Raw genomic sequence first — 280,332 nt, 5'->3', positions numbered from 1 at the left:
CACACAGGCCTGGGGCCAAGCTTAGGGGATAATCTGCAGGTCAGAGTCAAAACCAGATACACTCTACAGACTGCCAGCCAGGTCCATACTTACAGGACAGCTGTGCCACCAAGCCTGGAGGCCATACACGGGCCAGAGTCCACATCAACAGGGTGCACCCACCAGGAGCTGGAGAGCAGCAGCCCAACAGCACTGTTAAGAAGCATGGGGATGTAAAGGGCTGAGCTTAAATCCTGAGTCCCAGGAGGGGGTGGGATGCCCCAGGTGAGGCTGGTCAGGGGCATTAATACCTATCAGTGCCTGGAGGCACCTGACACCTAATTTATTGTTCAATTAATTTCTGTGCACATTTACAGCAAAGTGGGGGGTTAGACTGCATTATACCATGTGTTAAAAAAAAAAAAATACAAAACCCCACCAAAGCAAACCCCAGGTACCCTAATGAAAACCTTGAGAGAGACCTCTATTAAAAATACCAGCTGTGATATGGAGCCTCAGAGGGGATATGAGGTTTTATTCAATATTTCCTAGTTGAACTCAACATTCTGCTCAGGGAGCTACAATAGTGCACAATCAAAACCTTCTCTTATTTACCACAACAGTCTACTGTATTGTGTCACATTGCTGCTGGTACAGAAGTTATTTAATATCATTTTTTTAGTTGTAAATTACAGCTCCAAATTTTTCCATATGTTTTATTCAATGCCCATTGAACTGTTATGTTAATTGTTCCAAAATGGGTGGAATTTGTCATCAAAGAACAGATCAAGATCCCACTAACTTAAAACAGCCTTTTTCTTCTGCCTGAAAAGAGTAGGACTACCTGGGGATATTTTTTCTTTTGCCAAAGGAGAGAACCAGACCGATGAGAATTTGGCTCATCAGGAAGATGTATAATGTATTTTATCTTCAGTTTTTGAGAAAACCCTGTGTCAGAAACGTGTATTGTAGGTGGAATAAATTCACTGCTGTGTAAAATTAGAAATCATTCTGAGATCACATGTAAAACAAACATGGTCAACAATAACGTTGTTTTAAAAGCTATTTGATTTGTGGTAATATTCCTTTTCTAATACACTATCATTAGTATTTTATTGATCTCAAAGTTCTTGGTATTTCAAAGGCTCTGATTAAAATTTTCTCCAAATGTAAGAAAAAATCTATTCTACCAATTATATGAGCAATCTGAAGTCTGTAGTATGTGTCGCTTTACAGGACAAAACAGTAGCAAAAGGAAATAAAAGCCAGTGTCAATCTTCAATGAAATTAACACAATTTAATGCTGCTCCAGGCAAAAGAATGAAATCTGTAATTTATCAGCACTGGATAACATCACCAGGAGAATTATTTAATGATTAACTACAGTGGGCTGGAGCCTGAGGTGAGGCGTATTGGCTTACGGCTGCTCTTGGAGTATGCTCTGCCTCAGAGCTGAAACACTGGCCATTGCCACTGCAGAATAAACCCCACAGGGCTGGCCTGCTGCCTACGACACGACCGGAGCAAGGGGAATATGGAGCTGACCTCTTCACCAGCTTTGCAAGTGTAGGAGTGCTCTGGACTGGCAATGAAAGCACTGATGCACTGGAACAGCTTTAAATGCAAAACCAAAAAAACCACTTACCATAGGAAGGGCAGAAGCTGCTCTGTCACTGATGCAGATTTTACCACTGACCCTTGTAGAAACAAGATTTCACACCAAGTATTTTTTGCTATAAAGAACTGAAAAGGGGAAGGAACTTCATGTTAGTATTTAATATTGTAGCTTAAGTACTGGCAAATTACATTTCTGTGCTTCATGGAAGCAATCTGCTTCTGTGACTAAACAGATTTTTGTGTCAGCTTAATGATGGGGCTCAGAGTGACCAGGGGAAGCCATGGGGAGAGGTGCCACATTTATCAGCCTCCCATGAGGTGCAGAAACAGACAGCATTCCAGAATGGGAGACCAACAACCTGTCTGTACCTTAGGAAAAGGGGACTAACTATCAAGCTACTGGAATCACAGAGAGGCCAAATTCATGTAACCAAGAGCAGACAGCCTTGGGAACAACCTAACATGGTTTGTGGGCACACATGCATCTCTCATCCTTGCAGGTAGCTGGGTTGCTCAGCTTTGGTGACCACTGCTGGGTGTTCCCCTCCCAGCCTCTCCCTGCACATTTCCATAGCACCAGCATGGGCAGGCTGATCCAGCCCAGCAGTGCAGGGTGCCTGTGGCCAGCACCCTGCAGGGCCACCCGTGTCCTGCCCACCCCCAGCATGGCCTTGCTGCTGCCTTGGTGCACAGTGGCCTGGGGTTCACACGGAGGGCACAGCTCAGCTGGGCAAGGCACAGAGGTCCATCCCAGCAGTGCCACCCAGCCTCTGCTCTTGGGGGCAGCCACAGGATCCCTACAGACCTGAAAGGGATGAATTCCAAGCAGTATTTGGGAAAGTCAAAGAGCTGTTGGCTTTTCCATGTGGCTGAACAGCTCCCAGCTGAAGTCTGAGCTCCAGACTTGGCCCTGGCCCTGCCACTGATGCTTGGCTCTTACCCAGGGCTGCTGGCTTGGTCCTGGCACCTCCCAGCTTTAGGATGGGGATTCAGATTGTAGGTGCGTGAGAGACTCCACCAGGATGGAGCCAGAAAGCTTTGGAGCAAGTGCATTTCCTCTCCAAGAGCAGCGCTCTGTCTGTGAAGCTACGCCTCTGCACGGCTTTCTATAGCTGATGAGCAAGGAAGACACCTAATTCCTTTTATTATATTTTGTAGCCTGAAGACAGTGAAAGTGTTGAGACAGAAATATCTTAGATCAACTTCTCCATCATGGTAATCAAATAGTGCATGGGCTGTTGATTTAATAATGCATTTTTGCTATAGAGATGCTAAGAGTGTGTAAAGTATCTTAATTTTTAAGTATTATAGTCATTGCAATCCATTGGGACATTACCTATGTGTTACCTTGGTCATTTTGTGTCTGGGCTCTTTCAAATTTGTCATTTTTATGCACCCTCCAAAATGTCTTCAGACTGGCAGATCCTTTTTCATTGTAACTTCTGGGATGAACATCAACAAAGTTCTCATTGCTGCAATGAACAAAAGTAAGGTTGCGTCTCCAAAAGACGATTGCCAGTAGTATCTATACACAGATTGTACTATTCTCCCTCTAAGCCTTGCTGCTGATTAACAGGGTGGGTTTTTTCCTGAAGAATACATTGTTTTTCTAGTTTGCTATTAGCCTCCACAAATGACTGTGTGATGCAGTTTTGTGTCTCCAAGCCTACAATAAATGAGAAACATTTTGTAGAATTTTCTTTTGCTCTTGAATTTTTCAACATGCACATGGGATAAGAATGTAACAAGACTCCAATAGAATTTTATAATTGGATCAAAACACAGTTCACCCACATATGAGCTGGATTGGTTGTGATAGATGTCAGAAGAAATTCTAAGGCAATACTAAAATTCTTTTATTCCATAACTGCCAAATAAAATAGTACTAAAAGCCTGTGAGCAAAAGCCTCCTGGTTTGGCTGGGATTAAATAGGAAAAGAGTAATCAAATAGTGGATGAGGCATGAGTAAAATCAAATTATGTGAAGCCAAATGATACGATTGCCGTACCACCCTCCCTAGCTCCATTTGTGTTTCAGTTCTGAACGCATTAATCACGGCTAGATCATCACACCTTGAACCCAGAGCAGGTACGCTAGCCCATCTTTGGCAATAACCAAAGGCTCGGTGTGTGGAGCATGCCCCTGCAGCTCTTCTGGCTGCTGCTAAGACCTCATCAGACCAGGTCAGCCGCCCAGATGGGAGTGGCCGGCCAGAGCGTGCCTGTCTTTCTGCGTTATTTACACTAAAGCTGAAATACTGACTTGCCTGCTTTCAAGAAGAGGCAGTGATGTTTCCTCAAGGGCCTAAAGGCCTGGCCCCACCCGTCCGGGCGGAAGGATCCCACCGGCGCCACACCGCAAAGCTGAGGGTTGCAGGGGCCCCGTCCGTCAGTCCTGCCCCACGGCCGGCGTGTCGCACAGCCCAGCGCTGCTGCCTGCCCAGGAGCCTGCCTGCCCGAGCTCAGCCTCTTTTCTGTGCGCCCTGTGTCCCCAGCCCTTGCAGTGCTGAGCTGTCCCACACGTGCCGGTGCTCTGAGCCGGGGAGCTCAGGTGGGCGAGCTCCCGATGAAGCAGCCCTTCCTACAGCGGCAGCCGGGAGCTGCGCACCGAGCTGGCTTCCCGGGCGCCGCAGCACCCAGCTCCGAGACACCGAGCTCGGCTCCAAAGGCATGAGTGGAGCGAGACAGCGCCTGCCAAAATGCTCTTTCTTCACGGAATAGGAGGAGAAGCTGTGCTGGAGTGCTCACGGTCTGCGCACAAGCCCTCCGAGAGCAGCCTCGGGGCAGGCCAGGCAGCGGGGCCGGGATGAGCTCAGCCTGCCCCGGCGGCTGCGTTCGCCTTCCCGCGGCGGAGATGGCGTCACTCTGACCCGCGCTCCCCGAGCGGAGAGAACAAAAGCGGCGAGGGCGAAGCAGCCGCCAGCCCTCCCGAAGCCCCGGTGCAGCCTTCCATTGTTGTGTGCAGTGCCCAGATTGTATGTCAGCGATGCAACATAATTAATTAGATTTAGATTAGATGAGAATACATTAGACACAGTGAGACGCTACCTTCCTGCCTGTCCATCCCTGGAAGAAATGGGCACAGTTTCTTTCCTTATGCATATTCCCTTAATAATATATTTGTCACAAGGATTCTTCCTACACCCATCTGGCATATAGATATTTTTCCAAATTTGTCATTTTTTATGTTCCAAAACCTATTTTACTTCACATGCTTTCATAATGAAGCAGCAAAAGCCTGCCATAGCTTGATATATGGAGCAGAAATCACATCTGTGCCAGGCTGTTTTCTAATCAGATAAAGCACTGAATACCTGCAGTGCTTTTTCTTCTGGCCTTTGAATAGATGTACCTGAGTGACTTCTAGTGCTCATCTAGCTTTGCATTTACAATTACTACAAAATACCATTCCTACTTCTAGCTTTCATCTAATTTCAGTGCTTTTAAAGCAAAAGAAAAAGAACCATTAGAATTACCTAGTGGTCCCACACACAATGCAAACCATGGAAAGTCATTCTGCAACTTGAGCATCAGCCCAAACACTCGTGCTTGAACTAGAGTGTACTTTTCAGAAGGACATTTGCTGTCATTTTTCCTTTTAATGCTGGCAATCACACCATAGAATTTAGATATCTGTTACTAGTGAGGAGTGAAATGGGCAACAGAGTGGGGACTTCAGTAAGTTTGCTCTTACCAAATTTGGGCTCCAGACAGAAGGAGAAAAAGAGGCGTGATGTCCCATTTTCACTAGCAGCATAAGTCTGTGGTGCAAAGAACTTCACTTAACAGAGTCATAGGAAAATGCTTCTACTTTTTTCCGTGCCTTCACCTGCCCTGCTGTGGCCTGGCTCCTCACCACTGCCTGGCTCCTTTGCATGCACTCAGACAACAGGCAAGATGGATTCTGCAGGAGATAATTTCATCTGAAGCCACATTAACTCCCCAGACACACTGCTTCTCATGGTACATCCCAGGAGAGGCTTCGTTGGCACAGCAGAGACAGGAAGGCTGATGGTTTGTGGCACTCCCTATGCCAAATCCCAGGAGACACTTCCTCCTACTTTGAATTTCTTCTGTTCATATAAAGCAAAAGGACAATCTGAGGCATTGCTCTCAGTATAGTTCAAAACACAGTTTGAAGTGTGAATTTTTCAATATTTGAAGCATTGGCTTTTATGATTTATTTATTGATATTCCAGGACAAGCATCACAGAGTGAGTCGGGCGCCTAGTCCAAATATAACAACAATCATTGAATGAATAGCAATATTTTCATAGACATTTTGTCCATTACTATGCAGATAAATTTAGTCTCTGTCTAATAACACAGATATCAAGATGATAAGATTAAGCATATTGGAGAAACACTGCAAAAACACTACTCTGAACCAGAACAGTTCATATTGTTTAATTTCTGACAACAGCATGAGCTTTATGAACAGAGCCTGGCTTTATAGTGGGTGTGACTCAGGCATAGGAGGTGTGCAGGGTTTGCTGTCTTTTATCCCTTGAGTCCACCTTGCAATATTGCTGGTATCCGTGTGTAACAGATAGTGTTGTGCACTGGGCTGGAAGATAATAAATAGATGTGAGCTGATGATTTACAGGAGGGTGCTTGGAACTCCTTGAACCACTGGGGAAGGGAAACTGTGCCGGTACAAGGTTGTGCTGTCAACCTCGCAATAGTTTTTCCTCTCTCCTGAGGGCAATTTCACCAAGATGTAACTTGCTTCCTGCCTCATCATCTGGAAATTCACAAATCAGAGGAATTGTGGTTAATTACTAAAATGGCTGATCCATAGATCCTTAGCTGTCAGAGTCTGGGGGGAGGGGTTTAATTGTTGTTTTCCTCTGAAAAGATTTCTTCTAAAGTGATGAAATAACTCACATTAATGAAGACTGCAAATAGAAGACTTCTGTGATTATTTCCAATTGTTGCAAGAATTGCTTATTTAAAATGCATTGATTTCTTAAGTGAAGAAACAGATATTTCTCCAAACATCCAGAATAAATTTAGCCCTAAAACGTTCATAACGAAGGATGAATGCATTTCCAGGCTACCACTGCATGTGATCTCTGATCATACAGTAGTTAAGTTTTACAATCACAGTGATTTATGGTGCTAAACGGTGGAGCCTCATATCTGCAGGGGTGTGGGTAAAGGGGTGGAACTCTCATCAATCAAAAGATTATACTTGTTCAGCATTTGGATAATTAAGGCAGACAGTTAAAAAGCATGAAATAATATTTTTTAAAATGAAATCAGAATATCTATTTGCATAGTGTTATTAAGCAATACAGTGCTGATACACCTTTTCAAAAAGCTTGCCTAGAAATTCACTAGTTATCTTGTAGCACTTGATGTATGTGTTCTTCAAATTCACACTGAGGGTATTTGTAGAGTTGTTACATAATACACATACTGTCCTCAACTTAAAAAAACAGGATTACAAATAAAGGCTGTCTTTTCAGTTTATTCCAAGACCTCAACAAAAGAAAAGGAAAAAAAATTAAAAGTACAAGCAATTTAAAAGTACCAAATTCTGCAATCTCACTCATCCTATTGATAGTGCTTTTCTTTCAATTCACCAATCCCAGGTAGTCAGGCATAATGAGGGGCTAGCACACGGGAACTGTATTAATCAAACAATGTTCAAAATAAAAAGTTTAATTAACTGCATATTTTGTAAAAGCCACATTTCATTACTGTTTGTTAGGAAGATGGAAGCATGCACTGGAAACACTAATTCTAATTATTACTTGAAGTGGGAGTTTTTGGCAGAAGGTCAAGGAATAATAGAAGAATGTGTGAATCTGTGCTACAGCATAGCAGTAAGACTAATCATTTGAATACAGCCAGTTGCTTTTTCTTGGACTGTCTGTGTGCTGTTCAATGTTCTGGATGAATCTAATACAATCAGCCTGTTCTCTGGTGTATATCCACTTCCTGCTGACTCAGGGCAGCTTGCCTCTTCTGCCATTTATTAAAATGAAACATTCCTATTAAAACACAATTTTTCAGAGAGATGACCAAAGAGATATTAGTAATGACATTATTAAAACTATTTTGTTTAAAATGAACTGTCACACTTGTGTGTTGCAAAGCAACACAAACAAATCTATTTCATTTAGTGAGAGATTGCTTTGAAAAGCTGGATTTCTTTCTTTCTATTAGAAGGTATTGCAGAGGGGATGCGATGTGTGCTCCAGGAAACCTCCAGCTTTTACAGCTATTAGAAAGAAGGAATATTGTTTCTAGTACTCTCCATAGCAAATAATGTATAATTCATGGATTTGATTAGCATGCAAATATGATCCATGGTCTCCAATGTTTATATCTCCTAATAATCTATTAATGGTTTTAAAAGTAAAGGGTAATAGAAACATTTTGCATGAGCAACATTTACTCGTGGCTGTCTGTGTTTTTCTCTAATTGTATAGTATAAGCATGTATGGAATTAAAATGGAAACAATGGAAATTAATTAACCTATGATTCCCAAATAAATATTTATTGACTATAAGGTCACATGGCCAATAATTTGAGATTCGCTAGTGAAAGACCCTATTATCATCAGATGACAACCTGCCTTAGAAAAATTATGCTAGGGAATGGAAAGGTACCTTTCTGTAACTATTGCTTGAAATGACTTCTAGATTTGGAAATAGGATTTGTATTGAGATTTCAGCTCCTCCATCAAACATGGAGGGGACAAGAAACAAAGAAATTTAACATACATCTCAAAGACTTGGACTTTTTCAGTTCTCTTTGTAACATAAGTGGATAGATGAGAGTTCATGGGGGTACAACCTTGTTTCATGTTTTAGGATCAGCTACTCTCCACTTCCACGCTCTAGCTGAAACATTAGAGTTGTCAGTCTGAAAAAATGTCAGAACCCACTTCTTGCTTTGTCAGAGAAAACTTACGGCAACGGCAGGCAGATAATTCCAGATTTTGGGGTTTTCTTCTACTCTGAGCACTTGCTGCTTGAAGGTTTGCATGTTTTCCCTCTAACTTTCTGCAGTACTGTTGCAGAACCCCCCCCACCAGCTGCTACTTCAGCCCATTGCTGAGTCCCTCACCTTTCCCTCTCCCTCCCCACAGGAGGATCTGCCAAGGTAGTGATTCACTTCTGTATCAGAAACCACAGAAACAGTGCAAGACATGGCCACATCTGCTCTTTGTTAAAAAATACATTTAAAGTAACAACGCTGTGGGCAACAATAAACCATTTTAATCAACTAATGGAAAAAACCATCATGTCAAGGACAGTTTTGATGATTTTCATTTTATAACCCGTAAGCACTGGACAGTATTTTAGACCAGGGTTGAGGACGTTTTCTCTGAGTCTGAAGAGTTTATCTGAGGATAAGGAGAAAAAAATAATATATCAATCTCCACAGCATCTCTCTATATTTCTAATAAAAAGTATTCCTCATATCACATAAATATGAGAGGAAAGATGGACCTCTGAACATTTATTAGCAAATAAATATAGGGCCTTTTAAAAAACAAATGCATATATATAATGTCAAAGCCCTTTATTGTAGCAGCTATTCCCTTCCTAGAATGCTGATTTCTCAAAGAAATGAGAACAAATTATATAAGACTGGGAAACACAGACAGGACTTTGAATGAACACCTTAGCTCATCCCTTTGTGGGTGACTCTGTGACCAGATCCTGACCATAAGCTTGTGCCAGTGCTTTAATCCTCAAGTGTGATGATCTTTTTCAGGCTAACTGTGACTAAAAAGTCAGTCACTTATCCCCACTCCTGTATGTTATACCTTTATTATATCTTCCTCCCCTTTGAGGCATGGAAGAACACTCATGACCCTTGCAGAAATAAGACTTGCCTGGAAGCTACCATTGTGTGAATTTGGGAAGCTGGGTGGTGGGTCCACTATAAGAGAGGTAGTTCAGAAAACAGTTTATGTGCTATTCATATTGACCCATAAGTGTAGAAAAAACCCCGATTTCTTTGTGGAGGCTACCTGTCAGTATAAACAATCACAATTACATTCACAATGAAAATATGCCAATTTTGCACAACAAAAAAAAGCTTGTTGGTACTTAGACTTCACAGTTGGCTACAGATTTCCTTAATTAAATGAATGCAACAAGTTGATTAGACTTGAGAAGCTCTGAGAAAAGTCAGATCCATTTATACTGAAAAGTAGGACTCAGAAATAAATTATTCACAGTTGATTAGACTTAGACAAGCATTTCTCAAACATTTCTCAATACTTCAGAAAAAGCGACATATTGAACTCTATTTTACTGTGAGGCTCAAAATGGCAATTAACAGTCCTAAGCTGCATATAAAACCCAGTATGAACCACGTTTACAAGAACATTGTGTGTGAATCAAATTACTTTATCTTTGGTTTGAAGAACTTGGAAATAATTGCCAATAAGTATTCCTGTATAGGACCAGTTTTTTGAAGCAAGTTATTTTAATTACTACTAGTGTCAGGAGTACGTGTAGGCAATTTTATTAGATTTAATGTGTTTAGTGAAGCTCCCTGAACTGTAGCTGGTTTATTTCTGTAGAGGATGAAATATTTAATATAACTTTATTATTCTTACTTTCTAATATTGTATTTATTTCTAAATGAAATCCCAGCATTTGATGTTTTTGTTGCATTCACAGAGAATACCAGGATGAAACACAGCAATGTATTTATCCTCCTGAACATCTGGACATCATGTAGACATGGCTTTCTATCGACTGCACTTGTAAAATACATTCCTTTCAAGCTGTGTGTATTTCGAGACCTTTCTATTTGTACCCACACCTGGACACCAAAACAATGATGAGTGGAAGCTCTTCCATGAAAGAATGGGAATCTGAAAAAATAGAAAGGAAAGGTCCCTAAGATGTGAACATTGTGGTCCTGAAAAATGATAGAAATCCTTGATCATTTTCATTTAGCAGTTCTTTCACTTCTAGCAACATTTTTCTCAAACATGGAGTTCCTTGAACTTTCCACATCCAAATTACTAAGAAAATTAACAAACAAATTATATCAGCAACTCTGTCTGTAAATAATGCTAAGAAGGCAATTCCAAGATATCTATACAGGTGAATGATCAAATCTTAGCATATGTCTAACACCCTTTCTAGTGATATGATTTGTGGATTTGCTTGCTTTTCTGTTTTCCTTACCCACTGAGGCCATACACCCAGGCCATTTCCAACACTGCAGTGACAGTCCAGCTGCCCAGGGCAGCTTGCACAGCTCAGGACACTCCACTGCATCTGCCAAAGCTGAGGGATGGGCAAGGGCATGGCCTGCCTGGCACAGAAACATGAACTGAGGGGTCACAGGCACAGGAACAGGCAGTGAGGGGTCAGGGGCACAGGAACAGGCAGTGAGGGGTCACGGGCACAATGCCACTGTCTCCTCCCTCCTCCAGTAGCAGACTCAGCCAGCTCTACACCACCAGGAAGGTTGAAGGAATAAGACAATAAAAGTAAGACAACGTGGCACTTCACCATCACCCATATTTTTCATCACCCAATTCCAAAGGTAATATCCAAAGGTATTATCTTGAACATGTCAGTCCCATGCGAAGGTTTACAGACGTCTGCAAACATTCATACTTCAAGGAACACAACAGTTATGCACTTTGCTGGTGATATAAATTAGCAGTTTCCCACTCTTCATTGCCACAATAAATCGACACAGAAAGAACTGTTGGTATATACAACAACATCAAAGAGCCTGGAATAGAAATAGTGAATTGCAGTTATAAAAATAAATTCCTATAAAGAAGAGAGAAGTGAAGAGGAGACGAATGTTCTAATCTTACCTTCATCATAATCTTATTAGCATTTCTCAGTGAGTAGTTCAAGTATCAGTCTATACTCTTATGAATCTGTCTCATAAATATGTCAAGTGCAAAGTATAGTTATTTTAATAGTCTGTGTTGGTGGGCTATCATGGATTTAATTAAGAGACAACTAGTGTATGAAATATGACACAAAAGCACCAAACTAAATGGAGAAATGTTTTACTGCAGATTTAAATCAGGGACATAGAAGTAATGATGATCTGGCCTTACAAACCTACCTACATTTAATTAATGCAGACCAGCACAGACCTGTTCATATAGGGAAAAAAAATAAAAGGCATTAAAAATAATGATTTAAGCTATAATATGTTACTTATAAAGACATTTGCATTATCTCCACCAGCACTCTGTTATTCATAAATGTGTGTTCGTTTGTGGCTCTTAAATTAATTTTCAAAAGCTGGAAATGCACCTCCAATAAGAATTAGTAAAATATTACTTTCAGCTATCATTTTTTTCCAAAAGGAAGCCTTTACTAAGCCTCCTGCCTTCCTTTGAAGGGTCTCAGAACACTCAAATCATTCTATTACAGAATTGCCAATATTCTTCTAAGGTTGCAATGAAAACTGTTATTTTCCACACAAATCTCCTCTTTCTCCATCTTTCTCCATCTTTCCCCACTATTCAAAAAATGAGGGCATGCTCAGCACTGTGAGTATGCCAGATCAGATGTTTGAGCACTGCACAATCCTTTCTGCTATCATTTTGGTGCACTGCTTTGACTTGATAGGAGATTTGGCAAGATACACTAGTTTTAAGAAGCAGTGCAAGTGCATATATTTTCACGTTTAAATTCCTTAAATTCCTACTTATGAGTTTAACAGTATTTTAGAAAGAAAGAATCCAATAATTCCCTGAAACCATTCCAGTATCTTGAACTGATCTTGCAAAACCACTGACTGCCAACAACATCAGCTGCACTGAAGATGAAAGCAAGGCTTGCTATGGATTTGTAAAGGCACAGAAGCAGACTCTGACAATAAACAGTTAAAAATACACCTGGCTGTAAGAATTGATATCTGTGTCAACTACAGCAACCATATCTATACATGATTTTCATGTCTAAGACTTTGCTTTTTATTAACCTGATCCAAGAGATACTAGCTATTTCATGTTAACTTTTATCAATTCAAATAGTGTCCAGTCATTTAGAATAGAATAACCTTTTATTGGTTGGTTGGTCTAACGGGCAGTTAAAATATTCAGAGATTTTATTAACCTTTTATTACTAAAGAAGAAGAAAAAATACAGTAGCCAGAAAACATCATTAAGTGAACTTAGTCCTTATTTTCAGAAAACTTAGAGCTGTGGACTCTAGGTGCTCTCCAAACACCATCATTTGGAATGCCAGGAATGTAAAAAAACTGTAAAATGACACAAAAATGAAAGTACTTGAAAGAAATAAATTTATAACTACTTTTATTTTTTGGTGAAGAAAACATCAAAGGTTTGCAACTTAGCCTGGAAGGCAAAAATGGATAAAAAGATAAAGCCTATAGTTTCAAAATATTTTCTCTTTAATGAACAGTTGAAAATATCCATAAATCTTTTCTAGTATCACTATTTAAAAAAGCAGTCAAATCTTTTGTGCTTGACATGTTTACAGTAAATCTATTATCATCTGTCATGCTTGCATAAATTGTCCAAAAGTTCATCATGTCTTGGCTGTCTTTCAGTATTCATTAGTATTGAAGTAATTTTTTGAGTAAATGAAGGGAAAAATGCCCAGAAAATGATATAATGCATAGAAAGAACTTCATATAAATAACAGGAACAAACAGAGCTTTATTCAGCTAAATTCATAGAAATTTGTTTATTTTATTGAGCTAACAAGTACATAAGTGTGTAATAAATAACCACAATCAGGATGAAATTCTAAATAATATATGATAAGGTAGTAATATAGTCCCAAATAGGTATTTATATGGACACCTAACTAATCAAATGGCTCTTGTCACGGGTCTGCTGTGAGCCGTCACCTGAATTTAGCATACCTTTGCACCTTCCTCTGATAGTAAGAATTACAGTGCAGAAACACAATGTGAGTCCCAATCTTCCGCCTTCTTCCTCAATTAAGAAGAAAAATATAACAAAAATGGACAAAATAACACTGACAAAGAACTGCCATGGGGGTACATCCTGAAACAGGGGGCTCCTGTCTGAGGGGAGGCACTGCACAGCTGAGGGTCCCTGCCTTCTCATGGGACAGAGGATTTGGGTGCCTCCAGAGCGTGTCCTGGCTTTGCCATCCAGTCCATCTGGGCTGTTCCTCAGCATGTCCTGGCTTTGCCATCCTCTCCATCCAGGATGTTCCTCAGCATGTCCTGGCTTAGCCATCCTCTCCATCCAGGATGTCCCCAGTGTGTCCTGGCTTAGCCATCCTCTCCATCCAGGATGTCCCCAGTGTGTCCTGGCTTAGCCATCCTCTCCATCCAGGATGTCCCCAGCGTGTCCTGGCTTAGCCATCCTCTCCATCCAGGATGTCCCCAGCGTGTCCTGGCTTAGCCATCCTCTCCATCCGAGGTGGTCCCTGCACCCTCAGCCCACCTGTTTCCTCTGCCAGCCTCAGCACTGGAGGTGTCCCCATGCCCTGCCTTGCAGTGCTTGGCTGTGCTGTGGGTGTTTGCAGGAGGCAGCACGAGCACGGGCCCCTTCCCATCAGGGAAGAAGGAACAATAACAGAGCTTTCAGCTTCTCAACAAACACTACCAAATTCAAGAGCTTCCTCTCAGGAATAATTAGAGGCACTTTGGGTGGCATTGTTACTGGAGCATCTAAACACCTTTTAGGTTCCTTGCAGCACAAGGTAGTGACTTGATAAAAAGGGCTGAAAATCAAGGACATAATCTTGCTGAGTTACTCAAGAAAGAGGTGAATAGGTAAGAAATAACTGTATTGTTTCACTGCAACCAAAGGAAACCCAGAGCTTTCTAGTCTAGACTTCCATGGAATCAAACCTGAAGATATGCAGGAAGAAATTCACCCTGGTCTACACTCCACACAATGTGTTCATTAGATTTTAAAATAATAGGGCACTATATCTCTTCGCCTCAGGGCACAGTTGCTTGTGATATCCATTAAAAGTCTTGTTGACAGCAGGGTTTGTTCAGTGAAGTGTGAACATAACAATGGTTTTAAGGAGTTTTACAAACTTACATTCACAGAAAGCTCCCCACACCTCTGTATCAAAAACAATTTGCAGAATTAAATATTTAACAAACAAGTTTGAGATCTGCAGTGATTAAATTAGTGAGATAATTAGCAAGATATTTAAGGTTAATGTTTACAAGTAGGTTAATTATATCCTTTCCCAAATCTCTGTTTTCATTTCATTTGACACATGTTGCAATAACAGTGAAAGTGAGGCCACACTTGCAGAGGTGGCAGGCAAGGCAACATGCGTCACCAAAGGTGACTAAATGCACACTTCTGAGGGAACCTTTCTCCAATATATAGTCTTAGAGCCTTATGTTCTTCGTGTCTCAGCAATTCTCCATCTTTTAGGGTGAATTTCTTTGAATAGCACTTCAGTTCTGTATTAAAGAAACATTTTCTATAGGACTTAAGGGATTTTATAGCTTCAAGGCTTCATATAGCTCTCTAATGTTAATTACAAAAGTGACAGTATTTAATGCTCTGTACTGAATTTAGTCTACATGAACAGCTCCTGTGTACAAGACTGCAAACCCAAGGCAATGCAGAGAGCTGAAATTCCGTCTGACTGGATGTCAATGAGGTTACATCACATTTATTGTAGTGAAATTAAGAACAGAATCTGCTACAATGATCAGCAGGATGGTTGTAGAGAATCAAGAAGGGAATCATGTGCTTCAAGAAAGTTTAAAAAAATATTTACCAGGTATTTGTACAGAGGCAACACAACATGCCATCTGCATTAACTTACATAAAGCTATTCTGAAAACATGTCAAGTCACTGTAGCCATGGGCTCTGAGAATCCAGAGAGCACAGCCATGCACGCAGTGAGCTCAGCTACAAACTGATGCTGTTGAAGGGAAAGGTGCTGAAGCTTTCCAGTAGCAGAAGAAACATTTTTCAGGCATCTGACCACTGTTCCCTCTTCTTCCTGACAGAGACTTACATTTGTTGTCTTCTCAGCACACCAGACCCCAGGACCAAACTTCCCAAACTCTGAAGGGACTGACATCCCTCATATGGGGATGAGCCTCAAAACTGCCACCTCTAAAACAAGGTGAATGGAGAACCAGATATTGTCAAACATTACAACATTTGATATTGAGATCTTAATTAGACAGCCCGTGTGATTTGTAACCACTACATCTGCCCCAGCATATTTTACAAGGTTTCCTCCTTGGGAAACATACAACATGTAGTCTGCTGAAGGCCTCTCAGTCCAGCTGCCCTCCTCCAGCCACTGGCAGCCTCAGAAAAAGTTCATTTTTCATTCATTGCCAATTTTTGATTCTTCCATCTGGAAAGACAGTTGCCTCTCCCATAGGGTCAGGGTTGCTGGGGGACCTGTTCTCATGGGATCCTGTCCTGCCCAGTCCCTCGGAGTGAGCGCTGTAGGCTGTCCCTGCACAGCAAGGGGGGCTCCTGGAGAGGCTGTGCTACTTCTCATTCTAACACAACTCCAGTGCTCCCATCCCCTGGAATTGGGCCCATTCCTCCCCAGGAAGAGGGTGCTTTCTGGCTGTTAATGACACCTGCTTTCCCTCATGTGGACTCATGGCCCAGCCTTCCCCTGGCAGAAGCACAGGCCAGGCTGCCAGGCCCAGCCTGCCCGGCTCCTCCATCCCTCCCCTCCACTGGGGGGTCATAAAGCTGTTACCAGGAAAGCAAAGCACAAGCGCCATGGCCCGGGGGAGGAGGGAGGCCAGGACTGTGGGGGACAACTGGATAAAATGGTTGGTGTAAAACTTTCTCCAGCTACCATTTTACTGAGCAAAAGGATGGATCTGGAAGTCTTATCCCTGTCTAGGGAGGAAGTGTTTTTCTATACTCTGTAGCTATAGGAATCAACCTTCTGAGCAAAAGGAGTCACCTTTTAAACTAGAGTGAGCATCAGCAGTTGATTCTTGGATTCTTCATTCTAAGAAACTTACTGCATTATGTTAAAACTTTAATTGTTTTCTGGATTTTTTAAGCTGCAAAATTTTATTCAGCGTGGTTTTGTTTGGTTTTAATTTTTTTGTTATATTCTGGTATGGTGCTGTTATTTGATATATTATTTGATCATTTTGCCATACCATTATAAAACATTAACATGCCCATGCCTGCTGGACACTGCTGATAAGGACGTTCACAAGACAGGAGCTGGTGCAAATCAGTCTCTGTCCTTTTGAAAAATTAGTTAAAGTAATTTTACATTTTTACTTTCCCAAAGAGGCACTGCAGCTATTTCTCTCCCTTTCTTATTTATGGTTCAATGTAAACATATGGTGCAATGTAAACATATAGATCTCTATCCCACATCCCTACTGCCAGAGACAAGCCCTCCCCTGTAGTATTTCAGGGGCAAGCACAGCGGTGGGGATGCTCTGGGCTGCACTGCATTTTCACAAGTGACTACTGTGAGTATACACACAAGTAGAGCAACTGATTTTTGAAAGGCAGTTAGATACCCAACCAGTAATTGTGTGCACAATTACTATGATTACACATGTAATCATGGTCATTGTGCTTTTAAATGATGCATGTGCTATTCTAAGAATTCACTGCTGTATTACTAAAATTAATGGGAGCTTTGCCATCAATTTAAACTGATGGAGGATCAAACACTATGCATTGTGGCATTATCTGAGATATATTGAAGAGCAAATGCAATTTTTGCAACACAAATGCTAAATACTCAGTGTATTGACACAGTAAAAGAAGGATGGAGACATCGTTTTTTAGCATATGTAGGTATATATTCATTATGCATTCATTAATAAATTATCATTTTTGAATAAAGTTTTGGATTTGATTCAAACTACACTGACATTAAGAGAAAACCACAGGTCTGGATCAAGGCTTCTTCCTCTAATGTTTCCAATTAGCTCAGGTTATAGAGCTGTGCATGTATTTGTTCATGACAAAATCTTTGGCTTTTGACTGCCTTGTCCTTCAAGAGTTAAACAGGATTTTGCAGTGAAGATGCTGTGCAATACAGTAGGTATAGTGATATGTAGTGTTTCACATCTAGTCTTTGTCCATGTTCTAACAATGTGCATTAAATGTGCTACTATTGTCTCTTTTTCTGATTAGTTTACAGCCCTGTAGTTCCAGCTGTTTTATTCTGAAACTCTAAAACCCTGTCACTAGGGAGTTCTGTGTAATTGCCCATAATATGCACCACATTATCCATTTCAGGAACTGTGCTGAAAGACAGCAGCAATAAGGGGTTTTCTAAAGGCAGTCTGGTTTACACTAATGGATCTAACAGGAAGGAAATGCAATTTGAAAGAAGCTGATGCATATGTTCTATTGTTGAATATAATGTTTGATTTAATTATTAACTGTCTGTGATGGAAAGTCAGATCCTGCTCAGTTCTGCTTACAGTTTGGTACTCTGCTACCAGTAAAAACAGACGAGGTTCAGTCTTAGGATTTAAGAGTTCTTTGTAAAGTACTGACATTTAGTTGTGCCTTTATAAAATATCAGCTGAGGAACTTCAATTGCACACTTCTTCCATGCAGACTGGCTTCCTTTTATCAAGCTAAATATACAATATAGAGGCCAACTCTGTTTCATTTTCCCTTGCATAAATCAGGATATTCTCAAAGTTAACAATCTGCTATAATTATTTAAATAAATATGATCCAAATTGAGTTCATATTCACTGCTGTTCATGACCTATTCATTTTTATTTTATTTTACTTTCATGTCATACACATAGCACTGCAGTCAATCTACTGTATCACTGAGAACGTTCACAATGGACCCAAGTGAATTTTTAGGAAGGAGTTAAAATGTGCTGGCATGACTATACCTATCCTTCTTTTATCAGGAACAGAGGATTTGGCAGCTCATTTCAGTCCAATTCTATAATTGGTGTTTTGTGATGTCTAGTAAATTGTTGCATTGTGTTACAAAGGTCCCTAATTCCATGGGTGGGTGTTAACATGCTGTAAGGAATGAATTCATTATGGAGAACTCTTACCTGAAATTCCATTATCCTTTCCTCACCATGGTGACTCCTATCAAACTCATTCATATAACGTAATCTGGAAAGAAATAGGTACTGATGCTAAACAGCTATATTTTCAGAGGAGCTTAAAGGTAAAAAAACCACAGCTCTTCTGCATGATTCAGACAAAAACAGTGCCTTAACACCACTAGTAAACAAAATAATTGAGCAAGGTAATTTCAGTTTTGTATTTTGTATCTTTCTGGTGATATTATTATCTTTGAAACTATCTTAAACAGATGCTGAACTGCAGCTGAAATTAAACAGTAGTAATGATATTTGGAGTGCATCCAGAATGCAGCTTTTGTTAAACATACCTTTCTACAAGTAGTGCACACAGCATTAGCTCTGTGGGATGCACCTTACTTTTCAAGCTCCGGAGAGATTGGTTAGTTTTGTGAGGAGGGTAATAGAAAGAATTGAGTTCCTAGGAAATACACCACCATGCCTCAGATTCCTAATTGATTTTGACAGCTTAAGAAAAAGTAGAGACCCTGTCCCTGGCATATTTGCGTTCTTGGTGTCAGTCAGTAAACTTCAGGCAAAGAGTATGAAAGAGCAATTAGAGCAAAATCCATCTCACATTTATCTGGAGAGTTTTTTAATCTGTTTTCTGTTGTAAGGATCTGAGGAGATTTTCTGAAAATCTCAAACATTTTGAATATTTTGTTTTAGAGAAATACCTAAGAGCTTAGATCAAAACATATCCAGACACCTTTAGCCCATGGCTCCCATCAAAGCAGATTTCTGCTGGATCTTTCCTGGGTCAAGAACATCATAAAACCATTCATAGGCTGTTGCAGGACTCCTGAACAGGGTTTCTTCTGAAAAGCCTTGCCAGAAACCAACAAATGCCAAGGTGTGCAGCCTCTTTTAAAAAGTTAACAACAAACCCGCAAAACAGGTATGAGCTGAGGTCAGCTCTTGTTTTGCCTGAAGTTTTCCTTTAGTTTCACTGTTACTCCTACTCCCAATTAAAAGTTTATTGAAGCACTTTGCATACTCTAGTGTATTGAAGAAGCAATTGTTGGAGTGAAAAGGAAAACTGTCAGTTCTGAAAATAGCTTGGACTACTCATGTGTCATTCTCAGTTTATGCTGAAATATCCAGAAAAACGTGGCTCACACTGCGGATTGCATCAGATGCCGACACATGTATAAGCAACTCTCTCCCCACTTTCTCCTCCTGAGGCTCATTTTTACAAAACACGTGGTTAGAACTAAGCTATACTTTCTGCCATTGGAGTAAACTACAATGGAGCAGAGCACAAAGGAAATTTATTTCCCATGCGTGTGTAGGATCTGCCTGTAGAGCGCAGTGTGAGAATTAACGGCAGACACGTGTAACCAGCACACTGCAGGGAAGGGGGGAGACAGCCTGCTTCATTCTCTTCAATCTTATGACCAGACCTCAGGTGAAACTCTATATGTGCTCAGTGTCAGATCATTTGCAGATGACAAACACAAGGCTCTTGCGCAGGTCCTGGGAGCTCATCCCACCATCTCAGCCACACCAGAACCCATCTGGCCTGAGCATCCCCAATGCACCCCCAATGCACCTGTGTGACCAATGCACCCACTCATTCCCTTCTTCCCTTCTCAACATGCAGCACCCTGCACTGCTCATGCTTTGTCTCCATCCCAAAGTACCTCTCTGTGTTTGCTGGTTTAGGCATGTCCAAGAGGGGGATTGGAAAGGGTCTCAGTGGCTACTCAGAACAGCAATGGAATAAGGGTGGAAATCATATCCACAGGGAGACAGAACTGAACTCATGCAGGTGTTTCTCCATGTCCACTGTGATTCCTCTAGGCAGCAAAACAGGTGAGTTTGCTGCATGCTAATCAGGAAAAAACCATCTGAAATATGCATCTACACATGAGCATCTGTGCAGAGTTTCTCCAAACCAGTTCTCAAGTGCATTTTTTCCCTATATGGGCCTCTTTTGCACTTTGTTGTGCTAAGAGGCTTATTTTGTATAGGTGGAGAGACCCTACCCACCAGTCATCAGGGAGTGCTATTAATATGCAACATCTTGAATGCATGAGCTGAATGACAAGCTGGCAGTGTTTGAGAATATGTGGTCCAAGTTTATGTCTCTCCCTGAAGAGGCGAAAAGCCCCTTCCCGAACTCTCTGCCAAACTGTGCAAGAGATGAAAGAAAGGAGAATGGGCAACCTATTTTTTTTTTTTTTTTTGCTTCTCTCTTCCTAATATCTTGACACTACTGTTTCCTTTCCCTGGCCAGTTACTGTGAATGGCCAATTTCAAATAGTTTCCTGCTATTTTCAATGTTGAAACAGAACAGGACAGCATAATTGTTAAATGCTTGTGGAAGAAATTGCAAACATTTATTAGCCTTTTTATACAAAAATTGTCTTTTGGATTCATATGTCATTATCCTGTCTGAAATGTCCCAACAAAAGTGAGTTAAATTGAGGTCCTGAATTTTAGGCATTTTTGCACTTTGCTTTTGGTCACACAGCGTCACTATGCAAGGCTCAACTCAGTGAGTTTTTAACCCTAGAAAAACTTGCTGAGTGTTTTATGTGCCTGAGTAGCAAGAAAGGATACCAGCATGTCTCATTATGGATTAGCTACAGTTTGATCTAGGAAGAATAAATGGGTGTTTCTTGTACTTCTCACCAAGAAGATGGGAAGGGATGCAGAGAGAAGAGGAGGAATCGGACAGTCACCCTCCCTGGCCTCTTAACTGGCCTGTGGCTGCTCCCAGCCATTCCATGGGGCTCAGGAGCTGGACTCTGCTTGTGCAATTTAGCTGCATCTACTGAGATGTTCACCTAGATCCTCCTGCACAAGAAATGTGCTGGATGCTGTTATGACATGACATAACCAAACCATGCTGTGGTTTGTTTGCAGCAATGGTGCCTTAAACACATATCTTTGGCCTTCACCATCTGTTCAGCTTTGGGGTGATCAGAAAGAATTAGAGAAACAAAGGCCCACAGATTAAAAATTTGCTTCTGAGTCTTGTGGTAGAAGAGCCAGAAGTACCCAGACATGCCCACGTGTATCCATGTAGTCTGAGAGCAATGTCTACCGTGCAAGGGGAACTGAAACAAGCCCACCTCAGAGACCTTTCTTTGGTACAGTCAATCCCACTGAGTCTATGTGGTCAAGCAAGAAGCTGGTTTTACAATTCTCCATGGCACTGTGGAGTTAGGATCTGGTTTTGCTGTACTCAGTCCCAGCTGGCTGGGGCCTCCCAAGCCACGAGTTCCAGACCAGCATCTCCCCAGCAGTATCCTGGCTAGAGCCTGGCCTGATTAGCAAAGGGCTCCACCCCAGCCTCCACACAGAGCAGTAAGGGGAACAGCAAACTGGGCTTTCCAGACACCAGCTGTTTCCCTGGCATCGCTGCCTCCCTCTCTGCATGTGCCTCTGTCATTCCCTGAATCTCTGCCCGCTGCACAATTCTTGGAATCAGTTAAAATTACTTTTGGGATGTTTTCCTCTTGCCTTAAAGGACTCATGTGCTTTGTTTTTCCCTCAGTCACAGCAGAACATAGAAAATGGTCTATGCAGAAAATGTGAAAGATGGTTTCTATGTAAATGGAAGGTAATGTCAGCCAAATTAATTTGTCCTTCAACATCTATAAATAATTTTGTATTCTGCATTTACAAATTTATATTATTTCTTATAGGGAATCTATTTTCTGCATATTCAATTAATTTTTTTAACTGCTCCAACCATTTTTCACCATTCCATAAAGCAGGTTCATTTACAAATTATGCTTATCAATCACAAGGGAAATTACCTCTTTTATTTCTTATTATGAGATTGAAGTTCTATTCCTTTTTTGGGAAGACTATGTAGTATTTTACCAAAAATTAGAAAGTAGGGAAGGTCAGACAAATGCTGCCAAAGGAGTAAAATTACTAGCTACAATTATCAGCTTGAGAAAAAAACAGCTACAGTACAGTGATGTGAAACAAGTACAAATACATACTTTTATAATGTTAAGACTTTCCTTTAAATTCATTCATGCAAATTGGTTAAAATTTAGTAGAGTTATTAAGAACCCCATAAAATAGACAATCTATTAATGCAGAAGGAGCTACCAACATTGATACTTTAAATCTAGGAAATACGGATTTTTATCAGCTTGCCCTCAGAATGAGTGAAGAGATTTTCCAGGATAAGAGACACCTGAGTGATTTAAACTTTCAGGCTGACACAGCTGTGTTGTTGAGTGCATGTAACCTCCCCAAGATCACAGACAGGGGCTAGGCACAGGTCTTCCACAGAAGAGAAAATCAAAGCTTTGAATCATACATTTAAGGGCTTCTCACTGAGAGAGAAATGATATAATTTTAAACAAAATTCTAGGTGTTGAATAAACACCACAGCAGCACAGATTGCAGCAGCAGAAGCTGGAGGGTACCTGGGCTGTTCCCCAGCTCTGACCCTGCCTTTGCATAGTGCTGTGTCTGGGATGGGGGCAATTCCAGCTGTGCCAGAGCAGGTGTGGGAGTGTCCCCACAAGTAGATGGATGAGCCACCTCCTGTGTGGGCAGCACCAACCTCTGCCCACTAGAAAGACCATGCCTGCAACATCAAGCATCCTTTCTCCAGGCACACTGTGGTGTTTTCCAGTTACAACCCCTCTGTGTACGGCCGATATCCTTACAAACATCCTGTTCCTTCTGTGAGCCACAGTGGCTTTACACCAGCAGGCAACAGTGGAAAGAAATAATCCCAGAGTTCAAATGCACCACCTCAGCCTCCTGCTCTACTGCCCCCCAGAAAATATCACACACATTCAGGCTAGGGGCTATTTTAATGACACCAGATAGACTCCACTTACTCTGCTGGGGGTGTTCTCTGTTGCCACTACAGTGAGGAATAACTTCTCCCTACACTGTCAGCAGGACAGATGTGGATTTCTTCAAAATAATAGAGATCTGAAAATAAAAGGATATTGATTTAGGCAATGTTGTCAATCACAGGAAAGAACAGTCCAACAGGTATAGCATAAAGGGAGTTTGTAACAAAATGTGCTTTTGTTTCTGAAGACCAGCAGGTATACATGGTTTTAATGTTGGTTGAATGGACTATAAACTTCCAAGCATTTCCTCTGAGACAAAGTATTTTGCTGGAGACAAGCAAGACCAAGAGAATTTCCACTGGACCAAAAAAATTATTCAACTAACAACTTCATTAGCACCTTAGAAGGGCAGCAGCAGGAAAATCTGAGCTATGTGCTATGCAGCTGAACTTGGTAAGCATCTGGTAACTCTCACCTTGTGCAGATCCCTCAGCCACTGCTGGCATTCATGTATTGCCCAGGTTCCTGATACCTGGTTGTCTTGAGATGCTACTGACACAAAAGCCTCCACCACCTGGATCTTGCTGTGTTCCCCCTCATTCCCAGCAGGAAGGTTGCTGCCAGCCTCGGGCATGCTGCTCCACGCTGCAAGTAACCCCAGATCCTACGGCCAGAAGACATTTGCTATGAAAATGCACAGGGAGGCAGCCCAGGGTCTCACAGCACAGGCCTGCACAGACAGCCCCATGGCACGGGACACTACACAGCCTTTATATTAAACAGAGCTTCAAAGCTGCAAAAATAACAGACACCAAAAAATAGAAACATAAAGGTCCTTTAATAGCCCTATGCTGCTCTTGCCATGAGCTCAAGCGCTTAGTGAGGAAGTGACCTTTACAAAATTATTGTTTATGATCTCTCCGTGTGTGCCAGTATAGGCACAAAGAGTATTCCAATTTATTTAAAAGGTTACATATCAAAACTGAATATGCAATACAACTGTGTTATCAGACTGTATAGGTTTTACACAGGGAATCCAATCCTTGAGTATAACTTCTAGGCACTGGGGCCAGATTCTCTCTCACTATTCAAACTAGAGATGAAGATGCAATATAACAAAATAATTTATTCATCCCACAATTTCTTGGTTTTAGATTATCTAAAAATCACTCAGGAATTTCCCCAAATAATTCCTGGCTTTAAATTACTTACAAATTTCTTCCAATAAACAGTGGAAAATATTTAGCTTGCAAAATATTTGAACATGGAACTCAAGGCACTCAATATCCTGGCAAGCCAAGGCTGGTCAAGCTGAAAAATTTGGTTGCCTCAGTTTCAGAACCTGATACAGTTTCTTTTGAGTTGTGTGGTATCTCTTATGGTACCTTATGCATCATAAACCATCTCCCCCTCCCCTGCTGCTTGTTAGAGGCACTGGCTGTGCCTGATGAGGGAGACTGACTCAGCACTGCCTGTTACCTGCCCTCCAGCTGGCTCCAGTAACTAGGTGGGAAACCACTCCCCTGCTCCAAGGGAATATTGTGTGTGTATATTTCCTTGCTCCACCAGTAAGAAAGTGCCTTGAATCAGCCATAGGGAATATGCTGTTCAGCTGCCAAGGTGAAAGATGAAATCAGGACACATTTAGTCCAGCAAAATAAGTGGTTACACTCCTGTGCACAACAATGGATGAACTCACAAAATAAAACTAAACTGAAATTTAAAAGTGCATTCCTAGACTGCTGTTATCGATGAGGACCTCTCCTCCCCTGCAAGATTAGTAGCACAGGGGGCTGCTAAGGCCAGGTGCAAATCTCACTCAGGCTGTTCGCCCTGAGCAGCTCCTTCCCCTTGTTCAAGGTGAGTGAGCTCACCTTCCTGGGCTGGCCCGTGGGGTCCCGTGGTCACCTCCACAGGCTGCCAGCAGCTTTTCCTCTGAGCCTCCCCACACACCACAGTTCCGGCCAGAACTGATCCTACTGCATCCATGGGGGGTCAAGCATCCTTCCTGGTTCTCCTTGTTTCTAGGAACACAAAAATACCTGTGCCAAGCAGGCCCACACCCCATCCTCTCATCTCACTTGCTGGTGTTGGTTTCTCCTCCTGACATGGAAGACTTGCCAAACTGCCATTTCTCTTGTGTCCCTTAGTAAGAATATTGTTTTTAGCTTCAGTTCTTCCTGCAAGTCAGCAGGCTCTAGATAATGTTTAAACTGGATACACCATGAGAACAGTTCTATATAAACATCTTATTAGATCTAGGACTTCTTTTGTGAAGTCTGCTTCTAATTGAAACCACACATCCCATGTTGGAGCTCCAATGACAGTTATTGCATGTATACCACTTTTTCTAAGCTACCCAAACTATCAGCCATTGCAATCTATCATGATTCTTGTCTTCAATGGTTACAAATCCAAACAACCACTTCCTTAAAATTATTCTGCTTGGACATAGTCACTGAAATTGGCCATCCATGATCATGGCCTGACAACACAAATGAGGATAAATTGGCCTCTAAGATTCACTTCATGCTGAAGTGCAATGTTCAATATATTTTTTTTAAAAATCCTCAAATGGAAATTGGAAATTTGCAGAGTTTCTTATTTTCTTGTATATTCTCATTTGTTTCTGCTTATTAATGAATCCTGTAATTCACAAGGTAAAGGTTTTCCAAAGTGTTCCATCTAGCTAAAAACTTCCTGGAGGCCTTCAAATATGCACAAATAGCAGGTAGCATGATGTAAAACCCAAATCCCACAATTAAATATATCACTGAAAAATTATTTTCTGCAAGTATATGAAATATCTAATTGAAAATTTGCTTTTGCAAATATTCATGAAAGGTAATTTCAAGTGCATGTATGCTTGGAGAAAGCAAATTCACAAAGTCATAGGCATGATCAATTTGGAGTTAATTTTTGAATTTAAATGAATATTCATAGACATTTTCAACTATTCGTTTAACTTCAATACAGACTCATCAGCACTCATTTGCACCTAGTTTTTATTAGTGCAAATCAGGATGAAAAACACTGAAATCAAAAGTTGAGCATGTCTGAAAAATTCTTAAAAACCACAGTTAAAACAGCCTTTCTTATCTTCAGAATGGAATAAATCTAGCTTTCTTTTTCTAGCTTCTTTTTCTGTCAAAATTTGAGAATGATTTGTTAAATTTTGAAGTTATTGTTCTGCTGTCAGCTAAAGCTATTTATATGCTTTGATACTAAACATTTCTTTACATAATGGTGTCTCTTCCTCCCAATTCCTTAAAAATTACTCATCTGCAATACTTTTTTTCTACATTTCCTAGGATTCAGTTTAAATGAAGTTTATAAAACTCTCATAAAATTTTCTATTTCAGACTGATTTCAAATGCTACCAAGTTGAATATTAAAAATACTTCCACTTACAAAACAATTTGACAATGTCAAGAAAAAGGAGGATTATATTTAGGCAGTAAACTTAAGCAATGGGAGGTCAATGAATTATTGAACCATTTTCCTAAAGAGCAGCAATAGTCATGCTTAGGTTACTTACATGCTTTGTGTTCTCATGTGATTGAAGAGCTAGTGGGATATGATAATACAGTAAAATTGCATTGTTTGAAAAGCTTTAGTCATGAAACTTTTTTTTTTCACATCTTATGATTTATTCTTTCTCAGTTTGATGAAAACTCAGCAGTTCCTTATTTTATATGTCTTCAACTTTATCTGGAAACAGTGGGATGACCCTGAAGCTGTTTAGAAAGATGGGACTACATAAAAGGTCATATTCTATGTGAGTTAGAAGTGTAAAGGACTATTCTCCTATTGGATTCAAAATGTCCTAGTCACTTCTGGAAAGGGCATAAATCTGTGACTATTTGGCTCTTTTGACTTTCTCCCTAACATTACTTGATCAGAGAATGCACAATGACACACACTGAGATGCATCACAAAAGCTAACAAATTACATTAGAGCTAATCAGGTTTGTGCTCTATGATATCAAACATAAGCCTTTTCAGAAACTCCAGCAATGAACCGGATGCTCATCATTCTTGAAGACTAAACAATCCTTTCTTCCTTCTGTCCCCTGGAAAGATGAAGAAGAGATGTAGAACATCATCTCTTAAGAATGTCATGGCACTTTCTGGATGTCAAAAATGCAATATTTGTAGTTAATGCCTGCTAGATGGAGCTAATTACTTCACTACAAAATAATTTTCTGGGAAATATTTGCAATAAAAAAAAAAAAGAAAAAAGGGTTCCCTTCTCCTTTTATTTTCTTAGATTATCCTAACATCTAAAATCAATATTTTTCCCTCTACTTATTTTCTTCAGAATCCAGCTTCTGGGCATGTTTTATACAAGGCAAAGTGAAAGGCTTAGCTTTGAAGCCACAGAAAATTCACTGGCCAAATGTATCAACAATTCATGGAAATACATGTGAAGGCATAGAGCAGAGAGCTGGTACAGATCAGAGAAACTACTCAAACTTCTGTATCAGTTCAGCTTCATTTATTAAAAGGAACTGACAAGATACTCTGTATTGGAGTCTTGGATATATTACTTACAGAACAGCAGGTCAAACTTTATGAGAAATTTCTGTTGCTGCCTTTTGAGGATGCAAAGGTCTTACTGCAGGAGGATCATTTAACTCCCCTGAGATAAGACATTCTCATTCCATCCTCTTCACCTTTATTTCTTAGAGGATATTCACTCTTGTGCAATAATCAGTAATTAGCTACAGTTCTGAAAATACAAACGAAACATGACATTTCCTTAAATCCTTTCCTATTAGAATACTGAGACAGTCAATGCTAATTGATTGGCTAAGACATGTCTTAGTGAAGGAAACTGGTTTAATACAGGCTTTAATTTCAATTGCAGAATTCTGCAGTGTTCTTCCCCATTCATCAGAAAGAATTTTCATCCTTGTCCTCTTTGCTTTCTTATTTACCCCACAGTCATTTGTTCAACTCTGTGGTTGTGAAGATTGCAGTAGCTGTTAGTCTACATGAAGAAACTGTTATAGGCACACCTATATGATATGCCAATATACCATTGTGATTCATATGTTTCTTTAGGCTAATTTATATTTTAATGAATTTGGTCATTGGGAATTGAAGTAGTTTAGCTTCAGAAATAGAGCTTGTTGAAAACCTTTCACTGAAATACATAAATTTCAAGCATGTTTTCAGCCAGCTCAAATCATTGTTGAGATCCTTTATTTAGTGAACCAACACTTCAATAAATAAGACAGAGATACAACTTTTGTATAATAATCCATAATTTGATATGAGAGATAGGAATAGCAGAGAAAGCCATGCCCATTGGGACAAGCGATTTCTGAGGTGCAACACAGTTATAAACCACAATCTGAAAATTACTCTAAAATCACTTTGCCACTGTTTTGTTACAGGAGTAGCTTCTTTCAGGGGATAATTCAAAGTCATTTGAAAGATGCCATCAAGATTGAATAGACAAGTTCTAGTCATAATTGGGAAACACAGGAGTAGCTCACGTGTCAGACAGAGGCAGGAATAGCCTGATGGGAGCACTCATAAGGTGGAAGTGGTCAGTGTTGCAGCCTGGTGTCACTAAAGCTGATCTGAGGAAGATTGCCCATACCAAAACTCCCACAGATCTGAAAGAACTATAAAACCAGCAAAGTTCTTATGTTAGCAGGCAACATAGGATTTTGGTGGGAAAATCTAGAACTCAGGTTGGTGAAGAGAATTCAGGCACAAATGAAACTGCTTTGGGAAGGGGTGTAAGCTTTACCCACACCAGGTGTCACAATGACTAGCCAGTGCCTTCTGAATTCATACTGAAGATTTAAGGCATTCATTTTCCCTACAAAAATACACTGAATTTGAATTTTACCTAGGCTGGATACAGTCCAACATCTGAAAAATCTAGATTTCCACTGGCAACACTCAGCTACAGGAAATCTGAGCTTTTAAAGACGCCCCTTGCACAACAGACATTTTGGAGCTCTGTCTCATTAGCTGTGGATGACTGAGCTCACTGCTGCTGGAAAGCCCGTGCTGTCATGGTCAAGCCAGAGTCATCCGTGGTGGCCCCTGTTGACTCTTTAAATAGATTACTTGAGTTTGGATAGAAAGAACATGCAGATCTAAGATCACAATCAGGAGGACAGGGAAAGACAGAATGAGATTAAGAGAGATATCACTAAAAAACCTCACACGCTGAAAACAATGGCAGTAAAATCACAATGACAGAACAATCATTTATGTCATACCAGTTTGAAAGAACATCGATTTAAAAGGTGTAATCAGATCCATTTATTGCAAGGACTAAAAAAATATGGAAACTGTGAAAGTGAATACAAATACATCCTTTGCTGTATTTTAAACCAGTAGCATAGCTTTACCCAATTAGAATGAAATCCATCTTATAAGAAATATCTAATTAGATATGGTAAACTTATTTTATTTTAAAAGAAAGACATTGATGACTCCTAATTATACACATACATGTTCTCTAAGTAAATTACTCATTGTCTAAGGCATTACGCCCATCATGTCCTTATACAACAGTGGCATCTAGTGGCCAGCGGCCGGGCTCTGCTCCAGCTGGAAGAGGGAGACGGTGAAACGCAGGAGTAACGATAAACACCACCGGGTTTTTTGTTTGTTTAATAGATCGCATTATTTCAGATAACGAAATACTTCATGGATTATTATGCTCATGTTAATTACAGGCCTTTCAGGAAGGCACGAACCTTATTATACCGATTGATACTTGGACACTGGGCGAGGAAAGGGAAAGCCCATGCACTGCCAGTCCAATGGAAACTAAGTTGCCCTGCTAGCAACATCGACACATGTAGTCTCTTTCTGTACCTCGAGATTTGTTCCCTGTAGTCCATTTGGTCCAGGTTTATCATTCAAGCTGGGAGAATTTTTGCCGTCCACTGGGCGTTGGGCAGGGAGCCGAAGCGGCGGCCCCACAGCCGCGCCGTGCCGCAGCACCGGCAAGAGGAGCCCCGGCCGCCCCGGCAGCGGCGGGGCAGCCCAGAGCCGCCCGAGCCCGCCTCGCATCGAGCTGCTCTGCTCCAGGCCCCACACCTCGACTGCACTCAGGAAAGTCTTTTGCAGCCCCTTTGCTTCCTGTTAGCCACCCAACGGCACACTGGTGAGAATACAGCAGCATGTGCTGCCTCTGATTGCAGCACTAGAGATAAAACACCCAGTGGAATAAATAATTACATTTTACAGACCTGCATCCTGGAAGTATTTGTAATTAATGAGAAACAGAAAAAAATGATGTGATGACAACATGCCCTAAAAGCAATGCATTACCATGACCCTGAATTACTTGCCATCAGCTGAGCGCTGCATTTACCAGTAAATCTCATTTTGTGAAAAATAAGAACTTTATATTCTAGAACTAGCTGGATGTTCTGGATAACAACACTGTGAGTATACACTCTTGCTATGGATGACAACCACAGGCTTCAGTGAAATCCATGTTTTAAAAAGCATATGCCTCTGAGATCCAATACTGATCTTATTGGTCAGACATGCAAACCCAAATAGTATTTCTCAGCTCCTCATTGTAACAGGCTACTCCTATTCCCAGAAAAGCCTTGGGGCTTCATACCAAAAGTCCTGAAAAATCAGACACCATCGAACTGTCAGACTGGCAAGCTGTGATCTTGCTTATCTGTGATAACCAAACAAAATTCAGATTCCACCTCAACTCACAGGAATGCAGTACTATATCTGAGAGTCTATAAACTCAAACATATTCCCGGCACATTTGAGCCCTTATTTCTTGACAAATAAATATCATAATTGAGGTCATGAATTAAATTTGGAAGGTCTTTTTTTGTGTGTGTTCTCAAAAAAAAATCACAACACATTAAACACAGATTTTTAGCATCACCCACTTATTACAACTAGTATTGTCTTATATTTATTTTCTCCTGATCAATGACATTATGGAAAGACAGAATATCTTGTAGAAATCATCTGCTTTGTCCAGTTTTTTTGGAGGTAAAAGACAAGTCAAGGATTTCATGCACCAAACCTGATCTCTAACTAGTGTGGGATTTTCCCAATTCCCTGCTGCTGGGTCCCACTTACTCGGCTTTTTCTCTCGATCCAGCCATCCTGCAAAGGGCTGCACTAAGTCAGCATTCTTCGACTGGATTGTTCCAGTGATCAATAGAGAAAGGACAATGATTTATTTATAAAGCAGCAATGCAGCACTGCAAGAATTAGTTCTCTTCTGGAAACGTTTCCCATTTTACACATTTCCTACATAAAAGAATGCACAATAAACTTCAGCATGAATTGCAGTGCAAAGCACATTTTAACTGTACTCCTTCATTTGCTTCTTTTTAGGAAGTATTTTGTGGTTTTGTTGTTTGGCTGTTGGGGCTTTTTGGGGGGTGTAGGAGTGTATTTATTTATTTATTTATTTATTTATAGCTTGTTGTGTATTGATTTAGCAAGGAACAGGTTATAGCCATATCAATTTTCTCACAGTGAGATGCACTGGTAGAAAAACAATTTTATAACTAAACAGAAATGACTGATCTATTGGCTAGTATAAGCTATTCTATTATACATAGATTATAGAGCTGATATATATAAATAACTTAATGAGATCTGTGTTTTAGATATGCTTCAACTAACATAGGCAGTATTGTTAAAAGCAAAAGGACCACATCAGCAGTATAACATACACTAGAAGCCAATATTTTGCATAGGAAATGGGATATATGTCTCTGAGTTCCTTATTATGTTGATTATTACATTTGGGAGAAATACCATTGAGTATTATTATGGCAGCTTGAGAAATAACAATATATCTGAATCTGCAAAAAAATACAGCTTGCAACAATCTGAGCACAGACACAGTGGTTCAGAAAAAGTATATGTGATAGAAAGTATGTTTTACATCTTCAATAAGGTATTGAAGGTGTATCCACCCCCTCCCATCTCCCCCCCCCACACACACGTTTTGGGTTGTATATTTCTTCATAATCATCATTTTGCAATCTAATGTCAGAATGAAGCACAAAAGAGAATTTTTTTCCAACAATTGGGATTGCCATGGCAACACCCCAGATCTCAGATAAAGTTTGGTCCTGTACTGATAGTCACATTAGCATTTGTTTTTTTGCTAAGTGCAATACTGCATATGAAAAGCACCTCAGTCTCTCTAGTTATGTATAGGATGTAATTTGATTATTTCAGAAATGTGAAATATAAAATTTTGACAGCTCCACAGAAAGCTTCACTTTTAAAATCGCGTTTTTGAAATTACACAAATCATCAGAAGAAAATTAGGTACAGCTATCAATATTAAATGCAGTTGTTTGCATCTCTAGTCTCACTTATGCTGAATCTGAGTAACTGTCCACTGTCCCCTTTCCAGCAGCTCTTAACTTTTCCAAACACATTGATCTTCAGTCTTTGAATTCACATACATATATAAAGAAACTGATGAATTTAAGCAACACCTACTAAAGAATCAAAGGAGACTATTTTTACCAGACATATTTATAATTGCCTTACACTACTGCAAAAAATAATTTGAAGATAAAGAGATATTTCTTTTCTGAGACACAAAAATCCTATCCAAACTATAAGGCAACTAAAAACCTTGAAATTATAAATATTCTATGCTGGGAAATCTACATTTATATACAACATATGTATGTCAAAACATTTAGGATGTATTCAGGATGCTTTTATTCTGTATCATTAGTCTGGTAGGTTTGTAGAACAACCTACCAGAAACAAAATACAGAGGGACAACCATGACCATTTAAGCTGAAACCTGATTCCTCCCCAAGCAGAAAACAAAACCAGGATATAGTTTCTATCATGGTAGCATACAGTTCAGATTTCAATCACTGATTTTTTCAAATACTGTAGATCCAAATGCTGTGCTTCAAAAAAACATGATGGAAATAGCTAGGATATAAGCATAATTGTTTCCAAATAAACTGCCTAACAGACAGAGTGCCAAATCACTTATTATGAATTTTAACAGTTTTGATGACAAAACAAATAGTAGAGAATGTAAGATGAGACTGAAATTCTGTTGCAAAAATAAGATTTGAGTGTAAATCATTGGGCAAATGTCATGAACAATAAAAAAAAAGCAATTCAAGTATGTGGTCTTGGTATACTCAAGTAGGTACCACATTCTCTGTAATAAATACAGCAAAGAATGTACTACACAATGTTTCCAGCTGGAGAGAGTAACTCAAATGCAAGAAATACATGCTGGTGTTTGAAGTGCTACTATTCTCCTGTTCATATTACAGATACAACTTCATGGATCTAGGATGACAGGCTTAACTCCTCAAATTAAAAACCTGACAAGCTGCAAACTGGGCAGAATAAGCTAAGGACCAAAGCACGAAGCTATGATAATAAAAAAGCCTAGGACCACATACTGCTGGCTGTTGTGGGGCTCAGTTTCTAAGCACCCAGAAGAACTTTTAAGTCCCTGTTTACTTGCCCCAAGAAGTGTACATTATTCTTTACTGGGTATCTCAACACCTTCACACAACAGCATCCTACCCTGACACACAAGCCCTTAGATCTAGGCGAAGAGTCCTGCACCACTTTTGAGATCAACAACCTCCACAGCTGCAAAATCCGTGGCAGATAAATTCTGCTCATCCTGGATGAGGTCCTGAGAAGCCAGGAACACATGTTGCACCGAAGTCAACTTAAATGTGATTCCTTTTTAATTTTTACTGTGGGATACTAGGGAAGATAAAGGAATGTTGTGCTACAATTTCTCAACATTTATCCTATTAATTTCTATCCTGCAGAACAGGCTGTAAACTTTACAATCATCATTTGGGTTTACCCCTGCTTTAATGCACAAATTCTAAATTAAGAGACCTTTGTTATGGAAAAGGCAAAGTATTCTGTTAATGCACATCATATTGCACTCTCCCAGGCAAAATGTTTACTTTGTGCAGGAAAAACTAGGACCTTTTTGAAGACAGAGGCATACTTTGAATCAGCTTTTCCATATTTGACATTGTTAAGCATTCTCTGTGATGTGAGGCAAAAAGTAAGTTGAGCTATGAGAACTCAGTATTTTGGAGATCATAAGCTGAAACAGAAAATTAGGAGGGACATAGGAAGACAGACAGCAGTAAGACTACATCACTAAGCATTTGGTTTTTTCACTTATTTCCTTGCTGCCCTACAATTTTCTAGTAGCTCCTCTTTGAGAGGAATAACAGGTAACTGTGTCAATAGCAGCTCTATCTGCAAGCATGCACTTGTGATTTGCTTATGCAGTGCTGTGTTTTAGTAGCTATTTGAAAGCATGACTGAAATATCCCATTGCACATTACGATGACTCCTGCACCAGTAACTAAAGATGTAGTCCCCAGGAAGTGCCATTTATGTCAGTGGAGCACAGCTGCTCTGGAGGAAAAAGCCTGGGGCACCTGCAGCAGCCACAGGGAAGCAAAGGGAATCAGCAGCTTTGCTCTGATTTCAAACAGGATTCACCTCCTTTAAATTATCTATTTGCAAACATCTTGCCCAACATTTTTAGAGGAGTCTCCATTTTTTTCTATTTTTAATTATTTATTTCTTCAGGTGTTTAGATTATTTTGCTAATCTTTCTCCATGCAAATATATCTACTCCTTTCTAAAAAGTCTATCAGTTCTTTTATTAGCATCCAGTATGTGCATACATGAAGTTACACACTGAAAAACATATGCCCCTTTTCAATTTGTTTTTGAGCTCCAACAAAGGAAAATCAGAAACCTTTGAAATGTCTTTCTTTCTATGAAAAAAAGTTAGTTTTCTTTTTTTTTTTTCCATTTTAGAAAGCCATTGCAGAATGACAACTGGAAGCAGTAGTTTCTGAAACCGTTTCAAAGAGGTTTACAACAGCCACTGTATAATTACTTTGGTAGAGAGGCACAAAAAGGACAAAAATAAAATTCAAGACAATTCCAAACTCCTCACCTCTTCCTAAAAATCAGGACTACGTTTCTGACGACTCCTTATTTAGTAGGTTGGGCTAGGAATCCGCTTCTCATGCTGTCAAAGTTGTGTGTTGTGATATGGAACAGGTCATTCAATCTATATCTGCTGCTCTCCTTCTCCCTTCCTTAGCTGTCTAATTTATACAGTGAAATATCAGGACAGACTACAACACTGCTGCCAACACAGCACATAGAAAAATGAGGCATGATCTTTTAAATATAGTATTCATTATAACACTGGCACTGGAAACACTTTACTCTTTTACAATGCAAATAAGCACATCTTAGTTATGGAGGTTACATATACAGATGTCACAAAAGCACATTTAAAGCCAGGCAAATATATGAAAAAACCCAGAAGAATCTGAACGAAGAGTAAATTTCATAGGGTAGAACTCTGATCATGAAGGACACTTTCTGCACAGTGCATAATGGAGGGTACAGTGCATTCATTTATATTCCTCAAATGTGTACATTTTCAGTGTGTACAGTTTCAGTAATTAGAAAAGAAATTTGGATGTTAGAGTTTACATAAATAACAAAAAAAATCAAGATGCCTTTTTCTTGTGATATTTTTTTCTTTTTATCTGCTTTATAATTTTTTAATTTCCTTTATATTATCCCAAGATATTAAAGTCCAAATCACCTAGCTATATCACTGGCAAAATAAGTCATATGTCATGCTCAATTTTAGAGTCATTAGCTATCTGTAGACACTGTCTTATGCAGTGGAGTTAAAAAACCTAAAGAGAGAAAGACAGAATATATCTGAGGGTAAAAAGCCTTTGTGGGTGTTGATGGGGGTATATGGAAGAAACCAGCAAGAACAGTGGAAAATGGAAGATTGCTAGTGCAGGTAGTGGGCTTATCTATATGACAAATTGATGAAGAATGAGGAGGAAAACTATGTTGATTTAATGCTGGCAATTTGAAGCATAGGCTGCACAGCTGTTTCAGACAGAAATACTAAGATAAATTCAGAAGCAACCCCTGCTCTGACAGATTAATAAAAGACCAGGAATTATTTGAGCTTCTTAGAGGAAGGGATCACTAAAGAGCCCTTCAAATACCCAAGATATTGCACATGAAAATAGAACAGCTCATCCAGCCCTTGCCTGTCTGTTATCAAGAACATGCTTTAAACTGAGAGTCAAGCTTTTCTAGCAGACATGAAGAAATACATACTACAAGTGAAAAAGTAAAGAACAAAGTGAACACTTGCTACTGATACAATTTTAGGAAAAAAAGTCATTGGTAGAACCTTCAAACAGGCTACTTTAAAAAAGGCTTACCTAACATAAATTTTTTAAAAAGCTGTACTGGGTCTTCTGTTTCAACTTGTTTTTTAAAATCATTACTAGCAACAGGAACATTTATCCAGGTGAAGATACAGGCTTTTTACACTTCAAAAGTCAGACAAACCAACTCCATGTAAACATTTTTACCAGTGCTTTAAACACACCTGTGGGCACTGAGCCCTCCATTCTCTGGTCAAATACAAAAGGGCTCCTTCCCCTGGGTCTGCCAGGAGTGTACTATGTGTCCTGCATGCTCACTGCTGCAATGTAAGTCTACACAGCCACTTCAAACATGTTTTAGCACATTTTACTAAACAGCCAGTCATGCTGAATTTCTGGGTTTTTTCTGGCATTATTGTCCAGTTCCAGACAACCCAGCATTATCAGAAAGGTTATACTGCATCAGCAGCTTTCCACTGCTCTGATCCAGAACCTTTTGGAAAAACTATATGGATAAATTCACAGACCAAAGGATCAGAACTGAGTTCTATGTTAGAAGAGAAGGTTCCTATGGAAGAATACTTCAGAAGTGTTAAGACTGCAAGGTAGCATTTAAAAAAGTAAAATAAAAAAAAAAAAAGACCCAAAAGCAAAAGTAAGTAGCTTTGGTATCCCTCCCCTGCTCCCTCAAAAGAAGGGAATACTTCAGTGTGATGGCTCACTAATGAATTATTCACAGAAAGGTAGGGCTTTCTTTCCCAGAAATACAGCAATGTCAAGTGAAAACATGTCAGTCTGCCAAGAAACACCAATGATGTGGAATATTTCCATGGAAAACGACACAATCACCCCACTAATGATGGGAGCTCTTTTGGTGAGTGTAGGAATTACATTCCTACAAAGGATGCCAGGCATTACTAATAATTTGATATCTAATTTTGGGAAAATTTAAATATTAACAAGCTTCTCTGAGCAAATTCTAAAGCCAGGTTTTATTTTTAATTTATCAGCATTGCCTACGCTTATTATCACATGTCGTCTTACAGCACCCTTTATAGAGAATAAGCACTCTAAGCAATAATTTTAATACTAAAACTACCTATGTTGTAAAAATGCCCACCACCACATCATCTCAGTTCTGAAAAGAACTTCTCAAACTTCAGTTCAACAGACAGTCCTAAACTGTGGGGAAGACCACGAGTCACAAAATGTGACTTTCTCTCTGATATTTGGGTTAAGCCTATTTTTCTTACAGTCCCTTTAGATATGGTAGAGAAAATGTGGTATTTAGGATGCTTTTTTGTTCTGATGGTCAAGAAGAAAATTCCTTTGTCAGGAAACCTATTGGTAAAAGATCTGTGTGTTTTTTCACCTCTTAAGTACAATTTAGAAATAAATTTAATTTTTCTGAACAGATTGCAATTCACAATTTATGCCTAGTACTAGTAAGAGGTCTCAAGCACTTACCTTATGGGACAAAATTTGAAATTCATCCAGTGGACTTGATTCTTATGGGAAAACCTTTGTAGGCTCAAGTGTGTTCTTCACAATCTCTCTCATCCTCAAGAAGAATGTTAAGATAATTTCACAGAGTTCGCTGCACTCGAAAGTCAGCGGGAGGGGAATCTCACAAAATCACTGTGGGGAGGGGAATCTCCACAATCACTGTTCTGCACCTATATTAAGTTTTGGTGCATTCTATGAGACAATTTTAGCCTATAATTGAAATTCATGTTTGTACAAATCTTGATCTGCCCAGTATGCATGAAAATTAAGTTACAGGTAATGAATTAAGAATAATTTCTAGACTAAGCCATGCTCAGACACTTGAAAAAAAAAAGTCCAATACTACTTAAAGATTCAAATGGTACAGAAGTGGCCCCTGAGAACACGTGGTGTCTGAGGAGGTGTGTGTGTGCACGGCCTGCAGCGCTGCCAATGCCGGCTGTCCTGCGACAGCCCACGTTCATAACCAAAGCTGGAATCAGTCAGGCATTTATTTGCAAGTACAGGAAGGATTTCCTTTAAAAGTTGTTATCAGGCCTCAAGGTGGGACTAATGCACCTATAACCAGTTGGGTCATTATTCCCTCTCAGTAATCACTGTGTATTTGCTGTCATATGGTCAGATATGAGACTTCATAAGCCAGTATCTTTCTGGCCAAGGAACTGTTGGTCGCCACCCTTCACTCCACCAAACTGCTTGGATCTCAGTTGCAATGTTTTTTATTAAGCTTGTGGACTTATTCCTACTATGCAACCTCCATTTCTCACCAAAATCAGCACCAATGCCTCTAATGAAGACAGAATAAAACATTTCATTTTTTAGGGCAATACATTTAATCCCTGAACAGTGACTACATGTTTTTCTTAGTAGTTTGTTTCTGAAACTGCTCACTTAAGGCTGAGTAATTTTATCATGTTTAATATCCAGTGCAAGGTCTAGCTCTGCTTGACTTTATTTCACCTTACTCCTATCCTTCTCTAACTCTTTTGCATACATTTCTATGCCTGTCAGTCCTTTCTGCAATCTTTTTACATTCTGCTAATTTACTTTTAATTATGTGGCTATTGATCCAGTTATATTATTTCTACAATGCTTCATTCTTTGTTCCAGGTATTAATACCAGAGAGTGTTAAAGCTGTTGAATAAGGAAGTTCCATACCTTTTCCGTATTTAAGTTTCAGAGCTTCTTTGGTAGATTGATTCACATCTGTAGAGTATCGAGCTTTGAAATCCTCAGTTACATACAGATTTCTTTTCCTCTTGTCATTTAATTTTATGTGAATCACACATCATACATCCCTCAATCAGCTCATCTAGAATATCTTCATTACTTAAATGAAACCTTATTGATGAAGTGAAAAAACTGCCAGCTATTATCAACAGAAATAACCAGTACTATCAGCATTTGTTCTCCAAGTTATTCTGAAGAAGTTAAATACTTCCATATGCAGGGCTGCCCACCCATCTGGTCACAACTTCTAGTAGTACTTAAAAGCTTTAACCACGCACAGAATGTTAAAACATAAAATGCTTTAAAAAGATCCCTTTTAGTATGCAAATTCAACCCTACAATATCCTACAGACTCACAAAACTAATAGAATTTTTCTATCATTCTCTGATTTTGAGGTGTTTTTTAATTCAAAAAACATAGCTACACTAAAGCTATTGATTTCTTTAATCTGCTTCATAAATTAATGTGCAATTGTACCTTTTGTGATTACCACATCAGATTTCTCGCCTGTTTTTCCACTACTCACTTGTAATCCATCTAACACAGAATCATAAGGTTGGAAAAAACCTCCAAGATCATCAAGTCCAACGTTTGACCTAATGGACCACACCCACTAAAGCCTCAGTGCCACATCCCCTCACTTCTTGAATTGTGTTTCTGCTCATTGTCAGCTCCATCATCATTGGAAAATGCTTGAACTGACTTTTTCTTTTAACAGAAGGTAGGCTGGGCAGTCCAAAAATCTGTCTTACCCCATTTCTTGGCTTCAGATTCATTTGTCCATCATGCCAACCTCAGCCCCCAGAGGCAGATTACTGAAGCAATTTCGTATTTTCAGCTTCTTCAGTATGCAGCAGTACATACCATTATCTACCTTTTGATCAACTACTACATAATTTGTATCCATTCCACACTGCATTGTGGTTACCTAAAAAGTGACTAATTCATTTTTAAAATAGACATAATTTTGCTTAAAAATCATTTGCATTTTAGGCCATACTTTTACTGCAGACTCATTCCTCCAGCTTCCATGCTGATCTGCATGTTACTACATTACCTGGCTTTTTGTACTAAAAATAATAAGCAAAAAATGATTAATTAATTAGATTATACTTTTAAATAAATTGCATAAACAGGGGGATGTTGAAACCTTTTTTCATCTGGGTTTAAGTTCATAACTTCCATGTTTGCTTTTATTGTTTCCTTTCACCTCCTTTCCTTACGCCTATCAGGCATGTTTCTGTGTTCCAGTGTGCATGTAAAATTAAAGTTAAAGCATCCTAAAACCAGTAGCATATTTTCATGGAAACTTTCAGCTAATTGGTTGTCTTGTGAATAATCTGAATTGGTTCAACTAAAGCACAGGAATTAGGAATCTTCTTGGGGGATGCTCCTAAAGCCCTCAAAAGGCACACAGATATCAAAGGAGATTTGCTCCAATCTACTCTACTCTTTTAGAGGGAATAGCTGGAGGCAAGAATGGCTGCAGCACTACATCCAAAACACTTCTGTATTGCCTTATCAGCATAGGGCTTCAAACAGAATCTATACAGCTTATAGGAAATTATACAAGATATTTTTGGCAGAGTGGGAGCCAAATATAAGTCTTCCAAGTCTTGTATCATTCTTCTGGTGGCTTGAAGGGCTTTCTGAAGCACAGAGATACAAATTCACATGAAGGCATTCCTAAAGTATTACAGCCTGCTAAAGAACTGGAGTAAATCCCAGCTGGTTCAAAACCAGATGAGTTTACCACTGAGGCCCTTCCCCCTATACTCAGCTATTGAGTCTGTCCTCAGCAGAGCTTGCCCATCTAAGATACAGTCTCAAAGGTGCTAGAATGGTTAAACTGGAATGTCTCTTGAGCAAAACCAAAGGTGCTTTCAGAGATCTTGCACATGGAAAATGCACCCTTTCCAATAGTTGTGCTCTGTTCATTGCTTTTTTCCCCTCATGTGTAGTACATGAGAACAAAAAAAATCTAAAATTCTAGTCCATTTCAATAGTTTCATACACTGTTTATAAATGTGAACAATTTCATAGCATAAATCATTAAGTCAGTTTGAAGAGAAATTTTTACAAAACACCACAACTATTATAGTATATGTGGCCACAGGCCGAGAAATGCAATCTAGCAGATGGTCATTTGCTGTCTTAAGTGATACGGCACATAGAAAATAAAATATTATTCTGTTAATGCTCCAGAAGCTCAACAAAGCCAAAAATAGCATACAACTTTGCTTCATGGATAAGGAAAGCACAATTGCATACTTAAAGTAGAAGAAACTGACCTCTCTGATTTCTAAACTTTTTCAGAGTATGGAGCAGGTTAAGTGTAAATATTGTGCTACATGCCTCTTAAGTTCTCATGTATTTCTTCCCATAGTCTTCCTTTTTGAAGTCTACAGCATCCTTCAAGCAACTGTTTATCAGAAAGATGAATAAAGAAGAGAAATTTAATGTATTTAAGCTTTCATGTAAGATGATAAAGATTAATTCCTAGGAGATGGGGAGGTACACCTACTCTCCCCTGCAGTTTCATCTTGCCTAACAGCTTTTCTTTTTCTCTCAGTGGTAAACAAGTACCAATGAGCTCACTGCAACGCACCAGAACACAATATTTCAATGCCACAGTCTATCCACCAACCTCATTTTAAACAGAAGTTTTCTTGCAAATCCACAGGGTCAACATCATCAGTGCATTGCTATCACATCACCCCTAAGTGAAAAATCTGCTTCCAATGGATTTAACAATGACCTAATTAAGCCCATTGTTTTCCCTCTAAGACACAGACCAATCTGGTCTTTTTCATTTTCTCGCAAAAGAGAAAACTGCAGGAAGCAAATGACTGCTTGTGTTGCCACTGTAAATCACATCTGCTGGAATACTTCCTTCCCATCTGATCTAGAGCTCTTGCAGCTGCAGTCTGACCATACTGTCCAAAGTCACTCTATTCTTGGACTACATCATGGTATAAAGTCTTGAAATTTGTTTCCCCTGCTATTCTTTTCTACAATTTGGCAATAGTTCTTCTCAGTATCTGAAGACAAATACTTCTCAGTTTTCAAGACACAAAGCCTCCAAAACTGCACACAAGGCAAACACACTAAGATATGCTAAGAGGAAATAAAAAAAAACCCTCCAATCTACAAAATTACTGAAGTCTGCTCCCCTGTGCACTTGTGCTTATGCACACATTTGCTATATAGCATTCCCACCAGATACACCACAAACCTTAGCTAATCCCAAGCATGTCATGCAGTGGTGAGGGAACAGACAGTAGCTGGTTTGTTGCTTTTTTATGTGTTCTGAACAATGGGAAATACTCTGCCACTTTACTGTCCACCAGAAGCAACAGATATTTTTAAATCATGAAGACATTTGGAGGGGTTAAATATAAAATTAGGGCACACGAGTAGAACAGTTGTCTACTATACTACCAATTTTATATGTATGTATCCTGGCAGGAAAGCTTTGATGTTTCCTGAGACATTTTACCTAAGGGGTAAGAAATTTACCTAAGGCACAGTGTAAAAAACATCAATTCTTCTATAAATCTATCTCAGCTCTTTTTGAGATTTAGGCATCCTTTTTAGCAGTGTTGAAATTATTTTGAGCTATTTAGCAACTTCATAACAAATAAAGTTAGGAGAGGAAGAGGATGTCAAGGGGAAAAAGAATCTTAGACCAACTGCCAAGTTTTCACACAGGGGCTTTTCCACATATTAATCTTTGATAAGAAAACTATCCTAAAATATTGTAAACACAGCTGTTCCCATTTTAAGCTTGACATCTTCTCTGTTGGGTAAGCTCAGTGCTCACAAAGGACCCCTATATTACTCCTTTGTATTTTTAAATTATTCATACAAGTCGATGCCATAGCCTAAAACTGGGGGTTGTGGTGGCCCAAAAAGCCAGTTGGAAAAAGTAAGACACCGTTGGGCCAGTCACGCTGAAAAGGCCAATCCCAAAATGCTCATATGAGTTTAGTGCCAAAGGCTGGAGCCCTTTAAGCACTCGCCTATGCTTTAAATTTGTTAATAAATCTGCAATATGGACCCACATAAGCCGTTTATTACAATTAAATACTCATTTTATCGTTGTACTGTGTTAACACCCTTTCAGAACTGAACAATACCTCCCACCAAAGGCAAACAGCAAGTCAAATGGACTGTTTATAGTGTATTTGATTTATCCTCACTGCAATTGTACTTTTTTTATGCTGTAAAACTGTGTAATTACTGCTTCATTTTTAAATTGTTAATTATCATAATTCTCTTCATCTTTTTTCTAACAAAAAGGCGTGAAAACGTGGCGTTGTATTTTAGTTAAATGGTATGCTCTGTCTCACCCCTCGAAAATGTCTGGTTTATTGCAAGCCTGTGATCCTCCCCTGCAGTATCCTGTGTCTGTAACCCCACTGGCCCAATCTGTTCCGTGCCCACTTTGAATGTCCCTGTTCAGTGTGCCTGGGGGATGGTTCTCTCTCTTCTCGCCAGCTGTCCTGGCTGGTGTTCTCTCAGCCCCTCTCTCCCTTCCCCTTTCCCCCTCTCCCTCAGAAACCATGCTGCCTCCCGGGGTTGGACCCCAATAAACCCTCCTCTAATGAGCATCCCCAGAAGCCGTGTGGAGTCTCCTTGCCTGCTGCTGCTACCAGCCAACTCACAGCCTTGGGGGGTGTCCTCCACCCCCGGAACATGCCACTACAATTCATAAACCTGCTTCCCTGACCAATCTGATAAATTACATTGCTCTTATGGCACTTCCAGTCTCACCAGTTTGCAGATTTTTAAAACAACCTCCCCTATTAACTAAAATGCCTCATTTGTTTGCCAGGACCTAAAAACAGCTCTTCATACACTGAGAACAGTTTTTGCCTTATGGATTACAAAAAACAAACAAACAAACAAAACCCCCCACAAAACAAACAAACACAAAACAAAACCAAAAAATAACAAACAATTACAGTCTGTGCAAATTACAAGCAAGCTATCCACAAAGTGAATTCAGAATTTATTCCTGAAGACACTTCAGGTACTCTGTCAGGCTGTGTGGATTTTCTTCCAGTTCTGGCAGAGTGTAATTGTTTACTTAACCTGGATATTGATTGTAGTTAGACTGCTGGCTCACTTCCTTCAGCTGCAATTCTCATTTTGGCAGTTTCACATACATCACTTAAAATTCCTCTCTGCAGCCATGCTGTTCACATTCTTTCTTCTGGGTCATAATCCACTAAACATGACCATACTTTTATTTCTGCATTATGATGATAGGCCTTTTTAAAAATTTTCTGATCTTTGTAGAACAAAAAGTGGAAGCTTTTAGCAAGAATGACCTTGAATCACTGTCCTTTACAATTAGGATTATACTATAGAGCTTTATGGAAGAGCTCAGATAAAAGGGAGAGATTCTCCAGCAGTGTAGCTGCAGTATTAATTTTCTATGTGTTTTATGAATACCTATATACATGTCACTATCAATTAGTACTAAATTGTTAATCAGGTTGCATGTTGTTCAAAATTTTATGTCAATAGTTCAGATGTGAATTTGAGTACTACAAAAATTCTTGCATGTAAAACTTTCTTAGTAGTCATCCTGGTAGTAATAAACTAAGGCAAAAGGCACACAGATTTGCTATTTAAAAAAATAAGTCTATTAAAACATCATGAATATGGAGTGTTAATTCAACCATGATGTGTCTTGGTTTAAGTACTCTTACCTACTACAAATGGTGATTGGTTTAAGTACTCTTACCTACTACAAATGTACTTAGGCTCACCTACTAAAAAGTTTTGAGAGTCACTGAAAGTATGTGTAAACATTAAAGATTGCTAAATCCATACAAAGCAATTCTGTAAAGGCTAATTAACCTTGAAATGGTGACAAAACCTGTGCCTAAAGGTCCAAAAATGCTCACCAGTTTGCAAAGTGTTTTCAGAGCCCTTACACTGTACCAGCTGAAATACACTTCAATTTAAATGGATTATAAACAGACACTTGTAAAGAAATAACATTCATATCAACCATTGTCACTGCTTTTGGATTTATTTAACAAGCAGGACTACACCTGGTCATTGATAAACAGAATAGTTGAGGTCCAGTATTAATCCGTTTCTCTTTACCTAGAGTTCCAAACTAGGCATAAGAAAAATTAAAACCAGAGAGAACTCCAACTCCTGTATCAAATTAATTCAATGGGCCTTTATATGTATTTAATGTATGAATATTTTTGCATACTTTCTGACTAGGAGATACTCTAGTATTTCATGTCATACAGTACAGATTGCTAAATACACAGTTCCTCAAAAAACTAGGACAGCAGCATTTATTTGAAAACAGGAAACAATTTTTTTAGTAGAAAAGACAATGCCATATTAGAACAGATAGACTCTATTTCACAACAATGCAAAGTATTACACCCCCTCACCTCCCCCCAAAAAATGATGCTTTCATATCTAATGAAGCTTGACAACTGGTTTTAGATGTAAAATATGAGACCAAATAGTGCTTCACCTGGAATCTTTTAATGTCTAAAATTTGGCAGTAACATAACTTAAAAGGATAGCACATCTCCAGATATCGATCAGGGGTTTGAACAGCTGCAATGCCATAAAAATCATCTGCAGCTATAAAAGAGATAACATGATTATGAGTACACTACATTGTAATTTCTTTTGGGCAGTCAGAAAGAAAAAACAGTCTAATAGTCTCTGAAAAAAATAAGCTTGCAGGATATCCACCATCTGACAGATGAATAATTTTACAATATTCCAATTAAAGAATGTTCCAAATTTACATTAACAACAACAAAAATAACACAAGAACTCAACAATTACCTTTCAACCCTAAAACAAGAGGCAGCTGAAAAGCTAAGCAGCTCACAATATAGAGAGTTTTGATGTTCCAACTTCCTTGTGAGTTCAGGCATGGAACATAAATAGTTAACCTTATTCTAAGCCATTAAATGGAGCTTACTAAAAAGTTTGCTCTAATAAATGGTATGATATGAAGGTCAGCCCTTAATTCACCATCAAAATATCTTCTGGGTGTAAACATAATGACTTCTGCTTATGCACTACACAACCCTGACAAGAATGCTACTTGACAATCCATTTCAGGCCTAGAAAATGTTCTCATTTGCGTCAAGGTGCTGAATGTCAGCAGATTCACTAACACGCTTATTTGTGCTGCAGTGGTGGAACAGAGTAAAACACCATGAGCCCTCCATGCCCCGCTGCTGCCTGGCTAGGGAGATGGTGAAATAAAACAAGATTTAATCCTGTCCATATCACTGTGCAGTTGGTGAAACTTGACAAGTCAACATTAAGTATTCAACGTAGTATTGTGGCCTAAAGGGATCGCATGCAGCCTGCACATAAGAGCAAAGGAATAGCTTGGTTCTGCTTCGGTGTTTGTAAATTTAATTTGTTCAAGGAAAAGCAAGTCTGGAAGGGATTACTAGCTAAGATCAACACTCTTACCAAAGAAAAAGAGAAAATGCAAGTAGGAATAATATTGACGTTTTTGTAATACAAAAGAGCTTTTTGGGCTTAGGTGAATAAATAAAATTTGGAGGCGACTGCAGTTCAACCCCAGCATATTAGAATATTCCACTTAGTGTTCCTGAGTAGGAGGGCCTAGGAAGCTTGAGTATTTCATGAGAATTGCATAGGATTTTAGAAAAAAACATATTTTACAAAATGTTAAAATGTATTTAGCAAAAAGTATTGTTTCAATACTTTGTCAAGTATTGTTTCAGTGCAATACCTATTTCTTTAAATAAGTGGGGCAACAATATTCATGCTACAACATCTAATACCTTGACGTAATTATTGCCAAGATCTCATTCCACATATTCAGGGAAGGTTATCTGCAGTAAAATGTGTAAAGTCCCTAGTGCCCAGGAAACATGGAGCTGGTGAATATACACACATGGAAATGAAGAAAAACCAGACTCTACAGAAATGCATTTCTGAAATAAAAGTACAAGAGCCACCAGCAAATCCCCTTTGCTAAGTGTAGCTCTATATTTACACTACCTGCAATATCTTTGAATAGAACAGTGATTCAACTATTTTAAGTCATCTCTGGTCCTACAGCAGGAAATGAGCACAAAATTCCTGAGTCAGAAAAATTCTCTTTTTGCAAAACAATGCAGGGGAGAGATGCTGGCAACCCCCTGGAGCCAGCATGGGTGGGAAGGTGCCCTGAAGATGTATTTGCTTACTCGGCCCTTTTAATAGAAATTAGCAACAACTGGGGTAGAGGGTGGGGAGGGCAGCTGAAAGTGATCACAGAACAGTCTCCTGTTTTGTTTTAGCAGAGGTCCTTTTGATGATTAAACTTCCAAATGACTGTTAAAGGCGATGCATATTTTTCCAGAGTGAAGGACAATGAATACCTTTTCCTTACAGACTGATACTTCAAATATAAAGCACAGAAAGATAAGCACTGCCAGCAAGGACTCTAAAAATATGTCTTCTTAAGCTTGATTAATGAGCTAATAAAAAGCTATAATAAGGAAAAAATCCAATTAAAGCATCCTGTAATATTTCTCTCAAACAGAAATAAAAAAAAAAAAACAACAGTACAGTAAAACTTTGGAAAATTAATATGATTCAGACAACAGCCTTAATAGTCAAGACTACAGTACATAAATTTTATACTTTCTTTGACTGGCTGTCCTTTATTTATCATCTCTGATGTGCATTGTCTGAAATTGTGGTCCTTGATGAGTTTTATTTTGTTATTGCCTCACAAGTATATCATCTGAATTTAAATAGACATATTAAAATCTTGGGCATGATACAGGTTTAAGTACTTACTCTATATGGAAAACCTGCAGGCCTCTAGCATGTGGAAATAAGGGCAAAGCCACTGGAAACTATGTACTATCAGCTATAGATAAAGTCAGAAAACAAACTAGCTACACTTCTGGCTGATGGACAAAAGACAGTAGAAAATTTATAAGGTAATAGTCACTTTTCATCAGTCTTTCGTACCTGAAGGTAATCAGAGGGGACAGGAGCAGCGAGCACACTGGGAAGGAGCCGGAAAAGACACAGAGGAAGGAAGAGCTGGAGAGCTGACAGCAGATGAGGAGCACGGGCACCACAAGGAGCCCCAGCACGCCCCTTGCAGCACCTGGAGGTGAGCAGCACTCAGCGCAGGGCCCGCGGCTGACTGCGAGGACGGCAGCGCACCAAAGCACCGCCGGGCTCCTCACAGGCGCAGAGCTGAGGCACAGCTAAGAGCAGTAGGACAGGGACAGTCTACACAGGGGCGGAAAGAAGAGAAGCCTGGGCATCTCGTGCCAGGGTCAGTTGTTATTTTAATACTACAGAAACTGTTTATTTGCACTTACTGAAAGGTCCTCAGGCATCAGCGAGTGTCCGAGGCTCCAGGACAGGCGCATCCCACCTCCCTCTGCCGGCGGCTCCGTGCGAGACCCCCTGCAGCAAACGCTGCGGGCACCTGAGGCGTGGAGCGGGCCACTGCCCCCGGCTCCTCGGGAATTTTAGAGTATTTTTTAAACAAAAATTAAAATGTCTCAGTAAACACTCTCTAATTAGGCAGACGTAGTCTTTGTCTCTTTGCACAGTTCAGTGAACATTTGGTCTTTTTATTTTAATCCCTTTATTTCAAGTTGTGGTTCAAGACCTCGCCGAAAACCGTGAAATACCAAATGTATTTCCTCATCAGCTGCCTGCAGGGTTTCACGAAGGAATACTTTTCAAAATACTTTCGTTTGATTACGGGGTCTGCCTTTTCGAATTTGACAGCAGGGGAATCAAGATACACAAAGACAATGTTGTATCTGCCTGTTTAAGAACCCGCCCACGACTCCTGAAATTTACATTAACAAAGTTGACTTCAGCTATTTCAGGCGGCGCCTGGAGAGACGTGCCCGGTTCCACACCGAGCAAACGCGGGTCCCGGTGAGGAGCCCGGCCCCGCAGCGGCGCTCCCGAGTCCGGCACAGAGTCGGTGTCAGGGAAGCGCTGAAGCCCAGGGCAGAGCAGAGCTGCCTTCCCCTCCCGCCGCCTCCCTGCTCGGCCCTGGCTCCTGCAACGAACAGCGCCGGCCATTACTTCCAGTTCGGTACTGGCAACATCCAAGTCCCACAATTCCGATGGTTTTACTTTAAAAATAGGACAGCTCTGCTGCTTTTAAATGTCTGCTGTCTCTCTCCCCGCTGCTTTTCTGATGTAATGTGCCATCACTTTGTTCTCACAAGCATATTTCTGACACCAAAGAGTCCCTGGCCTCAGCATCAGGACACACGCTTGACCTCACGGCGAAGGGGACCAGCTACGAGCGACAGAGCGGCTGCTCAAGAGAAGCTGTACGAGAGGCAAGAGACAAAGCAGCAACGCGTGGGTTTTGCCTGCTGCCCCGGCGGCGGCACCTGAGTGCCTGCCAGGAGGGAAGAAAGACCAACCCTGAGAGCGCAGGAAAGCAAGCCTGGGTACGCCCCTGCCGGGCCCGGAGGCTGCCGAGGGCAGAGCGGGCGGCTGCCTGGGAGCGCACGGAGTTCTCCAGACCGAGCTACTGCACACACTTGCCAGCGGCTGCGGCCAGAGGCAGCCCAGTGGGCGGCTCGCCCAGTCCCCCGGCAGCCCCGGGGGCGGCCCGGGCGGCGTCCCCCGCACCGCCACGAACACGCCTGTGGGCGTTGAGCCGCCCCGTCCCGCCTCCGCAGAGGCCGCAGCCGCAGTCCCCGCTGTCCGGGCCTGCCGGCAGGCTCGACACCTCCCGGCCCCCTCGCTCCCAGCCCTGCCTGGCAGCGCGGCCCTCCTGCCGCCGCTTCCACTCCTGCGCACTGGGCGCGCCCCCCGGGCCGGCCGCGGCCAGGGGCGGGCGGGGGAGCCGCCAGTTGCGGTTCCGCGGGGAGCGGCTGTGGCGGGACCGCCGCCCGCGCTCGCAGGGCAGGATGGAGACGGAGAGCCGGGTACCGGGGCTGGCGCTCCCCGCCGGCGGGGAAGGGCCCGGGGCCGACTCGCATCTCGCTGCGGCTGCCCTCGGCACGGCCCAGGGGCCGCTACTCGCCGCCGCCGCCGAGGTGCTGGCCCTGGACGATGAGGAAGACGACCTGGAGGTGTTCAGCAAGGTACGGCAGCGCCCTCCGCGCCGGGGGCGGCCGGGCGGGATCTCCGGTACTTTGCCCCAGCGGGCGCCGGGGGAGCCGGGCTGGCGCGACGGGACGGGACGGGACGGGACGGCTCCGCCCCGGGCGGCGATCGCGGCCTCTGCCCGCCCGCCCTCGCACGCACGGCGCTCCCCGGTGCCACCGGGGCTCCGTGGCGGGCCGGGCTGCCCGAGGGCGCGGGGCTGACACGGGCAGCGCTCGGCGGCGCCCGCAGTCCCGGGCGACTTCTCGGGCACGAAACGCGGAGTCGCTGCTTCGGACTGCTCTTACCTGAAATGTGCCATCTAATCTGGACTCGCTGTACCTTTATCATCACTTAGATTCGTCAGGTGCCATATATGTATCTGTAAATTAAATAAAAAGTCGTGTTTAGTAATTGCAGTTGTGTTTGAGTGTAAATGAATGTTTCCAAGTTCCAGTTTGAGTTTTCTTTTAAAAGATGAAATCTCACACCTAAGCATCGGAGATTTGAGAAGATAATATCTGAATTTTGATGATGAGAATAAAATGAATGTAACTGACAATGTATCAGTGTCCACCTTCAGAGAGCACACAGCCAGGTACATGCATGCCCATCTGGCTGCTAGTGCTGGTTTTAATTAAACCATCGAAGGAGGCTGTGGCTTCCACGTATATTGTTCCTCATTTAGTACTGATTTAGTACAGGTTAAGACAAGACTTAGCTCTTGTCTCCTCAGTAGTTAAAGAAGAGGGCATGTCATGGATCTATTTGCCTTATCAAGGCAGCATCTAGAATATAAGTGCATACATAGAGCTAGGGTGGAAAAATGTGTATGGGGCTAGGGTGTCATTCACCATCTGAGACTTGTGAACTGCTGTGGCAGGATGTGTGCCATGGGAGAGAAATAGCAGTTACATTTCCCATTTGAAAAAGTGGCAATGTATTTCTATTCAGTGGGACAGATTGTCATAGGGAGTAAATGTGTGGTTTTTATATTTCTGTAGGTGAGAAACTGTTGTGGCATGAATGAGTACTACTATTGGAATAAGGACTTCCTTTTTTGGAGTTATGTATTTAAACTCTGTAATAGATTTTATGTATGTATTGCTATGTATTTAAATGGTAATAGAATTCTTGTAAACTCATGGCTTTTAAGGCCAGAAGGGACTCAGGTGATTTAATAGTCTGTAACTTGCAAGAGATTAGGCTAAATTTCACCAAGTTACCTGTATTTTTCTGAAGCATAACTAGGGTCGAGCTGAATTATATTTTCTTGGAAAGCACCAGTCCTGATTTGACTTAAAAAGATGAATGATTCACTGAACTTGCATGCAAAAGCAGTACTAATATATAATTTTAGTTGTTTATGCTCACTTTGCATCCATTTCCGTTTAGGAGTGAAGTTCAGGTAATTCTTCTTGAAGGTATCTGCTTATCAACACAGTGTATTGATGCTTATGCTGCTTCCATATCAAGAGCAATTCTCCTTGGGAATAAAAAATAAAAACAAGTGGAGTTGATACAAGTTACTGCTGCTTTATGGAAAATATTGAGATCTTTAAATTTCTACCTGGATTCATGCCAAATATTTTTTACATATATGAAATCTTAACTACTGTTAATGCATGCTACATGATAAGTTATTTCTGCAAACAAAAATATTTGTCATGTGAAAATACAGCTTTCCTTCCAAAGCTTGGACACCTGCATGTAGTGAGTGTATATATCAACCAGAAATTCATAGTTTGTTTTCAAGTGCAATTTGAGATCTGATCTTTTGAGCTGATGAAAATCTGTGATGTTGGTTGGGCTTTACACCCTATTTATTCATGTTCCATATATTCAAAGGAATCTGACAGGTTAAATGTAGCTTACAACTAAGTTTTGTAAAACCAATTTTTCCTTAACATAGTGTTCCAGGACTGCCTTGTTTTAAATTGCATCTTAATGGGGTTCCTCATGCAGTGGTGTTGCCTTTGCAGGCCAAGCAGGATGGAAGCAGCCATGCAGAGCTTGCTGCCTGCCGCTCTCGTCAGCTTCATCTTTCTCAGTCTAGGCAGTGGAATGTGCCAGCTAACAAAATGGTGAAAAATGAGATTCTTAAAAATTGTCAACCTCAATACCCTGAGTTATTACTCAGAATGTAAACACTGGGCTTGTATTTTATGAAAATCCATAGACATTTAACCTGATAGTGTTATAAACCATTGACCTAGTATCCTCTGAGATATTTCAAATATTACAGACCAGCATCTTCAGCAGCTCTGATAAAGCATTTCATGATGTGATATGCGTTTCACTTTATCCTAGTTTCCAGTGCCACTGAAAAAGTTTGTAATTCTTTTCAGCAGAGACAAATTCTGGGAGCTGAGGTATGAGTCAGACAAATGGAATGTTTTCATCCTGCTTTCTTCCCTTAGCTTCAAAGTATAGAGTACTGCCTGTATCACAAATACCCATTCAGTTATCCTTTGCATTCCTTGATAACTGATATGTAGCACTGACAAAGCTGTCAGCAGTTTGGTTAATACTTAAAATCTTTAGGACCTCTGCTTTCGAACTCTGTTTCACAGTGGTTGTCTGCATTTCATAATTACCGAAAACTTAATGATATTTCTGAAAAACATGTATATGCCACTTCAGAATTGCATAGAAGCTAATTTTTCTTCAAGATTTTTCTTCAAGTTCATCAAGGATTTGAGACAGAATAGTTCCTTGGCCAAAAAATGCGCTTATAAATCAGTCCTCCTGAATCTTTTTGCTCTTTGAAGAATGCTCCAACAACCAAGCTATTCACTTATAAGACAAACTCTGCCCCATGTCCTTTATATCAAGACCTGTTTTTGGATCCTGACTTCAGATTACTGCAAGCTCTGGATCATTGCTGGAAGGGAGGCATGGATGGATGGATGGATGGATGGATGGATGGATGGATGGATGGATGGATGGATGGATGGATGGAGCACAGAGGTAACCTTGGGTCAAGGACCTATTCTCAGAGAGGGAGCACTGTTTAGACAAATCCCCAGGCTTAGTGTCTTCTCCAAAGAGTTGCAGTCTCAGCTCTGTGTGTAGCCTGTTTTGAGGCTGCTCCTGCTGCAGGAGTGTTTTCTTCCCTTATATATTTTGGAGTGTTACTGACCAGTTGCAGTCAAATGTGAGACTGAGATATGTAACTGCAAGTATTAGAGAAAGGAGACACAGGAAAAGGCCCTCATGCTGCAAGGAGCTCATTGATTTTCTGTTGCTTTGGTCTCTTGGCCAGTAAATCAAAAGGCATGAACCTGTTTGTGGACTGGCACATGCAGCTCTGCCAGCTGCTCTGTCAGGAGGGAAGGGGCTTGGAAAGAGAAGGGGTACTGCAGGTAGGTGGGGGTGGGGGAGGTGTGGGAAAGGACATCATTTTCTGGGACAGGGCCTTGATGTTCTTTGCATGGATAAGGAGGAAGAAGGTTACACAACCCGAGAGCTGTCTGTTTTTCCTGTGCTACAAAACTCCTGCCCTCATCTGTATGCACACAAAAACATAGTTCCAATCACAAAATTACAGCTGTATAGAAAATTATCATGCGTTTTTTAAACTGTGCTTCTGTGATGACATCAGGCTTAGGTCACATGAACTTCAAGAATTACTGGAAGTAAACCTGAACTATCATGAGGATAAAGAGATAGATGCTTCTTTAAAAATCACATGTATTCATTTGTGTGCATGCAAATACTAGAGCTGTATTAAACAAAATCAAAGACTTGCTTATTCTGTGGATTTTTATTGCCCATATTTTGTTTCTCAAAGCACATATTCATAAACCCTTTCACACAAACATATACTTTGAGACACCTGCATGAATAGAGCAATTTTTAGTAGCAACCTAGAAGAAGGAAGGAAACATTACGACATTAATGCTCCATGTAAAATGAGAAAATATGAAACACATTTACCTTGATCCAATTTAGGCTTTGCAGAGTCATTACTCCTCAAATTATAGGCCATTCAAGTCCCTTACATGCTCACATGCATTTTTCTTTCCATAGAAATTTCCCATTGCCTCAGCACTTTGAATTGCATGGGCTGCTCTGAGCCAGCAGTCCTCGTTCTTCATCTAGACCATGGGCAGCCAGCGCTAGCAGGCTCTGGGAACAGCTCTGTTTATTCTGCACGACTCAGGATAGTGCTGGCTGTATAGAAGTTGTGTAGAAACACACTGAGAAAAAGTAAAATTTCTGACAGGCGTACAAGGAAGCCACTGTGTAATATTTAAAGTGTTGTCTTCAGTCTTCTGTGTTGCTTTTGTCTCCCTATTCAAAGAACTGCATGTAAGTGATGGGAGGAGAGCTAGTACATAAGCACTTTCTGGGCATAAATCCTAGTATAAATGTCTCTTCCATATTTGTGGGAGTACATTGATAAACCCAAAGAAAAAGAACAAGATAAGGTGTTTCTTTCCAGAGAAAGTTTTGATCTGGTTGAATTCAAAGGACAAAAAGCAACTCTGACACAGTTCAGCAGCACTAAAGTGGGGTTCCCTTCATTCCTGTGAGATCAGCCTTAGGATGATGCCGTGACTCCGGTTAGTGTGGACTCGCACTATTCCAGTCCTGGCATTTGAGCAGTTTTCTCTTTAACTACATCCCTGTTCTCCTTTCTCCATAGTTAACAAGGCACTGGAGAGGGCAACTCTTGCCACTCATAGTCAGTGTAGTCTAACAATGCTTTTAGAAAACTTCTAGAAAATAGATTAATTGTAAAGTTTGTTATGAAAATAATTATTTGTCTTGCATATATTAAAAAAGATGTATGCAGTATTTGATATTTAAAATATAATGATTTATTTCAATTTCTCTGTTATCTCTAATGATTTATTAATTTCTTATGCTCTTTTATGAAGTTAGTGAATTCAATTTATTTTCATGGTAACTGTATTCTTCAAGATTCTAGATTAGTAGATCTCATCCAGACTTGTATCTAAGGAAGAAAATGAGATTTCTGGTCCATTTCCAATTCCCACCTCATTTCTCAGCAGTTGAGTGAGCACCACTGAATGTACTAGCAAAAGCAGCTGCTCTGGGGACATATTGAGTTCTGTGGAAGTGGTCAGTGGTATCAAAGAGAGGTTTTTCACTTCAGCAAAACAGTGGTTTGACTTTTTTTTTTTTTTTTTAAGAAATTAAACAGCAAATTTGTGCTGCATCCTTACTTGCTGTTTTTCTTCAGAAAAGAAAAGATTAATTTATGTACCTTTAATTGTTTTCAATTTCAAATTTAATTTTAAAATAAATGCAAACTGAACTATCCAGTTCCAGTAAAAATTCTGATTTGAATTTGCCTTGGTTTTTTGAATCATCATTTTTTATCCATCCTGTTCAGGTAATTAGAGATAACACAAACATCATAAGTCTTCAGTAACTTACTTCTAACAATTTTAATAAAACTGGTGAGTACCCTACACAATTAATGGGTGTTTGGTTCATAGCTAATTTTACTATTTATAGGCAAGTTCTCTTTCTAGCTATGTATAACATTCTTCTCAAATAGTAGTATTTTGTTCTTTCATCCATTTTAGAATAAATCTCACCAAAGCAAATACTGAAAAGGATAATAGATTTGTTATGTACTACATAATTCTTTCATCTGCTCCGAGTTTTATCTGTTCTATCAGATTATTTTAAATCTTGCCATTTTAGCATCAGAGACGTGTTTGTATACAAAGGTTATTGATATGGATGTCCTCATCTCTTATCTGTAGGATATATCTCTGACTGAGGTAAACTCATTCAGTCCTTCAGTGCCAATATCCCCCTCATCAATGATAAACCAGTATAAATTTGAAGATGGGCCAGAAATAAGAGATCTCTTCATTACAGTCGATGATCCTGAAAGCCACATTACAGCCATTGAAACATTTATCACATACAGAGTAGTCACAAAGGTAAGTATCTATTCATGCTTTAATGGTTTACTTTTTTAACAATTGTTATTTTCACTCTTCTTGCACACCATTCTCTGGCATATTGCTAAATTTAAACTTGAATCTTGCCATGAGATATAAACAACTAAAACTGCATGAAACTGTGCTATATAATGGAAAAAAATTCAGTGTGAGTCTGCATACACACGTGCTTAGATTCTTTATGTTGAAAAAGTAGTTAGTAATTTAGTTAGTAATTCTTCAATGGCAAAATGAATGCTGTGAGGCAATAACATTTTCTGTTGTGATCTTCAGTAGTAACAGGAAACAGCCAAAGGACTGATCCACTTTGAAGACACTGTATAAGCACAAGTATTGATGACTTTTGGATAACTTACAGGCTGCCAGTCTTATGTCTTACATAAACATTACCTCAGTTCCATTATTTTCTAATTGCAGCATCCATTAACACATGGATGTTTGCTTCCCATTGCTTCCCATGTATAGTTGCATGTGATTTCTGGGGAAACTGCCACAATTCTCTAATCTGCCACAATTCTCTAATGAAAAAGTAGTATTAGGAATCAATTAAGTGTATTTTTAGTTGTCCTGAATGCAAGTTATTTACAGGAAATAAGGAAGAAAGTCAGTCTTGTGAGACCAGCCAGGTCTTCTGAGATTACCAGTAAATATTCTTCAGGCTCCATTTTGAGAATTGCACTGTTAATTTATTTGACTTTGAGTTCTTTTTAAAAGATTCATTTAAAAGCATATTTTCAAATGGGAATTATTCATCTTTAAATAAGAAGAGATACCAATTCCTCATAAAATATTTAATGAGTAGGAAGAGAGCTATCTTTGTTATGTTGCTAGCAGTAATTTTCACTTTATGCCTGTTTCTGTAGACGAAAGAACATTTTTTTCTTCAGGCAAGTATGAAAGGGCTGTAAGTTGGATTGGTCTTGCTATTTTATCTCTTCTATCCTTTCTTATCATATTTAATTTGGAGTGCTGGTTGTTGATGATAAAGTAATAGCATTCCTCCCACATACCTTGAAAAATTTTTATTCAACCCTCAGAAATGTTTGGATTACAAAGGCATGTTTTGAGGTTTTTAGAATTTACTTGCATCGCGTTATAAATCTCTGTGAACAAAGAATGCTAAATAGCACACGTTAATGGAAACATGGGCTCTTTGTGGCTTGCCTCCAGAAGACAGAGCAGTGGTAAAACAAATCTCAGGGTCTGACAATTTTGTAATCTGTAATAAGTATTTTTTGTAGGCATTAAAGGTTGGCAAGTTCTAACAGGGGGCTGCAAAACTGGAATCAGTGATAGGCTGCAGAATGCATTAAGCAGTGCAGGAAGTGTTATTGCTGTGATATGCTGACATTTTCATGTTTTGAATGTGAGGATTATTGAGTAATGTCACCAGGTCCCAAGGACATGTGTCAGCTCTTTGGGCTTTGTTCAGAGTGCTAAAAAATGGACTTTCCTCACTACTAATCACTTTAAGAGAAGTGTCCTCAAAGTAACGAACATAACTGTGATTGGTGAAAGAAAAATGCCACACCAAAGTAATTATTGCAATAATTTTAAACATTGTGGTAAGATAATCATTATATGTCACTGCACAAAGTGCAGCTTAGTGCTCACTTTTTTTTTCCCCCCAGTAGAACTTTGATATCTTGCTGAAAGAGGATGTGTTAACTCTTCAAGGAGTTGATCATTGTTCTTTAAAATAACAGCAAACCGGTAACAGAGACCAAATAGAATGTATGCATTCCCTCAAGTACTCAGTTTTCTCCAAAATCTAAAACGTTTTTTTTCTGGTATGCTAACCTAAGCCTGTTTTTTCTGCTTTTGGTTTTCAGACAACCCGTGGTGAATTTGACTCCAGTGAATATGAAGTTCGAAGACGATATCAGGATTTCCTTTGGTTGAAGAGCAAACTTGAAGAAGCGCATCCGACACTGATTATTCCTGTTTGTTTGCTAAAACTTAAGTTATTTTTCTTTGTTCATAAGATGGCTCCAATTTTATACAGAGATGTTTGAGGTCTTTCTTCAGCTTCTGAAGTTTCATAAATATTAAGCCAACCTATTTTTCTTTGCTTTATATGTATGTGACAAAAATCACATAAAGGTATTTCTTAGGTTTTTAATTGTGGCATTTGCAGTAATATGCAGTAGTTTATGTCCTTTCTAAGTTGTACTTGTGTTCTTCTGCACTGTATATTACAAGAAAAATGGTATACCTTAGTTGAATACAATAACTTTATATAGCTTTTGGGTTATTGCATGGTGGATTTTACAAGGTATACCTATGTTTTTTAGTAAGCAGAAGAACTATTATAATACTCTGAATATTATGCAAATTATACAATATATTTCTTCTTTTTTTTCCTTAGCCGTTGCCTGAAAAATTCATAATGAAGGGAATGGTGGAAAGATTTAGTGATGAATTCATTGAGACTAGAAGAAAAGCTTTACATAAATTTTTGAACCGTATTGCTGATCATCCAACTTTAACTTTTAATGAGGACTTCAAAATTTTTCTTACTGCACAAGCCTGGGTAAAATGACTTTGTTTTTATTTACAGTTACATGAAACCACATGTTGTGTTAGTAGGGTGTATCAGGAGCCTCCCTGGTTCAGTATTCAGTAGTGTCATCCCATGGCTTGTTAAAGAAGTGGCAGAAGCAGGCAGGGATTTGTGGAATATTCATAACCTGAGATAACCTTTCCTTCTGTGGTTTTGGTAATCATGCACATGACCATAAATATTGCTGTGCCTTACAAAGTTGTTTTTGTTACTGCATTTTGGATTTTTGTGGCAAATTCGTAGTATTTCAACTCTGCATGTTTTTTGGTACACATATAAGTTTCCAAGATCATGAGTAAAACAGTCATATTAATTAATTATTGTTTTGGCATGGCAATGTCTTTTCCTTTTTTTTTTTTAATTTTACTAATCTCATAAAAGAAAAATCCAGGATTTTCTTGTTGCATTGTTGCAAAATGTGTCCAGTTGCAAATTGGAGTTTTGTACTCAGAAAAGCCTGCCTCTGAATTTCAGCAAAGGTTATTCTAGCAACATGTAAAAAGAGTTTTAAAAAAGTAGGTGGATTACTTTCTCCAGTAGGAGCATTGTCTGCTTTTCTCAAAGACTTATTTCTGCAATCATCACCTCTGCTTTCCTGTTCAAAAAGCTGAATTGCAAACCAGCTAACTTGCCCTGAGGAGCAAAGGGGTGAAAGTTCTCTGCCATCTTCAACCATCCTTGCGACACTGTCGTACATGGCATGCTTGTGTTTGCTCAGAAAAGCTTAGCTAATACATGCACAGGACAGGGATGGTTCTGACACTGGTCTAATAGTGATCAGATTTATACACTAAAAAGACGAGATTTATGTATGTAGTTTTGTTAAAAAAAAAAAAAAAGCCCGCTTTTATTTATCGTTTTCAGAGAATTAACAGTAGTACCTGGAAGTAAAGAGAGCTTGTTCTGTCTTTAGGAACTCTCCTCCCACAAGAAGCAGGGTCCTGGTTTGCTGAGCAGGATGGGACAGACCGTCAGAGCTGTAGCATCCTCAGTAAGAGGAGCAGTTAAAAATCGTCCTGAAATTTTTACAGAAATGAACAATTACATGGAAACATTTAGTCAGAAAATAAACTTACTAGATAAAATAGCTCATAGAATTTACAAGGAAGAAAGGGGTAAGTAGGAAACTTTTATCAGTTTTATTGATTTAAGAAATTAAAAAGTAAATTAGTTTTCATTGTGGCAGGCAAAATACTCTTACGAGGAAAAAGGGAGATGTTTATATTGTGTTATTCTTTCTGGTTATGTTTCTGACAGACCTTCAAGTTTGAATAATTTTTTCTTAGGAAGAGTTTTAGCATGTCATTCAGCTACTTATAAGGAACTTAGAAGAATGTTTTAACATGTGCTTTTTGGAAAGCTGCATGACCTTTGGTTTTTAACTTTCAAGGGAATGTACAGTTTCCTGTGCAATCTCATAGTGACATGAGGCTGTCTTGATTCTAGGTCTCTAAACTTGGTTTAGTTTTGTTCTGCACCTTTTTTTCATTGACAAAGTAGATTTTAATTTTTAATAGCTTTACTGTTGGCCATAATTTTTGTCATGGTAAGCTGTGCCTACTAGAGTTTTCTCAAGAAGTATGGGTTAATCAGAATTTTTTCCTTAAATAAGAGCAGTTCACACACCTAGTTGGAATGCTAAGTTACTGAATTTCCTGAGATTCTGAGATGATCCTGATCTCAGACTATGCCTGTTCACTAGAATTTCCACTGGGCAGCACTTGAAGTATTTACTTTGTCTATATTATATAATATAATTTGAAGAGCTTCACTGTGTTAATAACTGAGTCCTTGACCTTACTTGTGCAGTACCAGATCTCAATGTGTCCTCACTGAATTGAAAGGGTGTTATAAAAGAAAAATACATGTTTTTTGATGAAAAGAGTTTCTATTGATATTGTTCCCTCCAGTGAAAGTAGCTGTCTGAGGTCTGTAGGTTCAAGGTGTTAGTGCCAAAATATTTATTGGAAAAACTTAAGAATTGTGACATGCTCCCAAATGTTATAGGTTATATCCTCTTTCTAGATATTCCAAACAACACTTGTCAGAACACTTGTGTGCAGGGCCACACTGCTGTGAATTGGAATTGTTGATAGCTGTGACACAGAGAGCATTCCTGCTTGCAGTACCTTAACATGGGGTTCTTGATTACATCTTCCATAGAGGGCTTTTTTTGGTGCAAATAATCTCAAAGCAAAATTACACTCTTTATGCCACACGACTGCTTTCATCTTTCTTAGGACATTTCTTCATTATAAAATTAGTAGTGACAAAATTGCATTTTCAATGCATGACCAATGTGTTCACAGTCTCCTCCTGAGAACTGCAGCTTGCCCATGTTTAGCCCTAGCAAATGGCACAGTGATTTGTGGGCCTTCTCTGATTATGGATTATCACTTGGTCCAGAAACATAAGAGAAGTAATTAATAAGATATCTCTGTATTTAAATTAATAAAAACTACTGAAGGAGATACCTGCCAAGCAGGAGTGAACTTGAGTGTTTTTTCTGAAGCTTTTGGGACATAACAAAGCTTCTAGTTTTAATAACTGAGACTGTATTTGGAACATTACTATTTGGTAAAAAAGCAGAGGAAGAGGAATACAGAAGCAGAGGAATTCAGGGCAGTAGAAGTCAGCAAGTCGGACCAACTGCTGTGGCTCCTCTTGCTCTGTGTGAAGACAGTGTGAGGTAATGCAGGTCATTGGTGTCTGAATACAGCTCTTCAGGTCTGCCTGAGTATGTGTGGCATTGTGAAATGTCTGGGGCACTTTTGCTGATAGATTTCTTAAAGCTACTTAATTACAATACATTAATTGATTAGTTCAATGATAAACAGTGAACTGGAGTTTATTTATCTTGGTTGTTTGAGCAAATTTAAAATAACTGTTGGTCTCTTGCTTGGTTCACAGTAAATACAAAGTTGCAATTAGTATCACTTAGAGTTCTGTTAATGAAGAGTAATACGTGTGTATGTTCCTTTTAAGACTATTTCAGTGAAATGAAGGAGTACGGCCCCATCCACACGCTGTGGTCGGCATCGGAAGAAGACATAGCCGACTCTCTGAAGGGCCTGGCCAGCTGCATCGAGCGCTGCTGCAGGGCCACGGAGAGGCGAATGGCAGGGCTCTCCGAGCACCTGCTGCCCGTTTTACATGAATACGTTCTCTACAGTGAAATTCTCATGGTAAGGTTGCCTGAAGGACTCTTTATGGCTCAGTATAAAATTTGGCTTAGTCCAGTGACCATGTTCAGGAGAGAATTTGTTGCTGTTGAAAATTACTTCACAGTCCCTGTATTTACTCAGTACAAAGCATGCACAGCATATGATACCTGTCCATTATTGAGGAATGAGATTGCTCCTGTTTCTCTTGCTAATCAGGCAAGAGGCGCCCCTTCCAAATAAGAAGAGCTCGGTAGTTTTGCCTAGCAGGCAGCCGTGGGTAGCTGTGCTAGGATGTCTAGTTTTGCTATCTTCAGTGAGCTCTGCATTGTAGCAATGAGGGTTTGGGAACAGCAGTTGAGAAAGACCTTCCCTGACACTGCCAAAATATGAACTCACTGAGTAACAGATTGTGTGTGGGAAAAGGAGTGGAGAGGTTTTTCCCTTTCTAGGAGCTCTTCCTAAGTATGTTTTCTTTTTCCAGAACAGCTGGGAACTTCCAGTCCCTGCACCATTATATAACCATGTGTTAGTCTTTGCCATAAGCTACTGCTCTCAGTTCCCTTTATGTATGTATTTTGCTTACATTTGGAGAGGAAGTAAAAAATCAGACTCCAGAGTTGATACAGTCAGTGCCGGTGGATAATCAACATAATAAAGTAACTGAATTCAGTATGTCATAATTCCCACTTTGCTGCCTACAGAAAGCAGAACATGTGTACAAACCCCTCTTTGTCTAGGTTTTGAGCAATGCCAGCTGCAGAATCTGTTCTTGTGTTACTGCTGGGAACCCAGCTCCTGCTGCAGTGGTTTCTGGGTAGGGGCTGCAAGAGTCTTACAGTCCACTGGTAGAGTGAGACCCAAGTGAGCTGAGCCTTTAGTGACACTCTGCAGGGTATTGCCACTTTATCAGTAGGGCTTAGCTACTGAGAGTTAGGAATTCCTGCTGCAATGACTGCTGTCTTTAAAACAAGCTTCACAGAAAAAGGGGCCATACAAAATGTCCTGTATCTCACAGTCCTCATTATTTTCTGGTAGATGGAGGTAGGTACTGCTTTGCTTAAAGATCTGAAGAGATTACTGTCCTAACAATTGCAGGTCATCTTCTCCCCCACTTCCAACCCTATGTTTCAGAATTTCTATGTTACCCATAAGCAATTGCAGTCTTCATGCTACTGAGGAGATGCTGCCCACCTATTGCCTTCTATTTTGCAGCCTGACTCACCCTCACCTTTTCTCAGGCATTCTGTTTTGTGCAGAGCACAGAAAGATTTCTGAGGACAAACCCCAGGATGATTACCTGGCTCTTCCTGCACATCTTACTGTTGCCCACTGCATTTTTTTTTTCCTGTTTGTAGCTTTCTTGAGTCAGCACTTGCAACACAGTATTAGGCTGCCATGCAGTTCTGTCCAGGGGAGTCTTCCTTCAGTAGCTCATTCCTGTTCCACAACTGTTCTTTCCCTTCATTCACCATGGATTTTTGTTTTACTTATTTCTTATTTCCCTCCTTGCACTTTGAAGAGGGAAATACTAGTCACTAAAATAAAATACCTAAAAATACCGTGTGGAAGTCAACCACTAGTAAGCCTTTCAGAGGTGTGTTTAACCCCTCACAGGGACCTTGGTGCAGTGCTGCCAAGATCACATGCAAGTGTGCAGAACAAATGTGATCAATACAATACAATCCTTGTATTTTCCAGTGTTGAAAGTTCAGCCTGTAACTAGGAAAAGAGTTAGATTCATAACTAAAATATTTACATCTGTACCAACCCCTTCCTAACTGACCCACAGAACAAATCTGCTTTCCCTCAGGGTACAAATTACAGCATTAATTAGTTTTGGGTCCACATAAAATTTTCTGTGGGTTTTGTGGCAAGGTACCATTAATTATTATACAAAATACCTGTAGAAGTATAATAATATGTTTTAAAAGTATAGTGCCTTTGTTTGCAATTAGAAGTCAGTACTTGCTGATGTAGCACCTTAATATTAGTTTTGTCTTGTAATTTAAAGTGTATGTGTGATAAATGTTGCCAAACTGTCATTAAAAGTTTTAAAAGAAGCAAAAGAAATAGGAAAAAAGAGAAAACATTTGTATTATGAAGAAAATCTGTTCCAGAGATTTTTTTTTTGCTTCTGTGCTTCCAGATAAACATTTTCTGTATTTATCTAACCAAAAGATTCCAAGGTATTGATGAGCATTCATCTGTATTGCTGATCTATTGCTCAGAAAAGCCCAAGGTCAAATTTACCAGGTTTTTATAGTGATTACCTGTTCAAAAAGAAACATTGAAAAATTACTTGAAAATTAAGCTCTTGAATTATTCTATCATGTTTGATAAAGTGTCAAGATTTCAGAGAGAACTCAGTCAAATAAGAGAGCTAGAGAAGGTAGAGCTGCTTGTGCCCTGTGCTGTTTCAACATGCCCTGTGCTAGAGGTGAATACTGAACATCTCTGCAGAAGAAGCAGTAAAACCAGTTATGGCAAGGTAATGTAAAAGAAGGTTTTGAGATTTGTAATTGTATATGTCCTGGTTCTGATTTTTTTCAAAAAGACTAAAGCTTTGCAACACTTCTGCAAGATAAGCGTACCTGAGTGTGCTTTTACAGATGAGGAAGCTAAGACAAAGAGATGTTTGTAAGGCTTCATCAAGGTCTCTGAGCAAATGAGCATTGGAAATGGAAATTTAATCTGTAATACTGTTCCTGTTTTGTAGCTTAACAAGTGATATTGCTTCCCCTTTCTAATTTTTTTTGACATTATGCTAAAAACCCAATACCTAATAAGATAGTTTCAAGGGAGCTAAAAATTACATATGCTGAAAATAAACACATATATTAATGGTAGAAAAGCTTTCATTCCTATGGTAACTTTATCTGATTTTTCTGATATTTTTTCTGATTTACCAGAACTATATTTGGCACTTATAAAATAATATTAAAGGTTAAAGTCACAATTTCAGTAATGCCTTGTATACTATTTCCAGTCATTCTACTTTATATTGTAAATTTTACTCAAAGAAGATATTTCTGTTCAGGAGATTTGGCAAACTCAGGTTTCTGTTTTTAAATGAATATATTATAAGTTAAGCTGATACCAAGTAAACTTGTGTAGCAGTTCTGCTCATACAACTGGCAGTGATACTGTGTATGGCAGAGTCTTGCAGCACTGATTTTGGATTTAGTAAGATTATTGAAAAACCTGTAAGATAAAATACAGGTATGGAAAAATAAGTTGTCATGATTTTCATTTTTTTTAATAAAACATATATAAAATTATTAAAAGGTATCATTCTGTGGTCTTATTTATCAAAAAGCAAATTTCTTTGATGGTTTTCTGAAAGATCTAAAAATTGGTGCAGTTTACTTCTTTTTTTTTTTTTCTTCTTTCCATACTAAGGGTGTTTTGAAAAGGAGAGACCAAATTCAAGGCGAGCTGGATTCCAAAGTTGATGCTTTAGCCAATAAAAAGACAGAGAAGGATCTGGTAAGTATTTTCAGAAAGCTGGACTCTTCCAGGCCATATTGTACCAGCAGGGGAGGCACGGAAGAAGGACGTGTGTCCTCTGAGGCCACGGGCTGGGAGTGGGTGCTCTCTCCACACCTCTGGTAGCTCTTTGTGCCAGGCAAAGGCCACCACCAGAAAGAAGCAACACTTCAGTAGCTGGGCTGCTGGTCATGGTGGGCAATCCCTGGCCTTTGTCAACACAGACTGTACCACAGCTTATTTTTAGCTTTTCTGTTTGCTTCCACACTTGGAGCTAAAAGAAAGTAACAGTTGCTGCAGTGCTTTTGTAGCTGCTGCTTCATTGATGTAGGAGAGGTAGAGGAGGTGATTGGAATCAGCAAAGCTGTTCATGAAACTTATTTAAAGTAAAATGTTCTGCATTCTGTTCTTACAGGTTTCTGTTTTTTCTAGTTGGTCCCAGGGATCGTTTTTTTGCTTCCAGTATGAAACCTTCATTCATTCTAGTGAAGTCAGACTGTAACTGGTACCCCATGGGGACAGGCATCCCCCAAAACCACCAGCAAGGCTCAGCAGCCAATTAAAAACAACCTCTGGGATGAGAATTGGCATTTTAAAAATTTTTGACTGTTAAACTCTCCAGCCTAAATAATGTCCTTTTAGCACAGTATTAACACCAAGTGTTATACGGTGTAAATAATATGTAAAAATGACTAGTAACTTTTTAGTACATCAAAGGAGAAAATCTTAAACATTTCAGATGCTTTTTATTGGGCTTGTTCTAATTAGTTTCCATGTAAAGATGAGCTGTTTAGATAGTTTTTGGCACTTGAAATGCATGTTTTAATTTGATTTTTTTGGCACTGAGATGAATAAATAAGAATATATTGCTGATCTCTGATATCTACAATGGCTATGGTGTATTATATAACAATTTGCCTCTGTCTACTGGCAGTGGGACATTAAGTAAATATCTCGGGTATCAGGGTTTTTTTCCTGAAGCAGAAATTTTATGTTCTGTAACTTGTTTTTGTTTCTCTATTTGCTGTTTCTCCTGTCCATTTTCCTTAGTTCAAAGCCTGAAGCTCTTATAAAATGCACAGAGGATGGTGAGTTGAAGAAGCCCCCTAGGCTGGGAGTTGGGTAGCCATGGCAGGTGCATTCAGCAATGAATTCAGCTCCATACAGCTTGTTTAGCAGCCAGAGTTGTTGTTTACTGCAGAAAAGACACCATAGCCTGGCAGGATGCATTTCCTGTTATAATCTGATGGAGCTCTCAGACAACATGCATGCACTCCCTTTTCCTGAACTGCTACAAATAAAAAAGAGATATTTTTATTTTAGCATAGTACTGATCATACCATGTTGATTTGATACTAACAGTGGTTTACTCCATCATGAGGTGTTTGTACTTGCTTCCAGTAGGATTTTGAAATCAGTTTGCCCAAACTTTTTTTTTTCACTGTGTATATGTTTCCATATCTGCATTTACAGTTTGTTAAAAGCTTTGGACACTCTGATTACCCAGGTGTTCAGATCTTTGCTTTATCTTTCCAACCCCTCTTTTTCTTACTAATTTCCGAGAATCCTGTTTTTGAGAGTGTGGTTCTCCTTGCAGTCTCAGAAGAGCAGTAAAACAGATGTCTGGTAGTCTAATCTGATAATAAAATCCTGTGTTCTCTAATTGAGTGACAGCTGTATCCTGAAGACTTTTTCTTAATTAGTAGCTGAAGAGTTTTTCTAGTAAGGATAGTTTGGCAACAGAGAGTGGTGTACTGCTATTTTTAACCATTCAAGTGACTTAACTATTTTCTTGGTCATTTATTTACTATGTTTTCATTTTTATTGTATGCTGAAATATTTTCCTAACACTTCTAACCAGACTTAATTCTTAATAAAGGTGGTCATAACACAGGTATGTTGTCGGAACGGGTCTCAGACACCAAGTTTGGGTGTATTTGCACATATCTATTCCTAAGCAGAACTCCCATAGCTTCTAATGATCTCATAGATGTCAGATTGAACTTGTCAGTGCAATCTAGTAGCCAGAAATTTTGCTGACAATGAGTGGCATGAACCCTAATCTCATTTGAAGTACATTTCCACTACAGATAAGGAGTCTCAGACTGTCATTATAGCTGATAAAAGGCTGTGAGATATTTAGCATTGGTCGTGGCAAACATTAAATGATTTAACAAACACAAGGTTGTACAGCAGAAGAATGTAAAACATCCCTAAGGTCAGTGCAGATGAAATAGGCTGAAATTGCAAATTAAACCTTATGGGACATTAGGCTCATCAGCTGGGAAAAAATAAAATGTTTTCTTGAGCTGTGTTAGAAAGCTGCTTGTGGTGCTGCTACAAAAGCCAAAACCCCGGTTTCTACTCCAAAATTTGGTCCACAAAGGAGGCAGTTATTCAGGGTATGGATGGTTTGAAGATTGTGATTTTGGCTGCAGGCTCTGACAGAGAGATTGGGCCCAACATTGCTACGCTCCTGCTTATCTAGACATTTCTTACCTCCAGACCTGTGGCTGTAAAGATAGTGGGATATGCTGCTCCATGATTCCCACACTCCATCCTGAAGGTTACACAGCAATGCTAGTGTATCCCTCTATAGTTTGGGCATTTTTAACAGTTTTAGTCTTGTCACTAGGGCTGATAATAATTCTGAAAAAAGGTTGGTATTAATGTGGCATTAAGTGCCAACTTAAGGATTCTAGTTTTCAGGCTTGAAACTGAGTAGTAAAGAGATGAAATGCTGAATCCATTACATTCTGAATATATTTTATGTTTTAACTGCAGGCTAAAAAGGGGTTAGTATCACCAAGCTGTAGGATTAATTCATATAGCAGATAGAAATTCATGCTATTTTGCATAGTGAGATGGTGCAAAATGTTTTGTCACTGTGTAATTTGGCTTTTGGGCCATGTCTCTGGGCTACAGTCACATGGTCCATGTCTATCAGCACTCTGCCCTAGCAATGCCTGGCTCCCACCTTCCTGTGCTCTGGCTCCATGTCTTATTAGTGCTGTGCTGGCTTCTGGCCATCACCGGTGGGAGATTTCATTTCTCACACTGGCTGCTGCAGTGAGATCAATGTAAGAAAATGGATTCAGAATCCTGGTTAATTTGCAGGATCAATTGTAACAATTTACACCTTGTAAATGAGGAACACACTAGGTGTGTTCTGGACTTAACAAAAACTAGGTATTTTTCTTAAGTCCAAGCCATTCTTCTTTAATTTCTGCTGTCATGGCAGCTAAAGAGAGTAGCACTGATGGGTTTTTTCAGTTTTGAAAAAGTTTGATAACATGTGGCATAATGCTGCCTTTAGACCTAAGTCCAACCCGTGCCTTAAGACAACACATGGTTTCTTTGGGGCTTTAGAGTGGGGTGTTTAAACTGCATATCCAGGCAGAGTTGTATAACAGAGTCTACCTGACAGTATCATGTTCTGACTACAGTATGGAAGAGATAGACCAAAAAACCCTGTAAAATAATTTAAAGTTACAAAGCTGTAAAGACCGAGGGAAGGGGAAGCTGTTGCAGCCAGGACTTCTAAGTCAGAGAAGTTCTTTATGTGTGTGTTCCTACATAGGAACTTTTTTTTGCAAAAGCAGAGAATGGATTCAACTGCCTTTCCTATTCTAAATCATCTTTAAAATGTCACCATTTTCAGTATTCTGTGCATATTCATTTTTTGGTATTTGAAGGAAAGGCCGTTAGCATGGAACATGGTCAAAATACCAAATCCAGTTGTCTAATTCCTTTCAAGGTAATTCCCCCACATTTAAACTTTGGATTAGCCTTTTCATTTTGAATGCAATGTTAATAGTTGAAATTACCCTTGTCTGTAGCTTGATTAGTGGTTTGGCCAGAAAACTGAACTTGGGCTTTTCATAAAGTAGAAATAATTTTTTTTTCATTTTGTTCCTCATTAATAACCAGTATGTCATAAACCTAGAAGTGTGGCAAAGAAAATCAGTGTGGAAATCAAATCTAACTAAAAGTGTTTGTTACTGACTGTGGATTACATCGATTCAGATGAAATTTTCAGTTTTACTAGCTGAGGAGGCCTTGGCTTCTTTAAGAGCTGAATAGGATCCAGATTCCATTTGATGGCAGCATCACTGCTGTTGCACTCGATCACTGTTCTCCCCGGCATGGTCCATGCTGGAGTCTGTGCACCCTGACTTTCCAGGTCTTGCTCTGAGTTCTGACATTTCTGTGTTCTACCAGGAGCATAAGCTTTCCTTAAAAATCCTGGAAGTTAGTCCTGGAATCCTGAACTTCCTATCAATGAAAACACCAGCTCTGCAGAAAACAAAAGTACCTATCCAACTTTACACAGGTGTGGTATAAGGAAGAAACTATTTGCTTCATGGCAGAATATAAGGACGAAGAAGAAATGTATGGAGCCTGAGTTGCAATGGAAGCAATTAGAGGAATTAAGTTTTCCTGCTTGATGTTCCTTATTTTGGTGGTGTTTGTGCCTGCCTTCCCTCCTGCTGCAGACATTGGCTTTGCAGTCCCAGCACATGATTTTGCACTGTAGCCACAGGAGATCTGCCTCGTTTTGTGACCTGGTGCCAGCCAGAACAGACACAGCTAATGAGTAAATGACAATAGGTAACCGAATTACTGAGAAGACCAGAAAAAACTCATTAAAGATAGGGCTGCTGTCCACTTACTCCCTTTAGCTGGCAAGTCAGCTTGTGCATCTACAGTAATTAGAAGCAAGGAATGTCTGTAGAGTAGCCCTCAAAGTTTTGGGTCCTGGATTGCTGTGGAAGAGTTTCTTTTCTGTAGAAGTCCTTTCATACAATTTCTTTCTCTGCTTCTGTATTTCTGTTTCCCTCATATGGTCACACACAGTTCCACAAGAAAAAATGGTAATGTGACAGGCAAGAAATCAGAAAGTTTGTGATTTTGATTTCTGCTGTCTTCTCCCCATTGTGTTTCCTCCTGTTATCAAAGATTCTGACAGGATTTTCTCAGTTTTCCTTGCCAAATCTAATTTCTACAATTGATTCTGCTTCAGTAAAGCCCTCTATATATTTCCTTTTTGATGCATTAATGTCAAGTGCTAGTGAAGAGGTGCCAGAGTCTGTAACTTCTCTAAGTGAAAAAATATATCTCCAGGAACACTTTCATTCTGGCCTATATTTTCTGTTAATTAATATTTCAGAAATTATAGTGAGTTATTAATTAAAAATTTTAAATTTATCCTTGGAGAAATAATTTTTTTGCCAAGTTAAATACCAACCTTGGTTCTGCAGTTGTCTTTGTCTCCACTACAGTCAATTAATAATTTTGGAAATGGTGATTTTCCTAATATTTTTTAATGTTTAAAATTAATATTTAGTTCTCAGAAGAGATTGGGAAACTTGAAGACAAAGTTGAACGTGCCAATAATGCTCTGAAAGCGGATTGGGACAGGTGGAAGCAGAACATGCAGTGGGATATGAGATCAACATTCATGAATGTGGCTGAGAATAATCTTCGCTATTATGAAGAGGTAAAACTCTTTCTCACAAAAATGTTATTTTTTCATTATTTCAGCGAAGAAGTCCATGGGTTCTCTGTAAAGAGGAATTTTTCCATTTTAGTTCAAACATTTGGTAACTTTGGAATCAGTTTCTGTGGGAATAGTGGGGCAGTTATCCTTAATTTGACAGATTTCAAGACGAATATATTTTATTGTGCCCAAGTCGTTGATCCTGAGTTCATCATCGACAGAGGGCACTCTTGTTTTACTAACCACAACAACTTGGAACATGATTTTCTCTTCAATGTCAGCTGCTATATTTCAGTTTGGAAACATTTTGCTGTGAGAGTATGAAGAAGCCCTCTGGAAGGCTCAGACCTTCATGAGGAAAACCTTTAAATGTGATTCCATCAGATTTTTATTCTCAGCTCAAATGCCACTGGTAATATTCTTGGTAAGAATTTCCAAGCATATATGCTAGGAAGGAGAATTTGAAAAGATAAAACAAAATACATTAACCATTCTGTGAAGTTTCCGCATGGGGAACTCAATGTTGATTGAAATGCTCATTTTGAAAATATCCCAGATGTCTTGAAGTTTTAAAAATAATTTCTCCTTACTTCTGGGAAAAAAATGGAATGCACTGAGCCATCTATTAATCATAAATTAGTCATTTTCACAGATATATTTTGGTATCTGTAACTTCAGTAATGTAGTCTGAGCCTTTTATGGATTGCACATTAGCCAATGGTAGTGCTCTGATTTTACAAATCATTTTGTTAAAACATAATTGAAAAGACAGAGCTCAGGATCATCAAGTCTAATTAATTAACATGCAGTCTGTGAGATGCATGGACATTGACAATCTGTTGTTACATATTAAGATCAAAATATTTTCAGAAATCAGGCAGCAAGCTTTTGGCATCCTCTAACATCTTCATTTATTGATGGTCTCTGACTTCTATAGCAGCAATATGTATGTTACAACAATGCTGAATATATTAGAATATTTTCTTTGTGAATGATTAGCTGCAACATAAAAATAATTATTTGTTTCTTTTTCCTGTCTAGAAATGCTTTTTGCTGAATTAGAAGTTTAATCCAGAGCACCAAAGCACATATTGTATGTGAAATTACTGTTCTTAAGCCACAAACTGTAGAAAATTATTCAGCTGTCTCTGTAACTGCCAGAGGTTCTTCTTAAATAGCCGCTGAAATACCAGACAAGTTGGTTTATACTGAGGCACGATCTTTTGTTGGTGCATTTCTTGAATATTGAAATCTGCATTAAAGGTTTTGCTGTTATATCTTTGTAGATCTACATTTTTTAAAAAGCACCTTATCTTACTACAGCAGTTGCAGTAATAAGCAGCATTGTGCTAAGTCAATGACTCCTTGTTTGCAAAATGAGCACTTACTAATTTCTTTCTGTTTTATCAGAAAATCGTTATCTAATCCTGATATTCAAAAGAACTTGATAAAGTTAATATTTTGATTGGGAGTTTTCACCTAAAATTCATTTATTTAAGACCCATGGTTAATGGTGATGGTTAATTATTAGAGAAGTGATTACTGGTTACTGCCAGAGGCCTGTGTATCTCAAACTACAAGTGTGTGCTCCAGAAAGCAGCAGGAAAAGAAGCTCTGGCATCTGCTCCTCCTGTTTTGGAGTGAAACTTCAGGAAAGGAATCTCAGAAACCTGAGTAGCAGAATATTATTTTTATGCTTTCAGCAGGAAAGAGAATCCAGCCTTAAGTGTAATAGTTTGAGTCTGACTCATTAAACTCATGCACAAACACAGTGTCTGTTACAGTGTTTTTCACTTGTTCAATTATTACTTGCTTCATTAGCATTCTTTCATATGTCTGAAGTTACTCATTCAGACTTTTGATGCACCATTTGATGCTTACTAAGCCTTTTCTTGCTGTAACATCCCTCATGTTATTTCCTGCCTTTTTTCTTCCCCAAAGCATGTTCTGTGCATTTTCCCAGGCACAATGGATGCTATGAATGTGATTCAGTTGTCCAGTTCTTCTGTCCAGCTCCTATGGGGAATCATCTCCTGCTTTCTAACTTAGTGACTACCTGCATCTCATCCTTTCCACAACTTCCCCCACACCTCAGTTATTAAACTATTTGTGCCTCTCCACGAGCAGTGTCCCATTCTCTTCTCTACAGCAGCAGTTCACTGTGCTTCTCATTACTCCCCTTGCTGACTGCATTTCCCAGTCACACAGCCAAAGAAGGAATCATTTCTGTTCACAGTCATCCTCTGCAGCCCTTAAATTTTGGGAACGACAAAATACTGAGAGACAGGCATCTTGTATTTTTTGATGGCTGCTGCAGTAGTAGAGAATGCAGCCCTTCAAAACCCAAGCCAGTGTGGTCAAAAACAACACAGCAGCATGTCAAAGTACACTAGAATTTCCACATTTCATCTTTGTCACAATGGGCAAAGATTATGACCTTATGTTTGTTTGGGTTTTACCTTAATTGTAGTTGCCTAAGGATTCTGCTGTCAACTTGTCAAGCTTCACTTAGCTAGCATAAAAAAGTATCTCTTCCTTAAGCTGAATTAATGTTCACATGAATTGAATGTTACTCCAAAGTGTTACCAGTAATTAGGTTTCTCCGGATTTACAATTTTAAGAGTTATTCCTGTAGTCTTCCAGTTCACTGGCTATCTGCATTTATTAAACTTGAATAAGAAGTGTTCCTTTGTTTCTACAGCTGTTTTGTGTCTCTCAATGCTGTGGTAACAAAGACATGAATAAAAGCCCAGTGTTGCAGATTTACAGGGTGCTCCTGTGCAGGCCTGTGAAAATGAAAGCTTTCAAGTGATAGTGTGCAAGCTTTGTTATAATATATTTAAAGTCATCTAGAAGCCAATAATTACAATGACTGACCAATCATTTGGTATTCCTGTAGCTGGTCTCAGTGGTTCATACAGTTCTGTACTTCCTTTCCTCTAGAAGAGAGTTGAATAGATACTTAATTCTCTCTGTATTCCACAAAGTCTTAAATCCAAAATAATATTGTACTAACAATGACAGTAAATGCATTGCTAAAAGGTGAAACAATATGAACAATATTAAAAGGTTTTAATTTTTAAAAATTCATAAATTTCTTCCTATTTCTGAAGTAAATAGTATTGATTCAGCACATGTTAACACTGTACCATTTATTTTACTCCTTTTCATCAAGCCTTAGGCATGACACCATTGTCTGACAGCTTAGTCCAGAAGAGGTATCTGCCAAACAGCTGGAATCACAAACTGTCCACAGGGTGGAGCTTTCATCTGAGAAACTGAGTGTCACCATGAATATTTTCATTAATTTTGAAATAGATGTTCTAAAGATGCAGCATCACTAAATCCAAAGCAGGATACAGAGTTAGTGGTGATGCTGGCAGTGTTTCTTAGCTGGCAGGTTTGAAGTGTTGCTGCTTGCAGACTAGCAGAACCAAACCAGGCACTGTTGAATTCTGGCTTCAAAGAATAGAAGCAATTAAACATATGCTATTTTTTTCTCTTTTTCTCATGTGCTTAGTATAGCTAGTACATATGCAGCCAATGAATTTTGTTGACTTATTCTTTTCAGGAAAACCACCAGAATAAGTGGCTAGATTTTACAGCCCTACCCAAAGACTAGTTATACATTGTAAATCCAGCAAATATACCAGAGTTTGGGTTTCCACTGCTTGTTGGGTACTCCAGGAAATGCAGACAGATTGGTGTTTTTTTCCTAAATTGGGATGATAGTTAGTTTTGGCATTGAAAGAATGTGTTTTTTCTTGAGCATGGATGAACCTTTCTTTTAAAGCATAGCATTTGATTTTATTTATCGCATGTGAAATTAATCCTGTTAAATCCTTGTATCTTAATCAGATAATCATTTACCTTTGATATAGTCAGATTCTTGTTGGTATTGGCACACCTTATTATTTTTCAAAAATATAAATAATTTCCTGATTTTCTTAAGTGTTTCAAGCACAATCTAGTATATTTCTGTGACCTGCATTGTTGTACAGGCATAAATTGATCCCAAACATTCATTAGGGCAAAGCAATACTTGTTCCCCATTACAGCAACTTCCCTATAACTCCAAAGCCCTTATTTACCCCTCAGTCTTGTAAAAACTGTAGAAAAATAGATGAGATTTGTTATTTGCCCTAGAGGCCTCTGTAGTGATGCATTTAAGCAGTCATTTGGTCATGTAGCAGAAAGTTGGCTGCTCTTGCGTGTTGACCACATCCTACCTTAGCCATGCCTGGGAGTTCAGCTACCAAACTTCACAAGATTTTCAAAAGCTCCCCTGTCTGAGCCCGTTTGTCCCTGTGCAGGTTGCTTCAAAGGCAGATGCATCTTTGAACCCTCATTCACTTCAGCCTTTAAATTTTTTTTTTAAATAATTTTGGGAATACTTTTTTTGGAATGGGAATTACTATTTCTGTGTGGTCTAGTTTTTTGTTCCCCTGAACACAGAAATCATGAAAATACTTTGTATTTCTCTCATACACAAACAAGACTTCATTTTCAGATTCTACTCCAAAAAAAAAAAGCCATCATAAGTGCTATTTTTAAAGTATCAGCCATGGATAACTGGGAACTGGAACAGAAACACACATGGCATGTGACACACTGCTTCTGCTAGCATCCTTACTACATGTTCTATTTTTATATCTCCTTTTTCATTGTATATGCAATTGTACTATAGGAAAAACTTTTTGCTGCTTTTTCTAAGAATGATGTTGCAGAATAGATATGTGTCCTCCAGTAGTAATCAGAATGTTTTCAGTAAAGTAGCCTTATTTAAGTTCTTGTCTATTTCATTTTGTGTATTTAGGCTTTTTTATGTTCTCCATTGGGCTTTTACCAGTAACTGGATTATGAATTTCAGTCCTGTGCAAACACATTTAATTTCTTCAGTTTGGATTTTCTGGAGTTTTTTTCCTTTCTATCTCCTTTGTGAAAACTGGCTGATCCTCTATTTTGATCTCAAATTTCAATCTCCCTGGAGAATGGAGTAAAATAATTCGGTAATAATGTTGAAGTATATATCACTAATAAAATGTTGTTTATACAGTTCATGCTTCAGAATGTGAAAAGCTTGAGCCTAAGGCACAAGGACCTAGTTTTGTTTTGGTGCGGTTAATTATAAAATTTGTCAGCTGTAGCAGCACTGTGATGTCTGACAGTGAAATGAGCCACCATTGCTCTTACATTTTGAAAAATGTGTTTTGGTTATATCAACAGGGATAAATTAAAAGCTTGTATGAAAAAAATGCTTTGCATCTTTGTCTGGACAGACTTCAGTAGGTCATATCTATAAGGTTAAGCAGTGTATTATAACTGTGTTTTAACATGTTCAGCTTGGCTCAGTGTTGCTAAGATAACACAAAGCCATTTTTACATTGCAGCCAATGTTGATTCATGTGTTTTAATACACATTACTGAAATTACAGAATAACAAAACATGGACTTATGTGGTAATTCAGTTAAACTGTGGTTCAGAAAAAACTCTGTCATTGCCAATGAAAGACTCTTAAAGAAAAAGCAATGTTTTCTTGTACCACACCTAGAAAAAGCTTAGAAAAACAGCTGTGCCTTGTAGCTTTCTAGGATGGTGATCCAGGCTGGGCTCTAACAAACAGAAATGGATGAGTTGGAGTGCCACAGTGAAGACACGTTGCTAGCAGCTACCTCACTGACATTTCAAAACCAAGAGGCCACATTCCAGTTCAAGCCTCTCAGATAGACTCAGCTGCCACAGTGTCACATCAAGTAGGGGAGAATCTAATGATCAAACTTAAAGGCTTTATACAAAAGGTCAAAAAGACTTTTTAAATCAAAAATCAGTTTTCAGATTTGCAGTTCACTGTTCAGGCTGGCAGTATCTTCATTGTTTCTCCCTGGTGTACCATTTCAAAATAATATTTCTCCAAAAAGTCCATGAAGAAAGCAGATTTCCACATGAATCTTGCCCTGTTAGTTCCCTCTTTCCACAGTAATTCACATCTTAGATATACTCTGAACAGTAGCATAATGTTGTGTGCAATAGGAGCAGAAGTTACTTGGGACTTTTGTCAGCAAGATCTGAAGAGAAAGACTGGGGCAGTAAATGCATGGTATCCATAGTCTAGGGGACAAAATGTGAATAACAGGAATGTCTCTATCATGCCTGATAATAGCCAAAAATCTGGGCAAAAATAAGCCCATACTTTTTCTTTGTGATCTTTTAGTTCAGTTAGCTGTTTTAACTGCTCTCATTTTCTTGCAGACCCACATGTTTTACTTGCTTATGTCTTCAGAGACAAAGCTACTGCTGATTTATTTTTTTCTTTTTTCTTGTTACTTTTGTCACCCTTTATTTTATGGGTATCCCTGGTTCTGTATCCTTGAATCTTCATGGATTCCCCCAGCTCCAGTCATCCTGTGTGTATTCTTTGTTTTTCTCTTTGAGCTTATATTTAACATTATCAGATCCTCCCACTCATCTGCTTACACACAGACATGCAGTTATACCAGGACCTAGCTCTTCAGTGTAGTGTGATTAAATCTCCATATTTAATGGCAGAGTTTGGAAGTCATTCACAAGAATTGTCTAATGGAGTTAGGTGGCTGCAAGTTTAAGCAGGGTCGTTTTCATGTCTCCTAAGCAATAACAGATGGTTTCAAGGTGTTTCAATGAGCTGGGCTTAGCAAGTTGCTGTGGCTTAAATAGTTTATGGTAAAAGATTTCAGTTAGGAAATAACACTGTTTTCAGGGCACTGATTTAATTCAAAGTTCAGATAAATGGAGTGTGCTGTCCAGGTTTTAAGATCTATTTCCTGGGAAATTTCAGAAGACTTATTTATGGTGCATAATAAAGATTCTTCATGAAAAAAAAAAACTGTGTAGAGGAAGTAGTAAATCAGCTGCATTGTCAAGAACAATAGGTATGAATGTATAAGTCAAAATTTTGTAAGAACATTTCCATTACTAGGGCTTTTTTTTCAATAGCATCAGAACAAGGAAATTACTGCAGCAATTTGCCTGTCCTTTTCTGCTGACAGACTTGAAATAGTAGGAACCTGGTGCTTTGGGTAACAAGCATCAACTCACTACAGGTTACCTTGTGACAGCCTTGCCACGGCTCTCAACACTAATTTATGATTTAGAATGGCTTGCCAAGCTGCCAACACTCACTTAAGCCAAATTGAACCAAAGTAATTTGGGGGTTTTGTTGGTTTTCTTTTTTTTTCATTTTACTGCCTGCAGAATTGAAGCTTCAAATAAAAAAATGGTTTTTACAATTGCAAATACATTTTTCCATAAACAGAGAAATACCACTTGTGAGGATAACAATTTCCCTAGTCCCAGCCTCTTGCCTTTCTGGTTCTATTTCTTTTCCATTACTCTGGGGAAAAATGAATTCTCTCCTTATTTAGAAAAAAAAAGGTTTAATTTAACTTGGAAGGAAAATTGGGTATACATTAGGAATCCACAGAGATTACAAGGGAGCAGTGCCTGACAATGTGCTTTCTATTTGGAAGAGATCTTTGCCTGTAACTAAAGGAAGAGATTAAAGAAGAGCATAATTAATGTTAGCATCTTCCATGCTACAACATACAATTACAGTGCTCACAGTGTGTGCCTGTCATTATGTAAAATTGACCTTTACAGCTCACTCAGCATGTTAGCTAACATTTTGCATATCACTGAGCTGCCTAGGAAACTGTATTTTGCTCTTACCATGGTCCTACAAAAGCGGCTTGTGACAACGTGTATGTATTTTGCTGGGTTTTTTTATTCTTTTTCTCCTTGGCTAATAGAGTTTACAGAGTTTACAGAAATCTCTCTGCTGTACTCATATGTATGCGTTTGGTTTTTTTAAGTGCCTTGCTACATGGGAGTCCTTCCTAGCATCTCAAACAGTGGATCTTCGTGTGGATGAAGATTCTGAAGACAGGCCTTGAATAACATCTCTGCTTGATCTCTGCCTTTTCCATGCAGTTTCTCCCAACCAAAGTGCTTTATATGAGATCAGATATATTATTAAATTTAACTGTTAAAATCAGTGAAATGCAGGAAACCAGCTTATTGTATACTCAGGTATTCTAGTCCTGAAATACATTTTGAAACATGCTATATATTGCTTAGCTCTGATTTTACATATTTTTATGCATTTGCATACAATTGTTTTCATAAATATTGTGTAATTTTGATATAAAGTATTTTAAATATGTAAAAATAGCTCCATTTTAATAAAAAGTTGAATAAGGAAAATTTGTCATCTGTCTGTATCCTAGTCTTTTTTAGAAGTATTTTGGTATTTTAGCATTCCTCTTATATTCTCTTACTTGAGTAATTTCTTGTACTTGTAGAATTATACGTACGTAGTCCTCAAGGACTAGTACTTTAGTATTATTTTAATAGATCTTTCTAGTTGCCCAATGGCAACATAGGACATAAAGATGCCAAACGTGTTCTGTGAGATTAATGCTGCTTTAAAGTGTTGATAATTTAGTTTTCAGTTTGCATTATTTACATGTTTATTAGAGATCTTCAGTTTGACATTCTTTAAAGGATAAAGTGACAGTTCACGAAACAGACTGTTTGTAGAGTGACACCATTAGTCACAGCACTGATCCTGCCAACACAAGAACTCCCATTTGGAGTTTGCAGGGTGAAACTTGCTCCCATGGCTGACACTTCTGTAATCCTCAACTTCTTTCCTCTTTAGATAGCCATTGTGGAAGAGGAGGGGTTAAGAGGTTTGCATTAAAATAATCAGCTGATTCACTCATGCAATATGCATTAAAGTCTTGAAGTCACTGAAGTATTCCACCCAGAAGGTCCTCCAGTCTGCAGCTGTAGTTTCTGCAGTTCTCCCTGGTGGTTAAAGTCTGAGCAAGCCATGGGCTTTACATGGAAAGAATGATGTGCAGGAATCAGAGACAGCCTAACCAGGGCTCTGGCCTTGCAGAAGAGCAAGGCTTCAGCCATCAACTGCACCTTTTCTGGTGGCATTTTGTGAACTTGCTCTGGTTAGTCACCTAATGGCTGCAGGGGACAATTCCAGAGCACATGGCTGCTGCTCCTGGGTGGCTGTGGACCTGTCTAAGCTGGACAAGGATTTTGTGGCTTTGATCTTAAAAAATGCATATTGCAAGTAAGACCTGGAATACCAGCATGATCTTTTCAGCAATGCTAGGAAAGGTGCTCTCATGCCACCCCCATGAAATAGTAGTGAAATCTCAGCTCTTTGTTCTTTTTTTTCATCTATGAAGATGCTCCTGAAATCCTGCAGGGAGCATGAATCTCTCCCAAAGTGGACAGCTCCCCATGGAGAGGTGAGTCAGTGCTCAGAGGGCGGTGCAGTGCTGAAGGGCTGTGCCTCACAGGGTCTTCTCCAGCTGTGCTGGCAGTGGATCCTTGCAGGAGGCAGGGAAGAACAAGGTGGCTGGACTGTGCTCTTTTCCTACTGTACCATCCTGATGATTTTTTTTAACATCAGATCTTCTATCAATGTGCTTAATAGCCTTGATGGCTTTCCCTTTTTTTTTTTTTTTTCTCATCTAAACCCATAGGATTTACCATGCTGAATATCAATGAATTCCACAAGTTAATATGTAGGAAAAATAAATTAGTTTTCTGATATTCTAAACCAGCTGCCCAACAACTTCAGGTAACACCTTCTGCCTGTTAAATTGTGAGAAGAGATGAACAACTCTTTCTTATTTGTCTTCTTTGTGGCATTTAAGAATTTACAGACCTCTAGTGTGTTTTCCAAGTACAGCCTGTTTTCCCAGAGGAAAAGCCATAGCTTAATACTATATTGTACAAAAGGCACTTCACATCTGTGCTCATTGTTACTGCTTTTCTCTGTATTTTCCAGTTCCGCTGCAACCAGTGTTCAAAATGCAGACACACCAGAAATGTACATGCTGTCATAATTATGCTTTGATTTTTGTCATCATATTCCTAATTTATTTTTTGAAGTACCACTGAATGTTGAGCTGCCATTCCACAGAACTGTCCACAGAGCTATTCTGAAGGTTACTGAATGATTTAATATCCATCATGTGTATATATAGGAGAATTGGCTTTTCCCCAGTGAGCATTTATTTGCATTTATTAATACTCAATTTGGCCTGCTGTTTTTAGTTCCTAATCTCTCTGTAATGTACAGTTCTATAAACAGGATTGCAACAAGACAGACAACAGGAACACTCTGAATATCAGACAAGCAGAGGTTCAAGGAATTGATCTTGAACAGGCTTACTGGAAGGCTAGAAATACTTGAGTGTAACCAAAAATTACTACCATGCTGCTAATTTAGGCACCTCTAAATACATATAATGTCTGGTTAGCTGAGATGGGGAGTGCCAATGTGTGTTGCATTGATTTTACCTATATATTCTGCTGGACTAGAACATCATTACCTGAGGTATTTGGAAATCAGAAGCACCAATGGACATTTTGCATTCTAGGAAAAACGTTCATTATGTTCATGATTTCTTTTTCATTTCTTTATCTCTTAGCTAGGCCATAACTTACGTGGGAAAGACTTCAGCAGTCAGTTTTATAGAGGCCTTCTTGTAACCATGTATTCCTGATTTTTTAGTAGTTCTCTCATCATGTAAAAATAAGGTCTGTTGTTAAGATCAAACATTGTCCTTTTTGTGTCATGCAAATACTTCTGAAACTCAGAATTTTCAAAAGTCTATTGCCTATTTAGACTTATTTCCAAAGATTTTTCTTTTGTAGAGTCTTGCCTTCCTTAGGCTTATGATTGGAAAGTGCTTAAACTATTTGACTGCTCAAAATCAGTCTGGCTCTTAACTGGATTTTCATACTGCCTCTGTGTATGTCAGTGGTTCATATCTAGGGCCTGTAAACAATGCATCTCTCTCTCGTTAGACTGAAAACACATACAAAGAGAAGAAAAAAACCCTTCTCTGGTACCTAACAGGGGAGCTGTCACCAGAGCAAATTGTTGGCAGTAAGGGTGAAAGAGGAATGTGTGTAAGAAATCAGTGGCCCTAAGCACTGAATGATTTTAAGGGGTTGCCTGATACAGACTCTATCACTTCACAACTGATCTATGGCAACATGCATGTCTGGAGAAAAAAGAAATAAATACAGGTTATTCTGGCCCCTGCTGCTGTCAGCCTATGCCTAAAACAGTGACCATTCAAAAAGATTTGTGTACTATGTATTGAATTCTTTTCATTTACCTCATAGCTGTGGCCAGGATTTCACTTCTAGTATCACTAAAATAAGGATAATGCTGGCATAAATTAATCATAAAATCAACCTTTGAGCAGGAGCTTTGCAGGCCACGAGGAGTATCAAGTGGTTTTCTTTCATATGTCTAAATCATATTTTAATATCAGACATCAGCACTGCCCACTATTTTAGACAAACAGTCCCTTACAACTTCATGAAGAACGGATGAGGCCAGAGGTGTGTGTAATCAGCTACTCTGATATGTTTCATATTTACTCAAAGAAAATGGCTAAATAATCCCTTTTCTAACAAATGGAGGAGCTCCTACCTGCCAGCTGGTGCAACTGACTTGAGTGAGTAGAGGATGAGATTGTAAAACCTTTGCAGAAAGCACGTGGACAGCAAAACATTCATGAAGCACTTGATAGCTTTGCAGCTTTTACCGTGTGGACCTGCTGTTAACTGCTGTATGTCACACAGGCCTCATCTTTACTCTGGTCCTGCCATCACCATGAAGAGAGAGAAGCCTTATCTGTGCAATCCCACAGAGGCTCCTTATTGAATACAGAGTGATTGAAAGAAGTGCTGGCCAACAGGATGAACCTTCCCAAAAGCCACTGTGCTGCATTTTCAAGCTGCACCAATGTCTGGATGCAGCCCCCAGTGTTGGTGCCACTGCCTCATTGGGAGGAACAGAGAGGCAACGACTCATCTGAACCTGAAAGGGACGGACACAAACTTTCAGCAGATTTGGGAGGTTCTGGAGACCTGAAAAATGAGGGTACATCCTGGTTTAGGTAAGATACACAATTGAAGAAATGAAGAACAGTAAGAGGATGTCCTTGTCTAAAACATAATTGGAAAAAATATATCAAAAAATATTGTATTCATTTTTACAGGCAGAAAGTCATATTTGAAATTTAAAATTTTTGCTTAGATGGTGACATGATGGTGAGTTTTCAGCATGAATAATTAATTTGATAGTTGTATGCTTAGAAGTTTACTTAAGGAATAAGCATTCTTATGTCTCCATTAATATTTAACCAAGACTTACCAGAAAACCATTAACTCTTAAAACCAAACTAAGAAATTTCCTTGGAATCAAAGCAATGGTGAATATGTGGTGTTGGGAAGATTGACTGTTCTTTAAATAATTGTTTTAACACCATGGCAGCTTAAAGAGCAACTGAACTGCTTTTTTGAATTAACTCATTTAATTTTTTTTTTTTTTTTTTTTGCAAAACTGAAGCATCTCACCAGGCTCTTTTTGCAAATGAAAACAAATAAAATGTTTAATTTTTTTATTTTTACCCTGAAGTTTGTTCATTTAAATAATAAATAAAGCTTTCACAAGGAGGTGAAGAAATAGTATGTAAAAGGAGAGCTGAGCAAGGTGCTTTGTACATGTACAGCTGTCACAAAGCTTCTCACCTCTAAATGGAGAAATGTTTTTTCACTCAGGCACTGCATTATTTGTCAGGTTAGAAGACAAAGCCAGAGCTGCCATGAACATCAGGACCTCCTGCCCACATTACTTGGGCCCTACAAAGCTGGTACTGAGCCCTTAAGGCTGGCAGGGTCTGTAAAGGAGCAGCAGCTCACTGAAGTTTCAGAATCAATACTTTTTCATCTCTTTTCACTGCTTGATTCTTCAAAAACACAGAACAAGAGTCTAAAGTTTCTATCTAATGAAAGGTTAAAGAGGGAAATTTATGAGAGTCCTTTTGAACATAGAAAATACTATATGAGGCTATGAAATAGAGAGGAAATTGACAGCAATTATATTATTAAGAGAAAAATTATTACAAGAATTCAGTACATCCTCTCCTGCTTTGTTCACCAGTAATACCTTTTGCAATAAACAAAACAACCTGGCAGATACTCAGCTGATATAAAAGTAAATCTAAAGCAAGGTTAGAAAAGATTTGTAATTTGGTTTGAGAGAAAATACCTAATTGAAAATAGCTCTTCAGATACTAAATGTTCATTCACTGACAGGACAAATTTTATAAATGAATTAATTGTGACAGCTTGACAGTGTAAAGTAAGTTGTTCAATATTTATTGGTGCATTGCAGATATTCCTTTATTCCTATGATTGCCCCTGTTTTGTTACCATCTCATTGTAGGAAAGAAAATTAACGGAGAAGTATAAAAGGGGAGGCGCTAAAGCAGAAAAATCAACTAATTTCTAATCTGTGATGATGATTGTGCACTGTGACACACAATTGTTAAAATAATTTTAAAATTTTATACAAATACAGTTGTGCCTCATTTTGTCACATACAATTACAGCAAATGAAGAAATACACTTCTACTACAAACTGAATCTAGAACCTTTTATTTCTATTAGCCTTTTCTTCATGTGTGACTTTCTGCTGAAGCAGAGAGACTCTCAGTACAGATGACCATCATCCCTATCAAGAATACCTAATACAGAATGGCAGTACTGGGTGAACCTGGCAAGTCTCAGCCAGGTTCTTATAATCAAACTGAAAAAAACCTATCCGGTTAAAATTCAGAGATGCCAATAGAAGACATGCCCCCTTTTTTTCCCCTTTCTATAATGGCTGTAAAGCCACTTCTGCCCCTGGTTCCTGCTCACGCATTGAGCGCCTGGCCCAGGTTTAATAAGGCCTTTTACAGCCATGCTAGCACAGAGTGCACAGTGCCTGGACTGAGGAGATGGTACAGGCCAGGGCATGCAGGGCTGGGAGCCAGGAACATGCTGGGCAAGGACAATCCCTTTCTCCTGGCTACCCCACTGCCAAGACATGCTGAGGAGCAAAAGGAGGAACTGCCCTTTGTCTCTTACTCAGATTCTGGGAGTGGTACAAAGGTAACTGGCATCTGTCACTTGGATTGCAATCTAGACATAGATTTCAGAATACAGAAAATCAGAAAATAGGATGGAAGGAAAAAAATATCTTGGATACAATTAGAAGGATATCTGCTTTCATGGTTTAAATTATATTTAGCTTAGTTTTTAACACTTAACTTGAAACGTTCCTACATTATATGGGTTGCTACCTACACTGAATGTGTATGTGAAGTTTGTGAGGGTTGCCATGGGAATTCTGGCTTCCATGCCTGGAAAATCATCTGCAATTTGACAAAGCTCATCAATGCTATTGCTATACATGTTCATTTGCCCTTAGAAGCGTTGGTCTTCTGGAGACCTTTATGGAAAAAAGTACTTTTACATCTCTGCTGTGTAATAGGTTATCTCATTTATCAAAAGTATTTATTCAGAACAAATACACTGCAGGTTCTTGAAGATTTTCCTTTGGGGTCACTCTCCAATAACAAGGATCCAGATGTTAGGTTATTCTAATTCATTATTTGTGGTACAGCTATTTTACTAATTTATTTGTATTAATTTTAGTTTTTTAAAAATGTAAGATCAGAGCAGAAATTAATCTCTGAGTAATTCCAAGCATTCAAATGTGGTGCTTCTTGGGTTTTCGGGTTTGTTAATTCATTCTGAGATACCTGAACATTCCCAATATGATTGCTGACCAAACCATCACTATGCTGTGACCCAGGATCCATGGAAATTAATGAAGAGACCAAAGACTGTCTCCCAACTGATCAACATTCAAATTATTATTAGTATTTGGGGAGAATTTGCTCATTGAAAAGAAACAGGAGCAGAAAACTATAATCAGTATCTTGACTTACTTCTATATTTGGCAGTGACCACAGTCTTTCTGCCACCTTTTTCTAAAAGGTTGGAAGGTGATTTGTTGGCCGGGGGAGGCAACATTTCCCATTGTTTCATTTAAATTATCTCAGCTGTTCTTCAGCAGCGGCAACATGTTTAGAAGGGAAGCAATAAAATCTTAATTATAGGGCAGTGTAACAGCTACAAATGCATATTCTACTGCTACATGTTCTTCAGAAGAATGTAATCAATTCACACTGGTTTTGAATGATGTTTTATATTGTTATCTTGTAAACAGATCTTAAAATAGCAAGTTTATAAAGAAAGCTAAATCTCTGTAATTATGAAAGCTTTTCTTTTTTCCCAGTTAATCCTACAAGAAAAGGTGGAGGCTGGAGGTGCAGCAGCATTGATTTTGAACCCCCTACTGAAGTAAAAGAATGCTAATAATTTGAAAGTGGGTTTGGGGTTTTTTTAAAGAAAAATGTAGAGCTGTTAAACAACATACACAGCTAAATGTGGTATGTCAGAGATGAATTTAAAATGGTGTTTCTGTAATGCCATATCACCATGACTTTGTTCATGTAGTGTTTTGGATTTCAGTATGAAACATGAAAACAGAGTTGACAGAATTCAGCCTTTACAGAATTTGTTTTGTTCTGTATTATTTAACTAGTGGCCAGTGGCTTCTGATCCACACTTTGAGGTCCTGTTGAAAGCTTAGATCTCTTGAGAATTGAAATGCAATCTTGGGTTTTAAATACACCACCAACTGAGGCTGATAACGTACTATCAGTGAAAAACTTAACATTTCATTACAACAGATTTTGAGAAATTCTGCAAATCCCATGCCATGGAGATGGAACTATGCAGAGTATATTTCATTCTTTGAGGTGAACTTTGAAGAAGCTGGGACCAATGGAAAAATCACAATTGTAACAGCTTTGTTTCAGTATCTATAGCAAGATAATTACTATTGTCTAGTCAAAAAAAAAGGAACCTGAATGAAGTCCAAGGGAGTTACACCAGCCCTCTGCACATCCCTTTTGCAAAGACACGTCCAGTGGCTACAGGGGCTGAGCATTGGTGAACATGGAATAGTTCTATCCACAAGCCAGTGGCACAAAGGTGCCATTGAACCAAATTTGGTTGCTGAGGCAGAGGTCCATTTTGGATTTTAAGTCCCTCTCTCCTCTGTCACTTGCCAGGAAACTTGAGCAGAGCTGACAAAAAACTGATCAACAAGCTGAGTTTCCATACTCACTACATATGAGTGTCATTTGCTGTAGCAAGAGCTTCTCATCTTGGACTCCCATGTCAAAACTTCTGATGAAGCTCCCTGTATATCTTATCTAACATTTCCTTGCAAGGACATGTTCATAATATTTTAATGATCAGGGACAGGTGTGCCTGTTTGGGGAATACTATGTATTTTTAAACCATAAATTATTGTTCCAAAGTGATCATGACTAGAACAAACTTTACATTGCTTTGCCTTACCTCTGGAAGTTGCTTAGGACACGGTGATATCTCCACCCTGTGGCAGAGGGCAAGAAAAGCTTCTCAGTTTCTAAGTCTTCAACAAAATACACATAGTAGGAAGGAGAAAGACTGTCAAGTCTCTCGGCCTTTTCTGTTTCCTAAGTTTTATCATGTACTTCTGCAGCATATGGGTATAACTAATTACATTTTCTTAGCAGATGTGCAAGAGATGGATTGATATGCCAAGGCTGGTAAATGTCCAATGAGGAGGCGACTGGTGTGCCCATGACAGATTTTGTAAATGAGATATTTACAGAAATGACAAATGTAAAACATTTCATTTTAATATGTTACTCCTGAGGTTAAAAGAAGCCCAAGTCCATTGTCAATAGGGAAAAAGTGTGTAACGTGTCCCCATTTCTACTTTAGAAAAAAAACTTGCTTCAAAATCTGTTTGAAATATGATGGGGTTTTTCAGCTTTTCTTCTCTTCTATTTTGTACTTACTGTTGTAAAAAGAGAGGTCAATAGGAATGGATTTGGAAGAAAAAGAAGGTTAAATTCCTCTTTCACACAAAAATAGGAATTAATAAATGGGGTTTTTTTGAGTATTAAAATGAAGAGTCAACTGATAAGACTAATGAGAATCTGTACACACTACATCTGAGCAGAAGAGCAAACCTGGAATTAATGCTGTTGCTCCTTGATGCAGCATGTCAATGCAGATTTGACTGACCATTCAGACGTGATCATTGGCACAGCAGCTAAAGCTGCTGAATGTGTACCCAAAGCACAATAACAGCCTTATGGATTCTGTCCTTCAGAAATACACAATCCTTTTCTCCTTCTTCAGTGTTAAGCTGTTGAGAAGTCACTTTGCAAAATAAAAAAGATATTGTTTGATATAAAAATGGCATATTTCTGTAAAAAAAAATTATTTTATTACAGCCCTTTGGTAAATCAGTACCTCTGATCATGTAACTCCCTTAGTCAGATCTAGATATGTTCTCACCTGGCTGACTCTAGGGGGTCTTCTTCTGTTTCCCTCATTTTGTTTTTAGACAGCGAGATTTGGGAAGTTTGTGTATTCTCTGTAGAGAAAGAATTAAGGAAGAAGAGTATTTTGCTTCTTGAAGTGAGTCAGAGTTGTCACCCTTTTTATTTCCCCTTCTTAAGTATCTTCATTATTATTCACATATCTCAACTCTTTGTATTCACCTTCTCCAATTTTCAGGTGCTTTTCCTTCGTAGTTAATTTCTTTCTTCATTTCAAAATTCTTCATTTCCCTCTGACACCATGTAATATTTATTACATCAGTGCTAAAGTTGCATGAATAATTCATCAACTATTTTGCTTCTTTTCCTATTCAAGTATGGCCAATAATAATTCACTTGAAATATTCATTATTTGAAGTGTGTCACTGAATAATTTTTGCAAATAATTCTTTGTTTGTGTATTGTTCAGAGGTGCAACCAAAAACACAAGTGACAAAACCTCAACTTTCATCCAACCATCCTCTTCTTCCTACGCAGTGTTTGGTGCACTTGCTGAAAATGTCCCCACTTGCAACTGGCTTCTTGGAAATGCTCAACATTCACTTCACAAGTTCTGATACAGAATAAAATACCCACCAAATAAGGGAATATTTTTTAGACTGCTTGGAAAGGAAGGACAGGAGAGTCAATGGGCTGTCAGGCTCTCTTTACTCACTCACTGCCTTTGCTCCTCAGCACCATCAAACAGCATAGGTTGCACCAAGTGACAAGTTTCTTAAAAGTACATATGACTTACATTCTTCTCTGTGAGGCTCTGGAACAGGTTGCCCAAAGAAGTTGTGGATGCCCCATTCCTGGAAGTCTTCCAGACCAGGTTGGATAGGAACCATGGTCTAGTGGAAGGTGTTCCTGCCTGTGCAGGGGAGCTGGAACTAGATGATCTTTCAGGTTTCTTCCAATCCAAACCATTCTATCGTTCTATGATTCTAAAATAGCCAGAGATAGCACTGATACCAAGAGCAACAACAGTGGTGGGGTTTCCCTTGCAGCACTGATCCTGGACTGAAGACATGCAAATCAGAGGCTTCACTTACATTCACCCGTATGTTTTTCAGCCACCAGTGGAAGCCCAGGTGTTCTGAACTCTCTGTTTACACAGATGAGGGATACCACCATTTAAGGAGTGAGGGGCTGAGCTTTCAGGAGTTTGAAACCTGGTGGGATCAGGAGGTCACATTTCTACAACTCATAAGCAGGTGACAGTACTTTCTTGGCTACTTTGGCTTCTTGATGGAAAAATTGGTGCCAGAAATAAAAAAGTAACAAGTTTTAGTAGCTTATGGTCATTTGCAGGCATTTGTGTAAGCTTCTGTGTAAACACTGCAATCCTTAGATTGTCAGCTTTCAAGACCCGAGTATATTTCAGTTTTGTTGAGAAAGCATGAATACAGCAGTTTCTGCCCTGAAGTTGGAACTCCTACTAGCTGCCACAGTGGAATTAATATTTACCTCTGCACAGGTATTTTTGCTATGTCCTAGAGTGCAGGCTATTTGCATTTGTAGCAGAAGCAAGTACTCACTGCAAACTCAGGGCTTGGTCTGTGCTCATGTCAGTTTTCCACCTCCTCCTTTCATTAGCAATGCTAAGCTGAAAGTGCTGACCCTCAGGGTTTGCTCCTCTTGAGCAATAAAATAGGAAGCAAAATGAGTGTGGCAAACTGCTGCAGTCTGAGAACTGCCAGCTGTACCTGTGCTCTGCAGAGGCTCTGGGAGTGTGTCCAGGGCAGCAGGGAGAGAAGCACCGAGAGGGAGAGACAATGTGGATCTAAGGGAGCTGTGCTTTGAAGAGGACCAGGGGAAGGTACTGTGTTACACACCAAACAAGTGCGACTAATTTAGAAGACAGAGGAAAACAAATATATTTTTTCTTCTGAATTCCTAGTAAAATCTTGATATTTAGAAATATACATACAAGGTCGACCAAAAAGAAGACAAATGGCACTGTAAATCATTGCCTAAAAAGCTGTGACTTTTTGGAATCATGTCTTTTTTTCTGTTAAGCTGAGCTGTCACACACCATAACCAGATTCTGTGGATGAATTTGTATCCTGTAATTAATTATTATTTACTGTTTTTCTGTCTGACCCCTGGAGTTGTTTTTTGCAAACTGCAAATTGTCAGAATCTGACTCACGCTTAGTGCTACTGCAAGTGGGAAAGATTAGAAAAATTCACTTAACAAATGTAGATGATAAAATAAAATGTCACATTTTATTACATAGTTTCATTCCATCTGCCTGAGCAATTTTAAATGCCAGATTTAAAGAAGTGCCAGCAGGCCATGTCTTTCAGGGATGCTTGCACATGGCTGCACTCACTTTTAGCATTTCCTTTCTATTAAGAGGATAATTTGGTGCCATGCTAAACTCCTAGAAGGGTGCAAGAACACGTGTATTTGCAGAGGGGATGCTCACTCATGCCCTGCCCCTGAGCCAGCTCCTGGGGAGTGCACTGGGAATCACCACATCTTGATTTCCTTCTCCCTAGCTCACATGATTGGTTTTCATGGCTCTGCCTTACCAGGGAAGCTGCATCATGGTTTCCATGTAGCTTTTGAAGGTCACCATTGCTCACCTTCATACTCCTTGCTAGTAAGACACTACAAGAACATGTCTCTTACTGGGCTTCCTATCACTCACAGATTTCTGTTGTTCACCTACCAAGTATCCAGGCTTGGGAAAATTTCAGATTATGTTTTCAGTATTTCTGTTTCCATCAGTGAGGCAGAGGAATGGTGGCAATGGTTAGTTATGAGGTTGGGGTGCCTTTCTTAGCTCCAATGAGCAGCTCCCACCAGGCTGCTCCTACTCCTAGTTTTTGCTGGGGACAGCACCTGCCCTGCTTGCCAAGGCTGTCTGACCAGCTAGACGCTCTGGGCCCACCCCATCCTCCTCACCAAAGAAAGAAGTGAATCCACATCAGCCCAGAAGTCCCTTAAAGACTGAGTGTTTTAAAGTTCTCTTCAAACTCAAAGCATCTCTGATGTATTTTTACTTCAAAAATGTGAAAAAAAAATGAACAGGAAAAAAAAATTCCCAGAGGAAATAACAGTAAGAAAAAAAGATTGGGAAATGGAGCACAAGGAGGTAAAATAAAAAAACTTAAAGAGTCTCAAGTTACAGAGTAGAGAGGAGAAGAGAAAAAAAGAGATAATAAATAAAGTAAATGGTACATACTACTTGTCCAACTCCTGCTGTCTGTGCCTGCTCAGTGGCACTCCAGCTCTAATGCACAGAACTGGCACTGCACAAGGAGGAGAGGTTTTTTCTCCTTAGTAAAATCTGACTGACTTTCAAGGGGGCCAATGGTACTACACAGGACAAACTGTTACTGCCCCACTATTAGTGAAAGGAATGTATGAACCACTGAGCTGCCAGCGGTACCTCTGTTGCCACATCCACCCCATGAAGCAAAATTCTCATTCCATTCTTCACCCTTCAAGATTTTCATGGTTTAACCCCAGACGGCAACTAAGCACTTGGGCTGCTTCATGTAAGGGTTGTCAAAGGCCTCCTTTGGTTCAGGTGGCTACAGTAATTCCATAAAATGAATTTCAACATGGTATTTCCATTACAATGTCCACTCACAGTTCCTTTGGACTAGACCATCATGTTTAATGTTGCAATGAACTCCTCCCCTTACGCCTGCTCTGGCTTGGATTTGCCCAGAGACTGCGGTCTCTCAGGGCTGTTCCTGCCCCAAGTGCAGCCATTTCTGTGTGCTGCAGGCTCTTCAGGGGGACGTGGCTGCTGCATGGATTTATCCACAGCCACAGGGGCTCTGAGGGACAGCTTTTCCAGCACGGCCCTGTCCATGGACCTCAGTGTCCCCTGAAACAGATCTGCTCCAGCACGGCCTCACCCACAGCCACTGTCCCCTCAGAAAGCAAACCTGCCCAACCTGGCCTCGCTCCTGGCTGCAGTCCCTGCAGGGTGTTCCTGCTCTGCTGCGGCTTTATCCACGGCCACACCTTCGAGGTGCTCCAGCCCAGTCTCCTGAACAGCTGCTGGTGCCTCAAGCTGTACCTGCTGCAGCACGGAGCTGGCCTCGGGCCCGACAGAGCTGGCCCTGGGGCATCAGGGGCGCCCCTGCTGTGGCCCTGACACCGCCACGGCCACAGGCACCTCAGATGTACCTGCTCTGGTGGGGACTCTTCCATGGCCACAGGCACCTCAGATGTACCTGCTCTGGTGGGGACTCTTCCATGGCCACAGGCACCTCAGATGTACCTGCTCTGGTGGGGACTCTTCCATGGCCACAGGCACCTCAGATGTACCTGCTCTGGTGGGGACTCTTCCATGGCCACAGGCACTTCCAGATGTACCTGTCCCACCTGGACTCACGCACAGGTCACAGTCCCTGTGGCTCGAGTCCACTCTGGAGTTCCAGCGTGTCCAGTCCAGCAGCACAGGAGCAGCAGCGCTGCCCCGGCCGGGTGCCGGCCCAGGCCATCGCCAGTGGCGGGATCAGAACATCCCAGAGCGAGGGGATCAGCAGCACAGGCTGCAGCTGCAGCCAAAGCACAAAGCAGCCGCTAATGAGCCCGAGACTGTCATGCACAGTGAGGCCAGTGAGCCCCATGGCAAGCACAGGAACCTGTCAATCACTACCCAAGCAGCAAAACCAGCTGTAAATTCCATCTAGCACATTCCAATCAAACCTGTCATTATTTCAAACCCTGTGAGCCCCACAATGTGCACCAAAATGGGCTGTTGTAGTTTTACCCTAGATGACAACTAAGCACCCCACAGAGGCTCACTCACTACTCCCTGGTGGATGGGGTAGAAGATCAGAAGAGTAAAAGTGAGAAAACTCATGGGTTGAGATAAAAACAATTTTATAAATAAAGCAAAAGCCACACATGCAGGCAAGCAAAGCAAAACCAGGAATTCATTCAGTACTTCCCATAGGCAGACAGGTACTCAGCCATCTCCAGGTAAGCAGTGCTCCATCACACATAATGGTGAATTGGGAAGACAAAACATCACTACTCTGAATGTCCCCTCCTCCCTTCTCTTTTCCCAAGCTTCATTTGCTGAGCATGATTCCATATGATCTGGGATATCCCCTGGGTCAGCTGTCCTGGCTGTTTCCTCTCCAACTCCAATCTTCTGGTGGGGTAAGATGAGGAACAGAAATGGCCTTGGTGCTGAGTAATTGCTGCTCAGCAATAGCTAAAACATCCCTGTGTTATCAACACTGTTTTCAGTACAAATCCAAAACACAGCCCTAGAGCAGTTACTGTGAAGTAAATTAACTATATCCACCCAAAACTAGCACATCTGTCCTGTATGTAATCCCCTTTGAGAAGTTCCCAACTTGTCAAAGCATGTAAAAAACCCAGCCATGTTTCAGACTGGAGAACAGACAGTTCCCTCTACACACACACACATGCATTTCAGATGGAAAGCCCTTGAAAGGTGCAAAATTTCAGCCCACAGATCCTTACCACTGACTGAAAAAAAGATTCTCATCTCCTATCACAAATAAGCAGCTACTTGGAAATATAGACAATAAGTTTTTATGCAGTCTTCCATGGAAATTTAAATTGTATTTTGAAGTTGAAATTTGCACTTATTTACAAGTGTTCACAATATCTTGCTTTAAAAAAAAGCGTGACCTCAGCTCTTTTTAGTGTGGAGATAGGCATAATTTTGAAGGCATAACCAAAGCTATTTATTCCTCTTGGGACCTAATTTTCTATATTGAATTAATTAGACTTGGACCTTCCCAATTGCTAGAAGTTAAACTTTCATATCTGTGAACTGGAAAGTGAGATAGTAAATTGCCTTAGCTGCCTTTGAGGAACATAATGTGTTTTTCAACCTTTCATTTAAAAGCTGGCAGTACAATGGTAATGGTCAGAGGAGAAGATGACAAGCATTTGTCAAGTTAAGGATCATTTAAAAAATAAACCAGAAAATACATACACTGAAGCCAAATATGTCACATATTTTAGCAACCATTAAGCACAGTTTTGCTGAAAGAAAAAACTGAATTTATTAAATACTCCACCTTTCCATACTAAATCTTTGTAAAGACCTTGGTTTCTTTTTATTGTTAAATTTTTATCTTAATGCCTGATCCCTGCACATAATATCAGAATAATGTAGATTATTAGAGGAGGTAACTCGAGTTTTGGGATTTAAACGTGAAACCTCTGCTTACTCCAGGCTACTATTAGTTTTGCACTCTGCCAGTGAGCAAAGTATGGATTAGACTTGCAGAAATACCCCCAACTGTGCTCATGCCTTGGGGAGGATTTAGATCAGACTGATTGTTCCAATAAGTCCCCAGTCTGGTGAGAAGTCACACTAGTAATTTGCATCTTCATAAAAGAATTAGCAGAGCTGTTGCTTTGAAGTTCAATTATCCATGAGCATGTTTAAAGCAGAGTATTGGATATTCATTGTGCTGTTTGCACAGCTGCAGAGAGCTGAATACACAATGTTTGCAGGTTTGCTACTGAACTTTGCATACACCCAGGGAAATCTGCAAAAGGCCTAAACCCATGGGCAGGCACTGAAGAGAAATGAAGCTCTAAAGAAAGTTTATAACTGCATTTGTGGACATTGAGGATAAATTGAACTGACTGCTTAAGTGTTATGAGGTGCCAGCTGCAGCTCTATAGTATAGGCTGAATTGAGCTTCGAATTTGAAGCAAGGGTTCATGTTCATTATTTCTCTGGATGATGTGGTTTCCTTTTTTACCCTGTCTCAAGATGTACAGTACTTGTTCTTTGAGAACATGATGGATTTCCTATTAAATAGACAGTAAATCAAGCAGTTAAAGATTAAAATCAAACTGTAAAATAGGCCTCTTGTGAATTTAGAGTTTGTTCAGAATACTACTGATTTTTTCACATTGTTATCACTGTTAAAATTCAGTTATATAACACAAACAGCTGAAAAAAGGATGAAAATAATTAATGTTTATACAATTACTGTGATCAACAGCTCATTTATACTTATAGGGGTTATTACAACGTCAAAGCTTATGCAACCTATTATCCCTCCTTGCCAGGAGGGCCATTCATTGCCACTGTCCTCCAGCTTCCAGCTTTCCATGCCCCAGTACCTCCACTCAGAGGAGGGCAAGAGGCACCTTGGCACAGCCATTCCACCCCGGGCCATCTGTGAGCTCCTGCCCTGTGCTGCTCAGGTGTGGGTGACACTGCACGGCTCTGTCACACTCTCTGCACTGGCACAGCCCTGCACTTCCCCAAGGGCTGGGGCTGGATGCTGGTTGGAAGTTCGGCACTTTAAAGCCTTGTCCTTATGGACCTGCCTCAGCTTTCCATGTGGGGCCAAACAGTCCTAGGGGAAGCCTGGCACCACCCGTGGGAGCAAAGAGATCACTTGAAAAAGCACCTGGAAAATGCACTGATACCGGCCTGGTCACCTCAGTGAGAGAGATGGCACAGCTGAACGGGGCTTTAGAGAAAGACACAGCCTAGATTATCCACTAGGAAACAGGACACACTGTGAGAAAAATGGATATTAAAAAGATTGACCTAGGTAAACTGCAGCTATTGCAGTCTATGCAAGGCACTTGATATATGTATTATATGTCTTTCATCCTTACATAATAGTTCATGGGCCACTCTACTGCTTGCTGCCACTCTACCCCATGTTTACTGCTGGTCATTTTTGCAAAGAAATGGAGGGATTGCTTCAAAAGAGACAGGCATGACACATAATATTATCTATGAGAGAGGAAGATGTTTTGGTATGACTTTCATATTTATTGCTAATGACTAATCAAAGTTCCAGCTTGATATGAGAGGACCAGATTTCTAATTCACTGGCTGCCCACCTCTAAAGCACCATCTAACATTAAGGATTCTGCAGTCTGTGGCATTTATTATGGGAAAGTACTTCCTTGAAAAACTAAGAGAAACAGGCAGATCTGCTCACAAGAAAAAATATTACAGTTGTCATCACAATTAAATGACTGCCTCTGAACACACTACTATTCCTATGGCAAAGGCAATTACAAAAGGAAACACATGTGAGCACACGTTTTTTGAAATGCAGTAAAGAAGGAAAGATATTTCATGTATGAAAATCCAGGATGTTCTCTACAATTTCATGCATTGCTCTATCTTTGCCAAAAGGAATGGAATACCTTAAGCTTACAACTGTACACGTAATTAACCACATCAAAATGATAACCCACAGGAATTCAATAGTTTGCCCCAGAACATCATCTCCTTGCATGTTGGAGCAAACTATATGATATACAATAATCTTAAAATGTTACAGTCAGATCTGCTCAGTTCACACAGTGTGTTCAGACAGCTGTGTCTTCTCAAATGAAAAACCCCAGTGGAAGAGATAAAAATATATTTAACTTATTAAAATACTACTGATTCTCAAAGAACTAAGTTTGAGGGTAATCAGATTTATTGCAGTTTATTACTTTTAATGTAGGAAATATTGGAAAAGCATCTCCCTGGTGCAGTCAAAACCCCTGAGTAAACTGCTAATCAATATAAAAGTTATCCAGGCTCTTTCCACAAGTGCAAATGAAGCAAGTGTAAGTGTTACACAACTTTAACTAAAACACCCCAAAACTTTTAACATTATACCTGATTTCTGGCTACAGCTGAACAGCTCTAGCCCTGATACCACATTTCCACTAAGTGCACCCCAGTGTCTAGATGCTGCTTTTCAGTGATTCATGTTCTTGTAATCTGCACAATCATTAATTTATCTCTATTTAGCACTGTAATAAATAATGCCTTTTCTCTGTATTATCATTTCTTTATTTTTCCATGCTGTTCATGCTACTCTTGAAAAAAACAAAAAAGAAAGTTTTCCATAGTTTTTAATATTAGAAGGAATTCTGTTTGGCAAAGAAAACAACATATAAGAAATTGCAGTGCATTACATGATGCCCTACCATGATTTGTTATTCTCCTTAGCTGTTTATGATCCACACACTATTTTCTGTATGTACAAATCATCTTGGTCAAACTTGCAATATTACTGCCCCCTAATGAAGTGACTTCACTTTGTATTTTATTACTGACAAAACCCACTTTAACAAAACAACTTACACCACAGGTCTGCTTTAATAAAGTGTCTGCATATTAGGCAGGCAGAAAGCAGAAACAATGCCACATTCCTGATTTTCTCACTTCCAGTCAGGACAGTTTAAACTGTAAATGCTGCTAAACATCAAGGTACGTCCCTAGTTTAAAGGCCTCAGAGAGAAAAGACTTCTGCCCAAGATGTGCACAGTGGGGATTGGCAGCTACAAAGATCCAAGTTTCAAGTTCAGAAACTTCAACTTGCAATCAGAAACTTTTCTGAACCACTCTTAAAACAGCAGCTGATTTCTGCAATAGAGTACTTTAGATCTTCCCAATAAAATATCTAATGAAGACTGTGGGGGCCACAATTCCTGCTGAAACAATAACTTCTTGAGAAGTGCCAGTGCCAGGAGTGCCCCAAGCCCTGAGGAGCAGTCAGGTGTCCATTGAACAGCAGGCACTCCTTGTACTGTTGTGGCAGGACAAGGGGACAGCGGATGGGTGACAGCTTGAGTCATGGCACATGTCTGCTTCCAAACCCAGCAGGAGCAAAGAGGAGGCAGAGCAAATCACTAGGGTAGAAAAATTAGCTCTCAGAAGCCCACAATGACATTTGTAGAATTAAAAATAAGTGCATGGTAACACCCACACTCACAGAAGGTGTACTGTGGACAGAAGTGCAAGTGGTTATGAACAGTACACAGTTCTCACAAGTGTCAGCAATAACCATTAAAATAAATACTCACTAATATGTTGGAAATAGCTGTAAGAATTGTGCAAGCTGCATGACTGAGTAAGGGTAATTTTCCTATATCATTGCTAGCATATGGAGCTATTTCTACTCCCAGTCCCCTTAAAAAATAAATTGTTTTCTAACTCCTGAAGGAGAAAAGAAATAAAAAACCAACTTAGTTGGCAGCAATCCAGTACCAGACAGAATTTATTGAAACTGAATCAACAAAACTAAAACCTTCTGCATGCTCTGTTTGGTTCCCCATCCACCTGAATGTTTCAGGGAGGCGATGTGCAGAGGAAAGTGATATAGTTTAATTGGCTATTATTACCTATAACCTACCAGGTAGGTCCTGAGTGTTTTGAAGTAACTGTAAAAGCATCTGCAGTAAAGTGCATGAAGAACATAATTCTTTGCTTATTTACTATTTGGAAATATTTTAAATCTTGTTTTTATTTCCAAGTGATCTCAGCCTGCAAATGTACAATGCACCATTATAACAGCTGCAGATGATATTAGAAATGAATTGCAAGTACACTGTGCAGCACTGCAGTGAATCATAGATGAGTCCTGGAGAGCTGTTCTTCCATTATTTTAAATATGTACACATTACAAAATAAAATGAAAATATCATGTATTATTAACATTGTATTACATACAACACAGTGGGTAGGTTGCATAAAACCCAGAAAATTATAACCAGAAAAACTCTATAAAGTTAAAATATTTTAATAAATTTTATCAAGTTTAACTCATTAACTGAAAAAAAATTAAAAATGAGATAGAGATATAGGATGTACCCTTAATCTCAGAACAAATTTCATTATATTAATTTCATTACAGAAGAAACTCAGCTTTTGCATGATTTGGTTTTTTCATATTTTAATCATCACAGGCTTCTCTAAATTAAATTGCATGTTCAATTGTTTGGACAAGCATAAATTATCACAAATATATTAGAACTTTTTTTAATAAAATCCTGCTAGGCTCTATAAATTCATGGTGGTAAGGACTGTAAAATTTCATTTTAAAATGAACTCTTGAACATCAGAGAAACATTCTCATGCTTAAATGCAAGGACACAGATTTTTCTCTAACTTGGGAATATTATTATGCAATAAAATGCTGGAAATGCCATAATATGTCATAAACACAATTTAATACTTTTTTTCCCATTAGAGGACTGATAGCAGGCACCAAGATAAACTTATTACAGCAGAACCATTGGTGCTTTCAAAGTTAATACTTCATTGCATTTTCATTTCAAATTTGTTTATTCTGTAGTTTGTACTTTGATTCATTTGCCCTAGACCAAAACACGTTTCTCAAGAACCACTGGTACAGACCTCATTTAGCAAACTACATTTAAGTATGTATTTTTTATATAGTGGGAAAACATTTTCAGTGACTGGATCCTAATAGCTTGTGACAGCCATTGAGGATGCAAGGGAAACTGATAGGAGCGGTCAACACCCATAGAGCAGGTTAAATATTTCCTTTTCAGCAGCTTCCCAGGTGTTACCAATCTGGCCCTGAAAATCACCATCCCTGCCTACAGGAGCCATTGCTTTGCTTTAAGAGAAACAACTGACACAGGCAAAATATGAATGATCATCCATGCTGTGATGTGTGAGCAAGCAAAGCAGGAAGGGTTCTCCATCCTCTGAAGGGTCAGCCATCTTCCAGTAGCTCCTCTTAGACGCCTGCTCAGTAGCTGTGGGATAAGTCACAGGCTTTGTTTCCCAGTGACTTGCCCAGAGGTTAAAAACCCCAAACTTTCCAACCTCAGCCTACATGCAAAAAAAAAAAAAAAAAAACTCATCTCCCCAAACTTTTTCTTCTCCTCTTCTCCTTCCAAAAGATATTCATCTAAACTGGAAGTTTGAAGTCAACATCAGAGATATTGAAAAATTAGGCCTTGTGTTGTTTTCTCTCTGGTTTATTCAAAGACAAGTTATTCAACATCAGAGATATTGAAAAATTAGGCCTTGTGTTGTTTTCTCTCTGGTTTATTCAAAGACAAGTAGGGGCAGAAATACTACTAAATTGCTTGTGCTGAGTGCAGCAGAACTAGGTTTCCCAAACAGAACATTGCAAAGCTCTTTCCTGTAAGCACGGGAAATCTCCTAGTGCACACTAGAGTCAAAACAAAGATTTCTTGCCTTCAAGCAATATTCCAATATGGAACATAAGAACTTTTAAAAATCCACAGACTGATCCCAAGAAAGGACTCTTCAGAACCCGTGAATCTGCCACTTAAAATTCTCAAATGAATAGCGCAGACTGTGCTTTTAATAGGCACACAAAATCTTCTGAACTCCAATCAGAAACTCAAGATTTGAAATTTGATTTCTACAGACTCTTTAGCAAATCCCTCAGCTATGGTATATAAGCACCTTTTCCTAGCCTAAAGAAACAGCCTCCTGCAAAGACTATTTTATGGCATAGCAGGAGCTGGCTAAGCAGTCTCAACACCTCAGAAGGAAGAAGCAATGCCACTCCATGCAGGAGAGCACTTCTTGCCATGTCTGTCCATAGAGTACATGCTAGAAGGGGGCATTCAAGGCCTGCCTTCACCACCCTGCTGGAAGGAGGTATAATCTCTGCTTTTATACTTTCCATTCCTGGGAATTTTTCCAGGCTAATCTGTTCTGCATGGACTGTTTGGGTCACCTCTGCCCCCACTAACTAAGTGATGAGGCACTCACTGCTTTCAGTTCCTGCTGGCTGTGTCCACTGAGCTCATCAAGAGCTTGAGAGAAATCCAAAACCTCAAGCCGAGCTCCTCAGCATGTCTGGAAGCCCTTCACTGTGTCTGTCCCATAGTAATGTATTTCCACAGCTCAGCATCCTATGCAATCATACTTCACTGCATAAAGCCCAAAAAACGAAGCTTTTCAAGCTGACCCTTGTAGGATCATTCCAGCATCAGCTCATAACTGCCAGCACATTAAGCCCAAATCCAAGTTTTTGCCTAATATTAGACCGCCTCATCCAGACATAAGCACATTCAAGTAGATACAGGCAGTTAATACCTTTGAAAAAAGACTAACTTTTGAAAGTTAAAATGCATTTGAAAACTTTGGTCCAAAGACAAAAAATTAAAATTGTTACCAACAGTCAACTGTAACTCACCTAAGCTAGCTCTACTACCATCTGTTCAGGCCTAAATTCAAGCCTACAGTAATCAAAAAGAGATCTATCAGTACAAAAATAGCTATATAGATAAAGCACTACTGGAAGCAACATGACTTCTTATAAGCACTTAGAGCACCTTCTGGAGTTTAAAAAATAATAAAAAACAACTCCATACAACACACAAATCAGAATGCGATTTCTTTGTGAAGAATGACTTTCAAAACACATCATTCAAAGGCATCTTATCCTTATATGCACTGCTTTCCAGACTGAATGTCCTGCTTTAAACACATTTTCCATATTTCCAACACTGAATTCCCCATCTATCCCCTTGTTCTTTCACACTTTATAATAATGTTTTATGTATTCACCTCATTGTTCTTCAGTTAATTCATTTTCTACAGTAAGACAGATAGCAAGGTGTGAGAAAACTTAGCCACCAATCTTTGCCACAGACTTCAGCCAAACCCTGAGAGGCATCACTGAGTGGGCTACAGAATATGCAAATATGAAACCTAGTAAACTATTGATGCCTTTCAAAATTAACTTTCATATTTTCCTGCCCATAGATGGAGCTGTCATTGTAATAGCTCTCTTATAGTTCTTCTTCTTGCTTTATGAAACTCTTTCCATACAAGGTAAACATGAGGCAAATTTCATGCTCAAAAACCAGCCTGGACACATTTTATGCACCTGTCATCCTTGTGAAAGCTTTCTAGGGACCTTGGCAACAATATCCCCAAAGCTAATGTGGCCAGACCACCAGTGAGCACTGTGCTGCTGGGTGTTGTGTGGCTGGCCAAGAGCCTGCCTTTCAACCTACTACCATTTTCCCAGTGACCACCTAGAATTGGTGGGTTTAGTGGTGGACAACAACACTATACCAAATTGAAGTACAGGAAGCCAAAATTCTATCAGTCTGTTGGAGGCACTGAGTAAATTAAACCAGGCAGAATATACCTGGAGCTTAGCCAGAATACAAAATGTACTACAGATTTTTTTTCATCCAAATGACTAAGATCCTGGATGACAAATCAGGCTAAACTCCATTCAGCAAAGGAAATAAGACAGCTACAAACATATCTGCAATCAAGGTGACCTTTCAACCACAATTTTTGAAAAACAGGGGAAGAGAGAGATGCGCTCACATCGTTTTGCTGTTGTCTGCAACATCCTGCTTCTTTGTTACGAGCTGGGGGGACATGGAGACCAGGAGAAGAGAGAAACAGAAACAAGAGCAGTGCTCATTTCTAACAGCTGCTTCTTTACTGTTGAAAAGAGCAAGTTTACAGAGGAGTATATTCCCCAAGGCAATAAGCAGTTTTTAATTAGAGTCAGGGGAGACCAGGCAAAGGAACAAGCCCTTTGCTATCAGAACTCATGCATAAAGATCAAACTGGCTGGTTTTGCTGAAAAACAAGTCAAACTGTAAAGTGTTCTGCTTACCTGATTGACCCCACTGGTTGATACCCGGCCAACCAAAATTCCCTGCTCATTTTAAACATCTGTTTAAGCATTATAAGCAAGCATATATTTCAGGGTTTTTTTCAATTGTTTTAGGATTGTGTTAGGTGAAAGAAATCAGAACACAGGAAAATAAAACAACTCTTAAATGGTATTTTTTTTTTTTTTGAGGAAATACAGTTTTATGCGTTCTATCCTTAGTCTTTGCCATAAGAGTATCCAGTAAATCAACAGAAAGGAGAAATGCTTAATTTTTAAATTTTCAGGAAAATTCAATGTATATCCTGTAATTTTACTGTCTGGCTCCAATTCTTAATGGTTTACTTATCTGCCAACTCAAGGCAAGATTTTTCGTTGGCAGGATCTTTCATTTCCACTTCTCCGTCTTGGGTTCATTAGGCTAACTCTGAGGGCAGGTAATAAAGATGCAGAAGACAACTACTACAGAGAGATAAAAATTCCTCAGTTCCTTCAAACAGAACTTTCACTTCTCTGGAGTCTCCAACGTGCTTCAGAAATATCTGTGGGCTGGGCAGGTGTGGCAAGGAGCAGATGACTATACTAGGATGAAAATAAGACCTCTTACCATGATGTTGCTTTTAGATTCTACAGTCACCAAATGCTTCAAGAGATGATGAGTGTGAATCCTCCTGTGACACCTTCTAAGAGCTACAGAGTCCTATAAAGCTGAGTACCTTATCCAATAAATGGAGCCCTACGTTAATACTCAAAATGCACCCACATGGCTGTAGAACTTTTTCCTGATGTTCCCTCACTCTCTGCCTGACAGCTCTTTTGTCTAGACCTCTCCAGAAATAAATGAGCAGCAAGGAACATGAGAACCCTTATAGCTAAAGTCAAACTGTCAGTTGGACCGTCTAGAAGCCTCTAATCACTGCTGTAATTAGAAACTGTAATGCTGTTATCAACAATCAAAATTCCTATTGGTCAGGTCATAAATTGAGTGATTTGGTTATAACTTTTTGTAGGAGCATGGGTATGTGATAAGGGAATCAGAGAATGATCGATTCAGTAGTCTTCACCCCCAGCTGCTAAGCTGGTTTTTATCTAGCTGATACCAGGAGGTCCTGCCTGCAAAACCGTATTCAGCAAAACTCCACTTGATTGCTCATAGTGATCATGATGAGCTCCATTCAGGGAACAGCGGGTCAGAAAACAAACCCTTGTTACATAACTATAATCTATAAATAAAGTCAAATTATACTTTTGTACACTGATAATCGACTGCCATTTCCTGCATAGGATGGTGCAGCAAAAGGCTAGTCTCACCAAAAAGGCAGAAACCTATTTGCATTTTTCTGAGTTTACATTCTTTCTCCAATAAAATAGCTGGAAAGCTCCCTTTTCGGCAGAGATTTTTTCTGATGTGCTTACCATGGTTTAACCCAGCCATCAACTGAGTACCACTGGCCCACTCACCCAGTCTGTCTTCCCCAGTGAGGCAGGGAGGAGAATCAGAAAAAGGTAAAAACTGTGGGCTAAGATAAGAAAAACTTCATAATTAAGTTTAAAAGCCCCCCAAAAAACCCCCACCAAAACCCAAACATACATAATAAGAACAAAAAGAAGAATGGAGATAAAAAAAAAAAGAGAGGACTAAACCAAAAGAAACACAAGTGATTCACAATAGAACTGTTCACCACTGTGTGATCGATGCCCTGCCCATTCCCAGGCAGAGATCAGCAGCTCTTGGCCAACTCTCCCCAGTTTAGTTACTGAGCATGACATTCTGTGGTGTGAATGTCCCTCTGGCCAGCTCGGGTCAGCTGTACCAGCTGTGCTCCTAACACAACTACCTAAACATCAGTGTGTCACCAGCAGTATTCTCATACTAAATCCAGAACCCAATTACTAGGAAGAAAATTAACACTCTCCCAGCTGGAACCATGATTCAGTAAGCAACTTTCCCCCTTTAGAATCTTAATATCCAAATATCTCTTTAAATATTTAGAGAAATTTCTTGCTCCTTTTGAATTTAATTAATTAATTTCATTTTCATACCTTCCCCCTTTCACAGAAATCTCCATTTTAAGCCTTCAGCAGAACAAAAGATGTGCACATATCCTGGCTGCTTCTTCAAGTTTATACACCCACTGGAGCATCCCTGTGCTATAGCCACTGTTCCAGGTTTGCAAATACTGTGCTCAGCAATGAGACCCGAGAGCCATGAGGATACTGCTGCCCAGGCCAGAAGATCTCTCCCTGCTGCTGGAAAGTGTCACATTTGTCCTTGCCTGTACCTCTGCAATGAAACCAGCATTTACAACCAACAATACAGCATCTGACAGAATTTCAGTTCCACCACTGCCTCAGGGAGCTGGGAGCTCAGGCATTGAAAAGTGTAAAAAGAAGTTATGTATTTGTCTATGATATATTCTAAGAAGTTATAAACTGCAAACCAACATCAAACAATGACGAAGATGAAATGCTTAAACACTGCTGAAGTGTAAAGCTCAGCAGAGAGAAATGGCATTGAAAGGAAATGGAAATTTTTTTATGTCAGGTTAATGTATGCTGCCATCTGGAAATAAGAGCAATAAAAAAACAACATGGAAGAGTGAATAAGTTCAAAAACTAATCAAGAACAAGAAACTGGCATATGAAAACCAAGATGTCAGCTGTTACAGAGAATGAATAGAAATCACATCTATCTCATACTCCAGGAATAAGGAAAATTGAAAGCCTATTCTGATAACATACTGTCCTGGAAAAGGGCTATGCCAAGACATCCAGAAGTTTCTGGGAGCCACAGCTGATAAATTCTCATCATAATTCTGGTAAAGAGCCTTCCCATACTCCAGGGCTAACCACTGACTATGTGACCTTGCAGCCTCTTGCAACAACCAAGTGTGTAAGGAAGAACAATACCAGAGTAACAATACAAATGTGCACACACGCAGCTGCTGCTGTCACCACGGCACAGCTTCCCACAGCACACTGTCCTGCTGAGGACATCTGCTATCCCTTTACCCCAGCAGGAGGAAGCATGGCTGTGTATCTCAGCTCTGGCTACAGATCAGCAGTGAGAGGGAAGGTGCAGCTCTCCCATGTGCTCCTCAAAGCTAATGCAAAAGCTCTGTTTGCTGATGGTCTGTGAGCACAGGCTGGAGTCGTGGCAAGAGCAGAGGAGAGATGCAGGAGAGGAGGTACAAGTGGATGTGCAGCAGGTGGCCTGCATCTGAGGTCCAATTCAAACCAGATCGGGGTGGGGTATGGCTTGCCTTTCCAAGCAGGAGGATACAATGTGGCTGTCCAATTTGCAAATGACAAAAAAATACAAAACCAGCATCCCCCCTCCCCAGCTCCCACTTGGAGTTAAACAAAACAGAAGCAACAACAGCACTATCTGGGCCTTTCTTCACCAATTTTCATTCCAGTTATATTGCACAGGGTATTATACACACAGTCCTGAACATCTTGGCTTTCCTATTAGTTTTTGACTCATCACAAATTCAGGCTGCATTTGTGCTTTTAAACATGACTGTCAGACCACTCCCAGTAGGATCTGTAGTGCCAGGAATTAATCTAGTATGATCTATTTGCTTTAGCAGCTGCATAGGGAATTCTTATTCACCATCTATTTATTCACTGCAAGTTGTATACTTTGAAATCTCACTTGTATTCAGAGTTCGCTTTAGCTGAAATTATCTCACATTTATTATCAAATTTTCATCATGACCCTTCATTTTTCTTCTGAAACAATCTCATTTTCTGCTGTTGCTCTACTTCCAATAAAATAATTAGTACCACACCTTATTTTTCTACTTTTATATTCATACCTGCATTTGAAAAAGCAATTTTATGTTGGCAAAGGCCTAAGTCCTTTGCTGGTTATTACACAATGTGACACAGGAGTATGTGACATCTACCAAGAAATAGAAGTGCCAGAAGCAGGTTCAGGAAGTGAACACTGGGCACAGAGCCATGTAGCAAAAGGCAGTAATGCAGGTATGTTAAAAGCTAATGAGGATGAAGGAGAAAGCCATAGTACTGTTCTCTTTTGTGTTAACATGTACACTTCTCAATGACCTTCTTTCCAATTGAAACCACAACCACAGTGCAGTGAGTGGGACATCTGAAAACCAAAACACATGTAATCAAGAAAGCCATAAAGAGACTCCTAGGTGACCAAACTCCTGTGATATCTTCCACCACACTGCTTAAGATTTGTAGCTCTTCCATTGAACCTGTAGAGGTGACTCTTCCCCTCAACTATAAAAAGCTTTTACTGTCAGGTTTATAGCAGTACACAGGTAGAAGTGAGTTTACAATCCCAAATTTCAAAAGAAATTACATCCATAAGAGAGATTTTCTTAAGCTCTATATGCAGGTAACCAGATTCCTGAAGAAAAAGTCCATGTTACTAATTTTATTAAAATGCAGTATACAGCCTTTTACCTTCAATATGGAGGGGAGCCAGGTCAGCAGGCAGAAAATAAAAGACAGCAGCATAGTGTCCAATGCCATGGGAATATCAACTTCTCTTAACCTGACACAGAGCTAAGGTTCAAACATCTCGCAATTATCTGTTCCCCTAACCAAAATGTTAATTGAATGAAACATACACACTATAAGCAGGCAGCATTCCCATAGGAGACCCAGGATGACAGAATTCTGTCATCAGCGGATATCAAGTCTCCCTACTCATTTGGTTTCTTTCCTGAAAAGACACAGTGTGGGAAATCTCTCATCCTCCAACTGACAAGAAATAGTTTGTTTAGTCTTTCTATTCCTCCTCTACTGGGCTGGTGCTCACTGGCTTTGAAAGAGAATCCACAAAATACACATAATACAAAACCAATAGCATTCTATGTTTTTCTTTGCAAGATTACATGATCCAAACCAACACCCTTACAATGTTTTCTCTAAATTCTCAGGGGACAAAAAAAAAAAAAGGTATTAATCTCAAAGAAGATCTATCACCTTTCACCTTGTCTTGATAACATTGTAAGCTGTTGCCAAAAGACAAGTCTTTATCGTCTTCCTGTGTTTTCTACTAGGATTAGCTTCCAGTCCCATCTTCAAAGAGAACGAAAGGGCATTTTCTTTTGTTTTGCTAAATAAGCACTTTATTCTCATCACATCAGACTTATTTTTAGAATATTTGACTAGAATATCTTTGTCAGTTGCTACTTTATAAATATAGAGGTTGCTAAGGAAAGAACAGTAGCTGCTTTTCCTTAAGCAACAGTAGAAAAGAATATGAATCAGCAGATGATTTATTAGCAGAAACAGCAGACTAAAAGTAGCATTTTTCTTCTACTGTGAAGAAAGTACATTTCAAAAACATAGAAATGCCATCCTTCTAGTTTTCTTTTACAGTTGTAGACATGTTCATTCCCTTTTTCAGGATTATTTGCCTACTTCAGAGCAATCCTAGAAATTCACAGCTTAAGGATCTTGCATTCAGAACCACATTAAAGACTGCCAACAAGACTACAAGTTCCCTGTACCTGCAGAATGTATGTATTTAGGTTTAACTTTGGTATGTAGGAAGAAATTTGGCAGAAAAAGGATTTGGTTTCCTATTTTTGTTTATTTATTTTGTTGTGAACATTGTCAGATGAAAACACTGGTGCCAAGAATTTGGTTTTGGGGACTCAAGCTCTTTACTGGGGCTTCTACACCCCATTTTAGAGGACTTCAGTAATTCTTCAGGAAGCTGACTGCTGCACACTGTTCTGACTGTAGTCATTAAGGGAAGATATTAAAAAAGCAGACCTCCTCTGGGGGAAAAAAAACCCAAAGACTTGGGACTTGTCCACACAAGACAATTCAGGACAGTTTATCTGTATTAGCTGGAGATTTACTGTAGATTAGCTAGAATCAAATAAAACTTCTGGGTGTAAACTTCTGTTCAGAATTAAACTCTCCTACTTAAATTATATTAACATTCCAAATGTTTTACACAGCTAGTGACAACAGACCAGAGTAGAAGGCATGAAAGGAGATCTAAAATGGTCTGCTGATGAACACAGCCATGCTCCCCTTCTGCCTCATGAATATCACATCTCACAGCAGAATACAGTATCAAGAGCTGACAACTGGAACAGAAGAAACTGAGTTCAAGGACACCATAGGCAGAGAACTGGCTGTCAGTTCTCAGAAAACATGCATCTGGAGCCCAGGCACAGGCCAGTTACAGTGCTTCCAGCTCCAGCCATCATCAAACACCTGGATCACAGGATGGTTACATGTCACAGCTTATGCCACAGCATATGTCGCAGCTGAGACAGCCAGGATACACAGAGCATCATCAAACAATTTCAGAAAGCTTCACCCCACACAGAGTAACACCTTACCTCATCAGAAGGCTTCAGGCATCTGTCCATACAAAGTAACATCTTATCACATCAGAAGGCTGCAAGTGTCTGTCCCTTCTTGTTCTTTAGCCCAACCTTTTATAGTGTCATGTTCATGCATTGCACCTGTGTGCCCTCTGGTCCCTTTGGTGGTTGCTCAGTGCACCTGGGCACTCCATGGCTCATTGCTGTCAACGCTGCTCACCTGCTTCTCACAGCTGTACCCACTGGGGATGAGGCTTGGCCACAGCCCCACTCCCAAATACCACAAACTGTGCACCTACAGTTACAGGCAAGTGGAAGCTAAGCACCTTGGAAGGCTTAATGACACCCCACTTACCTCCTGCTTAACTAGGAGAGCATCAGCAGAAACAGGGGACAGGCTTCATGCAGGATATGCTGCAGTTCCTAGGATTCTCTACAGAGAAAGAACAAGCTCCAGTATTGACCACAGAACCAAGTACCTAATCCTCTGTGTTGGAAGGGGACTGAGGTTTTATGATGAGGCAAATACAGGCAGCTTACTCTGGGCAACAAACCTGTTAGAGTCATACCTTGGTCTGGCAACTCGGCAAGTGCTTATCACAGGCCAGGCTTATCACAGTCACATAAGGACTTCAATTCCCATCCTGGCAGGGGTCTTTCTGGGGTGTTCACAGTGTCTTCTTCCCCACACATCAGATCAAACCTAGGAGCTCTAAGAAGATTTATCAGCCATTTTCATACAGGAGAGGATGACAAAAAGGCAACACTTATACTGGGAAGTCCCTAGTGGCCAATAGCAAGTGTAAAGCTTTCACAAACCTAGGCATGCAGCAAAAGTTCAAGTGGCAGAGACACTGTAAATATTTGCTTTTCTCTGCTTCATCAAAATCCCTGAAAACCAAAAGGCCCAGAGAAAGTGGAAGAGAAGGCCAAAAGCTGAAGCCATACTAGGTCATCCTTTAGCTTTCCACTTGTCCAAGCGAGAGCCAGGCAGCTGCTGGCTCCAGCTGCAGTCATGCTTGTCGTGCACTTCATGATCTGTCCACTCTCTCAGAGGTGCTTGAGAGGAGAAAAAAACTGTTCATGCTGGTATACAGCAGGAAAATCCCGTATGCTGGGGTTGAGGCAGCTGTCAGAGGCAGAGCTGGGTAAAAATGCTCTTGATGTGCCTGGAGGGAGGTGGTGCTGCATGGCTCAGAGGTCTGGAGGTCTGCTCGCCCTTCCGCCTGCAAATGCTCCTGCGTGTCCCCAAGGCTGAGGCTATGCAGATGGACAGGGATGTGTTTGATCGAAACAGAATCAGTTTATCTGCTCCTAAAATGTCATGCACTCTGCTTTCTGATGGCAACCCTCAGAAATACCAAAATTAGACTTCAGAAGAATATAAAAAGCTCCCCGCTAACATAATGTGCAAATGGACTGTTGCACTTACTGTGATCTTGGGCAGCAACAAAATTAGAAGGCAACAGCAAACAGCAAAGAAAATTGCAGTTAAAACTACCAACATTATCCTTTTTAAATACATATTGTTAAAATGAACATTTTTAAAAGCTGAAGAAACGTGACCCCGGATGCCATCACCGTTTGTCTTATGCAGTTCCTGATTATAAACGAACAGCAGAATCCATATAAGAGAATCTAAAATGGTATGGATAGGAGCCCAGCTGGTGTCCCCATATGCCTTAGAAATTCCATTTTTAGGAACACAGCAGCATATAACATTAGGGATGCTTCTCAAACATCTCATTTATAAATAGAGCAGAGCTGTTTCACTGAAGTACACATGGAAAAGGTCCACAAGAATAATAAAATCAGTTGCATTCAAAATCACTGAAATGGTTCAACCATACTGTTTTCAGTAGGAACCACTCTGTGCCAGAATATTCCCTGAATGAGGAATGATGCTAATTCATCACCGGGATTTTTTTAAAAGCAATCACCAAAAAGCCATTTTAGTACAAAAGTCCCAATTTAACAGTTTTGACAAAACTGTTCCTACTCAAAGCTTTTTTGGGTCCAGAATGGAAGAGCTAACGCTTGAACTTCAGGGCAGTGGAGAGGGAGGGCAAATTCTTGCCACTTCAGAAAATCAGTCAAAGCAGTGTCTGGAGCTTGGTTGGTCCACATTGTGGGGAGAGTCCTTCCCCAACAGGCTGTGGATTCTGCAACACAGCTCCTCCTCTCATGCTTTTCAAGTTCACCATAACCACTTCTAAGGAAAGGTCCACAAATGTGGGGATTTCTGGTTAATTGTGAAAATATGTCACCAAATGCAATTCACATAAAATCCTAATTTCATTACATGCACACCATCAACCAAATATATGTAAAGCAGACACCTAAAAATACACTACATATGAATGAAAAATTATTTTATTTAAAAATACATTATACAGCAGAGTGTCTCTCTTTTTGTTTTCTCACTGCTGGTTCACAGAGATAGTATGATAATTTTAACCCAAATATTTGACTGGGAAAGATCCTGAGAAAGAGACCAGTTACAAGCTGATGATATACAGTACACTGAAAAGGAGTCATCTCTTTTAACATAAAAGAATCTCTTGGTAATCTTATAAATCAGATATAAAAAATGCAGATTTGCTACCATGCAAAAATGAGTGAACATTTCATTTAAATCTGCACACAGAGAAATCATTAGTACCTTGGAACCTAACTAGCTAGACAAAGAGCAGGGTGAGTTTAACACGGTGATACAAACTTTGGATCTACTACAATTTTGTAAACACAGTTGATAGTCTAATAAAGGTGGATTTTCAATCACCTAAGTAACATAGCTGTAGCTAAGGACTCTATTCTAGGTCTTTTCTCCCCACAGACATATTTCTTCAATCTCTTAATTCTCAGCTTAGCACAATGACTTCGTGGCATATGCTCTATTGCACTCAGAGACGACTTGGCCTTGCCCTGTTTGCCAAGCACTCTTTAGGTAGTTGTATTTTAGTGAAAGCGGAGGTTAAAACATAAAGTAAAAGCAGGCATTACCTGATGACTATGTGAGAATGCATTAAAATTCATCATAGAAAAAATATACCTGATTCTACATCCTTGTGTTTCAAACATACTCTAACAATGATTAATGCACAGGAAATACACTGAACTCTGGAAAATTTAAGGCCTAAAATGCTCAAGAGCCTGCACTGACCAGTAGTACTCTCAATGTTTCTATAGTGCTAGCATTCTAGCATTTTATCAGCTCTTGCCAGAGGGACACTGTCTGGCACATGTTAAGAATGTCTTCAGTATTTACAATGTTCAGATCCGTTTGGTGCTCAATTTTTATACAACAACTTCACTATGAATAGTCAGCAAGACTCTTACAAAGGTGGGGGGGGGCTTAATCTGAATATTCACAGCAATAACAGAGATATGGTAACATTGGCTGATGTTGAAGAAAAATCAATTTGTCAACACCATGCAGACTGGCAGAGGATTTTTTTTTAATATTTTTAAGAATATGAGTCTCAAACACAAACCGAGATAAAAAGATTTGTAGAGAGAAAGTCTGCCTTGTCCTGGTCACTTAGGGTGAAAAAAAAATTAATTGAGCCATTTTGCTTTTTCCATGAATTTTCCATGAAAATGGAGAGTAGAAATTCAGATGAAATTTTCTCACTAAGCTGGTGACCCTCTTCTTATCTAAGCACCCATTCTCCCACCACAGTATCAGGGAGTTAAACAATCATGAGAAGATGCAGGCTGCCTTGAGTAATTTGTTTAAATGATTTATGAATAGCACGGCTTCCCATCAGATATGCTAAGCTAAGAACAGAGCCCTTAACCTTTCATGGGATCTCATTAGTAATAAAGAATATATCAAAGATCAAACTCTCTAAATTATTCTCACTTCTTTTAACCTAGATACATATATGTCATCCAAGACATTCAAGAACTACAAAACAACAATTCAACTACAATTATGTCAGGAAAATATCCAAATAAATAAACTTTTAATTATGATACAATACTTATTACAGTAAAAATTGGCATTTTTTTTCTCTTCAAAAGCAAAAGCACCAGTCTTACATATAACATACTGTTTGAATGATATCTTACATGGAATACAGCGTAATACAATGTGCAAACAGCATTTTCATACAGAACATAATATTTGTCTAGTTTTTATACACTGAAATTGCCTCAAATGGAAACAAGTTCATGCTGAATTAAAAATGTAGATTTTAAAAATCAAACTTAAATCAAAATACAAAGTACTGCTGGAATAGGTACATGAACCACTGAAAACAATGAGAAGCCAAAATAGAGGGTAATGTCAGATAATTAGTGTTCAGTTTGCCCCATTCCATCATAAAAGTAAACAGTTAATATTTTTGCTAGAAAGTAAAGTGACGTTCTAATATTTAAGAATTCTTCAAAATGTTGGTATCATTTCAGTGATGTAAAAATCAAGTCAGAAATAGGACTTCTAAAAATTTCTTATTTTTGATACACTGCAAATATCATTTGTGGGCTGTGAAAAGAGATGAAGTCCAGTGGAGTGAATATACCTCAGCGTCAACATCATGTGACTTCTGCAAAGGCCGTGATGTGGTTCTACGAGTTAAAGGAAAAACAAACAGATAAAAACCACAAAACCACACAGACAGACAGCAGTCACCATTGTGAAAACTTTTGCCTCCTGTGTTTGAAGGGCAGCCTTGTACTTGGAGACTACTGAAGGAAGATGTAAATGAAACTGATTTTCACTGCAGTGCTCTCACTTACTCCCATAGCAATTCTTAACTGCTGAAAGACTGGATAGGGAAGTATGCTGAACAAAGTAATTATGTGTGATGGTTCTATTATATTTTAATTTCAGATGGCTTTTGCTTGTTTTAAATTAAGTTTAATTTTAAATTACATGTGAATAATTGAGTTAGCTGTACTTTTATTGCTATGTTATTCATAATTGAAAACAAAATTCCTAGAAATTAAAATGACAGTTTCTGACAGATTATAATACTCTATTTCAGTGTAAATACAATTTTAATATTAATTTTTAAAGATTATCTTCTCCCCATGAGCTCAATGGCACTGAATCAAGTCGCAAAATGCTTGAAATCAAGTGGCATTTGGCACTTAAGAACTCATATTCAAATTTTTTTTTTTCAGAATCACCAGTGTCCAGTTGCAATCTAAGAATGTTTTCCTCTTTCCTTCAGTGGGACAATTCTTAGGAACACTGAGATGTGTATTGGAACACAAACATTCTATGTGCAACTCTAAAACCCTGCAGCATCCCAAAGAGTTTGGCTACTTTTTCATACTCAAACCTAAGCAAGTGACTCTGATAACATCTGAAGGGGAAGGCAACCACAAAGTGATGTGCAGGATCCAGAGGAAGTGCATTTCCCTTTGGGCACACTGTACCCTTGACTGCCACCATTTTTTAGAAAACATGCAATGGTGAAATTAGTAAAGGGAACCTTGATGTTAAGCCATGCCTTTGTTCCCAAGCACAAAAATGCACAGAGGGTAAAACACCAAGCAAAGCACTGCAAAGTTTTTTCATCACTTCGCCTCCTGGGGCAGATTAAACTCAGAAAAGAGGAGATGTGAGCTGAAGAGGAGGGGAATGTGGATAACCAGGGGAGAGTGGGACCTCCCATTTTTTGCTTAAGGGAAGTCTTTCAGAAAATCTCTTATCACACAGCATAAAAAGTGCTAGAGAGAAACAATGTCCACTATATAAGTTTGTACTTCTCAGTTCTTCTTTAAACTGCCTGAATATTTGTTTATCAGTCTTAGCAGGGGGAGATAGGCAGGTATCTTTGCTTTTTCACATTAGAGAGAGGAAATTAGAAATGCTTTGATTGGAGAGCTGCCCCTTATGCCCCCATCTCCAAGCCAGGCTGGCAGCTTTGCTCCCTCTCTCACTGTGCCATAACTGTACTGTGTCCAGGGGGAGAAGCTTTCTTCCACCTCCCCTAATATATGCATTTTAGCTCTACCAATGTTCTTGCTGTATTTTATGACAGCTTTCATAAAAGAATACTCTTCAACATTTAACAGCAAGCATCACGTATATCATGTATATTCTTCCCCAAAACAGAATTTATGTATTTTAAATAAACAACAATTATTAAACCATGACCAGATTTAAAAAAAAAAAGCATTAGAAAAAAAACAGTGCAACTTTCTACGAAAAAGTTTTCAGTAAAAAATAGTAACAAATGTTATTGCTTGCAGATTTTTATTCTGCAGAAGAAATGAAAAATTAGATTTCCTGATATAGGAAAAAAACCAAAAACAACTCCAAGCATTTTATTTGGCTGGCCAAATTCTTTTTTGAGTATACAAAAGATGATATAGTGTGCAAATTCAATGTCTCTGGAGTTGCTGTGAGGCTATGATGACATTTTCTTCATAGTATTTATTTTCTTTATTTAGACCTCAAAAGTCATCCTGTCAACTTAAACTATTCTCAGTCTAAAATTATTCACTTTTTTCAAAATGAGGAATTGGAGGGAAAAAAAAGAATTTCTCTTTATTTCAATCAATTCTTTCAAGTCCTGCTATGTGCCATCCCTGTCTCTAAGTGACACACATTTGTCTGTGATGCAGAGAACCAAATGCTCTTTCATGTGGCATTAATTTAAGAGTGGATAACGATTATTTAGGGAAAGGAAAATGTGGTTCACACTCCTGCCAGCTATACTTCCAAAATCAGCAGGTCACCATCCTCGGAAGACATGCCGAGCATGGGATATAATAACACAGAAGAAAATCCTCCTTCTTCAATAAGCCCTCAAAGAGAACTGCTAAGCTGCTGATCATGGACCTATTGATTTGGACCCTACTGAAGGCCTGTCAATTCATTTCCAATGGACTCAGCAGGGTGATGCACAACTAGGTCAAAATGAATCACTTGCTGACGGCAAGAATCACTGATACAGATTCATGCAGCTGTCTGGTTACTCGTGCTTTTTCATGCTACCATCTCAGGCAAAACTACAAATAAGCCTTGCTGATACTCTGCAGAAAAAAAGCCCAAACAGCATCCCTCTGGAATAACTACATTTCAACTCTTTTAATTCTGCTTAGATTTGCTGTGACAAGGGTCAGAGTGAGATACTAACTAATGTCAGCAAACAGAGTCACACAGATGCAGGAAGACAAGCAAAAAACCATGCATAAGACCTCAGCTTCTCCAATTCCATGGGAAATTTTTTCCATGAAGTTCTCCAAAGAATCAGAAATGCTGAGGGTCTGCTCAACGGCAGCAGTCTCACAGACAAGCAGACGAGCATTTGAACCATCCATTCTAAGAGGACAGTACCAGGCTGGTGAGCAAAGCATGCATCATAATTGTGCTCTCACACCACAAACAAAAAAGGTAAAGCCAAGGGCTTAGCCTTGAGTGCAGGTTTCTGGGGAAAATGATCCACAACTGTATATCTCTTGTTAAGTTTTAATTAATTTCTGTTGATAAGCAATGCTGTAATGTCAATGCATGAAAAAAATACATTAAACTCTTTGTGATTTGCAGTTTTGATTATATATATTAAATATTTTTAGCTTTTTTTTTTACTTTGCTCTTATCTATACAGATAGAAACATTCAAAAATAGTCATCATCCTAAAAAGAAGACTCTCCCTTTTTGAAAACAGGACTTTGTAAAATTGTTTGTAATTTTTTGCACAGTAGAGTTTGTTAAATAGAAAAATACTACTGTAGTACCTTAGGCAAATGATAATTGATCAAACAATAGTAATAATGTTATCATACAACTCTCTGAGTCAGCAGAGTGTATTTTGTGCTTTTACTGGAGAAATGAGAGTTTCAGAGCAGCAGGATGCACGGAGGTGGAAGTGCCCTGCAGCCCTGCACAGAAGGCGGGCAGCGCCTCTGCCCAGCCGCATGCGCTCACTCGGTGCGCTCCTGCGCACATACGCGATTGCCTTAGAGCAAGGGGCTCGCGGCGCTCCGTCCCTGGCAGCCACGACAAGAGCCTAAGGATGCGTGCTTTGAGGGAGGCTCCTTGCAAAGCTTCTTCTTGACTGTGACTAATACCTCGATTCTGTAACACCTACAACACGCACATTTGAGGAGGTCACACGGAATATATTGTTCCACTTCCCACGTTTAAGTATTCATTTAGCTGAGCATTAGATGTAGTGATCACCGTTTACATTCAATCAGAGGTAATTCTTGTACAATCCCCCAGAAGCAGATTTAAGCAGAAGAATAGGACATGACTACAAATTCAAATGTTTGACATTGAAACAAAACTGCTTATGATTTTTTATGAGCTGACTGTCCTGGGTATGTGTTTGTGGTATGTGTGGTATGGTTTGTGAAGCAATGTTGTATTGTATCTCCCTTAAGAGACTGTATTATCAAGAGAAAATGGTTATGCCAAAAACTGCCTATAAGCTGATGTAAGCACATGGGCTCTCATCAAACCATCCTGGAGAAGCAAGTATGGACACCTACGAATGCTTTTGGACATCAAGCACTACAGTATTTGGAGACATCTCAACTAAAATATTTTGAAGCAACAGAAATGGACACAACCCTCTCCCACATCTGCCCACAGTATGATGAGCCAAAGCATCTTTGTAGTTTGCTTTTAGCTGCGAGCTCAGTGAGAGGTGATCTCCCTGGAGAGCTGCAGGGCACAGGTCTGGCTCCCTAAGCCATGGTGCTGTGTGCACACCAAGGCACATAACAATTGAAGACTTGGTACCAACATGCTTAAGACGAAGAACAAAGCAGTAACATTTAGAACTAAAATTTTCTGACATTGTGAAGAAGCTGTTCTGTGTCTCATGAGTAAACAAGATGGAGTAAATAGAAAAAACAATACTCCTTAAATTCTGAGGAGGAAAGCTTTCCCAGTCTTAAAAACACTAGCAGAACTCATTGCAATATCTACACTTACTATTGCTAGAATGTTTTATCACCATCATTACCTTTTGCACATACACAATAGAACAATAATTACTGTGTCAAACTTCAGAGGATTTCTGAGACAGTTAACACTGACAGTCACTAAAAAATTAATGATGGGCAACAAGAATGTCACATATTGTAAGAGGAACTCCAAATGCTTATGACCATTAAAACTTGGAAATGGCAGAAGGGAGGAGCATGTAATCTGTCTTTTGAGTTCAGTCATGCTGGATAGTCAGTCCTACGGGGCAGTATAAGAAACGTCATTGTAACAAGGAACAGTGACTGTGTTTGGGAAGGTTTGGGCACTGCTGACAGAAGTAGCAGCATGAAGGAATGCCAAGCAGAACCTTGGGGAATAAATGCAGTTTAGCTGTCCAACAGAGCACTGCCAAAAACCCACTGTGCAAATAAGTCGTACTGAATAGCGACAGAAAGCACTGATAATCACACACAGTAGTTATTTCATCTCATGGTGCATCTCCTAACCCAACACTTTCTTCTGAAACCTTCTATCTCAGCATTCTATCTACTGCCTCCATTAGTCCTGAAATGCTCCATGTTGTATTTGTATTTGATTTTTTCAAAGCTAGAATACTTATAAAAAATAAATAAGACTAGCAGAATCATAAGCTACTACATGATGGGTAGGAGAACTCTCTAAGCCCTGGCCAATTTCAGGTGACTTTTGCATGAAAAAATGTCAGTTTCCCCTGAAACAGGAAATACAGTTTGTGACTGCACTTGGATAAAGCTGAACCTCCAAACTCTTCCAGGTACTATCCAGAATATCCCCATTTCTCAGTAATTCCTGAAAAAGAACAGAACTCCCTAATCTTGGATGAGAGGATGAGAGCTTCCTCTCAGTAGGAGGCTGCCAGCTAACTGAAACACCAACTGTCTTGTAAGAGATGAAGAAGGTCAGAGACAGAAGAGAAAAAGAAGCAGATGGGTGAGTGATGAGGTTTCTTGGCTTTCCTTCTTTTCATTAACTCTGAGGATGATTATAGTTAAGGTAAAAGCGCTAAGTCTGCACTGCTGAGCAGGCTCTGGCAAGGATCGCTCAAGGAGACACTACAACTACAGCTTATTTGACTGCAGAACTGCTAATTCATCTGCATGCACCACAATGAAACAGAAGTGTCCTGTAAACAGTGAGCTAACTTGTCATTAAGCAGCAGCAGCACAAGAACTTATGCCCATTTAAGTGCACTTCAAACGTAGCTAGACCTCCACCAGAATTCAGACAGTGGCAGCACGGTGAGCATGCCAGGAGCATTTGTTCTGCACGGAGAAAGCACCGGAATAGCAAGTAGCAGACCTGGAAACAGCAAAGTAATGTGCTTCCAGGTCTGTATGATGCATCATGTGCTTACTCATTTACAGGTGAATTTATTACAAAATAGCAATGAGTGGGGTCCTATCTGGCAGGCATTTCTAATGAAGTCATTCTTTAAGGCGGGAGTTTTTAATTGCTTGATCCCAGATACCTATATAATTACTATTTTTTTGTACCAATCACACGCTTGCATTGCTTCCTGCTTGCACTGCCTTAGCCTTTGATAACTTCAGACAGTTAGGATTTGTGCTACTCCCAGTAGCTCATTTCTGACAGTATCCTATCTTTAACATTGGTACAGGAACTTGTAGACTGCAAATAAGGAAAAAAAGTTTTAAAATGAGCAAAATGTAAATCTATGTGCATTCAGAATATTGAACTGGAATAGTACTAACTGAAATGTAGTGAAAAGTAACTCACGTCTCTAAATGAGGAAGAGGCAAATAGCACACAAATTATTTAGCATCACTCTCTCTCCAGGGGAGAACAAATGATGTAAAATAAGAAGGGAGTTAAAAAGCAAAGACTAATTCAAGAATTCTTGTAGCAATGGTAGTTAATTGAGAATACCTAACTTAATTTAAACCTTAGTTCCCTCAAGTACTGTTCTTAATGCCTTTTATTTAACAGGGCCTGTCTTCTCTCTAAAACTTAAGATTAAGCAAAAAAAATTACATTTAAAAAGGTAAAAATATCCATAGAAACTGAAAACCTAAAGCACTCACATGTAAGTAACTTCTTCATCAATTATTTGCTAATGCAATTTTAAACTTTCTGGAAGTAAAAACAAAAGAAAGTATTTCCAAGCAATTAGCAAAGTCTTCACCTTATTGTCCTTGCATCCCATCCTCTCTGTCTGAAAAGGAAAATGGCTTTGCAACACAGACAAAGATGAGATCTCAGCAAGTGGTATCACTTTGTGATCAGTCCCCAGTTTAATTAAAACTAATCTCTAGAGAGAAGCTGCATGACAGCAAACAGCTACTGTCTACTGCCGTAAGAATATGGGTTCAGAAGGAAAGAAGCTCATTCATGTAATAGAGTCCTGGGCAGTTCACAAATGGCACTGGTTATCCTCAAGCAGAGCAAACATTACTCCTGCCACCATCCTCTCACACTCTCCCATAGCTTTCCCCACAGCATCTCAAACTAGGCCAAGTCTCAGGAAAAGAACGTTGTTGATCATGAGTGAGAGGTTCTCAAACCAGGTAGAAACATAAAATTAAAATGAAGTCTTTATTGCCAGAAAAAACAATTAAAATTTCAATATCTAGAGAATGTATACGTATTACCTATAATGGCTTTTGAGCCACAGATATGGCTTCTATTGCATGAGAGCCTAGCCTTAAATAAAACACGTTCTTATTAATTTGGTATGTTCTAGGCCCGATGACAGCTTGTTTTGTTTTGACATTTTACAGAAAGTTTACTGAATGGATTATTTTGAAGATACACATTCATCATCTAAATGCTTGTTCAAGCAAATGAGACTCTGACCTCCTTATGACAAGATATCAGCAGAAGTAGCTTAGACATACTTGGTTCAAAAAGGCATGTTAGACCATTCTGAAAAGAAATCTTCATACCCTTCAAGGAAAGGAATAAAAAACCCAGGACTAGCAGCAATTCTTACTAAAAGACAACTTCCACCACATTCAAGTGAATAAGACAGATTGGGAAACCTTTCTTATGTTGAACATGAAAAAAATTATCAGAATTAATAATCTGGAATTAAAATAATACCACAGAAAAATACTTTTGGTGCCCTACCCAGTGTAGAATGTTTGCTACCTTCAAATATGGGCATAACCCAATAGATTTTAATGAATTATGACAGATACAGTCATTAGAAAAAGTAAACCTTCCTTTAAACTAGTTCAAAGCTTCCCCTTGGTAAAAATGTCTAAAATATCTTCTGTATTTGGTTATACTATCTATTTCAATAGCTTTTTGCTTATAAAATTAGTCAATCTTACCTAACATATAGTACAACACCATCTTCAAAAAATATAAATGGTTATCACAGTAAACTAAAATAAATATTATTGCGATACTTACACAAAAAGTCTTGGCATAGCCAGGAGGCTCTCACTAGCATGTTCTAGTCTAAAATCCATGTGCTCTGACAAGAGATCATGGGGTTAGTGCAGTTACTGTATGGCCCATTGCTACTCTCACTTCCAAGTGGGCACCCTGTCCTGGGGCTAGCATGTGTCTGATGACAGAAGCCCCACAGCTGATCCAGAAGGGACTGCATCCCACCCTCTACACCAGGCTGAGGACACACCACAAACAAATAGGATAAATGCCACTTGTACCTGAATTGCAAAGCCCCTTGGGCCAAGCGTTAGACTTTCTTTGTAAGCATTTGAAGAACCTTCTATGTTCTGTGGACTATCAGGCAGAGTATTAATCACATTTACTTGAGGAACACAAGGGCAGACAAGTCTCAGATCTACTCAGACTGACTCCATGGGCTTAGCAGCAGCTACAGCAGTAAAATGATGACATGAAGAGTCTCCCAAGGGGTATCACTGAATTTAATTCCTTTCTTCTTTCTCTTTCACTGACATGTTTATTTCAAATCTGATTACCTTAGCACTCTTGTCAGGACAGTTTGTGATCATCCTTCCAGGAAAGCTACGTTTTATTGAATTGTTTTTTAAAAAGTCAGACATTACCTTTTCTAAAGGGCTTTCTACTCTGGGTATGCTGATCATGGGCATCTGGGTCAGATTATCCAGATGAGAATGCTCATGTTCTGGCTGACGTCCTCTGAAGTTATTTACCACACAAACAACCTAGAAGGGATTTGAAGATAAACAGAATACCTAAGGAACAACTCATTTTTAAAGCTTTGATCCTGACAATTATCATTAGGCAGAAATGACACCAACTTTAGTCACAGCATTATAGTAAAAACACTGAAATGTGAAGTTCATGCTTTACAGATAATCCTTAATTAATATTTCAAGACAAACGACTTTCAAGCGATTTATTGGTAAATGCATCATTTGAGAACCAAAAAAACCTCCTATCTAAAAGAAAATTCATTACTGAAGCTGCACAATAGAACACCAATTATTATCAACCTCATGAAGAGATGTCTTGCAGCATCACATGGCATTAACCTTTAAACTCCTGGGAAGGCCAGTGCCATTTCAGTTTTGGTCAGAAAAGACTTTCTCAAATGAAGAATAAAAAGGGGAATAAGAAGGCAAGGACCATGCCCAAGTCTGAATGTAACTTCAAATCTGCTCAGGGCAACAGATTCTCACACAGGGATTTCGTGATGTGATGTGTAAGAGTTTGTGCTTCTACTAATTACAACACTCAGCTGAGCAGTAATGTTGGCCAACTGCATTTTCTTCAAAACACAACTAAATTTGATGTCATGCTACTGGACACCTTTTGTGGAAGGGAACATTTGGAAATGCAAGCAGATATATTTGGACTTGCAGCTACCCTTGTATGTCTACAGGAGTGCAAATACCCACTCCAGCAATCCCTGGGAAGGTTCTGAGCCAAGCCGTGCTTTCAGATCCAAGATCTTGAGACCAAGACTCTGTGATCCAGTAGTCAAGCTCAAAAGTGTTTTCATGGGGGAAGACTTCAAAGGTGTATTTAGTACTATTACAAGCTGCCAGGCAGACAAACCTGCAGGCAATAAACAGCAGTGACTGTTCTATTCTACAGTCTTGCACTGCAGATATTAGTGAAGGCGATTAATAGATTGGAAATAGTTTTGTGATGCAGACAGTAGTCATTGGCAACTTTGATTAACCATCTGGTTTTGGAACACAGCTCCAGAAAAGGAAAAGGCTAAACAAAGATTTTTTGATACAGAATAATATGAAATTTCAACATAAACCTGAACCACCATGAAATAAATTCATTAGAGTTATTGTAAAGCCAGAAAAACAAATGCTACCCTATTCTCTGATCAATGTGGGTACCACTATATTGAATTTAATACTTTATCCATGAAATGATAACTATGTGTTATTTTGAGGAATATATACTTCCTGCAAGTGGGCCTTGCTGCATAAATTACTTTTTGAAATGCTACAATCTGGTTTATATGGAAGTCAAAAGAGATAACGGGATCAGTCCTTTTTTGACTTCACATTTCTGAGTGTATGTAAATACGACTAAGGAAACTGATGACTAATTAAAAAAACTAAGAAACATGTCTTTTGTTATTTAGTTATCTGAAGGCTTTTTTAGAGATACAAACTTATACATTGATTTTTTTCAAAAAGAAGTGACACAGACACACACTTACCAAAAACACTGCTATAGATATTCCAATTACAAATCCTGCTATTACATCTGACCAGTGATTTCGATACTCTGCTACTCTGTTGATTCCAGTAAGGAAGGCCAAGCACATTAAACCCAAACACAGAACAGGTTTTGCAAGCCTTGTTCCTCTGGCTTTCACTGTGTTGGTGATATACATCTGAAAATTAGAACGGAAGAAAGTGTAAGACTGATGGATGTCTCCCACAAACTGGTGAATAAAAGCTCTATATTTTATTTGAATAGAGTATGTGTATTTGGTGCTTTTTTTCTGGAGTGGGGGAGGGTGTAAAGAAACTACGAGGTAGAGTAGTAGATAAAGTCATCACATCCTTTTCCTAGGGATATAGAAAAAGAATCAGCCCATACAGCAAAATTGCATTTACATGAACCTGAAAAGCCTACAGAAAGTCAGACAAATTGGACAGGCCTATTCGATTACTCTCAGTCTGTGTATTTATTTATGAATGCATAGAAATAAAGAGACTGATTTTTCACTGGGCACTATTGACAGTAACAGAAAAATATTTACCCTGAAGTACTATTAGTACGATTACAAGCTGCCAGGCAGAATAAGAAAGGGAATACATAAAGACCTTGTTTTTATTTGCAAAAGCCTTTCTTCCTTATACACCACTTCTTAACATGACTAATTAGTGATTTGTCAAAAATCAGTGAAAAGGTAAAAAAGTGTCAAAGAGCAGTGAAAACTGAACTAAATTCCAGCATCTACTTTTATAAATATAGTTTCAACCAGTGAATATTTATCTGTAACAACTGGTCATTGCCCAAGAAAATTATCTCAATTTTCAATAAGACAAAACACACTATAGTACAAATACTTGATTCTACAGTACTTCAATCAAATTTTAACATTTTTAATACAAAGCTGAAACCAAAAAATGTTCTGCATAAAATTCTCTGAATGTTTTTACAACCAAGCATGTCCTTCAAATCCCTACGCAAAGCACTGAGGAAAAGCAACCACAGATTCATGCTATGCCTCACATGAGTAGAGACCTCCATTTGCCAAGTCCCCTCCTTATATGAGCAGTCATGTTTGTCATGCCCAGCTCATTATTCAAAATACCCTAAGGGTCCTGCCAGCATAGGTATCGTATCTATCTTTTCTTTGAAGAACAGGTAGTACTCATGTAAGGAATAGCATTATATTACAACACAGTAGAATCAATAAAACAGGCCAAACTCTCCTGAAACAAGAGACTAAAGGTCTGTACTTGCAAAACTCTATATAGCAAATATAGCCTCCTCCAAGGAAGGATTCTTAGATACCCACTTTTAAACTTGGCCTCTTGCAGCTCTAGTATAACTTATTAACAGTCAACTACCTGATTTACACTAAGAATAAAATATAATTAAGCAGCCATTTTCTTCTTGATTCTGGTGGACAAGCTATAAACCAGCACATTCAGTAACTGACAAAGAATAAACAACCTGAAAAAATGACAGGATGTTTCACTCACTTTTAATAAATATTAAATGCAGTATCAACAAAGGAAAATAGTTCAGTGATTTAAAAAATTAGTAGGAATGAATGACAGTATAACTTTTTACAGGGTAAAGATGCTTACTGAACAATTTCATCTCCATTTCTTTTAAGAATAAAAATTGGGAGAGGAGTTTTCTAATGAAAGAAAACTTTTACATTAGTCAACAGCAAGACCAGCAGCAGAGATTTTGTATGTAAGGTCAAGGATTGATACAGTAGTTAGAATTAATACAGCAGGCTGCACACTCCACTGCAACATAAGAACCATAGCGAATCTTCTCTCCAAGAACTTCTGCTATCACTGTGCCTTTTTCCAGAAATAAGATATTAGTATTAAAAGATATAGAGCTGTCACCAGTAAGCAGACACAGGCAGAGAGACATGTAAGGAGGTGGATTGTTACCTGATTGCACAATATAACAATATTTATTATGTTTTCAGAAAATCAAACATTTGACCTTCAGTCTTCAAGATACTGGAAGTGAAGCTGTAAGAGACCCTCATAAATTTAAAGAAAACCTTTAATTGAAGTGGGTTTGAAAATATGAATTTAAAAGAAATTATCACCATCACCACCAAAGAAAGCAAGCTACCTATGAAGTTTCTGATGTGACTGGCTCAAGCCACAGTGTAAGGAACAATCATAGCCTTGGCATTTAGCTTGTACTGGGAAAGTACTTCAAAAGTGTCAGGTTGCAAATCTCATGTGAAGTTTGTCCTAAATCTAGTACAAATAAAATAATTCCAAAACATGTTAAGAAAAGAACAGGAACTCTATGTAAAGTGCAGGACAAAGTGGATTCCTGGGCTATGCTGCAAGCTCTTTCTAGGCATCTTTCGGCTATCTTTAGGCCCACCCACACCAACATCTAAGCAAACAAACACAGGTGTAACAGTTCTCAGAATCCCATTTTAGCTACACTGGAGCTACACATCAGGCTGGGTGCTCCAGCCAGGAGGGAAGATAATTTCCCTTGCTGATTTCATCAGCCCGGGGCCCAGGGATGCAGGTAAGAATATACTTTCTGTGTCTGCTATTTCATTTCTCTCTGATTTAGATGGCCTGGGAGACTGACAAAGACCAATCCATCAGTGGCAGTGAATAATGACTCATAAGGCAACAAGAAGAATGAGGAAGAAATCACTGTACAGGCACCCATCCCAGATAACACTTCAAACATAATTTATCTTATGTTTTCTTTTGCTTTTACAATGGGCTAGCATTAAAGAAATTATCTTGAACTATTTAAGTAATATAAGTAATATTATAAATGTTCCACCCAAGGAAATTTTCAATATTCATCAGACCTACAAGAAGAGAGACACTCATTACAAAAAGCTGAAAAAACAGTGGGCTGTTGTAGTCTATATACAGGTTCAGTGTTTAGTTAGAATTCAGTTTGACAATCCAAAATCTTTTAAGCTTCCTTTGGTAATAATTAATGGGTCAAACTATTACTAGAGCAAGCCAAAGTCATATTCTCGAATAATCCGGGTCCTTCTGCACTGTTCACTGAAGGTTTCTTTTAGTGTTTCTTAACCCTCCTCCAGCTTTCTCTATACGTTTCGATCTAATTATTTATGATGTTAGACTAAAATTAGCTTTCAAAGTCAGGGGCTGGCTTGGCAAAAGGAAAAGAAAGCTCCAGAATTCTGGACCTTACTAATAATTTTCCCACTATAAGCTCCCCACAGCTGTAACTGTAAAACAACTGGAGAAGGTAAGAGGTATCTTTCTCTGTACCGAGACCACAAGACACCTATTACAAAGGCTGTTTTCTTGAGGATCTGAATTGTAATGAAGAGCTGACTGACATGACATTTATACAGGTCTTTAGACAAATTCCTGGATCAAATGGTAATATTATTTTATTATTTGGTCTGAAAGAAACCAATGCACTCAATTTGTGAAGCTCATGACATATGTTTTATTATCAGTATTGAGAGATACTTGCTGCACCAGATACTGAAAAGAAATTCCACATTCCTAGCACTGTTCCTGAAAGGCAGCCAGAAGAATCCTTTCATTTCCTAACAAAAAATGGACAACAAAGTCAATTCAATGAGGTGGCTCTGCTAGTCCTTTTCCTCCTGAACACTCCCTTAAGTCTGTCTGAGAAGCCTATCATGCCTTCACCAGCTGCCCATTTAGCTGGAATCTAACAGGCACATTAAGACAAAGGACAGGCGAGACTATACCTACACCTATAACTGGATCAAGGAGTGACTCTGAGGAGAATGTCACCAAGCTGCCAGAACTGGTACCCAGACTGTCTTGTTGTCTTTTCCCAGTGACTTATAAACACACTGAACAGCAAAATCAATGCAGCAAAATGCCAGGAGCAAGAGCCTTGCAGAAAACGTGCTCATGGGCCAAAGAAAAGTTCTGCAGAGAAGAAAAAATATTTGTAAGCTTTACAATCTGCTAGTCCTGTCTGAAGTCATGGTTGAGGCCAAGAGTTCAGAGTACAAAGCAACAAAAGCTGCTTACAGACTAAAGGGCTGTGTCAACTATCAAGCCATGAAGCCTGCTCCTCTATCATTACAAACCCAAAGCAAGCCTGAAATGTGTGCAGTAACACAAAGTTCAAACACTACCCTACCCAACTGCTTTTGTGCAATGTAATAACAACAAAAAAAAAAATCAAAACTTCATAGAATTAAAATTTCCCTTAAACTACAGCTAGCCATGACCAATCCCCTAGGTCTGCACTACCAAAAGATAACTGTTAGTCACAAGTCTTAAATTTAACTATATGGGATTAGGCTGACTAAATCTTCATATATCGCTTTGAAATCCTAACAAAAAAAAGACTCATGACTTCTACTTCCTGTGTCTCAATTGTGGAAAACACACTAAGTATGTGCATACTTGGCTGCTTCAAACCTTACCTCTAATTGTCCAGGCTATGTCAGCTTATGTATATCCAAATGTGTCTTATACAATTATATATTGTTTAATAAAGCTGCAGTGTTTGCCTTAGTATCTATGTAGCAAATATTGTTCCAGCTGGGTGAATTGCAATGCTGGTAAGAAATGAAAGTAGATGCAGTCAACTTATTAACCCAATTCAACCAAAAACAAACAAACAAACAAAAGATCTCCACTAAGATCAGAGCAGACACCTAAGGAAAAATCCAGGCACCAGCCAGATTAATTAGAGATTTCAGAACAGATTTACAGTAGTTCATTTTGAAAACACTGGTACACTGGAAGGAATAAATCTGAAAGTCTGAAGAAGGAAAGCAATGCATCTGTGTTTGGAGCAGGGTAGAGAGCACTGCCATTCCATATTTCCATTGCTAAATCTCTCTTGATAGGTATTGGAAGTAATGGAAGCAAACACTACAAAGCTCTAAATACTAGCAAAACAGCTGTTTGAAAACGACTGTACTTTCAAGCAGGAGGGGAATTCTGAGTTACCATAGCAGCCACCCACTCTCAAAAGGGAGAAAAGGGGAAATATGGAAGACTCAAGAACTCAGATGAAAAAAGAAGCTATTGTTAAAAAGACAATATGCACAGATGCTAGGTGATAAGGATGTGGCTGCACTTAAATGGAATGAGATAGGGGAATTATTAGATAAAGCATAGGTTTTGTTTCTAAATTAGTTGATTCGTGAAAAATCACACAAGTCTAAAAGCATTTACTTCATCACCTTGGAGAGCAAGGACCCTTGGGTCAGCTCTTTGTGCGTTTGGTTTTTTTTTTTTTTTCTCTCCTTTAAGCTGGTTTTATTTTGTGCCCAGCTAGCTGAAATAACCAGGGAGGATTCCATAACAATCTCTCCCTCTCTCCAAAATTTGTTAACCAAAAAGAAAGAATATATTGTACCAAAGATTATATGCTAATGAAACAGTGAGTAATATATGGAGGTCTTTATGTCCATGCTCCCAATAACTGGTGCAGCATGGCTCATAGAAAGACTAGGCTACTGTTTTAAATCTTCTACTCCAGTGAACAGTGATGAGAAAATTGTCATTTAGGGCCAACTATCCTGATAAACATCATGGCAGTGTAAGGACATGACCCCAAATATTGGAACACTGAATTTTTTTTCCCTTGGAATGTAATAAACAGTATTTTTAGCTTCAGTTATGCTTAGAATTTAAGGAAAAAAACCCACCAAAACAACAAACCTGACAATATTGTAACAAGGAGCTACTACAGGAACTCAGAAGTCCTGAGAGTAGTTAATAGTGCTATAATTAAATGACAGCAGTATCAAGTACCATGCAGGAGTAATGACATAGGATATATTCCCTTCTGTGGTTACTGAAAGAGCAAACAGTAATGAAATAGATTTCCGCAGCTTTAATTTTGTATATTGCTAACTGTATATTGACCACAGACAAGGTTTACATAAAGTATACTTGCTCATGTCAAAAGCCACTTATATTAGGTATTAAGCCTTACTGATGTCTGCTTTTTGTTTTTTAAAATGTATTAATACTATTTTACTTCCTGCTTTGCAGTAGCTGAATAGCTGGTTTCCTAGTTACTCTGACTCTTGGTAACAGCAGAAATCCAACTTTACAGATGGATGAGAAATATAGGAGCAATTAAAAAAAATTCTGAGTATTTTCTAAAATAGCTTGCATCAAATTTAGAATGTTTTATCCTTAGATATCTCCCCAAATAAAGACAGTACTAGAAGAAGATTTATACTTGCCTCAAGTTAGAATAAAATATTATTTTTCATCTCTTATTTGCAAATACTTGCCTGCGCTAACTGATGATCAACATCTCTTAAACAGACATTGCTCACAAGGAACCTGGTAAATGTTACCATCAGTGCTGCAGATTTTAAGCAACTGGTTCTAAAACCCTGTGTAGAAGCACTGAGTTGACACACAGAGGCTGGGATCTTTGCCATGTTGTCAAGTATCAGCTTCTAGATCAGTCAGGAATTAAAAGCTGGCTCAACTGGTATTGCTCAAAAGCAATACACACTCACACACATGTATATCTACATGTGCATATATACACATACACACACCTATGGGCAGGCCACTATTCAAACACTGAGGGAACGCAAGGGCTGACTCCTGCAATGGCCATGAAGCTCCACACACCTGCCTAGTTTCCCAGTGACACTGTGAAGGCAGCCCTGGGCTCATCCAAAGGGCTGCAGAGGGCTGTGAATACCAGCACAGGTCAGGTAAGACACTCCCACACTCATCTGCTGGGGAGAACTTGTCCCCAGCAAAGGAACAAGATGTGTTTGCTCCTGCTTAAGACTAGAATGATATGCACTCCAAACTACGCCAGAGTTACTTGAGTGAGACTAAATGGTGACTCTTCCTCTCCCCTGCCCCTCCACAACCTATACAACAGCTCTGATCCAGGCAGTCAACACCAGGTTTTATCCCAGTGCTGTTCATCACTCCTGTAAAAGAGAGGAGAAAGGGAAAAAGGGGTGCATTGTCTTGTAGCCCACTTTATTGCATAGTAAGAGCCAAACTGATTTTGCATGAGGTACCTATAAATACCAATTCTGATACCAAAAGATACACAGGGATAGTGAGAAACATGCAGAGATCAGACATAGATATAGCTCACCCTTCTGTTTCACCTCATCAAAGAATATGGCCATGTGTGATTCTACTGATCTGCACTGGGTTAAAACACAGAGAGGTACCACTACCAGACAGAGGAAATCCCTACCCTTACTCCTTAGCACCCAGCAAAGGATTGTCCCACACACCCTGGAAATGGGGGAAAAGAAAACCAAGGAACTGGGTATCCTAAATCCATAAATTATAACCTTTATGGATAACTTGTCCTCTTTAGCATTGTCTTGGCTTTCAAGGCTCAGAAACCACTACACTTTGTCAGAATTAAGCCCAATGAATCATTCCCACAGTAACCCACAGAAGGTTTGCATGCAGAAAATCAACCAATTTTGGGCTTTATCTTCTGCCCATTCCTCCTTCCTCCCCTCTCCCCCTCACAGTGCCAGCCATTTGTTCTCAAAAATATAGTGATATTAAATAATATAATATACTTACAGCCAGATACATAGCTGCATATATGCTTAGTGCTGCTTCTTTGGATGGGAAAGTCTTTCTGGCTTTCATGATAAGGTCCGGATTTCCAGTACAGGCATGTACGCTACTGATGAATTGGGTATACTGTTTACATCCAAGTGCTGTATAGTTGGGTTTACAAAGTGCAAGAAAATGGGGTGCAAGATTCCCTGTTACTACTTGTCCAGCATTTACAAAGATGTCCGTAGCAAACAGTCCAAATGCATAAATTCCTAAAGAGGGAAACAGAGAGTTAAATTTCCTGACAATTTACAGTATTTATCACAGCAATAGACCAGTTTTTTTCCATTCAATAACATGAAAAATCATCCCAGGTACTGTACCCTAAAGACTATGGCTTATACTGGAGATGGTATTTTCCTACAAAGCTGCAGCAGCAACACTGCATGTACCCACACACCTGATGTCTCTCCCGTCTTTCATAGAACACTCACCCCTTGTGCAAGAAGCCTGCTTTCCTAGGCCCTGTAGCCATGCATATCCCCTGTTTGGATCAGCTGGCTTTACTGGTACCTAACTTTTGCCCATGTTCACTAAACAGAAGTGACAGAGGGAAATTCTTCACCTGATAAATCTGCTTGAAAACCAAGGTCAGATCCTGATGGAGAAGTAACTTGTGAAGTCATAACACACACTGGAAAAACTTTCTCCCCTCCCCCTACCTTGCAGCTGTAAAGAATCTAAAGTACTGAATAATTCAATATTGCCACGCACCAGTTGTCTTCATCTGCCTGCTACTGGGTAAATCTCTATGCCTGGCATATTAATCACAGCATCAACAAAGTGAGCTAAAGATTTATATATTTGAGGAACTACTTATGCTAAAGAGTTTTTTTAATCAGACATATCAGCAAAGCATTAAGTACATATACTCATTCATTAGAATGTAAATTATTATATCTGATTACTTAAAACAGATTTCTGCCATTCTGAGGTCTCTCTCTATCCTTTTGTAAATAGAAATTGAGCTCTGGAAGAACACGCAAACACAGCAGCCTCACTGGCAGGCAAAGCCAGTGGATGCTTGTTCCAATTCCACCTGAGCTACAAATTTCCCTCTGTATTTTCATGGGCACATCACCTTACCTTTCCCATACTCCAATTCACTGTGAATATAGGGTGAGTTCTGGAAAATCCCAGTTTCATGGGGCATTATGAGAACTTAAAAGGATCAACAACACAGTAGACATAAATACAGAGTTTATTCCACAGAAACATACAGTTATAAAGGTCAGGATTTTTCTTAGCAAAGCTAGAGGACCAAGGCTGATTTCTGGGATCCTGGCTGGTCAGCAATGTCACACTAATGTTAATTCTTCCCAAGATGCTAGACTCTGGTGAGCAGCACATTGTGCCTGGCCATGTCACTTCACAGAAAGACCTCTCAGCCAGTCCCAAGGGTGGGCACTGCACAACACAGGTGGACACATCACTCTGGGGAAACATAATGGGTAGCAATGCCTTATCTGCTGGGACAGCAGAGAAGCCTTTGTCCACTACTGCCACCTCTACCTATTTTTTTTTGCTTCTGTGAGGAAAGAAGGGATGGGGAAGAAAACTAAGGCACTGATTACACAGAGAGGAACTGGAGTGGGAGGAGTTCCTCATCATCACTCTGCACCTCCTCCAAACCTATTCAAGGCAGTCTCCTTATAGGGAACAATCACACTCTGGGAAGGCAGGCACAGTTGCTACACAAACACTGCAAATACAGACACAGCTGCACATGCCCTCCCTCCCCCTGAGACTGGGGCACACAGCAGGATTAGCTGCCCCAAGGCTTCATTCCTCCAGCTGTTTCCTTCAGATGCAGCCATGAGAGAAAAGCAAACAGCAGAACTGAGCCCTGCTATGGTATCCCTACATGTATTAAAAAGCAGCATCTGGAAATGTCCAATACATATTCTGAGTGGTGGGACTTCTACCTCCAAACACATTCAGAATGAACTAAATAGAAAAGATGACATCTCATAGCTACTAAAGTCAATGGGGGAGTTTGAGCTAAAACCAATGTAGCATGGATTTTGCACAGTTTTCTGCTAGAGACTGTGATACAATATCCAGGTTAAGAAAGCAGCTAAATTGGCTTGGCTTCAAATACACATTTATATCCCAATGTCCGCAGTTTTGGGGTGTGTGTGTGTGTGTTTACTATCAGCTATAAATATGGCACAAGGATACCACCTTTTTCCACTTCACCCCACTTCAGGCCTGCTGGTTGCTTTTCCCCCCTAGTGATCCCAGTTTTTTCTACTTTAACTGCTGTTTCTGCAACTGTTTTTTAATCCAAACTTCCAAAAAGCTTCATTTGCTACCTGGTCCCGAGTTAAGACTACACACACAATGTTATACGGTTATCTGAATATTTTCCCCAGGTCAAAATTAAGACATAATTGATCACTCTCACCATTCAGAAAATGAAAGCAGCAATTTTGCTCATACCAAGGAATCGGATGGTCCTGCGCACCAGTGGATTTATATAACAACAGTCTCCTGTTAATATTGTTTTCTCTTGGTTTTCAAAATCCTTTGTAGCTAACTGTAGACAAAAGACTGCAGTTTCTCCAACGATAATCTTAGAGGAAGAGAAAAAAGGGGAGAGAAATGGTGCATCAGATTACAGCAAGTAAAATACACTAATATTACAGAGACAGACATCTCATCTTAAAGAAACAAGACCAAACCAGCACAAAAGGCAGCGTAACTGAATCAAGTTCGGTACATTAATCTTCTTATGAGGGATATATGCCTTATGGCTTGCTTTACTTTATTTGCCTTAAAAGAGAATAAATTATTACAACCAGGATTTATAGTCAATATAACATAACCTAGTTTTCAGGATGAGGGGAAAGAGAAAGATCTATTAGTTCAAGAACAACAGATCACATAATGCCCAAGATCAGGACCAAAGTAAAGGCCTAATCCTGCAAAATGCTGAACTTTTCAGTTCCCACATGGCATTCACTGGCACTAAGTACTTCGCAGGGTAGAGCTTTAAAATTTGAACTATGATAGAGAGAAAGGGGAAAAAAAGTCATAACAGAGCTCCTGTTCACATCAGAGGTTTGGTTTGCCAGGATGTACTTAAGAGGGTTTGATTCACGTTTTGCTAGCTAAATTTATCAAGTCTGGCTTTAGCTCTGTTCCTCATGCTTGAACAAAGTGTCACCACTGATATTTTAACACTAAGAATGGCCTGTTTCATATTCACTCCACCAAAATAAATGAAGTTTTCAATGTCCATATATCATTCACATTATGGTTGGCAAGAAACCATAAAAATCACCAAATGAGAAAAAATGTATTTTGAATATAAAATATCTTCTCTAGGTTATGTATTTACCTGTACAACAAAGCATGACCTTTAATTATTCACTACAATTACGGATTGAGACTTGAGAGCCAAAGCCAAGACTTTAAGCAGATATATGATACAAAGCTTTATGGCAGGGATAATTTAAAAGCAGAGCAGAAGGGTCAAAAACTGACCACTGGATTCTAACCTTGATTCACTGTGGGACTCACAGGCAAGGCCCTTCCACTCCTCTACATGAAAAACTTAAAGCTTATTGACAGGTACCTCACACTTTGATCAACAAGAATGAAGACTACCAAAGTGAAATCTTAATACTCCACAAATACAAGCAATAATGCCATCAAATCTGATTAACTGCTGAGGTTTTTCTAAACCTTTGCCCTAATAGGAAATATAAATCTTTTCATATATCACAATAGGTCTGAACAGTTCTACAAAATAAATAAAATAATCTGTGGTGACTGGCCCAGGTGCACATTTTGTTGTCAACAGGAAGATTGCAATTAATGACATTCCTTAACTGTTTGTAGATTATGCAGATACCCTTGGGCTAAATTGTGGAGGAAAGTGCTACTTATAAATAATGTCGCACAAGTAACAAAAATAACTCTGGAGGCAAGCATGTAAAAAGCAAAATTTAATTTGTCACCAAAACAGTTATTATCTATTACTTTAGACTGGCTTCAGATCCTAGTGGAATTTTTAGACAAAACAGCAATTTAAATACCTGAACTAACAAATATCCTCTCTCTGTTGTGATGCAAGCAAATTTCCAGTCCAGTGAAGTAGAATTTCTTAATCTATAATTAGCAAATTATCAGTATACATGAAAAATAATTCAACCTTGAATTCAAGATCATCCAATTTATGAGAAGGAGAATTCAACCCAGTGATCCCTATAGCTCTCATGAAAAAAACATACCAAAAATATCAGTTTTAGTGTGATTCATAAAGGTGAGAACAGAAACACTAATACTTTTACTGTGAGTCACAGTAATGCTTTTCTTTCCTCTCAAGAACTTGGTAACCTGAGTGGAGTCAGATTCTGCCTTTAATTCTTTCTGCCAAACTCAATAGATTTCAGTATAATTTTCACAGATTTTGAAACTCCAGGAAAGAGCAGAATTCAGCACAAAGGAAGCATCTGTGAGATACAGTGCTCAACCTTTTGCAAGAACACCCAGAGTGCCAGCAAGATCAACTCTCCAGCTCTGAGCAGAGACTGAATCTGCTGATCTAAGAATAAAGGTTGTCTTCCTGCCTGGTAGGGAAGCTGGCGTTTACTAAAGAGAGAACTGCTTGTTCAGTTATAGGAAAGGAGATTCTCACTTCCAGCAATGTCTTCATCGGCTGCATCTAGATCTTTGCTGCTGCCAAGAGTTTTTCCTTGTTACATTTCCTGTCTTTGATGATGACCTGTATGAAGAAAACCCTCTGTTTCAAGAATAGCAGCATTCAAGTTCTTAGCTGAACAAGAATACTTTAGGGGGGGCACGTAGGTGCAAAGGTCAGAAGGATGTGGAATTCGGCTGAAGACAAAACTTCTGCTACAGAAGGCCTAGTGCTCTACTGTCAGAAGTAATAGGAGTCATTGAGCACACAAGGCATTCATCTCTATGCTTCCGTGGATTCGCTTCGATAGAATCCTTCTAGAATTTGGCAATAAATACAGCTTCTTTATTTTTCTGTACTGGCAGCTCAGCTAAAGCTGTTCTCCTTCCTCCATCCTTCAGCACAAGCACTGCTCATCTTAATAATCAGCCTATTGATGTTTCAGAAATGGAAGAAAAATCCTTTTCAATCTCAATAAATCCCAGGAGAAATTCTTCTTCCCAGTGCAATTCCTTCCCCTTCTTCTCTCCAGCATCACTGGCAATAATCAGCTCTACAGGGCAGAGGAAAAGGAGAGCAGTATCTCCCCTGCACTTTACAGCAATTTGCATGCCTGGTATATTCCTGGAAAGAGCAATTTCTGTATTCTTGCTGGCACAGGAACCACCATTACCCATTCTACTGCATATGTGAGTTGTAACCAGCCAACAAATGACATTTAATTTAACAGAATTATTTGTGTACTTCTTCTCTAGCTCTTGGGGCAAAAAGTTTTTGGAATATTCCAAAACTGGCAGTGAAAGATTGCAATGGAGAATCTGAATGTTCTGACAACATAAACGTCTGGACAAAACTACACAAGTTCAGGTACAGAAAAATGATTGCAATAAAAAAGAGAGGATATTAGAAGCATCTTTTACCTTATTCTACCAGGGTCATGCTACTTCAGATCACTGTACAAATTTCCCAAAGGTATGTATTAAAATTCTTAGTTCACAGATATTTTAACAGTTGTTAAAAGCAGGGGAGGCCAACCTCCCCTAAGGCCATCCTTCCATTTTGACATACAGCTACAGCATATAAAGTATAAGGAGAAGAACAATTTTCATCTGAAGTCTGACAGTACAAAGTGCAGGCTCTCCAGTATTCTGAAGAACATATGTATAAACAACTTGCAGAGTCCTTAGATAAAAACAGTGTACGTAAGTGTTGCAACAAGGAGCAAGACAAGGATGATCCCTTACTCTTATAGAAGCATATAAAAAATATTAACCCAGCAAAAATGAAATTACAGAAGTACTTGGAACCATCTCCATGGCAATCATATCCTGTCTGTGATGTGACAATCCATTTGACAGCCAGGAACAGAATTTGAGAGGGATGAGATCTAAAATTAGTGTTTCTTCTTGTTTCACCTCTTAACTCCATATTAATATATTAGCTGATTTATTTTCATGGTGTGTTTATATTAGTAATACATTTTTTGCATTTATTGTCAACTACCTAGCACCTGTCCCTTTCCTTGTTTTCTTCTTAGGATTCTTATAGCATTTTGCACACATCCTCCCCCCACCACTGATTCCCTCCTCCCAAGTCCAGGTTTCTTCTGTATTAGTCATTTTTCTGAATACAGGCAAGCTGTGCCTAATTATAGCACTGCATGTCAATTTAAAAATCAAATTTGTCCTTCTATCCAGTATATTCTTAACTTGGTTCTAAATTCTGTGTTCTTTTCAACTCAAAATGTCAAGCCTGACTCACTCCAAATATTAGAGCTAGAGCAGCTCTGACATTGTTGATTTTTCAGTAAACTGACTCCATAAACAAACCTCCCCTAGTGTCTCCTATGTTTTACAACAGCCAGCACCTATATAAATTAATGACCTTAAATCTGCACTTCTTAAAATAATAATGAGGTTTACTTTATGACCTACATTCTCATATATTTCACATAACTCCCTATAATGCCCCAGAAGTCAAGTGAGACTTAAATATTCACTTGCATGACAAGATATCTAAGGGTACATGAATATGTTTAAACAGAATAAATCCTGAAATGTAAGGTTGATAATCTCTATTTGGGATTAGAAAATAATTTTCCGTGTATAGAGTCATAGACCTTTCCTGCTAAAACCTACTTTAGGCTACACAAATGTTCAAGAAATATTTCACACAGGCTAGAGAATGTCAAAGAATACACAATTCCCTCTCTGCCAATTCTCAGGGTAATGCTGTAACTACAGCAACCACTTAGATAGATGAGTAACACTGAAAAGTGGTTACTGCATTAAAAAGACCACTAAATATTCATCCATGTGCTCAACTTGTCAAGTTAAGAACATTTTACAACACTGTGCATTGTAGTTTCTCTTCTGACTTCATTTCATTCATTGTGTTTCTCCCATTTAGGCATGACTTGAACGGTAACCAAGGCTTCTATGAGACCATCTTCAAGAAATAACCGTGGGGGAATGAGCATCTCAGGCAGTCCATAGCTCTGCTTTTTTCTCTAGAATGAATTCCCTCGGTCTTCCTTATCAGGCAAGAAATGAAGGTAGGAAATGGAGCTAAAAATCTTGGCAATTATTTACATATCACTAGAAAATTGTTATCAATTAAATTGCATGGCCTCCCTATTAATTTAACTTATGAGTTCCCACTTAGTGTGGTGCAGATCTCTTCTAAAAATATGTCTTCTATATGCTTTGTTATTCTTGCTCTTTACCTTGTCTTTTTAACTTTTGAGACCATGGGTTATTCCTGGCCTATTTCCTCTTTAAAAATGCCATCCATGTACCAATGAGCACAGCGGCCTCAGTTTGGGAAATCCAGCAGCATAAACCTTGGCTTTTAGTGATGCTAAGAGTAAAGCCCCACTCTCCACTTGAACCTAAAATTTTTGAGTGGTGCGACAGCCCTGGCAGGAAAAGCAGCAACAGTATTTCCAGCAGTAGCAATTTCAAGCTCATTATGCAGCGCTTTCCCTTGAGGCCATTTTCTTTGTGTTTTTCTTGTTCTCATTGCTTCTTGCTGGCTTAAACTGACAGCAAATGCCCTGGTCAATTTTCAGAAAAGTACATTTTTCTGTAGTAAGAAATGACCAGTAGCTCTGCAGAAAATGAAAAAATAAATCCTAGATAAATCTGTGTGGTATTGATTAAATAGAAAATAGCCTCTCTTGCATTCAATATGAGGATATAGCAGCTTCTAAAGGTTTACAGAAAAGATGTAAAAAAAAAAAAACTGCTTTTCTAAAGAAAGATATTGAAAAAAATACTCAACCTTTTTGAGCCTCTAAATTTTGTTTTAAAAATATGTATTCCCCACATTTTCTGAAAAAAATACTAAAATTCAATATATTTGGTCATGTCCACTTAAAAAAGAAAAATAAGATTATAAGATTACATATCTAATAGTGAAATATTATCTGCATTACTTAGTTCTCTGTAGTGTGGAGTAAGGCTATATGGTACTAAACAGTAATGTTGCTTTTGATATGAACAAATATTCTTTATTTCCCTTTTTAATACATTGTAGACATACTCAGTATGTAACAATAGTAAAGGCTGCTTTCTTCACACAGACTTTAGTGGTTATTTGAATGCAAGAGGCACTCAGTAGCCAAGCATTTATAAGCAGGAAGCCAGAAATGAACCACATGAGAACATAATCACAGAGACATTAAAAACTTCATCATTCACTGAATTATCTTCATTCATTACCACAGGAGAGGAAAAAATTAAATATTTTGAAGTACAGAGTCTCTTAAGAGCTTCCTTTTTTCCTTAACTGAGCAATTGATCATGCGTGCCAATGGCATCTCCTCTGGAGCCCATCTGTGGCGTCCGATGGGCAAAGCCCCGGCAGAGCAGCACCAGGGCTGAAATCGCACAATGCCAGAGCAAAGGTTGCTCATGTAAAAAGTCATTCAGAGAAACAGTTACCATGCCCTGCTGTTCTGAGAGCACCTAAGAGAAGCCTTGTGCCATCACCAGGGGGCCACAACCGGCGGCGCATGAGAGCAGGGCCTAGCACGGCACTCGATGCTCCAGCACTGAGCATTGGGCACACAGCCCAGGGGCTGTGCGCCCTGCCCTCCACAGCCAGCTGCATTCAGCCCTCTGCACCACTGCAGCTCCTGCCTGCCCTGCCCTCCACAGCCACCTGCATTCAGCCCTCTGCACCACTGCAGCTCCTGCCCGCCCTGCCCTCCCCAGCCAGCTGCATTCAGCCCTCTGCACCACTGCAGCTCCTGCCCGCCCTGCCCTGCCCTCCACAGCCAGCTGCATTCAGCCCTCTGCACCGCTGCAGCTCCTGCCCGCCCTGCCCTCCCCAGCCACCTGCATTCAGCCCTCTGCACCACTGCAGCTCCTGCCCGCCCTGCCCTCCACAGCCAGCTGCATTCAGCCCTCTGCACCGCTGCAGCTCCTGCCCGCCCTGCCCTCCACAGCCAGCTGCATTCAGCCCTCTGCACCACTGCAGCTCCTGCCCGCCCTGCCCTCCCCAGCCAGCTGCATTCAGCCCTCTGCTCCGCTGTGCTTGCCATTGCAGCTCCCGCTCATGTCTGCTGAACCTTTCGTACCACTGGGAGATGCAGAACGTGCAGCTGCTCTGCACTGCAGCTCTCCAGGCGATTAGAAATGGCCAGAATGTGAAGAACATGCTCAGGAACGCTAACGTGGCAGTCTGGGGGCCAAGTAAGTGTCTGGCACCTGGTTCTAAAACTATCCAAATGCTGGCACTTTTACAATACTGACACGAGTATTCTTGCTGAACACATTGCAAGAGGTAGTAGATAAGAGACATTCATGAGAATTCTTGCCCATGCATCAAGCTTTTCTAATTTTAAAAAGTAACATAAAAAAGCTAGAGAAAAAATGTTAATCTAGAGAAAATCTGTACATCTAAAAAAACCCTAGTAAATGGTGAGGGGAAGAGAGAAAAATGAATTCAAAACTGCCTTCTAAAGGCATAAATTCACATCTCAGATTGTGAAGTTACTTTAGGCTAAAATACTCCAGATAAGGTTATCATAGGAAATTCTTACAGTTTTAAAATTGTTCTCATTTTCTTTTTACAAAAAACAAGGACACCATTATGTAAAGTTTGTGAACTCCACACTTCATGACACACCTCCCTATGAAAATGAGTTGTAATATGATTTTAGTCTCCTGATGTCTGGTGGATACATGACAAAGGCTGTTGTTAAATATAATTATTTCATTAAGGAGTTTGAAAAAGAATTCTACATCAAAATTTTTCATTTTTCTCAAGCACTTAACTTCAACCTTCAAAATACTGTGGTATTTGTGCAGGAAAAACAAAATGTTCAAAGCTCTTTGATTTATCTTCTCTATTAGAAGATTAATTTCATATATGTTCATCTCTGCACTCAGCTGAATCAAGGAAGTCTTCCACTGGACTTCGAATGACACATGTGGAGAAGACTGGTTCTTTATGACCTGGCCTTGGTGAACCCCTTTGCTTCTTCACTGGCCGAGAAAACTGTACATTGCTCTGTCTGCTGAGGCAGACTGGTGTCCCAACCCTTCTGTGCATATTGAAAACATGACTCCTTGATAAACACAATACCAAAGCATCTGACACCCATATCAGTGATCATTTCCAACAGCAATGTTACTCTGTATTTTAAGCCTTAGGTGATCTATGCAACTGCGCTTTTCTACCCAGAATGAACATTCACTTGCAAAATTCAGCATAAACGGCCTTTCATCCCTGTTTGAATAAAATCTGATTACATAAAAGGCATCTCTTAAAGATTCCAGTCACAAAGTAGTGGTTTTACAGTCAGTATATGACTGTAGCCAACTGTTCTCAGAGGCTCAGAAGAAGGAGAATATCTGTATTTCTCACTTTTTCCACTGTATTACTTCTAGCTCACTTCTACTCAAGGCCAGATATGTTTTGCAGATATATTATTCCAGAGATCAGTTCAAGGAAAGCCACTTTCACTGAACTGCCATTGCCATCAAACAAAGGCAAATGGAGGACCAAACACTGGAACAGTGTAAGTACCCTGTGTTTTAACAGCGCTATGAGAAAAACATGCTGTACCTAAGATCAATACATGTAAAATTCCACAAAAATTGTTTTCTGGATTTTTGTGGCAAAATATATATGTCTACAAAACATACACACAACTAGTTTATTACTTATGTTTATTATTATCAACTAGTATTTAATTCATAATGATAAATTTAAGGAGACATCTCAATAAAATATTTCTAAGCTTTTTATTAAAATGACCTTCAAAATAAAATAACTCTCTTTGTAATCACATAAGTAGCTCCACTCTACTAATAATGGCCTCTTCCTTTACCATTACCTTAGGCTACAGTATAACAGCCAACAAATTAAATACATCAAGGTCAATAATCTAGTCTAGTTGAAACCCATGGTAGTAACCTCATTAACTTCAACAGGACCTGGATTAGTTGTGAAAACTATGGCACTCTAGGTTAAGAGTCATACATAATGACATGTAAATACATGACATAAGAGTCAACCTCATCCAAAGTCAGGAAATAGGTCTTAGATATGAATACTGTCCCAAGAAAATAATAAAACAAAACTAGGAAAACAATCCAATTTTACAGAGAAGGAGTGTCAAATATTTGAGAAAGAGGTTTAACAGGTCAGATAAATCAGAACGATAAGTCAAAAAATGCAATGCCTACTCCTGAACATACTAACATATAAGGCATTCTTCTAATATACTTCATGTCTTTACATTTTAAGTGTTGCTGCAAAGAATCCTGATGTCATTAAAAGTGAGTTTAAAACACTTTAAAAGCCCATACATAGAAGCATTTGGTCTAAAACTAGGACTTATTCTGCACTGTCTCATATTAGGGTTACTTGTGAATAATATGTGCATTCAGCATAAAACCAGCAGTAAAATTACTCAGTAACAAATCCTGACAGTATTAATCCACACTTCCAGTGCCTCTGTGAGCCAGGAAACAAGTGACCAAATAGAAGCTTTCAAGTAGAGAAAAGTAGAGACGGCACCTTGTACTGACACTTGAGTAACACAGTCAAAGAGAATGACTCTACAGAAGTTAACTTTTCAAGCTTCACTGACCAGGCAAACTCATTATGTTATTCCCAGAACAGTCACTAGAGAGACTGGTCAGGGAGAAAGGATCCAAAACAAAAGAGGTCAGAAGCTCTTCTTGCCTCACCTCAAACAACTAGCAACCTCAGATACAAAACAATGGGTGACCAGTCCCTCTGCATCTCCTCCCTCAGAACTGAAAGCTGTCATTTCACAGTGGGCAATTATTTCTCCTTAAGAATGTTATTATAATAAATTAAGATACTGAAGTGATGTTTATTAGAAACAAGATCTTAATGATGTCATACAAGTGGGGGTAGAGACCTGTTATGAGTAGCAGAAGCTTTAATAATTACTTATCCCTGCTCTTAACAATGCGATGGGAATGAATTAGCCAGCAAGCTTTTTCACAAAACATTGCACAGCAGTAGCATATCCCATTTATTTGATAAATACACAAGTAGAAAGACTTTCAATAATGATACTGTATATTCTGTAGATCAAATATGGTGGATTTTCTTTATGGTGGGTTTCTCTATGGTGGGTTTTCTGCAAATATGATTTGCACCACTTTTGGCACTCTTTCAACTCTGCTACACAATGTCTATTTTACTGCTCCTGCCACAAATCCAGATGGCTGCAGATGTGCAGCTGGCAACACTATGTTGTCTGACCCTGTTTAGAAGTTTGCACAATGCAGTGCTTGAATTAAGAGGAAGTCCCAAGTGCCCTCATTGGCACAGCAGCCAACAAGCTGAAACAGGAGTAGCAAGAGTGGGAAATTTCAGCAAAAATTTCCTAGTACAGGAAATGCCTACAAGACAGAGGGGAGATTGTATACTTTGCTGTGAAGACAGCAGAGCATAAAAACAGCTCTTTAAGGCATGCAATGGTATTCTCAAAACTAACTGCAAAGTCTATTGGCTGAAGTAAACCCAGCTACTCTTCTTCAATATGTGACTGTATCTCTTTCCACTCATGAAATTGTGCATAATGGTTTACCCTAACAAGGATCATCTCCTTTACACAGATCTGTAAAATAATAGTAAATATGCTGCTGGCTTTATCAAATATCTTGAAAAAAACTCAAGCGGTGAGAGAAGTGTTTTAAGGATCAATGAGTCTATTTAAAATTTTTAGATCTTGTGAAGCTCTGACACTGTCTTCAAAGCAGACTTTTAATAGCTGGTTTTTGGTCTTCTCTGTGAAGACAATAAAGGATATTACATAAAACACATACTGCTATATAAATGTACAAACACTTTTTTAGCCAGGTTTGGATGCAATCTTATTATTGGAGCAATTTAAATTATTTCAAAGAGAAGTTCAAAGTGTGCTGCAATGAAAGGTGCTTGCACACATTCAGTAATAACAATTTAAGTATTCTGGTGTAAATAAATAAATTCTTTGAGGCATTACATTTTTACCATTATTATTCAAGATTAAAAGTACATGTGAACTGAACTATGAAAAGTCAAGCATGTAAACATTACTTTTTTCCGGCAACACATTGTGCATACACACTTGCATATGTAAACATACTTAGTTTTTTTAAAGAAGTAGTCTCTGCTCTATGATTTCCATCTACTCCTAATCACACAACAATCACTATCAATTCAGAAACAAAAGAAATACCGAGTAAAGCTACAGTACCGACAACTAAAATGAATGTAGTTCCAGAAAAATATTCTATCAGCACCAAACTCATTCACACACAGCACTCCACCTCAGGAAAGCCTTGTGATTCAAATAGCACTGAAGCATGTGATTAAACTCCATCAATTCATTAAGAATACCAAGACAATACCAAACTCCAAGACAATTCATTAAGAATACCAAGATAACAAATTAACAGTCTAGCTCTGGTATAACTGATTGTACACAAATCTAGTGCTTTACACAGAAGCCTAATTTCACAACTACCATTTGACAGCTAGGCATTAACAGCTATGTGTCCACCCTGCCTGAGTGGTCAGATCCCTTCACCAAGGGAAAGCCTGACAGAGCTCACAGCCCAGCTCTGTACATTCATTCTGCCAGCTGCAGATGTCCCCAGACCACTGACATGGCCCAAGGTCAATCTGCCTACAAATCTCATCTGCCTTTGCTAAATGCCTGGAAAGAGTCCCTGTGAGTGACTGAAGCCCTGACTTCAGTCAAGCGTGAGCACTTGGCAAAGGGGCCCATCCTAACAGCTGGAATGTCCCCACACCATCCACATGGAACATGCTTATGGCCTACAGCCTAATGCAGCCCAAGCTCCCCAGTCCTCCCCTGAGCCTGTCGGATGCTCACACTCACATCTGTGCACTTTGAATGCACAGTGACAGTAGCCTCAGACCTGGCCTCATGGCAGAGCCTTGAGGGCCAAGAACAGTCCTCACAGGAACAGGAAAAGCAGGAACTGAGCAGTGGAGAGGCTCTGGACATCTGGCTCAATCTGTGCAAGTATGATCAAAGTATTATTAATACGTGCCAAAGCTTGGGCATGTCCAGACATCATTCTGCACAGAGCTGAACTCCTGCACAGACCTGCACTAGGCAGGTCAGGCTCAGCCACGAGCCATCACACCCTGTGAGGTTCCCTCCTCTCAGCAGAGCCCTGTCATGGACAGCCTGTGCACACACTCCCTAAAACCAAAAAACTAACACATCCTGAGCTAAGTCTTGATTAAAGCAGGTCAAGCTCAAATGCTTCACCTCATGCTCCCAACAGGCTACAAGTTCATGTCGTTGGTTACTGCAGCTTAGCTGGCCCGTGATTATGAAATCTTTAAGCAGAATTAATTCAGTCATGTCAGAGCCCTAAATTGCTACAGACAGGTCACAGAAATCTCTATTACTACCCAAAATAACTCTACTGGGAAGCCGAGTTCCACATACTGATTCTAAAATTTAGTACTTGATTTATATGATCGAAGAAATCCCCAAAATATTACTCAAAATTTGAACGATAAAAAGTAAAATGTATGAATGATCCTTTTTACAGACAGCATGAAACATACCAACCTAAAACAACAGGTGTTTCAATATGCTGTATAGAGAAAGAAAAAAAATAAAATCTGAATAGCAGAATACTGTTAGGCTGACTTCTGTTCTTCGTAACTGCTTTTTTCTTAATTATTATTTAGAAAACTAAGAACTCCAAATGCCTTCATACATACTCTTTAATCTGACATGGATGAGAGGCAAGAAGAAATAACAGCAGAGAAAGAAAATATTTTTAAAACATAGCTATACTACATTTATAATTTATAATATGTACATTAGCAAGTGCATATGATAATGAAATTTTCATATAAATATACAATATGTAATAATTAGACAATGGGTATTTATAACACATTTACAAAATACACACAGAATTATAGATAATACATTGTCCAGACTGGCAACCAGAAGTGGAATCCACAACCCCAGTTTTCATACTGTAAAACCAGGAAGGTTTTTATGGTGCGTCATACACCAGGAAGTGGCATCCAGAATTAAAAGTCAGTTTTGAATCAGTACTGAACAGTTTTTTACACAAATAGATTCTAAAAAGCCTTAATATATACAGTCATTTTTTTACTGCAGGTAGCATTTTACATTGAAAATAAATATATTCTGATCCACAGGCAAATAGAAACACTCTTAGCCCATCAGAGATAGCAAGTGCTAGAACTGCTTTCCTAGCCACTGTCCAACACCATGGTCACTGTACTATGTGCAAATACAAAGGAGTTTGTTTTCAGTAGATATTCTTCCTTAAAGAAGTATGTCTCATGTACAACTTTTTGAGTGTCCGAGATATGGCATACCCACTTCAGCTGGACTTTTTACTTGCAATCTGTGAAGTAACCACATCTCTGCTAAATAAAAACACATGTATGATGAAAGCTGGGCCATAATGCACTTCAGTGTATCTGAGAGATGCTGCAAGAGCATAAAAAGCTTTTTAAGCACCACTCTGCTTTTAAGGCTGAAAAACACAGCTAAAGCTACTTACAATTCTACTTTGGCTGTCATTTATTATATATCATATGAACACCCATCTCTTCAATCCTGCATGATGTACAATGAGCAAGAATTGTTCAGCTGAAAAACTGATTATTACTTCAAGCCTACTATTTTAGATTATAAACAACGATACAAACTCCTTAATCACTCAGGATTAGTTGGATTAACAATTTCTCACTTAAACATAAGTGCATCGTTTGTAGGACAAGCAGGCATTCAGCTGCTGCAAACAGAACCCTGCCTGCCTTGTTCACATCTGCTTGCCACTTACTTCCAGAGAGCCCATCAAAGGATGAAGCATATGGCCTCGATATTGTTAGTGTTTGTAAATCACATGCATACTAAGCACAGCAGAAATACATTCAAGTGGAATTACAAACATAACTTCTGCAGGCACCGTTCATGTAAGGCATCACAGCACAACAGGAAGACAGACAGATAAAGAAGAATTCCCAAGAAAACGCACAGTGGTTCTGAATTTTTAATTGTTTCTCCAGGTTATAGCTCTGTTGGATTAGTGGTTTAATGCTGAGATAAAACCAGCATCAGACTATCAAATCATGTATTTGTCTTGCTATGTGTCCCAACAGGCCAATACTGACATCTGGTACACAAAGTTACTGTAGACCTAACAGCGTGATTTATTTTTTTATTCTTAAGTAGAGTTGCAAAGCAATCATCCATTCACAAAGGAAAACATGAAATAAACTGTCCCTTAGCTTTAAACTTCTCCTGCATTCCAGACAAGGTCATTACTCCTCCCAAAAAAGTGGCTTCCTGAAGTCCCCAACACTTGCATATTTCAAAAAACAAAACAAAACAAAACACTAAAAAAAAAAAAAGCAACAGGTTTTATATCTTTCCTACAAACACGTGGGAATGGAAGAAGAAACCTATCAAGGAAAGAAGTTACAGCTGTGCACACAGGCTGAAACAGAGCTATGATGACAGGGACCAAATAAGCCTGCAAGAACAATGTGATCCCAGAGTAAACAAAGTATCCTGGCAATTCCTTATTCAGGTTAACAGCTGAAAAATGTACCAGCAAGAGAAAGGCACACAAAGCTAAAAAGCTTTAGCTTTTTTATATATAACCTATGTCAATAATCCTGGAATTATTTTCTTTGATTAGCTAACTAGTTTCTTAAAACCATTTCTATTTGATTTCAGAGGCTGCCTAGTCTACCCAATTCATATGAGTCAGGATGTAAAACTTTAATCTTCTGTTGCTTTATCACTGTCTTATCAAAAACAGGATAATGAGATGTTCAAATATCATAATAAAAGTTCACTGTTCCCAGAAAAAGAGCACTAGGATAGAATGCATACCTTGCTGGGCAATTCCTTAACTTTCTCAGTAAGTAGTACATAAAACTGAAAATTTGAATACCTTGCTACATACCCTTAGGATTTTTTTGCCCTGTAACACAGCTGCTGGCGACTGTTCATCCTTGCATTATTTATCAAGCTTCCTTGATTCTTCTCTAGAAGAAATTACAAAACACTTTAATTTCCTTCAGGATGCACAGAGGTCACTTCTTCAAGTAGCAGATTAGAAAAGTCTGTTCAATTCTTAGAATCATAGGATGGCCTCAGTTGGAAGGGACACTTAAAGATCATCTGGTTCTCAGTCGTTCAACCAGGTTTCTCAAAGCCCCATCCAATCTGGCCTTGAGCAATTTTAGGGATGGGGAATCCACAGTTTTCCTGGGCAACTTGTTCCAGTGTCACACCACCCTCATAGTGAAGAATTCCCTCCTAACATCTATTCTAAATCCACACCCTTTCAGTTTAAACCCTTGTCCTATCACTATGACCCCTTGTAAAAAGGTGTTCCTGTTTCCTACAGCTTTCCTGTAGGAAACAGGAACACCTTTATGTAGTGGAAGGTGTTCTAAGGTCCTTCCAACGCCTTCTCTTCTCCAAGCTGAACAACCTCGGCTCTCTCACTGTGTCCATAGGAGACATGCTCCAGCCCCTCGATTTCCTTTGTGATTCTTCTTTGGACTCACTGCAGCAGGTCCACGTTTTTTTGTCTCTGCATCCCCAGAGCTGGATGCAGTACTCCAGTGGGGTCTCACAGAAGTCTCTGTGCTTTTCCAATAGTCTCAGTTCAAAAAGTCTCAGTTTTTTTCCAATACTATCAAGGTGTCCATGACTTGGTAATAGCCATGAGGTTGAAAAATTATCAGCCTAAAGTATATTGAAGGAATACTTGTGAAGGTAGTGCCTTTTTCTGATTAAAGTGAGGAATGAAGAAACAGCTCAGGCATGAGGCAGAACAAACTCACAGAAAATATTTTCAGAACTTTTAATTCTAGATTATGCTTTTCCTCACATTATAACAGGCAACTGAGTATTTTAATGTCCCAGATATCACAATCTAGAACCCCGTTTCATGTATGGCGCTAAGTTACACACTAGTAGAATAGTTTCAGTGAACTATAGGTTAACTAAAAGCTTCTCTGCCAGGAGCATTTTGAGAACTCAGCCTGATAAAATTTGATCAGTCCCTGATGCCACAGCACATAAAACCACAGATATCAGAAGGAAAATAGGTACTAGCAGGTTCAGAAAGGAAGAGATGGGAGGTGTCCAGTCACATCACCTAGATCTATGTGCTGGAATCAAGCGGTGCATCTCCTTCAGGTCTCTGCATATTCTTCAACTGCTCTTGAGCTATTCAGACCTGGAGCTATTAAGACAGCAAAGACAGTAGGAAAAGTGTGCAGATATTTCAAAAGGTAGCTTCTCTTTCTCAATTTTCACAGAATGATCTTGTTTTTTCTTAAGTATGAGGGTACAGTAAATTTGATACAAGAACAATTATATTTCAACTTTCACGTTACAGTCTTTCTTTTGCCAAGATTCAAAATTTCCTCCTCAAAGGAAAAAGATACTGACTAAAGCTAAGCTCAAGGTAGAATGTCTGGTTTTTGACATCCATCCCTTGTTTGGGATGCGCCAAATCTAGAGATACTTCCAGTCCACTAAAAAAAGAAAAAAGGAGAGCATGCAATACTTCATGTCTAAATGACAAATATTTTTTTCAGTTATGACATTAAAAGTATTATCCTAAAACAAATGAGTCTTTAATTGGTTTTCAGAGAAAATACAAATATGCTAGGAACTCACCCAAGCAAATAGAAGTGTATATTTTATAGATAAGTACTGTAATCATATATTTGTTACTTGGAAATAAAACCAAACACCATTTGAATAATCAAACTGTTTACATATGTTAATGAAAATGTGTCAGTATCTCCTCCTGGCTTTTTTATGGCAGTCAGCATACATCTTAGGTCCAATACATCACATTTTATACCACTTATTGTTTAAACAGTTTTGACATTTTAAATAATCCATATTAGCATGTGGAATCACTAAAAGAATCCTTGAGTGCACTTCACAGTATTTTAAAGAGGTCAAAATTAGTAACATATACCAAAAAGAAACAATGCAGAATCGATCATTCTATAGATTCCAAAAACATGAGACACTAGCCTCACTGTTCTAGAAAACATTTCTACTGGAAGCTAAAGGATTAGACTGACGTGTATTTCCCAAGCTACATCTGTCATAACAAGTTTAAAAAAGCAACCAGCCCACTGAGCAAGAACTGGCACTCTGGGAAATGGCTTAAATAGCACTGAGCCCTCAAATGGCAGTTCTATGCTTATTACATATTTGAGTAGACTCAAATCAAGAACCTATTTCCTGTCACCTTCACATTTGACTTTATGATTAAAAAACCAAAAAAGAAAAAAATAAACCATGTATTGAGAATTCCTCAGTATACCAGAGATGTCAGGGTATTAGTGCTATGGACAATAAAAAGATGGGAGCACAGAGTCAGCAGTATTCTTCCAAATCTGAGTCAAAAAGGGGAAAAAGGGAGCCCAGAGAGGCACTGCCTCTGCCCAAGTCTCAGTCTTCCCATGCAGAATACCACACTTAGGACTTTTCCACTCTTCTGATTGCAATTTCCACCTCATCTACATTTTTAAAAGATTTTACTGCTTGTGTGCCTAATGCTCTTTATGCAAACTCATCTACTCATTCAAGTCATTACCTGTGCCTAAAAGTATGACCTAGGAGACCTTCAACAAATAAAAGTCTAACACTGCAAGGGACAATATATTTTATTATATGTTAAGCTGCAGTTGTTTTCAGCACTTTTTTTAAAAACAGACTAAACAAAAGCAAGTGTTTTTGAGCCCTCAAAATTCTCCAGTGGAAGAACTCAAAGTACAGATTTGGCAGATTTAAGAAACAGTGCTTACACCCTTTAGAGCTAATCCAGAGAAAACCAACATTATAATGTAACTTTATTTCATGGAACCTACATAAAAGCTAGGAAACCAGCTGGAAAAAAAAAACCAGCACAACAGCTCTTCTCATCCTACAGCAAGGTTGCTGGATTCCTGTACAAGTTTCCTACAGTTGCTGCAATACCTGTGAATCATAGAATGGTTTGGGTCAGAGGGGATCATAAAGCTCATCTAGTTCCAGCCCACCCACCATGGGCAGGGACACCTTCCATAGGCCAGGCTACTCAAAGCCCATCCAGCCTGGCCTTGAACCTGCCAGGGCCCAGGCTGCCACAGCTTCTCCAGGCAACTCTGCAGGGGCTTTAAGCAGAGACATCTTAGCAGACAATAAATTTGTTACAACCAAAGTGAACAGCACAATTTGACTCCTTACTAGATCCTACACAACCTATGAGATACTTAGAATAGAGTAGTTCAGCTGGGAGAGACCTACAATAATCATCCAGTCCAGCTGCCCACCAAGTCACAGCTGACCAAATATTTGGTAAATACATGGTAATTACTTGACCAAAGATTGTAGACATACAAACCCAGTAAGTCCCAAGTACAGAGCACAAAGCTTCTTTCCTTCAGTCCGTTTCCCTTTCCCATATCAGAGCACTTGACTCAAAGATAAAAATTAAAAAAAAATACCATCACAAAACCAAAAAAAAACCCAAAGAAAATCCTCAATAACAACAAAAAAACCAAAACTGAAATAAACAAAAACAAAACCAAAATAAAACCAAACAAACAAAAATCAACAAACAAAAAACCACACACACACACACCAAAAAACACAAACAAAAAAGCCAAAACCCCATTAAAAAGTCAAGCATTCCAGTAGATCAAGCAGTCTCTGTTTCTGCCCTGGGACTGCACTTCTCAGATCACACTCCTGTGCACCTGTGCCTTGCCAGCCAGCTGCATCTGTCCCTGGATGGCACGGGGGCAGATGGGCTGAGGAAGCAGATTGACTCAGGAATGAAAGCCTGGCAGCAATGCTGCACCAGGGCTGTAGGAATGTACTAGCAGGAAGCAGCTTTTTAAAGCCTAACCAGAAAATTTCCAGGATGCACACAGTGCTCACAGTACATCCCTGTCAGCTGACACAGGTTGTTATTTAGGTCTCAGCACATACCTGTGGCTGCCCTGTGAGCAAACACTCAGCCCAACCCTATGGCTTGATGTGGCACAGGGGTTTTGGATCAGCAGCCACGGGACAGCCTCACAGCAGCCTGCTGCTGATGAGATGCTCATCAAGACAGGTCCTGCTACCAGTACTTTACTTTTTTAGTTTTCTACTAGGAGGCATGTAGAAAGGAAAATCATCTGAAAAACTTTTTTTTTATTATTTTTGAGCAACTTCATTCAAGCTCAATGCAATGGAGCCATTAACTGAGTCACATTAAGATAACCTGGCTTATCTTGAAGTACTCTGTGGCTCCAATTTAACAAGTCCAATCACTCAAAAAAACCTCAGGTGCTGTGAACACCAAAGTAAAGATTCTGTTGCTCTACCTCAAAACTCCAGAAAGAGCATTAATCCCATTCACCAAACAAGCAGGAAAAAAAAAGGATTTAAAAAAAAACCCTCATAAATTATAGTATTTAATATCCTTTGTTCAAGGACAATACTCATTGTGGGGAAAAAATGTGAAATTGCATTCACAGAAATGTATTTCCTTCACTAGTCTACATTTGCATGTAGACTTTACAGACCAAAACAGGGCTATGTTACATGATTAATTCTCCTATTTCATCTACAGAAACAAAATTACACAGAACATGTATGTCCAAAATGTTACAGACAAGAAATAAATGAAATAGAAGAGACCCTAATCTCTGAAACCTACTACAACTGAACATACAAGTTGTTTTGGTGAAGAAATCTTACTTTCACCACTCCATTCAATGAAAAGAACAAGTAAAGGCAATGTACATGTTCTGCACAACTGAGTAAGTGCCATCCCAAATAAACACTAAGTCCAAGAGGATTGTTCAAGGCAAATCAGAAAAAAACTCTGTGCAAAATCTGAAAAATCCATCAATTTAATAAAGTTAAATTATTAGACTTAATGCTTTTGAATTCATGAGACTCTCAGGAGCTGAATGTTTTGTTTAATAAAATGAAATAAAAACACTTTTTAAAAAAGTGAAACACAGGTATCGACAATGTGGTTTTCCATGCCTTGACATCCCAAAGCATGCCATCTGCCCAAAAGACTGGTGACTGGGAGATGAAACACAGTTAAGTATCATTAAATTCTATTATTAGCTTTTTAGCAAGGCTAATTACAAGACTGCCAACCCAAAGTGTCACGGAGATTGCTCTGACGTAATCATCTAGCACCCAGGAAATGAATGGAAACTACCAATCCATCTTGTTGACACATATTAGGAAAAAGAGATGCTCAACATGAATATCTGACATAGCCTTTATAACTTCCTGAGGCAAACAAAAGAAATAGAATTAAAAGCAAAACAAACATCACATGCCAACATCAGAGAAACATCACCAAAAGAAAACCCCAACAAAAATTCCTTTTTAGAATTTCAACAGTATTTAGGGGTTCAATATATTTGATACCATCTGAGATCTCATGATGCTACAAAAGCAGAAATTGTGTCTGGGATTACCATAGCCGTACCCTGATGAGGCTTTTTCTACTCCTATTTTGTTACATTTTCCTGAAAAAGAATTATTGTGATAGAAAAATAATTGCTATCTTAAAAGGCCTCTTCTCTTTGCATTTTTTTATTATTCTAATGCTTACAGTTGATTAAAATCAACTATTTACAAGGGCTTTCTGTATGTGTAACTGTGCATGCACCTGGTAAATCTATATATAATCCATCCCCAATATTCAAACCTCAGTATGGTGAGGGATCATTGAATGATGCTAATGCCCTCGTTATCTGACAACACAGAGTATCTTCAACGGCTTGAAAGGAATCTCACTGCTTTTCCAAAAAGCTTTCTCTTAGGTGTTTTCTAAAAAAAAGATCCCCATAAAAAATCGATAAATTGAATCACATTTTAGACACACCTGTTTAAAACTGATTGACGGAAGATCATGTTCAATTAGAGACACAGATTTCGTTTGCACACACATCAGTAACTGTGACATATGGAGACAACTAAATCAAGTAAAACTGCTCCCTGCTCCTTGCACGTACCAGTTGACTTTTAGAAAACAAAACTGACAGAGGGATTTTCTAATTAGTACCGGATGACACATCAGTAAGTGGGTGCTAAAAACGGGGCTTTCCTCAGGTTGTCCATCTTTGTGCAAGCGACGCGCGTTTCAAAAACGGTAATTTTTTACCAAAGGGAGCCGCACGGGGCTGGAAATACAGGCACTGGCAGTTACATAAACCGGAGCTAAAAATAAACTTGAGAGGCGCGGTGGGCACGGCAGGGCAGGGGCTGGGGCCGGCAGCGCTGCCCGCCGGGGCCCCGGGGCCGGGCCGCAGTCCCGGGAGCGCGGAGGGTCCCCGCCCGCCGGGCCCGGCCCGCAGCCGCCCGCCGGCGGCACCGCTCCGGCCGGGACCCGCGGCCCGCCCCGGCCCGGTCCAGCCCAGCAAGTCACCGGAGTGCGGGTACGGGCGGCCCCTGCTTACCACCAGCACGGGCACGCCTGCGGTCAGCGAGTAGAGGAGCACCGGCGGCACGGCGCTGCGGTCCTCCGGGCCCGGGTAGGGCTTTCGGTACGCGCCCTCGTAGCAGAAGAAGCCTTGCACGTTGACGGTGAAGGTGTCCGTGTACTCGAAGTAATAAGCCAGCATCACGGTCCCTGCCATGATCACCATCTGGAAGTAAAGCATGCTGGTGAGCGGAGAGGGCACTCGCATGTACGTGGGCTCCGGCGGCCGCGGCAGCCCCTCTCCCCGGCGGCGCGCTCCGCCCGCTCCCCGGCGGCATCCACCGCGGACGGGGGCGGCTCAGCGGCGCCCGGGAGCGCGGTCAGCCCGGCGGGGAGCGCGGCCAGGGCAGGACAGCGGGGGCCCGGCCCGCCGCTCCGGCAGCGGCTCCAGCGCGGGCACCGGCTCGTGCGGCGGGCGGGCGGAGCGTGGCGGCAGCGGCGGCACCGCCCCGCCCCGCCCCGCCCCGGGAGCAGCGGCCGCGCCGGACCCGGCGGTGAAGGGAATTGCTCGACCCCCGGACGGCTCCCACGGCACAGCCCCGCGGCCGTGATTAGTAAAGGAACCTTCCGCGCTTTCTCCTCCGCCTCCTGCGGGGCGGGAGCCACCGCGGGTCCCTGTCTGCACCGACGCACACACCTGTACGACGGGCGTGCACGGGGCCGGGGAGCTCCCGCAGGCGCGCCCTGTCCCGTCCCCTCACCGAGCCGGCGGAAAGCGGCCCCGACACTGCCAACAGCTCGGACGGGCCCGAGCAGGCATACTGATCGCCACTATTGGCCGAGTGGGAAAGATCTCGACATGGAATCCCAGAAGCGCAGCATCAGTTAGGCTGGAAAGGACTCCTGAAATCATTGAATCCAACCTGTGGTCTAACACCACCACGGCAGCTAGACCATGGCGCTAAATTCCACATCCAGTCTTTCCTTAAACACCTCCATGTATTCTTGTGTGATTCTGTGATTTTACAAGAAAATCATTCCTTTTTGCTCTCTGGTTTGCCAGACACTTTTATGGCAGCAGTTTTGGAGATATATTGTAGTTACATGTTAACAAAAGGGTCTATCAAAAAGTTTAAAATTAGATTCCTCAACATACCCCAACCCCATAAGTTTAGTGTATTTATTTATATTTAAAAAAACTTGTCAATACATAGTATTTATCCTGAGCATATCTGCATGTTTGAGTGATCAGATATGTGAAATACATTTGACTTATACAATCAACTTGTGCTTTGGCTTATTTCTGGCCACAGTAGAAGATCCCTACAGTCCCACAAATACCCACCCTGACTCCCTAGTCCTTCCAAAGCCTGGAACTGAAATACATAGTCTTTTGTATATGGATAGCTATGAAAACAATCAACACTTAAAGCTTTTATTTAACAGCTATAAAGAAAATTGGTAGCTGGCCTTGAATCTATCCTCACTCAAGTAACATCCTAAAGTAAGAGGAGAGTCTGCACCAGTGCTGAGAAAAGTCATACACATAGGAACACAAAAGAGTTCTATTTAAAAATACATATACAGCAATACACATAAGAATAGACAACTGTGCCCAAGGCTTGCACAGATTCACACATGTGTCTGGATCCCCAGAGCCAATAGATAAAATAGCTACTTTAAGGTACACACCCCACCCCAATGTTACAAGGATGGAAAACACTCTTAATGCACACTTCAGCCATAGAGTCCACTTATCTTACATAGTAAAGGTGGTAAGAAATAAGAAATGAAATTAGATCACCCAGTTTTATAATCATTCTTCTAATGCCGTACTTTGGCTTTAACTGTTCATTTTCCTGCCTTTCTTGAGAATTTTTTCAGTATTCAGTGATGTTAGTCTCCATGCATTTATTTTTAATCAGCCCTTGAAGAACACACTCGTCATGTCTGGTTTCCACATCCAGTCTATTTTTATGTGCTTTTAACACACTCTCCATCTGAATCTGAATCATGTAATTTGCACTGCACTCACCAAACTTAGCTGGATAGCTCCCTACCTTTGTGAAAAATCTGTAGTGAGACATGAGACATCTTGTGGTGAATTCTGACTAGTACAAATTCTATTTTCCCCATTTTTTCAGCACAGTCTAATACACATTACCATACACAGAAAAATCATAATCCCAGAAATTGCATACAGACACCCTCATTGTTAGGATGTATGGTCTGATCCAAAGACAAAAGTCAACAGCCAGACTGCAATGAGCACAAAACTCAGTCTTCAGTTCTGTTTGAGTGCATGCCCCATAGAAACGCTGGTGGCATATATCTTTCAAAATTTGCATTGAGGAAAATCAATCTTTTTCCAGAAACCAGCTAATAAAATAGTCCTGCATTTTGCTATCACAAACCAACTTCTGTTTATAGATGTACCAATGTACCACAGTTAGCTGATCAAGTAAATGCAGAGAGAGCTTTTATTATAATGAACATGATTTTTATTGCCTGCACAGTTGAATATGCAAACATATATTAAATCAAACATATAGAAGCATAAGAACACAATCTCCAGTGACTAATGCAACCAGCTAAATATATCCTGCAACCACTGTGATATGTACGACAGAAGAATGGCAGAGAAAAGCCCAGAACCCACAATTTTTGTTTCAGAAGGCTACTCATACATTAAATTGTCAGCTGAAACTCAGATAACTGACAGACTTGTTTTGAAATTAACTTCCTTGGGAATAGTGCCACTGATCTCAGAGCAAGAGTTTCCCTGATGTTCCTCATAGGTTTATCTTGTTCCTTTCATTTGCTACCTAAATTTAAGTGAATTTTCAGCTCAGGAGACACAATGTAGAGCAGGGCAGACAAAGAGAAACCTTAGACACACTAGTTTGCAATATTGTGAAATCATGACCTTTATTACAAAGAGGCATTTCCAATTCCAAACCAAATTCACTAACCTTTCATATGCTTACATCACCACTGCTTATTGTATTTTCTAGTTATAAAACATTGTTCTGGCAAATGGCAGTAAAGAAACAGAGCCAACCCAACAAAGCCTTCTCAATAGGAAGGAAAATAAGAATTGATAGCAAATCATCCCACTATTTTTGTCTTTCCTGTTTACCTCTTTCATGCTTTATCAGAGTGTCAGCCACTTGAAGCCCCATGACTGTTTCACTGTTAGGTCTCCACACTGCTACACAAATACACGAACACAGCCCTTTCTGAGAAGAATATTGCATCTGTGTTGATGGCACAGCAGTGGGGAAAAGACAGAATGAACTATAATCTCTACAGATATTTTTAAGAGACAACTAAAAGGACTTTTTAATTGATGAAGTAAATTGTTTAATGATATGCTGTGATATAAGTCCTAAAACTCAGGACATTTACTGCTAAAATTTGTGCTTGTAGGACCATGATAATACAAGACAAAAATAGTTTCCTAGCAGCTGGAGCAGCATCAGACCAGAATCAGAAATGGGGTCTCACCCAGAACACTTGCAGTATGATTAAAACAAGTTAGGCACCAAATTTTTTTCCTATGGTCTTAGTATGCAGTTTACAGAGACAACTCAGTCTGATTACATGACTAAGCTCTACTACATTAGGGCAGGATGAATCATCTTCTGAAAATATCATTCATTACATCCTAAGAAACACCAGCCCCTTATGATACCACTTGTAAGAGTAATGACAGGAGCTTTGATGACTAGCGTAGACTAGCACCCTTCTTTTAAAGAGCTGTAGTGAGATGTCATCAATTCTACTCTCAACTTTCCCTGACACATAGATAAACTAGCTCCAAAATAGGAATGATACTTTCCAAGACTCAAACAGGGAGAAAAATGGTCAAATTAGTAGCAGCATAAGCATTACTGTTGTATTTTTATTACAGTATTATGTAGAGCTGGACCATATTTTTCATAGAAAACAACATTTTGCCCCAGTAAGCTTGGGTACCTCATATGATGCAGTGCAAGTAATATAAGAGAGTGAGCAGATGGAGATGAAACAAATGAGGAGGAGGATAAGGCAGCAATGAAATGATTGAGTTTGATATAATGAGCAGCAGTCACGGCACATTAGTTGCCTAGTCAGTATTTACATCAGTAATATAATTAATCTTTAAAAAACTGCTTTCTGTATGCAAATTAAGAAGTATAGTTCTTCATAGGTTATAACAGAAACTTGGGATACCAGAGGGACACCATGTACCTAAGGCCTGTACATTCTCAGAATTAAAGCCTGTGTTAGCATATCTACCACTATTTATAATAAAAAAAAAACCAGATACAGTTTTGTCAGTGTGAAATGAAATAAATCACTGGTACTTGAAAGCTCAAATAATAATTATTTCATCTTTCCTAAGATAAATTTAGGAAAAAGCCTACCACTCTGAAAATTACTACCACAGCTACAAATTTACTTTCATTGATAGACACATTTTTGGTAACTGCTATGCTATACAAACTGACTGTAAATTTGGAAATCTTTGGCATAATTGGCTCAATAAAAATCATATGACTAGCCTCAGAATATGTAAATAACCTACCTCATCTCATTCACCCAGAATTCTTATAATTTCTTGTAATGAAAGAAAGCCACTTTTCAAGGTAATTAATGATACCTTGAAAGATTGACACAGCAGATTACTGCACAGTGTTTGACATAGCAATAGCCTATTTCATGGTGCAGTATTCAAGTGAGCAAAAAAGAAAAACCACACAGACCTACCCTGTGTAGGACGCTGTATGTATTCATACAGCTGATTTTGTACATAATCTAAAATTAGTTAAGACATTTGAACAATGCCTGAAGGTTTTACAGACCAGTTCAAAAACTCTCTTTCCATATTCCTGAATTAATTTCACTCATTTGAATATGCCAGTTTTCTGCACTGTAGTTTGCCTTCTCCTTTGTACATTTTTATTATAAATAGTCAGACTAATTAAGATAATTTATTGGTTAAAGATTCTGTACTGCCATTAAGGGGATACACTGAAACAAAAAGTTTGCCCACTCCTCAAGGTTCTATGTTGTCAGTATAAAACTCTCATCAAGCAGAAAATCCAAAAGTGTGAAGGAAGGAAATGGCAAGCTCATCAAGACCTTTTGGGGTACCTTATGCTCTCACCCCCAGTTTAACTGCCTATAGAAAATGGACCCTAGAAGTCCCCAGTGTTTTTAGAGATCCTATAGAGACATTGCTCAAGGATCTATGAACAACAGCTAAAGTTACCAGAAAGATGGAGATAAACTTCTGCTTTAACTGAAGGAGACCTTGTTCATTTGCAGGAAAACTCGTGCAATGAATCAGTCCTTGTCTACTCACAGACTGGCTGTTTTAGTGGCCAGGGTTGATGGTCTCTACCTGGATGAATTCACCCTCTCATTTTTAAGTTCCACACTTTAACAGAATTACGACTAATTTTTACCTCTGCATACTTGCTATCATTATGTTTTGCTAATTCCATGACTGGAGAATAAAATATTTTCTGATACTAAGGAGGGGAACCATAAAACCATCCAAAAGTGTGTAAAGAAATTAGACTGTAGCTTTGACATGGGACTCTGCATGGAACTGTGAGGTCTTCCTTTCATGCCTGATGATTCCCCAGTGGCTGTTACAGAGTAAAACTTGCAGAGTTCCCTCTTTCCTTACCCCAGATTGGCCCCTAGCAGCTGTATCTTGGACAGGGAACGATATAAAACTTCACTTTAAAGCATAAATCTGGACGTAAGATTAAATTAACCCACTTATTGGCTTTCTTTTAGAAGGGAAAGACAAATGGACTAATATAATAAATTATGCACCAAATGCTTCCAGCTCTGGTTATAGTGTAATGTATGCAGCTCATGCTGGCAGGAGTCCCACAGTTCCTCTGTAACTGTTTCTGCTGGGGAAGCTCACACACAGTTGTGCCACAGAACTACTTATGTTCTTACAAATTATACCAGACATTTCTCATTAGCATTACGCCTGAAATCCCATTCCTGAGTTGGACATTATCTGTTACTTCATAAAATTACAATGAAAAGCATAGAAAGAGCAAATTCAGGATACATAGGCAGCAGTTCAATCAAGAAAAGGAAAAAAAAACCCCAAGCCCACAGAATTTCTCAAACAGAATTACAAACAGTATTCATTGCTACCAGGTAATTGCTGAAGAAAATTAGCAATAGAGCTGATTATTTTCTTAGATTACTTTGAAAAAATTAAGTATTAAAAATACTTAAGTCCAATTCATCATACTCATCAGACCTGCTCTTTGGCACTCTCGTGTATCCCTCCACATTCATGATCCATGGAGATATAAGAAATGTGTATCATACATTTCATTTAACACCAAGCCATTCACAAGACATTCGTGTTACATTCATGTTTTCACACGTACCTCTGAAAAATGCCCTTTCTTTTGTAGCTTGTTCATGAGGAGGCAGCAAAGACAGAAAACTCAAGAAAGCATAAAACACAAGTGACAAAAGTCAGCTACAAAGACACAAAGCATTTGTAAGCCCTGGGATTCTTCCATGAATGACACCATCATCAGGCCACTGAGAATACACCTCACAGGAATTTCCTGCACCTGTTCGTTTCCTAAAGCCACACTTTTTATGCCCCCCATAATTTTTATGGCAATAAAGTTTTTTCATATAGCAATGCCAATACCTAACATGCTGAATGCTGCTTCTACAGGGACTGGACAGCATCCAAATTGGATTTAAGCAAAGTATTTAGCTTATTAGGCATCCTAATGTCCAGTATTTCATTCCATTAGAGCAATGAAACTTCCAGATAGCAAAAAAAAAAAAAAAAAAAAAAAAAAAAAAAAAAAAAAAAAAAACAAAACAAAACAAAACAAAAAAGGTAAACCCATAGAAATGAGAAAAATATCAGATTTTTCCCAACTGACCTTGGCATTAATTACACAGCCAAAGTCAACAATTTAGGGAAAGCCAGGTATGTTGTATTATATACAACTTTAAACAATGCATATAATCCAGACAGGTTTTAATCATGCACTCTTCAATTTATATCTCAATTTACAATAACATTGCAACTAGCAGCTCCAGAAACAAGAATAATGTAAATGGGGAAGCAGATCAGATTTTATCATATAATCTTCCCCATACCAAGTCAGCTGGCAACCTGAGAAGAACAATCAGTATTTTTCTTTATAATTGACATACACTAAAAGATAAGAAAAATGTTGCTAAATTTTTTTGTGTGATCCAAATGTTTTGGACATAGAAATGGCTTAAAATAAACAGGAACAAAACCTCTGCCAATATAAATAAGCACAACTATTCTAAACTGAGTTACCCTGTAAAACCTGGCTATGGAGAGTTACATTCTCCTTCATAGCAATATTTTATTGGACTCCCCAAGATATGCAACTTTCAAATGTAAAGTGCTTTAAGAACAAAAATAATTGCAGACTTAGAGAATATTATTAAGATTTAATCACCAAAATTATGGGTCAGAGGTACTTCACTTCCCTGTATTCTGGCTCTTCAGAACATCACAATTACTTAAAATTTAATTGCAGGCAAAGGGACTCCATTCCCTCTCATGAAAGAATATTATAGGGACAGGAATTTTGTTCCCAGCTGCCACAAGTGATTGCTAGCAGAAAGCAGCCCATAAACAGTTGCTGAGAGTATTTTACTCAAAAGTACACCCAAGAACTTAGCAATGTATCTACTATATTTTCCTACCTCAACTAATACGGAGCATGGCAACATCACGTGGCTTCTCTGAGGCTGGCACCTGCTGTTCAAAACCATGTTCACCTGTGAAGGAAACATAGGATATTGTTTCCATCTGTCAGAAGCTGGCCTTGTTTATAATAATGTGCTGACAGCAAACTAGAAAAGGCTTGTGTAAAACACATGTTTGTACCGAAATAAGGAGTGGTGAGCATTACATCAGGGAAGAAGACCGGTCATGTACACTTCTTTATTCCAGTCTGAAAGATCTTCAAGTTAGTTTAGATTTTACTAGTTCTTTACATAGATTACAGCCATTTTTTCTCCAAATAATAGCATTTATACTAAGATTTGTACTTAAAATTTCACTAATTATATGCCTGCATACATCAACAAAACAAATCCTTTATCTCTTTTTGGCAGAGCTTTTCTAATTCTATTGACTTCAAAGAAACTTAAGCATGTTCTTAAAGTATAAACAAGAGGACTTTGGTGAAGAGGCATTAATTGAAGCTTAAAGGTTTTCAAAATTGAAATTTTAATCTATCAGACTTCTACAGAAGTATAGGAACACAGGACTAAAAGAAGTTCCAAGCTGTGAAGTTGTGTTGTGCAACCTCAGTACAGTGGGTCTTTGGTTCTTAAGGATTCACAGAATCTTTATTCTCAGCACTGCACCTACAAAACCCTTCCCATTCCCTTGCAAGAAAATTAGGATCTGTTCTTAAACTTAAAACAAAAAAGAAAAACCTTCACTACTAATATCTGCTATAGGAAAATGTGCTGTGGATGTAATGATACTAGGAAACAGCCCATGACTGATATAGTAAATTGACTAAAATCTCTGGAGAAGTTAGAATCTTCAAGAATTAGAAAACTTCTAAATGCTGGGTAGTCCCTCTAGATAGCTCTCTTCTTCCTTAAAAACACCCCATATAACCAATATAACCACTATTTCTCTGATTATTTAATTTTTAAAACTCTACTTTAAAAGCTTCCCTCTAGGCTCTTCCCAAAAGATACTGAAATAGTCCATTAGCTCTCTTCTGCTTTTCCCAGCTGTTCCCTCACTGTTCTTCATTTATGTCTCACCATTTACCCATTTTTTATGCTCTCTCCCTCTGGTGTCCCTGTGTTCTTCCTTCAGTTTCTCCTTAATCTTTCCACATACTCCCTTTCCCTCATTCCATTTCTTGTATGTAGCATATTTTTCAGCATCTTGCATCTCCTTCTCTCTCTCTCTCTCTTCCATGGCCTCCCAAATTCATCTTTGATTTCTTTTCTTCCTCTGATGCTTTAGTAAACTGCAGCTGACTCTTTCTCCCTCTCATGCCCTGCCTGTGCATGTGCATATTTCACACAGGGCTTGGGGCTCAGCAGTCCAGGAGTGAGCAGGCTAAATAGAAGAGAAAGCAGATGCTTCCAAGCAATATCAAAAAACTGAAATGCTCTGTGTGTACAGCCTGCTCCCAGCAATGCACTGACCATCTCTGGTGCTCTTCTCCCCTCAAGAAGGTGGCTGGAGGAGCCTGACATTGTGCATCCCTCCTCCTTTGAGGTAGTCAGTAGCAATGTGAAGCAGAGTGATTGCTCAGTTCTGTGAGACTTAGGCATGTACCAGACAGGCCTCACTGGGAGCTGGGAGAATTTTAGCTGTGACCCTGTCACTCTGGACATTTTTAGCCCTGTCTTTGGTGCTATAAAACACAGCTGCAATTATCTGCATTCAGCTTGTGTTTATCCAAAGCAAGGGAAAAAAAAAGTGCTTCATAAGCAAGCAAATATGGCATATGTTCTTGAAATTTCTCTCCAATTGTTAGAGGCTAAACTTATTTATCAAGTAAATAGAAAATGTTGCTCCACTGTTGATCAATTCATTTTTATGAATCCAGGGCCAAACTCTGCTGTTCACATTCCTTTCAAATCCTCTCTCAGGCAAGAGTCCCAGAGACTCCTTGACAATCCATTACACAGTTACATAATACAACCATTAATACTGCACATGGAGATGTGCATGCACAGCTACTGCACATTGGGACTATAGGCTCAGTTCATTAAAGAAACACCAACATAGCACTTATTTATTATTTATTGAGTGCTAACAATACATTGAAATAAAGGGAACAAGCTCTGAGAATTAAGGACCAATATGTGTCAGCTCTTCAGCCATTAGCTCAAGAATAAAAAGGGTCTAAGATCCATCTTCTCCAGAATAGCACCAAAGGAGCAATGTGTTTTTGTTAATGTTGTGTAAGTACTGCAGATGTGTGTTGGTCAGTGTCAAAAGCTCTCAGTGCACTCAAATGGGGATGAACCCTACAGCCTGAGATGTATCCCAGATTTTTTTTCCATATCATTGAGGTAGGCATTGGTCAGAGCCTGGAACACTCTTTACACAGGATAAACATACATAATACATGAAATTACCTTTACAGAGGTTGCTGCTATGAGTTTGGAGAGAGATGAATGAGCCTGAATGAGACATCAGGAAGCCATCTGTGAGAGCATGGCTGAAATGTTACAAGCATCCCTAAAATATCTCTCGATAAGGAACTAGTTCTGTTTTAGTGATAAGAAGTCTTTTTATGTAAGTAGTTACTAGGCAGCCTATAAAACATTTTCTCTGGCAGTACCCCACTGTATGCATTAGGCAGCCTGTCTCCCTTGAGCTGCTGTTCTGGGGGCATGCCTAACAACAACCTACAGGATCCCTCTCCAGACAAGCCTACCCCTGGCACATATCATCACCAATCTGCCTTGCTGCCAGCCTAGAGCGTCATATTCACAGCTGTGCTGGTTTGGGAAGAGACAAGCACACACCTCCAGGAGGAGCTCTGGACAAGAGCATTTGGCTGAGCAGCAGCAGCTCTGAACGACGGCAGCATGTGAGCCAAGGGTGAGCTTCACACTTGGCAGCTGTAGGCTGAATGTCCTCACTTAGTACAGCTGATGCAAACCTGCTCTCAGTGTGTCTGATGCCATTTGGATCAAAACTCACTCAATTTATACCTCTCCTCAACATAAGGCAATTGCACTCATGTTTCTAGGGCAGGGTTTTCACAGAATCATAGAATCATTTGGAAGAGACCTTTAAGACATTGAGTCCAACCATTGACCAGGCACTATGACTGTAACACCTAAACAGCCAACTCTTAGCTCCTGTAAAGGGGGTGGGAATTGGGCAGCAAGGCCAGGGCCACAACAGCAGAATTTTTTTACAAAAAAAGTAGTCGCTGCTCTGCATAGGGCCTAGAAATCAATTCTATGGGCAATTTCTAGGCATATCTACTGACTCAGGTACTTCAGATGCACAAGGAGACATCCTCTTGCAATGTAACATCAGCAATGAGCTCTGGGAAACTTTCAACAACTTTCAATGCAAAAAGATGCTTAGATTTTAATCACTTCCAATTTACTAGGAAACTGAGGAGGAAGTACCTGTGCTCATAGCTTGAATATGACCTCAAGGGATTTATTTAATACTGCATTTCACAGCCAGAAAAATTAACTCAAATATCCTTAGTTCTAAAATGGAGTTCCCTAATCTCACTATTTTGCTACTTCTATTATCCATGGTTGCCATTTGTATGTCTGTCTTCTGGCATTTTTGGTGAAAGACAGTGTGTTATACAAGTTCCAAGCAGATCTAAGGCACTACCATATGATTACTAGCTGTCTATTTCATCACAGATTTCCCTTAGGATTTATCTAGAAATACAAATGCCATATTCTATTTCATTAGTCTTTTTCCACTTGTGGGTAAGGTTCACCTATACCAATGAAAAAGTGCTTACCAATAAATCAGGAGATGTAATATATGCTCTAAACTTAAAAAAAGAAATCTAGTAAAATTCAAATAAAGCTCACTAGAACTATCAGTAGCAATTATGCTCCCCAGTATGGTAAAAATGTAGTGGCTTGTGAGAAGGTAAACAGAGAATGTGTCTGTGGAACATTGAATTAGTCAAGGAAAAAGGAAATAAGGTCACTGTGCTGTGAAGAAAATCTCCATGGTAATAAATAATTTTTATGTGCTAAATCAATGTAGTCTTCATAGAGATAATGGAGAACAATGAAGATGATGATATTTTAATGAAGAGAAAGAAAAATAAAAAATGCTGATACTTTCCTCTGAATTACTGACATTTCTATCTCCCATTTGTATCATATCTATTTATCATAAATATCTATTTGTCAGGAGGGCAAATGTTCTGCACTAATATAATGCAGGTGAGCTTAGAGTACGTGGGCTAATGAGTACTTGTATATATTTTGATCAATTTTCTAAGGTGAACCAACTGAGGAATTCCTGGAAGGTTCAGAATTCCTGCCCAGCTTATAATCAACACATTGAAACACATAAATGTTCTGGGCATGGCAAGAGCTGCCTGTGGAAGCCTTCAGGACAGTCCAAAATTCCCTCCAAGATAGTCCCTGTACTAATTAGTCAAACACTTAGCTGTGAAGGTGGCTAAGAATTCATTCAACCACTTTATCTCATGTTAGCTCATTGTTTAAATTGTCTACGATTTTGTCTCTGCAGTTGGCTTGACTGAGAGTTGCTGCAGCCCCCAGTGGTGGCAGATTGGTGAGCACAAAGGCACAGCCCTGATACCTAGCTACAGAAGAATTAGATTGATGGGCAAACCTGAGGAGTTTCAGACTTACTACTCAGATTTCATGGCTCTTGCTCCTGCTGAATGTCATTGGGGTGAGAAAAAAAATTAAAGTTAATTTTTACAGTAATTGATACTCTACTCATGAAAACTGCTGTTAGTGAAGATCTTTCCTTTGATTTTCATCTGTGTGCTATCTACCTCTCAGTTCCATGCACATGCACAGGGATAGGTGCTTTTTCAAACACTACTCAGGCTTTCACAGATAACGAAGTATTCATTCTTATATCAGAAAGAATTCTTACATGATCTAAAGTTGGCAAAAATCAGCCTTAACTGATTTTTTAGCTTTGCTAAGGCTGAAAAAATGATCAGAGAAAAATACTGTAATAACCTGAACTGTATTCATGGTGGAAATACTGAAATATATATTCAGAACAATCTTTGGAGGAACAGAGTTCATCAAGTTATTCCACATATTAACACTTTGATTTCTCTTTCTCCGAGAGGATTTCTCTTAGATTTTAAGCTTGGTGCTGCAGTAACTAAAAGTCTCTTTTTTCTGAAATGAATATTAGTTGTGATCCCAGGGTGTAAGGACAGAGGACAGACAGAGCAGTGGGAAGCTATCCCTGTGAACAGCAAAGGCATTCTCTGAATAACTGACAGAACAGAGATGAGTCTGGTATGTAATGCAACCTGAATATCAAACCAAACTACAGAATATCAAAGAACTCATCTGCAGATAGGACTGATAAAACAGAGAATTTTGTACACTAATTTCTATACCTTTTCATGTAAAATGCTAGGGAGTTTGTTCTCAGCTAAATGTATGACATTTCCAAATTGCTTTTCTCTTACACAAAATACCACAAAATGAAAATTTAAAAATTATGGTCCCTTCAGGCTTTAGATCTGCCAGAGAAACACATGAGAGGCATTTCTCTCCAACAGGAGAGAGAGCTTCTCTCTATATACATAACAGGAAAAAGGAACAAGAAACACAGCACATACTGATGGTAAAGATGCTGGGGGAGAGTTAGTATTTAAGTAACTTGGATGAAGATCATACAGATAGAGTCAGCATTTAATGTATTTTCAAAAGTAAAGTGTGAAACCAATGACATACAAAATGTGCAAGAATAGGTTGCTATCAGCTGAGAGACACATGAAAGAGAGCAGTTGCAAATCACCCTGATTAGAGCAGGGAATGACACACTTGGCTGCTTTTGCTACCTGAAAATTCATGAGTGCCACTAACTGGTGAACCTTGGTAATGAACTCAGATGCTCTTTCCCTCTGAAGCCCAGGGCATTTACTCTCTTTGCCACTTCCTTGAAATAGTCTTCCACCTCACTAGTGTATTAATCCACAGGCAACAAGGTCCCTGTAACATCTGCCAGGCTGTCAGTGATTGCCAACACACAGCAACATCTATGTCAAGGGTAAATAAAATATGGGGGAAAATGTCACCAGCAGACTGGAAGCAGTGCAACATATACCAACAGAGTATTTTCCCCAGTGACTTCCACATATGTTGCACAAATGTTTTATTTCTTCATTCTTTGCTGACCTTCTGATGGGTGTATCATTTGTGATGACATTAAGAGCTCAACTATGCTCTCCTGTCTTGAAATTAAATAAAATTAGTTTTTAAAAAAAACTGTAAAACAGTTGGAACAGCATAGAATGACAGTCTTGTTATCATGAAAGGTGAAAGCTAGGAACTAGAGAAACTATATCCCTCTCTTAGATTACTCATTATCTGAAGATTAACATGCGAAGGACCTGGAAGCCTATCAAACACCAAATCAAAAGCTCCCACAGGAGTTCAGACAGTAAAAAGTGTTATCAAAGAAGAGGATTCACGGGATTATGTTTGTAGCGACAGGATTAAGTTTTGCCCCACAAGCAGCAGTATCAGAAATAACCAGGTCATTTTTCTGTTAAGATGAGGGAAGAATGCACTTGTTTTGCAAGAAGGCAAATTAATGTGGGATTAACCAATAAGAGTTCCATAAAATTACTCCAGTTGTGAAATCATGGCAAATCTTAATTCTATATCTTTGTACATAAAAAAGAGCCCACTGGAGTGAAAGAGCAAAATTCTGGTGCTGACATAAAATCCCATCCACCACAGATGTGACAGCAACTCTCCATCATAATAACAGGAAGCCCTTGCCACTCAGAAGGCATCTACACAGACACCTTCCCACACAGGCAGCTGACTGTGGGAATCTCTGCAGAAATTCACTAGAATAGCTAGTGCAGTGTAACTGTCTGGAATAATATAGATCTTGGAATGGCTTTTTGTCTTCATTTTGCTCTCTGATTTAGAATCAAAATATTCAAATATATGAAATGCTATGTCTTAGTCTGCAGCTTGCTCTCCAGTCAGGAGAGGATTTACAAGGTAAGGCCAAATCAGCTGCAGTTCTCTGTGCATTAGCAAAGGCCAGGGAGTTACGAATTACACCGGCCATGCAATGAGGTATTTATGTTGGGTTTTAAACCCAGTGGAACCAAGTCTTCAGTCCTAAAAGTTCTGAACAAATAGTTCACAAATGAAACATGCAAATTTCAAGGGATTTGCTTTAATTACACACTGATGAGTCTAGAATTACTGCTGCCAAGAGTTCCTCACAGGCACGGCTGGAGTGCTGTGGAGGCGGTGGGTGAGTCAGGCTCGATGGATGTATCCATGGTTGTACCTACATTTGATAAGAATCTTCTGTCCCACAGTTCATTGCCTCACTCAGTGCCCAGCTGAGTGTTTAAAGTCACTGCAGTACCTTCTGGCCAGGCACACTTTCTCTGTTCTTTCCAGTTTGGGCATTCCTTATCTCAGCTCCAGCAGTAATCAGTCACAGCCACTATCCAACAGTGGATGTTGAGCTGGCCCACTGTGAGTAATGGACATTAACCTGCCTGTCATCATTTGTAATCAGATGTCAGACAGCTGCTGATAAAACTTATCCAGTTGATTAATGCACTTTTTCTGTGTATCATCAACAGTATTATTAGAACAAAACTAGCAGTGAGGCCATACTGTGGTTTCCCTAAATTTATTCACTATTGACATTTCTGTCTGATTTTTTTAATCCTCTTAATTGGCAAATATTCAAATTTTGAGTAATGTTGATTAGTTATGAGTAGACATAAATATCACACAATATTGGTTTTGTTGCAAGGATCAATTCCACCTTGTGTTAATTAAAAGTTAGCTCATATGTCAGCCTGTGAAACTTACTATTTCCAAATATTTTTAGTCAATTCCACTAGTGGTCACCAAAAGTGCAAAGAAAAAGCATAGAGTTACCACAATCACGTGTATAGCAGAAGTAATTTGTACTTGAGAATAGCTGCATCTCCAGTTGTCTTGAACTGCTGATCTGCAGAATTTCTGATGGTGGTTTTTGGGGAGCTGGGATGAATACACTGTAATGGTTTTCTTCCCAGCCTTTAGCTGCTGTTTTTCTTTCAACTGTATCCTAAAATACACTAAGTACTTTCCTCATGTGACGATCTAAGCAAATTCTGTATCGCTAACAAGATGTGATACTACTGCAGATGGGAGCAGCTTTCATTCTTCCTTTTCAAGATCAAAGTGGTGCACAATGTCAGCAGTATGAGAGTCTCTATGACACTGCTGCATAATAATTTATCAATTATTTCCCATTTAGAAGAACTTGATGGAGGATGGCATGTATAAATCTCTATATGCTATTTCTTCAGATTCCACTTTTTCATTCTACTTCCTTCAGGCCAAATAGACTCAGCTAATCTAAGACTAAAACCTAGCATTATTTCTGCTGTAATAAAATTCACTGACAGCTCTCAGCTTCTGCATAAAACCTAATTTGTGCATAATAATGTGTGCAAAAAGTCACAATTAAGCTTCAAAGAACTTAACCATGATAATCATCTTTATACTTTATTAAAACAGCAATAATTTAAAATTTTAGTGCATAACTGTAAACTTCCCAATTAACTTATGTATTTTTTTTTATTTTCTCCTACTCTGTTCATTAAAAAATAAACCAAAAAACCCCCCAAAAATCACAGAAAATAAGTTACAGAAAAAAAAAAGAAAGAATGCAATTTTGTTTTCACCAAGGAGGTTTAAGTATAGACCTTTAAGTGAAGGTATATGAGTTGATGAGCTGTATTCTGGGCCTGCCTGAATACCAAAACACTGCCTACAAGGGCCATCACATATACTGAATCATTCAGACTCCTCAAACAAATTTACAGATGTCAAAATAAAAGTGAAATAGGGCCTCTATGTTGTCTTTACATTTTTTGGTGATAAATTATGTACTTTTTATTCAAGCAACTGTGATACATCACTAAGGGTGGGTGTGAACTGCTGGATTTTCTATCTAGTATCTAACAGCATGTTCACAGGATTATAAAGCCATACTATAACTTTAGGCCAAGTAAAAACAAAATATAACCTCAATATGTGTTTGTGCTTTGTATCTAACCACGAAAGATTCATTGTCCAAGTATGTCATTGCAGCCAGTGATTTAGAAGTAGAACACTTCCATCTGGCAACAGATGGTCAAGATGGATCTTATTTACAGAAGAGTCTTCTGCTAAAAGACCTAGTCTTCAAAATCTGTATAATCAGATAAGCAGGTTCTTTCTAGTACTAGTGCCATGAGAAACCACACAGGAACGTTATCTCACAAGTTCAATCAGCTCTATATATACCTGCACCCCTGCTTAATTAAGCATCCTTCTATGTATCACAGCCACTTCTGCATTTCACTGCTAATTTTCTCATCGATACCACGCACATGATATAGGTAACAGCTCTCCTGTTATATATCTAACATGTTAGTTGTGCTCTCTGTCGTTCAGTGTGCTGCGATGAGCTTATCAGCAGCTGTCCTTATTGACTGAGGGATGCTTGCAGCTTCCTACTAGCATTTGCCAAGGATTTGCAAAGCCATCCCCTCAGACTAACCTACTGCATCGTTTCACATGTGTTCAGTCGGTCATTCACAAGAGACAGTGTCTGTGGGAGTGACAGATGGCTGCTAACCAAGTTGGTCTATCCTATTTCCTCCCTCACCATACCAGGTATGTGGTGCCCATCACTGACTTTCTTCTAAAGGTTTGTGGAAGAATATTCCAAAGCTCAAAACACCCTAAACAACCATTCAATATTTACTCTTTGTAAAAATCCAATAGATTCTATTTCATGATAACTAGAAAAAAAAGAAAAAAGGTTACTTTCACTGAATTACTTGTTCTTTGGGAGTTGTTCACCCAGCTCTGAAGAAAAAGGCTTAAACATCAGTTCTACTGGAGAGTTATGAATCATCAGATAAGAAAAATCAGCTCTCCCATTTTTATGTGATGTGGTAAACAAGAAAAGCACGGCAGAATTAATTCAGTTCTTGCTTTGGTCACAGAATCTGAAGTGGTTGTTGCCATGGGTACATAGAATCAAGTATTCAAAGGGGATTTAAGGACATGAAGGAGGAGAAATGACAACACATCATGGAAGATTCAAGAACTGTAGATGCCTGAAGAAAATGATGATCTGAAACACGGAGACATGGAAAAGAAAAGTAGCCATTCACGCGATGAACACAAGATACGAGGAAAGACAGCTCACTGTGCTATCAATGTGGAGAAACAAAAAGCAGAAACTGGCAGGCACACCAAGAGGCAAAGAGCAGCTAGCTCCATAAGAGGAAGGGGCAATTAAAATAAGCAGATCTTGAGGATATTGAATTGCATTATACAGCAAATCATAACAGAGACAAGAAAAGGACAAAAATAAGGGATAAAGAAATAGCAGATAGAGGATAAGGGGAGAAGCAAATTTGCAACACAAATACCAGGTATGTATGAATGATCAAGTATTTTCATTGAAGAGTCTATGAGCAAGTCATCAAAGCTGATGAAAGCAAAGGTGGTGTGGCAGGAGCAAGAATACTTGTCCTGAGCTACAAAAAGTTATCATGGGAGTAAAGAAGCATTCATTAATCCTACTTCATTCTGATAAATGTCACTGTAAAGTTTCACCAAGAACAGGATCAAGGAGATGCCAGCAAGGAAAGAGTGCCTTCTCCTGTCTTTAATGGAAATCTTCCAGAATCAGGAGAAGGAACATATATGAAATATAGTCTTAAATAAACTGCAAGGTGACTCAATGTCTAATCTTAGAAGGCAGGGTTTAGGTTGCTTGGTCACTCAATAGAGGACTTTTTTCTGATGAGAGACATTTTAAGGAAAGGATTGTAAGCAGGCACAGAAAATAATATTAAGCCGTATCATCAAGTAAGTCAGTGACATAGCTGCTAAAAGCTGACTTTTTAAGATAAAGTAGTTAAAAAAACCACAACAGTAGGCAACACCTGAAAACTATTGCATAAAGGAAAAGAGCCTCTGGAGGGAAAGCTTGTTGAAATAGCAGCTGTGATGAGGATACCAGCATCAAAAAGAACTTGATTGCCTGAAAAGGGATATAAATGTAAATAAAGTAAAATGACATTTCACAGTTAGAGATGTGACAGATGCTAAAGAAAGGCTACTGTGGATGAAGCAGAATTTAGGGGGGCAAATCAGTGTGTAAAAGCAGTTTTAGAGTTATGTCAAAATCATGTGATCACCACAACTGCCTGCTGGGTCTTTGTTGTGAGATCAGAAAATGTCAATGTAACTGTTCCTACCTCAAGTCACTTACTAGAAAATACAAGGCTTGTAGGCAGCTAACAAAGACTACTGGGACAATGGCAGTGCTTGAAAATGTGCAATGACATCTATTCATTTGAATGAACCACTGAAAGCTTTAACATACTCGGGGAGAACAACTGTGTGGGCAAAGAGGGATGCAGCCTAAAATGCCTTCTACACAATTAAGCATACAGCTCATAATTTCACACACACTGTGATGAAAACTATGGATATAGCCATGATCCATCTTCAGTTTAGCTACAGCTATGAGATATATTTCTACTTGGCTTCTAGCTTACTCCCCTAAACAAAATGAATAAATGCTAAACGCCACATAGTAAAAAAGCGTGTAAATGCACCCCACTGTCACAGACACTCACAGTTTTGTTTTGAATAGAATTAGTATAGTGTCTGTTCCTGAGGTCCAGATGCTATTGCAATAAAAACAGTAGAAGAGATAGATGGAAAGACAAATTAACATCTTGCTGCACATCTTTAAAAAGAGTGTATTATGAATAGACTTTTATCAAGGTAGGCAGCAGTAGTAATAATAGAACAGGCAGTGACTACCTCACACTGAAATCTGACACTGACATTTGAAGGACAACTTGAATTGTGGTATTTGACAGGTCCTGGAAGAGAAGTTAATGGTTCTTGATAAGGGCAGTTTTTAATTTCTTTTTGTCATTCTTAGAAAGAAAGGACTAATGACCTTGCTTTTGCTGTTGAAACAAGTTGGACTTTTGGCCTTAATGTGCAGAAAGACATTTCTCAAGATATTGCTATTTTCTGGACAAGTTTGTGGCTTTACTTGGGGAGTATCACTTTGCAGACTTTCATACCTAATTTCAAGTACTTGGTGATACGATTTCTTGAGATGTAATTCATACATTTTAAAAATAGTCTTTGGAATTGTTTACATTGGTGTTCATCCAGACTTACTAGTCAGTGAAGTGCTAGCTTCAGGTCTTGAAAACCTGTGTGTTACTTATCATGAATTTTAAAACAGATTTCCAAGTTGTTCAAAATGAGATTTTAAGTGACAATGGATTGATCTCCTGGCACTCCAAATAGATACATCAGAAAAACTTTGCAGAGTATACAGCAATTAGGAATGGGCATGATGGATTAAAAAAGATAGGGAATAAATGCTGCTGACACCACAGGTGCACCAGGTGAGCCTGTCTCTGAGTGGCCTTACACTGGCTGGTTTCTCACTACTTCCTCACCAGTCAATCTCTACCAAGATGTCTCTCTATTTCAGCTGGAATAATTACTTTCTTCAAATTATCCAAAGATACACAAACATGTAATTGCTGCTTTCCAAGAATAATGAGTTTTTCTAAGTATTTCTAATGTACATAAAAGAAACCTCAGGGTAGATAGGTAGTAGAAAGCTAGTAGAAAGCTGAAGGTTATAATTCCTATAAGAAGACCAATTTGTGTTTGGATTTTATGGATGGAACATGACCAGTGACATGCATTAGGAAATATCTCTAGTAGAAAAAAAACCCTGCATTGTCATTACTGGATAATAAAATATGTTGTCAAGGTTGTTTCCTTTCCAGCATGTTAGACTGTGGTATTGTAGAAGTAGCCTGGGGGAGGGGCTGGGCAAAAGTAAATTGAAAACAAATTCTGTAAAATTTTACAGCCATACTTTCCCAATAGGCTTTACTACAAGAAATGACACTTGTTTTAGAACTCCATATTCCATTTAGAATCCCATATGTATTTCACACATACTTAGCACCCCTCAGCTTCATTATTGAAAGTCTTTTTCCAGGAAACTAAGGTTAAGGGATGTGGCTTGAGAAAGATTTCACACAGAAGATTAAGATCTTTTAGCTACAACTACATAAATGTAAATTTGGAAAAGAAGCTAGAACTTGCGTCCTTTGTACTTCTATCCATGGCTGTTGTTATCTATACCTGTATCACTTCATGTTCCCAATACCTTATGTTTCCTTCTGTACCTGGACCGTGACAAAGGTACAATTGTTTCTCAGAGGTCTCAGCTCTGGCCATACAAACTGTTTTGTTCTTCCACCACAGGCCAAAGATCACATGCTAATTACCATTAAGGACTCAGTCATTGTTGGGATGATGAGCTACAGCCAATAGGCTACCTAGAGACCCATGTCAAAAGCAAGATGTTCCCCTAATTTGGGAATTTCCCAATAATTTGGTCACATCCTATAGGAAGAACACCCTAAGCATGCTTATAGTGGATGAATTTGATACAAAAGCCTATTTGGTCAGGAGAATGGGCAAGTAGTGGGCTGCTCTGTGGGACAGGAGTGGTACTGTGTGCCTCTGCAAATTAGAGAAAAAGTGGCATGTGATACAGCTAATGTAGAGGAGGTCATCCGTAAAACCTCGGTCTGGTTTCTAATGAAATTTTTAATAATAATTAGGGAAGTAGTTGTTTTAACATTCATCTGAGACACAAATAAAATTCTCACTTCACCTGCTGCAATCTGGGAAGCATTATATTCTAGAGCTATGGAAATGATGCATCTGGTTTGGTTATCCTACTAATGAGACAAAAATAAAATCCAGACCAGAAGAAGTATGACCATTTGGCCAGTTTTTGGTCACTTTTTTGACTGTTTAAGCTCTTCCTTTTTAAACTGTCTCATTGGATCCCATTCTGGGTGTCTAGCTTGGAGTGAGGGACTGTGTTAGGCAGAAGGGCATTATAGCCATCTAGCACTATATCAAAATAAATCAGGGACTTCAGCAGAAATGTTTTGGCCACTAAGGCATTTACTGGATTTGCTGTTTCCTTTTCTATTGTCAGAGAAAAAGGCTTTATGAAAGGGAATTTTTGGTGGCTGGAAAATGAAATATGCTTAACCATTTTTTACTGATAAATATTACTGAACACTTATTTAGTATTCTACATTTTTATAAAATTAACATACTGAACCAAATCCTAATACTTCAGAGATTTACCCAACTGCCTTCAGTGGAACATTTTGTGTAAAGGATGAAACTATTTTGTGGATCAACATTTGCAATGTTTCTTTCAATTTTAGCTGTCAATAGCAATTTAGAACTATGTATGAAAAGACTAAAGACCTATCTAGCTTTATAACTTTTTTGAACAACCACTGTTGCTCCAGAAAACATTTAACACCAATAATGTATTGCTTTGGAGAAGGATGAACTTCTTCCTATTCTGAGTAGCTGATCTATTTATGCCCCAAGGCTTAGACATTCTTGGTGCTACAGTGCATACAAATATATGTATAGTTCAGTATGAAAAAGCATCATATATAGAATTGAACAGCTCTACTGCAGAAAGCATCATCTGTCAAAATCCAAAAATCATTTGTGAGTTTGGAACTGTATATTAGTAGAAAACCCTGCTTGAAAAAAATATACAAATTTAGATTTATTTTAAAAACCACCCCATACATTCCCTTCCAGTACACTTTATTTCCCAGTCTCGAAGACCTTGAAATCAGCAAAAACATTCCTGTTTACATCCTGCAAGCTTTGCACAGTTTCATCCTGTTAGATGAACACCCTTAGAAATCAGACTCTATTTTTCCAGGGAAGTTGTATCCAGTTTTGCTACAGCTGTGTGATGCTTTGGCTCCTTATTTACATACCAATCCCTCACTCATTGCATACAAAAAGTATTTTGTAAGCTGTACAAATACACATGTACCAGATTTTAAAAAAGGTAGTCTGTTGTATGTCCTGCACTCTAAGACTTCTGAAGACACAGCAAGGCTGCATATCAACTTCTGCTCTGCAGAGCAATCTTTAGCTATAATTAGTCTTCCTAAATACTAATCAGCATTTCATCTGTATGAGTTCATATAATATATTCAATTCCCCAATGCATTAAAAAAATGTTTTACTGCATATTTCAATCTCTGGTTCATCTCTTCCAGAGGATAAAAAATTTAAGGTAATAAAAAATATTACAAATTATTGCCATCCTTAGCAACATCAGTTACTTGTTATAGCTGTTAAATCAACATTAATAGGACCTGGTACAAAGTAACAAGAGTCTTCAGGAAGTATCCATAATGCATTAGATATTTATGTCAACAAACTGCCTTAAACGCTTTTAATGAAATGCTTGTGTTGTAGGAAAATAAGGTGCCCAAAGTATTTTAAAAAGGCAGTGAAAGGAAAAGGCAGAGCATGGCAGAGCACTGGACTGGGGAGAGTCGGGACGATGAGCAGCATGGCGAGAGGCTGCTCTCGGTGGTGGCCTGCACACACACAGCTGCTGCCAGGAGTAAGAGGAATAATGGGATAAGCATGAAAAGCTCTAATAGCATGTGACTGCTTCCACATTACATGAACTTATTGAGAAAAAGGAAAAAAAAAAGCCAAATATTTGAGTCTTTTTTGACTGAGTAAGTTTGATGCACAGTCACTTCTGAATGCACTGTGTCGATGCAGTGGAAAATCCCAACAGGAATTGTCGGTGCCAACTGAAACAGGATGATGCACACATGACTGACAGTCCCTCACAGCTAAGTAAGGAGCAATGCAAATCACTGTTGATTGATTTTTATTAATAAATTATGCTGAAAAGACAGCAGACTTCTACCTCCCATAGCAGAGTTCCTGTTTGATTGCCAGGACCCCAGGGCTCGAGGTGGATGTGGGCCTTGGTGTCACTCCTGCTGTGTCCCAGGCAGTGCCACCACCACCCACGCTCGCCCCCCTCAGACCCAGCCCGGGCCCACCGCGCTTAGGGCAGCCCTGTCCGGGCTCCGTTTGCTCAGCCTCACCCTCAGCCCGCACCGCGCACGGATCCCCCTGACCAACAGCCGGGAAGCTGGATAAAAATACCGCTGACACGTTCTAGCAGCGTGGGAAGGCATGAGGAGGAGAGAGCAGAGCCCCAGAGGACGGACAGGGAGCGCGGCGCTCGGCAGAGGGCTCCAGCCCCCGCGGCAGCGGCGCGGCCAGCGCACGGCCCGGGGACGCCGCTCGGGCTGCCCAGGCGCGGCAAACAAACCTGTCTGCACGCCACGCTTAAGCTATTTGTTGACTTGAAAGGACAAATAAGCTGCATGCTTTCTCTTCATACAATTGTATGCAGATCATATTTTTCCTAGCAGAAAAAAAAAAAAAAAAAGATCTGTGCTGCTCCTGCACTGAGGAGCTGCAGAGACTGAAATAAAATGGCTCATGTCCTTTTTGTTTCTGTGTGAAATCCACCACACAGATCAGAGCAGACAGTAGAGCAGGAAGCATGCTTGGGTTTATGTGCCCGTGCACTCAGCATTAGCAACATATCATACACAACTCGTTCTGCTTGAGTGAACAGAGTGAAATACTTGTTCTCTCTCTTATTAAAGATGCTCTTAAAAAACATGCCTGGATGTCAGTCTCTGCTTCCATCTCCTCCTTCACTGAGTGGTTTCTAGGCTATAGAAAAACAATGAAGGAGCCAAATGCAGATAAAAATGAGCCTTAGTGCTGAAGAGCAGTACTATCTTTGCGGTTGTTGATAATACCACCTCAAAAACATTTGAAACAGCTACTTAATTGAGCCTAACATGAAATACAGAAGCAATCTGACTGGCCTGATTTTGAGTGTGTGCTGGGATTACTCCCTTCATTGCAGTACAGTTGCTTCTGAAGTGTGCCACTGCAAGTAGATCAGCTGAATTCTAAATTAAACCCTCTTCACGAGCATATTCAGCCTATACTCCACACTTTATATCGTTCCTAGCAAGATATGTTCCCTAGAGGGTAATACAAACCATTATTATTCATTTTTTATTAGTCATTGTTAGATGTTAAAAGAAGAGCAAGGTTTCTCTGTGCTCGGTGCTGTCTGTTTATCCAGTTAGTGGTATGCCCATTGATTGGTTTTGGGTCCTTAATTGTACAGTAGAGGCTGACTGTACAATAGAGGACAAATGTACATCCTTTCCCTCACTTCCCCTTATATAACAACATTTTCATTCTCAGGGCTCCAACAAGCAGGCTAATTGCAAGTGCATCAATATAAACATGGATTGATACACAGGAAACCGGGCAAAGTTACAAAGGAGTGTGAAGTACATATGTGGGCAACCTTCACATGCTGTATGCACAGCTGAGATGCAGCACTTACAGAGGCTGACATCACTTTATCTGAACTGAAAGCTGTCTGTAGCTGTAACTGTAAAGAAGACCCCTAGGACTCTGATGGTATATTAATCCCCCATGAGAAAATGTCATTGAATTTAGTGTATACTAACACATTTTTTACAGTTTTGTAGTATTTACTCTAGAACAGAAATGATATTCCTTCTGAATTTCACATATTTTTGCTTTGCTTTAAGATCTTTATGCTGTTTCTCTATGAGATTGTCCGCTTAAAAAATAAACATTTTCAGCTTTATCCAAATTTAGAGAATTTTGCATATGGGATAGCTTATATTCTTAATATTTTTCTTCTTCAGTATTTATTACATAAACAAGCCTCCAACCTTCAATGCACATTCTAGCAAGGCTGAAATCACACAAAGAAACTCTCAATTTATGACTCGTACCCTGAAGATGAAGGTTTTCTCTAGCAGAGATATTGTCCAAAATAGGGAGATTTTACTCCTCACAATGTTGGCTAATCATTTGTTCAGAAGGTAAAAAATCCAAAGGGAAAGAGAATTGCTCTAATGTCCCCTGTAATGTGACAGACCACCTCACAATTCTGAGCAGGCTACAAACAGCAGGCTTTCCCAAGGCAGCATCCATGGACCTGCAATGCCTGAGATGGTTACCATCCCTTCTCTTTGGACTACACTCAGGAGAGATTTGTACATTTATTTTCCTGCTGAATTTGAATGATTAGAGCAAAGTAAATGCAGCATTGAAGCAAAAGTGAATTTAAGGGAATTTTGGAATTTTTGCATATTTCTATAAACAAGGGTTCTTCAATCTTTGGCCTGAAAGTTCAATTTATTTCAAGAAATCTATTTAAACTAAAGCAGTAAGGTTTGAAACACATCATTTTTAAAACATGTCACCCTATGCTTCTCTGACTGGTTTTTGTTAATAGAGATATCTGAAGTAGGCCATGAAAACAGTATATACATATATTTTTTTTTATTTCTATGTATTTATATTTATATTTATATTTATATTTACATGCACAAATGAGACTTTGAGTGAATATAGCCATAACAGCTTTTCACAAGATAGTACACTAGTACATTCAGGACTTAAGACTAAAATATATTAAAATATCATAGCACTGTAAAAAGAAGGAGTATGTAATCCTAATAAAAATGTCTATTTTAATTACACCACCAGCAATTTGAAATGGAAAATTAGCATTTTAGAGTTCATTTTAGAGCTAAGGATGAGAGGTGCTAAAAACACACAGTGCCATATCATGCGGATTTTCCTCTTTGGTTAGCTTTGTTTCTGTGGTAATGGGAGTCAAATTTTTCTTCCCCTTTTTAAATAGAAAACTAGCAAGTCCAAGTCAGTAATTTTTAAGGGGTCCATTATCCTATTACAGAGAAAGAAATGTAACAGTTTATTAGATATTTCAGAGCAAATGGAGCTCTGCACTGAAACTGCATCATACAATGCAGTCCATACCTGAGAGTTTATTGTTAGAGTGCAGTTAAAATGACCAGCTCTTTCCCAGAAAGGACAAGAATTTTAACCCCCACAGATTTATCACGTCTTTTACCCCTGTGAAATCTGTGGGCAACAAAAGGGTCCATTTTGGAACAAGGAAGAAGAAGGTCTCTGCACTGAGCTGAATGCAGCAGTTATCATGGTGGTGCAGAGCCATGAAATCAGTGCTGCCTGGTGTGTTTCACAATTGCAGTGCAGATAAACCTTTACACAACACAAACTGCTGTAACAAGGAGTGTGGATATTCTCAGTTCAGTCAGAGAGAAAAAGAGGTTTTCTAACCAGGTGAGAGCCTGGGAGACAGTTGGGAAAGAATGTAAATAATTCTCTAATCTATCTTGTTGTTCACATTGTTTATAGATAGGTTCTGCCACCGTGCGTCATTCACTGCACACCAATGGTGTGAATGTTTTTACTCTAAGACCAATGAAATTAGTCCGCACGATGTTCTTTATAAATAGAGCGGTGCATTTGAAATAAATCGGAGTGCATTCTCTTTGCCTTTGACTTGGAGTCATTTTTGTTACCGTCCTGCTCTACAGTGACACAAGGAGGACTCTACTCAGTGAAATATGAGCTTGCAATTTCATATTTCCTATGAAATATCATATGTGCGTGTTCCCACCACAAACATAATTTGACATGACATTAATTGAAGATACATTCTAAAGACTGCAACTCTCAGTGGATCTTAGTTCAGTGCTATATATGTGGGATGCATTTTTTTTTTAAATTAATCCTGACTCTCTAAGAGACAGATTTTCCCTGGCATAACCTGGGGGATAAAATACATACCAAGGCCTGCATTTGTCCAAATTTAGTTATTTAATTGAAATATCTCAGCTGAGGGCTTCCAGCTATACCCTGATGACTAGAAAAGTCCAAAGTCAACAGAACTGTGAACTACAGTCAGGGAGTACATTAGGTTCTCCTAAAACCTGAACTGATCTCTGGAGACGCTTCTGTCTCACAGAACACACCCACTCCTTCCCCTGACTATGTTGAAAACTTGGGCACTGAGTACCTAAACTTGGGCAGAATTAATCTGTGCCCAAATACCTGGCCCAGATATCTGTGGTTTCCCTGTGGCATGGAAGAATACAGCACTAAGGGAGAGAGTAGTGTTGGACAAAGAATGGGAGAACAGAACAGTGCTCATGAGACATTCAAGAACTTTGCAATACCCATCTCACTGGGGAGGTAGCAAAATAACCCCTCTTCTGTGAAAAATGTTTAATACAGCTTTAGCAGGAGTCCTTTTTTCCTCACACAGCTACTTTCATTAAACATAGATCACTGCAGTGCTGGGCTGATAGCATTAAAAAAATATCAATTGACCATCAAACACTCCATAATGACCAGTTTTCTTCCCAGTGTTATTAGGCTTTATATAAATGATAAAATGCCATTATTCTCCAGGCAACCTTATGTATAGTCATCACAGCACATATCCCTTGGAATTTTGCATTATAGTTGCCAAAATAGTCCTGCCTTTTCAAGTAGGAGAGGGAAAACCCTGACAGAGGAAGATGAAGACAACTTTATACATTTCAAAGTAAATATTCCCTTTGATGCTCCATCTTCAGAGCAACGGTCCCAGTTTTCCCAGATTTCATGTCTGGGGAAAGCACACAGGACATTCAAAGAAATATGACCTTTTAGGGTCCTTTGTCTATTTCAGATTTTTGAATTAATATGACCTAAAATATACAGTAAATACTAAAACACACATTGTAAGGGAATGAATATTTTGTTCATATAAAATGTTCCAAATGTTCTTATTGTACTATAACCATACTAAGTCAGCTCCTTTACTCAGTGGAGTAAATTTGCTGAACTGGTAACCTTTTCTTTCTATTATGAATAGTCTGAAGAGACATAAAAACAAAGCACCAGACTGTGTTCCTAAATCCTACTGGAAATGAAAGGAGCTGTTCTGAAACACCAGGAAGCAATATTTGGTTCTAGTGGTTTTTGTTCACAAGGTGGCTATGTTTTGAGTAGTTCCTGCCAGGAAGGTATTTTGAAAGATTCATTAGATGCATTGACTTCAGTCATGTGCTATTTTCACTGGCTTAAAATAAAAATGAAGGCAGAATCAGGCTATTTTCTGGTTCAGAATGCAGCTGTTCTCCCCTTGATGGCATAACTAATTCATTCAATAATAATCAAAGGATTCTAAACCAAGATAGTCTAGCAATTTCCAGTTGTCCATTATTTTTTTACTTTCCCCTCATAATCAGACTTGATTGAGAGAACATAGGAGGAAAAAACACATACACTATGAATGTGATAACATTTCCCTTCATTCAAGAAGATGGACGGAATAATTTTCCCCTGGCTATGCCTTCTTGAGTTCTTTCTTTCTGCTTAAAAAGATATGTTTTATAGTAATGATCCAACTTTATATGGTACTGAAGTGATGTAAGCAGTACCAGTGGGGCAGGAAATATCAACATCATTATAGCAAAGTTTAATGCTTTGAAAGCTGAATCTAAATTTCAGAAAGGAACAGTCAAAAGGCATCTTAAAAAATCTCAGGCAATTCTAGACAAATCTGTCCTATATGTATATCAAATAAATGTGAGATTTATGGATTTATGATTTAACTTTTTTCTCCCATTTACTCTTTCTTTCAGCCTAGAAAGGGACCATGGATTCATTTCAGTAAGCTATTTCTTTAGAAAGACAAAGGAGAGCAGTTCCTCATGAAATGCTTTAAAATACAGTTTGACTGAAGTCATTACCTTCAATTGGGCCTAGATTTTTTTCCTTTTACGTGTAATCTAGTACTAATCTAAAAAAGGATCATAAAACAGTCAGGTTTTACATGGTGGATTACCTGTATTGAAATATTTAGCACTTTCCATTAACCATAGTCACAAAAATATTTCCTTTACTTCTTTGCATCGCCTAAGAAAACATGAAGGAACCAAACACACATTTTTCTTTATTTGTTCTTGTCCATCCCTTACTAAGCACCACATTTTGAAGGGATTGTGGCTGTTTTACTAAATACCATTCGTGTCCCAGGCACTAAATACAGCATAATTGTCTGAAAAGTAAGAAGGCAGAATTACTAACTGAAGATGTAAAGGTTTCCCTTAGTCATTCCAGTGAAACTTATATCATCTGAACTGAGCAATAAGCAACATTTCCACACACACCCTGGCTGCACTCGAACAGAACAAGCTGCTTAGGCCCAATTCTCATCAACAACTCACAAACCAGCAGAAAGCAAAGAGCGCAGCACACATATAGACAGGGCAGGTCCATATCCTTTGAAGGCATTGATGTTATCAAGTGTAAGTGAGCAACTAATGCCATCTGCAACATTTCATTGCAGGTGAGGATTCATTGGAGCAAAGAACTCTGCAGGATTCCTCCATCTGAGGTTAAGCACTCGAGACTGGAAGTGAGGAGAAATGATTGTCGTTGGTTTTCAACAATTTTTACAGAGAAACTCTTGAGGGAAATGATCTTGTCCTGACATACTGATTACTGAAAAATCCATTCCAGATAAAAATAGCTCTTAAAGTAGCATTTCATTCCCAGGACTTGGAGTAGGTTGAGGAGGTGGAAAAGGGCAAACATGAGGAACAGCTATGAATATTTCCTGTTAATTTTTGCATTTAATGCAATATTAATGCATGTCCCATTATATCAGTTGTAATCTGCACCTCTCTGCTCTGTATCTTTCTTGGAGTGGATTAACTAGTAGCAAATAGCTCAGAAAAATGCTCTCTCTTCTCCTTTTTATTATGAAGTAACCTATTCTCCATAGATCTTGTGGTAGCAGGGGTGAGCTTTAAATCAATGCAACTTTCATCTACAGAGCCATGTGGGATTGTCCTTTCTCCTATCCCTAGAGTCCACACAACTCCTGAAATAAAAGCCCACAGAGGAATACTACACTTAACCTGGCAAACTTCTCTTCTTACATTCCAGAGGTATGTTTTTAGGAATAGTTTTTATAAATCGTGACTATAATTATTTTTTATACCACCACTTAAGTGTCAGCTTCCATTTCTCCCATATTCAACAGTTTTCCAAAATAAAAAAGCTGATCTTACTCAGAACTGATATCCAAGACATTTGATTGCTACACTGCTAACACTACTGGTTCATTCTATTTTCATAACAGGAAAAAAATTGGAAAAATAGCTGCTCCATATAAAAAAAAATCTCAGCATTGCTTTGTCAACCCTTATTTTTTGCCTTTCCTATTTTACATTTTAAAATACTTGGAGTTTCAGACTATACTGAGGAAAAAAGTACTTGAGAATTTAAGTATAGTAAAAGATGATAAATTATTACATAAATATAATCTTATGTGTTACATTTAAAGGCAAAATCTGTGAGTTAATTCATAGAACAGTTCTAATAATAACAACCCCTATTTCTTGTTTTGTGAAATTTCTACATGAAAAATCATCCATTGTGTCATTAAATTGTGTCATTTCATCAAAAAAAAAAAAAAAAAAACACTAGCCATGGAAAATACCCATTGGAAGTCACAACCTCAGGTTCATTGTTTCCTAGAAGAACATTGGAAAATACCCATTGGAAGTCACAACCTCAGGTTCATTGTTTCCTAGAAGAACATATGTTATTTGGAAAATCTTCTGGAGACACAGAAGGAGCTAAGAATTGCTGTGTTGTCATTTAGTGACAGTGTGACCAGAAGAGATAAGACAGGAGGAGCTGAACCTCTTGTTACAACACCTGATCCTAAAAATTCTAGGGACAGTAAAGGAGTCCCTTAGTGCCTCTGGGAAGAGGACTTGGTCAATGCTGTTACAAATTGTACCCAGTTGAGTATCTTTAGAGTTACAATAACTCACAATAACAACAGACTTTCTTCAAATGGCCTCACAGTACAGAATTAATTATAATTTACATAACACTCATAGCATCTCCTAACACTGCAAAGGACATGATCCCCATTTTACAAAGGCATAAACCTCAGCACTGAGAGCTTATGAGAGACTAAAAAAAATTGTAGAAAATAATTAATGACAGAAACAACAATTCTTTTATATTCTCTGCCAATGCCACCATTATTCTTTGTAGAAGGTGAGTTTATAATCCTATTTTTCTAGGTTTTGGGAATATCACTCCTGGAAAGACTCACGTAAACTGAGTGGGAAACTGAACCTTTTGAGGAACAAACTAAATACACATAAATAATTCTCAAATGTACAAATTAAGCAAACTGAAAACAGACAAAGTTTCCCTAATCCTCTGTGTAGACAAGTTACGTGGTCAAACAGATGAAAATATTCCAGGCAAGATCCCTTAATTGAGAATGCCCATGAAAACAAAGAATTCTTTTGAACAAGGAGAGGTGAAGGCTGATCCCCTGAACCTATCAATATCTCTCACCACATCTTTGATACACCAGATATCCATTACATATATTTTAAATGAAAGGTTGGGTCAACAGACTGGAAAAGTTCACAATATTGAGAGCAATGCACAGAAGCACTTTTCAAATGTATTTTCCCAGCACTTAAAAACAACCAGACTGGATAGCATGAATTTGATGTAGAACAACAGATCTGCATATCTGAGAAAACTAACTAGGCAAGGGAGATTAGGGAAGCAGGACACTGGTGATCATCTGTTTGGAATTCCATCTCCATGCATAAACTGCATGTTTCTTCTGCCAAACTTTGCAATAGGAGATACAGCTTTCCACTGTGTTCCTTCTGCTACCCAGCTAAAGCGGTGTTTCAGCTGCCTGCAACATCCTACTGACACCAGCACCTTGAGATTGCTATCCTGGATTCTATTAGCTGGCTACAGATAAGAGATACTGCCCTATAGACAGCAGTGGAGTTATTAGGATGAGGGAAAGAGAAGCTTCCTGGCTACATGTTTAGTCACTTTCTTGAAAAGCTCCGTGCTAAAATGCTGAAGGACAAAGAGATAGAAGGACAGGACAAAACAGGATGGGACAAGACAGATGGGACTGCCAGCCCTACCTTGGACAGCTCCTCAGCATCACTTCTGCCCATGAACAGAGGACAGTGCCACTGGACAGCAGTGACCTGGGTACAGGTAATATTTCAAGGGGTATGGTAAGCACAAGGCATGGGCCCAAGTAAAGAGAAGGGTGTCATATTGCTCTTCACTTCCAGGCTCAGGTTCCTGCTTTCTGTCTCAAATAACTTCTGCCCCAAGCAGAGCGGGTTGGCTGCCAGTACACAGGAGACAGCACAATAGGGAAAAACAAAGAATTAGAGCACTATGGAGAAAGGTGCAGGGAGTTTGGAAACAGGTATGCCAAAGGTAAACAGAAGAGGGTGAAAACATTAAAATTGAAGACTGGAAGAGCTGGATGACAGAAAACGGTAATGAAGGGAGGATGGGGAGGAGGCAACAAAAGTAAGAAACTGTAGAGGAGGGAGCAAACAAGACATTGAAGTAGAAGAAAAGAAAAAGTTTATAGAAAATTGAGTGATAGAACTGGGATGGTGAAATGGCAAGGAAAATGGGGAAAATAGGTGAAAGAGATATGAACAAGAGATGCACAAGCATCTAGAGAGCATAAAATAAAATGCAAACATACAAAATTGTGTGGCAAGAACTGAATTCCTGAAATACGTAATTCATATTATGGGCAGTAACACCCACTTCTGCAAAATCACATCAAATCTCCAAACCTCACATCTATATCTCAGGACAAATCAATACTTACTATTCCAGCCACCAATCCATTAACAGATGAATGGATACGCTTTAAGTCCTGGGAAAATGTTAATACTTTCCAACCTCTTAACAATGATCACAGTCTTGACATCAGAGCATTTTAAAATGTAGCATTTAAACCTGTTTAATTTAGATGGTAGGGGCATTCATTGCTTTTAATTTTACTTTTGTGCTATAAATAAACTAGCTGATGATATCCAGGAGTCATAAACAATTTTCTTCTGGTACCAAAGATGGTGTCAGGGTTCATCTGCATATTCATCAAGTTGCATGCACATAAACAAGAAAGTTTTGTGGATTACTTGCCCTACTTCTTCTAGTGTAGTGAAATTTACAACATTAGGATCTTTTAACAGCAGATCAGACTCCCTGAACTAAATTCCAATGTGAATGAAAGGAACTAGTCCCACACTCTTATTTAATTATTAGCAATTAAATGTAGAATTTTACAACAAAATGGAAAACTTTTCTGTTACCAAAGCAGTAAAAATGCAGAAAAAATAGCTGAAATAAATTATTTCCATTAGAGAGACAGATGAGCCCATTCAAAGAATGGTAAAATAAAGTATTAAGCAGTTACAAAAATAATACCTCCTTCATTTATTTTCCTTGGGTTTAGACATGTAATTTGTCACTGGTCACAATTCCCAATTTATCACTAGAATTTGTATCTGGAGCATTCTACCAGAGCAGGAAGGCAAATAATAGTAATGAAAAACACATGAAAATTACATTCTACCAAATAAGTACTTACATTGATATTCTGCTATCAAAGACATTTAAACTCCAAACAAATAAATCCTTTAATCAACATGAATGGACTCCTGGGAAAGATGAATAAAACTACACTATTGTGTGTTTGTATTAATTTGGAATTAATAACATTTTTGTAAGGTTTTGGTTCTTTGAAAATTCAACAGTTTGCTTTTTAATTTGAGTTAGATTAAAGCTATCAATAATTATATTTCAGTGCAATTCAGGGGTACTGCTGAAAAATTGTCAGAGTGACATCCCTTTGTCCACAACAGGAAAACAGGTTTTAATGAATTTCTGGTCTCTAATTAAGCTGCAATTTGCTTTTAAGCTACAAAAATCCTAGTATGTAAAATGCTGTGGGCCTTTTAAAGTAATATCTCCACGAAGGAATGCCTTATTTTTCATGGATTTGCAAGTGTTTGGATGAAGTTACTGTTTTAGCTCAATACAGTTTTTACCAAAGCAAATCACTTAGGGCTCCCTTAACCTACAATGATCTATTGCCTCAGGCCATGCACTTCTCCTTGCTCCTCAGTTAACTGATAGCTGCTTCTCTGTCCATAAAATCCATTTGCTCCCACAGTATTGAAAAGGAGCTTCTCTCCTTTTGTAGATCTCACCATCTTCTTCATAAAGCATCCCCACAGGGTGGAACTCCCTTGAAATGGCAGCTGAATTTTGCTGAATTTGGCTACACAGCTTCTCCCCTCTATACGTCTACAAAATCAATGGTAAAAACTAATTCCTCTAAGTTACATGAGCAAAGCCTTAGTCCCTCATTTGGGGGGTTCTTACACTGATAATTCAGAAGCCATAAAGATGTCAGATCTCATTTTGGAAGCATTTCACTAGGCTGAGGGACACACTGCAGAAATATAAGGCCAGCAGGAGAATTCCCCACCAGCCAGTCCACAATGCAGAGGACTGCAGGAGTTATGGTTACTATAATATTTGGTGTTCCTGAATGCTTCCACAGGCTGTTGTTCAGGCAAAAAAGTCAAAGTACACTTAAGCTACTTTGGATTACATTAGGTAACACTTTGAGCCCTAATTTCCCAAGATTTTATACCATTTTCTTTCTAGAATGTCAAATGTGTCAAATTCAGGAGCAACCACCCAGGGAAAGCCAGGTGCTGAATGGAAGAACTTGAAGCTAAAAGCATTCATTAAGCCATCAGATATGTCTTGTTCCCTGTTTTTCCCCATTCCTTTTATATTCTACTGTTTGTGTTTACTGGAGAAGCAACACAAAACAAGAACTTACTGTCACACTATGCCATGACCTGCACACAGCTCAAGCATCCACTTCTGCTTGCACTGTTGCAAAATCATCTTATATCTTCCATATATCTTAATTTTTTTTCTGTAAGTTACACCTAATAGTTACAATCCTTAAAACTCAGCAAGAACTCATAATGGCTTGAAAGTGTTTAAGATATTCCAGTCAGGAGAGATGAAGAACTGCACCAGGAAAATTACCCCCTTACATGATGTCTTATTATTATTACAGTTGCCATTACAACTCTGTTCAGGCTTTGCACTCTGAACTTTAGCAAGATACTTCTATGGTGAGCGTTTGTTGACTGTTCACATCTACATTTCCATTCTTAACAGACTTTTCCATATTTAATTCAGCAATGGTTGATTTTAACAGCCTTCTAAGCATGATCACAAAGGGGCTGAAAGCCACCTGACAGCTCTTCACTCACACTAGAGAACCAAAGTACAAAATCATTGTATAACCTCTTTTATTTTTGCCCAAGTGCTAATTTTATACAGAACACTGTTGCTGGGAATATTCAACTATTTTTTATAATCCAGGTATTTCTACTCAACTTATTCATAGATCAGGTTTTTATTCACTTTTATTCTACCAATAGAATGATTCCTGCACCATGATGTTTCTGCATTTATTCAACATTGACTGACAATGAGTTTTTCTGCTGCCTGATGATATTGATTTTTCTCAAGGAAAATGTTATACAAATAATGAAATAAGTATTCCATGGTTTTCTCCTTTCTGTTAGTTCAGTCAGAGTTTTCTGGTGCTCTAGAGTACAAATATTAATGCTGATATATATTGAGTGTTATTGTGGAATTGCAGTCCTGTAAGCTGATGTGATTTCACTCAATTGCCACATTGCTTTAAGACTTCATAAATACAAAAAAAAAATATTTATGTGCATATGTACACATAGGGTAGGCTTTTATGCCTCGGTTTTACTAACTAACAGTGAAAATTGATATTTAATAGTGTGGGACAGGAGTTTTCTTCAGTTGAGAGGCTACCTCATTTGTGTCCTTGACGACGAATAGCACTAGGATTACAGACTTTCAAAATAATTGATATACTCATATGGAAGTTAATACTGGACTTCAATATTGTAAAAATAAAAGATTTTGTCTCTTTTCAATTTGGAGCATCTAAGAACACTCTGAAAAATACAAGTTTTAGTACTTCAGATATTTTTCCGCTACCTCCTACGAATAAGACTATCTTGTGTTCCTACAATTCACTTGCTAATTTTCCTTCTCAACATCGTGCATGCAGTTTGCCTTCCTCAAGGAATTTGAAATATGCATTTTTCATAAAAATTCTCTATTTTGAGGAGGTGTTCATTTAAGCTGAAAAAACATGACATCAGAGTCTTGGATGTGGTAAAACTATGTTGAGAAGCAGATATGTGCAGTAGTTAGAAGATGGACTAACAAATATCAACAGGCTATTGTAGTCCTGAAAATATCAGACAAGTGTACCAGTCCTTTTCAGACATGGTATTCAATAGAGACTGTAGGGCAAAGAGAATTTATTCTGGGACTCCAGCATTTCCATTTACACAAATGGGTTCTACTGTTAATTGCATGACTATAGTTTCTTACTCAACCTCTCTCTGCCTGAGCTCATGCACCAAATGGCTGAAATCTAATTAGCTGGTGATAACTTGCCTAGATTCAAGCAAGATTGCTTGCCTAGATTCAAGCACAAGATTTGTGACAGGTCACTGCACAATAACCCAGATATGGTTTTTATTGATATCTACACAAAGTTGCTTTAAAGAGGCATTGATATCCCAGAAATGGGCTGGGATTTTCACATTCTGACATTTTCAAGCCTTCATGCCTGTAACTAAGATCTTAAATACAGATGTGTGCAGGTAACCAAGAATCAACCATTATCAGCACAGAAATAAACACACACTGGGCACAGTCCACAGTGAGCACAGACTCGACGTCAGCCAGCCACAAGGCAGCTTCACTAAAAAGCCACATAACCACTCAGCCTGTTGCTAAATCTGACTTAAGGGGAAGCAGTTAATACAAACCACAGTCCAGCATTACACTTCTACAGCCACATGGCTTGCAAGCCATAACTTGCCTAAGACCAGAAAGCACAGGCATGTAAGTCTGCAAAATACTATGTAGATGTGTTCATAAATAGTATTTATAGCCACAGAGTCAGAAAAATCATCCTAGCTTGACTCATGCAAAACATGGAAAATTCATTTTTCAAACCAAACACTACAGTGTAAAAGGCAGCAGGAAAGCCAGGAATCATTCAGAGTCATCTGCTACTTTAAAGCTGTGACCTATATCTAGCAGCCAAGGAAAAGACATTAGAAGACAGAGCTTTACAACAACAGGAGATTATTAGGCATAGCAGAGAAACGATTGCTTGTTGCAATGACAACTTCAAGGCAGAATTTAACTCTCTCATCTGCACTGTGCATCTCTTTTGTATGTTTTGAACTTGTTCCACTATGACTCTCCCAGTGCTGTCACATGCCATCTATCCAAGAGTGCTATGTGCTGCCAACATGAGATCTACAGATGGGTCAAAGAGGAAAATTTTGCCCTAACATGAAAAAGAAAGGAAAAAAATCCTGCACTTGAAGAAAGCTAATGCTTTAATGATAATTAAGGGGATGCCCTTGATACCATTCAGCTATCCAATTTCGCTATAGCCTATAATTTTTCCCTTTCATAGCACTTATCAGGTTCATATGTAAGGTATTTTGTTTAGATGCTGGAAAAGATGCTGCCATGTTGTCTGACATGAGCTTTGTCCTGAGAGCCAGCAGTATTTTTCCTCCAAATAACAGACTATACTGAGGTAGTTGCACCAAAGATTAGAAAGCCTGTTCATCAAATATTCATAAAAATGTATCTGTCTTATGACCAGAACAATCTTTTAAATGAATGACTAAAACAAGCAACATCCCCTCTCTTGCTCAGGGCAGATTTACCTATGGAATAACATGTGAATTCAATACACACAAGAATTTCCCCAAATAGATTTTCCTGAGGGAGTGGGAGTGTGGTGGGGGAAATAAGAATATATGTACAAACACACACTGCTGCGTTTTTGAATTCTGATATGGCAAGCAAAGCAGAACAAAAAACATCTGTCAGTTCCACAGAGCAAAGCCCAGCTCCCATATGCCACCCTTTCTCAAGAGAGGATTACTGTTTTAATATGCTGAGTTCACATCATCTATTCTGCATTCAGCAGGCAAGCTAAAGAAAAAAAGATCTATCTATATAATATGATTTAACCCTGATCCATGCACACAGCCCCAGAAGTGGCTTTTCTGTGGGGAAATTGTGTGGTGACCAGAAGAAAGCAGGTTTCCTTAGGCTACTAAGCAATGGTAACTGCAACGGCAGCTGCTGCTGTAGCCTCTGGCCAAACTTCTGCTTCCTACAAACCTCCAGAGCCACTCTCTAACCAGGTAATCTGCACGGCCATAGACTCACCAGATCCTCTAAATCTTTGTCATATTATTTCATACTGCTTTTGCAAGTGGGTTTATTCAGTGATATAATACTGGTCTCTGCTTCTGCAGTATGCTTTCTGTTGCCATGGAAGCAGTGAAACCACAGCCATTGCCTGTGTCCAGCACTTATCAAAGCCTGAGAGCAAAGGCAGACTTGGCTGCAGAGGGAAGAGAGCACCTGGACAAAGAGACAATGACCTGCAGTCACATTTAATGCAGTGCAACTTTGCCAACACACTAGATTGTACTGGAAAATAATTTCAAATCAGGTTTCGAATACCTATGGCAGCTACTGTCTGCCTGAGAAGCACAAAGATGTGCTTTCTTCACCTGAGGTGCTTTCATCACCTAAAGAAGTTTCACCAACAATGCTTCTTTAGGGGGACAAGGTCTTGGGTCAAACTGAGCACTAAAAATCATCTTGCAGTCACCAGAGGCACCTACTGATTGCCAAGTTTTCTTTTTCTTGACGGAAAAATAAATCACTCTTAAAAACTCATTCTAGATGAGTCAGAAGAGGCCTATAGTCCACATCTATGAATTTCATCTTTTAGTTCCCCTACTCCTTTAAATGTTTTTATGAACTTGATTGGTTTTGCTGAAGCAAAGCATAAACAAACAATTTTATGCTTTATGCTAAGTGTTCCATGACACTTCTCTGAGTTTGCTTGAAGGTGGGTAGAAAAGCTGTCAGGAAAAGTGCAGATCCTGTAAATATGACTATCCAGCACATAGAAGCATTCATAAGCCACACATCACCACACTTTCTTGTAAGACCATAATGATTTAAATGGACAGAAGGTGTTTCTGAATTAGTTACCACCAACACATTTTTCTTTAGGAGATCATATGGATGAGACACTCATTGTGGTGGACTACCCTTAGACAAACACCAGGTGTCTACAAAAGCCACTCTATCACTCCCCTCCTCAGCCTAAGAGGGGACAGAAAATATAACAAAAGGCTCATGAGTCAAGACAAAAACAGGGAGAGATCACCTACTAGTTACTGTATTGGGCAAAACAGACTAGACTTAAGGAAATTAGTTTAATTTAGTATCAATTTATTAGCTAATTTATTGCCAACCTTACTGGCAGCTAGGAATCCACTGCTGGCAGCACACCAAGGCTGAAATGGTGAAGTGGCACCTTAGCTGTACCTTGGTTACTTATTCCTGAGAAAGCAGTTGTTCTACCTGAGTCTCAAGTGAGGATCTAAATGAAAGCACAGAGAGAAGGGTGGGAAATGCACCCTAGACATGTCCATGCTTGCCCATCAATGTCACCTTTAGGCTAGTGCAAGGCAGACCTGTCCCATGCAGGGATGCAGGCACTGATGAGCCTTCTCCTCCTCTGTTTGACTAGAATCCCATGTAGCTGTGAGAGTCATCGAGCCAGCTATGCCAGAGCATGCTGACAGCAGATATAGCTGTTCAGGTCACAGGTTTCCAGGAGTGCCTCATGCCTCTTTGTGAGGCTGGGGATGACAAACAGTTCTTTTGCTCACAGCACCAAGCCTGACAGAGTTCAAGAAGCATTTGGACAATGATCTTGGGCACATGGTGTGACTCTTGGAGATGGTCCTTGCAGGGCCAGGAGTTGGTCTTGATGATCCTTGTGGGTACCATCCAACTCAACATGTTCTGTGATTCTGTGGCAAGGTCTGTCATTGACAAAAAGTAAACACTTTAGCTAACTCATATATAAACCCACTCCTAGCTCTATCAGAATAAACCACAGAGAATTAGCACAACTCTTCCTGCCCTTACAGCAGTCACACAGCTTGCATGGTATCCTTCTCATCAGACACATATTTATAGTGAGTATGTAGAATAGAGGCTGGCTACTACCTTTTGTTTCACTGTACCTATCATAAATGCACTCTTAACAGGCCTTTAGGCAGTCCAATGATAAAATATAACTTATAGGAGGAGTTTTTCCAGTTTCTAAAGTTACATCATAATGTGACCTTGTGGGTTCATTTTACCAGAGAAGTACCTCATCCCCCTGATTCTCCCAGAATGAAGCAATTTTGTGTGCAACAGGCAGAAAAAATTCTCTTGAATATTTTTTATTAGAGTGTGCTGATTATTTTCAAGCCAGATTCATGATTTCACAGCAATCAAGGCTGAGACAGTAAATGCAATTAAGTGGTATCACTCATTACCCACTCTCCTCAATAATATTTACATATTTGGCAAGAACAAAATCTTACAACAGCTCCTCAACTCTTGCTGTTTTACTTGGGATAACCCACCAGCAAAGTTAACAAAAGTGACTACTTTTATTTAAAGGCTATACTTGTACTGATGGGTATGAACCACTACTGGACATCCCCACAGCACTCTGAGTAATTTCCTGGAATTTAGCACTGATAGACAGAAACAAACCTCCTCTGCTCACAGCTCCTCTGTTCCCAGTAACCCCCTGGCTACCTCCACTACCTGGAGGCCCCTGATCTGCCTTTTACAAGGCTACCAACAATTGCCCTGACCCCTGAGTCAGCAGAAACCCTGTAAATCTTTCCTAACAGGGTTAAGACAAGAATATGTGTTGGTATGGCAACGTGTGTTGCAGCTCTGAAAAGTCTTTTTCAATGATTTGGAGTCAGACTACAGATTTACCTTCTACACCTGCCTGCAGGCATGAAGTACATTTTTGATTTTACCCTCTCATGAAGCTTGTCTACTCAGTGTAGAGCATGGATTGGCATATCCACTCTAAATAAATGAAAAGAGAACAGCTAGAAAAGAAAAAGGGCTGATAAGAATCTTCACCTCCATTGCCATAGCAGCCAAAATACTAGCAACCATCCGAACAAAAACAGCAGGTAATGTCCCATTTTCCCCCAAAAGGAGAAAGACAGCAAATAAACAATGGCTGCCTGAGTCACACTTCTCTCCTTGTACATTAAAGCTGAACATCACAATGCAAGAATAAGCTTATAGGCACAAGACAACTTTTGCAGACATTATTAATGTGCCACAAAGAATGAAAATGCTTTCTTTCACTGAGAATTCCTGCAGGCCTTATCCAGGGTACCTCTCATTGACATCAACAGGAGCTTGCCTGAGAAAAGGCTGCAAACTTCGATCCACAAATAGGATCTTAGCACATTGCACCATGGAAACAATTGCTCAGGTTAATTCTGCTCTCTTCAAGACTGAAGCAGGAACTGCACCAGATACTTGACAGATCAGAGAAATCACGTGCCTCAGTATTGCACATGGGGTTGAAGAGCTCAGTTTGGCTCAGTCCCAGTCACACTACTCCCCCTGACTGGCAGTAAGACTGAGGTGAGGTGTCATTAACATTTTGATTTCAAAAAGAGTACACCTGCAAGAAAACAACATTGGTTGTATAGGAATGCTATTCCCTGGAACGTTCTACTACTCTGTTTCAGAGCAAATATTTCCCAGAAACAAGATAAACGCCGCAGACTCCTCAAGGAGCATCCCGAACACGCTGATGCCCCAGGGATCCTGTTCAGGTCTCCCAAACCCGTACGTGTGCGTACAAGTCTCCCGCCGCAGCCGGAGCATCCCCGCGTGCGGGCGCACGGCCCGGGGCTCCCCTGGCCGCCGTCCCCGCCTGGCCCGGCGCGAAGGAGTTAAGCTGGCCGGGACCCCCGCCCGCCGCCGAGCAGGCTCCTGACGTCAGCCCCGCGCACGGCGCAGCGCTCGGCGCGGCGGCGGCGGGCGGAGGAGAGCCGCGGCGGCCGGGCGGCTGCGAGCGGCCGGGGCAGCGCTTGGCCGCGGGGCCGCCGCCCGCAGCCCCGCCAGCATGTCCGCGAAGGAGCGGCAGAAGGGCAAAGTGACCAAGGACAGCGTCACCCTCCTGCCCTGCTTCTACTTCGTGGAGGTGAGTGGCCGCTACGCCGAGCGGGCTGGCCGGGGGCCGGCGGCGGGCGCGGGGAGCGGCGCGGAGCCGATCCGCGGGGAACGCGGTGCGCCCGCGGGGAGCGAGCTCGCCCCGGTGCTGTTTCCGCACCGTCTGATGCAAAACCCTTACGTGATGCTTTGTCTCGCCGAAATCAGCATCGAAGCTCCCTTATAAGGAGTAGGCATACACTAATCTCATCTTTCGAGCTTTTTGAAGCAGGAATTATTTCTAAGAATTACTCAGAACGTGAAAGGGTGCCTCAAATAAATCGGACTATGTGCACAGGAACATCTCGGGAGGAAGACATGTTTCAAGAAGGGCTGGCTTCCAGGCAAACGCCACTCGCATTGCTTTGATAGAATAAAAATCACGTTCATAAGGGAATGCTTAGAAAAATAGACATGTTCTCAAATAGGTAATCACTGATATATTTTTGCTGACCCCTGAAGTATGTGTTTCCTCTATCAGAGACAAAAATGTCTGTTTGGAAAACAGAATGAGGTTCTCGGCACATCTTCTAGAGCAAAACCTGGTATGGCTGCTCAGCTGGTAGCAGGTGGAGTTGCAGAGACAGTGGCTGCTTGGTGTGTCACTTGGAGGCACTTAGCCTCCCTGGAAAGTACAGTCACTTAGGTACTTCTGGAAGATCATGAGTAGACACAGTTTAAGCTTAAAGAAACAGTTGTGATGTGGATTTGTTTAATGGCACAGCAGAAAGAGGAAGGTACAAATGTTTTATGGCTTGACTGAAGTGTTTCATGTGACCCTATTCACAGGCAAGAGAGCCTGTGGCACTTTGAGGTACCTGACTTAGTTAAGAAACAGATTGTGAAAATAACATGAAGAACTTGATGGCAAAATACAGTGTAAGTTAACTATACCTGGCACTCAAAAGCATAAAATAGATATAATACTTAATATATAAAAATATGAAAATATAAACATAAGGTGAAATATAAAAAAATATATATTTTCTCTCAGATGCACTTGAAGGGCTTTGGAGGTTCTCTAGAAGGTAGAAGGGGGTTGGGTTCAGAAGGAATTTTAGTTAACAGTGGGGTGTTTCTGTTCTGTAAGCACCTGGATATGGTCAGCAGCTAACACTAAGCTGCACCAACTGGAAAGCTTAACAGAGACTGGTTATATGGAAGCATCAAGCTCATCCTATCAATGTTATTAGGCCTGCTCAAAAAAAGCCCTTTGATGGAAGGCACTTGCTGTGGCATGTATCTTATATTAGCTTTGCACAGGAGGCAGAGGTCAAGCTTGGAGAAGCCCCTAAGAAAAAGGTAAGGGACTTCTTCACTCTGTGCTCTCTTTGCTGCTTTGGGAATCCAGATAGAAGGGAGGTTGCTGAGCAGGTATCTAATGCTGGAAGTGATGTAGGGGTCCTGCAAGATACAACAGAACTTGTGCTGTGCTTTGGCCTGCAGCAAGATGGGATGAAATGCAGAGCAACAGCACAAACTGCATGCCTGCTGCTCTTAAGAGTTGCCTTATGTAATACTGATTGCATATATACACTTTTCCTAGAAGCTCCCTGCAGCTGTTACAAGGAATAAGGTAAAGGATTATGTGAGCAGTGAGGAACCTACACTGATCTCTGCTTACAGTTCCCACATGAGGCAGGCAAGTTCTCCACTCAGGTCTAGACTGTTAGGTCCCTCAGCAAGTCATTCCAAGCTTTATTTAAAAACAAGTAGAGATTTTCAACACTCAGTTGCTCTGAGGGAGTCAAAGCCTTCAATTAACAGCAAAGTCTGCTAATGAACTTTTAAGAGTTCTATGTTATTCAGTCACAGGAGCAGTCAAGAGCTTGTGTGAGCCTTTCCCCACCAGGAGTAATTTCTAATTACTGGACTGCAGACTTACAGCCCTTCTTGAACTGAAAAGTAAAAGCAACATCAAGAGAAAAAACTGACTGCAATACACTTGAACCTAAATGTTGATTAGGAAACTTTTTGGTGAGTTATCAGCCCTATCCCATTACATAGCATAAGGATTTGAAACTATTTCCCACTTTTCAGTTGGGGACTCAAATCACTTGGGTGAAAGGGTAACAACAATTCATGTGATACTTGAAGGGAGCATGTAGCTTGTGTTCCCTGTGAACGCCCACTCCGCATTTGCACGCATGCGCACCAATTCTCATCAGACTAACGAGAATGCCTTTCTAAAGCTTTGGAGCACAGCAAATTGCCAGCACTTCAGCAGCATCAGGGAAAGCACATGACTTAAAATCTTCTGTTGTGATTGGCTCAAACAGAACCAGATTAAGTTGTACTCCATGAAGAGGGATTTATTCAGAGATCATTTAATTGCAATGAGAAGTTTGCAAGTGTAAGGGATAGTGGAGTCAACCACTGTGGTTGACGGGCATTACCGTGTAATAAGGATTTCCTTTGTAAGCAGGAAGGTCCTAATGCAATCTAACAACGGCCAACTACTTAGGCCCAAAACTTACCTACTCTAAATAAGGCTTTCTGAATTTTAAAACTTTTACTTTAATAAATGGATGGTAAGAAACAGGGTTTCAACCTCTTGCCTTTGAACGCTGTCAATTCTCTTATGTTTTTTTTCCTTTTAGCACTCATCCACTTCTATTTTCCCTCTCCTGATCAAAGAAGACAATGCTTTCCCACTCTGAATTGCAACAAAAAAAACCCCATAGCCCATTAAGTTTCCACCTTCAAACAAGAAAAGTAGGGCTTGCTGACATCCACTTTCCAGCAAGACCTGTTTAGGAGGTCTAGGCCTAGGGAAAACCCTGTTTAGAAAATACATTTCTAAAAATGTATTTTTTCCTCTTGAATGCTAGACAAAAGCATAGACTTGGAAAAAAAGATGTTCAGTTGAAAGTTAAAATTTTTTTCAACATGGTAGGAAAGGGATGTATTCATGTTATACAAATGAAATATATTTTAAAGAGTGGAATGAATGAAATAATACGTGTAACAGCCAATATAATGCAGGCATGTAGAAACAGCAACACACAAATACAGTTCTGACACTAAGGGGTTTCAACTGTTAAGATCCATAAGAATGTGTTATGAATGAGATTAACTCCAGTAAACAAATGTGTTTAGTGGCAGTGACTATCAGGCTTAGATAAAAATATGATTACATAGAATGTGGGCAGGCCAGCTGCCCTGGAGAAAAGGAGACTAAGATGAGACCGCACAGCTGTCTACAGCTTCCTCACAAGGGAAAAGATGAAGGGCAGGTACCAATCTTTCCTCTTTGGTGACAAGCAACAGGACCCAAGGGAATGACAGGAAGTTGTGTCAAGGGAGGTTTAGGTTGGATATTACACAAAGATTCTTCATCCAGAGAGTGGATGAGCACTGGAACAGGCTCCCCAGCACAGCGGTCACAGCACCAAGCCCGATGGAGTTCAAGAAGTGTTTGGACAACGGTGTCAAGCACATGGTGTGACTCTTTGGGATGGTCCTGTGCAGGGCCCGGAATTGGACTTCATTGGTCCTTGTGGATCCCATCCAACTCAGGACATATTCTAAGAACTGATGGATAATTCAAAATGGCAGGTGTTTCCAACAAAAGAGTTAAAACATAAAACTAACATGCTCATCTTAACATCATTAGAGCTACTCTTCATTTACATGGGAAAAGCAAAACAAGAGTCAGGCTAGAGCTTTGAAAGACAGGGAAATGGAAAGAAAATTAAGAGACAGCTTCTGAAAAATGTAGATAGGTCATTCTCTAAAAGTATTAGAGGCAAATAAACATTATGAAGTAAATCTCAACACATTTTCAATTACATATTTTCAAGTTTCATGACTCATAAAATAAAGTAGTTTGATAACTTATCCTATGTCTCCTAGGAATGATTTAGAGGTTATTTTAAAGGACTGGTAATAGTTCTCCTTAGCAGAACCTCTGATTAGCACACACTCCTGAGAGCTGAATAATTTTAGATTGCCTTATGCACACTTACCTGAAGGGCATGGTAATCATCACCTTCAGGCAGTTAGGCCTCTTTTATTCCTAATTGTGCTTAAGGCATTTTAGGGTTCTATGGGTTATCTGAATTTCATTTGCATAGCTGAGAAAGACAAAGCTTTCCATGAAAATTCATAGTCCCTCTGGCCTAGTAGGAATTACTTTTCATGGTAAAAAATCTACTTACCTCTGGGAGATACTGAAAATGAGTATTCCTGGAAAAAGTTTTGGGTTTTGTTAACTGACTTGGTTTTCAGCATATCCAGAGTATATCATTATTGTAATCACTTAGAGAAAAAAATTGATGTCTTGAATTTTAATATCAATCTGAAAAACTTCCAGAGTTATGTAGTTTCCATTCCTAGCAGAGTGGTCATATTTTGGAGTCAGAACAGACAGATTTCTCTCAGTGAAGGAAATAGACTGCCTTTACTCATGCTCTCCCATTTCAAAACCTCCTGGTTTAAATCCTGTTCTCATGGAAGTTGCATAAATTTTGCATTTGACTTCAGTGGCATTACTGCTTCATCCAGTGCCTAATATGTGGAAATGCAAAAGGTCAAGGTGTTGTCAATCTGCATAACTCGATGCATTTATTCTCCAGTTAAATTGTGTTGCTGTAGCACAGCCTTCATGTGCTGGTTGTGTGACTTCCAGGGACTAAAATTGGAGATATTTTAGATACTGACCCTTGTGCAGTTAAATTTTCTTCCTTGTCTTCTAGACTCTCTGTTATGAATTCATATGGATACAGCTTATTTTTCTACATTTTACATTTTCCAGAGCTCAGCCAGGCCTTAATCAGTTTGGAAACACTTCTTCCGGTGGTAGTAGACCACTTACTTTCCTTGTTCCCCAAAGGAGTTGGAATTCTCACCAGCAGAAAGCATAAAGATCTATTATCATTGTAGAACTCCAGGCTGCAGAACTCAGGGGGTCATGAGACCCCACTGAAATAAGTGCATGTAGAGAATGGCCACTGAGTCTCAGTAATAGATGATTTACTTCCTTTTGTTTTTAGCATACGCTGAGAGAGCTGAGCTTGAAACTCAGTAGCACTTCTTAGTCACATCTGGAATGTTTTTCAGCTGTTCAGCCATGCATGACCCACAACATTGAAATTACAGTGACCTGCAAGTCATGTATAGGTGTGACTGCAAAAGACATTAAAAAAATCAGTGGAGTGCAGTGAGTAGAATAAGAGAGAGAATAGGCTGTAGGAATAAATCTTTCTTCCTAAGAATAGGATGTTTGGATCTAATGTAAGAATTAAATTGTAATGCTGTGCCTTGGAGGCACAGTGTAGTCATATTCCTCTCTAGATTGGTTTTCTGTTATACATAAATTAACTGGGGGCTGCACCTAACAAAGATCCCCAATGGCAGAAGGTGAAATTATCCCTTTGCTACTGTCAAAGAAGCATAATATTTTCCAAATACGTCTTCTTCTCTCAAAAGAGTCAACCACGTGTGAGAGGAGGAGAAGGAGAAATACACTTAGTTCTCTGCTCATTATGCTGACCTAGTCATGTGGCTGACTCTCAGAAGATAGATGTCAGATGTGTTTATAAAGCTGCATTACAGACCAATATCCCCAAAATATTAGGGGGCCATCTGAGCCCTGAGGAGGCTGCTATGCATTCAGAGCAGCTGTATAATTCACTGGCCAAGTCATCAATGTTGCATCCTCTCTGTCACTTCTATGCTTATGGAAGAGCTGTACAGCCTAAACAATACCAGCTTTTAGCAGGACATGACCATAAAAGGGGAGTGAAAAGGGAGGTGCCACACCTGTGCTGAGACTGTCTTTGGAAAACAAATGCAAATGTCACAAGCTAGATGTCCCTTCTGGTTTTGGCTATGTGCTTGGCAAGTGTAGAGTTTGAGTAGTTCTCAGTGAAAGAAGGCTCTGCTTCCTTTTCAGTCCAGCAACATCCTCTTGATCTAATACTTCCAGCAGTAAAATAAGGCCTGAATATGTTAGAAATTAATGGAGCTACATTTTTCCGAATCACTACCTCTTCCAAAAATTTATAATGCTACCATCTGTGATTTATTTAATAGTTGTTAAAAATCTATTACTCTGGAGCCAAAGTTAATAAAACTAGCATATTGTGGAACCTTAACATGCCCAGGAGCTGAGCTACTACAAACACGGTATCTTGTCTAATGATCCTGTCACTTAAAAGTTCCGTTTGTAGGGAGTTCAGAAGTGGCTAAACAGCATGGGAGGAAGCCACTGGAGAAGGGCTGGCAGCTACAGGATTATTTTTTTTTTTGTATGTATGGAAATCAGCATGCTTTAGAGAGTACAGTAAATTGTAGCATTGTGTAGGGACTGGCAGCTTTGTCCCTTAAATATGGGATTTTTGAAGAAACTTCTAGCTGAAATTTGGTGACACGGACCTGAAAACAGCTGCCTTTTGTTGAAGTACTGCTGTTCTTGATTTACCCTGACATTGCAGAAGAAGCATAAATTTTGTAATCAACAATACATGTAATACCCTAAATCTCATTGTATGTAGTTAATAATTGATTATAACAATCAATTATTAATTTATCGTAATTCTAATTGATGTAATCAAACAATAATAATTAAGATAAGGAGTCATAAATTATGTTTGAAGTCACACTGAAAAGAAATACATTACTAGTGGTTTTGTGGTTTAAATTTCTGCCTGAAAATTTACCTTAAACACATATATTTGATAGAATATATATATATATATATATATATATATATATATATATATATATAAAAAATAGAAAATATGTAAAATATTTATAGATTCATCCTCCCCAAAAATATTTTTGTTTAACAATTTTTATTTTGTTGGTTTCTTCCTGTATAATTGCTGCTTCACATATATTTAGAAAAAAAGAAAAAAGCACTTTTAGGGTTACTGTGCATTCCCCATGACTAAGACTTCTGAAATAAATAGAAATTGTATCACTGATATATCGGCTCTGTTTTAGATCTTACACATACTGATACCTTTCTATTAAGATCTGGTAAAAGATAAGGATAATTTGAAAAGTTGCATGAAGATAGCTGTTGTATTTTCAAAGTTAGACTGTAATTGGCAGTCACAAAACAATAAAGTTAAATTCTAAAACTAATGCTGGAAATAACTTACTTTTCCAAAATCGTAATTACAGTAGCTTTCAAAGACATCTCGGATTTGAAATTCAACTTTAAGTTGAAATTAAATCAAATAGCATTAAGTCTAGGAGAAGAAAGACCATTACATCATGTATCTGTACACAATTTCCACAAAAGTTAGACAATGGTGAGGCACAAGTAGTTTAGAGAAAAGACTAGCTCCTTCTAGCTTTGAGCCAGATGAAACTTGCATCCAGAAAAGGGACAAGGAGCAGCAGAAACTCAAGTTCAGTCAAAAAAGCAAAAAGCCTTTATACAGATGGAAGCCTTAAATTTCTGAAAAGATGGAATGCCTTCTTTTATAAGCCTGAGACATTTAAGAAATAAGTTTAGAACATAAAAATAAATCGAAAAAGCTCACTTTTCTGTCAAGCCTGCTCTAGAGGCATCCCATGCTTAGTGCTCTCTCTTCAGAGAGTCATGGGCTCTCAAAAATGAGAAAATGGCAGAATTTGGCTGATGCCATTTCTTAATACTAACCTGTTCTGGAAGGTGTTCAATCACAGTAATGATCTCTGTATTCACCCCTGTCAGGATATGAGAAACCTATCCTCTTTCCATTCTCTCCTCCTGCCCATTGTGAATCTTGCAGCAAAGTACCACAGGACAGCAGCCAGAGCAGTTAAAAGCTGCAGTTGCTGTTAGTACTTGGCTAAGGAACACCTTGTCTCCTCCAAGCCACTACAGCCCTCTTTCTTGTCTCATCCGTTTGCCTTGTCATTTAGACCATGAATTCCTTGGCACAAGGATCGACATTTATGATAAATTTAATAGAATCTTCCACAATGCACAGCCTTGTCATGGGAACTAAACATAGTTTTTAATTAGACCATCCTTCTCTGTAAGACTTGGCTGATATTTTTTCATGCTGGGAAACCAGTGGCATTCATTAGTTATCTCTTTGAGGCAATCCTATTTATTTACTTGATTGCTTACAAAGAATCCCAATTCCCAGAAAACAAGAGAAACATCAGGAGGCAGTTCCCATACTCAGGAGCCTGTTGCTTGCTGTGGAAGGGTTGTAGAGCAACCTAAGAATCTGAGAAGTTCCTGGCCATCCAAGTCTAAAAATTATTTACAAAATACAAAATAACCACACAGTTTATCAGGCATTCCATAACCCTTTCTTTCGACAGCTGGGCTAGTCATACCATCTTTAGTCTGCATCTGGCAAATCATGTCTTGACTTTCTCTAAAAGCTACATCCATGCTGCTTCTCTCTTTTCTGCCTTCCTTTTATACAGGCAACATCGCCATGGGATCTGGGTATGAGTTCATGGTAAGAGAGAACACCCAGACAGAGCAATTTAGCAAAGCAAAAGTCACATAACTGCAACCTACAAAACAGGTTCAGACATCTGAATACGTGACATTCCATAGCTGAATTCTCATAAAGCCCATGAATTTTAAGATGTTATTTTCCTGAAGATAAATAGGGACTTTTTGCTTAGTTAAGTGCTGACGAATATGAGAGTAAAATATAAAACTAGCAGTGTACAATTTTAGAGAATTTATAGAAGCCAAGGATTCCCAGGTTCTATCCACTCCAATAGGACTTCCCTACTAAGCCTTGACCTTCCACTGACCCATTTGCAAGACTGCTGCTGTTAACGCCGGACCTGTATTCCTGCATTACAGAAAGTGAAATGTGGTGGAGTTGTAGGTCTAGGGTAGAAGATGGGGCATGTACTGGTAATGGAGACCTCAAGGTAATGAACATCTGACCCAGTGGTCAGATAAAGAAATGCAGAACTGCAGCTGGCAAAACTGAAGGGTAACAAAGAGATCAAAACCAAGAATCCAACATATGTGAGCCATGCCACATATAATAAATTGGAATGTAATGTGAAAAGACAGACCAAGGGAGAGGAAGGCATGAAAGTGCATTAGCAAACATAAAAATGAACCAAAGTAGTTTCTAAAGTGAGGAAGAATCCCCACCAACATTAATCCTTTCTCTCCTGAGAAAGGATTTGGGATGTGCTACACTACAGCTCATTTTATGCTAAATAACTGCTTGTTACTCCTAGATATAAATACGAAAATCATGCAGAGTTGTATCATAGAAACATACAAAAGTAAAACAAACTAGTCCTAGTCCAATTTCTAAGATTTAAGGACAAAGTGTGTTTGATGAGCCTCAGTCCCAAATCCTTGCAAACTCAGTACAAAACCTGTAGCTTGTTAGTAGGAATGCTGATACTGTATTTAGTGGGCTGCAGCTCTACAGGTTCCTTGTTTCATACATTCAAAGTCATGGAAAACACATCTTATGCAAGTTTTAACAGAAGCATTTCCATGTACCTGGGGGTACAATTGCCCCAGCAATTTCGGGCCCAGAGGTTAAGCAGTAACCAGCTTCTGAGTTTTGGGTAGGACCAGCATGTCTTCTATGCATAGGCTGTATCATATGACCTGTAGCAAATTGTGTTTGCACTGTGCATCTGGACAATCTTAATCTTAATCCTCACAAGTAAACCAGAAGCACCTCAAAATGACCCCCCAGAGCAATCCCAGCATGTCCCACAGAAGAGAGAACAGCCTGGAGAACTGTTATCCCCCACCTCTGAACTCCTCTCCCAGCCATCTCTTCGTTCAACCTATCATTGTGATAGCTATCCTGTGGCTCTTGGCCACAAGAAAGGTTTGTTACATGCCCCATCAGTTCAGAGGAGTTGTGCTGCTGAATGCTGCTTTGGTTTGTCCTGCACTTTGTAACACAGGAAGTTTTCTCCTTACATCATCTCTGGGTATTTGCATCCTTGTTGAACTCTTAGGAACAGAGAACATCTTTTCTGATGCTTGGACTATTCCTCACTCAATACAGTAAAAGCTTTTAAAATATTAATAACACTAATTATTCTTAACAGCAAAGTTCTGTGGTTTAATGAAGGCTTTTAATTTTCAGTTTAAGAAAATAGCAAGGAGGGAAAAGACAAAAAAAATCTCTTTTTAAAAAATAAAGATGCCACAAATCAAACTTTTTCATTAGCTATGCTGATTATCCTTCTGACTTTAAGGCTCTAAGCCAGACAGGGTTTGACCATTTGGGTTAAACTTTAAATTTACAGGCCTAAATTAAAAGCTAAACAGGGATCTTTCTCCATTATCCATCCAAAGAAGTCAGAGTATAAAGACTTATTAGTCAGGATTAGTCAAGAATTAATGCTAGGGGTTTTATTATTCTAATTAGGCACAGGAAAATTCCTATTCCATTTTGTAATTAAAACAATACACATTCTACCACCTAATTATATTTGACATTTTCAAGGTGTTGGGCGCCGAAGTCTATAATTACAGAAATGCTGCTCCTTAAGCAGAACACTCCATAAATATTCATATATTAAATAGTCCGTTATACTGTTTAGAAGACTTTAGAAACATTTGCCTTTTCCTTTTTATAAATGTTAGACTTTTAGAAGACACATTTTAAATTTGTATTTTTAAGAAGATGGGAAGAAAAATGTCCTTTGGGATCTGACATACTCTATATAGCAAATTGACTACAGATTTAATCATTAGTATTGTAAGCAGCTATGTCAGAGGTTCATAATGCTTTACAATTATATCTTTTCTTTAGCAGAACAGATAATTACAGTCAGGAATAACATGAAAGTCCTGTACTGCAGTCATAAGACAGTAAAATGCAATTCCTTAAATTCCTTGATTTTTTAATTAATAATAGTCACAGCTTACATACAGTAGTTTGAAGAAAAAGTTATTCACTATCTTTTATTTTAGTGATCCACAATAAAATATCACTTCAAATATTGCCTATTTTTGATAGTTGAATACTACATTTAAAACAGTTGCCTGCCTAAAAACACTGTGATCCAAGTAGAGTTTGCCTTGTGGTTAATGCATAAGCTATTGTTCAAGGAGAGACTTTCCCTTCCTGATATTGGAGAAATAGAAAAAAAACTGAAGATGAAACTCTGAATTCAAGGTGTTCCAGGAGTGGGCTTGCTCTGTGTTTCCATTCTGGGAAATTAAACTTTTGGGGACATCTTGATAAAAGGGCATAATTTCTCAAAAGAAGGGACAATAGGTGTCTGCTTGTTTTGTCCTTTTAGGCCACTGGAATAAGTTTGTGTCCTGTTGTAAGGTGCTTTGCCCAATGGGACATGGACCCTGACTAAGTCATTAAATATGACTTTCAAGTAGTTATTAATAAATGACATTGCAAGTGTTTCAAGAGTTAAATGTAGTGCAAAAGGGAAGTTGAGAGCTCAAATACTGTGCAGAATTTCAATGTCTTAGCAAGAGAAGCACAGAATCAGTGCAAGCTACCTGCACACCAGGACAGGGTACACTGTGGCAGCCTTTGGATCCAGAGGCCCCTTATCCCAATCAGCAGGGTCTCTGTGCAGGCAAGTGTTGAGAGAAGGGCACCCAGTTCCACAATAATCTAAATTATTCCCAGAGCATGAAGAGTTCAGGGAAGTCCAAATTCATCCTGCACATCTATGTAATGACTGGAAGCAGTCTAGGCCATGTTGGTGAATCATGTATGCTTGCATTCTGTTCAGTCAGGCTGCATTCAGCACAAAGTGAGGATTATATGTACTATTTATATACATATACACATATATATACACACATATATATATACATACATACATATATATATATATATATATTTTATAATGCATTCTGCTAAAGAACTGGACTTCTTCATGTGATGGGCAAGAAGCAGAACTTAATTTAGTGACATTGTATGTAATTATTGCATATATATACTTATTTCTGTCAGATTATATAATAGTTATATATTATATATTCACATAATATGTATTACATATCGTATATGTTATATGCTGTACATTATATGTATGTATGGTATAGTATGTGATGCAAATATGGATGTGTTTGGGTTATACATACATACATATATATATATATATATATATATATATATATATACACACACATATACACATACATATGGACACTATTTACTGAAGCAAACTTCCTAGATGCCTGGTCTTATTTCTGTAATGCTCAAAGCACTTAAGAATGCCAATCCACATTTCCTCCCTTAGTACACAAGCACAGCCTCCATACTATGTGACATTACAATGCAATCAAGGTGAACACAGATATAACCAGACAAGCAATTCTCTTCCATTTAGCACCCTCTTCAGATTTTGCTTGGAAACTTTGAAGACAAAACTTACCCTTTTCAAATCAGCACATCAAAGACAAGCTGTTCTTTTAAAAAAAAACTCATATTAAAAGATGTTTCGATTAAATTTAGCTGGAACCCTCCTTCTTTAATCACCCAGAATTACATTTTATGCACAAAGAGCCTGAATTTTATTTTAAGCTCAATGCTTCAAAACTGAAAATTGCCCGTTAATGCAAGAAACCATTGTCCCTCTGCCATGTAGAGCAGATTTTATTCATCATTTTCCCCAAATCCATATGCATCCAATTTTACCTCTGCTTTTGCATTGTAGAATGGGATGAATAACAATGATTTTAAACAATCAGTTGTTTTTGTAAATGTGAACTGAGCACTGCAAAAATAATATAATTTAAGTATGCTCAAAATTCTTTTAGGACAATTGCTGTTTCTCCTAATCTCGGGTGCTGTTAACCATAGGTACCTTCATTGCAGTACACACGCCAGAAGGACTCCTTGCATCTCAGTGGCAGAGCAGGAAGTTGTTCTAATATTGTCTTGTTCGTGAAGGACTCTGGAAAACAACAAACAAAAAGTGTTTCTGAGTGTTTACTAAGGAGGATGCAGAGAATAAATCACATTCTGCTGGTCAACTCTGAATGCCCCAATGCCCATCTGCCAGGGCAGCAAGGCTGTTCTCTTGGTTCACTTATAAACCAACAGCTTTAAAATGCCTTTTTGCAATATCTTCTCTTAAATTACTTCCTTCCACAGAGATTTAGTGGTTGATCCTGTGCTTTATGAGTTCATGGTGAGCAGAGGTGAGTTTGGGCTCCCAGAAGGGCCAACTCTGCTCTTAGTAAATAGTGGCAGTAATTGCAAAGGGTTAGATAACTAAAATAGCTAGAGGATAAAATAATTGTGAACCATACTCATCAAGGTTCTAAACAGACTGAGTTTTGACAAAGTTAATTGCTTTTTTCGTAGAATTGTGAAATGGATATGTGTTATCACATATTTACATTCTAGGGAAGGACTGGATACTGGTTTTCATAAACTATTACTTTGAAACTTAATGCAAAATGGCTTTGATGTAAAGACTTTCATACATGACAGAGAGTTGTTAAAGGACCAGAAAGAGTGATTGATGAACAGCAGAGTGCTGAGGCCCCACATGGGAGACTGCAGTCCTGATACTTTCCTTAAAAAAAAAAATTAAATCAAAGTTTTTCTATTAATGATCCATAGATGAAAAGGCTAAATTATATGTACTAAAGATTGGGCTGGGTGTTTTGACTAGCTTGGTAGACAGCAGGGTTATTGATATCAACTGAACAGTACCATATCTCTAGAGAATTAATTATTTAGAGATAATAAAAGAGGCATGACAAGAAGCAGTGAGATATAAACAACAAACATCAAAGAGATTTATCAGACTGCTGTCTTTGCAAAGCATTGCTATTCCATTTCCAAACAGTAATTTGTTGCTTTCTTCTCTTCCAGTTGCCCATATTGGCATCTTCTGTTGTTAGCCTCTATTTTCTTGAACTTACTGATGTCTTCAAGCCAGTTCACTCTGGATTTAATTGCTATGACAAGAGTCTGAGTATGCCATACATTGAACCTACACAAGAGTCTGTTCCCTTCTTGATGTTGCTTAGTCTGGTTTTTGCTGGACCATCAATTACGGTAAGTTTGAAGTGCTAATGTCACTTAATAAAGACTTTGAACAGTTTCAGTTGGCATAAAGAAAATGGCTCCTTTGGTTTCAGTTAGGCTGTAGTGTCATGCAGGTTAGTTTCCTTAGAATTTTAAATTCATAAGTCATTCTTCTGTAACAAAAGAAGATACACTCCTTATAGCATTCCCTGTAGCACTTCATCTACGCTCACTGTCTTGATGGTGAGCATTAATGTTAGGAAACAGCGTCTACAGTTGGTTGAGAATAGCTTGAATCATTCTGTTATGCTGTACAAATATTTGAACTTTTACAGACAGGACATCTTCATACTCTCAGATACATCAAAAATCATCAAAAATGCAAGATTTTTTTTTTTGAATGCAAGCCTTTCATAGCCCTGAACTTGCCACTTTTGTTAGAACTAGCTTTATTCAGAGAAAAGGTATATCAGTCTTGTCAGTGAACTCAATTGAATTTTCAAAAAAAGCACTGAAACACCTCTAAATTATAAGTTAGTCATTAAGAGCAGGCAAAAGTGGGCTGGTTTAATCATTCACCCAAAGGGTGGAGATGATGTCAGCAGAACAGAAATATCCTGTCAGAATGAGCAGCTGGGTCAGTATTTTACAGAAAAGAAAAGTAGAAATTGCCTCATAGATAGATAGATAGATAGATAGATATAAAAGAGAATTCATTTTGTCTGATTTTAGTAGTTTAGATGGGAGCCTTTTTCTCACACCACTCCTGTCTGGCAAATGGAGAAAGAAATTCACCTTGAGTGGGTGATTATATGCACCTAAAAAACATGATCAACCTTTTGAAAGGATCTCTTCTTCCCCCTGACAACAATGACTGTGCATCTCAGTTAGGCACTTCTCGAAGGCCTGCTGCAAATATAACTGCTTCTAGCTCCTCTTAATTTCCTTAACTTCAATCAGTTAATTCTTTTTATTATACTATCCAATTTACAGTTACAAAATCTATAAAATGTGATGCCTGTATAAAAATTATCAAGTGCTGCTTTCTCTTTGCTTCCCAAAATGTTTTTCTTTATTTGTCTTTTTTTTTAACTGAACAGTTCATACTGCATTTGATTTCCGTTGCTTTAGAAACCATTTTAGAAGGATTTTGCACAACCAGCAGGCTAAAAATTATACATTTAGGAGCTGGGAGCTAAGACTCTAAGTGATCCTGGTGCAAATGATTGTTGCAAACACCAAATACTGTGATAAAAGCAAAACGTTAGTATTGGGGTTGGCTGTCTTTCTTAAGTGTTTCTGCTGAGAACAAACTGGACTTTTCTGAAACACCTATAGAAGAAATGTATCTAGGCTTACTTGGGCCACAGTAGGTGGGAAAACCTGGCTTTTACTTGAAACAGATTATGTTAAGCCTAGGTAATATCAAACACCTTAAATCAGGATAAAAGATGCCTTTTTCATTATATAGTATTTATTAAGGGCTTTGATTATAACTCAATTCTTTAATCATTGCATGAAATTTTGCAGTAGAAAATGTTATTCTTGCCTTGCTTGAATCATTGTACCAGCAGTACAGAAAATTAATCAGAAGCATGTCATGTGAGGAACTCAAACCCATACTTGAGCATGCCTACAAAAAAGAAAGTTTGATAAAGAAAGTAAGTCCCGAAGCTTCAAAGTACAACTAGCTAAAAGCTGCAAGCCTTAGGAAGGTGTAGTTCATTTGTACTGGTGTGAGCATAAATGTGATGCCTGTCTTAGTTAGAGGCTGGGCAGTGACAGTGCAAAATACACAACCTCCTTCAGTTGCTTTGAAGGCATTGACTCCTTATTATTCAGTACCACTTTGGAATTAAGGAACTAGGGGACATTTTTGTCCAATCCTTCCATCTTTCTTTGGAAAAATAGACCAGTGAAGCTCAGTGTAAAAAGATTACAGTTGTGCCAGTGTCATATTTTAGAGTTTAGCATTTTGTAAGTTAGTTGTCGTAAACATTTCAATTGATTACACACTTTATAAAACCTGTAAAAGATAGAAAAGAAAGCATGAGCTGTGTGAGGAATTGAGGATCTCCAGTAATGTTGTATATCCTGGCCTCTGTCCACACTTCAGGGACTTATTGCAGTATGAGGCAGGAGGTCAAGACTCAATAAAATACAGATGTGGTTAAGTCACATTTTAAATATTACCAAGGAGTGTACATATAAGAAAAAAAAAGAAAAAAAAAGTGTGTGTGGGGAACAAGACAAGCAAATTCCAGCATCAATCCCTCTTTAAAACCTTATATAAATATCAGAATAGGATTTTTTCTATGTTATTTTTGTTGATATAATACATCTCCCATGACTGGAGAACATATATAAATCTATTCACTTTAAAGTAATTTTTTATACAAAAAACTCCCTAACATTTTATGACTTATTTTCCCAAGCCATTATTACACAAGGATCTCTTTGGCTTTGGGGCTTTGCATTTTCATTTTGCTCTTTGGGCTTTTTTTCTCATTATTAATAAGTAGCAAATGCATTTAAACAGGTCTGTTCTGTAGCCCTGAAGGGTTACAAAAAATAACTACTTGTATTGTTGACATATGTCTTATAGCTTGTGGCATAGATGAAATTTTGTGTATGTATTCCAAAACTGCAGGAGACTTCAATGTGGAACACCTGGACTTGAAGAAATTATCAAGATAGATATTTTATGTCTGGAACACAGATACAACTGAATTGCAGCATGATTTAAATTTGTTTCAAAGAACTCTGAATCTGATCCTCTGATAGATTTTCTCTCTAGTTACTCATTCAGAAATGTTAGGACCAGTTATTTAATCATATCAGTGAAGGTTCAAACTCTTATCAGCCACTGACTAACAACCTGCTTAGAGGAAACAATGTCCTTTCCAACAGAGATACTAGGACTTCAGGACACACTGATTTGAGAAATCAATTCTCAAGGAGAGAAATTCACTGCTGGCAGTTTCACTCCTACTGCCCGTTCTACTCTGCGAATTTTTTTCTGTGGAAATGCCAGCCTCTGAATTTTCCTAGACGTAGGCCTTCTTGATTTTTGCTCTATCACACAAGCTAATCCATCTGTCTGGTGTTTTCCCTGTACCAGACATTCCCTAGAACTTGGCTAAAACCTATTAGAGTTTTTCTGAGTTTTAAGTTTGGAATACTACTGGTTTCTCTGGGAAGCTTCAGCAATAAATTGATCAAATATAGACAGATAATAGTGGCCATAGTTCTCAGCTAATTAGAATTCCTTAAATAACCTTTACCACTGGCTTTTCCATGACGTAAGAGAACCTTCACTACTTCGATCTTCCTGGTCAAGAAATTTCAACGTATTAAAACTTCAGCTAATAAAGAGTTAGACTCAACTTTTCCACTTTACCTGCCTTTTCCTAGGGTGGAGGTGTTAGCATAGACAAATACCACCGATAATTACAGAAGATTCAGCATAATTCAGATGCTTTGGCATCCCACTGTATTATAAGCTTTGGGCATAGCATGGATTAGTATTCAGTGCAGCTGTGGATAGGCAAAGTGACTCTGCTTTTGCTAGCGAGAACTGCCTCATTAATTGCAATATTTCAATCCAACCCTTACTCTGAACTCTGTACAAATCCTGCACAGAATTCAAAATAGTTGCACTACTGAACAAGGAAACAACAAAACCTGAGACTGCAAATGTATAAATGCTGGATTTTCCAGCAAATGACACCATTTTAAATTTATATTCTTCCTTTTATAAACTCTTGTCTAGGGTTTTGGTCATAATCTGTTTTGCTTGGTGTGTTGTGAGGAACCATAAGGACAGAACTTTTTCTGCTGCTCTGGATCAGGTTAAAACCCAAGCCAAATTAAACAAATACAGAAGAACAGCCTGTCACATAATTAGAAGCTGCTCAGGATTGCTAGGCCTGTGGCCAAGACTGAATGCTAAAACCACTTTAGGAGCACTAAGATATTGCAGTGTCTCTGGATTATTTTAGAGGCGATATTTTATAATTACTGCTTTTTTATTGTAGAAGCATCAAGTTTCAGCTGTAGATCAAGGCCTGGATACCACTGAGCACTATATACTGTATACCATTTGCATTTAATTTCAGGGCCATCTTCTTGCCTGCCCTCATTCAGGCTAAGTTGCATTACTTTATGTTTCCATATTGATATAAATCTTTTAAAGCTGAGTGCATGTCAGTGGACGACATTGGTTGTGTTACAGTTATATTACAGCCCTTTAAATTCAATCAGGATCTTCTGAGTAAGTGCTACATTCAATTTAATGGCTCCTTTGTCATTGCAGATAATGATAGGAGAAGGAATTCTCTACTGTTGCCTGTCCAAAAGAAGAAATGGGATTGGAACAGAAGCCAATATTAATGCAGGAGGATGCAACTTCAATTCTTTTCTTAGAAGAGCTGTCAGATTTGTTGGTGAGTTTCAATTGTTACTCACAAAAAAGAACTTTCCACATACATTCAATTTTCACCATGCAGGTTTGCTTCTCTGAAACAGCCTTTCAGAACAGTGCAGAGCTGTCACTAGCACAGATCTTCTGCTAGAAAACATGAGAAGAAACTCAGACTGCAACAGAGCAGCCCCATACTCAGTAATGCAGCATCTACACTCTCCATTTTCCCTTTCCTCTCCTGTACTATTGTCAGTATTTCTAAAAGAGTAATTTTTTTTTTTACTTCCCTTCCCACCTTGAGCTAGCTGCTTTTTAATTATTTCAGTGTATAGCTTCCCCTGCCTGTCTTCAGGGCATCATAAGGATTCAACCCACCTGTCACAGTATTCAGTATGACAGGGAAAACTTGTCAGAAGCTCTCAGTAGGTTTGACATTCTATTTCTGGAATGTGTTTATCTGCCTCTCAAAAAGGGCTAGAATCTGGCAACTTAAACGATAGAGGAACATGTCAAGTTATTTCATTTTACTTTTAATTGTCATTTATGAAAAACTCCACTTTGAAAGGCAACTGGACTTTGATCCCTTTCTTATAGTTAATTTCTTCTCCCAATGAGTGGCTAAAGAAAAGGTTTCCTCTGTTTCAGAAATCTTTCATTAGAGAAGGCAGCCTAGGCAAAGACAACCAGCAGAACAGCAGACTGAAAACCTGGTAGGACAGCTGTTACCTGGGTTTTGGTAGTCTGGCAAACAGGGAGGTAGTGACAAGTGAAGTTAAGCAATCTGTGACCAGTAAAGCTTCATAAGAGCAGCAGTGAGGAAGAAAGCAGAAGCTTTGTGGATTACACTGGGAGCAAGGAAGACTGTAAACATACCCCACATCCACTTCTCCTGTTTGATATCACCAAGGAAACAAAGACACATGAATTTCATCCCAAATTCCCACTCTGAATTTGAAGTTTTTTTAATATTTTAATGGCTTTAACATTCTCTTAATTTTAGGATGAAAAATAAATTTATCTCTATGAATAAAAGTAGGGAATTATAGGTAAATCTTTAGGAGAAGAGCAGTTGAAAATGTTCAGTAAAGCAATTGCATTACTTCAATGCCTTGTGAATTTGGCATTATTAATCAGTCTGAAGCATTGATCCCTTATGAAATAGACTTAAATATTTGGATTAGTGACAAGGACACAATACTTATGAAACATCAGAGGTGTGAAAGTAGCCAAAGTTATCACTAGCTGGTGATTCTGTGGTAGCAAAAAGAGAACAGGTCTTCAGAGCAATGATCTAATGGGCAGTTGTGCATCCTCCTAAAAACCTGTCTTCCAGTGGGAAACTCCAAGGACTGGCTAAGTACATCTGCTCTCCCTCCTCAAATAGTTGGCTACTCTTTAGTCAGTTCAGAAAAATTCTTTCCAAACTGAAGCAGCTCCAGTGTAGGTCTCTTTGATGAAAAGATGTTGGAGGACATCAAGACATTAAAATAAAATTTTAAGTATCAACAGGAAGACAACAAGCATAAACTATCATAATTCTTATATTAAGGAATTCAACTTTGCAATAAGCTTTTGTTCTGCATTTAAATTCTCTTATTCTGCATTTAAATTCTCTCAAGTCCAATAACAAAAGCCATCAGAGCTCTGTAGAATGTAGTTTGCATAATTAATCAACCTAATTAATGCATATAATATAATTAACAGGCTCTGTTTATTTCTTTCCTAGGTGTTCATGTATTTGGTCTTTGTGCAACTGCTCTTGTTACTGATATTATACAGCTATCAACAGGATATCAGGCCCCATATTTCCTGACTGTTTGCAAGCCTAACTATACATCCTTAAACGTATCTTGCTCAGAGAATTCATATGTTGTGGAAGATATTTGCTCAGGAGCTGATGTCAATATTATCAACGCTGGAAGGTTGGTTCTGTTCTTCATTGTGTACATTTTTAAGTACTGATTTTATTTTTTATTTTCTGTTCCAGTTTCAAGATTTTTTTTTTCCTAGTTAAAGTCTGAATGAGTTAAAGGTGAATGCATAAATGTCTTTTTAGTGATGTTCAATTTTCTCCATAAAGGTATTAGTCTAGCAATGGACTTTGGAAGACCTTGTCAGGTTCCAAAGCACAGTCATTAGCAGCAGTTCTGCCCCTCAAAGGAGGCAATTTCCTATACAATTGTCACTATGTATAGCTTTTACTGCTTTTGGAAGTGGAATGTGGGTAAGTTCCCAGTAACAGGCAGGGGGAAAAGTCTCCCAGGTGCTTGGTCTGAGACCTCTGTATAACACACATTACAGCTCAGGTGTTTGGGACTTGTTGGACAAGTTTGTTTTCCGTATCTCTAATATTTTTTTTTTATAAACAGCATTGAAAAAACATCTTTTTTAGAGGAAATACCACAATAGTACAAAGCTGTGTTTTCCCAAACCTGTCTTTTCTTGCATGGTATTTCTAACTGGTTTTCCATCTCTTTCCCCATAACCATTTGCTGTTACTGGGATATTGCCAGTGAAGTCTGATGCTTGCAAGCAGTGTCTTGCGACTGCACGATGTCCCAGGGAAATCAGGACATGATTACATAGGAGCAGGCAGAAAAATATTCACAATTACATCTCATTCATTTCACTATCTGAAATATGATGTCTGCTGCTTTGAATTGGCTGCCTGCAGCCATTCCAAAATCACCAATCACTCCCAAGTTTAAATACCATCACTTCTAAAGAGCCAGTGAAATTAGTTGTAACATATTACGACTAAGCAATCAGGCTTTGTGTGTGTCCGTTTCCCTAGAAAAAGAACCATACATTGATATGTCAAAGCTTTTCCCATCACAGATGATACATTTGGATATCTATAATATTTTGGCACCACCCATAATTTCTCCTTAATTCAATTGTATTGCATTTTTCCTTTACAGTGTTGTTATTTCCTTATTCCAGTCTCAACTTTACCACAGCAAGCAGCACTTGCTACTGGTTCTTCAGTAGCACTTGCTACTTCCTTCAGTCACCTATATAGAAGCTATGGTATAACTTCTACAGCACAAGAGGTTAATTTGAGTTCAATAATTTCAGTTTGGAAGGAACTTGTTCTGAGTTTGCTAATGGCTTTCATTTTTGATTTGTACTTCCCAGAAACTTTGGCTCCAGAAATTTGCCTCTGGACTCCTGTATGAAAAGCATAGAGAGGAGCACTAATTATCCAACTGATTACATCAAATCATTTTTCTGCAACATCCCCAAATGTCCAATGGTTCCTATTGTCCATCTTTTCCTCTATTATCTTCAAAAAGCCTATTCAGTCACTTTTGTTCAGCTCTCTGTGAGGTCTCTGTCCTCTGTCATCTCTGATGTTCTGACTCAGTGTGACTCTCTCCCTCTCAGTAGGACTCTCATTGTTGTTCCCCCTCTACACATCCTCATGCACAAGCATTTAATGATACACCGTCATCAGAGTTCAGGATATGTTTTCTTTGAGACCTTTGTTCACCTTTTCAATACAGAGCCATACAAAAAGGCTACATATTTTTAGCTGGAGTTATTTTCATTTGAGACTAAAAGATAACAAATAGAGGAACAAAAGCAGTGACACCAGTAGAGTGTACTGAGAGTGCATTTAGTCTGTGTTTGCCCTGAAAGCTTGTGAATAGAAAAGGGAATAAAGAGAAAATTGACTGTGCTATTGTGACACACCTTATATACTATTAAAATGCCATCAAATTAAGGTTAAGTGGTAGAAAAGTTCATGGACTCAAATATACACATTAGTTCCACAGAGACTCTAAACAGATTTATATTTCATTAAAACCTGCAAAGGGTAAAGGAGCTGATTAGCAGTTATAAACATTTACCTTATTTTTTTTCATGTCTTTATTCTCCGGTCCTCAACCCTGAGCTTGTTCGGCAGGAATACTATTTTTGAAAGATTTGTTCAGGGAGGTTAAAAATAAAATAAGATGAAGAGGAATTTAGGTCTGTCTTTAGAAATGCAAAAGGAGCCATGCAGATTTCATCTTGGCCAGAGTCATGAACCTGCTAGAGCCATAGGCTCAAATTCAGGTCAGCAGAGTGGCATTCACGCTGAACTACATGCACATTTTTAACTGCCAATTAATTATGTAGAGCAAACAAGGCAAAATGCATAGGAAAGAAATTTAGAAAGCAGACTCTGATGCTTTGCAGAACAAATGTCTGTCTAAAGTTAAAGAACTTTGTTTCAGTCTCTGCTATTTTAAGCTAGCTCACTCAGGTGTTGCTAGGAAATTGACTATGTGGAGCCCAGTTAGGGTGGCAAGACCCATCTGTGAAGCCAAATTATAGCTGAAATATTTATCCCAAGCTGAGCTTTCTCAGGTGAGAGTTGCTGTTGTGACTGCAATGTAGACATACTCTTCTTCACCAAGACATGCAGCATGTTACATTACATATCTATACCATTGTAAATAGAGAAATCCTCACTGTATCGGACTCATTCCTAGAGCTCAGAGGTCATAGACTTTTTTTAGGGTTTTGTGATCTAGATGTCCACTGCAGAACAGGAATTACTGAATTCAAACCCAGCTTTTTTATCTCTACTATGTAATAACCTCCTTCGCATTCACATCACTTTTCTTTAGTTGTTTTTAGAGAACTGAAATGGTCCAGTCCACATCATTCAAGTCTCCAGGTTTTCAATGGGAGCAGAAGGCCCTCAGCAATTTCAAGAGCAGACCTGATATTGCCTACTGTCTCAGAGTTTGGACATGTTTTCATTTATTCTCTTTCTCTGGCCATCAAAAAGGGGCCCAGTAATTCTTAAAATACCCTTCCTATGTTGTTGTGCTCCATTAGCTTCTGTCATGACGTAAAGTGCTGATTTTTTTTTTAAATAAACCTACAGACATAGCAAATAAAGATGTAGTTTGCCTTTCTCTGAGAAAAATGTCACCCAGTGACAAATGTTACCCATAGATCACATATTGCTTAGGAAGTATAAGATGGCAGAGAACAAAAAACACCCAGTGTTTTTTTCAATGAGCACTAGCACTGTGCATTTGAACTGAGAAGTATAATTTGAGTGTCCTTCCTTGGCAGAAAGTCATTCCCTTCTCAACATGCCACCCTGGCAGCCTTTGCAGCAGTGTACATTTCGGTGAGTAACCAGCTCTGTTCAGTTTCATTTACACAAGACAAAAGTCAGAAAGTAATTTACTGTATATTGTAAAATTATGCGTTGCCTGGATATCTTGGATGGATGGATGTTTTTTATCCTACCAATTTGAAAGCAAAATAAAACTACTAATATAGCTGGTTTTACTGTAGCTGTTAAAGAATAAGGAAAATATTCAATTGCTTCATATCTTTTGTTAAGAAGTAAACAAAAGTGTTATGTTAAAGTATGTTTGATGCCTCATATAAAATGCAGTGTTTATCTATCTCAGATAGTGATCACTCAGAGAGTGATATTTTAACTTACCAGTCAAATTAACTGTTATGTATGCTGCCTTTTCTTTGTTGCTGTCTTCACTTGATTTGCTGCTTTTAAACTTCAGGCATTAAGGGCCATAGATTGATGTGAAGTAGTTTGATTTCACCTCCAGAGATTTGCAGCATGGACGAAATGGCACAATCACTCCCAGAGGCCTTCAAGGTGTTACTGCAAAGCAAGTGAATAAAACCCATCAGTCACTAGCAGAGAATTGTGGGACATGCTGCAACAATCACAGATGATTTTGCACTTCTGAGCAGTAACATTTCTTCAGTTTGGCCCACAATGTTTGTACTATAGACAATTTACTTGAAGTTTAAAAAGTAATTCCATCACTTGTGCTGTAAAAATCAGAGGAAACAACAGTAACGACCAGTTAATGACATTAGATAATAGTATTGTGCATGTACTGGGAGCTTGCCAGTATTTATTCTGCCCAGAGAAAGGCCAGAATTTGGAATAACACTGATGAACCACCTCCACTTAATTTTTGTAACCTCCCTGATATTATGGCCCTCAGTAGAGAAATGGCTCTCTAAAGCATCTGGTGGCAGCTTTTGTTGGAACAGGTTATTACATTCATCTGGCATGACATATGGCTTCTGTATTTCACAAGTGGTGGCTCCTTAGTCACATTTATAGAACATTTAGGTGCTGATTGGAAACTGTATTGAGGCATAAAATACTTATCCTAGTTGATGTCAATTAGAAACACTGCCTGTGTTTCTGGAAATCCATAACTTGTGATTTCAGATCTTTCTGCAGAATGTGAGCAAATTTTAATAGGGCTGTAAAGTAAAATTAAATGGATTACTTGTAATATTACTGTGTACTAGTGAGCCGTATATAAAAGAAACACTGAATGTAAGAAATTTAAATCCTCTTAGGTATATTTAAGTTTCTTCAACTGCTTCTTTATTTCTTTCTTTTTCAAGATGTACTTCAATTCTACATTAACAGATTCCTCAAAACTTCTTAAACCACTCTTGGTCTTTGCCTTTATCATCTGTGGAATTATATGCGGTCTGACTCGTATCACCCAGTATAAGAATCATCCAGTTGATGTTTACTGTGGCTTTCTCATAGGAGGAGGAATTGCTCTCTATTTGGTAAATATAATAGTCATGGTTAAGTTTTAAAAAAATTAAACTTATAAGGCTGGAATAAGAGTACTGGTTATTTTTATGAAAACTTTTCATCATGCTCACATACCATAAATATAAAGTCAATATGTGTTGAAGATGATGAATTGCTTTAAAAGCAAACAGGAAAAAGCAAACAAGTATTTCATTGTGAAGTTCCATAATGGTGCATAAAGTGGAATATAATCATTTGGCATTGTATACAGAAATGGTTCTAAGGTTATGTGCTTTATTAAATACTTAAAAATACTTATCTTTTCTAATCCACACTTAAAAGCATAACACAAGAAAAATATTTGATTAATTGGTGTTTGTTGCTTAACTGAGTTCATACTGACAGGGTCCACTTTATGATCTCAAAAAATTACTGATTTAGTACAAGCAACTCATCTGAGTGAATTGCTGGATCTGCAGGAAATTAAAGGCAATATTATACACTTGTCATTCTGTGGAGTTCTTAGGAAAAACATGCAGGGGAAAAAGGATGGTCAAATCGGGTTATTCCTATGCTTTTCCTTTGTACTGTGTCAAAAGAGATGGAGCACCTTGGACAGTCCTGTAAGGAAGCTTGTAGGTCATATCTGTCAGTAGGACGCTCATCAAGCACTTGCTTTTGCTTGCTGCTCTCAGTATGTCTCCAGCAGGAATTTGCTGCCCTGGCTGCTCAGAGAGTAACACAGGTGCCTGGGGGCAATCAGAGCTTCTGCTGACACCAATGCTTGAGTGTAAGCAGGTGAAAAGAAAAGTTTTAACTGGCAGTGGGATGGTTTTACCCCCAAGGAGTCAATGATGAATTTTACTATAATACTAAAATAAGTTAATTTCCTGCCCCCCTTTTTATGTGATAACATAACCTGACGTAGCTGTAGATGGTCTGCAAAGGTGACCAGGGAAAAATGGCTTTCACAGTGGCAGAAGAAACAGCAGTCAGGGTAATAACAGGAACCCCATGAGCTACTAAAGTCAGCTTGTGTGATTGCACTGTAAGCAGAAAGGTACTCTGTCGAGAATATTATTTCAAATGATTCTCTGTTGTAGATTTACCTAAATGGAGCTGCTGTCCCCAGGTTTGAAATATATTAACAAGTATACTTTGTTAGGTCTTCATATACTGTTGTGTGACATCATACAGCAGAAAGTATGTTTTCCTGGATACTCAGTGCCCAGTAAATCTGCCCTCAAAACTACACACCAGTAGGAGGATGTGAAATACTGCGAAACTACAAATAATTTGAAAGGAGTATAAAGAACAAGTAACTCAAGTGATTGAGTCAGATATTTGACCCTCTCACAGAATACCCTCAGTGGAGACTTTTTAAAATAACAGCACTTTATAGTGAGTCTACTGATTAGGAAAATGTTTCAGAAGTAAATCTTATTAAAGTTCTGCACAGCTTGGAAAGCAATTGATTTAAAGCTGATAAATTTTTCTGTAATGCAGATATTGTATTACACGGTTATTGTGCAGTAAAAAGAATCTGCAGATGGCAGAGAACAACTCAAGCTGTAACAAGATTCAGTAAATCAGGGTAGACAGTAGTATAGTTGTAAAATAGCTTTGCCTAAGAGACTGCAAACATCTATTTTGCTATTTTTCTAACAAAACATTATTTCTGTAGCTGTATCTGTTGCTTGATAAAAATAAGAAAGCTCATGGAGGCTAAACCCTTACCTCAACTATTTATTGCTATGAATAATATGCCCCAGTGAGACTACTTCATATGGACCTAAACGTACCAGATTGAGGACAGAATTTGGGCTAAGGCTATACTAGTGAGGAAAAATACTAGTATGCTTACTTGCATAGCCATCAATTTAGCTGGAGTAATTATGTCACTGAATTCTATTTAAAAGCAAAAGAATGCAATTGAAGTACCTTAAAATGTGTCCTTTTTAACTTTCTTAACCGACTGTTTATGCTTCTGTCCAAATATCAGGGCCTCTATGCTGTGGGGAACTTCTTACCAAGTGACGAGAATGTGTTTCACCCAAATTTTCCCAGAGAACCCCTAAGGTCATTGACAGACCTCAGTCAAGATGCCAACAGAATCCTGCCAGGTAAAAATGGAGGCAGCAGCGATGGCATTGTCTCTCACCGTACAGAAAGTATCCTGAATAGAAACCACAGAGATTCAGGCTCTCTGACTAATCTCAAGAGAGCAAATGCTGATGTGGAAATAATAACACCACGAAGCCCAATGGGAAAGGAAAACATGGTTACTTTCAGCAACACTTTGCCAAGAGTCAATACACCATCCTTGGAAGATCCAGCAAGACGCAATGCAACAATACACGCATCAATGGATTCTGCCCGTTCCAAACAGCTGCTGTCCCAGTGGAAGAACAAGAATGAAAATCGAAAGTTGTCCCTGCAAGTAATAGAGACTGAATCTGGCCAGTCACCACCAAGGGCTATCGAAATGAGGTCAAGCTCAGAACCCTCCAGAGTGGGTGTAAATGGTGATCATCATGGCCCAACTAGCCAATACCTGAAGATCCAACCTGGCAGTGTTCCAGGTTGTAACAACTCAGGTCTTACTGGTGGGCCAAGGGTCTCTATTCAGTCCCGTCCTGGCTCATCCCAGCTAGTACACATTCCTGAAGAGACTCAGGAGAATGTGAACACATCACCCAAAAGTAGTTCAGCTAGAGCTAAATGGCTGAAAGCTGCTGAGAAGAGTGTTGCATGCAGGAGCAATAGCCAGCCAAGAATCATGCAAGTAATAGCCATGTCTAAGCAGCAAGGAGTGCTTCAGGGCAGTCCAAAGAGTTCAGAGGGAAGCACAGTGACCTGTACAGGAGCCATCAGATATAAAACCTTGACAGACCATGAGCCAAGTAGCATTGTCAGAGTTGAGGCCCATCCAGAAAATAACAGACCTGTAATTCAGATGCCATCAGAAGGGGAAGGAAGTGGGTCGTGGAAATGGAAAGGTCCTGAAAAAGTCACTCTTCGTCAAACATATGAGCTAAATGATCTTAACAGAGACTCTGAGAGCTGTGACTCCTTAAAAGACAGTTATGGGTCAGGTGACAGGAAAAGAAGCAACATAGATAACACTGAGCATCACCATCATGGAATCACTACGATAAGAGTCACACCAGTGGAGGGAAGTGAGATTGGCTCAGAGACTCTGTCCATTTCTTCCAGCCGGGACTCAACACTTCGAAGAAAAGGTAACATCATTTTAATCCCTGAGAGAGGGAGCAGTCCAGAGAACACCAGAAACATCTTCTACAAAGGCACATCCCCCACACGAGCGTACAAGGACTGAGAGGAGACATATCAGTTGGTCCGTGCCACCACAAAGTAAACGCATCTTGACACAGGTTTTGCTCCCTTTGTTTTGAGCTGATATTTACCTTTATGTGCCAAATTATTGACCAGCAGCCCTGCATTTCTGATGTGCAATGGGCATGAGCCTGTGAAAAGCATGTGGTGGGGGGAAAAGCACAATGCCAGAATTAATGTGAAACATTTTCATGCAACTTGTTTCTTCAGATTCAAAACATTTATCTGAGGGTGATGATGTCAATTAAAAGAATGGTCTTGAACACAGACACTGTATTTCCTGAATGTGCCAACTTTTTATTTTATATTTGTGTCCAAAATTGACTGACTTTTTCACAGCAAAGGCTGTATCAGTGGTATATATTCACCTTTGCAGAATTTGCACCAAATCTTTAATACAGGATGGTGCTGATGATAACTTTACATGTTTTGAAAAATTGCATAATTATTAGACTCTGCAAACATTACATATTGATGTGCAGTTACTTTACAAGTAATATTGCTAATACTATGATGATGCTGGCTGCATTCATTTAGCGTAGGAAATATTTACAGCTTTGTTATAGTGGATCTGTCACATTCAAAGATTGCAAAGGTTTTGTGTAGTTCTTTAAGATGTCTACTGCAACAAAAATGTGTGGGTGACATTCCATTAGAATGGAATTACTATCTATTTTGAATAGTTTTGCTGCTACTGCTCAACTTTTGTTTAAGAACAGGTGCTACTAATGAAGAGGCTGCTTCTTAGTGGGCTAACTTGTAGAATTGTTTTAAATTACATTTTTAAGGGGTCTTATCAAGTACTACAAGTGATTCAGATTTTACATTTTTAAACTTCTTATTCTGTCTTTCAGCGACCCTTCCATTTTTCTATTAGTTTTTAAACAAATAATGCAGGACACCAATAACTGCAAGATGTGCAAATGTGAAAGGTGAGCCATGAGTAAATAAAAACAGATGGCAACTTTCCTGACCAGGTTCCAAGGAGACAGGAATTAATATCATAGCTCACACTTAGAAGCAGTCATTCACCTCACTTGCTTAGTATACCACAAGAACAATCACAAATTTCACCCCAGTCACCATCATGTAGGGGATTTGTGCTTCACTTTAAAGAATGGAATGCCTTGGTATTACAGAATCACTGAACAAGTGTTGCATTGTGCCACTACTGCAGTTCACCTCCCTTGAGACACCCTTCAGAGCCTTCTTAAGCATGATATTTTTCCCACCACTGCCACTTAAGAATATAAAAGGTCTCTGCACCTGAGAGAACATGAATTATTTTAGTAAACTGAGCTTTGGATATAACCAAAAACTTGCCTGCCAAAAATCCCCATTGCCAAAAATTATTGAAAGGATAAGCTCTGAAAGGAATAAACATGGCATGTTCTAGAATGGGCCTGCTAGAAGAAATGCCTCATTTCGTTTGGCTCTGACTTAAACCCTGAAGGAATCCAGGGGCAGTGCTCACCCACTGCAAGTCTTCATTCTCTTCTATTTCTACCTGAAAGAGAACTACTCTCAGACACCTGCCAGCTCCCCTGCTAGGAGGGGAAGGGAATAGCTTAGCAGTCCTCTCACAAACTAAGAAGTAGAAGATCAGGTCTGTTCTCTGACCTCTTGAGAGAAGTGTTTTGGTTTAAGTCCTCTTCTTATTTAGGGTGTCAGAGGACCAGATATATCCTCTATAGTCAGAACCTGTCTACAGACCATACCCCACAGAACTCTAAGGAAAAGTCCATCCTACCCCAGGCAAGTAGGAGGTAGAAGGAAGAATGATCCTGTTCAAGAAGATAAACAGCACAACACAAACACAGACCAAAAAAAAAAACCAAAAAACCCAAACAACAATATAAAACCAAACAACAAAACAAAAACCCAAAAAAAAGACCTCCAAACCAAAACAAAATTCCAAACCCAACCCCAATCCTAAGCAATTTCACAAGTATGAGGATGGTGTTTGCGAGTCAATGGAAAGCTTTATGTGTACTTCCCAGTTTTACAGGTGCTCCAGGCTTAGCTGAATGCTTGCTGTCAAGTCAATTGTGCAAAGCAATGCTTCCCTCACCTGCCCATCACCCAGTGCTGTGGAAGAGTGTCAGTCCTTAAGGAAATCACCACACTCTTTCTGTTATTGATACAAGATGACCCCATCACACTTAGGATGATTGGGAGAAAGTATTCTGCAGGTTGCATGTAAGAAGCTACCCAGTAGGGTTGCAGCATATTGTGTATGTTAAAGGCACTATATATTGAAGACACACTTTAAGGCACATCAGCTGGGAAAAATAATCGTAGATACCAGGAGAAAAAGAAAAAAAAAGTAATTTTTTTAGAAATAAGTTCTCAGATGCTAGTATTTACAAGTTGGGATTTGTTTTTTCTTTTCAAAAGGATTTATCTTTAGTCCTTGGTATTTAATATGAAATTTTGTACAAGATTCCTAGGAATTAAAAACACTTGGACTGTCATGAACGAAACCCTTTGGATTTAGTTTAGTCTAGGTACAGGGTAAAGGAGGTAGGATTAGCTTTAAAGGAATGAGTAAGACATAAACACTGTTGGCCTATCAGTGCAGGGAAATAAGATGCAATCATTTGTTAGTTTGTAAGTGCAGGGGAAAAGAACGTAAGTAGATGAACCTGGAAATAAAGGAAAATTGAAATGGAGAATAATGGCAATAAAGCAAAGATTAGAAAACGTTCCCTCTGGCAATTTAGCTGTTTTGGAAACAGCAGGATTCCTGGTGGGAGTGTTTGTTCTTTATTCCTTGGTTTTAGTCAGATATATATTGGCATATATGTTGCTTTTATTACTCTAAAACTTGCTGCACTATTTCAAGTGCAGTGTGATATTTTTCCTAAAGTTTCCTATTTCTTAAGAAAAGATTTTAAAGCTCTTGTGTAATCATTGAAATTATGTTCTATACATAAATATTGATATATTCTTTTTTACTCAAAGTGCCAAAGGCTACTGTTTTTAATAATGGCTTATCAAATTATATTACGTTAGAGAGCAGAAATGTAATAATATATACATTGGAACTCAGACCTCTGCATGTATATTTGATAAGGAGCCTTTTGTAAAATTACTCTTTGTTTACATTCCACTGGTACCTTAATTTAAAATTAATCAAATAAATTGACAGGTGACATCTTCTTAGTGTTCTGATTTTCTTATTTGCTAACAGGCACGAATTTCTTTGTTAGGCTGTGCTTTACTGAAAAAAGAAAATACTTAAAAATAAAATATGTTTTTAAATGAGAATTCTCTATATAAAGTATTGTGTTTAATAAAATGTTATGCCATGTTTTCAAATGGAAGATAATTTGTAAATTGCTATAAATGTATTTTGTTAAATAAGTACAGATCAATGCTACTGTGTGAGTTTATTGTGCTAACATCATGAAATAAAGATAAAATTCTTCATCAGTGTTTGTTTATCTCTGTGGTGAAGCAAAGTCTCACTACCCCCAAATTATTTTGCAATGTTAGGTATCTCATGATGTGTAAAAGTAGTCATCAGTGAGAAACCTTGAGACCTTGCACAGTGGTAAGAATTTATAAGGAACAGTGTCCAAACAAACTTTTCTCTAACCAAAAAACATTTTACAAAAAAACCCCAGTGAATTGGGAACTTCAAGCATGTGAGGACGTGCCTGCTCAATCATTCCACAGCACCTGCTGCATTACTAAGCCCCTAATGCCCCTAAGCCACCTTGCTAGTGTTGGGTACAGCTGCCAGACATGGTGAGGCCAGCCTTGGATTTGTGAATGAGAACAGGGCAGATGTCAGAGGCAAACCTGACAGGACAGGCTCTCCTCAGGGGAAGAAGTTAGGATGCAGGAGTCAGCAGGTGTCATACACCCTTTGCTGGCAACAGTGAAAAACCTTATGTGTAACAGCACACTCTGACAAGCAGTCTTACCTAGAAGGCACACAAGGTAGTGTGGTAAGCAAACAGCAAAGACTGTCTCCAAGCCTGTCTGCAACAGCAATAGCAGGGCCCAGGTGCCTGGGGTGGAAGACACAGCTGTAGCTGAGACATGCGCTGACATTACCAATGGCCTAATTACGGAGCACAGGGAGTAGCAAAGCCCCTGCAATGCATGGCAGCGCAGCAAACTGACTCTGAGAAGCTTTCCCAAGTGTGCCCGGGCCTTTGTGCAGGCTGCCCCTTTGTACCTGTGTGTCCTTGGAGCAGGTAACCTGCTGTGTCTGGAGGCACTGGGCAGCTGCTGTCACTGCTGACTGCAGCCAGGCAGCGCAGTGCTGAGTGGTACAACAATGTCACATGTGCCGTGATCCACGCCAAGGCAGTGAGGTGCACTGACATCACCTCAAGCTGTGGTGCAAATCTGGCAATGCCTGTCCCATGACTTTCATGACAAATTAAGATGGGAGCCCTCAGGCAAAAGAGGATCAAAAACCAGTATGTTGTCTCTCAAAGGAAGGGAAGAGCCTCTACAGTTGTGATACTGTTCCCTCTGTGGTGACAGAAAGCACTTTCTTCTTGTGGCAGGGCTGAAGAATGTCCTGCCCCCACAGCTTAAGTAGCCAGATTCCAGAGAGGCCTCTCCTTTGGCCAGCAGCAGATGCTGCTGTGGCAGTGCATTATGTGCCTTGAGTGAGGCTGTGTGAAGCATAAGGGCTGTGGCCCAAGGTTAAGGTGTCCCATCCTCTGGGACATTTGTTGGTAGCCTGGGAAAGGTACAGACAGGGATGGCTGGAATGGCTGAGAGAGACCCCATGAAGATGCAAGAGAGAAAAACAGACTAGGGTAGGACTGCTGAAAACTGACATGTAACGTAAATCTTATGAGTTCTCCCTTGGGAATGGCCCCTTCTATGGATCACAAAAGGGGCCTAGACAATTAGTTCAAACATTTTAAAGGGCATATTTTAAACATCTGAATTTAGGTTAAAAGCAAAGCCCCCTTCTGAAGGGTACCTTTGATGTAGAGATTATATTATAAAACTTCATCTAAGATGAGAAAGTACCTCTATTAACAAATCCTGACACATTCTCTTAGACCATTCTGGCTACAGCAAGGGTGTCACTAAGGTAAGAGAGCTCACTGTGATCTAGATTGATGACTAAATGTGATCATGCAAAGGGGCTTACAAAGGTATGATTGATTAAACTGAAACTTAAATCTATTTTGTGCTGGATTTTATAAGAGCTTCAGAGACCTTGATATAAGAAGTCATGGAAGACAAGACCGTACCAGAATCAGTTTGGTATAGATTTATGAAGACCTTTTGTGTGACAGATCAGTGCATACCTAATTTGGCAGGAGTGTTTTAAAGGTATTAGAACCCTTGTTCATAAAGTCATGAATAAAATCTTTTCATAAACCTTAAAGCACAGAATGTATAAAACATGGGATAAAACTTGTGTCTCCATACTCCACATTCAAAATGAGAGTAAGGGAACTCCAGCTGCATACATGTGCATACAAACACACACAACATAAAGTTAACATGTTCAAGCCAGGGTTTAGAAGGAGACACCTAAACCAACAATTTAAATCAAGGAACAAATTGTGGCAAGGCTGCAAATTGTCTCTCTAAAATTTTTCTACTTTGACTGCAGTAATCTCTTCAGGCATTCCAAATATGCATATAGACATCATCATTTAGTTATACCTCCCATATATGAAATCTGTGACTTTGGATAACACAAATCTTCACATTCAATGGCTTTATGAGCACATTCCTGTTAAAAAAAAAAAAAAAAAAGCAAATAACTTATCTATAGCTAAAGCAAGTCTGCTCAATCCTAGAAAGCACTTCTTATGTTCGAGGGAAAAAAAAAAATTATCCTCTCTCCAAACCTCTCCCTACCTTCAAAGGCCAGATGTCATTCAGCTTTTTCTGTTACTTTTCCAGTGCTGCTCAGAAAGAAATGGGAGTCACGGGGATTTGTGGATCTGTCAAATCTCTGCAGCTACTAAATGATGCATAAGGAAAAGCTCTGCTATCTCACCACATCATTCAGAGGAGACTGGAGCATATCTGAGTGCAATGTGATCCTGTTTCTGCTCCTGCTTCAAACAGAGTTTGTGGATTATGATGTCTGTTCCTACCCCATGATGAGGCCAGAAGACTATCTTTGCTATGTGCATAACATCACACAATTGGGAGCAATAGCTTTGCTCATTTTCATCTGTAATCTATTGTATTGTGCTATGTAAACAATAGCCATATTTGCATTTTCTCTAAAATTAGCAATAATGTTTTCAATTAGTACAGGCTAGGTTAATCAAAGTTCTCAGTGTGCATTGTTTTGGTGTTCTTTCATGTACATATTGGTGTGATACTCTTTGCCTGAGCTACATAACTAACCCTGCGGGCCAATCACCCTGAAATTTGTTTGCTTTCGTCAAGGAAAGATGTGCATACTTACCAGAGTCCAGATGTACACTTTTTTTCATAGAGCATCAGCAGGGACTGAAAACTTGTGCATGGTATCAGTTGCAACCTCCTCTGATACTTCTTGACTTCCTGTAGCATTTGAGACAATTATCTTTGCTCTTATAAGAGAGGAGAGTTTTCACAGAAGTGATTCCAACATCCTCTATCTCCCAACACTGATTATGAACCAGCCTGGCAGGGAATAGTTGCAGGCTTTGGCCACTTCTAGGCTTTCGCTTCCTGAGAACTACTCTGGGTATCATGACAAACTAATGCCTTGGTTTACTACCAGTGAATGAGCAGAAAAACTAAAGAGAAGCATGCAGTTTAAATGGTCAGGACAGCTTCATATGGCACATTCTGGCTGGTAACATAAAACAAATGTGCTGTGAGCTCTGTATGCTTAACAGATTGCAGACTTGTCTAACCTGCTAAACCAAGGCAGACCGTGGAAAGAGGTTTCTTAAAACACTTTTATTTTTAATGAGATTTATGAAAGCGTTCTCCATTCACCAACTTCTTTTATGATGCAAGTGGAAGAATTCAGATATAAGTTTAAAAGCCCCAAAACCTATACCTTACCCAAGAAAAAAAAGTGAGTCAGAAGAAAGTTGAAGATGCTGTACAAAAGTGAAGAGTAAGCAGCACTCAAAGAACAAAATCATAATTTTAAAATTTGCATGTGATTTTTATCAAGCAGTGTAGGCAGCTAATTAGTACAATCACTGCTTTCTTAATTCCTCTTCAGTTATTCATCAAATAAATGAAGATTGGGTCACTGCAGCACAATTAATTTTCTACATACTTAAGATACAAAATGTGCCTAGTTTACAAAGCCCTGAGCTCTTGTTGTTGAAAAGAGTAAGGGGAGGGACCAAAGGAACTGGTGAGAGCGTATCTTAATCTATGAAGTGATACAGAAGCTGCATAGATACTTTATGATATTCAAGATCAACATTTTTGAAATGTACGACGAGAGTAGCTAATCTAGCACTGGACATGCAGCTAACACAACCAAAACACTTCAGAACCTCTGAAGGAAGATATTACCAGTGAAGCCCACAGAGTGCAGTTGCAACAAAGCTAGTGAATTGGACAGTATCAGTTGTATGCCACTAAGCCATGTTAGACTGTATAAACAGTCTGTTGTTATAAAGGAAAACATGTAGAGAGACACAGCAAGAGATCTGCAGCCATAGAAACCGATATAGCTGCTAGATGTGCTGCATCATTGCTACACTGAGGAAAAACCATGGATCAGCAGTATACCACAGACTTGCATCTAACTTGCTTTGTTCAATCAGAATTTAAAACCTGAAACAGATAAATAATGATCAGTTATTTTTTATAACATAATGTAGCTGCACAGGCTTAGCATACTTTCTATCAGGACTTAATAACTAGTGGAAAACTGGACAAGAAAAACTAAAAAATAAATGAATAAATATCATTCAGAAGCTTTAATCTGATGTTCGTAGTGCTTTGCATTCTCAGAAAAATGAGAAAAGCTATAGTGCCTGATCATTCATTTCTTATAAAGACATTGCTCCTATAGCAGAGTGGTTTACTTTTGAAGTGTTTGTTCCTATTTGCTAACAAATGAAGCTGAAATTCCATATTTCTAATCCATCTCTCCTATTCCAGTTGATGATACTTTCATTTTCATAAGGAATCCAACTGCCAGAACCATACACTACAAGAGTGCCCATTCCATCTTCTATTATACCTAGTCTTGTTCCAGCCTTGTAGAGACTTAATCAGCCTGTTTCACCTCAAGTGCAACTGCTTTATGTGGAATCAGTGAACATTTTTAACAAATAAAAATAAGCCACTGTCTCAATCACTGCAGAAACAGGACTTTAAAGTTTACTTTTAGAAAAAATTATACTGACAACAGTTCAAGGGTGAAATGTTATTTCTCTGTAGTCAGTATCTCATTATTCATTATTCTCTAGGAAAATGCAAATGTATTTCTGCTTTTAAATTATGGCAACATGGAATTTTGGATTATCCAGAGAGACTTTAGCACTGATATATAGCTGATAAGTTGAATTCTGAGTCCACCTGATTCTCACTTCTAAAAATATTGGACTACACAAAACAAAGGAGTCATATAATAAATTACAGGCAGAGATGTAATATCTGTTATGCGTATTACATTTAGAGCACAAGGATGACATTTGGTAGACACCATAATCTCCTGCAATTTATTAATCTTCATTGAGTGCTGCAAGTTCCTGGTAGAATTCTGATGTTATCACTTAAACAGAAAAAAAAATTGTATGTTGGAAATTTATTCAGATTTTCTCTCTTCTGTGAGACAAAAATAAAGTGCTCCATTTAAATGCACTCCTACATGGTTTTCACTGCATAATGGTACTCTGTGGCAGCAGCTTGCACAGTAATGCTGCTTTCTACTAAAATGTATGAATTGACCTTATGTAAACTGCAGAAATGGTTTCCTGCATTAATAAAAAGATCCTTCATTTTCCAGAAAAGGAAATTCAATTGAATTGAGGTGCTATGAATCCAGAAGTTCAGATATTTGCAATATTTATATGTCTCTGCTGATACCACAGAACAACCTAGGCAAGCAGAAGCTTCTGGATATGAACACCACAGATCTATCACTTAAGCATTAAAGTGTTGAAAGTACTTTATGTCTTTTTAGCATATATTTTCCAAATATGTATTTTTAGAAGTTTCACTGAGCATCTAGTTGATTATGTTGTCTCTTCACTAAACAAAAAGTTCAAATCTATGTCTTCTACTACCAAATGCCTGAAAGGAGTCTTAAGAAAAAAACACTTTCATTCAGGTTGGCCTTGTTTTTACTCCTTGAGAGTGCTTGGTATATATTAGAATATTGAGTGCTTATTAAGAAGATGAGACAAAAGGACAGAAGATTTGTATATTGTATGCTGTTTCTTTTCAAAATGTGATCTACATCACCTTAAAAAAAATTAAAACCTAGCGCTTCTTGGGATAGTGAACAGTCAGTTACAATAAACAAGATCCTTTAGCTATCATAGTGAATGTTAAAAATTTCTGGAATTCTATGTGTTAGCTAACATAATCACTCAGTCTTTTCAGCATCTGAAGTCCACTAGAAGCAAATCAGTCTTGAGGAAATGTAAACTGTCAAGATTAAATAATCCTGTATGTTTGAAAACTAGCAGGAAATCTTCTAGCTGTTGCTACAATTTACAGCTCTGCCCAGATAAGCAATCATAATGTCAAAATATGGCATACACATTGATAGGCAGATTAAATTAATTTCTAAACAATTTAAAAAAAACAGAAATAAATATTCCCCTGAAATTGCCAGAATTACTTGATAACTGCCAGTAAGAAACCCATTACACTATCCTCAGTATGACTGTGTAGAATTCTTACTGTAGAATGTGGATTCATATGGGATGAGTGCAGCCCTGGCTGTTCTTGGTCCAGCATAAATAGCCTGTGTGAGGCTTTGGGTTTTGAAAATTGTTAGCAGTAAGAAACTGGGTAAGTATAAGCCTGGAGTAGTAGTAGCAGCATGGACAAGAATATGGACAGAATATGAACAAGAGGGGAAGACAATGAGTTATGGTACTGTGTATGCTTCCAATTCCCACACCATCACACTTAGCTTTCAAAACAGGAGTGTCTTCCAAAACAGATCAAATAATCAGCACTAACAAAACCATCAAATCAAGCAGTGGCTAATTATTGACCCACACCAACAAAACAAAACAAAAAGCAGCAGCACTTCAGCTCTCCCCTTAGTGTAAAAATTCAGAACTATGAAATGAGAAATGTTCTAGCTGGAACCTTGCAAATGTCCTAACCCCATTTCTCACCAATCTGTCTTTCCTGCCTATCAAATTTAGTTGACTGACAGGCAATTTTTATGAGCCTTTGTACTATGTAAGCTCCAGTAATTCCTTCTTTAAAAAGCCTTTCACTACTGCTCACTGCAAGAGGTGAAAAAATGTGTGAAGAAAACAAGCAAATTTGGCAGAAAGGAATCCATCAGCTGCCATTAGCACTACCCTTAGGTATGGCAGCTGGGATAAGCCAAAGGCCATAACTGGCAAATTTTCATTGTTTTACTTCACCTCTCAAGAGATAGCGATGAAATCTCATTGGCCCAATTAACATCTAAGTCCCGTCAGATTATTTGAGATCAGATTAAGTCGAGATTGTTTGGACAGATGAAGATACAGAGCTAAAAATACTGAGAACGACACACTTTATGACATGAATTGGTCATTCCTTTAAGGATGAGAAGGATTATTTCTCTTTCCCCTTTTCCCTAGCAACTGTGAAAATTTTGGGTTCTTTTTCTTTTCTAGAAGAGCCCTGATTTCAGGATTGCCAGAAAATAGAGGCATCTGCTTGTAACCAAGGCATCTTCTGAATAGCACAGGACCTTCAGTTAAAGCATTTTAGACCCTATGTCTTATTATGGAAATTATTTCAGCTAAAAGGAAATTACAAAGCCTGAGGTATGGGAAGCCTTTAATCACACCATGGAGTGCTCATATTATAATCCATCCCTAGGAGAGAACTTGCTTGACAAATACTATAAATGGGAGCCTCTATAAGAGGATACATAATTATTTATCTGCTGATAAATTCTGACAGATCATCTTTCCTATGCAGCTTGAGTAAAAGACACAATCAGAAAGTCCTTGATCTGCTAATGGGCTAATAGCACTCTAAATCCAAACTACCATGAAAAACACTGTCAGCTTTAAAATACTATTTTGCAGTTTTTTTCTTTTTCATTGAAGTAGTATCACTGAACTCTATGCATCATATTGATATTGTAGTAGGAGTGTTGTAGTTTGTTTGTGTGTTCTTTATAATTTTTCACTCAATTAATGTTTAGCAGAGTTATTTTCATCCCCACTAGGTTCAGCATAAGTTCTCAAGCAGTGCTTTTTGTCAGGGTGGTTGGCCAGCATCTCAGATAGTGTTAAAATGAATAAACATTTGTTACTTAAATGAATATACAACATTTCTTACCAACTGCTACATTTTTTCTTTAAGTCAGAGTTATTTTGTGTCAAAAGGACAATCAAGTAATGTTGAAGAAAAAAGGAAAAAAGAACCTTGAAACCTCCAACTATAATCCCATTATGCAATCATTGCTGGACACTCCAAACCGAGGATGTCAGCAAGTCACATTCCTAACAGAGACTGAAGAAATTTCTAGGCAAGGCACTCAGGTGACTAGGCAAGTACAGGTCATTAAACAGAAGATAGAATTGGAAAAAGATACAATCTCCACAGCTTCTTTACTTCTGTCCAGACAATTTGCAGAGAGGAGGTGACTAGTGCTGAAGAGGAATGAGAGAAGTATTCCTCCTTTTCTGCCAGACCTATTATTTTATAATTGCTGTGCTGCTGAGAGTTTGGGGCCTGCTGTGGTACTAGATCTTAAAAATCAGAATAACATATCTCTAGTGCACAAAGGGTAATGATTTTCAAAATGTTTAAAAATGCATGAATGTCTAACAACCTGCATCCTGAAAATATTCCTCTGAATCCATGGAGTGAGGTAGCAACGAAGCAATAAAAATTTTAACCATGTAAGATGGTCACATTTTTTTAGATATTTATAGACATTTTGTGGAACAACTAGGGTTTGGGGGTTTTACAGTTTTGCAATGAAGTGAAACATATAAAATAAAATTAAAATGAACCCTCCATGACAGAACTCTGAAGCATAATGATGCTAAAAATAAAATGTTACCAGGGAAACCAAATGGAACTGAAATTAGTGATACGGCCTGATCTAAAGCCACTGAAATAGTGAGAACAGGATCAAATTAAACTGAAGGAAATAAATCAAAAGTAAAGCAGTCCTTCAACAGCAAAAGCTTTATTCTGATAGTATCTCTGGTTGTAAACCAAAACCAATATAAGACTCCTAGTATGGTTTAATTCAATGGTTTGAATGTCCTCATACAGGGCTCTGTGTGTGTGTGTGTGTGTGTGTGTGTGTGTGTGCAAGACTCAACAACTGAGCACCAATAGACTGCAAGGGGTCTGCAGCCTGCACTGCAATGATTTCTTCCTCAGCATAAGAGCTTGTAACTTGAGCCAGCTTTACATAACTAAAACTTCATCTGTTCTATCACTTATGCTGGCAACTCTTCCATCTTATGTTTTTAAAATCCTTTGAGAGAAAGTTAAAAGGTGGAAAATTATTCAAGATACATTTCATTAAGAGTCTAGATACTCTAATTTCAGAAGACACATGCATTTGTAAGGAGCATAGAGTCACCTACCACTCCAACCTCCTCTATTTCTGAAAATGCTAGTCTACTGCTCTAAAATGGCCAAATAGCTATTTTCAGACAGAAGACATTACTTCAGGACTAAATTATTTACAGAGAAGTACAATGACTCCAGACTTGACATCTCCATCCTACATTTGTTAATTTTATCACCAAACTTGAGCTTATTTCCTCACTTCACCCACAACTTCACTGTGGTATTGGTACAGTATATCTCTGCCACAATATCCATTCTTACCCAGTGACGGCAGGAAGGCTCCCCATTTGTATTATTGCTCCTCAACTAAAAAAATCTTCATGTCTATGTCCTTCTTCAAAAGAGAAAAAGATTAATTCTCATCAAAGCAACTACTGGGCAGCTGAGCATTATTTTATCGAAAATATTATTGATTGTTTTTTTTCTGAAACGAGACAGTCTCACAATATAGATGATAATCAGTGATTTTTAATGGCTATTCATTTTACTCATTGTTGGTTGTTGGTTCAGATTTCAGCTGAACAACATAGGTCAACCACACTACCTTTCTTTTAAGTGCCTTCTATCCTTTTAGTTATATGCTGAAAGAGTGGAAATATACCCAAGGAAAGAGTGGCCTTGATGGCAGACACCAAGGTCTGCCATTGTCACAAGGAAAGTTAATATGTCATCTTCATGTCAAGGCATATTAAAAAAGAAAATGCACACCTTTGGTTTTGATGGTTTTTGACATGTAAATGAGTATAGCTGTGACACTTCTATGTTTTATTTATAAGACATAAACAGAATTAATCTTGAGAGTTATTCTGAAGCATTTTGTTGAAGTAGGCGGTCTACTATCATGTTAAAGAGCAAAGAATAGCAACATTTACCTTAAAAAGTTCACTTGGAATGGCATCAGGATTAAAATAGCAAACCTCTGGCTTGAATTATTCCCTTAGCAGCTCATTTGTTACTTCAGTATGAACTGAAGTAATTTCTCTTGTAAAAACTTCTTTTTAGAAAAAAAAATGATCGGAGAGAATTGATTCAAAATGCATACATTCCCAGTTGTAGTTTAGAGTTTATATGTTTGCTACTTTTCTTGTTACTGATTTATTGTTATTTTTAGATATTATTTTATGTATATTCTCCATTTTATGTATATACTCCATTATTTCAAACCTGAACTCAGTCTAAATGACATTCAAGCATCTTGCAGATTTTTACTACTTCTACTACCTAAATGCAAGCGCAGCTGCTGAATATGTCAACGAAGCTGAATGACAGCAGCTGTCTAGATTCCACTCTGGAAAAGGTTACTGGAAAGGTGGCTTATCGGAAAGAAAGAGAAAATCCCATTATACCCAGGTTTTATTCTCCAAATGATTTTTTTAAAATCCTACAGTGCAATATAGTGGCAAAAGAAGGCTTACTGAACCTGATAAAAGCAGATTTCTGGTTGAGATCAAAGTAAAAGTACAGTCAGAGCTGGAGTAGCTTTGCCTCTGCCAATGAGCTCACTTGATGATGGAAATATCTCTTGTATGTTCACAAAATCTGAGGAAAAGGAGCTGATTTCTGAAACAGACCGGACAATTTGAGAAAAGCATTGGTAACTCTCACTGAAAAATGCTTTCTAGGCAGCACTGTAGCAGCAGTCTGGCTGGTGGCAGGACAGACAGATGGCTGCACATCCACCTGCGGACTGAAATAATTATATCACCAAGGATTTCTGAGTTACAAAAACAGCAAATAAAATGTACCCTCCTACAATTGTACTAACATGTTTTTCTAGATGCTTTAACTAAAATGTAAGCCTGGCAATAAAGTACCCCCCGTGTTTGTGATTACCAGCTGGCTATTACCAGAGACATACATGACTCTACATTTCTGCAAATCCATGACTCACCACCACTCCTCAGCATTCTCAATCTCGTAACTCAGTAAAACAAAGCCTAGAAACTCTTTTCTTTGCCATCAGCTATGGCTGACACACTCCACACACATCTGACGTACCATATTCAGATTTCCTTACATCCATCAAGTTCTTTGATAATAATTTAGTTTAAATAATCCTGGTGCTTGTGTATCTTGTAATCAGGACTGACTGGAGCTTCAAAGTGAAAATTAAAAGTGCTACAAGAATCAGGACTAGAATGGCCTGATGGAAAAAAAAATCTCAGAATATGGAAGACCAAGCAGAAGTATCAATACAATGATGTAAGAAAAATCTCAACTGCTTGACAGTTCATGGTTCAGAAGGCTCTCAAACAACTTTGTGGCCTGTTGCAAACAGAGTTTAGTGCAGCCATGTTAAAGGACTGTGACTTCCTAAACCAGAGCCATCTTTAACAAGTATCTGATTTGAACTCTTGAAAAACATTCACTCTGCAATTTTCTGACAAATTTCTATGCAATTTATTATCATCTACAGTTTGGTCATGGATAAAACCTTTCTTCAAAGCATACAGCTCTGCGGCTCTTCCATTCTTGCTATTCTCTTCTAAGAAAACTGCAGCTGCCACTATGAATACATTAAGGCTTCATAAAACAGCTGTCCTTAAATGTCTCATCACACCTCTCCATAGACAAGTATGGCATAAAGCCATATTTCTGTTTTTGTTCTTTGCATCCATGTCAGTTCCAGATTTGCGAATTCATACAAACATTTTGTGATAAGCCTGATTGATCTTGTTACTCTTGCATTAACTTCCACTTCAAAGTGCAATTGCAAAGCACCCAAAAGGGAGAAAATAGAAAAATTAGCAAAGCAGACATTATATTTATGTTTGGTTCCTAATGGTTAAAAATGCAGACTCCTTTAGGTTTGAATCAAAATATTAATGTTAACTTCCCTTTTATATTTCCAGATGAGACCTTGTTTACAGATTCTCCTGCAGACAGCCTCTAAAAGGCAAATTGGGGAACACAAAACACCAAAAGGCTGTGTTTTATGTCTCATTTGAAGCAGCAAAACAATACTAAAAGCAGCTGAGTGCCTGAAAAATTAACGATTTATAAGAAAATTACTTCAATCAGTTGCTGTTTAAAAGATAAAGAGTGATCAAAACATAAACTAGATTAAAAACAAATATAATCTGTCCATTTATATGACTGCTAACATATAAAATTTATACAAATTGAAGGAACAGAGCAAGTTTTGCTACCAAAACAAAGCAAATCTTTCTAAATCTTGTCTAGTATTTCCCTATTAGGGAAATTTTCCCAAATTAGACAGATTTGACAGGAATCCAATCAGTTCTATTAGGAAAACTTTAATGTGCCTGAAAATCTCAAAGAGAAACTATCCTAATCACAAATTTATAGCACATGTCACTTGCTCCAAACATCCTTCTAAAATACACCAACTAATAACTTCATTGTTCATGACAGTGTGTCAGCAAAATTGTGATTAGTAACAGAATAACACAGACTGCAACTGTGGGCGAATGCATGTGAACTCACCATTAGGAGCATGTGGTGTATGCCCACCACAGGCCTTACCCCACCCACAATGTAGGATGACCTACAGATTCAGCTTTAACCTTTCTGACATCCCTAAGGAAATAAACCGAGAAATAAGAGGAGGGGACAGAAAAAGAAAATGGGGTTTGGGGGTTACCCACAGATCCTTAAAATTGGATGGAACTTAGGGAAGGTAATGAACACAAAATCCTCCAGTCTCCTGCTCAGATCCAGGACTAAGACTGCTAAAAGCAGTAATTTCCAAATGTGTTTACAGCAACCCTTTAGGCACCGTTGTATTAAAGAAAATGATACAAACAAAACAAAACAAAAAAAAAAAAGGGTTACAAAGAGAACATACGAAGATATGCAGATTTAATGTTCTTGCAGAAGTAACCTTCTAGTAACCTTCTACCTTGCTCCAGCTGACATAATCACTATTAGCTATTGTCAGTGCAGAATACTGATTTAATGTGGGGTAACCTGCACCAATGTTCTGCACCAATGTTATTTATGCCCTCTTTCTTCATTTTAATTTTTTGAAGATGTTTCAGAATTGATGGCACCTGGCAACAATTTAATGACACTCTTAGTATCTTCATCATAGGTTTATACCTCAAAATCAAATCTGTCATGGGACTAATTTCTGTGTTATAACTACAAAATTCAACATTTGTCATCTTTTAACTGATCTTAGTTATGATTAAAATGGTTTCTAACTGTAATTAGACAATGATAAAAATACTTTATGCATTTTCACAACGGATTGATTGAAATCACATTTGCTTTGTCCTCTACATAGCAGAAAAATCAAAGTAAGACAGCAGTCTCATAAAACTGCTGAAAACTTTCTGTCCTGGACTTTTTTTACTTCTCTGTCCATCTATTCCATCTTCATGGCCACTAGGTTCATCCTAAGCCCTTGCTTATGCTGATAATGTTGATTACAAGAGTCAGAGCCATAATTTCCAGAACACAGTTTTCAGATGGGTTGCCATTCAATACAAGTAACCAGCCATGATTTAGGGTTCCCACTTCCTAGCAAAATATTCCCACACCATAATGTGAGAATGAAGAATTCTGTCTCTTCCTCTTCAGCATACTACATTTCTGCCTGCTTTCCAACAGTTAATGTCACACTCAATTCATTCAAAACTTCAGACGAAACAATTCTAAACACTTCTTTCTTTTGCAAAAAATTAATAAATTTTAACTCATGCTGGTCACCTACATTATGGTATTAGAAAAAACCCCCAAGACAACAAGTTTAAAATATTGGGGGTGGGGGAGGAGGTGGGGTGGTTCACTGAAAACTTCTTTATCATTTTCTTGGGGTAATTTCTTTTGTTCTTCCTTTACAGTTAGAATAACACATATTCTGTTTAGTTCTAAATAAAACATGCAGTAAGGTGAGATATTTCTTTGGCAGACCAGACAGCTAATTTATGTATGAAATGCAATTTATAAAGCTTTTTAAGCACTTCCAGAAGCTCACATGGATTCCATAATATATTTCCATGGATCTCAACCATGAAGGACAGGCTAGTGCCCACATACAGGTATGAACAGGATACTGTGAAATGATATACAGAGGTAGTCAGGCATATACCAGAAAATGATTCATACATAGAATTTTCTTCCATCAGTAGTAAAACTCTGAGTAGCTTCAGTTAAAACAGCATGTCTGGAAAATCAGGACCAGAAGAGTATTGCACATCATTTAGACACCTCTCCCTGCTGATTTTTGTGTCCAGTACTTCGTGCATGCAGTTATTTAGCACCCTGTCAGATGAAACCTCAGCTTTGCTGAAAGAGATCTTTAATACCTTCTCTTCAGCCTTCTACAGTAAGTGCTCACTTACAACTGCAGTCTTTCCTGCAAACAATAACACTAAAAGCACAAGGCTGACAGCTCGGTAAGAGTAGGTGCCTGTCATATCCAATGACAGATAGTCATCCATCCACCCATCTATAATGACAGAGCCTAAAATTAATATTTTTAAAAATCATTTGGTGTTGTTAAAATGTCTTACAGAGAAGAAAACATAATTTTAAGAAACTCTTAATGTTAAGAGCCAATTAAAACAGAATTCTTTACAGTACACAACTTTTCTCAAATTAATTTGAAAAGCCAGAACTCCAAGAAAACAGACATTTTCTCTTCTGCTTTTGTGAGCCTGAAATGTGTTTTTCCTCCTTCAAAACCACAAGAGTGATCAGAGCTAAAGTAATACTATATTAGGTTGGCCAGTCTAGAGAACCTTGATTATTTCCATCAAAGTCACTGTGAAAAGGTACATGTGATTAACAGCCAAGCTGTTCAACATTAGTATTAAGCTACGGTGGTTTTTTCTCTGATTCTTTGCACATAAAAGAACTAACAGGAGGCCTCCAGCATGGGTCAAAGGGCACAGGATCATCCTAATAAAATAACAAAAACTTCTAAACTAAGGAGGTCTGCTGTCTTCAGTCTAAGTTGTCACAGACAAGTATCTGATCCTAAAAATATAGCTGTGTTTGGGATGTATAACACTCTCTTTAAGACAATGGATGGAGCAACTCCAAAATTCTCTCTGTGAAGAGAATAAAAATTCTGATCATGATTTTAATAATATTTCTTTTTAAAAGAAGCAGGAGCATTAACGCAATGAATAAGATAAGCCAAATTTTAGGAGCAAGGTTGAAGAGGAGAGTACTTGGGTGCTTAAAAGCCAAGGTTTTAATCTCAGTTCCCTAGAAAAAAATACTGCCCTAAAAAGCCACCAATCTATCAGTGATTTCACTTACCACTGCTATCTCTCAACACAGCTTCACCAGCTATATATGTAAAGAATGTTATAAGTAATATAAATAAAAAGTGGAGAGGGCAATTTAGATACATCAGAAAGATGAAAATCCACAACATTAGGAATACAATTTAGGCCAGCTAAAAGTCCTAAAACCTTACTTTTTCATTACAGATACATCTAATACATACTAGGATACATAAGCTAATATGGAGATGCTGATTTTGATCAGAATAAAAGAAAAACCATGACTATCTTTTAGTCTATAATTAAAAATAAAATTTGAGGCTTCTGCAAATACAAGTAAATACTCTGTCTCTGTGTGTGTGTGTGTGTGTGTGCATACTACCCTTGGTGCCTTAAGTCAGGAATAAATGCACATTTAAAGTAACCATAAATGGGATTGTAGCAATAACACTCCTATTTCAGTGTACTACCTTGCCAGAAGATGGCCATGACTATACTACACTTCTCTGTGTGATAGAATGATAATATTCTTTAACATTTCAGTGTCATTAATGTTGTTTTAATACTGATACAACTTTGTACCAAAGCTCTAATATCTCAACATAGAAGCCCACTTCTAGATATTTAACTGAGTCTAGTTTCCCAGCCGAGAACACTCTCCACATTTTCAGACCCAGGATTTTGGCTGTGAGGCCAAAATTGTAAGGCACAAATGCCACACAGACACCCAATGTCCAGCCTCTATTTAAATATCCAGCTGGGATTCATGGTGCAACTAAAGGTATTACATTTTAGCTACCAATTCTCATGAAGCATAATTTCATTTTCAAGAGCACTGGTTGCTTACACCTTCTATTGAATTTTATGAAAGCATTGAATAATACTTAGTTATTTTTTAGATACCTGAATTTGCATTAATTTCAATAATAAAGAACTTCAACTAAAGAACAACAAAAAAGCATTATATGAGTTGGGAAAGATCAAACAAAGAAAGATTAGAATTCTTTTACAAGATTTGAGTATTACAGCACCTTCCTAGCACTTAGTAAATGCACAATGATTCTAATTCCCTGCTCAAGGAACCACATAGCCTAAAGTCATGGTTTTAAAGATTTGCTTTTCACAGTCGGCTGTCCCAAAAAGTTCCGATGAATTAATAAAATCTCTCTGTGCTGTCTCTTAGAAGATGGTACCTATGGGCAGCTGTGAGGGTCCAGGGACTGAGAGATTTATGCTAATAAAAACTGTTTAATCTTTAACACCCTTAAGTGAGGATTTGCATTAAATCCTTTCCTTAAAGTTTTAATTCTAAGCTAGGAGGAACAAATTCTGATCCATGGTGTCCATGACACATATTTAATCCACTTGGAGATCAGGATTCATCACACCTACAAAACATTAACCATGTTATGTTGTGAAACAGCAAAACTTTCATTAAATAGCATTCTTAGATAGAAAATTTGACATCAGTGCGTCTAGGATCCTTTAAGGTCTTACACTAGTTTAGCCTATTGTGAAGAGATCCTATTGAAAGAATATCCAATGGATCCTGATGAATTGCTGATCTACAATAACTTCTGTTATTCACAAAGACAAAAAAAGCACTTCTTGAAGAAATCATCTCCTTGTCACAACCAATGTGGCATTAGCATGGCATAGTGCCCAAGGGAGCTGTGAGAAATGGGTCTGGAGGAGACTGATAGAACTCAGCATTGCCACATAAATGAGAAAAAGTTTACTTCAGAAACATAAAAAAATTCTGAAGCAGAACACATTTGGTATGTTTGACACTTTCTTGTCCTTCTTCACACAACCAATCCCCTATAAAATGTTTAAGTACCCAAGTGAATGCTTAAGCAAGAGTCTGAAGCTTCACTTTTGTTACAAGTGCTATAATTTGAAAACAAGTGATGAAAAACTTATGACCGCTGATGGACTTTATGAATTAAACTAGCAGAGACTTTAGAGCTGATTTGTGGATGGCCTTCTATAAGTAGGTGTGTTGCAGGCCACAGTATCTAGTATGCAATACACATAAAGAATACATCTATAATTCTGGCTGTTTTGTTTCCACTAGGAAGTATCTAAAAACTAAACCAGCAGTTCCAGTAGTTACCTAGAAGAAAACACTGCAGGCAGTATCATGAGAAAAAGGGCTGCCTCATGGTACATGTCAAAGGTCTCCAGGACCCAGCCTGTGCCTCAAATAAGAGATACAGCAGTAGTTCATCTAGCAAATAGCTACAGTGAAAGCCTAGAGGAGCTGCTCCTGTACTGCCCAAGTTGCCTGCTCAGTGCAGTCAGGTTGTATCTCATGTGCATGGGACTGCCACATGGCCCTGCTCTCCTGTGACCTGCTGACGAGGCCGCCAAGGCTCTCAGTCTGTCAGGGTCTCCTGGATGCTTGCTAATCCATATAGGTATATTTATTACCCCACCTCTGGGGTCCTATCTCTCCCAGACTACCCTGTACTTTCTACAGCTGACAGGAAAATGCAGGTTTTTACAGTGGGGAATTCTCAGTCCCTCAGCCAGCAATTACATTAGGTGACATCCCCTTGTTGCTCAGCCCCTGTTTGCTGGTGGGTCTGAGGAGGTGCACTGATCATGAATGTGGCTGATGTGGAGACACATCTGCCATCACAATTGAAGTGCCTCATTAGTTATTCTAGAGGACATTTACTCATATGAGCAAAATCATGGCATGCAGGGGAACCCCTGCTCTGTGCTACAGAGAACATTACCTTCTCACCCCTATATTACTTTTAATATGTCAAGTGGTTTTTCTATTCAGCATAAGGCTTCCTTCAGCATAGGCATAATCTATCCAAGATAGTTCAGCACTGTGTCAATGTGAAAGCTCTGACAAAAGTTTTCATTATCATATTTTGGTGACTAAACTGCTGCATAGATCAATAAAATAGTGGGTTTGCTCAGTTTCCTGAAATAATTCAAGATATGGTAAATGTCCTATATTGTCTCTTTTTTTAATTAAACAGCAGTAAACAAATCTAGTATTGGTTGGCTCAGAAATGGATATGAGTGAAGTCTGTAGTGCAGGTAGATGAGAAGTGTTTGACTAAATATTTTCAATTAAAAATGTGGAATTCTCAGAGCTAAAACGTTTTGTGAAAAAGAACACTAACTGATTTCTTGGTTAAGAGAAGTGGAAAAATATCTGTAGGTATCCAAATAGTTTATGCTACTTTTTCAAAACACAGAAAATACTATTTTTGTTAGAATTTCTTTTTTTGTCTGTAGGTATAAACTTAGCATATGAAACGAGGAAAAGAAATATTTCAAAATTTCAAAGTCATTTCAATTAGACGTTTCAAGTTCCCTGACTGCATTTTTCCACAATATAAGTTCATTAATGTTTTAAAGAGTCCATATTTCATTATGAGAAAGAAGGTATTTAAATAGTGAGTATTTATAGGGATAGAAAAAAAAAATTCGTACCCTGCTGTAAAGAAATTGTTTTTATTAAAAAATGCTTGGCTTTCTTTAAACCATATACAAAATCATGCTTCTATTCACTCAAATTAATGCATCAGTAAATAAGAACTCTATCTCCACAATCACGACTTTTTGGCATAAATGTTATATGCAGGGGAGAAAATTGTCGCACAAAATCACTTCATTTCCAGCAGGTAAGTTGCCTGTAGAGTATCTTATACACAAAAAGCCTTTCAAATTGCTTGTCTTTTGTACTTCTGTAAAATGCACAATCACTGGGGAAAAAACAAGCTGAGAGAGATAATGACAAGCAGGCTAAGTATACAGCAACTGGCAGGAAAATGTCTTTTCCAAGTCCAACATACTTGGCAGGCAGGTCTATGGAACACACATATTAGCTGGCATTTATATTGGAAATCAGAAAAATGTCTGGTAACAAGTACAATCTTTTACATTCTGTCAGACTCTTGTATTTATTTTGTTCAGCCCAATCATCCCTTTCTCCCTTTCTGTTATCATATCCTGAGCCCTAGCTAGAGACCCAGCTGGTAGACATAGCAACGTTAAAGCCAGGTAGAAGTACGAATGAAAGAACTGAAAATGACAACAGCATCAAAAAACACATGGGTTCAGTGGTGAAGAAAAAGCATGGCTGAATTTTCACATCCTTCCTGCTTCATTGAATAGCATGAGAAATTCAGATTTTAGAAATAAAAGCTAACTCCCTGCTATCCATAGGTTAATACTTAATCAGCCCAAAGTTCTCAGCAGGATTTTTCCCATGTGATGGTAATGAGCTCTACTAAAAACTTGGTGGATTAACTACATAGAGTTTTAATCATGTCATATCTGTCCAAATCCATACAGTAATTTAATTTGTGTCCAACATGATATTTTCTCCCTCCAAATCCAGACTTTTTCCTCCAAATATTTTTTCTTTGATCTTTTCACAACCATTAAAAAAAGATTTCCATACTGGAATCTCCCACCACTGTCTGCACTTGACAGTGTGCCACCCACAGAGCTTTGTGCAAGTGTTAAGCCTACAGTATTCATAAGCCCTCTACACTGCGATTCAGAATATTTTCTACAGCAGATGTTTTTCCTTGCCTCTCCTTTCATATTTAGTAAGATTTTTTAAAAAATTACAAATCAGCATATATTAAAAATAAAGATGATAGAAATATAACTGCATCCAGCTGAAGACGGGAAAGAAAACCTCCATTCAAGGCCATCTAAACAATCAGCATGCAGGTCTAAGCCCAGCTGCCAAGAAGTGAGAGCATCTTTCAGCCCCCCATTTTTACTTCCACTGAAATGATTACGAGGGTGAGGGCTGTCTGATACACATCTTCTCTGTTTGCATTGCTCCAGTCTTTTGGTATGTGTATACAATGAGTGAACTTCTGTGTAAAAATCAAATAATAAAAGATGGCCCAGCTTGTTCTGTATGCTCAGTAACATGCATGAACATTTGAATTAGTAGATGGGGACAGTGAGGCACCTGCTGTCTCCTTGTGAAAACAACAACAAATTGTGAAAAAACAACAACAAATTGTGAAAACATCCAGACTGAGTGCTAGTGTGAATGGAATTACAAATCCAAGAAAAATAAAAACTTACCTTTTAACTTTTTATTTTTATTTTGTTCAGTTTTGTTTGTTTGTTGTGGTTTGAGTTTCCCCTATTTCTTTCTCATTTCTTTCACACACACTCAGGAGCTTGGAAGAAAAAAAAAATACTGCATGCTTATTTCTACCATAAATCTGAATTTATGAAAGCTTGAGGATTTAAAAATAAAAATACTCAGGGATGCTTCAATGCATCTTGTGCAATGTAAATGCTGTTTCACATCCTATTATGTAACATTCAGGAGGGACACAGGTGAAATAAACAAACAGTGCTTCAAGCATCTTCCAGTTCACTGGCAAACTGCCAGGCCTGCAAGCAGATTCTGGAGGCGGCAGAGCCAGGACCTTTTTACTGGTTCATAGCAGGAGACTGTGAGGTGGTGGGGATAAACTGAAACAAAAGAGATTCAAGCTGGCTGTGAGGAGGGACTTTCCCTCTGTGAAACCATCAGGTAATAAAGCAGGTACCCTAAGGATTCTGTGCCATCTCCCTCCATGGAAGTTTTCAAGACTGAACAAAGCCCTGAGCAACCTGGTCTGAGCTGATATCTAACCATGCTTTGAGGTTTGACTAGATATGTCTGTAACTTAATCATTGCAATAGGATGCTATAATGGCAAGGTCCTTCCTTTGCAGTTGTAAAGATGTGATCAAAATTTTGTTCTTCACACACAATTCAGTCTTTTAAGAAGGCAATTCTCCAACTGTATTTAGCTTTGGTACAATCTCACCTGGAGTTCTGTGTGCAGCTCTGGGCTCCACCATTTCAGGAGGACATGAAGGTACTCAAAAGCATCCAGAGGAGGACAACAAAGGTGGGGAAAGGGCAGGAATGTTCTATGAGAGCAGCAAAGGACTTCGAGTTTGTCTATTTTGGAGAAAAGGAGAGGTGACCTCATTGCCCTATACAGATCCCTGAGGAGGGGAAGTGAAGGGGAATGTGCTGATCTCTTCTCCCTGGTATTCAGTGATAGAACACATGGGAATGGTTGAAAGCTGTGCCAGGGAAGGTTTAGACTGGACATTAAGGAGTATTTTTTTACTCAGAGGGTGGTCTTGCACTGGCTCAGGTTTCCTAGAGAGGTGGTTGCGGCCCCAAGCCTGTCAGCACCTAAGAATTTGGACAATGCCCTTAATAACAAGCTTTGACCCTTAGCCAGCTCTCAGCTGGCCAGGCATTTAGATAAAATCCTAATTATAGGTCCTCTCCAATTGAAAAATTCTACTGTAATTCAAAAGGCAAAAAATCCTCCTGATCTTAGCTAGGTCACTAGACCAGTACAACTAAGACACACCAGCCTGTAGAGCCAACTTCACCCAAAGGAATTCTTCCATTTAGCATCACATCCGGTCACTTTTGCCATCCCAGCCCAAATAACTATTTACCAGACACCCATTTGCAGGCAGCTCATGGAAAACAGTCCTTAGCACAAGTTCAGAGTGAAGCTTATGTCATAACAAGAAAAAATAATCATTCTGCTTCATGTACTTCTATGTGTAATTACTATTACAGACCTGAGATGAAGGCAGTTATACAATTTACCTACAATTTCTCTCTTATGCCTTCAGTGACAGCCTTAAATAACAGAATCCAAGAGCAATGGACTCATTTGATTTCAACAGCAAACATGCTCTGTTTTGGGACTGACCAAGTCAAATCATGTCAGGGAGCTGCATAATTATCCTGGAACTGTAATAGAAAATTTAAGCTTTGTGTGCCAATTGGACAACAGGCAACTGACACATCTGTGTAACTGCATCCCCTGTAGTCACTTTGGATTACACCAGGTGCTCTTCCTCTCAGACACACCTTTCTGCAAAGACATTTGAATATTTATTTGCCTAGAATTATTCAGAGTGCACACTATATATCATCTTGCTCATGTGTACAAGCTGCTGAACTGATACTTTAAAATCCTATAGAGACAAAAAAGAAAATAATTATGATGGAAACAAGTACTCCTCACAAGTGCAGTAACCAGCAGAAAAATTATAATTTCTTCTCATTCATGCTCATATGAATTGGCTATGCAAACACAGAAGTAGATATTTATTCAAAATGGTTCTGCACAAGCTGCTGTGAAATAAGCTCTAGAGAAAGAGTAGTGAAGCTGAAGTGCTATATGAAAATCTCATATATCGTATATTTTATGTCTCAGTAGAGATACCATACGGTAATGACTATTAGAGAACTTCACAGAGCAAGAAATCTCTCCTGAATATTTCATCGGGGACATCCATCTTACAGACCTTAACAAATTTAGGACAACTGTGTTAAATTAATTTATAAAGTAATCTCTCTTAGATTTATTTCAGAAGACTCACTCTGCCTGCTTGCCTAAATAAAAAATAATTTAAAAAAGGACAGTACTGTGCAAAAGTAAGTCTAGAAGCATTAATGGGTAGTATTTTGCTTAGCTGATAAGAACATGGCTAGTCATTGGCTGAAAAGAAACTGTTTACCCTACTTTTTTGTACATATTTCATTTTGGTGAAATAGAATAAAGATATTAATCTGATGCAATGGAAAATAAAAGACAAGAAAGTTGTTTAGACTAGTAAAATTTTCTGAAGTGGGTATAGGTCTCTGTGAGAGTTTGCACTAATCACTGTCAATCTGATCTTTTTTACTCATAAGCTTCAATTAGCACCTCAGAGAGAAAAAAAAACAAACCAAAACCAATTCATTGCAAATTTCTCATCAGAGAAGGCTTGCCCTTCTCACTAACTGTGCAGCTAAGCAGTGTACTGATGTCTAGCAGGCAATTTCTCTCAGCCCCAATGAAGAGCAGGCAATTGTTCCTAAATTAAGACACCTGTTTGTTAACCCATTGTCAATTAAAAACTACTCTTGGCAAAGTGTAAGATAAATAAGATGTACTATGGCAAAACATTATCCTGACAATAGAGTTGAAACTACTCAGCTTTACTATAGTATTATTACACTTAAACAGAAATAGAGTTGCTATACAATTGAAATAATAGGGATCCCATCAAAATAGAAGTATCTCATAGGGTTAAAATATTGCTTCATTCCTATGAAATGGTATTTTAGAGCTCCTCTTGTGAGATATACTCTGGGTTCTGACTGTGTATATTCAGGATGTTTGTAGATCAAAAAATAAGCAAGCAATTAGGAAACTACTACTGCAGTTATATGCATGGGAATTTGAGGGCAAAATATAGATAGAAAGAATATCTCTATTTCCATTTACAAAAGAAAATAAAAGTTTTTTACAGTGCTGGAAAAGGCTACATAAAAGACCTGCAGAAATACTGTTGATTAATGCTCTTTTAAAAAATTATTTTTCAGAAGGCTGTCATTGTTTTAAGCCTTCACTTACCAAAAAGGAGCTTCAACACATAATGAGAAAAAGTAACAAATGAACATATCTCAAAGAGTGAAGGAGTCTGTCTTGCTCATTGTGATGAAAAATAAAGACTATTTAAATAGCTATGCAGAAGGATCAGCATGGATCTAAGCAGGCTACTGCATGTCAAGAAGGAGTATTGTGGTGCCTAAGAGTGCCCTGTTCAGGCAGCCTTGATGATGTATCAGTGCTTTTGCTCACAGCAGTTATTTCCACAAATGTGAAAGTTAATTCTTTGAGAGTTAAATATTCTGCATCTTCATAACACCACCATAGGTAAAAACAAATTATCAGCTGCTGAATTTCTGACCACAATTAGAGAGATAAAGGCTGGCATTCAGTCCGTAACAACATTATATCCTAGAAGCAGATAAAGATCTACTCTCCTCGGTGCTACAGAATGTGCTTCGGTACTCAAGGTTCCTTTCACCATGCGTGTTAGGAAAGGTTCACAACTCCTACTGCTGCTCTCTACTTCATCCATGCCTGTAGGAATGGACCACAATGGATCCCAATGCATGGGATTGTTCCTGCATATTTAAGGTATTTTTTTCCATACCTACTCCATACCACTGTGGGAATCTGAACATGTTTTGCACAGGAAGGGACCATATGGGCTGGGTTTGTTTTGCTCTTTTTTTTTTTTTTCCCCAGAGCATCTCCTAGGGACAACAGCTTTGTGCCTACTGCTGTTCAGAACAGTCCGTCCCAACAAGAAAAATAACGCCAAGGAAGAATTGTTTATTGTCATATAGAAGAGATTTCAAATTGAGCTACTTTAATGAAAGCCCCTTTAATGAATATCAGCCAAGATATCTAAACTGACAAAAACACAGTTACAAAATTACTGAATTTAACAGCACATTTTCCTGAGATTAAAAGCAATTGGCAGATGCCAAAGGGGGGGAAAGGTGGTGTCACATATTGCAACTTTTTATGACAGATGGTTTCAAATGGATTAATGAGGTGAGTGCTGAATTTCTAGGTTGTGGTTAATATTTAATCTCCAGTCAGCAGACACAGCTAAGATTTTTACACCTGAGTGGTCAAGTGGCCTACCTAATTGACCTGTTAGAAACACTGTGCTAATTTTAAGAGTATTTACCAAATGAAAAAGAAAGTTAACAAATATTGCAAAGTTGGGAGGGGATTAGAGAGAGCTTGTCACAACACTGGTACAGAAATGGAACTTCAGTACTTTCTTTTCCTTCTGAGAAGCTGAAGAGAGACATAGAAACTACATAAGCTCATATTATGCTGTGTCAGTCAAGAGGAGCATTGCCCCAGGTTGAGGGAGGTGATCCTGCCCCTGTACTCAGCCCCAGAGAGGCACATCTGGAGCGCTGTGACCAGTACAGCTGTGACAGCTCTGGGCTCCTCAGTACAAGACAGGGAGCTCCTGGAGTGGATCTGGCAGAGGTTGACAAAGACAAAAAAGGGACTGGAGCATCTCACCAGGAAAGGCTGAGGGAGCTGGGGCTGTTGGGCCAGGAGGAGGTGACTGAGAGAGGACCTCATCAGTGTCTATCTGCAGGGAGGTGTCAGAGGATGGACCGAGCTCTGCTCGGTGGTGCTGAGCAGGAGGACAAGAGGCAATGTGCAGGAACTGATGCACAGGGAGTTCCACCTGAACATGGGGAAGAGCTTCTTTACTGTGCAGCTGACCATGCACTGGAATTGATTGACCACAGAGGGTGTGGAGCCTGAAGACATTCCAGAATCATCTGACACAACCCTGTGCCAAGTGCTCTAGGATCACTTTGAGCAGGGAGGTTGGACCAGAGGAGCCATTGTGGTTCCTTCCATTCATAACCATTCTGTGATTCATCTGCAGTAATGAGTCTTCTCATTGCATTTAGGATATCACAGAAGTTACTTGCTTGATATAACCAGCAGACGTGGCCTGCTTCAATACCTTCATTATCTCCTGACTTCCCCCATTCATTTGGCTAAGAAGTTATAGTAAAGTCTATCACACTACAGTAGGTAGAACCTTTCAGACATTAAAATAAAGCTGAAAAAGTGTTTGAAGCAAGACCTAAAATAAGGGTTTGCAGATAAACCAATTTGAATTTGACTCATATCTGTAGAGTTGTTATTTAAACACTTCACTGTGATCATTAATATTCAGTCACAGTGTACAACAGGAGTTCAAAGGTGAATGAGAGCAAAGTCAAATAAGAAACAGTAACATTCAAATAACAGCGCATATATTTACCATCCTTAAAAAAATTAATTATCAGGACATTCCATTTCACTACCTTCCTCCTGAATTTATTCTTTTCTTGGAATATAAATGAAGTCATTCTGAAGTGACTTCCTCATATATTGAACATCCTGCATTTCTCCAGCAAAATGGAAAAAAAACGGTGCCTGGTCACACACTCTTACACTGTAGCTATTTACACAGTACCTGTTTCACAGAGAGCCTAGGCATACCCTAATCTTTAAGAGCATAGGGAGTGTTCCTTGTTCTCTAATAAATTAGGAAGAAAAAGATGAAGAAACATATTACTAAATTAATAAAATAAAAAATATAGTTAATTAAGAGGATAGGAAATTTATTTTGGTTTCAAAATCCTTAAAGAGAATACTCCCAAATAATCTGCAACAAGAGTGATACTCTTAATTCAAACTGCAGTCCATATATCTGTATACCTTTCTTTAAAAAATTTTGTATAAAGTATTAATTTCTACAAAAAGCTGTCACATAAATTGTTATATAACATATTTTTTAAGTCTTTAAGAAGAAAAAATACACATATGTGCAATATACAGAAATATAATTCATAAAATGTTCCATATATGTTTAATATTTTATATAAGATGTATTTTATGTAAATAAAATGCAGAATATGCTCCTTGATGACTGGCAATATCCTCAGCATTTGCCAGATTTGTCTGTTGTGCTCTGTTTGAGCATATCCCAGGTAGATATTCAAGAAGTACAATATTTAGCCAAACTGGAATACACAGTGGTAATCTGAAATGGTACTTAGAATTCTGCTCTAATAAATGTGATGAAGCCCTTAATGACTTCAAGCAATGGGAGGAGGGGAAAGTGAAGAAGAGAGTTTGAAGCTGTTTTCATAATGAAAACTGACAGCTCTTGGTTCCAATTTCACCCCAAACTGCCATAGAGATTAATATTTTTCTCTCAAAGCCACATTTTTATAAGAGATTACATTTTCCTCTGAAAGCAGAAGAGCTCCATTCAAAGACATGCCCATTTGTTGTTGTCAGCTTCTGCCTAACTGGGCTGAAAGCCTACTGTAGCTCTGCAGATCTGTGACCTGCACTTCACTCCCTCCAGGCACTATAAATAATTTCCATGGAAACAGCACTGAAGAAGATATCTGCAAGCCAAGAAGATATCTATAGCCTTTCTGTTGGATTTATGTCTTTTATTTTATCCTCTACATTTTCTCAGTTAAACCAATATTAAATACATTTATTCTATAAAATTGTTACACACAAAACTAAAGTTACAAAAGAAATTAAAGATAAAGGAAGAAAAAAAAAAGGAAATTCCTACTCCACAATATGTATGCATCTATAGAGTATTTTTATATCCTGTACTCCCCTTTGTCCTAAGGAAACTATACATTGCACCCACATTGCACTTTTTTCACAATAGGAAGCATTCTCCCTAAGTCATAAGGTATGAAGAGGTGTATGGTAATATCATTAGGTATTTATTGAAGAGTGTTGTAATTCACACCTTGATGAAGCTGAGTAGTAGATATATGTGAAATCACAGCTGACGGGCTCTGCCACAGCCACATCAGACCACAAAGGGAGGAACTGAACACAGTGGAATGCACTGCAGTCTTGCCAAGTGCAAGGCCTCTTCAGGCCTTGATGCCAAGTCCTAAACAGTGGGAATCAGCTAGCTTCCAAACCATGAAAAGTAATGCTCAGCATGGGGACTTAGTAAGGATAATCTGGAAATGTGCCAAATTCTGTTCCCTATGATCCTCCAGTTCATGAGGGTCCATGTATGTTGGAGGTGTGCAGTACTCCCTCCTTCTCCTGCTGGCCACAGGAATACCAAGGCTTTAGGCCCTCCTTGCAAACTGTAAGGCCTGTACTGCTTTCTTTGTCCCCTGAAGCTGCAGATGACTAGCCCCAAATTATAAGGGCCTCCTGACTCCAAGATCAGTCTACAGTTATGAGAAGGAACAGAGAATTTCTCTCCCTTGACTGAGCTTGTGCAACCTGCCTGTAGCTTAGGGGACAAAGGAAGTGAGCCAAAGCATCAAATCACAACTCAAACACAAGCACTTAAGGAGAAAGAGTAATCTCTGCTCTGTTGTTTTTTTTTTTTTTTCTTTTCAGTATAAAAATAACAGTCATTGAGTGCAACAATAAATTTAAATAGTTATTCTTAGCTGTGTTACAGGTATTTTTGGGGCTGCTTTTCCCCTCCATATTCCTCCTGTAGGATCTGGTTTATCCTCACACAAGTTTTGAGTACTGACTATGAGGTTTTTCTTCATTAAAACACAACAGATTACATATAATCTCTTAGATTCTTTCCAGTATATTTGCTTCATAGGAAGAATTCATACAGATCATAGTAATATCAACACTAGGATTAAAAGTAATGACTTAGGTGTCCTCAAGTCACTGCTGCAAAGCAAAGATTTCTTTGAGGAAGTGTTGCCTACTATGACATAAGCTCTTAGCTGTAACCATCCTTTAAGACTTCTCTCTATATTACAAATAATAAAAAAATACTTGAGAAGCCAAGACTCTCTTAAAATGTTTTTATCCAAAGAAGTTTAGAAAAATATCAGATAGAAGCTAATTAATAATGAGAAATACTTGTATTTACATCTTCCAACAGCTACTGAAATCCAGATTTCTTTTAGACTCAAGTTTGACAGCTTTTAGGTCCAGTAGTTAGAAGAAAAAGAGTATCAAGATCAGAAAAGTTATTTCATTTCTTGTTCTCAATATAAAATGTTCTGAGGGGGGCTATTTTTTCAGATTGTTCTCATATTCTAGCTCTGTCAGAATTCTCACTTTAACTACTTAAAATGCTACCTAAGTATTCAACATTACATACACTGCTTAACTTCTCTGTGCCTTTTTTTTTACCATGACCTAAAATTGAAGGTTCTGACTTGATTAAGAAAATAGTTTTTGACAGTGGCAGGACAGGAAGCAGTAGAATGGGTTGTCCAGGGAGCCCAAGAAGTCTCCAGACTTGGAGGCCTCAAAAACCTGAGGAACCTACTTAGAACTCAGTATAGATTATGCTCTGAGAAGTGGGTTGGGCTGGATGCTGGGTCCTACTCAGCCTGCATAACTTTGTGAGAGTGTGTACACTTAAAAGTACAGATTATGAAGCATTCCAAGCTCAGGAGTTTTAATTTTTTTCCTAAAGTTCTGAGTTATGAAATGAAAAAAAACATCCCAAGGGTATATAGAAGAAACATATTCAAAGTCTCTGGTAGCTTTGGAAGAGAACTGGCAGAGAATCACAAACATGTGATTGTGACAGAGGTGCTACTTGAGTCCTGCACTGCAGCCACTTCCTGTAAATATTTTCATCAATACAACCTACCAGCACCCAAAGCCATTGTTTAGGTTTTGGCAGGGTAGAGCATGGTGCTGAGATTCACAGTTTCAATTCAGAAGTGATAGGTAAGAAATAGCATATATCAACCTCCTTGCAGTTATTTACCCCCCTGAGCATTCAGACCTTCCACATCTGTTTGCATTTATTCTAAGTACCTGCTTGACACAGCTGACCTACGTGAATAACTTACCTCTCAAGCCAAATGCAACACTGAAGGATAAAGTTTAAATGAAAACCAAAAACTCTAGAGAAACTCAAGTTATTGGGATCTTTAATTACAGGTCATAAAGAGAATCTTTCTCTTAAACAAAGGGGGCACTGCTTTGCTGATATCTGGTAAAACACATTCCCTAAGCCTTTCCTTTGGCAAAGCTAAGTGTATTGTTAATTTTAAGTTGCTTTTCACTGCCAAAGCTATGAGGGATGAAAACTCACTTCATCTCAGCACAGTTGCTGGTGCATCACAATTTCTACTTCTGGTAATATACATGTAAAATCATGACTGTTAGTAACCCACAGGTACCTGCTACAGGCTTCACACCTCAGCTGTGGGTTTGGAATGGCCTGGTAACTAGATGACACATTTCTAGTCTCAGAAGATTCTCACCTTTACCTGATATTAAATTTTGTGCTGTAATTACTAAAAAGTCTCTCACCATCTTCTTGCTCTGAGATGAACACTCATATCATCTGGGATTAGGCTATAATTAATTATGAACAGAATTCATTACAGGCACTTCCACCTCCATGAACAAACCTAGTTTTTGCATTGTGTTTTGCCCCTTGTAGCTAAGCACGGCTTATGGCTGGGCTAAACAGCCTTCAGTCAGCGATCTCCTCCCATCAGAGCACAAGTGGGTCACTGCAATATCTTTGAAAGTAGGCTGCCTTCTGCATTATTCCTAGACACAAGAAGCACTTACAACGTCAGATTTCTCCTGTAATTGGGCATATGCTAAGCCTCAGGCTCCTCCTATGTTGTTTTTACAAAGAACAGTATCATGCTACAGTCTTGAATTGCAGAGTCTATCTTCCAATTTTGTTTAAGAAAAATGATAGCTAAAACACTGCAAAGGGGATTTAAAGAACTACTTTTTTTACAAGATGTGAAACAAACAGATTTAATATATAGCTCTACATAATTAAATAATGCTTCTGTAAATACACCATAGGAGTTCTGCTTCTGAGGACATGCAGTACCTCAGGAGCAGTGATGTCTATGTTCACTAAAGCAGGAGGCAAGCACTGTTTACATAATTCCCCTTCGAAAGAAAAGCAAACCAAAAACCAGAATACTTGCTTTCACTTAGATAGTCACACAGCTGCAGAGCTTGTGCCCTTGCAAAAACTGCGCTTGGGGGGGTTAAGAGCAGGGCTGCTGGGTTTGTCCCCTTGACATTCCTCAATTTTTGTCTCGTCCTGCCCCCTGGTGGGAGCACAGGCTGCGGGTCTATTGGTTTCACAGAGACACGTTTCGACAATGTAACCCCAAACTACACTGCATTTCTTACATTGCTTTTTGTGATAAAGAATGTGTGTCAATTAACATATGAATTAGTTCATTGAATACTAATGGAAATAAAACAATATTATTATTTAATAAAATCTCTGCTTTATCCAAATAAATAAAATAATTGTTCTTTAAAACCTATATATATATAAACATACAGTGTTTATTAGTCAGTGCTGTTTTAGTAGGAGCTGAAGATATAGCAACATCTATAAAGGGAGAGTTTCTTTACTTAAAGGTTACATCAATTCCTTTCTTTTATTTCTAGAAAGATCAACAAAATGATAGCACAGACCTGCATTGGGTTACTGATTAATAGCCAAAAAAATACTTTAAATCTAACAGGTAGGAAGAAAAAAGCAGAATAAAAGCAGGTGTAAGCAGAATAAAAGGCCTTAAAAGTGTTAACATTTGCCATCCATTTAACTGCTACAATTCTACTCTCACTGAATGATATCCTCTAAGAGTAGCAAAATAAGATACTACCAGTACAAGTAAATGCCAGTGTTAATCTTGTCAGCCATGTTTAGATTATTTTTGACACACGTGTTGCACCCTCAATTCCTTCATCTCATTTAAGCTCAAAACACTTCTGTATACTCTTAAACTCCTTCAGGTAGCCAGGTCACCCACTGGCCTTTCAGGTGTCTAGTCCCAAACTCCAGGTTCTACAGACACTAATGGCTGTAGGCAGCACATTCTGCTCCTGTCTACACCAAAGCTGTAGTGAAGGGGGGAAAAATCATTCAGCCCCACTCAGTTCACTGAACTGCCAGTGAAAACAGCAGCACTGCAGTCTCTGAGCACACCTGAGCCTTTAAGGAAACGATGCTTGGCTGGGGTGTGACACTGGAGTCCATTCACCCCCCAGTGCTTCAGGAGCCACCACTGGCATCTGGACAAACCAGACCAGTCTCAGCAGCAGCCAGAGCCCTGTCCACCCCACTTTCTTCAGGTACATCTGTCATAAAACAAAGGGCTTCATAAACCTTTCCTTGGTTTCCTACTGCAGAGAGCAAGAATTACTTTTGAATATTTATACAAGCAAGCTGATAGAAAAGCTCAATCCTGTTTGCACCCAGACAATACAAATCAGAAGCTACTGTAAAGGCATATAGAAGCACAAAGCATCAAAGTAGCAGAAAATATCAGAAACCATAGGAGAGGTTTATGATTGCCACGTGTATTTTGGTCTGGGTTCTCAGCTGGTAGAGCAGCACAATTTCCACTGCCTTCAATAACTCTTTTGCAGCCACCAAGAATCCAGCCATGTGTGACAGTTTAGGGCAAAGGGAGATTAGACATCTTCCTGCAATTACATAACAGTTTGCCTAAGTGGTGAATTTGCAAGTTGCAATCAACTGGTCTACCCTGCAGAGGCGTGTGAAAATGCTTTGGGTTATGTGACACAGAACTACATCATGTCCCTGACTGATCAAAAACCCAGTAAGAAATGGTAGGTTGCAGATGAAGATGAACTGCCAGCTGCAGTCTAAAACCAAAATGTTTAAAGAACAATTTCTTATGACTGCATGTTACCACAGCACAACCTTTTCTCTACTTAAGCATCCAATCCAGACTAATTTGTGGTCCAACATTTAGGGACTATATGTATTTATGAACTCCAAGTACTGGGGTAGAAACGATTGTGTTTTTAGGGCTGTTTGATGGCTTATCTTAATTATGCTCTCACCACAAAATTAAAATCTAATGAGATCTCAGTTTGGATAAGTTCAGTTAAATTGTCAAGGGTACAAGAAAGAGATGTAAAGTCTAATTAAAAAAAAAAAAAAAAGAACTCTTTATACATTGAAAAACAAAAAGGATTTTGGTTCATCGCCAGTGACTGTAATTGATTTAGTCCCTGATTGATACAATTTATATTCTCAGTAATTCAGATGAGAGCCTGATTCTGCAATCCCTGTTTCTGTCAAACAGCATACACTCAGGTGAATAATAACATTGATTTTAATATTGTAACTGCACACAGGAAATAAGTAGGAAGCTTTGCAAGGTGAGAAAGTAACTTTTTTGTTCTGTGATACTTAGAACACACTACCATGCTTAAAAGTTGTTTGTTTGGGCCATCCACTCCATAAGTAGTTTACTTGACATGATCAGGGAAGAGGCAGATAGTCAAACCCTGCCTACTGACAAACAGCCTGGGAAGTTGGAGCAAGCTTCCTGAAGCAAACTAGAGATAGCACAGGTCTGTCCCACCTCTAGGCTGCAGAAAGGACGCCTCAGGGCCCAGCTCATGTTAAATTCTGCAGGAGCTGCATGTGGGAATTTATAAAAACCATTTGCATTGACATTCTCTTAGGCTGTATCAGATCCAACATGCTGTACTATACAATGTAAATTGCAAATATTTGTTTTCACTATAAAAATAGACAAACTGTAGCTAGTTAAATATCTCACTGCCTTTGGAAAAGCAGACAGGATAAGAGGAGGCTGAGGGCAATCTGTACTCAGGTCAGTGAGCAGAAACTGTAACTAAGGAAAATACTTCACTACTAGCACTGGGCCCTGCTTTGTGATTTCACTGCAGCCTGTGGTCGGTGGCTGGGCTCTCACTCCCTGTAGCCTGACTGGAAGTGAATTCACCTTAGGGAAAAACTCCTTGCAGAGATTCTGTGTCAATGCCTAGTGTGGATGATGACTATCTCGTCAGACTCCCAGTGCTTTAAGAATCATGATCAAAAAGTGAATGACCCAGTTCAATAATGAAATATCATTAACACTAGTATATTTTCTGTTTCCTAGGCAACCACACTTTTTTGTTTGTTTCAGAAGATTTAAAATACAAACACATATATGAAAAGATTCAGGCAAGACCACACATTATTTCCTTCAGAAGGACATGTGCTCTCCCATGCCTGAGATATTTTTTCGCCATGACTGGTAACAAGCAAGCGCTAGAAAAACATTTGCATCACCTCATCAGCGAGACTTGAGGGAACCACCTGCTGGCTGCTTTATGGAGCTCGCGTCCAATTCACGGATCTCTGCTCCGGCGCTCGGATTGCCTCCTCCTCCCCTCCTGCCCTGACCCGGGGCTCGCAGGGCTGTTTTCCACACTTTTCTCCTCGCTGCTCAGCACCTTTGCGGCCTTTCCCCCTTTCTTAGGGGCCACGAGCGTTCCCCGAGGGCTCGGCGGGCCCGGCCTCTCCTCAGGGCGGCTGCCCTCAGCGCGGAGCCCCGGCAGACACGGCACAGGACAGCACAGCCCGGCCCAGCACGGCCCGGCACAGGACAGCACAGCCCAGCACGGCACAGCACTGCACGGCACAGGACAGCACAGCCCAGCCCAGCACAGGACAGCACAGCCCAGCACTGCACGGCACAGGACAGCACAGCACAGCCCGGCACAGGACAGCACAGCACAGCCCGGCACAGGACAGCAGAGCCCAGCCCAGCCCAGCCCAGCACGGCACAGGACAGCACAGCCCAGCCCAGCACGGCCCGGCACAGGACAACCCAGCCCGGCCCTGCCCAGCACTGCACGGCACAGGACAGCACAGCCCAGCACGGCACAGGACAGCACGGCACAGCACAGCCCAGCCCAGCACGGCACAGGACAGCACAGCCCAGCCCAGCACGGCCCGGCACAGGACAACCCAGCCCGGCCCTGCCCAGCACTGCACGGCACAGGACAGCACAGCCCAGCACGGCACAGGACAGCACGGCACAGGACAGCACGGCACAGGACAGCCCAGCACTGCACGGCACAGGACAGCCCAGCCCGGCCCTGCCCAGCACTGCACAGCACAGCACAGCCCAGCCCAGCCCAGCCCAGCCCAGCACGGCACAGCACAGCCCAGCCCAGCCCAGCCCAGCCCGGCACGGCACAGGACAGCACAGCCCAGCCCAGCCCAGCCCAGCCCAGCCCGGCCCAGCCCGGCACAGGACAGCCCAGCCCAGCCCAGCCCAGCCCGGCACGGCACAGCACAGCCCAGCCCAGCACGGCACAGGACAGCACAGCACAGCACAGCCCAGCCCAGCCCAGCCCAGCACGGCACAGGACAGCACAGCCCGGCCCAGCACGGCACAGGACAGCACAGCACAGCACAGCCCAGCCCAGCCCAGCCCAGCACGGCACAGGACAGCACAGCCCGGCCCAGCACGGCACAGGACAGCACAGCCCGGCCCAGCACGGCACAGGACAGCACAGCCCGGCCCAGCACGGCACAGGACAGCACAGCCCGGCCCAGCCCGGCCTGGCCCAGCCAACATCCCGGGCGTTTGCAGGCATCCAGCGGCGTGAAACGTGCACCGCTCAAGAATGACAACATTTTTCTGGTTTTCCTGGATGTTAAGTGCCGGTTTTCCCCACTCACAGAAGGGCTTTTTGCAGGGGGGGCATTTTCGAAAATTTTCGTGATCCCTCACAGTTCAAGCAAGTTGAAATTGATTTCTCCGTGGTGAAATGAGTCATTGCAATCTTTCACTCACATTCGTAATTACTTCCCACCCTGGCTATTTGAGCTGGTCAAAATTACTATGAAAGAAATATACTAGCAGCTCAAAAGCACTTGCATTAAAAAAATGAATGGAATTTGAGTAATAAAACCATTCCCAAGTGACAGCTGTAATGCCTGTTAGCAGCTAAAGAAGCACCAAAAATTCCAATCTGGTTCTCCTAAAACAGAGTTTTTACCCCAAGAGAAACTGTGAACTCTTGCTTTTTATCTTAATTCAGGATGAAAAGAAAATCTTAAAAGACAAAAAAATCACTTGAATGTTTTCCTGGAAGAAATGTCCATTTTCCAATTTCCTATCTTCTTTGAGCAGCCTCTCTCTGCAAAAGCACTTTTATCCCAGGAGGGAATATTTTAATGGAATACGTTTGAAATGCATGTTCATCACCCAGAAGACACAAGCACACATCTTGGCTTCCCCGATGAGCAGTGTAATTCTCCTCTCATATCGGCCAAACACAAACATACTTCAACAGAGCAGCAAAAAAGCTGGACATTCCTTACCTCTGCTTTTCCAGCACACACTGCTGGAAAAATGCTCACTGCTCACCTGAGAAAGTGCAGGCTAGCAGGACAATAAAGGATAAGTGAATATGCAAACAGGAGTCTAATCTATTTCCTATCTGTGTCCAATTCATAAACTAAAAAGTAACAGCTTGGAATTAATTGTTGAGGGTACTCAGTATACCAAGAGGGAAAAAAAGAGGCAGCCTTGGATCAAATTTTATTCTAGAAGTTGCTATATAGAGACAAAACCCTCCTTTTGTGTAACTACTTTTTAATCTTGCTAGACTTTTAATATAATTAACACATACAGTCTAGAAAGGGCCATTAAATCCTCTAATTTTATATTTAGAAACTCACAGAACTCACAGAATAAAATAAAAATATTTTATTTTATATTTAGAAACTCACAGAACTTCTTCAAAATCGACAAGCATCCTATTTTTACTTGAAGCCATTTAAAGTTCATCACCCTCCTCCTGATTCCTTTTAGTCATTAATAACTCTAACTTACAAAAGATTCACATGAAGCACTATAAACCCACAGCAATGTAATCATGAGAGTTGCCTCTTTACTGCAGCAGGATTACAAATGGGAATGCTCCTCTTACCATGGCTGTAGAGTTACAGTCCAGCTTCTTAGTACTCAGGGTTAAAGAACTGGTTAAGGAGTTTTTGCCTGGGTTTTATAGGAGAAATCATGCTTTATAAATCATGTGTGGCATATCCCCTCAGAGCTGAGAGCTGTCAGGAAGCCCAGTTTCCTTTTCCTACCTTCACCACATATACCATAATTATTGGTTTTATCTTCCCACCAGTACTGAAAGAAAGTCTCTTCTGCTGCTCTTTTACATTTTTCAGTAGATTTATACAAGTTATATTGCATGAAAATCTGCACCTTCATTAAAGCCAAGTAATGAGGTAACTTTTACATTTGCATTCAGTTACAAAAAATGCACCTATTTTTAGGAAGTAGTTTATACCACATCACAGAATATGCTAAATTGGAAAGGTCCATCAAGTCCAACTTTTCTGCCTTGGGGTATTATCATTCCTTTGCTCCTGTGAGTTCTTCAAGAGAAAAAAATTATTTGTACTACAGTAGTGATTATATCGCCCTAAGAGTGCCTGACTGTGCTAGGCACAAGTAAATGCATGAAACAATAAAGTCACTTCCTGCCCCAAAGAGGTACACTTCAAGCATACATGACAACAGATGGAGAAAACCCTGGAGTATTAATATTGCACGCACCAGAAGGGATTATTCTCACTGTGCATGGATCAGACTGTATGCTGTTTCTACGTGTACTGAAAGTCCTTGGTCCAGTACCACATCTTGCAGGACTGGAGGTGGAATAAAATTTTCTTTCAAAGTCTGCAGATTGAGTGTAGCCTCCCACACATTTCATTTTACTGCTGTCAAGGTTCATTCTCACTGGCATTGTCATTTTTATCTTGAAAATGTTTTCAGAATGTAAGAAGCTCAATGGAAAGAATTACTGACACAAGTTTGGCATGCTTTTCTTTAAGCAGTAGAAGAAAACTCTGCCTGCATTGCAGGCATGATAATCAGCATATCCCATGGGCAAGTACTTGTTTCCCTCATCTGAAAGCATCACAGAACATAACTGTACCAACAGTCATCTCTTTCTTTTGTATCAGTGCACCAGTGGTCAGCAGCAGGGAAAAAGGAGAACTTTGTGAAATATATAATGTTGTCTTTTAATATGCAATGTCTGGAGCATTTCTGCAGCAAAATACTAACCTGAAAGTCCAGATGGTTTGTAAACTGTGCCCTTACAAGTGATTTTCCCTCTCACCAAGTCCCTTTAAAATCTGTAATGCTAGTCTCTACTGAGAACAGTGTTTGGCATACCTCAAACACATTCTAGAGTGTGTTTCATTTTTGAGAAGCTTTGTTTCTTCTTCTTATGTCCAATACATTTGAACTTGCATAGAAAGACTAATCAAACCAGAAGAATACTCTGTCAGACTGTGTGTGTGGACCAGATGTGCTTCTGTTGATGTTGCTGAGAGATTTTTCCCCGTGGATTTGAACTGGGAACATGAAGAGGCCTTATGGTAGTAAAGATAATTTACATAGCACCTTTTATCAACAAATATTACAAAGGACCTTGCAAATCACCTACTGTACAGGAAGAATTTCACTCAGAACTGAAACACAAATACCTCTGGGGTAAAACCTGGAAATACATAATAGCACACAGTAATGCTATGAAATGATTTCTAATTAGTTGTGAAAAATAAAGCCATAGCAAACTGAAATTGTGAGAGGAGCACAGGGTGGACAAGTTCTATTTACAAATCAGTTGCAATCTGCACAGTTTCACCCTATATGTGAAGTAATAATTCATGGAAAGTAGTTTATTCCTTTTGAGAAGTGCAACTCTGATAAAATGATCTTCAAATATAGACATTGAGAACAGAAAAGAATACTAAGCGGATAACTTCATTTCAGTTTTGCAGACATTCACTGTACATGTGCACAGTAAATGTGTATACTTCATCTTAATCTCAGTGTCCCAGTAGGTAATGTGGCCAAGAAAAGTTACACTATTTTTTCTATTTGTTATAGGTGGGCGTGTGGGAGGATCTGGACATTTTCCAATACTGTCATGAATGTCACTACTGAAGCAAGAATAATCAAGAAAAAACAATTGTTTCAAAGATAAGATAATTTTTTTTCTATCCATATTGAGGAAGATGAAAAGTAGGAGATAGAAAATGTGATAGATTGCAATATGCATCAGGGTCAGCAAAGAAAACGGTCATAATTTTCAAATGAAACTATGTAAAATTCCTTAGTGAGGTTTATTATTTGAAAATGTTACCTTCTTCCAACCTTACTTCCAGGTTGAACCTTGTTTCAGTCCCAAATCTGTCTCATGTGCTGTAGATATATTCATATTATGTTTATCTACTGTAAGAAGGCAATTCTAAATGCTGCTCAACAAATCAAATTAATATTAAGTAGACATACAACATCATTTATATTGTATATTTATGGAGCTCCCAGAGCAACTTACTACAAAATCATTTACTGCACTTAAAATGAAATTGGAAACATAGTTTTATGTAAAGAGACTTTTGAAACAAGATTTTCAAAGAATCCAGAAAGTTCAGCTTCCAGATCCTATCTTTTGATTTTCTAAGAACTTCTGCCTATTCACAGTAATCCAGGCTTGGTCACACAAAGTCACAGCAGTCTTAATATCACATTTATCCTCATAACCCTGCCATAGTGGTGCTTCCTGTCCCAGCAAAGATAAAGACAATGTTACTGATTCTATAGCAAATGACCACCAGGTCTTTTCCTGATTCCAACATTGCAGCATTTTGTAACCATGAGTGCAATGATTTTCAGTATAGCCATGTGACAGCTGCAAAACTTCTGTGTATTAAACTAGCTGCTAATTAGGAGTAAAGAGTTTTCTTGAAGCTCTTGAAACTCTTAAAATTGACTGTGCCAAGATCCATTGTCCAGATATTCCTGTTCACTTCAAAGGAATAACAACAGAGAGAAACTGTACTGCAGACACACCAGTACTTGAAAATTATAGGTTAGGAAAGACACCAAAGATTTCATTATTAGAATTGTAGATCTCTGAGGGGGAACAGCACAGCCATGTGTGGAAATTCTGTGTGCTTACCCCTGACATGCAACCACTTAGCATTCCTGAAAAATGGGCACTAGCAGTATCACTCCACAATTATGATGCCCATTTTCATGGTCATGCTTTGTTCACCCTCCTGATGGCACTACTTACAGTCAGAGGTGTGGAATAACATGCGCTCCTACCCCCAGGAGCAATTCTCCTTTTTTTATTTGTATAGTCATATGCACTAAAAGGATGTGAAAAGACTATTATTAAACTACCCTTAAATATGTTTAATGGCATCACATGCTGACTCAGAAATTCCTTTCTTCCAAGCCCATATAAAGCTGAGGGTCTAATTGCAAATGCTCTATTACTGTGTTGATAAATGTACCATATCATTCATTCCTTTTCAGAAAAAATTCATGCAGGCCTTTTTAATACAATGTTTTAAAGATCAAACTCAGTATATCCATTTAGAAGAGCAATCAGTTCTTAGCTGCAGTAAAAGTAGTAATAATAACACTTACTGTACTTTAGATCTTCAAAGCACTGTATGGGTATTAAGCAATTTGTCTCTCTTGGCAAGGATTTTAGTATACATTGGACAGTAAGTAGGAGTAGGTACCTTGTTTCTTTTTCTTCGTTATTTTCTCCTTTCTGTTTTATTCCCCATAGGCTAGAAGAGTGTCGCTTCTCCATTTATGGGAATTCCAGAAATTCCTTGCTGGTGCTACTGAATGATTTGAATTTGCTTTTACCAGCCAGCACAATCCATCAGACTCCTATTATTTATAAGATAGCTCAGGAACAGAAACGAGAGTCAACTTTCTTTTGAAACCTGCTCTCTTGCCATAACACAGAGCTGTCCTGGGTAGGTTTCAAAAGGAAATATCCACTTTTTTTTTTTTTTTCCTAGCTCAAATGTCCTTATTTACTATCACAACTAATAGAACCAGAATAAGCAAGAATCTTGTCTTTTGCAAGTGCTGAGGTAGAAACTCACAATGAGTGCAGTCCCAAGGATGGTGTTTTCACAAATAAAAGGACAAACATTATTGTATTGTTCTTTGTGCTTTTCAAAGTAGCTGAGTGAAACATGTCTTGACAATCCTCGCTTTCCATAGGAGACTACCTCCTTTCTAGGTGGCAGAGGTTAAGTGCAGGCAAAAGAGCCAGTTCTGCTTAGAACCAAGGGTCAAAGGTACAGCAACCGAGATCTGTAGAGCCAGAGCTTGTCACAGCAGCAGTGAGAGTTTGCCATTCCAGAAATCAGTTGAATTTCAAACCTATTGCACTCCCATTCCACCCTGAAGCTGCTACAGTCTCCATTCCTCTTTGCAGCAACTCTTCTTTCTGTAAATGTTCAGCATTGTAAAGTATTCATGTCCTTGAAATTTCTAATTAAATCCCAAGGAGACTAAGGAGTCTGCAGATGTAACAAGCATTAATTCAGTGGTCTCTGTTGTCAGAAAAGCAGTAAATGTTTAAGTGCATTACATCCATTTATCTTTCGGTTATCCAGGAAACTATTTCTATAAGCTTGTGATGCAAACATTTTTGATAAACGTTAAAATAAAATCACTGGAACAGTTTGGCTTGAGGAAATTCTCCCAAAATTGAGAATTACCAACAAACAGAGGTGCAATCTCGCTCCTAAATTGTATCAACATAGGTGTGAGTCATATTCACAGCAGCTGTGAATGTGCTCTTTGTGTTGCTTCACTGTCTTCACTTCCTATCTCCTAACAGTGCATGTCCTGGAAGTGCTCTGCCACATGCTTGCTTCCCCAGGACTATTCCCCATGGATATTTCTGCAGAAGCAATTCTGAAGAGATAAAGACCCAACTCTCTTCCTCCATGACCAGTAGATCAACTTGACCTTTGCCAATACCACTAAACAGTGCTCCAGGAAGGAGTGGGCTGATAATTTTCCATAGAGACAGCACTTTTATGTCGCACAACAACAACAACAAAAAAAAAGACATTAGCTTCCTAGATGCCCAAGTAAATAATCTTTGATTCAGATGTGGTTTTAATCTTTTTTCTTGAAAAAATAACACACATATTGTTTATGTTTCCTATTATATCTAGAGATATATTCAGAATTATCCTTTGGAGGCTTCAGTAGCTATAGAATAAGTCTTGATGATAAGAAATTAAGAAAGTGGAGGGTAGGACTTGCTAGAAGAATTTATGCAGCTAAGGACAGAACACAAGACTTCAGGATCTGAAAGGGTGAAGCAGAACTGTTTATCTGTCATGCCACATAGAACAGATTTCTGAGCTGATTTATTGGTTAGCTTTTGAAAGATCAACGCAGTCACATAGAAAAAAAATCACTATTTTCTTTTCTTCTTTCCAGAACTATAAACCTATATTTCAAAACCATTGTTGAAGTGGAGGATTAGATGAAAAGGTTGACTCCGTTTTCAAGGGCAGGTCTTATGCTACTTAACCCAGGAATTTCCCCAGTTTTCTGTTGCATTCTATGCTGCCATCATCTGGCTCTTTTCATAAAATCTGATATTTTCTAAATCTCAGTTATCTCCAGGTCTGAATTTCTCTTTGGGTAAGAATTTTCAATTCTTTTCATTATGATCTCTCACAGTAAGAATTTCCCTTTTCTCAAGCAGCAAGCATCTCTCTGCAGCTACCACTGCCAGAACATTTACCCAGACTCTGGGCCAGGCATGCAGCTCCCTTTGCCTGAGTACTCAAGATGAAGGGAAGATATTAATTTATGTTTCTGTTCATACTTCAACATATCATGCTGATTCTAAATCTCTTCAATCACCTAGCAGAGATTTCTTGATAGTTAGCCAGTTACTTCTAGCCTGCCAGCCACCAGCATCTTGACTATACCTTCCTAACTCAGGGAATGCAGACATTTAGTCATGGAAAACACCTTTCCTCCCACAGTAAAGGGTGTTACCAACTCTCCCAGTGATTTACTTAAATACAAACAGGTCGTTTACTTACTCCAAGGCAAATCTTATCTTCTGCCTGATGGGGCAATGATAAAAGGTGACAGAAGCTTTCCAATGGGCTTAGATGGATCCAAGGCCACACTGCTTTCAAGACATCACAACCTTCAGCTCCTTCTCATCCATCTGGCAACCAGAGTGCTGTGTAAGATTCAGAAATATTCATCTGGGTTTCTGATGGCAGGTAAAACTCTGAGGGAACTGTGAAAGCATTGGCACTAATACAGACGTGGGGAAGAACAATATATACAATAAACTTTGCTTCATCTTTAGATTGCAACATACCACTCTGGGTTCTGAGGAAAGGCTTCTCCTGGAGCATTTCCAGTGCTTGGGTTTTTCTCTACTCTGATCTTCACAGAAGCCCTCTGTCTCTGTGCATGCCAGGCAAAAGCCTGCCTAGCCAAACATGCTCAGCTGTTTTGTCTTCCTTTTAAAGGATTCACCTAACCTGTTCTGTAGGTAACAAGGCCAGGAGAGCAAGGTTGCCTCTCTGCTGCCCAGCCACACCCCAGCTCCAAGAGCAAAACAGAAGGATGCTACAAAGAACATTTCTGTTGTACATGGAACTGCAAACAAGCAAGCACAGCATATCCCTCTATCACAGCACGCATCAATCAAGGCATGCAGTTCTTGGCAGGACACTAATCAATCACCATAGGGAGACAGCAGCGTGGGGACACATTCCAATATGTTTTCCTTCATTCTTTTTCCTGAAACATGAGAGGCAGGTTAAATAAGGCTCTGCTGGGTCTTGTGATGCACATTTTTCAGGTATAGTAATTACTGCATACAAAGGAGACTCTGAGGCCTATAAATTAGAATGAACGAGTCTCGGGGCAAACCAGAAAAAAAAGGGCATATTTACATAGGGACTCTAAGGAGAGATGAATCTAAAAAGATAAAAGAAGATGGGAAACTTGGTCTTAGAAACAATAACAATTTCTGCTTGGTTTTAATTTCCACATCCAAGTCCTGAGAAAATCTACAGAATGAAAACTGACATTAAATAGACACTTCTTTAATGGACAAAGTAGAAACATGTCTAATATTTGGATAAGCAGAAGTGACCACTTATTTTACCTGAGTACTAACTTCAAATGACTGTGCAGAAACTTACAGATTCTGTATTTGCAATTCATTTTTGTAATGACAGAACAGAAGTGGGACAAAGTGGCTGGACAGCTGTATGAAACCTCCATTCTGAATTCAAATCTGATTTGGACCTCAACCAATACATGCATGTCTTGAGCACCACTATGTCCCTCTCTTAAAAATCTTCACTGCTTTGAATACTGGATGAATGTCTTCTTATTCATCCTTGCTGAACTAGGATGAGACTTTCAGACCCACTTGGGAACTGGCAGAAGTGGAACTGGGCTCCCAAGGTTTAAGAGAAGCATCAATCCTAAGGAAGTGGCACAGAAAGTAAATATGTACCTCTAAAAGTACTCACGTCAGCACTGTTAAATATTAGAGGCTTGAGGAAACACCTTTCATACAGTTGCTGATAGAAGAAATGCAGACAAGCCCTACATTGGCCCTATATAACATTATATTTATTTCTTACACCACCAGTTTTCATAGCCTTGACCTGTGTAACTGTAGAGTAAGAAGAAAATAAAGAGGCAAACCATGCAGAAATATGTGCCCCATGTTCCTCACTCAGGGATTAAACAAAACAAAGAATGTTTCATTTCAATTTTCAAGCAGGCTCTCTATCTGAAGAGTGCTGATGCCCTGTGATACCTGAGCAAGACAGCATTAGGACTGTACACACTGTACTCCTCCTTACTTTATTAATAAAACAATAATGAACTCAGTGGTGCAGAAGCAACAGAACATGCTGCTATGAAGGAGACCTCAAAGCCCACTCAGCTGCTTCACCGGTGTATATTAAAATTAATGAGTTTCTGCTGCAGAAGGAAAGAGGTGTCCTTAGGGGAATGAGATCTCTGATCTTTATATGGTAGCACAACCACTGAGAAGCACAGAAATCTGCACAGCTCAGGCTCAAATAACAAATCTCTTTTTACAGGGGAAGGCAAGGACAGGCTGAATACACTTGCTATACGTATTGAAAGAGGGGATAGGATAGTTTTTCATTTGCATCTCAAGCACCTTCCCACTAGTAAAAACTGGATCAAGGCTCTCTCCCTCCCCCCACCCCCATTTTTACAGCAAAGTAAGAAAAATATTGCCGATATTGAATGTCAGCCAGCAGCTGAGGCTGCTAACTCAACCATTATAACCAAAAGATTTAATAGCTGTAAGTTAAAGAGCCCTGATATTTCTACATGGGAACATATACCTGGCGATCAGCATACTTCATTAATATTTTTGTTTATGACATCCTTTACAGTGGTTTTGAGCTTTTAATTCTTTCCAGTTAACAAAGCAAATTTTGGAAGCAAATATCAGATTGGTAAATAGTACAATTTTTAAAGCATTGTTTCATTAAGATATCTGAGTTTTATTCCAAATTCTTCAAGGCTTCACTGGACGGAAAAGAGGAGTTAATAACACACTGCTACATAGCATCGCTGTGAAACTTATTTCCTGCTTAAGAACTCCAATGAGAAACAAAAGTTACTAGCATGTTTGGTATCTAAAACACATCAAGTATTTTGTTAGCTCAGTTCAAGCCACTTGCTTGGACTGAAGTTGTAACTGGAGAGTACTTTAACCAGAGATTATAGAATAATTACCTAAAATTTTAAAGAGGATAATTTTCTTATCACTTCATTTTCTTAGGTATTTCTAGAGATACATCGACCTCAGATAAATTAATGAGTGCTAGCTTCAAACATAGTTTAAAACAACAAGTACTGAATCATGATAAAATTTAGAAAACCAGGATCAACTCAAAACTTCTCTGAACTCCTAGGCACCAGGCACTCCCATTTAATGAGGATATTTGATCTCAATCTATTCAGATTTGAGTTATGCACTTTTTATTCCAGAGTTCATTGCAATCTGCAGAGAACTGCTATAGAGCAGGGAAAAAAAAGAGGGAGGGACAAGGTGGGAAGATGGAAGGGGGACACAGACAATACACAGGATAGACAGGCCCAAACAAAACCACCAACCAACAAAGAAACATAAAATACCCACACCAAAACCAGACTTGAGGAAGCATTAACAATTCAATTTCCCAATGTGTGGCTATGATTTATACCTAAAATCTTTACATCAGTTGTGTAGAGCTTAGTGTTTTCCACAGCATAACCTACATCTCAGTCTGCAAACTGCTTCTGTTCTAGTTTAGCCAAGTTCAGCCTATTAACAGTATCATATAAAGGGCAGCATTTTGTTTGTCTCATTAAAATCCAGAAATTTGCTACATTGTCCTGCCATTAAGTCCCTGTCAGTCCAGAAGCATTCCACTGGGACTGCATTACTTCATTACTGAAACATACTTTTCTTTAGTCTCATTAAAGTCAAGCTTTATCAACACTACATGAAGAAACATGGCATCTTAAGTTCAGCCTCTATCACTTCTTTTTTGGAGAAGGTTTTTGGAAAGGCAAGAAAGAACATGAAAGTGAAAATCTGTCCCAGAAGACTCCAGAACCAGTTATTTATATGACTTAAAGAGAGGATGATCTATTTTGTCACTGGCAAATCTCCCTTTGTGGTTCTTTCCTCTCCCCTACTGTTGTAGATATGGCAAACCTGAAGCTGAGCTCCAAAAAGTACCTGGGGAATGCTCTGATTTGAGAATAATTTGAACCCAAACACAGCTGATTCCAGCTTGCCAAGTTTGAGCAAAGCAGAACCTCAGCACTGAACAATCTGACATGTATACAGTAAAAGCTCACACTGGGCTCTGGCAAAGAACTGATTTACTTCCTTCTTCCCTCCTAACACAGAGAAGTGCAAGTGAGTGTGTGGCCCCACAAAAGAGTAATTGTTAAGAGACATTTCCACAAGTACTTTCAAGGCCAAAGAGTCAGAGACCACCTCTGCTAAAAGGAGCCATAAGCAGCCAGAGGCCATGTACACATCAGCAAGGACTGGGGTTCACTGGAAACAGAGCTGTGCAATGAGACAGTTGGTGCTGATGACCTGACATGCTACCATTAATATTTCATTAGGGTTTATCTCAAAAAAGAACAAATCTGGTCTCACTAGGGATTGAATGCAGTCAGTGAGCATTGAAAATGCTCTTGGAAAACATTGCCCTTTCAGTTTAATCTGAAAGAGATCCAATAAAGCACCCCAAGACTGCTCCATGGTATGAATCAAAGCACATTGACCAGGGACAAGCAGATTAGCTTCAGAAGCACATTCCTGATCTGAACTAAACTACTAATCTAGATGCACTGTAAATTCTTCTGCATGAGATCCTAACAGCACAATATACAGAGGGAAAAAATTATTTTGTCCTATGCTCAGACATGCACTAGTGAAAGTGGAATCAGGCTGCATCTTCCAAAGTAAAGTGATGCTATGTAAAAGCCAAACAGATGGGCAGGCAATTTTTTTAAATCAAAGATAATGGAAGGAAGCAATTTAAGGTAATTTTACTCGCTTTAAGAGTAAAAATTGCTTTTACATTTCAATCAAATGAGAGCTTCTATGCAGCATAAGCCACAGAGCTAAGCACCAAGCAGTGTCTCCTCTAGTGTCTTGGATGTTTCTCCAGTGACATTCAGGTGACAGAAGAAAAATCAGGATTTTTTACAGGCTTAAGACCTTTGACACTGTCAGCTTTTTTTTTTTTTTAATCTAATTACACAAAATTAATTAAAGGTATCTTGACATGCCTCAATGGAAATAAAATTCTTTTTATTCAGACAGAAATTAAATATAGTAACGAAACTCCAAAACAATCTATTCTCAGCACCTTGTGAGGGACTAGAAGACAATAGCAAATGTGTATATTTATCTGGAAATGTTTGTAACACACTGAAGAATTTGTTTCTTAATTAAGGAATTTCAAAGTTACTAATGTCAATGGTGATCTGGTGCCAAATGAAACATAATTTTTATCCCCTGCAGTTGCTCAGTTCTTAGTGATCATGGGTAATATTTGCAAATCTGTAGAGACTTCAAGTCAAGCTGTGAACTTGAGCTTAAATATCTCAATATTTTTGCCCAGTTTTAAGGAAGTCTAAATACATATGGCTCTTGACTGATTTAGGTGGCACTACATGAGAACTACAGAGAAAAGTTGAGACTTCACATACTTTGCTTCTGTCTCTCAGACCTGGCCAGTAGAATAAAAAATAGTGAAGCATAAATCATTAGCTACCCCGTGGTTCAGATGTTTTCTGTTCTGGTTAAACTGAACAACAGTGAAAGCAATGATACCATAACAGAGGAGGGAAAGGTGCTCTTTTGCTTTGAAGTGGTTTTGGGTTAAAAGTCAATAGTAACAAGAGTCAAAAGAAAGTAAGCAAGAAAGTATCATGACATCTATAATATTGTGTAGGAGTTCTGGGTACAAAAATCACCTCTCCAGACAAACAAAATTCCTGTAGTCCTGCAAATAGTATTAATTTCAAGCTACAGACACTGCTATATCAAGACAAAGGTCTCAGTATAACATAAAGCCAAAGTGGTCAGTGGTCCTTAATGTACATGTGTGCATAGATTTGATTGTAGAGCACTGACTGCATGATCCTGCTTTATGCACCACATAGATGCAGATAATTCTTTCATGAATAAACAAAAAAAAAATATCTTATGGAAGTAAATTTTCTTACCAAAGTCTGGCAGGTCCATCTCTGCTCCAGTCTTTTCTCAGTATTTGTGTAAGTTCATTACCTTCTCATCCTGGTTTTAATATCATCATTCAGGCATTTTTTTACTCGAAATTGACCAAATCATTCACAGTAGACCAGAAATAAACTTTTGTAACACTTGAACATGGCACACAGTAAGTCTTTATTAGAAATGTATATATAAGGGATGCATAAAAATTATATCATTATATTATTCTTTAACTTCTTACCCCCTTTTAAATATGCTGATAGGCTTGTAGCAAAAAAAAAAAAAAAAAAAAAAAAACAATCCGACGTGTGTATTTTCAGAAATCATTTAAAAAACTATTCCAGAGAGAAATGCTCACAAATGAGCTGAAGCGGCGGGAGCGGCAGCGGCCGCCAGAGGGAGAGCTGGCCGCGCCAGAGGCAGCGGAGCTCGGCAGCGCTGCAGCATCACTGCCCGCGGCGCGCACACTGACACACGCACAGACACACTGACAGACACACTGACACACAGACAGACACACTGACACACAGACAGACACACTGACACACGCACAGACAGACACACTGACACACGCACAGACACACGCGCAGACACACAGAGACAGACACACGCACAGACACACAGACAGACACACTGACACACGCACAGACACACAGACACACTGACAGACACACTGACAGACACACTGACACGCACAGACACACGCACAGACACACGCACAGACACACCCACAGAGACACAAACAAACACACACAGACACACACAGACACACGGAGACACACGCACAGACACACAGGGACACACACAGAGACAGAGACACACACAGACACACGGAGACACACACAGACACACACAGAGACAGAGACACACACAGACACACACAGAGACACACAGAGACACACACAGAGACACACAGACACACAGAGACACACAGAGAGACACACACAGAGACAGAGACACACACAGAGACAGAGACACACAGACACACACAGAGACAGAGACACACACAGAGACAGAGACACACACAGACACACGGAGATACACAGAGACAGAGACACACACAGACACACGGAGACACACAGAGACAGAGACACACAGAGACAGAGACACACAGACACACACAGAGACAGAGACACACACAGAGACACAGAGACACACGGAGACACACACAGAGAGAGACGCACACAGACACGCACAGACAGAGACACACACCCACAGAGACACTAACACACACCCACAGAGACACACACAGACACACAGAGACACACACAGACACACACAGAGAGACAGGGAAACACACACTCATGCAGAGAGACACGAACAAACACACAGAGACAGACACACTCACATACACACACACACTGCTGACAGCCGGCGGGACTCCATTGTAGAGGAGTGGATGTTCCCTCCATTGTAGAGGGAAATGCCTCTACAATCACAGCATTTGGGTTCCTGTGTAATCTAAAGATGCAAATCTCAACTAAAGGAGTTGATACTCAGTGCCATTAAAGATTAGTCTTTTAATAATTTTAAAAATTATTTCCTTACTAGTATTTAACATATTTTTCTTATCTTTTCCTGGAGAAAAAATAACTAGGGCAACACAGAGAGAAGAATAAAAGGATCTGTAGGAGTTCTGCCTGGCCAAGTGAAGAAAGGACACCTACAAAACCATATTTTCCACTTCTTTTATGTTTACCTACCCAAAAAAAAGTCAAGAAGGAAAGCTAGGAGGTGGTACCATGACAGAGTTCACCAGCCTTCAGTCTCTGCTGGTAGGAGGCCAAACTCTGTGCCTAGTGAGTCTCAGAAGTCAGTAGATCTCCCTGTCAGCAAGGAGCAGACCTTACTTCGAGCAGGTAAGCTCAGCCAGCAGGAGAACCTCTGGGAACTGGAGCACTGTGCTGCAGAACACAGCTGGGATCAGCCAAGTCGCACGGACTTGGACACAGATTGCCACACAGCTGGTGTTCCGTGCTAACCAAAGCCCGGGCCAACCTGCTTTTACTCATAGTACAGAACATATAACAATATCCCAGCTGGCCTTTGAATATTTCCAGAAAGCAAAGAGATCCCACATTGCCAAAATGGAAAGGATTAAAAAGACCACGCCTTTTTGTTATAGTTCAGGGATTTACCAGTCCCTGAAGCCTCCACTGCAAGGGGCCTATGGCTCCTTACATTTCTGACCTATGCACTATTTCCCTGCTTCCTTAGCTCTTTGTTCCTGACATATCTGTTTAGGAAAGCAGCTTTTCTAGATTATTCAATTTGTCTCATATACAGTCTGAACAGTTCAAAACGAATATTCCTTTGGCTAAGTCTCCTGAAGATTTGATGGAGATATTCTCTGTTATGGAAGTGTATGTTGAATCCTGCAGAGTCTGAGATATGGCTCAGAGGGCACCCTGCCAAAAAACAGAGCCGTTTTCCCTCTCATTCTTCCCACACAACTAAATGGATAAATTGAGGTGTTTTGAAAATTGACACAGGAATATCCAACAGTGCCATGAAATTATTGCTTTCAAAGCAATTTTGCATCAAATAAACCATGTATTGATTACATATCCAATATAGCATTCTCATTGTATCGCTAAGAAAATTCCCTGATCACAGAAGTTCCATTTTAGAAT

At 39.1% G+C, this 280,332-nt stretch overlaps 3 protein-coding genes and 3 long non-coding RNA genes across 10 annotated transcripts; 2 read left to right on the top strand and 4 right to left on the bottom strand.

The window, feature by feature from the left end:
* Positions 1–6,139: 6,139 nt before the first annotated feature.
* LOC137479341 (uncharacterized) lies at positions 6,140–25,768 on the bottom strand. Of its 2 annotated transcripts, XR_011002168.1 has the most exons (6): positions 25,267–25,768; positions 23,432–23,528; positions 18,579–18,642; positions 11,672–11,702; positions 11,095–11,323; positions 6,140–6,340 (listed from the first exon to the last, which is right to left on the bottom strand). It is a non-coding gene; the product is annotated as an uncharacterized lncRNA (long non-coding RNA). The 2 variants fall into 2 exon arrangements; XR_011002167.1 differs by lacking the exon at positions 6,140–6,340 and having other exon boundaries at positions 10,903–11,323.
* A 1,162-nt stretch (positions 25,769–26,930) lies between these two features.
* LOC137479340 (uncharacterized) lies at positions 26,931–30,102 on the bottom strand. 2 transcript variants are annotated; one of them, XR_011002166.1, is made up of 3 exons: positions 29,157–30,102; positions 27,947–29,028; positions 26,931–27,465 (listed from the first exon to the last, which is right to left on the bottom strand). It is a non-coding gene; the product is annotated as an uncharacterized lncRNA (long non-coding RNA). The 2 variants fall into 2 exon arrangements; XR_011002165.1 differs by having other exon boundaries at positions 27,947–29,019.
* Positions 30,103–50,016: 19,914 nt separating this feature from the next.
* SNX7 (sorting nexin 7) lies at positions 50,017–79,371 on the top strand. Its single transcript, XM_068199749.1, has 9 exons — positions 50,017–50,470; positions 56,216–56,398; positions 58,252–58,362; positions 58,788–58,952; positions 59,896–60,097; positions 61,968–62,167; positions 65,546–65,632; positions 70,980–71,132; positions 78,981–79,371. The coding sequence occupies exons 1-9, from the start codon at positions 50,294–50,296 to the stop codon at positions 79,059–79,061; spliced, it is 1,359 nt and encodes a 452-aa protein (XP_068055850.1). The 5' UTR covers positions 50,017–50,293; the 3' UTR covers positions 79,062–79,371.
* On the bottom strand, positions 71,539–155,432 carry PLPPR5 (phospholipid phosphatase related 5). 3 transcript variants are annotated; one of them, XM_068199751.1, is made up of 7 exons: positions 154,973–155,432; positions 133,756–133,888; positions 131,275–131,525; positions 123,735–123,911; positions 122,131–122,250; positions 74,000–74,071; positions 71,539–73,918 (listed from the first exon to the last, which is right to left on the bottom strand). In XM_068199751.1, exons 1-7 carry the CDS (start codon positions 155,201–155,203, stop codon positions 73,784–73,786), a joined length of 1,119 nt encoding a protein of 372 aa, XP_068055852.1. In that variant the 5' UTR covers positions 155,204–155,432; the 3' UTR covers positions 71,539–73,783. The 3 variants fall into 3 exon arrangements, with proteins under 3 accessions (XP_068055852.1, XP_068055853.1, XP_068055854.1); XM_068199752.1 differs by having other exon boundaries at positions 74,010–74,071; positions 154,973–155,431; XM_068199753.1 differs by lacking the exons at positions 71,539–73,918; positions 74,000–74,071 and adding an exon at positions 111,555–113,769 and having other exon boundaries at positions 154,973–155,428.
* A 37,659-nt stretch (positions 155,433–193,091) lies between these two features.
* LOC137478969 (uncharacterized) lies at positions 193,092–194,134 on the bottom strand. The gene is made up of 2 exons (XR_011001911.1): positions 193,816–194,134; positions 193,092–193,196 (listed from the first exon to the last, which is right to left on the bottom strand). It is a non-coding gene; the product is annotated as an uncharacterized lncRNA (long non-coding RNA).
* Positions 194,135–197,298: 3,164 nt separating this feature from the next.
* Positions 197,299–229,384, top strand: PLPPR4 (phospholipid phosphatase related 4). The gene is made up of 7 exons (XM_068199748.1): positions 197,299–197,695; positions 211,467–211,652; positions 215,938–216,067; positions 217,772–217,967; positions 221,122–221,179; positions 222,451–222,624; positions 224,595–229,384. Exons 1-7 carry the CDS (start codon positions 197,618–197,620, stop codon positions 225,930–225,932), a joined length of 2,160 nt encoding a protein of 719 aa, XP_068055849.1. The 5' UTR covers positions 197,299–197,617; the 3' UTR covers positions 225,933–229,384.
* Positions 229,385–280,332: the final 50,948 nt, after the last annotated feature.

Source organism: Anomalospiza imberbis, chromosome 9 (genome assembly GCF_031753505.1).
Source record: "Anomalospiza imberbis isolate Cuckoo-Finch-1a 21T00152 chromosome 9, ASM3175350v1, whole genome shotgun sequence".
Lineage (NCBI taxonomy): Eukaryota > Metazoa > Chordata > Aves > Passeriformes > Viduidae > Anomalospiza > Anomalospiza imberbis.
The sequence above is the reverse complement of the archived record's forward strand: the minus strand, read 5'-3'. Positions and strand labels throughout refer to the sequence as shown.

What these genes read in the sequence shown, in the direction of transcription:
- SNX7 (XM_068199749.1), top strand. Translation starts at nt 50,294, where the DNA reads ATGGAGACGGAGAGCCGGGTACCGGGGCTGGCGCTCCCCGCCGGCGGG. An exon ending in ACCTGGAGGTGTTCAGCAAG is followed by an intron (nt 50,471 to 56,215) that starts GTACGGCAGCGC and finishes TCTTATCTGTAG; the next exon opens with GATATATCTCTGACTGAGGT. An exon ending in ATCTTCGCTATTATGAAGAG is followed by an intron (nt 71,133 to 78,980) that starts GTAAAACTCTTT and finishes GGTTTTTTTAAG; the next exon opens with TGCCTTGCTACATGGGAGTC.
- PLPPR5 (XM_068199751.1), bottom strand. Translation starts at nt 155,203, where the DNA reads ATGCGAGTGCCCTCTCCGCTCACCAGCATGCTTTACTTCCAGATGGTG. An exon ending in CAGGACCATCCGATTCCTTG is followed by an intron (nt 131,526 to 133,755) that starts GTATGAGCAAAA and finishes TTCCCTCTTTAG; the next exon opens with GAATTTATGCATTTGGACTG. An exon ending in ATGCAGCTATGTATCTGGCT is followed by an intron (nt 123,912 to 131,274) that starts GTAAGTATATTA and finishes TCTAATTTTCAG; the next exon opens with ATGTATATCACCAACACAGT.
- PLPPR4 (XM_068199748.1), top strand. Translation starts at nt 197,618, where the DNA reads ATGTCCGCGAAGGAGCGGCAGAAGGGCAAAGTGACCAAGGACAGCGTC. An exon ending in TTGCTGGACCATCAATTACG is followed by an intron (nt 211,653 to 215,937) that starts GTAAGTTTGAAG and finishes TTGTCATTGCAG; the next exon opens with ATAATGATAGGAGAAGGAAT. An exon ending in AATATTATCAACGCTGGAAG is followed by an intron (nt 217,968 to 221,121) that starts GTTGGTTCTGTT and finishes CTTCCTTGGCAG; the next exon opens with AAAGTCATTCCCTTCTCAAC.